The sequence below is a fragment of the Sarcophilus harrisii genome, chromosome 1 (assembly GCF_902635505.1).
Source record: "Sarcophilus harrisii chromosome 1, mSarHar1.11, whole genome shotgun sequence".
Taxonomy (NCBI): Eukaryota; Metazoa; Chordata; class Mammalia; order Dasyuromorphia; family Dasyuridae; genus Sarcophilus; species Sarcophilus harrisii.
Genome location: NC_045426.1, coordinates 648,586,659 through 648,854,614, shown reverse-complemented (window position 1 = coordinate 648,854,614; position 267,956 = coordinate 648,586,659). Strand labels below are relative to the sequence as shown.

The 267,956-nt window shown below is 46.3% G+C and overlaps 19 protein-coding genes, 2 non-coding genes and 1 pseudogene across 49 annotated transcripts; 13 read left to right on the top strand and 9 right to left on the bottom strand.

The window, feature by feature from the left end:
• Window positions 1–13,402: 13,402 nt before the first annotated feature.
• KLF1 (Kruppel like factor 1) lies at window positions 13,403–16,817 on the top strand. Its single transcript, XM_003760671.4, has 3 exons — window positions 13,403–14,206; window positions 14,837–15,650; window positions 16,121–16,817. The coding sequence occupies exons 1-3, from the start codon at window positions 14,111–14,113 to the stop codon at window positions 16,294–16,296; spliced, it is 1,086 nt and encodes a 361-aa protein (XP_003760719.2). The 5' UTR covers window positions 13,403–14,110; the 3' UTR covers window positions 16,297–16,817.
• Window positions 16,818–19,554: 2,737 nt separating this feature from the next.
• On the top strand, window positions 19,555–22,752 carry DNASE2 (deoxyribonuclease 2, lysosomal). Of its 4 annotated transcripts, none has more exons than XM_023496759.2 (7): window positions 19,555–19,736; window positions 19,975–20,070; window positions 20,879–21,003; window positions 21,104–21,182; window positions 21,481–21,642; window positions 21,768–21,965; window positions 22,108–22,752. In XM_023496759.2, exons 2-7 carry the CDS (start codon window positions 20,043–20,045, stop codon window positions 22,470–22,472), a joined length of 957 nt encoding a protein of 318 aa, XP_023352527.1. In that variant the 5' UTR covers window positions 19,555–19,736; window positions 19,975–20,042; the 3' UTR covers window positions 22,473–22,752. The 4 variants fall into 4 exon arrangements, with proteins under 4 accessions (XP_023352527.1, XP_023352524.1, XP_023352526.1 ...); XM_023496756.2 differs by having other exon boundaries at window positions 20,835–21,003; XM_023496758.2 differs by having other exon boundaries at window positions 19,555–20,070.
• Window positions 22,753–33,160: 10,408 nt separating this feature from the next.
• MAST1 (microtubule associated serine/threonine kinase 1) lies at window positions 33,161–67,595 on the bottom strand. 11 transcript variants are annotated; one of them, XM_031947630.1, is made up of 28 exons: window positions 67,514–67,595; window positions 62,256–62,287; window positions 61,528–61,551; window positions 59,806–59,894; window positions 59,185–59,260; window positions 47,473–47,551; window positions 46,952–47,112; window positions 46,730–46,805; window positions 45,962–46,171; window positions 45,621–45,722; window positions 45,187–45,319; window positions 44,892–44,959; window positions 44,699–44,784; window positions 44,364–44,572; window positions 40,696–40,834; window positions 40,043–40,175; window positions 39,772–39,937; window positions 39,266–39,367; window positions 39,051–39,173; window positions 38,789–38,898; window positions 38,480–38,646; window positions 38,009–38,256; window positions 37,241–37,477; window positions 36,870–37,096; window positions 35,941–36,063; window positions 35,537–35,673; window positions 35,112–35,299; window positions 33,161–35,011 (listed from the first exon to the last, which is right to left on the bottom strand). In XM_031947630.1, the coding sequence occupies exons 1-28, from the start codon at window positions 67,550–67,552 to the stop codon at window positions 33,690–33,692; spliced, it is 4,806 nt and encodes a 1,601-aa protein (XP_031803490.1). In that variant the 5' UTR covers window positions 67,553–67,595; the 3' UTR covers window positions 33,161–33,689. The 11 variants fall into 11 exon arrangements, with proteins under 11 accessions (XP_031803490.1, XP_031803488.1, XP_031803489.1 ...); XM_031947628.1 differs by having other exon boundaries at window positions 36,870–37,099; window positions 67,514–67,594; XM_031947629.1 differs by having other exon boundaries at window positions 35,112–35,296; window positions 36,870–37,099; window positions 67,514–67,594.
• Window positions 67,596–68,293: 698 nt separating this feature from the next.
• On the top strand, window positions 68,294–73,637 carry RTBDN (retbindin). Its single transcript, XM_031947755.1, is given in 6 exon segments — window positions 68,294–68,685; window positions 70,632–70,911; window positions 71,291–71,351; window positions 71,799–71,927; window positions 72,681–72,810; window positions 73,143–73,637. Coding segments are annotated over 6 exon segments (1,242 nt in total). The 5' UTR covers window positions 68,294–68,538.
• A 12,274-nt stretch (window positions 73,638–85,911) lies between these two features.
• LOC100919127 lies at window positions 85,912–87,897 on the bottom strand (annotated as a pseudogene). The gene has a single exon (XR_004231175.1). The product of XR_004231175.1 is annotated as a V-type proton ATPase subunit d 1 pseudogene (transcript).
• Window positions 87,898–109,439: 21,542 nt separating this feature from the next.
• Window positions 109,440–119,314, bottom strand: RNASEH2A (ribonuclease H2 subunit A). Of its 5 annotated transcripts, none has more exons than XM_031947626.1 (10): window positions 119,111–119,314; window positions 118,280–118,685; window positions 117,637–117,917; window positions 115,359–115,430; window positions 115,120–115,246; window positions 113,682–113,769; window positions 113,462–113,599; window positions 113,244–113,331; window positions 109,954–110,077; window positions 109,440–109,719 (listed from the first exon to the last, which is right to left on the bottom strand). In XM_031947626.1, exons 4-10 carry the CDS (start codon window positions 115,423–115,425, stop codon window positions 109,560–109,562), a joined length of 792 nt encoding a protein of 263 aa, XP_031803486.1. In that variant the 5' UTR covers window positions 115,426–115,430; window positions 117,637–117,917; window positions 118,280–118,685; window positions 119,111–119,314; the 3' UTR covers window positions 109,440–109,559. The 5 variants fall into 5 exon arrangements, with proteins under 5 accessions (XP_031803486.1, XP_031803487.1, XP_031803485.1 ...); XM_031947627.1 differs by having other exon boundaries at window positions 118,603–118,685; XM_031947625.1 differs by lacking the exon at window positions 117,637–117,917.
• A 187-nt stretch (window positions 119,315–119,501) lies between these two features.
• PRDX2 (peroxiredoxin 2) lies at window positions 119,502–122,615 on the top strand. Its single transcript, XM_003760673.3, has 6 exons — window positions 119,502–119,658; window positions 120,390–120,494; window positions 120,651–120,804; window positions 121,469–121,591; window positions 122,032–122,162; window positions 122,337–122,615. The coding sequence occupies exons 2-6, from the start codon at window positions 120,392–120,394 to the stop codon at window positions 122,420–122,422; spliced, it is 597 nt and encodes a 198-aa protein (XP_003760721.1). The 5' UTR covers window positions 119,502–119,658; window positions 120,390–120,391; the 3' UTR covers window positions 122,423–122,615.
• Window positions 122,616–124,885: 2,270 nt separating this feature from the next.
• Window positions 124,886–127,035, bottom strand: JUNB (JunB proto-oncogene, AP-1 transcription factor subunit). Its single transcript, XM_031947622.1, has one exon. It carries the CDS (start codon window positions 126,605–126,607, stop codon window positions 125,525–125,527), a length of 1,083 nt encoding a protein of 360 aa, XP_031803482.1. The 5' UTR covers window positions 126,608–127,035; the 3' UTR covers window positions 124,886–125,524.
• Window positions 127,036–138,960: 11,925 nt separating this feature from the next.
• Window positions 138,961–147,037, top strand: HOOK2 (hook microtubule tethering protein 2). Of its 4 annotated transcripts, none has more exons than XM_031947618.1 (23): window positions 138,961–139,110; window positions 140,390–140,475; window positions 140,677–140,749; window positions 141,642–141,692; window positions 141,811–141,943; window positions 142,125–142,192; window positions 142,346–142,408; window positions 142,485–142,565; window positions 142,714–142,874; window positions 143,263–143,403; window positions 143,530–143,731; window positions 143,858–143,968; window positions 144,249–144,336; window positions 144,405–144,474; window positions 144,748–144,885; window positions 144,971–145,058; window positions 145,194–145,199; window positions 145,296–145,330; window positions 145,565–145,647; window positions 145,723–145,826; window positions 146,063–146,173; window positions 146,306–146,377; window positions 146,491–147,037. In XM_031947618.1, exons 1-23 carry the CDS (start codon window positions 139,066–139,068, stop codon window positions 146,647–146,649), a joined length of 2,169 nt encoding a protein of 722 aa, XP_031803478.1. In that variant the 5' UTR covers window positions 138,961–139,065; the 3' UTR covers window positions 146,650–147,037. The 4 variants fall into 4 exon arrangements, with proteins under 4 accessions (XP_031803478.1, XP_031803480.1, XP_031803479.1 ...); XM_031947619.1 differs by having other exon boundaries at window positions 138,963–139,110; window positions 145,726–145,826; XM_031947620.1 differs by lacking the exon at window positions 145,194–145,199 and having other exon boundaries at window positions 138,962–139,110.
• Window positions 147,038–147,131: 94 nt separating this feature from the next.
• On the bottom strand, window positions 147,132–155,032 carry BEST2 (bestrophin 2). The gene is made up of 9 exons (XM_003760705.2): window positions 154,727–155,032; window positions 154,442–154,536; window positions 149,981–150,214; window positions 149,670–149,824; window positions 149,170–149,247; window positions 148,834–148,986; window positions 148,575–148,655; window positions 148,285–148,439; window positions 147,132–147,964 (listed from the first exon to the last, which is right to left on the bottom strand). Exons 1-9 carry the CDS (start codon window positions 154,876–154,878, stop codon window positions 147,529–147,531), a joined length of 1,539 nt encoding a protein of 512 aa, XP_003760753.1. The 5' UTR covers window positions 154,879–155,032; the 3' UTR covers window positions 147,132–147,528.
• A 4,610-nt stretch (window positions 155,033–159,642) lies between these two features.
• Window positions 159,643–168,128, bottom strand: GET3 (guided entry of tail-anchored proteins factor 3, ATPase). Of its 3 annotated transcripts, none has more exons than XM_031947616.1 (7): window positions 167,836–168,128; window positions 165,310–165,457; window positions 162,140–162,288; window positions 161,909–162,059; window positions 161,645–161,752; window positions 160,329–160,526; window positions 159,643–160,182 (listed from the first exon to the last, which is right to left on the bottom strand). In XM_031947616.1, the coding sequence occupies exons 1-7, from the start codon at window positions 168,111–168,113 to the stop codon at window positions 160,051–160,053; spliced, it is 1,164 nt and encodes a 387-aa protein (XP_031803476.1). In that variant the 5' UTR covers window positions 168,114–168,128; the 3' UTR covers window positions 159,643–160,050. The 3 variants fall into 3 exon arrangements, with proteins under 3 accessions (XP_031803476.1, XP_003760723.1, XP_031803477.1); XM_003760675.4 differs by lacking the exon at window positions 167,836–168,128 and adding an exon at window positions 167,278–167,738; XM_031947617.1 differs by having other exon boundaries at window positions 160,128–160,217.
• Window positions 168,129–188,290: 20,162 nt separating this feature from the next.
• On the top strand, window positions 188,291–192,030 carry TRIR (telomerase RNA component interacting RNase). 2 transcript variants are annotated; one of them, XM_031947612.1, is made up of 3 exons: window positions 188,314–189,056; window positions 189,921–189,998; window positions 190,255–192,030. In XM_031947612.1, the coding sequence occupies exons 1-3, from the start codon at window positions 188,658–188,660 to the stop codon at window positions 190,360–190,362; spliced, it is 585 nt and encodes a 194-aa protein (XP_031803472.1). In that variant the 5' UTR covers window positions 188,314–188,657; the 3' UTR covers window positions 190,363–192,030. The 2 variants fall into 2 exon arrangements, with proteins under 2 accessions (XP_031803473.1, XP_031803472.1); XM_031947613.1 differs by lacking the exon at window positions 190,255–192,030 and having other exon boundaries at window positions 188,291–189,036; window positions 189,921–189,997.
• Window positions 192,031–192,276: 246 nt separating this feature from the next.
• Window positions 192,277–196,775, bottom strand: LOC100928869 (RING finger protein 11). 2 transcript variants are annotated; one of them, XM_012542102.3, is made up of 4 exons: window positions 196,180–196,775; window positions 194,786–194,955; window positions 193,991–194,204; window positions 192,277–193,130 (listed from the first exon to the last, which is right to left on the bottom strand). In XM_012542102.3, exons 1-3 carry the CDS (start codon window positions 196,228–196,230, stop codon window positions 194,033–194,035), a joined length of 393 nt encoding a protein of 130 aa, XP_012397556.1. In that variant the 5' UTR covers window positions 196,231–196,775; the 3' UTR covers window positions 192,277–193,130; window positions 193,991–194,032. The 2 variants fall into 2 exon arrangements, with proteins under 2 accessions (XP_012397556.1, XP_012397555.1); XM_012542101.3 differs by having other exon boundaries at window positions 192,280–193,153; window positions 196,180–196,774.
• Window positions 196,776–198,334: 1,559 nt separating this feature from the next.
• Window positions 198,335–210,091, top strand: TNPO2 (transportin 2). 2 transcript variants are annotated; one of them, XM_031947608.1, is made up of 25 exons: window positions 198,335–198,483; window positions 199,017–199,128; window positions 199,855–199,930; window positions 200,566–200,715; window positions 200,859–200,965; window positions 201,182–201,315; window positions 201,556–201,637; window positions 201,808–201,930; window positions 202,023–202,141; window positions 202,830–202,890; window positions 203,083–203,254; window positions 203,438–203,590; window positions 203,693–203,918; window positions 204,172–204,343; window positions 204,428–204,514; window positions 204,720–204,827; window positions 204,911–205,069; window positions 205,548–205,635; window positions 205,904–206,002; window positions 206,106–206,201; window positions 206,623–206,728; window positions 206,897–206,996; window positions 207,096–207,170; window positions 207,252–207,384; window positions 207,476–210,091. In XM_031947608.1, exons 2-24 carry the CDS (start codon window positions 199,030–199,032, stop codon window positions 207,357–207,359), a joined length of 2,700 nt encoding a protein of 899 aa, XP_031803468.1. In that variant the 5' UTR covers window positions 198,335–198,483; window positions 199,017–199,029; the 3' UTR covers window positions 207,360–207,384; window positions 207,476–210,091. The 2 variants fall into 2 exon arrangements, with proteins under 2 accessions (XP_031803468.1, XP_031803469.1); XM_031947609.1 differs by having other exon boundaries at window positions 198,336–198,483; window positions 206,653–206,728.
• LOC111719183 lies at window positions 202,929–202,999 on the top strand. The gene has a single exon (XR_002769435.1). It is a non-coding gene; the product is annotated as a small nucleolar RNA SNORD41 (small nucleolar RNA).
• Window positions 204,025–204,094, top strand: LOC111719182. Its single transcript, XR_002769434.1, has one exon. It is a non-coding gene; the product is annotated as a small nucleolar RNA SNORD41 (small nucleolar RNA).
• A 189-nt stretch (window positions 210,092–210,280) lies between the features above and the next one.
• Window positions 210,281–216,995, top strand: FBXW9 (F-box and WD repeat domain containing 9). Of its 3 annotated transcripts, XR_004231173.1 has the most exons (11): window positions 210,281–211,102; window positions 211,305–211,444; window positions 212,723–212,851; window positions 212,951–213,063; window positions 213,176–213,267; window positions 213,531–213,679; window positions 213,871–213,984; window positions 214,343–214,432; window positions 214,514–214,579; window positions 214,666–215,438; window positions 215,665–216,995. XR_004231173.1 is itself a non-coding variant. In XM_031947610.1 (10 exons), the coding sequence occupies exons 1-10, from the start codon at window positions 210,694–210,696 to the stop codon at window positions 214,738–214,740; spliced, it is 1,377 nt and encodes a 458-aa protein (XP_031803470.1). In that variant the 5' UTR covers window positions 210,281–210,693; the 3' UTR covers window positions 214,741–216,995. The 3 variants fall into 3 exon arrangements, 2 of the variants coding, with proteins under 2 accessions (XP_031803470.1, XP_031803471.1); XM_031947610.1 differs by having other exon boundaries at window positions 214,666–216,995; XM_031947611.1 differs by lacking the exon at window positions 214,343–214,432 and having other exon boundaries at window positions 214,487–214,579; window positions 214,666–216,995.
• On the bottom strand, window positions 215,631–216,508 carry GNG14 (G protein subunit gamma 14). The gene is made up of 3 exons (XM_031947615.1): window positions 216,457–216,508; window positions 215,795–215,935; window positions 215,631–215,756 (listed from the first exon to the last, which is right to left on the bottom strand). Exons 2-3 carry the CDS (start codon window positions 215,933–215,935, stop codon window positions 215,631–215,633), a joined length of 267 nt encoding a protein of 88 aa, XP_031803475.1. The 5' UTR covers window positions 216,457–216,508.
• Window positions 216,996–221,180: 4,185 nt separating the features above from the next.
• Window positions 221,181–224,560, top strand: DHPS (deoxyhypusine synthase). Its single transcript, XM_003760678.4, has 9 exons — window positions 221,181–221,560; window positions 222,306–222,470; window positions 222,628–222,749; window positions 222,833–222,929; window positions 223,090–223,176; window positions 223,353–223,458; window positions 223,546–223,649; window positions 224,060–224,185; window positions 224,269–224,560. Exons 1-9 carry the CDS (start codon window positions 221,339–221,341, stop codon window positions 224,362–224,364), a joined length of 1,125 nt encoding a protein of 374 aa, XP_003760726.2. The 5' UTR covers window positions 221,181–221,338; the 3' UTR covers window positions 224,365–224,560.
• WDR83 (WD repeat domain 83) lies at window positions 224,407–227,732 on the bottom strand. Its single transcript, XM_031947606.1, has 10 exons — window positions 227,590–227,732; window positions 226,965–227,081; window positions 226,719–226,839; window positions 226,190–226,295; window positions 225,918–225,966; window positions 225,699–225,825; window positions 225,540–225,607; window positions 225,359–225,467; window positions 224,823–224,937; window positions 224,407–224,731 (listed from the first exon to the last, which is right to left on the bottom strand). The coding sequence occupies exons 2-10, from the start codon at window positions 227,065–227,067 to the stop codon at window positions 224,579–224,581; spliced, it is 951 nt and encodes a 316-aa protein (XP_031803466.1). The 5' UTR covers window positions 227,068–227,081; window positions 227,590–227,732; the 3' UTR covers window positions 224,407–224,578.
• WDR83OS (WD repeat domain 83 opposite strand) lies at window positions 227,156–228,669 on the top strand. The gene is made up of 4 exons (XM_031947607.1): window positions 227,156–227,305; window positions 227,731–227,836; window positions 227,949–228,046; window positions 228,170–228,669. The coding sequence occupies exons 1-4, from the start codon at window positions 227,256–227,258 to the stop codon at window positions 228,234–228,236; spliced, it is 321 nt and encodes a 106-aa protein (XP_031803467.1). The 5' UTR covers window positions 227,156–227,255; the 3' UTR covers window positions 228,237–228,669.
• Window positions 228,670–228,756: 87 nt separating this feature from the next.
• MAN2B1 (mannosidase alpha class 2B member 1) lies at window positions 228,757–245,042 on the top strand. The gene is made up of 24 exons (XM_031947605.1): window positions 228,757–229,018; window positions 229,281–229,383; window positions 230,867–231,040; window positions 231,222–231,415; window positions 231,517–231,649; window positions 231,822–231,967; window positions 232,293–232,409; window positions 232,519–232,601; window positions 232,688–232,808; window positions 233,069–233,147; window positions 233,293–233,402; window positions 233,497–233,604; window positions 233,751–233,867; window positions 234,188–234,373; window positions 235,819–235,916; window positions 236,055–236,172; window positions 242,268–242,386; window positions 242,469–242,570; window positions 243,370–243,457; window positions 243,790–243,870; window positions 243,974–244,216; window positions 244,302–244,457; window positions 244,546–244,654; window positions 244,773–245,042. Exons 1-24 carry the CDS (start codon window positions 228,911–228,913, stop codon window positions 244,886–244,888), a joined length of 3,009 nt encoding a protein of 1,002 aa, XP_031803465.1. The 5' UTR covers window positions 228,757–228,910; the 3' UTR covers window positions 244,889–245,042.
• Window positions 245,043–267,956: the final 22,914 nt, after the last annotated feature.

The window sequence follows — 267,956 nt, the reverse complement described above, 5'->3', positions numbered from 1 at the left end:
TGCTTCCCGAGGGTGGGGGAGGGCCACCAAAGATAAAAGAGTTCCATTAAAGAACAACTTTGCTTCGAGGTTTAGCCAGAGACGGGGGTTGAGGCGGAAATAAGCTGCCCTGCCCCCAGTCAGTAACCGTGAATTAGAATAGAGGAAAAGGAGGAGGGGGGGGAGAGAAAGGGGGAGGAGAAAAAGAAGCGGGAGGAGAAGGAGGAGGAGGAAAAGGAGGAGGAGGAGGAGAGAGAGAAAGGGGAGGAGGAGGGGAGGAGAAAAAGAAGCGGGAGGAGGAGGAGGAGGAGAGAAAAGGGGGAGGAGGAGGGGGAGGAGAAAAAGAAGCGGGAGGAGGAAAAGGAGGAGGAGGAGGGGGAGGAGAAAAGAAGCGGGAGGAGAAGGAGGAGGGGGAGGAGAAAAGAAGCGGGAGGAGGAAAAGGAGGAGGAGGAGGGGGAGGAGAAAAAGAAGCGGGAGGAGAAGGAGGAGGAGGAAAAGGAGGAGAGAGAGAAAGGGGGAGAGGAGGAGGGGGAGGAGAAAAAGAAGCGGGAGGAGGAAAAGGAGGAGGAGGAGGAGAGAGAGAAAGGGGGAGGAGGAGGGGGAGGAGAAAAAGAAGCGGGAGGAAAAGGAGGAGGAGGAGAGAAAGGGGAGAGGAGGAGGGGGAGGGAGAAAGAAGGGAGGAGAAGGAGGAGGAGGAAAAGGAGGAGAGAGAGAAAGGGGGAGAGGAGGAGGGGGAGGAGAAAAAGAAGCGGGAGGAGGAAAAGGAGGAGGAGGAGGAGAGAGAGAAAGGGGGAGAGGAGGAGGGGGAGGAGAAAAGGGGAGGAGGAGGGAGGAAAAGAAAGGGGAGGGAGGGGGGAGGAGAAAAAGAAGCGGGAGGAGGAAAAGGAGGAGGAGGAGGGGGAGGAGAAAAAGAAGCGGGAGGAAAAGGAGGAGGAGGAGAAGGAAAAGGAGGAGGAAGGGAGAGAAAGGGGGAAGAGGAGGAGGAAGGAAGAGGAGGAGGGGGAGGAGAAAAGAAGCGGGAGGAAAAGGAAAAAAAAAGGAAAGAGGAGGGGGAAAAGGAGAAAGGAGGAGAAATTACAAAGATTACAATTAAGGTTTGCAAAGGCTTTGTGGTGTTTCCTTTGATCCATAGTCTTGGGATACTTTATTTTATAGGAGAGGAAATAGACCAAACAAGGTCAAGTGACTTGGGGGGAAAGGGGCCCAGGGGCAAGGGTTCAGGAAGGGCCAGGGACCCTGGTGGAGGGGCTGCTTAGTCGGGGGTCCACCACCTTTGGTGACCACCTGCCATCCAGCTCTAACCAGCTACCGTATCTAGTCTCAGCAGATGGGCGAAACTTGGCTAGTGAGTCAGTCACCCCAAGCGTGTGAAAACTTCCCCCACTGGAATGGGCAGATAATTTTTTCCTACGGCCATAAAGGTGGCTGGAGCAGGTGTTGAGCTTAGAGCTCAGTCAGACATCAGAGATGACAAAGTCATTCTCCACTGGGACCCAGAGCATTGCTGGTCCTCCTTTGTATGACTGGGAAGGAGGCTGACGTAAGGCTGACAACTACCCAATTCTGTCTCACTTAAATCCAATTCACTGCAGAGTGACTTGGCCCTCTTAGAAAACAAAAGTTCAACAAGAAGCTTCTGAGACAAGATTGGAACTCAGGCTTTTCTTATTTCAACGCCAAGAAATCCGTGGTGCAAATCTACTAGCTGGTGTGATAGAGGAGCCTCCTGCCAGTGGCTGCTGGAGGTCTAACTCAGACTATAGAATGGATCTCTTCATGCCGGAGGATGATGATGATACAAGGAGACCAAGAGGCAGTTGCATTCTCTGATCTCTCTCCTTTTCCCTCTGCTTCCAATTTATTTCATTCCCAGTCCACAAGGAACATCTGTGAAGGCAGCTTTGCAACTCCTTCGAGTGTTACTTTCACTGTTGTGGAGGCTCCCGGAGAATTGTCCTGCCCCTTCACTTAGGCATGGTCCTTAACACTGACTTAGTAGGAAGAAAGCAGGGGAAGAACTCCTCTCAGGAAAGTGCTCATTTCTCACTTGGCTGCACTGCTTTGCACTCACTCCCTATGACTTTTCTACTAGCTCCTCCTTCCCCTTGGAAAAATCCCTTTCTCTTTCAAGATTTCATCAGCCTCTGGCCCTCTGATTGGTGGGTGGAGCCATGAACTCCAAAACCTTCATTAGACATCTTATTTCTCATGTGGTTACACTCTTTAGGGACTTGTCTAATTTTTCCCTCTCCTCCCTTCCTTCCATACTTCCCTTCCTTCCATACTTCCTTCTTTACTTTCCTTTGTGTTTTGTCTTTTCCCACTAGATTATAAACTCTTTGAGGTCATGGACTTTCTTTCACAGTACCTGGCACAGAATAGATAGTTTAATAAATGTTTATTGACTGACTGAGGGGTGGTGGACTCTAGGTGCAGGAAGAATGTGTTGTCAGATGTAGTCAATGAAAGCCTGGCCCTAGTTTGCTTAATTGTAATTCTTTGTTTAGGTGCTAGGTGGCACAGTGCACTAAGCATTGAGTTCAAACTTACCCTTAGACCTGACCAACTGGTTGGGTCACTTAACCCTATTTGTCTCAGTTTCTGTATTTGTAAAATGAACTGGAGAAGAAAATGGCAACTACCCCAGTATCTTTGTCAAAAACAAAACAAAACAAAACAAAACAACCAACAACAATAACAACCAAATGGGCAGCCAGGTGGTCAGTGGATAGAGCAACAGCCCTGAAGTCAGAAGGACCTGAGTTCAAATGTGACTTCAGACACTTAAGACTTCCTAGCTGCATAACCCTGGGCGAGTCACTTAACCCCAACTGCCTCAGAAGGAAGGAAGGAAGGAAAGAAGGAAGGAAGGAAGGAAAGAAGGAAGGAAGGAAGGAAGGAAGGAAAGAAAGGCAGCTAGCTCAGAAGGAAGAGAGAAAAAGAAAAAAGGAAAGAAAGAAAAAAAGAGAAAACCCCAAACGAATCATGAAGAATTGAACACGATTAGCCAACAAAGTAGGCATGGTATTGAGTATTGATAGCTATATTTGTTGAGTAACAAGAAGCCTTTAAAAAGAACAATAACCAACCAGGAAATTGAATAAGTTTCCTCATCTATAAAATGAGCTGGAGAAGAAAATGGCAAACCACTCTAGTATCTTTGTCAAGAAAACTCCAAATGGAATCACAAAGAATCAGACATAACTGAAAAATGACTGAACAATAAAAGGCCAGAAATGTGTGGGTACTGTTTGGCACTGTTTTAACCCTATTATTAAATCAGTACATTTCCTTCCTAAATTATATATGCTATATTCATAGTGGGCCTCTGCAGAGAGCTCCGAACGTTGACCTGCAATACAATCTTGGGGAATAAGGTAGGAACAATGGATATAGGGGGAACTCAACCTATGATTTCACTGTTGCAAGGAACTGCCAGGGAGGAATGTGGCTCTATAATTTCATTCACATGAGCATTCTATCCATTAGTACAGAAGGAATTACCTCAAAAAAAAATGTCCATTGTCTTTAAGCTGAAACGAAACTCTGCAAGCTAGCACTGGCAGCCAGGCTGTCCTCTGTCTCTCCAACTTTATTTCATGATCTACTCCTTCACACACTCTTGGTTCTGGCAAAACTGGACAATTAGTCATTCCTCCCACTGCACATTCCATCTCCTACCAACCTACATTTGCACAGGCAGTTTATGGGCTTTGTGCCTGAAAAGTCCTTCCTCCTTTCAGAACTCTTGCTTTTCTTCAGGGCTCAAGTGAGATGCCACCTCCTTCATGAAGTCTTCCCTGATCTCTCTGGTTGTTATTTTCTTCAGTTTCCTTGTTGGCTATGTTTGTTTGTTTGTTTTTTGGGGGGCATTTGTTTCTTTTGATATTGATACCTTTTTTATAGCTTTTAATTTACAAAACATATGCATGGGTAATTTTTCAACATTGACCCTTTCGAAACCTTCTGTTCCAACTTTTCCCTCCTTCCCTCCACCGCCTCCCTAGATGGCAGACAAGTCCAATGCATGTTAAATATGTTAAAGTATATGTTAAATACGATATGTGTATAGAGATTTGTACAAATATCTTGCTGCACAAGAAAAATCGGACTTAGAAAAAATGTAAAAATAACCTGAGAAGGAAAATTAAAATGCAAGCAAGCAATAACAGATAGAGTGGAAATGCTATGTTGTGGTCCACACTCATTTCCCATAATTCTTTCACTGGGTGTAGCTGGTTCATTACTTAACAATTGGAACTGGTTTGGATCCTCTCATTGTTGAAGAGAGTAAAGGCATATTGATATTTATAAAACAAACAGACATAACTGTCCCTCTTCAATACCACCCCCCATACTGCTTTGTAATAAAGAATTATAATTAAGCAAAACAGGGCAGTACAGTTGGCCACCTGCTCTGCAACTTGTAGAGTAACCTGGGGCACTGAGAAATTAAATGCCCCACCCAGGGTTACTCACACAGCTAGTATGTGTCAAAAGAAAGATGACATAAAATGCTCCCTACCATGGACAAAAGCTCTTCTTCCCCTCTGCTTTCCTTCTTGGGCTGGAGTCCCATGGAAGGAACAAGATTGTTTCCTCCCTCCCCACTCCTATCCCTGCCTTAAGCAGGACTAGAGCTTCAGAATAGAAGAAAAACCAAGGCATGCTCCCCTTCAACTGGGGTAGGAGCTAAGATAATAAGGGACAATTCTTCCCGAGAAGATCCCCAAGAGAACAACTGGCTAACCTTGGCAAGGGCATATTCCTTGCAAGTCCCCATCTAGTCTTGTTTTCCTTCAAGTCTCCAAAGAGGGTCTGCTCTGAAAATGATCTGATTTAACCCAATGGTTTCCACATTCCTATAAACTTTATTAATAATGACTTGATGAGTTCTCGAATTCAGCACCATTCTTGTGTGATTGTTTCTCAATAAGCATGTTTGGAGGAGCACTTTCATTAAGGCACACTTTCTTTTCTATTTTTTTATTGGTTAATTTGATTTTTTATGTAAATATTTTATTTTTTCCAATTGCATGTAGTTTTCAACATTCATTTTCTTTAAAAAAAGTTTTTCAGCTGTATTTTAGCTTCCAAATACATGTAAAGCTAGCTTTCAATACCTGTTCCTGTAAGACTTTGGGTTTCAAATTTTTCTCCCCCTTCTCCCTACTCCAAGACAGCAAACAATCCGATAGATGTTAAACATGTGCAGTTCCTTCAAATATACCTCCATAATTTTCATTTTGTTTAAGAAAAATCAGACCAAAAGGAGAAAAAAACATAAAGAAAAAATCAAAGTGAAAATACTGGGCTTTGATTCACACTTTGTCTCCACAGTTCTGTCCCTGGACTCGGACTGCATCCTCCATCCAGTTGGATCAGGAAGTGCTCTGAATCATTGCATTTCAACATTCATTTTAAAAAAGATTTTGAGTTCCAAATTTTTCTTCCTCTCTTCCTCCTGTCCCCACTCCCCTCCTCCCCTAGATGGCAAGCAATCTGATATAGGTTATACATATGCAATCATGTTAAACATATTTCCACATTAGTCATGTTGTGAAAGAGGAAACAGAACAGAAGGGAAAAAACCACAAACAAAAAACAGAAAGAAAGTGAAAATAGTTTCAATCTGCATTCAGAGTCCATGAATTCTTTCTCTGGTCACTGATAACATTTTCCATCATGAGTGTTTTAGAAATTGTCTTGGATTACTGTATTGCTGAGAAGAGCGAAGTCTATCATAATTGATTACTATACAATGTTTCTATTATTTTATACAATTTTCTGCTGGTTTTGCTCAGTTCACTCAGTATCAGTTCATGTAAGTCTTTCCAGGTTTTTCTGAAAGCATCATTCATATACTACAACGTGTTCAGCTATTCATCAATTGATGGCTATTCTTTCAATTTTTAATTCTTTGCCACAAAAAGAGCAGATATAAATATTTTTGTGCATGCAGGTCCTTCTTTTTAAAAAAGATCTCTTTGGGATACATACCAAAAAGTGGTATTGTTGGATCAAAGGAAATATTTATGATTTGATTGCCCGTTGAGCATAGTTCCAAATTCCTTTCCAGAATGGTTGGACCAATTCACAACTCCACCAACAATACATTGATGGCCCAATTCCTCCCCAACTTCTCCAACATATATCATTTTTCCTTTTCTGTCATAGCAGCCAATCTAAATGGCATGAGGTGGTACCTCAGAGTTGTTTTAATTTACATTTCTCTAATTAATAGTGACTTAGAGCATTTTTTCATGACTAAAGATAGCTTTAATTTGTTCAACTGAAAATGCCTATTTATATCCTTTGATCATTTATCAATTGAGGAATGACTTGTATTCTTCCCCCAATAGTATTTTATTTTTCAAATACACATATAGTTTCCAACATTTATTTTTGTAAGATTTTGTGTTCCAAATTTTCTTTCCTTCCCTTATATGCCACCCCCCTCCCCAAGACAGCAAGCAATCTGATACAGGTTAAACATGTACAATCTTTTTAAACATATTTCCTTATTTGGAATGACTTATATTCTTATAGATTTGGCTCAGTTCTCTATATATTTGACAAATGAGGCCTTTATCAGAAATGCTAATTGTAAAAATTGTTTCCCAGATTTCTAAGGCATACTGTCAGCAAAATGGAAGCTCCTTGAAGGCAAGTATTGTTTCATTTTTGACTTTGACCTGGCAAAGTGACTGGTCCTTAATGTCTTTTGAATTAAACTAAATTTTCTGCCCCACTCGAATTAGAGTTCCCTCCCTCTTCAGACTGTTTCCTATTGCTTTCTGGGTGCACATTCTCTTTCCGTAGATTGTAAAGTCTTTGACTATAAACTCATTTTTGTCTTTTTTATCTCCATTGCCTGGCACACAGGAGATAGTTAATAAATACTTTTTGATTGGTTGGTTGATGTAGTGGGTATTCTTGTAGTGGAAGCTCTTGGAGGGTAGGTTTCCTTTTGCATTTCCAGGAGCCACCAAAGTGTCTCACACAGCGTATACATTTAATAGATGTCTGCTGAATTAACTGAGAAGGATAGTGTCAGATCTAAAAAAATCTCAACCAAAAGAAAGATTATTTTGGTAGCAATAGAGGATGGGTATATTGAAGAAAGAAGAGGCTGGAAATGGGGAGACCAATAAACAGAGTCATAACCAGGAACTCTTTTTTTCCTATTTAATTGTTTGGGTTTTTTTTTCTAATTACATATAAAACAATTTTTAGTATTCTTTTTTTAGCTCTGGTCCTAACCCTAACTTTTTTTTTTTATAGCTCTGGTCTTTTTTAGCTTTTTTTTTTTTTTTTTTTTTTTTTTTTTTTTTTTTTTTTTTTTTTTTTTTTTTTTTTTTTTTTTTAGCTCTGGTCTTTTCATCATAAATAAATGAAATTCACCTATATGCCCATCTTCTTCCCTTCCAATTTAGTTCTTGGCTGAAATCCAAGTTCCTTTGCCTTTCGGAATATCAGATTCCAGGCCCTTTCATCCTTTAAGGTGGAAGTTGCTAGGTCCTGGGTAATGCTGATGGTGGCTCCTCGATATTTAAATTGTTTCTTTCTGGCTGCTTGCAATATTTTTTTTCTTTGATCTGATAATTCTGAAATTTAACTACTATATTCCTTGAAGTATTCTTTTTTTTAATTTTGAGTTTCAAATTCTCTCTTTCCTTCCCTTCCCTACCTCCTTGAGAAGGTATGCAATTTGATATAGTTTATACATGTGCAGTCATGCAAAATATATTCCCATATTAGTCATGTTGTGAAAGAAAACCCAAACCAAACCCAACAAAAATAAAGGAAAAAGGTATGCTTCAATCTGCATTCCAACTCCAATAATTCTTTCTCTAGAAATAGATATCATTTTTCATCACAAGTCCTTCAAAATCATCTCGGATCATTACATCGCTTAGAATACTTAAGTCATTCACCATTGATCATTGTACAGTATTGCTGCACAGCCAGGAATGCTTGCACCTGGAGTGAATTCCTTTGTGGGAAGAAGGTGATGGCACAGAGGAGAGCATATCATGTGATATGATTGTTTTGGGAGAAAGGATAGATTTATCTCTCAGAGAAACCATCTTATATTTCAAAGCCTGAATCCTCAACCCTAGAAGAAAACACAGAGAAGGCAGCTTGAAACAGGAATGACACATTTATGGTGTTTGTAGATGGTGCATTGGGTTGGCAGACTGGAGTGCAAGCAAAGAAGGCTGGAGGAATAATTCTCCTTATAAGTGCCTTAGGGAAAAGACTCTGTTGCTCTGCCTTAGTTGTACATTCTCCCAAGTAGGGAAATATTGAAAAGTCTAAGCAAAAAATGATAAGGGTCTGAATTAAAGTGGGAGTGGTGTGAGTGGAGGGAAAAAGATAGATGTGAGAGCTGTCATGGAGAGAGAAATGTCAAGACTTAGCCATCAATCAAATATGGGAATGATAAGGGAGAATAATAAGTCCAGGAGGACTTTAAGATTATGAACATGAGTAGTTTGGAGAGTAGTAGTGTCCTAAGCAGAAAAAGGGAAGTTTAGAAGAAGGCCAAGTTTAGAGAGGAAGGTTAATAGGTTTTGTTTTAAATTTGTTGAGTTTAGGGAACCTAGGAAACATTGAAGAGGAAGTTAATGCTTAGCTGGCATTCAGGAGAATTCCTGGCAATAGAGAGAGATTAGGTCTATATATCAGAATTTGGGAATCATAGGATTGTCTCTGTCCTGCCCTCTTAGACTTTGAGATTCACGAGGGAAAACACCATATTTTTGCCTTCCTTTATATCCTTAGCACTTAGCAGAGTGCCTAGCACATAATAGGAGCTTAATAAATGCTTGTAAAATGGCTAATATAGAAATATATTTTGTGTGACTCCCTATATTGTTATCAATTTGCTTGCTTTCTCTTTTTTTTTTATTTTTTTTTTATTTAATAGCCTTTTATTTACAGGATATATACATGGGTAACTTTACAGCATTAACAATTGCCAAACCTCTTGTTCCAATTTTTCACCTCTTACCCCCCCACCCCCTCCCCTAGATTGCAGGATGACCAGTAGATGTTAAATATATTAAAATATAAATTAGATACACAATAAGTATACATGACCAAAACGTTATTTTGCTGTACAAAAAGAATCAGACTCTGAAATATTGTACAATTAGCTTGTGAAGGAAATCAAAAATGCAGGTGTGCATAAATATAGGGATTGGGAATTCAATGTAATGGTTTTTAGTCATCTCCCAGAGTTCTTTTTCTGGGTATAGCTAGTTCAGTTCATTACTGCTCCATTAGAAATGATTTGGTTGATCTCGTTGCTGAGGATGGCCTGATCCATCAGAACTGGTCATCATATAGTATTGTTGTTGAAGTATATAATGATCTCCTGGTCCTGCTCATTTCACTCAGCATCAGTTCGTGTAAGTCTCTCCAGGCCTTTCTGAAATCATCCTGTTGGTCATTTCTTACATAACAATATTCCATAATTTTCATATACCACAATTTATTCAGCCATTCTCCGACTGATGGACATCCATTCAGTTTCCAGTTTCTAGCCACTACAAAAAGGGCTGCCACAAACATTCGTGCACATACAGGTCCCTTTCCCTTCTTTATAATCTCTTTGGGATATAATCCCAGTAATTTGCTTGCTTTCTCAAAAGAGAATTTGTGATTCAAAATTTTTAAATTGTTAAAAAAATTTTTTACATGGAATTAAGAAACATTTGGATAAATAAACAAAAAAGAAAATGCAAAAAGTAAGAATGCTTGTGATTGTTTGATAGAAAGAAGCAGTTAAAATGCCCAAAGGGCTATAAAACTCTGCATATCCTTTAATCCAGCAGGCATTCTACTGAGTCTGTATCCCAAAGAAATCATAAAAGAAGAGAAAAAAACCCCACCTGTGCAAAAATGTTTGTAGCAGCCCTTTTTTGTGGTAGCAAAGAATTGGAAAATGAATAGATGCTCATACATTATGGTATATAAAAGTAATGGAATATTATTGTTCTATTAAAAACAATGAACAGGCTGATTTTAGAGGGGCCTGAAAAGATTTACATGAACTGATGCTGAGCTAAATAAGTAGAACCAGGAAAACATTGTACACAACAACAGCAAGATTGTGCAATGATCAGCTATGACAGATTTATTTCTTCTTGGTGGTTAGGTGACAAGGCAATCCCAATAAAGTTTGGATGGAAAATGCCATCTGCATCCAAAGAGAGAACGATGGAGGCTGAATGTACATCAACACATGTCATGTTCACTTTGTTTTTCCTTCTGTTTTTTCCTCTCATGGTTTTTCCCTTTTGTACTGATTTTTCTCTCCTAACATGATTCATAAGGAAATAGATTTTTTTTAAACGAATGTACATGTATAGCCAAAAAGAAAAATGTTGTTTTTATATGTAACTGGGGAAAATAAGAATAAAAAAAGAAAGAAAGAAGCAGTTAAGTGACACAGTTGGGTCTTACTCTGAATGCAGCACTTTTTCCCTGAACCCCATTGACTTTTTAAAATCATGTGCACAGAATTGATATTTGAAGGCATGAGAGGTGATGCAATGTCCAGAATAATGTGTATAGAGAGTCCACAGCAAGGGGATGAGGGAGGCATAGATAATTGACAATCCAGCAAAGGGAACTGAGTTAGACAAGTGGGAAAAGAAAAACTTCCAGTGGAGAAAAAGGGAGATTACCCATATCCCAGGCTGCAGTGAAGGCAGGAAGGATAAAGATTGAGACCTTAAAGGGAATGGTTTCAGATGAATGGTGAGGTCAGTAACCAACTGCAAGAGGTTGAGAAATACTTAAGTGATGAGGAATAGAATGAAGAGAGGAGAGAGGAGAGATTCAGTTCCAAGTTGTTTGGCAATAAAGAGAGGTGAGATGTAAGGAATACATGTGGAAAAGATGGGGGAGGTGTGCCTTGGACATAATAGGTATGCTTACTAAATGTTTGTCAGGTTTATTATTATTGGCTATGAGACTGTGCATCTGTAATTGTATGTGATGAGTGTGGGATTCTATGTATCTTTGTTTATGGGTGTGACTGGGCTTGGGTATATGAAGTTGTATATCTGAGTACAATTGGCCTAGTATGTGATTAATATGAATATTTTCTGGTTCTGTATGACTGGATATGACTGCATGTAACTAGGTATTTGAACCATGATGAGCCCCTGTAAGCTCCCTAAAGGGAGCGCTGAGTGCCTTCTGCTCTGTGTCTCCAGCACATGGTCTATGGAGGCAAAACTGTGACCTCACTGGTCTGCAATTCCAGAGACATCAAACCCCCCAGCTTGATCTGTACTCCGACTTAAAATGTAATTAAAGAATATTTAACAAAATAAATAAAAATACAATGAAATAGAGATAACATTTTAGTTTATTTTTTATTAAAGCTTTTTATTTCCAAAACATATGCATGGATAATTTTTCTACATTGATCCTTGCAATACCTTGTGTTCTAATTTTCTCCACCCTTCCCCAATTCTCTCCCCAGATGGCAAATAATCCAATTTTTTAAAAAAAAAATTTATTTTTTAATAGCCTTTTATTTACAGGTTATATGTATGGGTAGCTTTACAGCATTGACAATTGCCAAACCTCTTGTTCCAATTTTTCACCTCTTACCCCCCCACCCCCTCCCCTAGATGGCAGGATGACCAGTAGATGTTAAATATATTAAAATATAAATTAGATACACAATAAATAAACATGACCAAACCATTATTTTGCTGTACAAAAAGAATCGGACTCTGAAATATTGTACAATTAGCCTGTGAAGGAAATCATAAATACAGGTGGACAAAAATATAGGGATTGGGAATTCAATATAATGGTTTTTGGTCATCTCCCAGAGTTCCTTTTTCTGGGCATAGCTGGTTCAGTTCATTACTGCTCCATTGGAACTGATTGGTTCATCTCATTGCTGAGGATGGCCAGATCCATCAGAATTGGTCATCATATAGTATTGTTATTGAAGTATATGATGATCTCCTGGCCCTGCTGGTTTCACTCAGCATCAGTTCGTGTAAGTCTCTCCAGGCCTTTCTGAAATCATCTTGTTCGTCATTTCTTACAGAACAATAATATTCCATAATATTTATATACCACAATTTATTCAGCCATTTTCCAACTGATGGACATCCACTCAGTTTCCAGTTTCTAGCCACCACAAAGAGGGCTGCCACAAACATTCGTACACATACAGGTCCCTTTCCCTTCTTTATGATCTCTTTGGGGTATAAGCCCAGTAGTAACACTGCTGGATCAAAGAATCCAATATATGTTAAAAATGGTAGAAATGTATAACATTGTATTTTAAAATTAAGTTAATATGCTGCTCTTACAGAGTAGTAGTGCCTGTTTCTACTTGAATTGGACACCACTGTTCTAATCCAATCCCTTCATTTTTTTGTTTGTTTGTTTTGGGTTTTTTTTTTTTTTTGGCTGAGGCAATTGGGGTTAAGTGACTTGCCCAGGGTCACACAGCAATCCCTTCATTTTTAACTGGGGAAACTGAGACCCTGAGATATGCAGGGTTTTACAGGGAGAGAAAGGTCTTTGACTCAGGGTTCCATTTCCTAGAGCAGGCTTTTGGTCATTGGGTTCGTGCCCACTGTCTGTGTCGGACATGCCTTTGCAGAGAGAAGCTGGGATCAGGGCTGCCATGATTGGGGTGAGGGGGTCAGTGGGGTCATTATAGGGACAGGACTAGGGTTGGGACTTTTGGGGACAAACCCCACCCCCAGGACAGGAAGGGTGGAAGGGCAGAGAATGAAGGGTCAACTTCCCCTTCTCCCTGGGCTCCCTCCCACCCCAGCCTGGCCACACCTGCTGATCCCTCTGTGTGGCCTCTCAATGTAATCAGAATTACCCGGCCTGACTCTAGACTGATAGCAGGGCATCCAGACTCAACCGTCCAGCTCTTCAGGCCCAGCTGAGAGACCAGATAAAGAGGCAAGGGTTAGGAGTGGGTAGGTGTTGCCCCACCCCCCTCGCTCACTAGGGAAACAGAGGAGACCGTACCTGCTTCCAACCCCTGAGGGGTCCCTCCCTCTCCCCCAACATTCATGAGCACACAGTTCACAGTTGGAGTGGGAGCCCTGAATCACCCCCTGGGGCTCTGTAATCTGGGTAGGCTTCCTGGAGGAGTGAGCTTTCATTGAAAACTTTTCAGTGCATATGCAAATTTCATATAGAAATAGGGAACCAGAGCAGAGGAGGCCCTGTCCTGTCCTGTGGGAACCCCCAACCCAAGAAGTTGAAGGGGAAGACCTACAGTCCTATAACACAATCATCCCGGAGGGTCCAGCAAGCCCAAGCCCGGCCCCTCCCCCAGATCTGATAAGGTGCAGGGCTTGGAAGGAAAGACCTAACTTTGATCTCTCCCGGCTTCCACTTCCCTTTTCTGACCCATTCACTCCTGGGGTGCACATAGAGGCTAGAAGCAGAATGGGGCAAGACTTTTGTTTTCTATCTTGGGGCCTTCCTCCGCCTCCCTCCCCAAGCCTCGTCCTTCCCCCCTTGTGGTTCTAGCCTCTGGTCCTGGAAGGGTCCATCCTAGGAGACCCTGGAGCTAAGGAATCTTGGGCATGGGAGATGAAGGATCCAGGATTCTCCCTCTATGGGAGTTCTCTGTCTTGGTCTAACGTGTGTATTTGGCACAGCTGGGCATTTGGGGTCCTGGATCTGGAGATCTGGGGGTTCTAGGGTATGGTTCTAGATTCTTGATCTGGGGGTGGGGTCCTAGGTCTTAGATACCGGGTGTTGGATCTGAGGTGGGGCCATGGCTGGAGGAGGCAGGAATCTGGAGTGGGTTTAGAGCTTACAGTTGTATGTGTTTGGGGGTGGGGGGGTTCTTGGTCCTGAACAGTGGGCAGAGTAGAGAGTGCAAGGGGAGGAGCTGAAAGTCATGAGCACCAGGAACAGATATGTTTGTCTCCAGAAATAGTGACCCTGGGGCTGCCCCCCCCCCCACCTTATCAGTCTCTGCCCTCAGCCAATCAGTTGCAGGCAAAGGGGTTAGCTATAGGGATCCCAAAGCCCTCAGAGCCACATCCAGATGGAGCTAGATGAGAGGACACAAGGCAGGCTGAACTTGGGGGGACAAATTGGGCTGCTGAGATGGCCTCTCTGACAGAGCTTTCCTTACCATCGGTCAGCAACCTGGCCAGCCTGGGGCTGGGACCCCTGCAGGACACACAGACCAGGAGCCACAAGGTGAGAAGGGGGGTAAGAGTAGGGGATGGGGATGTAGGGGGGCAAGTGGGGTCTGGGGGCTTGTGATCTGGGACTGGATTTGGTTTGGTCTGGGAGCCCGGGAGGGAAGCATGGGATTATGAGAAAACTGAGGCTCTAAAGTGGGGTGTGGTACATGAAGTGGGAGGGACATCCCCCTTTGCCTTGGAGGGGTTTTTAATGACCTCTAGGGGCAGTATGTATGGGCAGATATTTTATACCTGGATCTACGTCTCCTTGCACCTGCTTCTAGGAGAAGGGAGCAGGAAGTGGGAAAAGGGCCCTAAGGTGCCGAGTGGGAACCCGAGAAACAGTATGGGACTTCCCGCCTGTTTGAGCTCCATGTGTCCTCGGCTCCCCCATCCCCCTTACCATACCATCTCAACATGTGGGTCAAGATAACAGTCTTATCTATTCCCTCCAGTCTCTGGGCCCAGGAATGCTCTCGTCCACAGGTTGTGGTTGGGGTGCGAAGGCGGACGGGCAATGGAGAGACCAAACAAAACCTCTCTCAGGACCCCCAGCCCTGACCCCTTTTCTGGACTGGAGGGCAGAGTGACCAGGGCCCTGGTCGCAGTTCTGACAATGTCTCCTTTCCTCTCTCCCTGCCAGTGGTGGCAGATAGATGAGGCTCCGGAGGTGGAGCTCCCAGGGGCCGGTCACTGGCCCTACCAGGTGAAACAGGAATACCGGGACACAGGACCCTGGCCTGAGCAAGTGGAGGGGGATAGAGGGGCGGAGGCGAATGACCCCTGCTGGGACCTGGATTTCTTCCTCACCAACTTCCCTGGGCCAGGGCCTGGACCAGGACCAGGACCAGGGCCAGGACCAGGACCAGGGCCAGGGCCAGGAACTGAGCTCTGCCTAGCTTATCCCTGTAGCCTGTTCCCCGAGGGCCCTGGATTTGCTGCCGAGCTCCAGGATCCTAAAGAGCAGCCCAGCTGGGGCTGCTCAGCACCTCGTCCCCTGGCCACTGAGGCAGTGCCCTTTGGAACAAACCCCCTACCTCCAGGCCCCAGCCCTGGTCTCAAAGGCCAGGCAGGGCTGCCCCCATTCTCCGCTGCCTGCCTTAGGGAAGGAGAGGGCAGCTTCCCTCAGCCTGGGGCTGGCTACCAGGGGCCTCCAGTGATGACCCCCTATGGTTTGTTGGGGACATACTCAGCTTTCTACCCAGCCCCTCACTACCAAGCCCGGTTCCAGCTGTATCAGAGAGAGCCTGGGCCAAGCTCCAGCCCCGGGCCTGGGCCCTTGGCCTTCCTGGGTCCCCCAGCGCCCCCTGAGCCTGGGGATGAGGCCTCTAGGCCCAAGCGGAGTCGCCGCCCTTGGGCCAAGAAACGCCAGGCCGCCCACACCTGTGGACATCCAGGCTGTGGAAAGACTTACACCAAGAGTTCCCACCTCAAGGCCCATCTCAGAACCCACACAGGTAAGAGAGCCTGGGACTGAGGGAGGGGCCCCCGCAGCAAGCGGAGTTCTTGGGGAAGCTCTGAGAAGGGAAGGAGGATCAGGATTATTCTCTAGAAGTCCCCCTCCTTCAGACACTACTGAAGGGCCTTGGTTCCCCTGAGATGGGTGGATAATCCTTGGGACTTTGGGGTTACTTATCCCCTTGGGCTCATTGGGCACATGGAGTCACTGGCTCTCCCTAAGAGTTTCTTGACCTGGGGAGTCACTGATACACTGGGGGGGGGGGAGGGAGCAATGTCTCCAAGTCCATGTCCAGCAAGTCACTAGCAGAGCACCGAGAGGAGGCCTGGGGTGATCTGAGACTGGAGGGAGACCAGATCTGTAGGTGGATTGACAAGGCCCCCCAGACCTCGATTAGAGATGGGGTTTCTCTCTCCTTGGTGATGCATAAGCGGATGGGAGTGTTAAGGGGGCTCCTCCTCCCTGCAGGGGAGAAGCCTTATGCCTGCTCCTGGGAGGACTGTGGCTGGAAGTTTGCCCGCTCCGATGAGCTGACCCGGCACTACCGGAAGCACACCGGACAGCGCCCTTTCCAATGCCAGCTCTGTTCACGTGCCTTCTCCCGCTCGGACCACCTCGCCTTGCACATGAAGCGCCACCTGTGAGACCTGAGCCCGGCCTCCAAGGAGGGGACAGAGCCCCGGGCAGAGCCAGGAACAAGCCATGGGGGTGGAGGGCCACACGCAGAGGCTTTGGGCAGAGCCTGCCGCCAGTCGTGGAAGGAGGCAGAGACACGGAGGGGCCGCAGACAGGAGGATGCTCTCCCTGGCCCCCAGGAATCACCGCCATATCCTGCCAGGGGCCACGAGCTCCAGCCGGCAGACCCGTGGGGAGCGGTTTGTCCCTGGGACTTCTGCCCTCCCCCTGCCCTTTAGACCCCGTTGTGACTCAGCATGAGGAACCCCTATGTTCGCAGGCTTCCCACCAGCCGTCCTGCTGCTCTCCTCATGATCACCGGGCCGTGTCTGTGAATGGTTAATGCTCCCGGCCGATCCTCCCCTGGCCCAGTCCGCTCCTTCTCCCCAACCCAGACCCATGGGATGGACAGTCGTGGGGGGGGCCCCCAGCCTGCTTTGTAAAGCTGCCTCTTCTCCCTGTTGCTCTTGGATAAAGTTTGTGATTCTGACTGGCTTGACTTTGTTGCGGACAGGGGACCAAAGAGTAGGGAAACAGAACTGGGAACAAGGAGGTCCTGACCCTGACCCCGCAGTCTGAGGACTTGATGCAGGTACGGCTTTGGTATCTGCCTCAGTGTCCCATGGAGGACCGTTCAGTCCCTGGGCTGAGATGAACCAGCCTCACTTTGTTCCTGACTCATTCATCCATTCACATTTGATCACTGAACAGACATTTATTAATCACCTTCTGTTTGCAAAGAGCAGTATACTAGGATAGTTACAAAGCCTAAGAAAGGAACAGCACCTGCCTCTGCCTCTGCTGAAAGACAAAGTCAAAAAACAGATCATATACTGATATCATACAGTAGGTAGATCCCAGGATCCTGGTTTAGTCAATAAGCATTTAAGTGCCTATTGTGTGGCAGGCTCTGCCCTTAAGAAGCTCAGATTCAAATGGAGAAGACCACATGCAAAAACAAAAACAAAAACCCTCCAACTAGTGCTTACATGGGATAGTGTAAATTGAAGGTGGTGGTGGGAAAGTGTGTATGTGTGTGTGTGTGTGTGGGGGGGGAACCAAGGAAGATCTCTTGCAGTTAAGAGGGATTTGAGCTGGGTCTTGAAGTTAGGAAAGCTGGGAGCCAAAAGTGATAAGGGAGAATATTTCAGGCCTGGGGGACAGCCAAGAAGGCAGAATGTCCTGTAAGAAAAACAGCAAAGAGTCCAGTATGGCTGGGTTATGGCATATACCAAGGGGAGTAATACAAGCCTGGAAAGGAAGGAAGGGGTCAGATTTTGAAGGGCTTTACAATCCAACACAGGGTTTTATAGCTGATCCAAGAGGCAACAGGGAGACATTTATTGAGTTGGGAGTGGCAATATGGTCAGAGTTTAGGGTTTAGGACAAAGTATTTTAGTAGGTGAACAGGAGATAGATGGGGACGGGGTGGGGAGAGATGAGGCAGGGATATCTAGTCCAACTTAAAAGAGATCCAGAGAAGGTAAGTTATTTGCCTCAAATCATGCAGAATAAATAGCATAGTAAGAGAAAAGTGCTGTCTGAAGTCTCAAAAGAGAGCCATTAATAGAATTCAACAGTCTGTCCAAAGCTTGTTTGTACACAGCTGTTTACATGTTTTCTCCCCCACTAGAATGAATTTCTTGAAAGCAGGAACTCTCTTTTCCCTTTTTTTGTAAGAAAGCACAGTACCTGACACATAAAAAGTGCTTCCTGTTTATTGAGTGACAAAGGGGATTAGGGAAGGTCCTCACTTCCAATGTCCTTACTCACTTATCCTTAGACTGATGTGGGCTATCCTGGAAATAAAGGTCAGGCTCCAAGGATGAATGGATAGGGACTGGAAGGCCTTTGCTTATTCCAAGTTCATTAGTAGGAAAGGCTACCAATAACAGATGGGAAGGTGAGAGCCTAGATGAATGTTAATGGGATAGGATCTACTTGCCTTTTCATTTTATTTATCCATGACATTATCCAAGCATAAATTACAGTGCAAACTTCAGACTTTATACTTAGTAATGGTTTTGTATGTTTAGCAGTTTGGCTATTTCCCTAAAAATGTCTTCAATTAAGAAGTGCGATATATTTAAGAGACAGCACTGTAGTTGATATAGACCAAAGACTTGGATTCAAATACCAGCTCCAAAACCTGTGTAATCTTGAGCAAATCATGTTTAGTCATTTATAAAATGAGATAAAATGACCTCTAAAGATCCCTTCTAGGGGCAGCTAGTTGGTGAAGTGGATAGAGCATCTGTTCTGAATTCAGGAGAACCTGAATGCAAATTTGACCTCAGACTTAACACTAATAGCTGTGTGACCCCAGGCGAGTCAGGTAACCCTAACTGCCTCACCCCCCCCAAAAATTCCTTCTGACCCTATGAGGTTGTCACTTGTCCCAAATCACATGGTTAGTAAGTAGCAAAGAAACAACTTAAGTCCGAAGACTTATTTCAAATGCAAGGGATCTATTTTCTTACATTGGGGAACAATTTGAGAAAAAGCCTGAAAGTTTGTTGAAAGGACCGTATCTGGAGTTTTAATTTTACTAGGTGGCGCTGGACTTGGAATCAGGAAGACTCATCTTCGGGCTCCCGCCACAAATACCTCCTAGTTTCTAGTTGTGTGTGGGCAAGGCACTTAACCCTGTGTGCCTCAGTTTCCTCATCTGTAAAATGAGCTGGAGTATGCAATGGCAAACCATTCCATTGTCTTTGCCAAGAAAATCCCAAATGGGGTCACAAAGAGTGGACAGACAATAGGAAACCATTGCAGAGCAGAATTATCCTTCCTCACCACTCTCCCCTGAGAAGAATACTTAATAATTCAACTAAGGTCCCAGTGATCTATTCTTGCCGGTTAAGAAAGGATGCACAAAGGGTGTCCATATTTTCCTGACCGTCGTGATGGCCGGAGGGACATAACTGCCAAGCCTCCGCGCCTTAGCCTGTCTGGCCAAAGACTAACTTTCCTACGGAATCCCAGGAGGTTTCGGGAGTCGATCCCAGATCCCAGACTCTCAACCCGGGAATTGCTTTCTCTTCTAGCTGGATCCTTGCAGCAGGCCTGCAGGTGGGCCAGCGGAGAAGGGTAGGCAATCTTATTTTGCAGACTGAAAAATAGAAGTGCGGGGAGAGGAGGAGGAGGAGGAGGGTGATTGTCTGACAGCGGTCCCCGGAGTTGGGGGCGGAGTCTGGCTGGGCATTCAGTGGGCGGACCAGTAGATGGGGGCGGGAATTGGGGGTTGGGTGCTGTCCCCGGAAAGATGAAACTTCGCGCCTTGCTGACTCAACCGGTTTAAGGCCCCTGGGTCGGGAGAACTGGGGTCCCGGGGCCTGCCGTAGAACTGGGGACTTTCTCTTCCCCCTCTGGGGCGGAGACTTTCAACTCCAGTGACTGCGAGCAACCGGTGTGATTTAGGGAAGTGAGAGTTGGTGGGGAAAAAATCTCAGGGGCCAAGTCTTATGATCAGCGGGAGTCCGCTGGTTCTCGGTCCCAGGGGCCTCCCCCGCTTCCAGCGGGGACACTGCTGAGCCTCTCGGGACTGGCTCATAGACTTCCCTCCGCCCAAGCGCTCGAATCTGCCAGAATCGGCACACCGTGGGGACCCCACCTCCAGCACTCATACCCGTGTCCTCTGGTTACAGGCCTCACCTCATGACGACCCTCCTGCTCCTGGCAGGGCTCCTTCCGGCCGCCGCTGCCATCTCCTGCTATGGAGACGCCGGACAGCCTGTGGACTGGTGAGTGAGAGGGTCTCCCCTACCTCCCCCCACCCCTAGGCTTTATCTAGAGAGAACAGCCAGCTGAGCTGGAGTCAAGAGAACGGGAGCTTAAAAATATTTAAGTAATAACTTTTGTGATGTTGGGCAAGACCCTTTTGAGCTATGGGCCTCAGTTTCGCCATTTATTAAATGAGGGGATTAAATAAATGACCACAGAAGTCCTTTTCAATTTGAAATCTGTGATCTTGCAAAATAGCTCTGCTTCCCCACAATTCCAGTTTCTCTCTCTCTCTCTCTCTCTCTCTCTCTCTCACACACACACACACACACACACACACACACACACACTCCTCAATTTAACTCTGACCACAGTCACTATCTTTCTGTCTTTTCTGTTTCTGTCTCTTTATCTGTCTTCTGGGATGAGTTCTAGATTTGAACCTGAGTTTGAATCTTGCTTCTATCACTCAGAACAAGTTTCTTCCCTTCAAATTTCCTTAGATGTAGAATAAGATATTTAGATTAGAAGATGATCTCTAAAGTCCCTTTTAAATTACCCAGTACTTTACCATCTTGAATACAGAGCCCATTTCTTTGTGGGCTCCCTTCCTTTTTTTCCTTTTTGAGGCAGTTGGGATTAACTGATTTGCCTAGATTCACACAGCTGTTTGAGGCCATATTCAAAGTCAGAACTTCCTAACGTCTGGATCAGCACTTTATCTACTGCAACCCCCTAGCTGCCCCCTGCTCCCTTCCCTCCTCCCACCCTCTCTCCTCCCCAGGTTCGTGGCCTACAAGCTACCTGCTGTGCACAATTTTTCTAAAGGACTCAACTACATGTACCTAGACGGGAACGAGGGGAGCTGGCAAGAGGGTTCCACAGCCATTGACAGCCCCCAGGGAGCTGTGGGGCGGACCATGAATCAGCTATACCAAGGCAACTTGAGTGAGGTGAGGTCTCCCCTAAAGTTGCTAGTTGAGCAAGCACTTGAGGGAGAACGTAAAACTAGCCCAGTTTTCTGCTCACGGTTTACCCAAAACTTCCTTTTAGCTGGCTTACCTACTGTACAATGATCAGCCACCCTTAAGTTATGGAGTCCCTGGCACCACCCAGAGAGGACACACCAAGGGTGAGATTCAGTCTTTTGTGTCTACCTTTGTCTCTATTTTCAGTCCTTAAATGACCTATTCTTTCCCCTGTGATCTTGGGTCTAGACTGACCTTCTCACTGTCATTGTGATCTGGGTGACCCTTACCTCTCCTTGGCTGTGTCCCAGCTGGGCTCACCTGTCCTTCCTGTCAGACTCAGGGCTGGGCTTATGACTCCCCCTCACACAGTTTTCCTTATATCTCCCATCAGCTTCTGGGACCTCAGGAACTCCGGCCTCTCCCTCCCTCCTTGTCTGAGCATTCCCCTCTCTGTTTTAGGCGTGCTTCTTCTGAACAGGGACGGTGGCATCTGGCTGATTCACAGTGTCCCTCACTTCCCACCACATGCTAACTCCTCCTATAGCTGGCCCCAAAATGCTTGGGCCCATGGACAGACACTTCTCTGTGTCACCTTCTCTTATAACCAGTTCCGAGAGATTGGTGAGTGCTGGGAGCACCCCTGGGGAGGACGTGCCTGTGGACTTGAAAGAGACTGATCTATGGGAGGAGGGGGGGCAGCCGGCCCAGTTTTTTTCCTTTTCTACTCTCTGGGTGTCCTCCTTCAGGCAAACAGCTGACCTACACCTATCCCCAGGTGTATGACTACAGGCTGGAAGGAACCTTTGCCCAAGACCTGCCAGAGCTAAAACTTGTTGCCCAAGGCCATCATGTGGACCAGGGCCCCTGGAATCGAAGTGTGACCCTCACCTCAAGAGCTGGGGCTGCCTTCCGGAGCTTTGCCAAGTTTAATGACTTCCAAGACGGTGAGACCCAAATGGGGCAGAGAAGGCATCCCCACCCCCACCCCCTGGGCCATGAGATCTTCAGTGTTTGGGCCAGCTTGGGATAGGGCTGACACTAGGATCTCAAGTCTCTCAGTCCTTAACTGGGTGCTGTCTCCCACAGACCTGTACTCAGGCTGGCTGACCTCGGCTCTGCGCAGTGACCTGTTTGTCCAGTTCTGGCACAAAACAACTGACGTGCTCCCTTCCAGCTGTTCAGACCCCTTCCACGTGCTAAATGTGCTGGAGCTGGCCTTCCCCAACTCCGCCGTACCGCCCTTCAATGCCACCCACGACCATGCCAAGTGGTGTGTGGCACTCAACAGCACCTGGACCTGCATAGGGGACCTCAACCGCAACCATGCAGAGGAGTATCGTGGTGGGGGAACCCTCTGCTCCCAGATGCCCACCCTGTGGAAAGCCTTCTGGCCCCTGGTGAGGAAATTTGGACCTTGCCCACCACCGAGGCCCAAGGTCAGGGCACATTGAGGGGAGGGTGGGGAGAATCTGGCCCAACTCCTCAGAGGGTAGTCTACCCACCCCTGCTCCTAAGGGAGAATAGAATAACTGGGAGTCTCCCTGATATATGTGTTCTGTTCTCCTTCCCCTAAAAGCACTTCTTGTGCTCTTCAGTCTCTGTCATGTTTTTTTGTGCCCAAATTGCTCTCCTTGTCCACCTCTTCCCTTAGGGAATTCCCAACTTTTCTTCTTTCTTTCTTTTTCTTTCTTTCTTTCTTTCTTTCTTTCTTTCTTTCTTTCTTTCTTTCTTTCTTTCTTTCTTTCTCTCTCTCTTTTTCTTTTTCTCTTTCTCCTCTTCCTTTCTTTCTCTCTCTCTTTTTCTTTTTCTCTTTCTTTCTTTCTTTCTTTCTTTCTTTCTTTCTTTTCCTTCCTTCCTTCCTTTCTTTCTCTCTCTCTCTCTCTCTTTCTTTCTTTGATGTGATCATGATTATACTTACAAATAGTGTCTGAGGCTGGATTTAAACTCAAGTTCTCCTGACTCCAGGACCAGTGTCCTATCTGCTAAGGCACTAACCACCACCACCACCTCTTTATCTTGGTGGGTAAACTCCCAAATATTGTATATTATCCTCAGTTATTTTGAGTGAAATTTCTCTTTGTATCTCTTGCTGCTGGACTTTGTTGGTAACATATAGAAATGTTAATGATTTATGTGGGTTTATTTTGTATCCTGCAACTTTGCTAAAGTTATTTTGAGTTTTTTAGTTGATTCCCTAGGCTTCTCTAAGTGTACCATCATATCATCTGCAAAGAGTGATCATTTGGTTTTCTCAATACCTACTCTAATTACTTTAGTTTCTTTTTCTTCTCTTGTTGCTAAAGCTAGCATTTCAAATACAATATTGAAGAGTAATGGTGATAGTGGGCAACCTTGTTTCATCCCTGATCCTATTGCACCCCCTTTTTAAAAAATCCCACTCAAATATTGCTTCCTTTAGGTCATCTTTTTAGATTGCCTCCTCCTCTATCATATGTAGCTGTTGGTCCTCTACCTGCCTTGACATAGCATGGAGCTGATCTTGGATTTTTTTCCCCTGAGGCAATTGGGGTTAAGTGACTTGCCCAGGGTCACACAGCTAGGAAGTGTTAAGTGTCTGAGGTCATATTTGAATTCAGGTCCTCCTGACTTCCATACTGGTACTCTATCCACTGCCACACTTAGCTGCCCTTGAATTCTTAAAAGGTACAACAAGCTCAAGCTTGAGTGAGTTCTGCTGAATTGGAAAGACCACTCTCCCCGCCAAAAAAACAAAACAAAACAAAACAAAAAACCTCCAGCAGCAAATACAAAGCCTCTTTTGAACCCTTGATAATCTGACTCTCCCACCCTTTCCAGTTTTCTTACCCTTTACTCCCTTCTGTGTACCTGGATAATTTAATGATTCTGGCCTTCTTACCATTCCTCCATCAAGACGCCTCATCTCTTGACTCCAAGTGTTTTCACTGGCTGTCACACAAGCCTGGAATTCTCTGCTTCCTCATCTCTGCCCCTCTACCTCCCCACCCACTTTCCTGGCAACTATAAAGTTCCAGTTCAAATTCTGCCTTCCACGGGTTCCCCCTAAATCTAGCATCTTTCCTCTGTTGATTGATCTTAACTTATCCTGCATATGGTTTATCTGAACAGCTTGTATTCCCTGTTAGACTGCAGGCCCCTTGAGAGCAGACACTAGGGTTACTGAGGTTTTTTGGGGTTTTTTTTTTTTGACGTTTTTCTTTTCTAAATCCCCAGTATTTAGCACAGCTCCTGGGTCATAACAGGTGCTTAATAAATGTTTATTGACTTACTGAGGAGGGGTCTAATGATAGACTACTCTTTGTTTTCCAAGGACCAGTTTCAGGGTAGTCTGGTAGCAGTTCAAGCTTGGGGTTGGAACAAAGTGATATATTTAAATAGGGACAAAAAATAAAATGAGACATGTAAACAAAACATTTTACAAAAGATGTTTTGTGAACATATTTAACAAAAGGAATTTACTCGACAAGATGTGTAATTGGGGAGTACTGGCCAAACAGTACTCTAACAATTTCTTGTTGACTTTATTGAGTAGTGATGGAAAACCTTTTTAAACTGGCTGCTAAAGCCAGAATTGAGCATACATGCAAAAGACTCAAAGGACCAAAAAGATCTTTCCTTTACCTGATAAGTTTTCTAATGAGAAGAAAAAATGCTTTAAGCTGGATAGGGAGAGATGTAATAGCAGTAACTTCAGCAGCCTATCTTGTTATTTCCATGTAGCAACCATGTGGCCATGAACACATGGTACTGCTTCTATTCCGTGTTTCCTATTTCTTGGTCTTAGCTGAATAACTGTAAACATAATAGACCAGGCTCTTGTGAATTTTTAAAGGTTGAGAGAGCATTCGGAAGTCCAGCAGCTAGAGTCCATAACAGAATCTTTTAGTAGCCACAGTAGCCAACTCTGGTGAGAATCCTAAAGAACAATGTGCTTGACCCAGGCCATGAATTAATTGACCGGGACATCAGTCCTGCAGCAATGGAGAAATTTAGCCATTGGTTATGTCATAGCCAGAAGTGAACTTGACATGGTGAAAATTTGAAACCATCACCTCAATTCTGAATCTAATTTCCTCAAAGAACATTTTGTTGGGAAATTTTGTTCAGTTCTTACATTATCTCCAGTTTTCTCATCTCTAAAATGGGGATTATAGCAGCATTTGCTTTCCAGATTTTATGTGAGATTTAAATAAGATAACTTGTGAAGTGCTTAGCACACTGCCTAGCATATGGCAGGGACTGTATAAATGTTATTACTGTTATAGTTGTATTATATCTTCTTAGTAAATATCTCTTGGTGATATGTTCAGCTGATATTGGAAGAGATATTAATGGATAACTAATACTGGATGAGACATACTGGATGGGACCTAGTATTAGGACCTGCTTCTTCCCTTCTCCCTTTCCAAGCTCTCTGACTTACTCCAGAAGCCTAAGGGGAGATGTAGCAGAGATCTGACCCAATAGTCCTTGTGGGGGATAGGACATTGAACCTAAATTTGGTCATGTCTCGCCCCAGCTCAAGAAGTTCTTGTGCTCATTACTCTATGGTCTCTGCTCGGCATTCTAATTCCTTTAGAATCTGGCTCAAATAGACCTTTTTAGACAGACTTCACATTTTTCTTTGTCACACTACATGCCAACCAAAGCAGTCTTCCTGCTATCCCCATGCACACCATCCCATTCTCCAATCTCCCACTTGTAAGCCTTTGAACAAGCTCTCCCTCTTCTCCACCTAACTTTCTGCAAGTCTCCCCTTCAGTGATACCTCCTGTACTAGATTCTATGCTTCTCCCCCAAATTGCTTTGTATGTATCATGAATGCATTTGTTCAGTCATTTCAGCCATACCCAACTCTTTGTGACCCCAATAGGGTTTTTTGGGGCAAAAATACACAAGTGGTTTGCTGTGTCCTTCGCTAGATCATTTTACAGATGAGGAAACTGAGGCAAATGGGGCAAAGTGACCTTTCAGGGGTCATACAGCTAGTTAAGTATCTGTAGCCAGACTTGAATTTAGGAAGATGAATTCCTCCAAGTCCTGGCACTCTATCCACTGCATCACCTACCTGATCCAAATATGTTGTTTTCCCCCGGTAGAAAATAAAATTGTTTCATTTTTGTCTTTGCATTCCAAGCACCAAGCAAGTTGCCTGAGTCACAGTAGATACTTGATGCTTTTTGAATTGAAGCCATCAAAAAATTAAAAATTGACAATTGAATCATTATCCATACCCAATAGACCTCTACCATTTCTTGCAGAAATTCAACCTGTACAGCTTACTTACCACAACAAAGAGATCCAAAGAGCCTAGGAAATGCCTCGATTCGCAAACCCAGAGAATAACTCAGATCTAGAGCACAAATTCATTTATAAAACATGGATGAGGATATGGAAAATTCTTAGTAGTATTGAATTATAAAGTAGTGAATTGCAGAGGAGAAATAAATGAAAACATGGGCTTTTTCCAGATTCAGGTAGCTACAAAGATATGGGGTGGGGAGAAAGGATAGAGAAACCATCGACGGGATTTTTTTTCTTAAAATGGTGATTGGGAGGAATGCCAGCAATGACTGACCCATATATCTCTCATCACTATAAAATCTTCATGAGAATAACCTGAATGCAATAGGATGCTGAAGATAATGCTCCATTCCCTAAAGAACCCCTCCTCAGTTTCCTAGGAATTTGCTCTAACCAAAAAACTGGCAGAAGGGGATTGAGTTGATTAATAGACTTGCTGTTCCAGACAGTGAGAAGAATTGTTATAAAGGAAGATCCATAAAAAGGGTCACTCTTCAATACCAGATACCAATCCCCAGTTTCCTCTTCCTGGGCAGCATCTTCCATTTCAGTCCAGTTCAGACAATGGCTCTGCCCTGGAAGGTCTCTGCACATTATCATGGCAATGCAGAAAGTGGTTCTGGAATGCCTGCAAAATTCTGTCTTTACCAACATTTCCCTAGGCTGTGAAACATAGGAAATGGACATTTGGAGTGATAATCTCAATCTATAAATGAGAAAGGACCTCAAAGAGTATGAAGTATAATCCCAACTAGGAAAGTTCCCCTACAACTAACTGCGGTATTAAACAGAAAAGGTACAGTTATTCTTTCCACATTGCAACTTTGCCCATCATAATTTAGATTTATCACAGGTTGGCATAAGAAATTAAATGATAATTTTGGAGTTTTGCAGAATCCAAAAATGACACATAAGGCCAGTAGATGACACAGAATCTATGCAAAAACTTAACCAAAATTTTACAAGGTACCATAAACACTTTTGGGAGGCCAAAAATTTTTATGCAGATTTTCTAGATCTTGAAGTGCTGTACACTTAACCCCTGAGATGTAAAAGGAACTATAGTAGGTAACCACGATTCATTTTCACCTTGGAGGATCTCCAGTGGAATGCCCCAAGGATCAGTGTTTGGACTTCAACTATAAAACATTTTTCCTCAGTGATTTAGATGAAATCAAAAATAAAATGGCATACATATCAAAGTGGTGCATGGCATAAAGCCTAGTGGAATAACTAACACACAAGAGGCTAGATTAAGGATTGAAAAAAATGACAGATTAACATGGGTCTAAATTTAATAAGGATATTAATTTTGATAGAGATGTAGAGTTTGATATATGGGTTTAAAATGAATCAATTTTGTAAGTGTAAGAACTAAGAGGAATGCCTAGAGAATAATTTATCAGTTCAATAACATTTCTTCAGTGTCTGCTATGTCCCAGGCTAAAAACTGAAGATATAAAGACTAAATCCAGTCTCTATTCACAACAAACTCACAAGGGAATAAAAATGATAAACAACGATGAAGTAAACTGAGTGGAGGGTAAATTGGAGGTAATCTCAAAAGAAAGGCACTGAGACTGGGGAGAGAGGGAAAAGTCCTTGCAGAAGGTAGGATTTTTGCTGAAACTTGGAGCCAGGGCAGCCAAGATGAGGAAAGAAGAGTTCCTGGTCTGAGGACTAACCAGTGAAAACCTTCAGGTCCTTCAGTGTCCTGTATGAGAATCAAAATAAAGCGGCTAATATCACTGCATCAGGAGGGAGGGTGATACGGTCAGACTGGCATTCTGCATTTGACAGATGAATGGGGGATGGAGTGGAGTGGAGAAAGGTTTGAGGCAGACAACCTTCAGTCATCCAGGCATTTTGGGATAAGGGCTTGCATCAAAATGGTGGCTGTGTCAGAAGAGAGAAGAGAGAACTTAATGTTAGGAAGATAAAGACTGATTGGATGAGAGAGAGTGAGGAGTCAAGGAGGAGGTGAAGATGGTCAGGTGGTACTCCCAACAGCAATGGGAATTTTGTTCAGTTGTTCTTCAGCTTTGTCCAACACTCCATGATCCCATTTAGGGTTTTCTTGGCAGAGACTCTGAAATGTTTTTATCATTTCCTTCTCCAGCTCATTTTGCAAATGAGGAAATTAGAATTAAGTGATTTGCCCAGGGTCACGCAACTAACAAGTGTCTGAGGCCAGAAGATGAGTTTTCCTTACTCCGGGTCTTTGATATTCTATCTGCTGCGCCACCTAGCTGCCCAATAGGGAATATATAATACAACTAATTGGCAAAAATCAGAAATAGAAATCTGGGAAGGCCTCATGAAATGAATGGGGGAAAAAGGAGAAACAAAAAGATCAAGTGTATACTATTAATATTTGAGAAAATGCAAATGGCTATGGACAAAGAATTTTGATGGGAATGTGGAATGAAAAAGTATCACATATTGAAATTTAAATTGTTTCCAGGAAAGTTTAGTTGGTTATATTGCCATTTAATACTTGTTTTCAAGGAAGCATTTTTTTAAGTGAAAAAAGCCATTTAGACCTGGAAGAAAATTGAGCCCCATTCCCTTCATTTTTTATGAGGAAACAGGTCTAAATGACTTCTCTAAAAAAAGTCATACAAGTAGCCAGAGGAATAGTGTCCAGGACTAGGAAGGGGACAGCTCTGCTGTACTTTGCGCTGAACAGACCGGGAAGTAACAATGTTTCCTACCTGAAACATTGTTTCCCATTCTGAACGTTACATTTTGATTTAGGGGGCTGATCAGAGCCATGGAGTATGTCAAGGACAATGATGAGAATATCTAGAAAAGGGTTCTTGTTCTTTGTTTTCAAAAAGGACCATGACATCAGGGAGGTGATGTCACAACATTCAAGTGAATTGCATTGAAGTGAGGGAGGATAGTGTGCAGTCATCAGTTTCACTCTCTCCTCCAGAGGCATCCGGGTCCAGTGGCTAGAGTAGATCGGGTTAACTGGAAACCGAGCTGGATGCAGTGGGAGACTTTTGGCTCTTAAAAGCCAATTTGGTCTCAATTTAACCAAGGCAATGCCCAACCAATGATGAAAGCTAGGTAAGAAATGAGGCAGAGAATGGCCAATTTTAGGGGAAGACTCTCAAGATTTCTGGCCAAAACATAACCAATTGATATTTACACTCTCACTAAGCCAATCAGGGCCCAAACAATGACCAAGTGGGACTTGTTCTGAGCCTATTGTTGGCCAGTCAGTGAGAGCTAGAGTGATTAGGGTCTAAGGCATGATCCTTATTAAAAATTTAGCCCACAAACCCCAAGCCAAATTGTGAAGTTTCAGGATCAAAATTTACATTCCTTTGGGTAGAGCATCCACAGGTTAAGGACATCAGCTAGAAAAGATTAGCCAGATGGTAAAACCATTTGTGGGTGAATTGAATGAACTGGAGATACTTAGTCCAGAAAGGACATGGACAGGGAACATGATATATTCAAAATAATGGTATAGAAAGCTGCTTGGAGGATGCTTGAGACACAAGATAACTTCATTATAAGAGGGATAAAACAAGATGGTGGAGGACTAGAGACCATGCCATGCTAGGACCAGATGAAGAAACCGGGGATGTTTCATTCCATTTAATTCAATAAACATTTATTAAGCATTTATGTGTAGAGCACTGTGGTAGATGTCAAGGATACAAACACAAAAAACCATCAATCCCTGCCCTCAAGGAGCTTCCATCCTGGGGGGGAGGTAGTTTACAGGTGACTAATACATATACAGAAAAGTAAATATATGTAAATTTGTGATGCATACATATATATATTTATATAGTATGTATGAAGTAAATACAAAGGAGAGGTAGGGCAAAGCACTAACCATTGGAGGTAGTGGTGTGGTGGAATCGGGTATCAGGAAAGTACTAGTTACTACCTGAGTTGAGAATTGGAGAGCCAGAATTTCCAAGAGGCAGAGGTGAGTTAGGAGAGCATTCTAGATATGGTGGTTAGGTTTTGAGGAAAAGTTAGTGGGTTTCTTTCTGTTCATATGGATGGGATATTCAAGAGGAAATTCCAGCAATGTAAAGTGGGACTGGAGCTAAGAGCTGAAGTTGTCGAAATAAGGATGATCATTGAATCCATGGAAGCTGATTAGGCCACCAAAAGAGCATAGAGAGAGGAGGGCACAGACATAGTCTTGTGGTACACCTACATTTTGGAGGCAGTACGTGTTTGTTGATCCAACAAAGGAAACTGAGGAGCAGTCAGACAGGAGGAGACCCAGGAGAGAGTACTGTCACCCAAACATAGGTGGTCAATAATGTTGAGGAGGATGAGGATTAAGAAAAGGCTATTAGATTTGGCAATTAGGAGATCATTACTAACCTCGGAGCAAGCAAGTTCAATTAAAATGGTGAGGTCAATACTTAAGATTACAAGATTATGAAATGTAAAGAGTAAAGGGAGAGAAGAGAAGTAAAGCCAAGGAAATGATATATACAATGACAACAATGTAAATGGAACTATTTAAAAAAAAAAGGTTGCGAAACTCCTAAGCATGGCTCCAACGAATAGAACACTTCCCTACCACAAACCTTTACAGATGTAGGTCTATGAGGGTGGCACATTGCACATATTTTTCGGACTTTTGGCATGTATTGATTAATTTTGCTTTTTCCTCCCTTTTTTGTCTTTAAAAAATACTTGTTTTATAACATGACTCGATGAGAGAAGGGAGATACTTGAAATTATGCCATTAAAAAAACTTGTCATTTTTTTTTTTTATTTAGGAGGGGAGATCAATAAATGATCAAATAAGACCAAACAGTTCTCAAAAAAGAAATGCAAACGTATCAAAATAGGAAACATAACTGCACCTACCTACCAGCATTGTTAGGATCAAATGATATATCTGTAAAGTGCTTAGCGCAGTGCCTGCCACCTAGTAAGCTCTATATAAATGTTAGCTATTAGTAAATATATGAAAATTATTCTAAATCACCGATACAAAACACAAGTCAAAACAACTTGGGCTTAACCTCAAGAAACTGGGAATGAAATTTTAGTCAGAGGAGTTGCAAAAAGATAGGCACACAATTGGTGGAGCTGTTAATCACTTTGGAATTATGGGGCAGTGGGGTGTGCCACCATATTCTTTTGCTAGAGATCCTATTTTATTAGATACCTACCTTCGAGTAAGTGGAAAAAACAAAGCTCCAGCAAAAAATAAAATATACCTAATAGCACTTTTGTGCTAGCAAAGAACTGGAGACAAAAATAAGACACCCATTAATTCAAGAATGATAAAAAAAAGTGATGGAATATTATTGCTCTCTAAGAAATGACAAATATAAATGCAGATAAGCATGGTAAGATTTAGGTGGACTAATCAAGATTGAAGCAAGAAGTGCCAGAGACAAAGCATGCAGAATGATTACAGCAACGTAAGTGGTTAAGGACAAAACACTTCATGATGATGATTATGCTCAGCCTCTGAGATGTGACAAAGTGTGCTTCCCTCTTCTTTGAAGAGATGGGGAACCCTGGGTATGAAATGCTACCTTGACTTTCAGATGCAGTGTTTCCTTTGGTTTTGCTGAACTGCTTTTTCTCCCTTGTTAGTAAGAAAAAAATATTTTCAGACATAAAGGTGATCATTAAAATTCAGCTAAGTTTTTAAAGGGTGGATAAAAAGCAGAAATACATGACCACCATGAAGTGTTTGATGGGCTATCATGAGGAAAGGAATTACATGAATTCTGCTTGACCCCAGATGGCAAAACTAGTCAAAATGGATAATGCCAAAAAAACAAATTTAGATTTTAACAGTCTCCTAACAGTATTAGTCCAAAAGTGGAATAGCTGCCTGGGAATACGGTGATTATGTAGTAGAGGTTATCTTGTTCAGGTATGAGTTGGGCCAGATCTCCAAGGCCCCTTCCAACTCTGGGATTCATATTTCCCAGCTCAGCTTAAAGAGAGGTTTTTGTAGTTCTGAGCCTTTAGCCCCAGCCTTGGCCCATTCTGAGCTTCAATGCTCCTCTTTTAACTAGCCCGGGCCCCACAGTTTTGCATTTCTCTGTAGTTACCCGAGCATGCTTCAGTCTCTCAGTTTTAAAAAAACAACCACATTTTCCTCCTCAGCAGGTCATCCTCCTCTTCCTCATATGCATGGTATCAGAACTTCCCAGTCCTTGTGGGACAACTCTCCCTGTACAATCTCAGGGCACAAGCCTATCCCTGCAACTCTCTGTCCACTATCCGTGGCCCCCTCAGTGGAGGAGACCCCTCTCCCAGAGCCGCTGTTCTGTGCTGCTTCAGTCCAGAGTAGGAGCTCCCCTTTCCTCAGCCTCTCTGTGGGGGCGAGTGCTGGCTTCCTCTGCCTTGGGCAGATCGCTCCCCAGCAGATGCCGTCGGCCACCTCTTCCATCACTCCCGTAGCATGCTTACTTGCCACGTCTCCTCTCCGGTCCCCACACTTCCATCTTCTGGCCGGGAGATCTGGAGTGTGCAGCCGTGACAAATACCATTTGTTTCTCTTTCCATTGAGTCGGCTTGATGGCCCAGTGGATAGAACTCGAGTCTGCAGTTAGGAAGTCCTGAGTTCAAATTGGGCCTAAGACCCTGGTATAGACTCCCTATGTGAGCCTGGGCAGCTCCCCTCAACCCTGCCTGTCTCCGTCTCATTGTAATAGCACCTCCCTCCCAGAGTTGTGATGGGTGTGTCTATACATGTATAAAGTGTGTCCACACACACACACACACACACACACACACACGTGACATCTGTGAAGCACCTGCACACAGTAAGTGCTCAATGCCCTCCCCCCCCACCCCGGGTGCCCAGTCCTCCCCTTCCCCCCACTGCAGAGTCCCTCACTGAGGATGGCTTAGCAATGCTCTCCTCAGTCGTGTTATCTGAGGTATTAAGGTCTCTAATCTGCCGCCCTGGGGCCCCCCACCCTTCTGAAGCTTTTCCTATATATAGCTCCACGTTACAGCAGAACTCTGAGATACCTCTCTCTGCGGGGCAGCTTTCCTCGCTGACTCAGGGTCTCGGGCTGACCGTGAGTGTTACCGTTCTGACTGAATTTTGTCTCCCGTGAATGAAGGGTCTCGCCCGGGTGCCCTCTGAGGGCACCAGCTGTGTGGGTATCTGGCTGGGTTGCTATGTGAGCACTCGCTTCCCTCGCCACCTTCCAGTAAAACCCAACAGCTCAGATATCACCACTGCCGCCTGTGGCAGGTCCAGAGAGCCTGGAGCCCAGGATGCGTAACACGCACTTTATTTATATGTGTACATATGTATACAACCCACTGTACAGTCTGGTGCTGCCCTCCAGTCCTATTTCACAGGCCCAGAGGTGGGGCAGTGTCTGGGCCCACCCTCAGTTCGCTGACCCCTTCTTGGCCAGGCCTGGGCCGGGCACAGGCAGCCCCGACTCGCTCTTGGGGCCTGGGAGAGCTGGGATGGGGAGGGCGGTGGGGACCTGTGGATGACCTGGCTCAGGGCCAGACCCATTCCGAGCAGAAGGTGGGGGCGCTACCGGGGCAGAGCTCGTGGGCTCTGGAGAGAGTTTGGGAGATGTGGATTTAGTTCGGGGCAAGCTCAGTGTGGTTCTTTCTTCCACCACCTCCAGGACCCAGCGCTCCTTAGTCACCCTCCCCCCGGGGGCCTCAGGGGGAGGCCTACTGACCTCAGACTTGGGCTCCACAACAATGGGCACGGGGAGCAGGTCATTGCCTGGGCCTCCCCGGGGGGACGTGGCCGCCTCACTGGCACTGCTGCGTCTGCCCACCTCATACTCCTGCACGGGGCTCAGGGCTGCCTTGGCCAAGGCCCGGGCCGCCCCGCCTGCATCCTCTGTCTGCACCCCCTGGTGCCTCGTGCCTGCCCCTTCTCGGTCCAGAGTCCGGCCTGGGGGTGGTGCCCGGGGTGGACAGCCAGAAGGGACGCAGCCCCCTGACCATGGGGGCTCCCCCCGACTGCCGCCCACTTCCCTTTCTTTGCGGGAGGACCCTTCGGCTTCTGGGACTTTGCCTGGACCGGGAGGTCCTGGACCAGCAGCCGACTTTTCTTCCTTGGGGCCGTCACCCCCCCGTGGCCCGGCTAGAAGAGGGTCTCCCCCACCCAGACTCAGGGGTGACTCTTGGCGGCCCAGTCGCCTCATAGGTGGGGGGCGCTGGGCCCCAGGCCCGTCAGCAGCAGCGGAGGTGGGACCTGTCTCGCCCTCAGCCTCAGCAAGGCTGTGCAGTGCCAGCTCTCCATGGAAGTCCTTGCGGAAGTCAGGGTGCCCCACCTCCAGACTGTGCTTACGCAGGGCCCCCTTCTTGTCAGTACCCAGCGGGCAGCCGAGCTTCTCAGCAGATTGTACCCTCTTCAGAAGCGGGGACCGGGGGGGCTCAGCGCTCTTGGGGCGCGGGCGCACCACAGGTGGGGACGAGTGTAACTTGGCAGGGAAGCTCTGGGTGGTGTGGGAGCTGCCCACCGTGTGGCCTGGCAGTGGGGGCGGAGAAGACTGTGTGGGGGAGGGCGTGTGTGCCAGTGGGGAAAGGGGGATGTTGCCAGCAGACTTGCAGCGGGCCGAGCGGTACTGCCGGTGCAGCTTGGGGGACAGGCCGTGAAGGGTGCTGGGCCGGATGTGGTGAGAGGAAGAGGCTGGGGAGTTGGGGGTGCTGGACGCTGGGGAGCTGCTCTGAGAAGAGGCACCTGTAGGAGGAGGAAGAAATTGTGGAGAGGAGGCTGATGAGTGCAGAGCCCAGGATCCTCGAGCCCCCGTTGCCGCCCGCCCTGGCCACCGGAAGCATACCGAGGTAAGCCGAGTCCGGCGTGGAGCGGTAACTGTGTGTGGGGGAGCGGGCGGGCAGGCCGTGGGTCGGGGACCCAGGAAGGCTGTCGCTGGAGGAGAGGGATCGATTAAGAGATGAGAGGGAGCGGCTCGTGTGGAGGAGGTTGGACTGCTTGGTGATCTTGCGGAACAGAGAGCTGCGCTTCCTGCTGAGAGTCGGAAAGAAGGGTGGTGAAAGGCCTGGCCTGGTGTGTGGCCCGTAGTCCCACCCCCCACCCCCCCACCCCCACAGCAAGAAGGTCCAAGCATCTGTGCTCATCTTATGGCAAGGGAAGCTGAGACTTCTGCAGGGTCTCACCGAGGAGACAAGTCAGAGCAGTGTCTGTCCCGGGCTCTTCCCCACAACTGAGCTGCTCTGACTCCTGGGAGGTCTGGGGGGCCCCTACCTCTCTTGGCCCTCCTTCGCAGCTGGCCTCTTGTTCCTCCTGGCCATCTTGGCCTTGTAGCTGCTGCGCCGGGCAGGCCCGATGCGGATGGACGTGTTCTCAAATGGGGTGGTTGTCACGGCCACTTTGTTCCCACTCTACAGTAATGTCAGGGCAGAAAGGCCACAGCTGGAGGTCCTCTGGACCCTGTTCTGCTCCCAGGATCTTCCTTCTGGAGCCTCCTCCCCTACTCAGCACTCTCCTCCTCCTCTAGGCGCCTGTCCTTGGGACCTCACCAGCTCACCCCCCCCCCCCCCCCCCCCCCCCCCCCCCCCCCCCCCCCCCCCCCCCCACCCCCGTCTCCTCATCTACATGGAGCTGCCCCGCCCCTCAGCACCCTTCCTCCCTCCTTCCCAGTTCCTGACCTTGAGGATCAGCTCCACCACCTCTGGGTGCACCATCCCATGTACAGGCTCCCCATTGACATGGGTGATGAGGTCTCCTGCACAAAGTCCAGCCTCCTGGGCAGGTCCTCCCTCTTCCACATGCTGTCAGGGCCAGGGGACAACAAACGGTTACAGGAACCTCCTCCCTTCTCCCTCAGTGGGGCAGGGGACCTACTGGCTGTCCCTGCTGAGAGGCAGCCAAAAACTGAGGCAATTGGGGTTAAGTGACTTGCCCGGGGTCACACAGCCAGGAAGTGTTAAGTGTCTGAGACCAGATTAGAACTCGGGTCCTCCTGACTTCAGGGCTGGGGTTGTGTCCACTGAGCCATCTAGCTGCCCCCAAATCTGCAATTCTTTTACGTCGCCATAGCCCGAGTCCCACAGCGGCAGACACAACAACTTTTATTTCTAGAGCCCTCTGAGACGCACTGAGCATTTTCCTGGTATAGTAGAATGAACACTGTCTTTATAATCGGAGCCCCAGGTCAGTCCTAGCTAGCCATGCATCTATTTGCCATATAGGTGACCCTAAGCAAGCCATTTTTCTGCTTTTAGGCAGTTTCCTTATTTGCCAAATGAGGGGATTGGACCCACAATTCCTAAAGTCCTTCCTAGCTCAGCTGCCTATGACCTTATGATAAAAGTCATAAAAAGCCTGGGACACAGGAAGTATGAATTTCATTGAGGAAACTTAGAATTCAGGCAACAGTGACTGGCCCAAGTAGGTGGGACAGCCTAGTCCTAATCCTCCTTTCTCCCACATTCTGCCCTTTCCCCTTAAGACCAAATTAGCAGTAGCTTCAGGGTGGCGGGATGAGCTGCAAGGAAAGGGGCATTCTGGGAACTATCATCTCCTCCCCGAGGGACCACTGCCTCTTGCTCCCTGCCCTAGGAGAGCGGACACTCACCCACACGATGTGGTGGACGCTATAAACGTCTGAGTCACCCATGTAGACACGGATAGCCCTGAGGGTGAAGCCGTACTTCTTGCCCGAGCGCTGGATGGTGATGGGGGAGCGGAGAGCGCTCACCGCAGGGGAGTAGTCACGGCTAGGAGACGAGTCCCTCGAGGATGGGTTGGAAGAGAGTGACCGAGGGGACATAGGACTGGCCAGGGGAGAGCTGCCATGCTGATCTACTGCGGACATGGGGATTGTGGAAGGTCAGCCCATGGTCACATCGTGAGGGCAGTTGTCCTGCCATGCTAGGGGATTCTTTTCTGTCCTTGCGTCCCCAAGGCCAGGACCCCCCCACCCCAGCATCCAGCCCCCACACTTACCAGTGGGAATCATGACCGACAGAGCAGTGGCTGAGGCTGACTTGATGACCTTGCCGCCAGGGCGTGAGGGCCGCTTCTCTGAGGGCTCCCCAGAGATCTGCTGTTGATGCCTTGCTCGTCGAAGGACCAGGTCATTTGTGGCTTTGGGGGCTGATGGGTCTCCTTCTTTGGGGGGCGGGACCAATTCACCTGGTTGGAAATAATGGCTACAGTGCCTCAAGGCTTCCAAGTACACTTCTGACAACCAGGGATAGGATGGAGAGGGGAGAATGGGGAGAAAGGGGAAGAAAAACACTCTAGAACCCAACTGGCATTATCTTTAGAAAAAACCCAACCCCCTGCACCCTCTCAAGGATTTGGCAATAATGTGATGAACCCAATCCAGAGGCAAAAGGAGAGATTGTCTCCAGGACCCTTGGGATCACAGCATTTAGATCCAAAAGGATCCTCAAGAATCATGTGAGCAAAAGAGGGAACAGAGTCAGAATGAAGGATTTGTTCAAGGTCATCAAGCTAGGAAAGAGCAGAGCCCTTCTGTATGGGGATGGAACGTTCTTGAAGCCCCTCCTGGGGTGTCAGGTCCTGTGCAAAGCACTTTATAAGGATGATCTCATTTGATCCTCACAGGTCTCCTGGCAGAGACATGCTCTTATACCCATTTTATAGCCAAGGAAACTGAGTCGACAGATTGAATGATTATTCAGGATCCCTTTACCGGTCCCTGCCTGGGCTGTGGGGAAGCAGGAAAGAGATGAGGGGCAGACTCACCAGTCTCCGAGTCTCCAGTGCTTGGGGTGCTGTCCCCAGCTGTGCCTTCCTTGGGAGCTCTGCTGTCTAGACTACCGGGGGGGTCAGAGCTGGGCCGGGGAGGCCTCCGTACCCTCCCTTCATCCTCATCCTCCTGGGGAGCGCTAAAGCGGCTGGGCTCCAGGAGGGCCGAGAAGCGGCGGCGAGCACCCAGTGGGGGGCTGGCCTCCCCCTCCAGGAAGGAGGACTCAGAGGCCGACAGACGTTTGCTAGAGCAGGAAGGGCCAGGGGAGTCAGAAGCAACATTTGTCCTCCGTCAGAGACCTCCCAGTTTCAAGCGGCCCCAACGCGGAGAGCAGCTGGAGGACTCCCCTGCCAGCCATCCCTGACCCGCACCTCCAGCTCTCCTCTGGCTCTGGATCCCACCCCCACCTTGTAGACCGCGGTCCAGCCCCCTCCCCAGCCCCAGCCCAAGCTCGTGCCCCAGCTCACATCTCGGGGGACCCCCCCCTCCAACTCTTGTCACGCAGAGTGAGGCCGCCCAGCCCCTCCCGCTTGCTGGCTGCCTTCTCCTCTTGGCTCTTGCTGCTGGCTTCCCTCTTGCCACTCGTGGGAGGCTTGGGCTCGTGTTGGGACAGCTGTTCCATGCTGCTGTATACCTGGGGGGTGAGCTGAACCTCAGGAGGGAATCCTGGCCTCCTGCCCCTGCAGTCCCTGATGCAACCCTCCAGGAGCTCCCCCCACCCCAGGCACCGTGGAAGTCCCTTCCCAGCCTTCTGCCTCAGGGGCAGGGGAGCTTACTTTGCTGAATCGGGGAGAACAGGAAGAGAACTGGCGGATTTCCACGGGCTCATCCTCTGTGGTGTCATCTTCATCGTAGGAGTTGACATGGTGGTACCTGTCGGAGCGGGCTGGGGGCCACCACAAGCATTGGGAGGCGTGTTGGGAGGCAGAGCGGCTGCCCCTCACCCCATACCCCTGGGGCCTCTGCCAACCCCTCCTCTGCCCCTCCCCCAGGCCCCAGAAGGACCCCTCAGGAGAGTGGCTTGGGCTGGGAACTCACTGTCAAAGTAGCTGGTGTCATCCTCGGACTCCAGGTTGGGGATGAACTCAGCTTTCTGCCGCAAAAGGCCTGTCCAGTCCAGTTCCCGGAAGAAGCTGTGCTCCTTCACCTCAAAGGCACCACCTGGGGTGGGGGGGACAATTGGCCCTAGGCAGGGGGCCTAAGGGCCGTCCAGGCCTTGAGGGGGACACCCGACGCCAGGCAGCCCTCCTTACCTGCACCCAGGCGCACCAAAGGGTTGGTCTGCAAGAGGGAGGATATGAGGAGCTGGGCATCGGCAGGCAAGGCCTCCTCCCCCTCAGGCCACAGAATGTCATCTGCAAGAAAAAGGAGGGGGGGATGAAGCAGGCAAGCAAAGAGAGCCGGGAGAAGGGGGCCCACGGGCATCGGCCTTGGCCAGGAAACTCTCACATCCCACCATGTCACAACGGGGCGAGCTTGGGTCCAGTCCGGGAGCCCCTCGGGCCTGGCTCCCCATTGCCCCCTCTCACCCTCCAGACATGACCGGGGCTACGCTAATCTGTGCACACATTGCGGCCCCCACTGCCCGCACCATCTCCCTCATCAAAGCAGGGCCCCCCTGTGTCCTCTGCGCCCTGCCTAGCACCGTGTCTGGCCTGCGAGGCACCGGGTTTGTTAGATGAATGTGAGCATGAGTGATGGCCTGTTAGACCGAGGAAGGGTGGCCGGTGGCCAGTGGTAGGACGACAGGCACACGCACCACTGATGACCTGCCCAAACAACTCTTCGGGGGTGTCTCCAAAGAAGGGCACACAGCCCACCAGGAACTCATAGAGGATGATGCCCATGGCCCACCAGTCCACAGGTTTCCCGTAGCCCTGGCGCAGGATCACCTCAGGTGCGATATACTCAGGTGTCCCACATACCTGTGTAAAGACCATCAGCCCCCTAGCTCTGTGGCTTCTGGGCCCCAGCCACGACCCCCAAGTCGGACCCCCTTCATGCAAAGCCCTGATGCCACCTCCTCCCACCTGCTTATCCAGGAACTCTCGGGCATCCTTCTCGATGTGACCCTCATACAGGTTGGTGGTGAGGCTCATCAGGCCCATCTTGGAGAGGCCGAAGTCCGTCAGCTTGATGTGGCCCATGGAGGTGATGAGGAGGCTAGGGGCATGGGGGCACCTCAGAGATACCCAGTCCCATCCCACCCAGCCTGAATAGCTTCAGAAGTCCCTCGGGAGAGGCATTGTAAGGAGACAAACGCCTCCCACAGGCCCTCTCAGTGCCCGCCCCCTGCCCAAGCCTGTGGGCACACACCCCTTCCCACCACAGACCTTGACACACTAATGAGGCTTAGGGGCTGGCAGGGCTGAGGAGCTGGGGATGGTCCATGATTGGAGCTGGGCAGCAGTGAGCAGGATATGAATAAGGGAGGATAAGGTGACAGGCAAAAAGGGAAGAAGGATATTTGGGAACTTGGAGTAGAAAATAATCGGGCAGGGAGATAAGAGGTGGAAAGAGAGGGGAACCAGTGCTAGGGGATGGCAAAAAAGTTGAGGGGTGGGTGAAATCTAGGGGTGTGAGGGACTTATAGAGAGAGCAGCCCCAGGAAGTCTGTGGAGGTGGGGCCTGGGACAGTGGGGAGAACAGAGGGAGTTGTGGGGGACAGGAGGGGGTTCCCTACTTGTCAGGCTTGAGGTCTCGGTGCACGATGCCATAGTTGTGCAAGTACTCCAGTGCCAGCACCGTCTCTGCAAAGTACATCCTCGCCATCTCCACAGGCAAGGCCCCGATGTTCTTGAGCAGTGTGGCACAATCACCTCCTGTAAGGGGGTCCCCATTTGTCCAGGGCAGGGAGGGCAGCGCCAGACCCCTTCCTCACCATCCCCACAGCTTGCTCAATAGCTGCCTCCCCCCTTGTTCTGAATCCCAGCCTTCTGAGAATCTGTGCCTCTCACCTCCATCTTATCTCATTCCCGCACATGGCACTGGCCTGTGAGCCTGAGATGACCAGGGCCATGTCTGACATGGGTGGCTCCTTCAGCCTATAAGACAGGACTCCCAACTTCTCCCTCCTCTCTCTTTCCTCAGCAGATCTCCCATCTAGACCCCTTTATCCTCATCTTCCCTCTTTTGCTCTATTCTTACAGGTGAGGTAGCCCTCCTTTCCAAGGTGACTCCTTACACTTGTGCTTTCACATCCCTCAGGAGTATGCTCTCATCCAAATTCCATTTCTCTCTCCCTGTATGTTAGCTTCATTTCCACTACCTGCTACATGCCCATATTCTTCTATTCTTAAAACCAAACCAAAAAAAAAAAAAAAAAATCAAAACCCTTCCTGTGTGACACTGTCACTTGTGCTAATTAGCATCTTCTGTCCTTATCCTCATCATTGACAAACTCCTAGAAAGAATACTTTACAATTCCTATTTCTCCTCCACTTAATTTCTGTGCAGACCCCTGCAATTTGATTTCTGACTCTACTACTCAATTGATCAGTAGTCAACATCTGTCTGTCTCTCCTTCCCTCCTCCTCTCTCTCCCTCCCTCCCTCCCTCCCCTCTTTCTTTTTCTCTCTCTCTGCTTCCCTCCCTCCATCCTTTCTTCCTCTTCTACTTTCTCTCTTTTCTCTCTCCACCTTCCTTCCTCCATCTCTCCCCCTTCCTCTTTTTCTTTTTTCCTTCTCTCTCCCTCCCTGTCTGTCTCTCTGCCTCTCCCTGTGTCTCACTGTCTCCTCTGAATCTCTTTAGCCAATGACCTCTTAACAACTAAACCTGCTGGTGTTTTCTCAGTCACAGAAGGATAATCTCAAGAGTGCTAAGGGCACTTGGCAGCTATTTAGTTCAATCTGGGCCTGAATCAAAACACCTCCTACAATATGCTCAAAAAAAGTGGTCACCCAGTCTTTGCTTACAAAGCTATAAAGTGAAATGTCTTATTCCACCAGCAGCTCATCCTACTGCTGGACAGCTCCAAGTAAGCTTTCCCTGACATTCAGTGCAAATTGGTTCCTTTGCTGCTCCTGTCCTCTGGGGCCAAAAGGAATACAAATCTTTCTTTCCCAAGGATCTTTCAAATACTGGAAGACAACTACCAAGTACAAACAAACACACACACACACACACACACACACACACACCATCTCTTCTCCAGGATAAAAATTCTCAGTTGCTTCAACTAATCCTCAAATATCAGGAATTTCAGGGTCATCTTCATTCTGAGTGCTCTCTTCTGGATAATGCCCAGTTTTTCCATCCCAATATGTCACAGATCTAAATACAATGCTCTGGGTGTAGTATGATCAGGACCAAACACTAGCAACAGCTACAAACCATCATTGCTCTTTCCCTGAACACCAGCTCTCTCTTAAGGCAGCCTGAGATTGCCTTAACTTTCTTGGCTATCAGATCACCTTGTTGACTCATATTCAACTTATAAACCACTAAAATCTCCAGTTTTCCCCCCCATGAGCTACTATCTCACCCTCTCTGCCCATAAAAATTTTTTTTGAAAAAAAAATTTCTTGAACCCAACTACCAGATTTGCTATTTATCTCAATTAAATTTCACCTCTTACATATGGCCCCAAGTTCAAGCCTGGCAAGCTCCTTTTGTCTCCTTTTATCCACTGTATCACACGTCTCTCCACATCATGTCATCTATACATTTCATAGATTCATATAATGCTATAAGTTAGTGCTGCCTGATCTGTTTTCTAAGTCCACAATACAATTATTCAATAGATAGAATAGAATGTAAGCTCTATCAGGACAAGAAACATTTCGTTTTTGTCTTGATATTTTTAGATCCTAGCACAGAACCTGGCACAGAGCTCTAAGATACTCTTCTGGAGACCTCCTTCCAAGCTGACATAAAAACAATAATGACACTTTTTGACTGTGGCCATTTAACCACATCCAAATTTACCTAATTATTCACTGTCTACTCCAAAACTGCCCATCTTTTCCATGAGAATATCATGAAAGACTTTATCAAATGCTTAATGTTAAAATTTAGATAACTTATCCAAAAAGGAAACAATGTTAATAGTTTGACATGGTAACTTTTTATTGAAGTGATGCTGCCCACTGTGATTACTACTGGCTTTTCTGGATTTTGTTAACCAAGCCTTCAATGATACTTTCTAGAAATTTGCCTGAAATTGAAGGAAAGCTCACTGACCTAGAGTTTGTAGACTTCAGTGTTGTTGTTGTTTTAATTGGGCTATTTGCCCTTCTCCAATTCCGTGGTGCCTTTCTTTTCTCCATCATCTTTCTCCATCTTCCTCCATCTTTTCTCCATTTTTCTCCATCCTGCTCCATCTCCACAATCACTGACAGTAGCCCGGCAAGAACATCTGCCAGTTCTTTCAGTTTCCCAGAAGGTGGTTTGTCTGGACCAGCTAAAGAGACCTCATCATCATCTCTCTTACTATTTCTGCCCTTATCTTGCTTTTCTCTCAGCTTCTCATGATCTTTAATCACCCCTTGCCTGGACTATTAAGGGCAGCTAAGTGGTGCAGTAATAGAGTGAGTGCTGGACCTGGAATCAGGAAGACCTGAGTTCAAAGCCTGTTGCTTACTAGCTGTGTGACCCTGGACAAGGCATTCACCCTGTTTGCCTCAGTTTCCTTATCTGTAAAATGAGCTGCAGAAGGACATAGCAAACCATTCCAGCACCTCTGCCAAGAAAACCCCAAATGGGGTCACAAAAGTCAAGACACAAATAACAACCAAACAACAACCTGGACTGTTGTAATAACCTTTGTCTAAGGCTCTTCCAGCTCTACTCCATCCTTCACAAAGCTGATGTTTTCTGCTCAAAAAATGGGCTCCCTACATCCTAGAAGATAAAATACATACTTCTTAGCCTGACATCTAAGCCCTTCTTCTGCTTGACTTTATCTTTTTTATGATTACTTCCTGCTAGGCAAACCCGATTGCTAGCTGTTCTCTAAATGTCATCACTAGCCCTTGGGTGTTCTTGCAGGGTAATTCTCCAAGCCTGGGATGATATCCCTCCCTCTTTTTATCTTGACCATGTCATTCTTCAAATTCCAGCTCAGGGTCCACCTCTTCTAGGAAGCCTTCCTTCCCTGATACTTTGAATGACAATGAACTCTCCTCAAATTTTCCTTGAGCCTTTTCTGCAGATTTCTATCACTTCTAAAGTCAGTCTAGCTTATCTCCCTTGTGCCCTGGACTAGCTCCTGAGCTCCTTAGTTTAATGTCAATGCAATTTCTCATCTTTATACCCCCAGCACTAGGCACAGATCCTTGCACGCAGGAAGTATTAATACTGGAAATAACTGGTCTTTCCTGCGCTGGTGGCCAGTGATCACCCATCACCTACCTTCTACATATTCCATGACCATGCAAAGGTGGCGTTTGGTCTCAAAGGAGCAGAACATGCTGACGACAAAGGGGTTCTCGGCAAAGGTGAGGATGTCACGCTCCACAAATGCCTGCTGGATCTGGTTGCGAAGGATCAGGTTCTGCTTGTTGATCTTTTTCATGGCAAAGCGCTGGCGTGTCTCTCGGTGCCTCACCAAGTACACAGCCCTGAAAGGGACAGACAACTAGCATCCCTTCTATCCTCCTCTCCTTTGGTCTCACCTTTTCCTCTTCTCCCCTCTGGACTCTTCCTCTCTTCCCACCACCTGTGTGGCCCCAGCCCCTGGTTCTTACCCATAAGCACCATTGCTGATGAGTTTGATGGTCTCAAAGTCATTCTCACCAGGGGGTTTCTTGGCCTTGGGGGTGGCACCACGCCCCTGGAAAGAAGGAAAGGATCAGAGAGAAAATGGTGTCACAGAAAAGAGAACAGTTTTAGACTTCCCCCAGGCCCCCCGCTCCATCCAAGGATGTCATCCCTGCTCACCTCTGCAAAGTCATCCTGCTCAGGGGTGTTGGAGCCTCCACTGTCTTGGTCCTCAAGGTGAACTACATCTGGGGAAGGACCAAGTATTGGGGAGGGGGTCTGGGCTCCTGGATCACTCTCCCTAAAACCTGCTCTTTGCATATGCTGGGGTGGACTGGGGTGGAGAAGAGTCTGACCTCCCTGAGGAACCCATTTGAGGCCCTGGGATGTCCCAACCCCATGTTTCTGACCCCCACTCTAAGAGAGTAGATAAGGTGGGCTCCTAGAGCCAGCACACCCTGACTGGACCTAACACCTGGAAAGGGGTCTCGGGTGAGACCAAGCTGGCTGATGATGTAGCGAGGAATGTCTGTCTTCACCAGGTGCCCTTCTTTGGCGTGGTCTTCAGCTGCCTCCAGTAAGTGGTAAAACTCCTCTGGGTTAAATTCCTGAGAGCAAAAGCAAAGCTGGGCACTAAGAGAGGCGGGCACTGTGCTGGGTCCTTCACTTCTCAAGAGACTAATCAAGAGCCAGGCCACAGGGGTGATCCCATACAGAAGCCTCCGGTTTTGGGCTCCTGACCCAAAGGCCAGCTCCAGATTTGTCATTTCATCAGAATGAAGAGGCCCCTTCCCCTCTGAGCAGCTCCACCACCTCCTTCACTGGACACACCCCATTCATTAGGATCTCTCCCCAGGCCTTTGTCCATAAATCCTCCAAGGTCCCACCCCTTGAAGACCCCTCTCTCACCAGACACTCCAACAGCCGAGCTGGGCGAGAGATGATAATAAGCAGTTTCTTCACTAGCTGAGTGACAAAGGCAACTTCCAGGCTTTCAGAGCGTTCATAAGCCTGAGACAAGAGGGAGAAAGAGGGCTGAAAAATTTAGACAGAAAGACCTAGTAGGAGAGGATGGGAGTCGGCACAGGAGACCCTCACGAGGGACACAAGGACATAAGAATAGCTACAGCTGGCCTAATGGAGGGGGGGGAGGTGTCAATGAAAGTAGGAGACCTAGAGAAGTCGGGGGATGGGCTTGGGCCCCAGATTTGGGGTGGTCTGCTTTCCCCCAACCTCACGCCTGCTCTTACATCCTGTAGCAGCTTTTCCAAGTTCTCCTGCAGCTCATAGAAGTAGACAGTGGTGATAAGGCCATCGTGGGACTTGGCCAGGCAGTCTCGAGCAAGCTCTATGATCTGGTGATGGATGAAGCTGAGGACGCCATCGGCCAGCGGTAGCACGCTCTCAGGCTCAAACGATCGGGTAAAGTCCCGTAGCTTCTCTTCCATCTGTGCCGTAGCCTGCAGGGCAAGAGACTGCTATGAGCGCTGGCGCTTGGGATCCAGGGGGGGCTCCTGCAGGCTTGGATCTTCTGCCAGGAAGTGTCAGGGCTGGGCCTGAAAGGGCTGAGCTGAGGCGCGGGGAAGGGATGCTCAAGGATTGGGGAACAAAGGGGCGCAGACCCCCTCCTGCTTCTCAGGGGAGGATGCTGGAGGGCGCTGCCCACGGTCACACAGCAAGTGGCTGAGCCACAATTAAGACTTCTGTGGAGGCCTCTCGGTCAGTTGTCTCCCCACCACACCATGTTCCCATGACAAATGAAGGCTGGAGACTCATGGATGGGAGTCCGGAGGAAGGGCCGGACAAGGAAATTGGGGCCCCTGTCAGGGGTGAGGATGGGGGGGGGGGCTCTTCCTGGGATCTGGGGCCATTCTGATGACAAGCCCTGCAGTGGCAGAAAATGACCACAAGGGGGTGCTTGAAGCTAACAGGCAAGATCAAGTTCATTGGTAAGGTGACTGTGGAGCAAGGCTCCTGGTCCAGCTCTGGGGCGGTCAGCGCTGGGGGCCTGGTCTCACCTTGGGAAATCTCTCCTTGTACACATGGTTCATCATCACGATCTCATTGTCATAAGAGGAAGGGGAGCGCCCAGGGCTGCCGGAAAAGGTCGTGTTATTCAGCCTTCCTCTCAATAGGACCATCCGTCTCCTCCCTCAGTGTCCCCTTCTGGGGCCCCGTGGGCTTCCTTGTCACAGAGTCCCGACCCTGCCCAGGAGAGGGTCCCGGGGAACCGGCCTGACCTGAGGCTTCGGGAGCGGGGCCGAGCAGCGGGTGAGCGACGGCCCCCATCCTCATCCGGGATGCTCTCCGTGCTGCCAAAGTGCTTGGACAGGAAGTGCAGCTCATCCACCGTTGGCTGGTAAGGGAGCTGGTGAAGCCGCTCTTGAGAGGAGCAGGACGACTGGGCGGCCGAGGGAAAAACAAAGTAGAGAGAGGGGCAGTAGTCAGAGTCATGAGTTCCCTGCCCCACCCTCTGGACACCCAGTGCTACAGGCCAAAACCAGGGATTTCCAAGGACACACAGAGAGAGGCTGGAGACTTAGAAACAGACCCTGAGGGAAGCGCTAGAGCTAATTTTTTAAAAGCAGAAATGCTTAAAACCTGAGAGGATGGTTATATGGTGGACTCTGTTGAGACAGATCCACAGTGAGACTGGGGAAGGGGCAGAGAACATGGGGGAAAGAAGGAGAAGCAACTTAAGAAAGCTGGTGGGGATCGATGATGGAGTATCCTGCCTCCAGCCTTTACTTTCCTCACTTACAGAGACTGTGGAACTGGGCGTATTGGTGCCATAGCCAGAGGAGGGAAGGGAGGCCAGAGACCAGCGGCGTCCATCGGCCCTGGAAAGCAACCCATATAAACTTCAGAAGCAGCTGGGAGAGACCTGCTCCCTTCATATACACATACACAAGCCCGCAAGCGCGTGCGCACACACACACACACACACACACACACACACACACACACACCCTCCCTAGCACTTTTCCCAGAGGTCTCCATGTCTCTCTCCAGGAAGCAGACCTTCACCCTTCAGGAGACAAGACTGTCTCAGCGTCCCTGACCCAAACCCTGAGATTGAAATAGGACATGGTGGGGAGAGGATGTGAGGAAAGGCAAGGAAAAGTGACAGAGAGAAAGAAGCAGCCCAGGGAGATGATGATGAAGAATGGAGGAGATAATTGAAGGGAAGAAAAATGGATGGGAGTCTAGGGAAAGGGAAAAGACTTGGGAGAAGAAGATTGGGGAAGGGTGGATGAGACAAAATGAGAAAGGAAGAAGAGCAAGGAAATGAAAGAGGCTAGTGGGAAAAAATAAGAGACTAGAAGAAGAGTATATTAGGGAAAGTAAAAAGGAAAGGAGAGAAGGATTAAGAACAAATGGGAGGGGGGAAATCCAAGAGAAAGCAAATTAAAATGAAAGGGGGAGCTTAAACAAGGGAGGAAATGAAGGGATGAGAATGGTGATGAGAAGAGAAGACTGAGGGCAGAGAGAAGAAAAGAAAAAGACAAGGGAAAATTAAAGCAGTGAGGAGGGATAAAGAGTAGAAGGAAAAACAAGAAGGAAAGACAAGGGAAAGGGGGAAAGGAGAAGAAAGTAGAGGGTAGTGAATAAATGGTTGGGGAGAGTCAAAGAATGGGAGAAAGAAAATAACAGGTCAAAGGATATGAACAATTTTCAGATGATGAAATTAAAGTCATCTACAGTCATATGAAAAAATGCTCTAAATCCCTGTTAATCAGAGAAATGCAAATTTTAAAAACCCCATAGTACATTTCACACATATCATATTGGCTAAGATGACAGGAAAAGATAATGATAAATGTTGGAGGGAATTGGGAAAACTGGGACCCTAATCTATTGCTTGTGGAGTTGTGAAATGATCCAACCATTCAGGAGAGCAATATGGAACTATGTCCAAAGGGCTATAAAACTACATACCCTTTGACTCTGCAGTGCCATTATTGGATCTGTATTCTAAGGAAATCATAAAGGAGAGAAAAGGACTCACATGTGAAAAAATGTTTGTAGCAGTTCTTTTTGTGGTAGCAAAGAATTGGAAAAGGAGTGGATGCCCTTCAATTAGGGAATGGCTGAACAAGTTGTGCTACTTGAAGATAATGGAACATAACTGTTCAATTAAAAATGATGAACAAGTTGATTATATAGAAAAGCCTGGAAAGATTTACATGAACTGATGCTGAGCAAAACAAGCAGAACAAGGAACACATTGTACACAATAACTGCAAGCATGTGTGATGATCAATTGTGAAAGGCTTAGTGGTTCTCAGTGGTTTGGGGATCCAAAGCAATCCCAATAGACTTTAGACAGAAAATGCCATCTGCATCCAGGAAAAGAACTAAGGAGACTGAATATAAATCAGCACATGAGATGTTCGTTTTTTCCTCTGTTTTTATCTCTCCGTGGGTTTTCCCTTTTACTCTGATTTTTCTCTCCCAATATGATCCATAAAGCAATGTGTATTAAAAAATAAACTTACAATAGACTTTTTTTAAAAAAAATGAGAGACCTGAAAGGAGAAAAGGTAAGACTAAGAGAAAGAGGAGGAGAGAGGGAGCAAGAAAGAACAAAACTTGGGAAAAGAAGACTACTAGGGAAGGAGGTTGTCAAGACCGAAGACCAGGACAGGAAGAGTGACAAGCAGAGGGAGACAAAAGCAAATTCTCCTTTTCTCCCCACTCTGACTCTTGTCTGCTTCTGTGTTTTTTTTTTTTTTTCATCTTTTATTCTGTCTTCATCTCTCTGCCTCTGTTTCTGTCTTTTTTCCTTTGTGCCTCTTTCTCTGCTTTTGTCTCTATCTTTTCTGCCTCTGTCTTTTCTTTGTCTCTCCACCTCTATCTCTCTTGTATATCTGTCTTGTCTTTGTCTGTCTGTCTCTTTGACTGTCTCTCCTCTCCACAGAGCAAGTGACTGCATTCCCCATACACAAAACATTTCATCCCCATCTCTTCCTCACCCAGTTTTCCCCACTTACTTTATACACAAGATATATTCTAACCCTCAACATGCTTAGAACCCCCATTCTGACACATCTTTCTCCCTATGCCCTCTCACATACATTCTTACACACTTTCAACACATTCACTTAAAAGTGTCCCCATTTCACTTCTCAACCATTTCCTCATACATGACCTTGTCCCCTCTCACATCCTCTCACTCATCTCTTATCGCTAATGCTCTCACACAGGTCCCTATTCCTTCTTCAGCATTCACTCATACATCTCACCATCCCCCTCACACATCTATCCATCCATTGACATTCACTCTCATACCCGCTCACACAGATTCCCATAAGCCCTCAAAGATACATATCACCAGCTCCCTTCACCCACTCACTCCACTCACTCACAGGCCCATTCCTAATCCTTTACTCTCTCATACAGGCATCAACTTAGCCCCCCAGGTTCGAAACCTTAGTCAACCTCAGTCAACCTCAATTCTTCACTCTTCATCCCTATGTTTGGTCAAATCTAGAATGTCTTAAATGGGATCCTTCTCTCCAATCACAGCGCTCTCTCTCTAGCTCAGGCCCTCTGTACTTCTTGTCCAGATGTTAGAATAGTCTTCTGAGTAGTCTCTCTGCCTCCCATCTCTTCCTTCTCCAATCCATCATTTACACAGATGCCAAACTTATTCCTACAGTGACTGGGTTATTCCTTGGCTGAAGAAAACTCAGTGATACCCTGCCTCTTTGACTAGATATTTTGTCTAGCACTTACAGCCTTTTACAATCTATTTTTCCAGACCATTTACCTCATACACCTTCCATTCCAGCCATATTGTCACATGCTATTTTTTAAATCTGATGCTCCATCTCCCATCTCCATGCACTGGCCCAGGCTTTCCCCTGTACAATCTCCTGAGTCCTTCCCTGTTTCCTAGAGATGCTAATTAATGCTTCCCCCTAAATTACAAGTTCTTTGATATTTACGTATATAGACATATTTGTATTTACTTATCTGTGTACATGTTGTTTCCCCCCAGTAGAATGTAAACTCCTCAAAGGCAGGGGCTTTTCAGGTTTGTCTTTGTATCCCCAGCACCTAGCATAGTGCCTGGCACACAGTAGGCACTTAATAAATGCTTGCTGATTTGATTTGAATGATAGATCCTATCTCCCCCATACACACACACACACACACACACACACACACACACATACACACACACAAAACCTCATCTCCTGACCCCCTAACTCATAGACACAGTTTTATTTTCCCTTTCTCAAAGGACTTACACATTCATACTTCAAGCCTCCCTACATACATTCATTCACACACTGCCCCTTATACCTCTTCTCCAGAATGGGTCTGGGATACATTCACATAGAGCCCTGCATTTCTCACACAGCCCCATCTTCCTTTCAATCACAAATAGCCCCTTGTCCCTTATAGCATTCACACAACACATATACTCACATGCACACATAAGACACAATTAGGCCTTTCCCAACACACTCACTCCATCTTCCTCACCTATTCCCCGAGTCTGTTACTTATATACCCATCTTCATTCTGTCTCTCATATACACAAAACCCTTATCTTTCCCTCTCTCATAAACCCCCTTCTTTCACACTCATCTCTCCTCCCCTACCTGTAACTGCTCATACATTCTCATATGTACCATCCCTCCATACCTTCATTCTCCATTCCATTCCCTTTTACACTTACATTCATAAATATCACCATTTCCCTCTCATATACAAATTCACCTGCATCCTCACCACTCATCATACTCACATCTGCAACCCTTCTTAAAGACATTCACACAGACTAAGACATGTTCACATTCCCCAATAATGATATAGTCACACATATTCAAAGCCTCTTCTCACACTCACTTGTCCCAGCCTCACACATTTACATGAATATATTCTCACACTCCTTATAGGAACATTCCTTCCTACACCTTTTACACACACAGACCCTGCCCTTCCCTGCTCATATAGAGGTTCCTCCCCTTTTACACACACAGACCCCTTATCTTCCCTTCACCTCTGGGGATTGTCTAACCTGAAACAGTAGAACCTAGTGTTCCTCCTTCCCCATACCAAAGTTCCTCTTATCCAGTCTTCTTCCTTGCCTCCCTCCTTTTACCTTTTTTTTTTCTCATGGTATTCATATCCCCATATCTATACCCCCCTTCACACCTTCAATATTCCTACCTCTGTCATCCTCCTCCTAATACCCACCCTCTTTCTTGCCCCTTCACACAATACACATTCTCCTCTTCTTCAGACCTCCCCCTCTCCCTCTTTCTTCACCACCCACCCATATCCTCTTGCCCCACACACCTATTTCCCTTTCTTTCTTACAGAGATCTGTATCTCCCATACTCCCGCCTTCTACAAAGATCCACAATCCCATGGCCCTCTACCTCTACAACTATATCCTCTCTCCCTCCCCTAATACCCACTCTCCCTCATACACAACACAGCTGCCTTCTTTCTTGATTTCACACAATACCCATTCTCCTTCTCTCTCCTCACACACAAATCCCACATCTCCCCCGATACTACCCATATTTCTCCCACCCCTTTCTCTCTCACATACACACACAAACACAACTCATATCCCCTTCTTCCTATCCATAACAATCTTGATCTTCCACCTTCTTACTTATAGCACCTCCTTGGTTCATACACATCCATCTCACTTCTCTCCTTTACATATACACATCCAGCTTTTCTCTCACTTTTTATAGCCATTCTATCTTCACTGCACTCCCTGCCTTGCCACGCTTTGACATTCACATACAAAATACCCATCTCTATTCTCTCTCACACACAAGATGCCTCTCTCTTACATATAACCATAACCCTATACCACCATTCATCCTTCTCCTCCACAATATCTATGCCCTTTTTTCCCTACACAAAGCATTGATACTCCTCTCCTCTCTAGGAGAATGTATCCGTTCTCTTACATATCACACAAATATACCTGCATCTCCCATTCATCACCTATCTCTCTTCCCTACACCTATCCCCCCATAAACATCTCCTCTCATAAACTGCTTTCCTCTCACACACATGTATCCTATCTTATATATTAATGTCTGCTTATCATAGCCTCATTTTAGCTCTATCCAATCCCTTCCCCCTCACACCTATATCCTTTCCCTTCCTTTCAACAACTATCCCTACAAATATCCCTTCCTCCCTCTCCCTCTTTTCCCTCCTTTCCTCCCTACCACATACACACTTTCATTTTTCTTATGCATTCCCTTAAGCTTACCTCTTCCTCACTCTCCACAGAACACCATACTCCCCACAACTCCCCAGTCCCCCTCCTCACACATTATCCTTTTCATACACATATAGACTTCCTTAACTTTCCCTCATGTTAACAGTGATCTGTATCTTCTAAAATAGTTCTACCCCTCCTATGCTCCTTCTTATATAAGACTCCCATTCTCTTTTCCCAACACAGACCCCACCCATCCCACCTTTTATCACATGAAGACCTGCCATCTTTCTCATACATATATATTCAAGCTCCTGTTCCTTTTTCACATGCTTTTATCTTTCCTTGTTCAGAGAACATACCCATATGTAAACCATCCTTCTCCTTCACATACATACCCACTATTCTATCACACACACACACAAAACTTGATAAATTCATCCATCTTCCATATACTCATGCCTTTCTCTCTCTCTCTCTCTCTCTCTCTCTCTCTCTCTCTCTCTCACACACACACACACACACACACACAAACACATACACACCCCCATACCCCATCTCACAAACAGCCCAACTCTACCCTCACAATTAATTTCTCACACAAACCCCATAATCCTCTCATCTACACCTCCATTTCTCCTCTTACACATACATATACCCATTCCTTTTTTCATACTGCCCAGTTCCCATCTCATAAAACCTACAGTCTCATCTCTATGAATGTACACATTCCCATCCCTCTCCTCAATCACACCCTCCATGTCTTCATTCATCCTCTTCCCCTATCTCTATCTACACATTCATCTAAGTTCCCCTCTCTTACCCCCAATCCAAACATAAATGTCCCCATTCACCTTTCTCCCTTTACCCCTTACATGTATCCCCACCCATTACTAAGTCTCATACACATACTCACCACCCAAACACATTCATATATCTCCCATCTTAAATACATCCTCTCACACATGTCCCCATCCTACCCTACTCATACATGCCTGCATGTCTCACAACACTCATACACATTCCCATTCCTATCTCATCCCTATTCCCTGCCTCTCCTTGTACACATGCACACCTATCCCCTCCTCTTCCCCTATAATGTATATAAACATTTCCCTTTCACAAAATACCTATTCTGCCTCATACAATCACCCTCATGTAATCATACTAGCTCATACCTGGCTTTCCTTCTCATATATACACACCATTTTCTCCCTTCTTATAACCCACACTCGTTTCTCTTATACTCTCTAACAATTCATTCTCTTCTCTTTTTCTGCATCTTATATCCTTCCCTTTCTCTCTCTCTCTCACACCCCATCTCTTTCCTTTACACACAAATACACACACATATATATATATATATATCTACTGCCCCACCTCCTCGTGTGTGTGTGTGTGTGTGTGTGTGTGCACATGCAATGTTTATTCTTCCCATATATCCAGGCCCCCATTCATCCTCTCATATCCATATGCCACCATATATACTTTCATACATATATATTCCCAAAATGCATTATCTACACACACATACATACACACATCTTCATTCTAGCTCTATCCAATCTCACAAAGACCCTTATATCCTCTTATTACATACACTTCTTTCTCTAAAAACAAACTATCCCCAATCTTATATAATATGGACCCAGCCTTCCCTAGTCTCTTAATTTATAGACTTATATCCCCCACTACAGATACTGATCTCTCCCCACAATCACCCAAACATACATACAGATCTCCCTTTTTGCCTCTCTTGCACACCTTGTCATATGCAAGCCCATTTCCAGTTTCCCTCATACACACATGTATTACACAGCCACCCCTCTCATTCTCACAACCTTCCACATAGACCCCTATTCTCCTTACAGAGATCCCCAACCCCATCTCTTACACACAGGCCACACCACCTGATCACCACCTATATACATATTCAACACTCTCTCTCACACTCAACAACCAATCTATCCCCTACCCACTGCCACACACCCCCATCCCCTCCTCCTTCATATACATTCATCTCCCTATCATTTACACATCCATCTCCATTCTGTCAGACACACATCTTACCCTCTTGACATATAAACCTATACCTCTCCTTTCTCACCCCAAATCCCCCTCTCTTACATCCACCCACACATTTCCCCTTACTTTCACCCACACCCATCCCTTCATTCCCTCACACACAACTTATCCTCTCTCCCTCCTTTCCTCCTCCTATTTCTGCCTCTGTCTGACACATACACACACACACTTTCATCCATATACATTCACCTTTTTCTCATAATGCACCCCCTCTCATGCCCAAACTCATCACATAACAATCTCTCATAACTTACACACTCACACAATTGATCCCCCTCTCATACTTATCTTCCATCTTCTTTACACATTTACCATTCTCACATACACCCATTTCCCCTCTTTTACACAATCCCATTCTTAAATTCTCCCATTTCCCTTTCATTCACATCCATTCCCGCCTTTATACAGACACACACAACTCCATTCCCTTCCTCTTACATACTTCCATCCCATCTCTCTCACATTCACACATAAAGCCATCACTTCAAAACCTTGTCTTTCAGAGTTCAATAACTTCCTCTTCTCTCACACTCAGGTCCCTCATCCATTTTCTCTAACACATATTCCACTGCTTCAGCCCTTTACTCACATACCTCCATTCCCCAATTCCTTTTTCTCATACCCAGATCTCTTGCTCACACACACACTCTTGCCCCTATACCCCATCCCTTAACACAATTCTACTTCCTCCCTTAAAATATGTTCATCTCCCTCTCATGCCCCATCTCTCACTTCCTTTATCCTTCATGAACAAATCATCCTTCCCTGACACCGATAGGCATACTACCTATAATCTGTCTTACCCTATCGACTCTTTATATTCTTTTTGGCACACAAAAATACTCATTTTCCCCTTAGGTCAAAAAATCACTTGGTTCCTTCTCCACAAAGATCTTCCCTTCACCTTTTCATTCACATAAAGATCTCTCTCATCTTCTCTCTCATATATATCTTCCATTTCCACTCTTATACAATATGGACCCACCCATTCTTAAGTTTAGACATAGACCTACCTTCTCTCTCTCCTACAGTCATCTATCCTCCTCTCATACACCAATACCCCATCTCCCTATCTGTCCCTCACTTTCATGTACACAATTATCCTCACACATATAGATCTCCTTAACTCACATTAATGCCCCCATCTGTCTTCCTCTCATTTACCCATCCATCCATCTGCCCTCACACACAGAGACCTTTCCATCCCCGCCCCCTCATGCACAGATGTGCCCCATCTTTATTCTTTCATATTCACACAGGACTTTTTTCTACTCTTTCTCATACACAAAGACTTGCATTCCCCTTTTCTCTCACGTATACATTCTCATCTCTCTTTTAAAAAGACAATCCCATTTGCCCCCTTCATGTACACTCAGACACCAGTCCTCCCTCATAACACCCACATCTCATTTCATTCTCATACACAGGGATCCCATCCTTGTCTCTCGTGCACAAAACCCTCACCTCCACTATGCCCTTTCTCTTTCACACATGCAATCAACGCCCACAACACACTGAGACACACTCACACACATTCTCTCTCATACACTGTCTCACTCACACATACTCATCCTTTTATACACAGAACCTTTCTACACACAAAATCCATTCTGATCTCTCATGCACACACCGGCCTCCCTATCCCCACTCTGATACTCAGATTCACTCATACTTTCTCTCTTTTTGACCTTTTCTTACAGCCATAGAGCCGTTACCCCTCTCACAAACAAGACCGCCCTTCTATGTGATCCAACATTTATAACACATTTTAAGGTTTGCAAAGCACTTTACCTATATTAGTTCATTCAGTACCAACAATTCTAAAAATCAGGTGCTATTATTTACATCAACATTTTATGGATGAGGAGACTGAAGCTGAAAAAACTTAAGTGATATGTCAAGAATCACAGAGAGGTAAATTCTGAATTTTGGTCTTCCTGACTCAAGTGTGAGATCCTTCCACTGTGCAAATCTAATTAAAAGTCATCTCTACTGCCATCCCCCTGCCTGCCTATACACATAGAACTCCCGCCTCCCTTGCTCATATACATTCTTCTTGTGCCCATTCTCCCCTACACAGACCCCTGTATTCTCCTTTGCTAATGTAAATCTCTAACACCCATAAACAGATCATGTCCCAACCCCTTTTCATAAATACAGACCCCCATCTCATATCTCACACATAAAGACCCATCTTTACTTTCCAATAACATACTTCTATCCTTCCACTTTCTCACATGTATCCTTCCCTCATACATAAACCTCTTAGTGGAATGGATACAATATTGAACCTCTAGTCAGAAAAACCCAGAGTTCAAATATGAATTCAGTCACTTACTTTACTAGTTCTATGTCCCTAGACTGATGTTTGACTTAGTTTCCTTAACTGTAACATGAGGGATAATAGCAGCACCTACCTCCCAGAATTATGTTAAATACTGTATGTACAAAGTGTTTAGCAGAGTACCTGGCACACAGTAGGTACTTAATGCTTATTCCTTCCTTCCTTCCTTCCTTTCTGCCTTCCTTCCTCTCCCTCTCCATGTTTTTTCTCAATACATCTCTCATGCACACACAAAGGATACATATCTATCCTTTGCTTCTCTTTAATCATCACATCTTCTCTCCTCCCCTTGCACACATTCATCCTCTTCACATATAAGTTTAAATATGTCCCCATCCTTCTCTTACACAGTCACTTATCTTCCCTCTTTCTCGCACACAATATTCATCCATGTCCCCCTTCTCCCTTACATAGGCACATATATCTCTAATTCTGCTCTTGTATACCACACAATTCCATGCATTCCATGCATGTTCCCACTTTCCCACAATACACTCATTCACGTACCAATCTTCCGTCTCACATGCATGACATATAGCCATTCTTCCTTCACGCATATACATGCCCCATTCTTTCTACCATACACATCCTCATCCTCGTCTTGGAAGATATCTACATTCATGCATACCTGTCTCTTATCACTCTACACAGGTTCAGAATCATGGGCCTCATTCATGTATACTCCCAACCTTTACATGCATGCAGAGGCCCTGGTCCCTCAACATACATTCATTCATTCACAAAGCTTCTGCCTGCCCCTCCCACACAAGTCACACATAGCCCTCAACCTCACTCTTTCTCACAAACATATGCTTCCCTTTCACACATACTCATACACACAGTCTTAGCATATCCCCCACCACTACCACCATTAATGGGCCTTCTTCCTCATTTCAAAGAATGACATGATCCCAACTCTCCTCACACCCTCGTCTCCTCTTACACTCACTCTCACGCACAAACCCCATTTCTTTTCTCTCATTTAGCTCCCCCCATGTCTCCTTTATACATCTCATCCTTTTTCACATATTTCCATTCTCTCTCTCTCTCTCTCTCTCTCTCTCTCTCTCTCTCTCTCTATATATATATATATATGTCAATCTTCCTCTCACCCCACTTTGCTTTCTCGTATACACCATGACCCCACCCTCACACATCCCCATCTCCCCTCTATATGCCCCCTCCCTCTACAGGATACCCCCCACATCTCTTCTCCCAAACCCTCACCTTTCCTCTCTCATACTATAACCTCATGCTTCCCCTCAAGACACAATCCTATCCATCCCACTCTCTCACACACACAAGTCCCCATCCCCCCTCATACACTCTCACTCGTACACACACACAGCCCCAGCCCCTCCTCCCCTCAGCCTCACCCCGGGCTAACGGCCGCCCCTCCCCCAAAGTCTCCTGAACCTTCTTTCTCGCGCGATGGGGGCGGGGAAGCGGGGGCGCGCGCGGGGGCGGGGGTTGAGGGGGTCGACGGCAGCTTGCCAGTTGGACAAAGCTAGCGCACCCAGTATCACCACCCGGGGTTGTCATAGCAACGCTGTAAGTGCCTTTCGGGAGCGCGCGCCGAACTAGAAACAGCTCTGCCCCGCCCCCAAACCAACAACTCGCAGTCTTTGCGGGCCCGGTCTCCGGGAATTGGGCGCGTGGCCGGTCCAGCTAGGTTCTAGTAACTTATTCCCAGAGCTCTTCTCCCTTTCTGTCCCATCCTACCACAGTCATGGGCACGGGGGCAACTAGTTGGGCAGCATATAGCGGGATCCATTCTCCCAAGAGCTGAGAAATGGGAAGTGGGGATGCGCAGCGCGGGAAGAGGGGAGGACACTCACCTTCGGGAGGAGGCGAACGAGAAATGGGCAGGAGTATTGGGTGAGAAGTTGCGGGGGCTGTCCAAGGGGCTGCTGCCTGAAGCGGGGGGAGTGGCGGCTTTAGGCCAGAGCTGCCGTGTCCTCCAGAGTACCCTTCCCTTTTAGTCCCCTCAGCCATCAAACCCTTTCTACGATTTTCCCTCGACTTTAGCCAATGTGTCCCCACCTGGATCCAGCACCCTCCATTTTGGCCCCGCCTCCATTTAGCCCTCATTCTACCCTCGATTCTCTTTGGTCTGTTCAGCCCCATCTGGTTCAGTCCCTAAGCACCCTGAAGGCTTTGTTCCGATCTGGAGCAGCAATTCTGATGGCCTCTGAAACCAGATCTAGATTCAAAATTCTAATCGAGGATGTCCTCAACTTGGCCCAACCCAGCTCAAACCGAACCTCACCTTTCCAATCTCCAACCTGACCCCACCTCTCCTAATTAGCCCAGCCTCTGCTCTATCTGGCCCCACCTCCTTTCATATATGGCCCCGCCTCTAGCCGGGACAACCTAAGTCTCCTCCTAAGAGTCCCCGACACCCTCTCACCCTCCTCCAGCCTGGCTTAGCTTTCCACCATCACCACCTTAAAACTCACCTATGTGTCCAGGAAGTGGAGAGTGGGGCCTCGGTAGAGTAGGTGACGTGCTGGTCAAGATGAGGCTTTTCCTATTACTGGTACGACAGCTGCAGGGAGGGGAAGAAAAGGGAGGGGAGGCGGGCAGTGCCGAGCAGAGTCGAACAGAGCCGGCCCTCAACTCTTCGGTCTTCCATGCCTACCCCCTCGGGAGGAGGGGGGCAAAGCCAGATGAGTTTGGGGGCCTGTAATTCTCTGGGCTCTACTCTGGGGACTGGGGACCAGGTGCTAGGAGCACCCTGAAGCTTGTCAAGGATCCATATCTCCATCCCACCTTAAGCAAGGGCCCCCTAGGGCACTGTGGAGTCAAATGTTTGAGTGAATGTGTGTGAGAGAGAGACAGAGAGATAAAGAGTGAGACAGAGAAACAGACACAGAGAGAAGAGAGGGAAAGGGAGAAATAGATCGTTGGTGGCTATACATCTGCCACAGTGACTTTCTGTTATTCTATGATTTCGTGACACTATATTACCGAAAATGTATCTATCTCTGCTTCTGTATCTCCTTGTGTTTTTCATTGGTGTCTCTGTCTCTGTCAAGTCTCTGTTATCTCACTTTGTCTCTGTTGCAGCAAGATTCTGTTTCATTGTATTTCATTGAATGTGTGTGTGTGTATGACTGTACTGCTGCATGTGTGTGGGGTCTCTGTAGTACTGTGCTACTCTCTGTATGGCTCTATGTGTGAATTTCTGCCTAAGTGACTGCTCTTTGATCCCCTTTATCTGCCTGTGTGTCTGGATAACTATACAATGTATTTGTGTATGGAGGGGTAGGGAGCCCAGTTCTCTCTGACCCCCAGTAGAAGGGAGGATGGATTAGACTGGGGATCAGAGGAGGGCAATGTCTTTAGCTCTGTTTTCCTCTCCACCCCCACAACCTGAGTGCCGAGTGTTGTCACTGCAGCCGTTGCAGTGAAGCATCTCATTAGATCATGCAATTGGGAATGGGGGGGGGGGAGGGAGTTAGGCCTGGTGGCCTTAGCTATTGTTCACATGGAGTGGCGCCCCCACATCCCGTCTCCACTTCTCCGCTCCCCACTCCATCCCCGCTCAAATTCCCCAAACCCCAGTGGCAGAGGCAGAACCCGGCTGTGCCCACAGACAAAGACGCTGTGCCCGCCCCAAGCTCAGCTTTTCCCCCACCACGACAATATCCCTCCAAAAATGTACCAGCACTAGCGGCCTCTCCTCTTACCCCGACCCCCTCCCCTCCAACTCCCAGGGCCACTGAGAGAGCAGACCTGCTGCTCTACACACACACACACACACACACACACACATCTGGCGCAGCTGGGCTGCCTCTGCAGCAGCAGCATCCCTGGCCTGGACCCCGCCCTTGCAGCAGCACTATAGAGGCGCCTCAGAGCAGGGCCAGGCCAACTCCCTCACCACCTCCCTCCCCCCACTTTTAGGCAAGGGCAGGGGGCTGGGTCCAGAGCCTCAGTCTAGGACTGGGAAGTGGAAGGGTCTCAAGTTGGAAAAAGTCTCACGGGTTGGGGAGGATCTCAGAATCTGGGGGAGATTCCATAGACAGAGAAAAATGGGGGGAGGATGGGCAATAAGGGGTCCTGGGGTTTGGGGGGATCACATAGGGCCTGAATTCTGGGGGCTACTGATGACAGTCCAGTGGGAGTGAGGGAAGTGTTGGAGGTGGGTTGAGTGGTCAGGGCCGCGGGGCTATTACCTCTTGGTGCGGCGGAACATGCTGCTGTCAAGGAAATAGGGCATGGAGAAATTGGAGAGCACGGTCCAGAGCGAGTCAGACATGGTCCAGGGGCGGCGGCGGCGGCGGCGGCGGCGGTGGAGACATGGCGGCGGCAGGTGCGCGGGGCCGGGGCCAGGGCAGGGACGGGGAGCTCAGCGCCGCAGCCGCAGCCGCATCCAGCCCAGCCCAGCCCGGGGAGAGCCGAGAGCGGCGAGCAAAAGAGCCAGCGAGGGGCAGAGGAAGGGAGGGAGCACCGGGGAGGCGGGGGCCAGAGTGAGCGGAGGGAGGGAGGGAGGAAAGGAGGGGGAGGGGGAGGGGGAGGCCCCGCCTGAACAGGCGGCACGTGGCCCCGAGTGTCTGTGTCTGTCTGTGTACACGCCTCCAGCCTTTCCCATGAGGGAGGACCCCCAGGAAGCATAGATTAGGCCTCCACCCGCAGGACACACAGGCCTAGGTCCCAAAGTTCCAAAGAGACCCCTTCCAGGTCAGAGGCCTGGGTCCTTCCTGGCATTCCCAAGTCCCATGGCTTCCAGGCGTTAAACCCTCAGAAAGCATCTCTGGCTTCAGGGAGCTCCCAAGCCCCAGATCCTGGAACCCCACAGATTAAAGTGCCTCCAGACCCCAGTACCCCCAGGCTGGCTCCCTCAGGCTCTAGTTTCATCTCCTCCCAGCCCCACCCTGACCCCTGGGAACCTCCAGTCACTCACCTGCTACTCTTTCTGGGCAGAGGCAGATCCTTCTGAAAGGCAAACATGGTGGAAGTGAGGGAAATGAGTCTGAAAGATCAGCTGGGACACTTGTATACTCACCCCCATTATTCTCTCCCTCTCCCAGGTTCCTCTACTTGCTTTGATCCTGAGGGTATCAGGGACACTGACTAATCCACATGCTGCCTTGTCAGGACCCACTGTCTCCACCAAATGGCCCTCAAATATTTCCTCTTTTATTATCCCCCACAGACTAGAACCAATCTTTTCCCTTTGTCATTTGGGAAGCCAGGAAATGTAAATATGGTTCAGTTGGGCTAGGGCCCAAGTAAAAGTAGAGATAGACCCAGAGGGTGGCTTGGGGTGAATCAGGCCAAGGACCAGGAGGAAATTCATCATTCCACATCCTATGGTGGAGGTCCCTAATGCTTTCCAAATTCAAAGTGACCTTACCCTACATTAAGACCAATGAGTCATTAAACAAGTCCACGAGAAACTATAGACTGGTATCTAATAAGACAAAACAAAAACTGGCCAATTACAGGATAAGAGAAAAGTAACTGAATAGGTTCAGTAAAGGTGAAAGTTCCTGGGTCTCTCTTTTTTTGAACTGGAATTTTTAACTCACGTTTTTAATGATGAATAATTTAAAGTGCAGAGAGAGCTAATGTGACTTACAGCAAAGTCACAAATCTGGAAAATGTCAATCAGAGCTTGAAACCAAGTCCCCTGAGGCCAAATACAGCACTCTTTCCCCTAAGCCATGTTTGCCATCTGCTCCAGCTTAACATTTACAAAATACTTTTCCTCACTTCAACCCGGGGAGGTAAGGGAGACAAAGATGAGTTTCCTATTTTACATATAAGGAAACTGAGTCACAGAAGGGAAGTGACTTGCCCACAATCACACAACCAGGAAGCATCAAAACTAAGACTTGAATTCAGATCACTTGATTCCTGGTCCTTTTCACATTACACCATCCCTGTAACCTCTATCAAGGCAGTCCAATAATGCTGGTCCAAATTGGCTGGGGTCTTGGAAATTCTGAAAAAATGGAGGTGGGGAAAACTAAAGCAAGATAGAAGTAATCGAGGCACTTCTATGTAATATCATATTTAATAGTTCGAAAGGAAAACGTTGCTAGCTTTGAAATTTTCTTTGGACAAACATGCCCTAAAGTCCTTGCTTATAGGCTAGAACTGAAACTAGCATTTTTTAAGGTGATTTGACTACAGAAGAAAAGGTATTCCATCTTTGGCCTCTGTCAGGGTCAGCCCTAAGGCCAGCTAGACTCCCCTGGGTGACAGGGGTGACTAAGGGAAACTATTCTCAGGTTGGGGGAGGGTTTTGAACATGAAGAGAAGGCTAAAGGTCAGTTTAATAAATCCTGGGTTAGGGAAGTCTCAACCTTCCATAGTTTTTCTGGGCCAGGCCAAGGCCAAAAGGAAAAGGTTTATATATGGAGGACTTCTTGAGGTGTATAAGGAAGAGTTTCTAGAAAATAGGTGTCAGTGTGGAAAGGGAATTTGAATTAATACAATTACACCCTAATTTTACCCAAGAGCAAATTGAAGCTTAAAGAGAAGGAATGGCTTTCCCAAGATCATAGTTAGCTGAAGACCTAGAAATACGGGACTCCAAATTCTGCTCTCACTAGGCTGCTTTAAGGCCCCAATCATCTCTAATCTGACCCCTAGAACCCAAAGAGCTACCAAGGAGTGTCTCAGACTCTACTCTTTGCCACTAGCTAGGAAAGCAAAGTCCTGCTTTGGAGGAAAATGAGGAAGAGGAGGAAAAATTTAGGGGGCCAAAGGGCAGGTCAGAGAAGTAGGATTTGTTCATTAAGAACACATCAGTCTATCTCCTCCCTCTTGCTGTCACTGAGCCCTCTTCTGCCTGGGAGGCCCCTAAATCCAGGCCAGGTTTTCATGGTGCCTTTATCAGCCTTGAGTGAATGAGCCGTGGCCAGGTTAATCTGGACCCGCCGGGCGTCCGCAATGGCCTAAGCAAAATTATGGCCCGGAACAGAGTCCCTGGGACTGTTGCGTCTGGGATGGTGAGGGCAGGGCTAGTGGAGTTAAGTCTAGGGGTTCTTTTTGGAACCCCGGGACCTTTGGCTTCGGGGTATTACTGATATTACTTCTAACGCCACGAATATCTTCAAACTACGGGGATCAATGATCGAATCCAAGGGGTCTGGTTGTCAGCACCACCCTCAAAGAGTCAGGATGCTGACTGATAACCCCACATGATGATCGAAGACCGGGTTTCCCTTTTGTTAAGGACCAGAGAAGTACTCCAGATTCTCAGCATCCAATTAACGCTACCTCATGGCCGGTACCATCACCCTTCGGAAGCAGGGTTCCACCTTTTGACCACGGTATGTACAGCTCAGCTGCTGACCGGGTAAGGGGGATGGAGGGAGGAGGAGGGGACGGAAAGAATCACACTATCAGAATTGCTGAGGATGGAGAGAACTCAAGTGGGCGTGCGGATGAAAGCTCTTCCGAAAGCTGAGACGTCTAGACTCTTCCGTGTGAAAATATACTGCTTGGGGCAACTATAGGGGCTCAGATTGAGGCGAGCCTGGTTTCTCCACCCCCTCAACTTTCCACTGTTTCTAGTTCCCGACACCCTCAGGCTCCTTTTGACTTCAGTCCCCAATAAAACGATTCCTGCGAACGATATTCAGTCCCCTATAATTCCCCCCTTCTCCCCTCACACACACATCCTCAGCCTCAAGTCGAAGTCCAGTCCCTGCCCCACTAGGGCTTCAAGCGTCCAATTCATTCCACGCCCAAGTCTTCAGCCTCTGGCTCCGCCTATTTCTGCCGGCTCCCTCCCTCCCCCGCCCATCTCAGACTCGGGGCGGGACCAGAAAAGAGGAAGCCCTCGTGGCATTGAGCCAATGGGAGAGGGTCATGGGACCACACCCCTCCAGGCCCCACCCCTTCTCCATCTGACCTCAACCTGGACATAGCAGAACTGAGTCTCGAACTTCCATCTAACCTGGTTGGGGGAGTGCGTGTCAGTCCATACCAAACCTAGGCATCTCTCCAGGACGACTGTGTCTGCCGCAGCCACCTCCCCTTCCAGGAACCAGAGGCATTTTTCCTTCTCTTCCTCGCCCTTTCCCTCAATCTCGACTAACTTTAATATGTACCCTGCCTTTCCCCAGTGGCTGACCCTCCAGCTCTTCAGAGGTGGTACTACTTTCTCTGCTTGCAGAGAGAGGGTCCCCTACCCGCATCCCACTATAACCTCTAATGTCTTCCTTCTTACCTTTAAGCTGCCTCCTTCGACATCCTATGTTCTTATTGCTGTCTGACCGAACTCTCTTCTGTTACACTACTTGCTCTGTTCATCCTAGATCTAATCCGTCCACACTCCCCACACCTTGGCACTCCCTAACCTATTCCCGGGTCTTTCCTTTATAGTATCTCTTCTTTCTGCTAGAAAGTGACTGGGTGAAGAAATGGTGAAAGGAGAGAGAAAAGAGGATAGGGGGATTATGCTGCAGAAGCCTGTCCTGCTCCTCAAACTTAAATGTCTTTCGAATGGTGAACCCAAATATCCTTTCCAAAGCTAGAGAGGGATGATAGTGTAGAGGGGACAAGGGGTGCACGCGGTTTGTCTCCCTTACCGGATTTGTGAGAATCAATGCCAAAAGAAGCATACAAAAGCATTATTTAGCCTTAATTCTTAAAAAGTCCGGCGACCCTCATTCTTCTGTAGGGAAAACTGAGTCAGTAAGGAAGGATCTTCCAGTTCATGTTTGCCCACCCACTCCAACTACTGAATCACGAAGCCAGGGGTCAAAGACACCTGATATCACCCTGGCTCCAGCCTATTCCATTTCTTCTTTCTGGGCCTCAGTTTCCCTGTTCTTAATGGGCAGTTACCCCCTCCCCTCCCCGCGCGCGTGCGCAGCTCGACCTCGAGACTCGCTACTGTGAGGAGCTAAAATTCGCTGCCGCCCACCGACCAGCTGGCCTGGCCAGGGGGGTAGGGGAGAAGGAGTGGGGATGAATGTTGCGCGGGGTCTCCTGTCCCCTCCTGGTGTGGGGAGTAGGAGGGGGAGTTAATGGTTAGTTATGGCTCCCCAGACCTGAATGTTGAATGGGTCGATGATCCTTCAGCTTAGCCAGAGCCAAAGCACAAACATGTTTACGGCCGTAGAGACAGAGGCGCGGCTAGGGTGGCCCCGGGGGCCTCAGGGAAGAAAGGGGGAGGGGTTCCCTAGGGCCATAACTTTCCATTCTCCTTCCATTTAACACAGTGGAATCAGACAGCTAGCTCGGTACCCCCAGGAAATATCCTGGACCCCTCCCTTCAAGAAGACCCCGAATCTGTCCAGTTACCTTCGGGATTCAGGGAGCCTCTATCCTTGCCCCAGTGCCTCTGCAGGATCTAGTAACCCAGCGTGTGACCAATCCAGGCCCTGGTCCACCTTCTGTTCCACCTTTATCTGGGCCCTCAGTTTCCCGGACTGATAGCGGGGCAGAGCCCTGTCCAGAGAGGCGGAGGCGGCTCCGCGGACCTCCCCGCGGCTCCTAGCGCGAGGACGCAGGGCAGTGTTTTGGGCGGGTCTTGCCCTAATAACTGGCGGTAGCCCCAGCCCCAGATGTGTACCTCGAGTCCCAGCCCCTGTGCCGAAGCCTTGATGGACCCAAGCTTGGGAGGGGCTCGAGCTAAAGCTGAAGCAGGGAAACAGGGAGCCAGAGATGTGGAGAATGTGAGTCTATAGCTGTGGCCAAGCTATTTGCCGGGGTCGCACGGGGCTGCGCTATGGCTTGGCCATTAGCTTAATTACTAGAAGACTGCCCTAACTCCAGATTCTGTTCTGTATTCCTGACCCGACCATTTTCCCAAGGAATCGAGAAGCATCTTGGTCCCCAACCACAGCCCCTCACTTCCCCCTTACCCCAAACCGAGCCGAATCCCACATTCTCTGTTCTAGTGCCCCTGTTCCAATAGTGTCGACCCCAGTCCCATTCTCAGCTCTTCATTCTTGGTTCCCCTCCCACCCATAGCTTGCTCCGCACTCTCAGACCTGCAGCCCCAGCGGACCTAGCTAGCCCTGGCAGGGGCCCGGATCGGGGCTGGGAAACGAATAGCCTAGACTGGATCTCTGGGAATGCGGGGCCAGGATATAGGAGAAATGAAGAGGACTACGAGGCTGGAGATCAGGGAATGAAGGATCGGATCGGGACCGGGGAATGCAGAGCCAGTGCTGTGGTGATGCTGGGCCAGTGTACCTGAAGCCTCCGGCGCCGGATGATGCCGGAATCGTCCATGGCGGCGGCGGCAGCAGTAGCAGCGGCAGCGGCGGCGGCGGGAGAGGGAGCGGCTGCTCTCCGGCCCCCTGTGAGGGAGGGAGGGGGGGAGGGAGGAGCCGCGGCGGCGGGAGAAGGTGGGGGGGCGGGGGCGGAGCCTTGAGGGGAGGCCTGAACAGTCACTGCGTCTGGGAGCTCTAGCCGCAGCCACGGCCACCACAAGAGAGACACCTCAACCTAGACAGAAACGGTCCCCTCACAAAAGACATGATCCCCTAGCCACAGAAAAGGGAAGCCCTCTGACAAAGGTCTAAAGACGTCTTCAGACACCTCTCCAATGGAGAAACCCTCTCTCTCCCCATACAATGCCATCACATCCCCCCCTCCAAAGAAAGGCATACCCTCTTTCAAAAACAGACTCCCTTACAGGGACACCCACCGCCACTCCACTCCCAAGGGATTAGTGTGAGTTGGGCGTAGTCCGGGCCAGGACCAGCAGGATTTGTAGGTCATATTAGGCTCCATCTGGGGGAAATGGAGAGAGTAAACATCCTGGGAAATACAGAGAAAAGGGCCCCATCCCAGGAGTCAACCCAGCTATCTCCTTGCCCGTGTTACTCCTGTTGTTTCTCCCGGTGCTTATCAGAGGCTTTTTTTCCCTGTAATCTTTCCCCACATACTAAGGAAGTCCTTTCCACAATCCAGCCACCTTTGAGCAGTCCTTAGTTCCAAAATGTAGGCAGGCAAAAGCCCGAGTGCTCCTTCCCTGGGATGAACGGGACCGCCTTCCCTCCTCCTCCCTCTCCCTTCCCCAATGGATTTCCCTTCCATTTAAGGACCCCAGCTTTTTGTTCTCAGCTAATGGAATTTCAGGACCAGAGCCAACACAAGATGAATTAGTATGAAGACTGTATTCTCTGAGCCGCTGCAGAATGAACCGAGGAAGGAGCTGATATGGTCTCAGGAATTGCCTAATCCATCCAACACAAGGACAGGTCCCCAGGGGAATGGCACCCCTGACCCCAGAAGCTGAAACTGTCAGAGATTGGGGTCACCTTGTGCAGGACCGCCACCTGCTGGCCAATACGGAAGCTACCGTGGGGGTCTGGGAAGGATTGAGGGGGAGGGGAAGTGCCTCTATCTCTGTCGCTTCCGTCCTTCTGTCCCAATTCCTTTGAATCTTTTAGTACCAACAAGTAGGTGCCTCCTTATCTCTCTTCATGTCTCCCTCTGCATCTTTCCCTCTGTTTGACTCTTCTACTGTATCTATGTCTGCGTCTTTGACTTACCCTTCTTTCGGTATTTTTCAAGGTATTTATCTCTCTTGCCCTGTATCTTTGTTTCTGTCTGCCCTCTCCTAGGTCTCCTTGTCGCTCTCCGCGGTGCTGATCTCATCCACTTCCCTTTTCCTCAGACCTAAGAAATAAGATTTCCCACTCTATGGCTGTGTGTGGAGCTATGGGAAGCAGGACTTTCTTCAGTCAGAACCAGAGGCAATCTAAGCACTTGGGGGGGGTGGGAGAAGGGGGTCCTCCTAGTTTAATGAAGGGAGGAAGAAGGTATCTCTTGAACACCCTATTAAATCAGGTTGTTGTTGTTGTTGTTGTTGTTTTTTAAACTACCTCATCCCTCACTCACCTCAATTGTTCTCTGCTCTGGCCTTCAGCCAGAATAGTCAGACAGGAGATGTATGGGGCTGAAAGGCAGAAGCTCAGACCCCTAGCCCTGTGATGATGCTTGTAGCCCCAGAACAGAGAACACACAAGAAACAGTCACAAATATCTATTACACAAAGATACACATACAGTTACACTCGCTACACAATACACTACAGTAAACTCTTACACTGACATCCACATACAGTGATGTAGGAGATGCCTTTTCCATTTTCCTCCCCCGTCTTTAATGATGACAAAGACTCAGGTCCGAGAGAGAGAATGAGAATCAGGCTCACACAGAGACACATTTTGAAATCCAGTCACTGTTCACTTTGTTCACTTTTTCAGACCACTATTAACGGTCCCTGTAAACCTTCAATATAGAGCTGTGGAGGAGGTCCTAGTCAACTCCTGCCCCGCCCTAACCTCTTCATCTCCCTGCCCTACCCACCCCCATCCCACCTGGTCCCTCCTTCTCTCCAATCAGCTCCTCCCTCCCTTCCCGGATTCTGTAGCCTTCACTAGGTTGACTGTAGGAGAAGCAGGGAGCAGCGAATCTTGGACAGTGCTACCTGGAAAAGTTGGAGCCAGGTAAAATCCCACCAGTTAGGGACTTGAGGGTTGAAGGAAGCAGAAACCATGTCCTCACCCTCCCTTCATTCCCTCTTTGAGATCGAACTTTTCAGGAGTCCTAGGATTCCTTTAGAGAAACAAATAGATTCTGTGGAGTGGGGTTTCTCTGGAGTTCGCTAACCCACACTCTGCAACCTGAACCCTAACTGAGTTAGGCAACTAGTTATACACAGAGATGGGACTCTCTGTGACCACACGTGGACTAGACAGGGTGAAAGGCTGAGGGTGAGCAGCCACTGCTAAGCCGATTTGGTCAGCAGAATGAAGGCGGGATGGGGGGGGGAGGGGGAGAGGGTTGTGGCAACCATGGCCGTGGCTCTTGTCAAGGTCACCAGTGCTTAGTTCAGAGGAGACACCTAGATGAAAGTGCAGAGCTGAGGTATCTGGAAGTCAGAAAACTGGAGTCTATTGGTAGGATGAGATTGGGAGGCATTAGTCTCTGGTGGAAGAGATTGAAAGTTGAAAATTGAGGAAACCAAAAAATAAATAAATAAATAAATAAATAAATAAATATCCTACTGGAACAGACTTTCAGGCTGATGAAGAGCCTCGTGTATGTCAATCAGCAGGGGACAGTAATGGCTAAGTTCTCTGCCATTGTTTTAATATTAAAAGTTTGCCTACTTACCAATGGAAAAAAAAAAAAAGAAAAAAGAAAATTGAGGAAACCAGGAATGAATTGGAACTCTTGCCAGGATGAACTATGTGTCCAATGAAGACCTTATCTGGCAGGTGGGGGCCTCTCCATCTCTCTCAAGGTAGTACAGCTCGGTGGGGAAGAGTAGTAGAGAAGGGAGGGATGAAGACAGATCAGACAGGACAATGAACCTGATATCTCCAAAAGCATTATGAGAGAGGACTCCATGCAGGAATTTAGCTCAGTTTCTGATCCTCAGGTGGACATGAGAGGAAGTGTGGCTTGGGTCCTAGGCCTAGCCTGGACCATGAATCTCCTGGGAACTCAAGGGATCTCAAGGCTGACTGGAAATGATGGTGGTTTTGATAACCCCAAATGCCTAGGTTTGAAACAAGTAAATGAGGAGCTCAAATTCAATGGGGCACCAGGTTGGTGTGGACTCCATCCTACTGGTAAGTGATTTACTGCCCCTTTCCACTCATCCTAGGCCAGACAGATGATTTCCCCTCTCTCCAGAATTCCCACCTTCTTGAATTCATTTAGGACACACACACACACACACAGAGAGAGAGAGAGAGAGAGAGAGAGAGAGAGAGAGTGTGTGTGTGTGTGTGTGTGTGTGTGTGTGTGTGTGCTGGTGCCCTATAGCTAATTCAGATCACCATAATCTTGTTTCCCAGTCAGAGCAGCCCCAAGTGCTCTTGGAGCCTCTTTCATATGATCCAGAGTTGAAAAACTTCAGGGGAAAGCAGGCCCATCTGATGTCCTCCAGTCATGTTTGCCAAGCTCCTCTTCCAGGGCATCTTACCCTTTCTCTTCCTTCCACCTCAGGTTCTCCTATAATGGCAGGTATCTGCCTGATTTGGGATCGCTGTGGGGGTCTGAGCCCCAGGTAAGTTCAGTCCTTTTATTCTTTTCACTATTGGACCAAATTGGAATAGATTGGTAACTAATGCACTAGAAGCTCTGAATATTTTTCATATGTTTTAAAGATTCTTTGGGACCCAACCATAGAGACTTCTTATATAACTTTAAATATAACGTAAAAAAAATTTCAGGCCTTTGCATACTTTCTCCTCTATACATCCTACAGCTCCTGTTTCTCTAACTCAGCATGTGTCTGTGTAGTTGGTTTTCTTTTTCTTTCCTTTTTCTTTGGAGGCAATTGCATTAAGTGACTTAATGACTTAATTAAAGTTAATAAGTGTCAGAGATCAAAATTGAACTAAGGTCCCCCTAACTCCAGGGCAGGTATTCTAGCCATTGCATCACCTAGCTTCCCTCTGTGAAGTCAGTTTTCTGAGGCTACACATTTATGATCTCTCTTGGGCTTCTCCAGGTGTGAATCTTTCCTACAAAACCTCTCCAATTTCCTCCACTGCTCACCATTGGGAGCCAACTGGACCCATCTGGAGAAGCCCAGAAGTATCCAGGCCCTGCCAATCTGTGCTGCCTTCTGTGACCAATGGTAAGACAGGGATAAGGCCAGGGGCATGGATAAGGCCTTCAGAGGACTTGCCTTAATGAGGAAGTGGATCCTAATGTAGTTAGGAGCGTAGGGCAATTCTAGGGGAAGGATCTAATATGGGGAAAAGTGCAGGAATGAGTCTATACTTGAGGATTAGTGAAAAAAGATATTTTCATTAAGGTTTACTGAAGCCTGCTTTTTCAAGACCTTTCCTAGTCACTCCTGATTAGGATGGTGCTACTGGTCTAGCTTTGGAAGAGAGGGCAAAAAGACCCCCAATGAGTCATTTCAGGTAGGGCCATAGTGATTAAGTTCCAAAAGCAAGGAAATATTGGAGCACCTTTGTGGTGGGATATAGAGACTTGTCTATCAGTATGTAGCCTGGGGAGTTTGGTCTGGGGAGGCTGGGGGAAACAAAGTTAGATGAATGGAACTATAACCTAGAATTTTTGAATGCCTATTGTAGACATGGAATATTTTTGATGAAAGGATGTGGTCAGAGCCTGACTTCAGGAAGGAGGGTATAACTGCTTAGGACAGGATTCAGAAAGACAGAAAAAGTTGGATATCAGAGAGAAGTTAGCTGTTCGTAATCTGAGTGAGAAGTGGGAATAAGCATCCAGGACACTGGAGCTCCATTCCTGGCTGTTTAGTTTTGACAGCTCAGATTAAACCCTTTCTGGGCTGCAGTGTGGAGATAAAAGTTGAGTATCTAAATTCCTTCCATTTCTGAAACCATAATTCTCTACTCAGGTTTTTGGCTTGCAAAAATGACCTGACCTGTGGTCGGAATTGGCTGTCCCAACCAGGAGGGAGTTGTGAGGGTGGTTGTCTCACCTTTGATCAGGTGAGAACCTCCCCAGAAGTCCATTCTCAAGCAGTCATAGATCCTGCCAGGTCATGGCCCTCCATTACTCTCCCATAGTCTTGGTCCACACCTCACCTTCCTCCAAATATTAGCAAGGCCCTTTCTTGCTTGCTTTGGCCTGGGTTCCTTTGTAGACATTAAATCTGAACCTCACTTCCTTTCTTGCCCCCAATTCCATATCTGCCATTCACTCTATGAATGGGGACCTATCTCTTGCTGTCTTAGAAATTCAATGCCAATTCAGCCTCTCTCTTTTCCCCTTAGTCTCATCTTCCTACCCCGTTCCCCTACTAGATATGGATGTAGTGAGCCCCAGCCCTCGAATCCACTATTAATCCTATTCTAACCTGGGCTGGTCCTACAGACCTTCCTAGACGCCAGAGACCTGTGCGGTTCTGCGCTTGGAGACTACCTGGTTGCTGCGCCTGCTCCCTGTCCCTGCCTTCAGCCCTCCACCTCCGACCCGCAACCGCCTGGCCCAGAGATCCCATTCGGCATCGCCTGTCCAGCTTGGCCACAGCTCCCACCTCGAGGGCGCCGGGGCAACCGGCTCAGACGCGCGTTGCTCCTCCCGCCTGGGGGGCTCGGCAGTGGCAGCGGCAGCGGGAGTGGCAGCGGCCCCTAGAGGGTGCGCTCTGCCCGACTACCGCGAGCGGGGAGGGAAAGGAAAGGAGAGCTGTGAGCTCCGAAAGCCACTCAGTACCGCGGTGAAATCCATGAGAAGTCCTCTCCCATCAGCCCTCTGCCCTCAACTCCAGCCTCTGGCTTCCCCATGCTGCTCCCTCAGATTTTGTTCTCGGACCCCAGAGTTAACAGTTCAGGAAAATGGAATACAGCACTGACCCTTTGAATAAAATGCCCAATTACAGAGCCTAAGACTCAGTTTCTTGGGGAATGGGGGGAGAGTGGTGGTCTTTAGGAGGCGTTGTAGTTTAGGGGTCTCCACAGAGCCTGGGGAGCCATAGGCTGTGACCTGGGGGACAGTGGATGGGGCTTGGGACTTCCCACTATACTATGCCAGTTTTCAGGTACGATTTCTTAGCCCCAGCAAGTGGAAAGATTCATTCAATGAAATGTTGCAGGTATGACACATCTCCACCTCCAATTTGGGCTTTTCCCCTGCTAAGACAGTGGAAAGAACACTATTTAAATTCAAAGGACTTGGGTTAGAATCCAAATGCTGGATGTTATTATCTGTGTGTCATTGTAGAAGTTATTTAGATTCTCTGGGTCTCTTTTCTCATTTGTAAAAAGAGATTGAATTACATTCTCAGAAGCCTGACTTGTACCCTAGCTCCCTGTTTTGATTTAGGCTATTCCCCACTCCCTTCCTATCCTGCACCCTCACTTCACCCCAAAAAATTCATCAACCATATTCCAGTATCCAAAAAATTCCAGCTTTTTTTCAGATACTAATGGTTCCTAACTCTGTATTCATTCAGCATCAAGTCCTGGGGGAGTCTGGTTTTTAAAAGAGGAGTCTTTTTTTTCTTCTTTGTCTCTAGTTTATCATTATACTCCTCCCTTAGAATAGATGTGTGGGGTGTTCAGGAAGGACAAGACCTGGGGCATGAGGGCTTGCTAAGTAAGCTCTTTTCAAGGATGCACATCTACCTTTGGTATCCATCTGGCACTGAACTCTCACCTGGGGCTCCAAAAATCCCAGCAAGTACAGCAGCCACATCCCATAAAGCAAATTCTGTAAATGAGCTAAAATCAGGTGGGAGGTAACTCACAAGCCCCAAGCCTGTTAGTGAATTAGAAGGATGTCTGCTCCAAACAGACAGGTGAGAAGAGGGAACAAGAGTCCAGAGCTGGGAGTCAGAACACTGGAGCTCCATTTCTGACTAATTAGTTCTGACAGCTCAGATGAGGCCCTAGCAGAATGGGTGAATGAGAACAATGTGTTCTAATGGCCATGAAGGCAGCTGAAGCAGGAACTATGGAATGCTTAGAGCTTGGTCAGACATTGAAAACCCCAAGGACATCCATTGCATTCTGGGCCGTTGCTAGTCATCTTTTGTCTTGCCACTGAACTTTGATGACTCAAAAAGACTAACAATTCCCCCAACTCTGCCTCCAATTCATGCACAAGTCAAAGCATCAGCTTGTAACATCATTGGTCCACTTTGAAAACCAAGGATGAACAATAACAACAACCCCCAGAAAAGAACTTCAGAGAAAATCTGTTAAACAGATCTTAGGTTTCATGTCTAGGGTTTCTCCAAGAGTGACAGTATCCTATCTAGAAAGAGATTCAATACAATACAGGAAAAATTTGTCTCCACCACAAAAGAAATGATAAACACACACACACACACACATACAACTTATAATCCCATACTGATGACTATTTAAAACATGAAACAGTAACTCATAACTTCTATACTCCCTGCAGGTTGATGCTTTAAAATTATATGACTTTGTACCATTCAAACAGTACATTCAATGTCCAGACCTTTTGGTAAGTCAGGGCAGCCTTGTTTGGTTTGTCCTCCTGACCAGGTGGTCATCGGCTTCTTTGAAATTAGAAATCATTGCTTGCTGCCAGGCACCCAGACTTCAATGACTTTAGACCTCTTAAGTTCCTATATAGATTGCCAAGCTTTGAAATGTCAGTTTCAAGATCTCTGTTTCATCATTTGTGTTCAGGGAAGAAATTGTGAAGCAGAAGATGCAACTAGTGTTTTGAGAAGCAATCTCAGACTTACCTCAAAGAAGTATGTTCTCTTTTTTTGAAATTAAAGATTATAAAAGTCTAAATTTAAATATGAAAAGGTGGCTATTTTAAATATATTTTATATATTTATAATTTTATATTGTATTTAATATTTTAATAAAATATATTTTATATATCATTGAATATTTCCTAATTACGTTATTTTTCAAATTACATGTAAAAATAATTTTAAATGTTAATTTTTTTAAAAACTGAGTTTCACATTCTCTCATTCTTTCTCCTCCTTATTGAGAAGGCAAATAATTTGATATAGGTATTATACATGTGTAATGATGCAAAACATTTCCATATTAGTCATGTAGTGAAAGAAAACACAAAACAAAAACAAATTCCAAGAAAAATACAGTTTAGAAAAAAGTAGGCTTCAATGCTTCAATTTGTGTTCAGGCTCCAATCCATTTTTTTTCTCTGAAGAGGCATAGCATTTTTCATCATTAAATTGCTGAGAACAGTTAAGTCATTTACAGTTAATCATTGTATAAAATCACTGTTACTGAATATAACATTCTCCTGGTTCTGCTCACTTCACTTGGCATTAGTTCATGTAAGTCATTCCAGTTTTTTTCTGAAAGTATTCTGCTTGTTATGTACAACCATGTATCACTATTTATTTAGCCATTCCCCATTTGATGGCTATCTCCTCAATTTCCAAATCTTTGGCCTTTTTGATTTTCTTTGCTCTCTTAAGAGATACAGACCTAGTAGTTAGTGGTGGATCAAAAGATATACAGTTTTATAACCCCTTGGGCATCGTTTTCCAAATTGTTCTTGGCAGTTGAATCAGTTCACAACTCCATTTTTTTCGCATCCCCTCCAGTATTTATCATTTTCCTTTTCTGTCATGTTAGCCAATCTGATAGATGTGAGGTATTATCTCAGAATAGTTGTAATTTACATATCTCTAACCAATAGTAATTTTTTTTTTTCTTGAGGTAATTGGAGTTAAGTGACTTGCCCAGGCTTACACAGTCAGGAAGTAGTTAAGTGTCTGAGGTTAGATTTGAACTCTGGTCCTCCTGACTTCAGGGCTGGTGCTTTATTCACTATACCAATTAGTTGCCTCTCCAGTAATAATTTTGAGCATTTTTTCATGTGATTATTGATAGCTTTGATTTCTTCCTAATATTCTTTGACCATTAATCAATTGGGGAATATATGCCACATGTTATTTTTAAAGTACACAAAATCTTCAGGCTATTCTCAAACCAGTCATGATTATGTTTTCTTCTGTGTATATAAAAATATACCAACAATCTACTAACAATCCTCTTTGTCATCACTATTACTAATCCTTTCTATTCATTCAAATTAAAAAGGGCAAAGGCAGAAAAAAAAGACCTTCTGACAAATAAGCATAATTCAAAAAAATCAGTCTACTCAAGGACCATATCTAAAAATATATTTCTCTTTCTATCAGCAAATGGATAATTAGTTCCATTATAGTTCCTCAAAAGAAGAGTTTAATCATTACAATGATCAGTGTTTTTAAATATTCAAAAATTGTTTTTCTTTACAATGTTATTGCCTTTGAATAAATTTTTCTCCTGACTGGAAAAAATAATGATGATTGTTGGAGGGGATGTGGGAAAACTGGGACATTGATTCATTGTTGGTGGAGTTGTGAACGAATCCAACCATTTTGGAGAGTAGTTTGGAACTATGCTCAAAAAGTTATCAAACTGTGCATACCCTTTGATCCAGCAGTGTTACTACTGGGATTATATCCCAAAGAGATTATAAAGAAGGGAAAGGGATCTGTATGTGCACGAATGTTTGTGGCAGCCCTTTTTGTAGTGGCTAGAAACTGGAAACTGAATGGATGTCCATCAGTTGGAGAATGGCTGAATAAATTGTGGTATATGAAAATTATGGAATATTACTGTTCTGTAAGAAATGACCAACAGGATGATTTCAGAAAGGCCTGGAGAGACTTACACGAACTGATGCTGAGTGAAATGAGCAGGACCAGGAGATCATTATATACTTCAACAACAATACTATATGATGACCAGTTCTGATGGACCAGGCCATCCTCAGCAACGAGATCAACCAAATCATTTCCAATGGAGCAGTAATGAACTGAACCAGCTATACCCAGAAAAAGAACTCTGGGAGATGACTAAAAACCATTACATTGAATTCCCAATCCCTATATTTATGCACACCTGCATTTTTGATTTCCTTCACAAGCTAATTGTACAATAATTCAGAGTCTGATTCTTTTTGTACAGCAAAATAATGTTTTGGTCATGTATACTTATTATGTATCTAAGTTATATTTTAATATATTTAACATCTACTGGTCATCCTGCCATTTAGGGGAGGGGGTGGGGGGGTAAGAGGTGAAAAATTGGAACAAGAGGTTTGGCAATTGTTAATGCTGTAAAGTTACCCATGTATATATCCTGTAAATAAAAGGCTATTAAATTAAAAAAAAAAAAAATTTTTCTCCTGACTGTTCTCACTTCATGCTTCATCAATTTATTCTACTCAAGGCTCTTTAAAATCATCTCTTTCATCATTCCCAAAGGTACAATAATATTCTATTACATTCATATATTACAATTTGTGCAGCCATTCCTGGATAGCCTATGAAGCAAGCAAAGATCCACATCCCTTTAGACTCTAGTTTTTTTCTATTTTCTTTTCTTTTAATCCCCTCCCCTTAGAATCAAGAAATTTGTTTTGCTTGAAACAAATTCTCTCCCATTATACTCACTTTTTACCATGCCATATACTTCCCATCCTCACACTTATTTCCCAGTTGCATTTAATCGATTTCTGTGCTAAACGATGTATGTGTTCAACTCTCTTTTGTTCATTTCAGATAAGAGTGTGGTTCATCTGATTTCCCCCCTCCTTCAAAAGTTTTTTCTCTTTTCACATACCCTACTTTTGACAAATACCAAGTTCCACCCTGTTCTTCCTCATTTCTACAATAGTACATTACTTTTATCTTCCTTTCTTTTTCCTCTTAAAATTATAAAACTAAACCAATCTACCACCAGGACTTCTGTTTTTAATTTCCTCAATACTCTTGGATATTAAAATAGTTATTTCTTCATCTTTATTTGAATATTAAGACATGTTATCATAGAGCTTATTCTAATTGCTTTAATAAATTTACCTTTTTATGTTTCTTTTCTTATATTTCTAGGAGGTTTTTTTCCACTTGGCCAATTCTCCTTTTAAGAGCATTCTTCTTTTTCCTCATTGGCTTTTTATACTTCCTTTACCATTTGACTTAGTCAAAAAAATAAATAAATTAAAAAAAAAAAAAACATTTGACTTAGTCTAGTTTTTAAGGTGCTATTTTCTTCAGTATTTTTTGTGTCCTTTCCAGATGTTGACTTGTTTTTCATGGTTTTTTTTCCTTATATCATTCTCATTTCTTCCTTTTTTTTTTTTTTTTTTTGCTGAGGCAATTGGGCTTAAGTGACTTGCCCAAGGTCACACAGCCAAGAAGCGTTAAGTGTCTGAGGTCACATTTGAACCTAGGTCCTCCTGACTTCAGGGCTGATGCTCTACCCACTACACTGACTACCTACCCCTTCTCATTTCTTCTTAAAATTTTTTTTTAAATCTTATTTTCAAAACATATGCATAGATATTTTTCAACATTCACCTTTGCAAAACTTTGTGTTCCAAATATGTTTTCCCTCCCTTTCCCCTACCTCCTCCATTAGATGGCAAATAATCCAATATATGTTAAATATGTGCAATTTTTCTATACATACTTCTACAATTATCATGGTGGACAAGAAATATCAGATCAAAAAGGGAAAAATGAGAAAGAAAACAAAATGTGAGAAAACATTAAGAGTGAAAATACTATGTTGTGATTAACAATCGATTCCCACAGTCCTCTCTCTGGGTATAGATGGCACTCTTCATCACAAGAACATTGGAATTGGCCTGAATCAGCTCCGTGTTGAAAAGAGCCATGTACATCAGAATTGATCATCATATAATCTTGCTGTTGCTGTGTACAAAGTTCTACTCACTTTACTTAGCATCAGTTCATGTAAGTATCTACAGGCCTATCTGAAAAACATCCTGCTGATTATTTCTTATAGAACAATAATATTCCATAACATTATCACTCTCATTTCTTTTACCAATTTTTTTCTCTAGTTCTATTACTTGATTGTCAAGATCTTTTTTGAATTCTTCCATGGTCTAAGAATATTTCATATTTTTCTTAGAGGCTTTGGAGATAGGAACTTTGACTTTGTTATCTTCTCCTGAGTGTATGTTTTGATCTTCATCATCACAGTAAATTTCTTTGGTCAGAATTTTTTTCTTTTATTTGCTCAGTTTCTCAGCTTATTAACTGACTTTCAACTCTTTGTTTAAAGTAGGTCTCTGCTTGCAGAGTGAGGGTGCACCATTCCAAACTGCAGGGGTTTTATGAAGCTGTTCTCAGAGATACTTCTGGGGTCCTGGAAGTTTTCATTTTTTCCATGGGGGTAAGCTCTAAGGAGATGTTGGTTTACTATTATTGTTTACTATTCTCCTGGCCTATGCTCTGATCTGTGACCACAACCACTCTTTTCTGCCTCAGAACTCTTGAGAATATTCCTGCTCTTGTGACCTTAAGTTCTGGTGGGGTAATGCTTCTCCTCACCTTTAAACTGCCACTCAGGTCTGTGACCTAGATCTGAGAATGGGCAAAATAAGAGTCCTACCTCAGTGTTGGCAGATTCCTATAATCTACTTCTAACCAGTTGTTTGATTTCTTTACCATTTGTGGGCTGAAGCTTCAGAAGCAGCCACTGGTACTGCTGATTCAGTGGCTCCCAAGAACTGCTCCTGCTGGGACAGGAATTGTGCTGGTATGACCTGTGCTAGGCTGTGCTCCACTCTCTCACCATGGTGTAACAGACCTTTTTTGCTGTCCCTCTAAGTTGTCAGACTGGAAAATTGTTTTGCTCTTTTTGTGGATTCTGCAGCTCTAGAATTTGTTTAAAGTCATTATTTAGAGGTATTTTGGAGCGATTTGGTCAAGGGCTCAGGCAAGTCCATATCTTTACTCTGCTATCTCAGCTCCACTCTGAGAAGAAATTGGCCCTACCAGCACATTCCAGGACCCAGTAAACCAAGAACAGACCTCTAACTTGGCCACAGTGGCTTCAGTCTTCAGACTTCTTAGCTCACAGAAGCCAAGGACAATTCAGAAGAAAAGGTTTGGTTTAGTAAGATGTGAGGGGAGCCCCAGCCCAGAACTGATTCTGGTGAACCAGTGAATCAACAGAGGAGGGCAGCAGCAACAGCAATTAAGTGGCTTCTGGAGATCTCAGCACATAAGTACATGGGACCGAACAACTGGTCAGAAGGAGATTGCAGGGCCCTCTTTGCTAGCACTGAGGCAGTACTTTGTTGCTTTGACCACATTCAGATCTGAATAGGCATGCTGGTTTGCAGTACAGATACCTAGAAAGATCTCTGAAAGCAGCTACACAAAACCCCTGAAGCTTAGGACATTACATCCTCCACCCTAGAAACAGAGTCCTACTTTCACAAAGAATTAAAAGCCAAGTAATAGGCTGAGAAAATGAGCAAACAACAGAAAAAGATTCTGACCATTGAAAGCTGGTAACAAGGTGTCAATGGTGACAAGGATGATCAAAATGCAAACTCAGAAAATGTCAAAGATTCTACATTCAAAGCCTCTAAGAAAAATAAGAATTAGTCTCAGGCCATATAAGAGCTCAAAATCAAATAAGAGAAGTAGATGAAAATTTTGGAAGAGAAATGAGAATGATGCAAAAGGAAATACAAAAAGCTAATTAGGAGAAGAATGGCTTAAAAAGCAAAATTGGCCAAATGGAAAAGGAAGTACAAAAACTAAGGAAAATAATTCCTTAAAGATTAGAATTGACAAATATCTAGATTTTGTTTTTAATTTTTTTTGTGAGACAATTGGGGTTGTGACTCGCCTAGGGTCATACAGATAGTAAGTGTTAAGTTTTAAGTATCTGAGATCATATTTGAACTCGGGTCCTCCTGACTTCAAGGATGGTACCCTATCCACTGCAACATCTAGCTGCCCCTATCTAGATGTTTTAGATGTAAATAAATTACTTATGTAATGCTTGCATGCAGATTCTATGTAAAAGAATCAACAGCATATACTATTTTTTAAAAATTGAATTGAGTAAATGGAAACTAGTGACTTTATGAGATCAAGAATCAATCAAACAAAACCAAAAGAATGAAAAATTAGAAAACAATGTGAAATATCCTATTTGATCTGGAAAATAGGTCCAGGAGAGATAATTCTAAAATTATTGGTCTACCTAAAATCATGTTCAAAAAGAAAAGTGCCTGTATGGCATTATCTTTCAACAAATTCTCAAGGAAAACTGTCCTGGTATTCTAGAACCAGAGGGTAAAATGAAATTGAAAAAATTCACCAATCACTTCCTAAGAGAGATCCCAAGATGAAAACTCCAAGGAATATTGTAGCCAAATTCTGGAACTCCTAAGGCAAGAAGAAAATATTGCAACCAATCAGAAAGAAATAATTCAAGTATTCTGGGGCTACAGTCAGGATAACACTAGATTAGCATTCTACATTAAAAGATTAGAGGGCTTGGAATATGATGTTCCAGAGAGCAATGGAGCTAGAATTACAATTAAGAATCACCTATCCAGCAAAATGGAGTATAATCCTTTAGGAGAAAAGGTGAATTATTGATTGAAATAGAGGATTTTCAGCATTTGTGATGAAAAGCTCAAAGCTGAATAGAAAGTTTGATTTTCAAATACAGGACTCAGGAGAAGCATAAAGAGGTAATCAGGAAAAGGATATCAGAAGACACTTAATATTTATCTGTTTACATTCCTACATGGGAAAATTATATTTATAACTCTCAAGAATTTTTTCATTATTATGGTAGCTAGAGTGTGTATGTGTATATATATATATATAAATATATATTATACACACACATATATATGGAAGACACAAGTATGAGTTGAATATGAAAAGATAATGTCTTAAAAAATTAAATCAAATTAAGAGGTGAGAGAGGAATGTACTGGGAGAAAGGGAAAAGGAGAGGTAGAATGGTATAAATTATCTGCCATAAAAGGGAGGAAGGAGGAGAGAAACGTAGGAGTCAGTGAACCTTATGCTCATCAGAACTGACTCAGAGAAGAAATTATATACATATTCAATATGAGCATAGAAATCTATCTTACCTTGAAGGAAAGTAGGAGGGGAAGGGGATAGAGAGGGAAGAGTGATAGAACAGAGGGCATATTGGGGGAGGGATTGGCCAGAAGCAAAATACATTTAAGGAGGGACCAGATGAAAAGAAAAAGAGAATATAATAAACAAGGGGGAAACACAGTTAGCAATAACAACTGGGAAAAGAATTTTGAAGCAAGTTTCTCTGATGAAGGCCTCATTTCTTAACTGTATAGGGAACTGAATCAAATTTATTTAAAAAATATATAAAACAAGAACCATTTCCCAATAGATAAATGATAAAAATAATATGAACTATGCCTAAATGTCTATAAAATCATGCATATCTTTTGACCTAATAATACCACTACTAGGCATGAATCTCAGAAAAGATTTTTTAAAAGAGGAAAACAATACAATTATATACACATAAATAAGTATTATTGTATAAATATTGTATAAATACTTATAGCAGCTCTTTTCTCAGGGCAAACAATTGAAAATTGAAGGGATGCCCATCAAATGGGAAATGGCTGAATTAATTGCGGTATGTGAGTAATGATGGTATATTACTGCTCTATAAGAAATGATGAGCAGGAGAATGGGGGAGAATCTGGAACTCAAAATTTTAAAAAGCAAATGTAAAAATTGTTTTATATATAATTGAAGAAAACAAAATAAACATTAAAAGTCAGAATTAATCAAATGGGAAAGGAAGTACACTAGCTAAATGAAGAAAATAATTAAAAATTAGAATCAGGCAAGTGAAGCTAATGACTCTGAGACATCAAGAATCAAAGAAAATCAAAACAATATAAAAATGGAAATGTAAAATACCTCATGGGAAAAACTACTGATCTAGAAAATAGATCCAGGAAAGGCAATTTAAGAATTATTGGATTACCTAAAAACCACGATCAATCTTTTGATTCTAACATTTCTTGGTCTTTTAAAGAGTTGTTGATTTCTGTTTGGTATGCTCTATTTTTCAGAATGGACAGAATGCCAGGCCTATAGTCAGAAAGATCATCTTCCTGAGTTTCAAATCTGGCCTCAGATAGTTCCAAGCTGTCCCCATTTCTTTAGAACTTTCATTTCATTTCTTCTGTGTATTCATGGAATTATGAGAAATAATTTTTCTCCTTGAGTCTCTACTTGCAGGAATCTTTTAGGATACCTCTAGATTTATGAAAATTTTACTTTTTTTTACTGTTTTATTGTCTCTAGCTTTAGCTCTTAAATTGGGGAGATGTGCCATAACATGGCTTCCACTCTTTGTGCTTTTTTATGGGGGAGGTAATGCATGCTTGATCTCATTTTTGATCCCTTGGGTTCCTACTTTAATCTCCAACTCCTAGGTAGGTTCCTCTGGACTTTTGAAGTTTAGAGGGATGTGTCTTTAGGATCCTCTCTAGCATTTCAGGTCAGAGAATCACAGCACCTTAGAAACCCTGGCCCTGGCAGCCCTGTTTGTAGTGGCTAAAAACTGGAAAAAGAATGGATGCCCATCAATTGGAGAATGGTTGGGTAAATTGTGGTATATGAATGTTTTGGAATATTATTGTTCTGTAAGAAATGACCAGCAGGATGAATACAGAGCGGTTTGGAGAGACTTACATGAACTGATGCTAAGTGAAATGAGCAGAATATACTTCAACAATGATACTGTGTGAAGATGTATTCTGATGGAAGTGGATTTCTTCGACAGAGACCTAACTTAGTTTCAATTGATCAAGGATGGACAGAAGCAGCTACATCCAAAGAACGAACACTGGGAAATGAATGTAAACTGTTTGCATTTTTGTTTTTCTTCCAGGGTTATTTTTATCTTCTGAATTCAATTCTCCCTGTGCAACAAGAGAACTGTTTGATTCTGCACACATATATTGTATCTAGGATATACTGTGACATATTTAACATATATAGGACTGCTTGCCATCTAGGGGAGGGGGTGGAGGGAGGGAGGGGAAAAATCGGAACAGAAGTGAGTGCAAGGGATAATGTAAAAAATTACCCTGGCATGGGTTCTGTCAATAAAAAGTTATTATAATAAAAAAAGAGAGAGAGAAAAAAAAAGAAACCCTGGCCCTGGGTATGTTCCTGAACATTGTAGAATCACATTAATTGCTGTCCTTTTCCTTTTTTTTTTTAAATTTCATTTTAATAGCATACTATTTTTCTAATTATATGTAAAGATGACTTTCAACATTCATTTTTCTAAGATTTTGAGTGCCAAAATTTTTCCCCTTCCTTATTTCCCTCCTTTCCATGCCAGCAAGCAATCTTATATAGATTATATGTATACATACATTTTTATCATGTTTCCATATGGATCATATTGGTTAAGAAAAATCATTACAAAAGAGGAAAACCATAAGAAAGAAAAAAAGGGTGAAAATAGTATGATTTAAAATACATTCAGTCTCCATAGTCCTGAATGTGGATGGCATTTTCCATCCAAAGTTTATTGAATTGCCTTGGATCACTGAATTGCTGAGAAGAGCTAAGTCTATCATAGTTGATTATCAGCAGTCTTGCTGTTGTTGGGTACAATTATCATTTTCCTGGTTCTACTAGCTTCACTCATCATCAATTTATGTAATCTTTCCAGGCTTATCTAAAGTCAGTCTGTTCATTTCTTATAGAATGGTATTCTATTACATTAATATACTATAACTTATTTAGCCATTTTCCAATTTATGGGCATCCCCTCAATTTTCAATTCCTTGCCACCACAAAAAGAGCTGTTACAAACACTTTTGTACACATAGGTCCTTTTCCCTTTTTTATGATCTCTTTGGGATATAGATGCAGTAAAGTCCTATCCTGTCTCAAAGGCCTTCCAAGGTTCCTGCTTGGGGGCTTTCAGACAACCCATGAGCTTTCTTGAGGAAGCCTCTGCTTTTGCTGCCTCCAGACTCAGAACCCTAAACAGTATTTTTCCCTGGCCTGTTTCTGGTCATACTATGAAGCTACTGAGCATTTGTGCTGGTTTTACTGGTGACCCCTTCCCTTTTGCCTTCAGGCTTCTGAATGATCTCAAACAAAAATCCTACGCCATGTTCAGAAAAATATGTTTCAGTCTGCACCATTTTTCATTTCTTTATCAGAAGGTGGATAAAATGTTTCATCAAATGAGTCCTCTTGAATTATGTTTAGTTATTACATTGATCAGAATTTCTAAATCTCTTAACATTTTATTATTTCACAGAATGGGAAGCTTCATTGTTAAGAGAAACACACACACACACACACACACACACACACACACACAAATAATTTAGGATGAGTTTGAGAGAAGAGAGACACCCCATTTGATAAGAGAAAATTCTGCACAGTTCCCTGACTTTTGTACCAAAGCCTCCTGGTAAAGAATGACAGGAAGAGGAAAAACTACTTAATTTCCAGAGCCAGAGCCCTAGCTTGTGCTAATGGAAAGGTCTATATGTGTGCACCCAGGTGTATGTTAGGGAGAGAATGACTATGTGAGGTACTCCCCTGTCCCTATACATACAATGGGAATTTCCACTGAGAATTTGGCCCTGGAGTAGATAAGAGGATGGCAAGAGTTGTGATCAAGCTGGCTTTCCTGAAGAAATATCAAAATGACTCAGAATGTTTCTCAGATTCCTTTAACAATTGAAAAACATCAAGATAGGGGTACCCCTCTATTCATCTTTTTTGGGGGGCAGGTTTTTTTTTAACCACACAAGTTACAGAGACTACTTGTGAGGCTGGGAGGGTCAGCTCTGGTACCTGGCTCTTAGCTCCCAAAACTCCAGCCCTAACAGCTCCAGAGGTCTAAGTCTAGAGGACAGAGGATAGGGGGAAGGGAGAAGAAGCCTTGCTTCTTCAATATCAAGTATATATGGAAGAAGCCAAAACAGTGATCCCTACAAACCCATATATGCACAATATTGGGGAGGGGGGACAGAGGGACCACTTTCTGTCCTCAGGGGGCCTCATAGAATGTCATGGCCAAAAGGTAGGAAACAAGGGATCAGAGAGGGGTTCTAGAAGATGGGGATATAGCTGTGGATCTTGGTCCGATTGCGCTGGGAGATGCACTCGGCAATCCACACAATGTTTCGGCATTCCTGTTCTTTGAGCTTCACGAAGGCATAGAAGACGCCAAAGTGGAAGTGTTTGATAAAGGTCAGCTTATTCAATTTCACCTCATGCTCAAATAATAGGTCCTCCAAGGTTTTCTCACCAGGATGGTTGCCAGCCCCTTCAAAGAGCAGTTTATACTGCGGGTAGTAATCAGCCACAGTTTTGACCTCTTTGTAGTCCTCAGCCTGAGCTAGCAGGGTCAAACCATCAGGGTGGAGTATCCCACAATGTGGGAACAGCTTGGCCCGCTCCTCCTTGGAGAGCTCAGTGCCAAATGAGTTGATGGTGATGATGAAGGCTCTGCGGTCAGCTTCAAACTCCAGGATAGGGCACATAGTATCTGCCGTGACACCGCCTAGTGTGCTACAGAATTTATAGAAAGCCTCTAGATAGGCTTTGTATAATGTGTTTCGAATAATTTCGATGTTCATTTGTTCGAGGTCCTCCTTAGAGATGCAATCTTGGAAGAAGGAAAACAGTGGGGTATCCACTAAGATAGCGTTATATAATTCTTCTGGGGTTTGAGCAATGCTCACCGCCTCCATCTGCTCAAACCCGCCTAGAGGATGGCACTTCCGCACAAGCTCCGCAACTGAGCGATGGTGCAAGGTCCCTGTTATCAGCAAGATGACATTGTCGATCATGTAGCTGTAGGTGATGAAGTCCAGGAAGCCGGCCAATGGTTGGTAGGCCTGATTCCTCAAGTGCTGGAACTCGGCTACCATCTTCTCCTTGAGTTTGTCGTCAAGGATTGACACTGTTAGTGGGGATATCTCATTCGCTAGGAAGTTTCCATAGTCCGTGGTCTGGAGATGTAGTTTCATATCTTCAAGCGTTTCACACTGCTCCAACTGACGGTAATCTGCCATTCTGAGGAACCCGGCCTTGAAGCCCCGGACCAACGCATCCACATAGCCGTTGTCCACGTTGAAGTAGAGCTCTGGGAAAGCGAACATCGACATCGCGGCTGCAGGGCCGGCCAGCAGTAGCCTCGCGGTCTGAATCAAGACCCCACCCCCACTGATCAGGTGATGCGTTGCAAGGGGTAGAGTTCCTAAGCCTTTTTTTTTTTTTTTTTTTTTTTTTTTTTGACATAAATCGGGATTAAGTGACTTGCCCAGGGTCACGTAGCTAATACAGGTGACTCAGATCACATTTGAACTCAGGTCTTCCTGACTTTAAATTCTGTACTCTATACACTGCATCAATTAGCTGCCCACCACCACCACCACCACCCCAGTCTCTCTAAGTTATTTGCTTTATCAAAACTATTTGGTACTGGCTAAGAAATAGTGATGGATCAGTGGAATTGGTTAGGTACACAAGACATAATAAAAGACTATAATATTTACTGTTTAATAAACCAAAGACTCCAGTTTCTGGGATTAAAAACTCACTATTTCACAAAAACTGCTGGGAAAAAATGGAAAATAAAAATAGATCAACATTTTACACCCTATGCCAAGATAAGGTTGAAATGGGCACACAATTTAAAGGTAAAGGGAATACCATAAGCCAATTAGGAAAATAAGGAATAGTTTACCTGTCAGATGGACAAGGGAAGAAATCAAACCAGAGTTAGACATTATAAAATGCAAAATGGATAATTTTAGGTACATTAAATTTAAAAGGTTTTGCACAAACAAAACCAATGCAACCAAGATATAGAAGGAAAGCAGAAAACAGAGAAACAGATTTTAAAACCAGTGTTTCTGATAAAGGCCTCATTTCTCTAGAAAATGGAGAACTGAGTCAAATTTATAAGAATACAAGTCATTCTCCAAATGATAACTGCAAAAGATACAAACAGGCAATTTTTAGATGAAGAAATTAAAGCTAAATTTAGTCATTTGAAAAAAAATTCTCCACAAAATTACAAAACACTTTCCACACAAATAAAGTCAGATTTAAATAATTGTAAAAATATTAAGTGCTCTTGGATAGGCAGAGCGAATATAATAAAGATGACAATACTCCCTAAACTAGTCTGTTTATTTGGTGCTGTACCAATCAAACTCCCAAGAAACTATTTTAATGACCTAGAAAAAATAACAACAAAATTCACATGGAAGAACAAAAGATTGAGAATTTCAAGGGAATTAATGAAAAAAAAATCAAATGAAGGTGGCCTAGCTGTAACTGATCTAGAACTATATTATAAAGCAGCGGTCATCAAAAACATTTGGTACTGGCTAAGAAATAGATTAGTTGATCAGTGAAATAGGTTAGGTTCACAGGACAAAATAGTCAACAACTATAGCAATCTAGTGTTTGACAAACCCAAAGATCCCAACTTTTGGGATAAGAATTCATTATTTAACAAAAACTGCTGGGAAAACTAGAAATTAATATGGCAGAAATTAGGCATGGACCCACACTTAACACCGTACATCAAGATAAGATCAAAATGGGTCCATGATTTAGGCATAAAGAACGAGATTATAAATAAATTAGAAGAACATAGGATAGTTTACCTCTCAGACTTGTGGAGGAGGAAGGAATTTGTGACCAAAGAAGAACCAGAGATCATTATTGATCACAATATAGAAAATTTTGATTATATCAAATTAAAAAGCTTTTGTACAAACAAAACTAATTCAAACAAGATTAGAAGGGAAGCAACAAACTGGGAAAACATTTTTACAATTAAAGGTTCTGCTAAAGGCCTCATTTCCAAAATATATAGAGAATTGACTCTAATTTATAAGAAATTAAGCCATTCTCCAATTGATAAATGGTCAAAGGATATGAACAATTTTCAGATGATGAAATCGAAACTATTTCCACTCATATGAAAGAGTGTTCCAAATCACTATTGTTCAGAGAAATGCAAATTAACACAACTCTGAGATACCACTACACACCTGTCAGATTGGCTAAGATGACAGGAAAAAATAACAATGAATGTTGGAGGGGATGCGGGAAACCTGGGATACTGGTGCTTTGTTGGTGGAGTTGTGAACGAATCCAACCATTCTGGAGAGCAATCTGGAATTATGTCCAAAAAGTTATCAAACTGTGCATACCTTTGATCCAGCAGTGTTACTACTGGGTTTATATCCCAAGGAGATACTAAAGAAGGGAAAGGGACCTGTATGTGTTTGTGGCAGCCCTTTTTGTGGTAGCTAGAAACTGGAAAATGAAGGGATGCCCATTAATTGGAGAATGGTTGGGTAAATTGTGGTATATGAATGTTATGGAAAATATTATTGTTCTGTAAGAAAAGACCAGCAGGATGAATACAGAAAGGTTTGGAAAGACTTACATGAACTGATGCTGAGTGAAATGAGCAGAACCAGGAGATCATTATACACTTCAACAACAATACTGTATGAGGATGTATTCTGATGGAAATGGATATCTTCAACAGAGAGAAGATCTAATTCAGTTCCAATTGATTAATGATGGACAGATTCAGCTACAGCCAGAGAAGGAACACTGGGAAATGAGTGTGAGCAGTTTACATTTTTGTTTTTCTTTTCAGGTTATTTTTACCTTCTGAATCCAATTCAGAACTGTTCAGTTCTGCACACATATATTGCATCTAGGATATACTATAACATATTTACCATGTATAAGACCACTTGCCATCCAGGAGAGGGGATGGAGGGAGGGAAGAGAAAAGTCGGAACAGAAGTGAGTTCAAGGAATAATGTTGTAAAAAATTACCCATGCATATTGTCAATAAAAAGTTATTTTTAAAAAAAGAAAGAAAAAAGAAAAAGAAAAGAAAAAATGCTCTAAATTGTTATTGATTAGAGAAATGCAAGTTAAAACAATTCTGAAGTACCACCTCACATCTATTCAGATTGGCTAATGTGACAGAAAAGGAAAATAACAAATATTGGAGAAGATGTGAGAAAAATGGGACACCAAAAAAAAAAGAAAAGAAAAGAAAGAAAATTGGGACACTAATGCATTGTAAGTAGAATTGTGAACTTACCCAACCATTCTGGAGTGAAATTTGGACCTATGCCCAAAGGGTTATAAAACTCTGCATACCCACTGATCCAGCAATACAACTATTAGGTCTATATCCTAAAGAGATCTTTAGAAATAGGAAAAGGACCTACATGTAAAAAATATTTATAGCAGCTCTTTTTGTGGTGTCAAAGAATTGGAAGTTGTGAGGATGTTCATCAACTGGAGAAAAGCTGAACAAGTTGTACTGTATGAATATAATGGAAAACTATTGTGCAATAAGAAATAATGAGCAATAATTGGCACTGAAGAAGGACTCTGCCACTTTAGCACACTAGAATTATAGCCACAGTGGAGAAGGGACCCTTCTTATAGGTCCAGGGCAAAAAACAGTATTTGTGTTCAGATTCCTAGAAGGATCTCTGAAAACAGTTGCACAGAATTCCTGAAGCTTGGAATATTACACCCTCTACCTTGGAAACAGAGTCCTACTTTAACAAAAAGTTAAAAGCCAAATAACAGGTGGATAAATGAGCAAACAACAGAAAAAGATTCTGATCACTGAAAGCTACTATGGTGACAAGGAATATCAAAATACACACTCAGATGATCATAACAAAGTCAAAGTTCCTACATTCAAAGTCTTCAAGAAAAATAAGAATTGGTCTCAGGCCATGGAAGAGCTCAAAAGAGATTTTGAAAATCAAGTAAGAGAGATGGAGGGAAAATTAGGAAGAGAAATGAGAATTATGCAAAAGAAAATTCAAAAAGCCAATCAAGAGAAGAATTCCTTAAAAAGCAAAATTGGCCAAATCTGGTACAAAATCTCCTGAGGAAAATAATTCCTTGAAAATGAGAATTGAGCAAATGAAAGCTAATGACTTTATGAGAAATCAAGAATCACTCAAACAAACCAAAAGAATGAAAAAATTTTTAAAAAATCAAAATATCTCATTGGAAAAACAACTGACAGAAAATTAATCCAGGAGAGATGATCTTTTTTTTAATTAAAGCTTTTTATTTTCAAAATATATGCATTAATTTTTCAACATTATAATTTTTATAAGTATATAATATAATATATATTATATATAATATTATATAATAAACAATGGCAATTTTTCAACATTAACCCTTACAAAACCTTGTGTTCCAATCTCCCCCTTTTCCCACCCTTTCCCCTAGATCGTAAGTAATCCAATATCTGTTAAACATGGTAAAAATATAAGTTCAATCCAATATGTGCATCCATATTTAAATAGTTATCTTGCTGCACAAGAAAATTCAATCAAAAAGGAAAAAATGAGAAAGAAAATAAAACGCAAGCAAACAACAACAAAAAGAGTGAAAATGCTATGTTATGATCTGCACTTGGTTCCGATAGTCCTTTCTCTGGGGGTATATGGCTCTCATGATCACAAGATCTTTGGAACTGGTCTGAATCGTCTCCTTGTTGAAAAGAGCCATGTCCATTAGAATTGATCATCATATAATCTTGTTGTCATGTATAATGATCTCCTGGTTCTTCTCATTTCACTTAGCATCAGTTCATGTAAGTCTCTCCAGGCTTCTCTGAAACCACAGGAGAGAGAATCTTAAATTTATTGGTCTACCTGAAAACCACAACCAAAAAAAGAACATGTGCATCATCTTTCAACAAATTCTCAAGGAAAACTATTCTGATATTCTAGAACCAGAGGGTAAAATAAAAATTAAAAAAAAATTCACCAATCACTTCCTAAAAGAGATCCCAAGATGAAAACTTTTAAGAATATTATAGCCAAATAATAGAATTCCCAAGGCAAGAAGAAAATATTGCAAACATCTAGAAAGAAATAATTCAAGTATTCTGGAGCCACAGTCAGGATAACACAAGATTTAGCAGCTTCTACATTAAAAGATTAGAAGGCGTGGAATATGATATTCCAGAGAGCAAATGGAGCTAGGATTACAATCAAGAATCACCTCTCCAGCAAAATGGAGTACCATCCTTTAGGGGTAAAGGTGGATTATTCAATGTAATAGAGAACTTTCACGTATTTGTGATTAAAAGACTAGAGCTGAATATAAGAACTGATTTTCAAATATAGGACTCAGGAGAAGCATAAGAAGTAATCAGGAAAGGTAAATTATAAGGGTTTATCTGTTTACATTCCTACATGGGAGAATGATACTTGTAACTTATAAGAACTTTCTCATTATTATGGCAGTTAGGAATATATATATGTGATGACCGCGTTAACACCCAATCAGTAGCCTCTGGAACTCAAAGTTTTCAAAACAAATATAAAAATTATTTTACATGCAATTTGGAGAAAATAAAAATATTAAATAAAAAATTCTAAAATTCTAAAAAGAAAAAAAGAAATGATGAGTAGGATACTTTCAGACAACTTTGGAAAGATCTACAGGAACTGATACTGAGTGAAATGAGCAGAACCAGGAGAACATTGTAAACAATAACAGCAACACTGTAACCTCCCATCGAGGCTACTGATTGCCAGGGCCATATATACCAATCTTCCTGGATAGACATGGAGACAAGACTGTTGTTAAAGTGCCAAACAGCCTTTCTTTATTGGTAATCTCAGCAGGGGTTAGCAGGAAGCAAGAGCAAATGTATGTATGTCTCTGCATCTCTCTCTCTGCATCCCTGAATCTCTCTACTTCTCTCTGCATCCCTGAATCTTTCTACATCTCTACTTCTCTCTGCATCTTTTCTTGCCTATGGCAAAGCTGGCCATTTATTTACTCTCCTCTGGGATTAGCTTGTGCCTAGCCCACTCAGCATTGCATAGGTTGATCCACAGAAGGGAGACACCTGGAGTTAGTGCTGCATCCTAAGAAAAGCTCTAACACCTGTCTAAGACACAACCTCCTGCCTCAGAAGCCAAGCCCCTTTTTACTTCCTGGGTCCACCCTACCAACTGACATGGCAATCATGGCAATTTTCAGAAAGAAAGTCTCCAACACAACACTGTACAATTATCAATAAAGATAGACTTAAGTTTTTCTCAGTAATACAATGATCCAAGGCAATTCCAAAAGACTCCTGATAGAAAATGCAATCCACAAAGAAAGAACTATGGAATTAAGGTCTATGGAATTTATAATACATTGTTGGTGGAGTTGTGAACTGATCCAACTATTTTGGAGAGCAATTTGGAACTATGCCCAAAAGGCTAAAAAAAAAATTGTGCATCCTGTATTATCCAGCAGTGGAAATATTGAGTGTAATACTGAGTCTGTATCCCAAAGAGATCATAAAAAAAGAAAAATAACCTATATGCACAAAAATGTTTGTAGCAGCTCTTTTTGTGGTGACAAGTTACTGGAAACTAAGTGGATGCCCATCAGTTGGGGAATGACTGAATAACTCATGGTATATGAATATAATGGAATATTATTGTTCTGTAAGAATGATGAGCAGATTGATTTCAGAACAGCCTGGAAAGACTTATATGAACTGATTATAAGTGAAATGAATAGAACCAAGAGAACATCATAAACAGCAACAAGAAAATTGTATGGAGATCATTGGTGAAGGATTTGGCTGTTTTCAACAATGAAGTGATTCATGATAATTCCAATAAACATGTAATGGAAAGAGCCATCTACATCCAAAGAAAAGACTATGGAGAGTAAATATGAATCACAGAATAATGTTTCCATCTTTGTTGTTGTTTGCTTGAGGTTTTTTTCTTTCTCCTTTTTTCCCTCTTTTGATCTGATTTTTTTCTTGCACAGCAGCATATTTGTAGAAATATGTTTAGAAGAATTGCACATGTTTAATCTATGCTGGATTATTGCTGTGTAGGGGAGGGGAAGGAGAGGGAGGGAGAAAAATTTGTGCCATGATAATATAAGGATGAATGTTGAAACCTGTCTTTGCATGTATTTTTTTCTTTTTTGCATAATTCTAGATTTGTTCATTCCTTTTTATTAAAGCTTTTTACTTTCAAAACATATGCAGAGATGATTTTCAATATTTGCCCTTACAAAATCTCGTGTTCCAAATAGTTACCCCTACCCCCTCCCTGGACAGCAAGTGATGCAATATATGTTAAACAGTACAATTCTTCTATACATATTTCCACAAATATGCTACACAAGAAAAATCAGACTAAAAAAGAAAAAAATGAGTAAGAAAACAAAGTGCAAACAACAACAAAAAAGTGAAAATACTATGTTGTGATTCACACTCAGTCCCCACACTCTTCTCTCTGGATGTAGGTGGCTCTCTTCATTACAAGACCATTGAAACTGCCTGAATCACCTCATTGTTCAAAAGAGTCATGTCCATCAGAATTAATCATCACATAATTTTGCTTTTGCTGTGTACAATGATCTCCTGGTTCTACTCACTTCACTCAGCATCTGTTCATGCGAGTCTCCCCAGGACTTTCTGAAATCATCCTGTCAATTGTTTTTTATAGAACAATAATATTCCATAAGATTCAGATACCATAACTTACTCAGTCATTCTCCATGATGGGCATCCCTTCAGTTTCCAGTTTCTTATCACTACAAAAAGGGCTGCCACAAAGATTTTTGCACATGTGGGTCCTTTTCCCTTTTTTATGATCTCTTTGAGATACAGGGCCAGTAGAGACACTGCTAGATCTTGAAGGGTATGCAAAGTTTAATAATCCTTTCGGCATAGTTCCAAATTGCTCTCCAGAATGGTTGCATCAGTTCACAACTCCACCAACAATGTATTAGTGTCTGTTTTCCCATATCCCCTCCAATATGCATCATCTTTTCCTGTCATCTTAGCCAATCTGAGAGATGTGTAGTGGTACCTTGGAGTCATTTTAATTTGCATTTTTCTGATCAATAATTATTTAGAGCATTTTTTCATATGAGTAGAAATGGTTTTAATTTCTTCATCTGGAAATTGTCTATTCATATATTTTGATCATTTATCAATTGGGGAGTGGCTTGAATTCTTATAAATTTGAGTACATTCTTTATGTATTTTAGAAATGAGGCCTTTATCAGAACCCTTGGATGTAAAACTTTTTTCCCACTTTATTGCTTCCCTTTCAGTCTTATCTGCATTGGTTTTGTTTGTACAAAAACTTTTTAACTTAATATAATCAAAATTATTCTTTGCATGTATTTTAAAATATAAAAAGCTATCAATATAAAAAAAACTATAGAGGTTAAATGTAGATTGAAGCATACTACTTTCACTTTTTTGTTTTTTGTTATTTTTCTCATGCTTTTTCCCTTTTATTATGATTCTTCTTTCACAATATAAATAATGTGGATATATGTTTAACATGATTGTTCACGTTATATCAGATTGTTTGTTGTTTGGGAGAAGAAGGATAGAACAGGAGGGTGAAAAATTTGGAACTCAAAATTAAAAAAAAAAAGAATGTTGAAAACTATCTTTACAAGTAATTGGTTTAGGTTTCTTAAAATTTTTATTTTGGTTTGGTTTTTTGGTGAGGCAATTGGGATTAAATGACTGGCCCAGGGTCACCCAACTAGGATGGTTGTGACTTGTTCAGGGTTATATAATCTGAAGCTAGATTTGAACTTAGACCTTCCTGACTCCAGGCCCACCTAGCTGCCTTTGTTTCACAAAAAAACACATCCTTCATCATTTTTGATAGCACAATACCATTTCATCATATTTATATAGCAGCACTTTTTCAATTATTCTCTAATTGATGGGCATATCTTTGGTTTCCAAAACTTTGCCACTGCAAAAAGAACTGTTATATATATATATATATATATATATATATATATATATATATATATATATATATATATAATTTGTGTAGATTCTCAAGTTTTTTTTTTTGTTGTTGTTGTTGTTTGTTTTTGCTTAGAACTACTCCCTCCCTTACTTTTTTTTTTTATTCCTGCCTCTTCTATCTTCACTTTTCCTGCTCTTTCCTTATGGAATGAAATGCATTTCTGTATTCCACTATGTGTGCATGCACTTTCCCCTCATTTTATCAGTTCAGATCACAATGAGTTGTGTCACCCATTTCCCTATTCTTCCTTGTCTGAATAAATCTACATTTATTCTAGGTATTCACTTAAGAAAATTTCCTCCATCCTTCTTCTTCCTTCTTCCCCATACCCTGGCCTTAAACAGCAAAACTACTCTTAGTTTCTCTGTCTAATCAAACTCCTTTCTAAGACTCCTTGATAGAAACCTCAGGGAATACAAGTCTCATCTCCTCGTATTAGAGTCTAAACATTTTATCCTTATTTAGTCCCTAATAATGGTTTCTTCATGTTTCCCTTTTTAAGTTTCTCTTGAATACTGTGTTTGTACTACAACATTTCTATAGAGCTCTGGTCTTTTCATCAGGAATGCTTGAAACCCCTTATTTCATTAAAAATTCATCCTCCTCCATATGCACCAGGATTACATTGTGTGTGTGTGTGTGTTTTGATATGTTACTCTTGCTTGGAAACCCAATATCACTTACTTTTCAGAATATCCTATTCTAAGCTTCATAATGGTGGATGCCAAACCATGTGTAAGGCTGACATGGTTTCTTGATACTTGAATTCTTTCTTTTCACTTAAAATATTTTTCTTTGAGTTGGAAACTCTGAATTTTGATTATAATGTTCATGGGAGTTTCATCTTGGGGTTTCTTTTGGAAGATAACTGGTGATTTCCTTCTATTTTGCCCTCTCATTGTACAAGCTTTGGGCAGTTTTATTTTATCATTCCTTGAAATATGTCTAACCCTTTCTTTAATCATGGATTTCAGGTAGAAAATGACTCTTAGATCATTATATACTTCAACAACAATACTATACAATGATCAATTCTGATGGACGTGGCCCTCTTCAACAATGAGATGAACCAAAGCAGTTCCAATAGAGCAGTAATGAATTGAGCCAGCTACACCCAGCGAAAGAACTCTGGGAGATGATTATGAACTATTACATAGAATTCCCAATCCCTATATTTTTGTCCGCCTACATTTTTGATTTCCTTCACAGGCTAATAATACACTATTTCAAACTCCAATTCTTTTTGTACAGCAAAATAACTTTTAGGACATGTATGCTTATATTGGACTATATTTATATTTTAACATACTTAACATGCATTAGTCAACCTGCCATTGGAGGGAGGGGATGGGGGGAAAGGGGGGGAAAATTGAAACAAAAGGTTTGGCAATTGTCAATGCGGTAAAATTACCCATGCATATAACTTATAAATAAAAAGCTATTATTTATATTACTATTATTTTTTATTTTTAAATATTTTATATATTTTTATTATTATATTATTTATATTATTAAAAATTAAAAAAAAAAGAAAATGACTTAATTTAATCCTCTGATCTGTTTCCCAGGTCTTTTGCTTTTGCTGTGAGATACCTTCCCCTCCCCTCCCATCTTTATTTTGTTTTTAAATACTTTTTTCTTGTCTCATGGATTTTATTTGGCCCATTCTAATTTCCATGGAATGTGAAATTTGGGAAAGGATTTATATATCTTATACCAAGCTCTTAATTCTTTTTCCATTCTTTCCTTTATAATTGTCATTTAATTTTGGGATAATTAGCTAAGTGATGCAGTGACTAGAACATTGGCTCTGGAGTCAGGAAAACCTGACCTTAGACAAATCTAACCTTAGACACTTACTAGTTGTGTGACGATTAACAAGTCATTTAAACTCTACCTCAAATATAAAACGGGGATAATAGCACCTATTTCCTAGGGATGTTGTGAGGGTCAAATGAGATAATTGTAAAATGCTTAGCACAGTAGTTGGCACATAGTAAGCACTTTATAAATGTTGGCCATCAATATAACTTATTTTTTCCCTTTAAAGCTTTCATTTCATTTATAAAAACATTTTAATGTGGATTTTTTTTTTTTGGTTTGATCATACATATTTGCAGTGGGCTTTGTTTTTCTTGCCTTCTCAATAGGTAGGAGAGGAGGCAAAGGAAAAGGGAGAATTTGAACCTGAAAATAAAATAAAATTGACTTTTTTAAAAAGCAAAGTTAGGAGAAACATTAAAAGTAAACATAAATTAATAATACTAAAGGACTAAACAAGAATAAACTTTCAGCATTCCAACATGAGGAAATGACATCTATGGCCCTTCTAAACCCTATCATTATCAGAAGTCAAAGGAAGGGTCTAGACAAGGTCTGAGAGTAATTCTGTTATTTCTTGCGGACCCTAAGAGAAGAATGAAAAGAAAGAGGATAAGGACTACATTGGGGAGAGGGAGAGTGGGAGAAGGAGAAGAAAAAGAAAATTCAGGGAAAATTATCTTATAATCAAAGTGTGAAAGACATCTATACAAATTAGGAGGAGAGTGAGAGAAGAGGTAACATTTGAACCTCACTCTCATTTAAACTGGTTAAAGAACAGAACACACTCTGTAAGAAATGACCAGCAGGAAGATTTCAGAAAGGCCTGGAGAGACTTACAGGAACTGATGCTGAATGAAATGAGCAGGACCAGGAGATCATTATATACTTCAACAATACTATATGATGATCAATTCTGATGGACATGGCTCTCTTCAACAATGAGATGAACCAAATCAGTTCCATTTGTTCATTAATGAAGAGTACTAGCTACACCCACCAAAGAACTATGGGAAATGAGTAGCATTTCCCATCCCATTGTTTTTGTCCACCTGCATTTTTGATTTCCTTCACAGATGAAGTGTACATTATTTCAAAGTTTGATTCTTCTTGTGCAGCAAAATAACTGTATGGATATGTATACATATATTGTATTTAATATATACTTTAACATATTTAACATGTATTGTTCTGACCTGCCATCAGAGGGGAGAGGGAGGAGGGGAAAAATTCGAACAAAAGGTTTTGCAATTGTCAGTGCTGAAAAATTACCCATGCACATATCTTGTAAATAAAAAGCCATAATAATAATTTTTAAAACAACAGAACACATACACACATATACATACACACAGATTCTGGTATAGAAATGCATTTCACTCAATAGGGAAATAGGGGAATCGGCAGGAAGTGAAACTGTAGGGTTAGTCTGTAATGTTCTGGTTAGCTTTCTGGAGGTCTTGGGACCAGCCTTCCTTTCAGCAGAGTAATCACCACGAGAATAGCCAGGGATAAAGTCCAAATTCTTTATTATCTTCTTCATAATCTGTCTCCTTGCCTGGGCCTCAGATAGCTTTCTGGAGGGACTTCAGAAAGGTCTTGGTCTCAGTGGAGAAATGAAGGAGGACAAGCCAGCCACCACGAGGCTGATGAAGATGGAATGTCTCATCCAGTCCTTGTTGGCTTTTATATATTATATTATAATTCTATCATCTCAGGTGTCAATCGTGTACTAAGTACATGTAAAACTAGATAACCATTGTCTTATCAATTCCACTGAGTTAACACCTTGTTGTAGGATTAAATCAATCATACTGAGCCTTAAGTATATTTCTCCAAAGTCCCTGCCCTTTACCTTAGTCCTAATCAAAACAAATTCTAAGATATACAAAAATATTTATAACTCTGGAGATGTCGAAGAATGGGAATCTGAGGGAGCACTCATAAATTGTAGAATAGATGAATTATACTGTGTAAATGTGAAAGAATATGATTTTGTGGTATGAAATGATGAAAAGTGCAATTTCAGAGAAACCCTGGAAGACTCATATGAATGAGTTCAGAGTAAAATGAACAGAACTAGAAGAATTTATATAGTGGCAACAGTATGGTAAAAAAAAAAAAATGATTTTGAAAGAAGCAGAAATCTTATCAGTGTAATGACCAACCACAATTTCAGACTACTAATGATGATAGAGAGGTGAAGGATTCAAAGGGCAGAGTGAGACCTTTTTTTTTTTTTTTTTTTGGACAGGAGCAATGTAGAAGTTTGTTATACATATTTGTAATGGAATTTTGTTTTCCTTTTTATTCTTAATTGGGGAGGGACTATTTGGTTTGGGAGGATAAGAATTTTTGCTTTATAAATAAATTGGAAGAGCATAGGATAGTTTACCTCTCAGACCTGTGGAAGAGGAAGGAATTTATGACCAAAGAACTAGAGATCACTATTGACTACAAAATAGAAAATTTTGATTATATCAAATTGAAAAGTTTTTGTACAAACAAAACTAATGCAGGCAAGATTAGAAGGGAAACAATAAACTGGGAAAACATTTTTACAGTCAAAGGTTCTGATAAAAGACTCATTTCTAAAATATATAGAGAATTGACTCTAATTTATAAGAAATCAAGCCATTCTCCAATTGATAAATGGTCAAAGGATATGAACAGACAATTTTCAGATGATGAAATTGAAACTATTACCACTTATATAAAAGAGTGTTCCAAATCACTATTGATAAGAGAAATGCAAATTAAGACAACTCTGAGATACCACTACACACCTGTCAGATTGCCTAGGGATGACAGGGAAAGATAACGTGGAATGTTGGAGGGGATGGGAAAAAAAGGGACACTGATACATTGTTAGTGGAATTGTGAACACATCCAGCCCTTCTGGAGCAATTTGGAATTATGCTCAAAAGTTATCAAACTGTGCATACCCTTTGACCCAGCAATGTTTCTACTGGGCTTATACCCCAAAGAGAACTAAAGAAGGAAAGGGACCTGTATAAAAAAATGTTTGTGTGGTAGAAGCTGGAAAATGAATGGATGCCCATAATTGAGAATGGTTGAGTAAATTGTGGTATATGAATGTTATGGAAATTATTGTTCTGTAAGAAATGACCAGCAGGATGAATACAGAGAGGGATTGGTGAGACTTTATGAACTGGATGCTGAGTGAAATGAGCAGAACCAGGAGTCATTAATACCCAACAAAATACTGTATGAGGATGTATTCTGATGGAAGTGGATTTCTTCCCCAAAGAGAAGATCTAACTCAGTTTCAATTGATCAAGGATGGACAGAAGCAGCTACACCCAAAGAAAGAACACTGGGAAATGAATGTAAACTGCTTGCATTTTTGTTCTTCTTCCCGGGTTATTTATACCTTCTAAATCTAATTCTCCCTGAGCAACAAGAGAACTGTTCGGTTCGGGACACATACATTGTATCCAAGATCTACTGTAACCTATTTAACATGTATAGGATTGCTTGCCATCTGGGGGAGGGGGTGGAGGGAGGGAGAGGAAAAATCGGAACAGAAGTGAGTGCAAGGGATAATGTTGTAAAAAATTACCCTGGCATGGGTTCTGTCAATAAAAAGTTATTAAAAGTTCAAAAAAAAAAAAAGAATCTATATCAGAACTTAACTGATATAAATCCTCTGAATTGAAAAGGATCTCAAAGTTTACCTAGTATAATCCCTAACTGAACAGCACTTAGAGTTTTCCATGATGTAGTAATTAAGCTTTTGCCTAATGGTCACATACTGGTCTCTGGAGGAGGACCTCCAATCCTAGGAAACTCACTGCTTCCTAAGGTAGTCTATCCTAATTTTGGACACCTAACTCTTAAAAAAATCTAATTCTTCTTCTCTATGTCAAATCTTCAAGCATAAAAAGACAACTATTATGTCATCCCAAGTCTTCACTGAAGGTTAAATATTTCAGTTGTTTAAACTAAAAAAAATTTTTTTTTCTGATTAAAAAAAATAATTTTTAAGTAAGAAATTCATTCTGAATTCTGGATAAGACCATTTGGTCTTTCCTGCATTTTTTTTCCTCACCAAACTGTTTTTAGTGATTACAGATCCCTTCCAAGAGGTTCTTCAGTTTTCCAGGGCTTGATGAAATAAGTACAATGCCATCCACTAGCAGAAGGATCAGGACGACCTCCCAAATCACAGGGAACCTTTTTAATTTGGATGATGCACTATATCTCCTCCATCACAGTAGCCAATGCTTTTGTGAACATAAATACATCTCCTAACTTTATTCCTCCACTAGTTTTTGGGATCAGAAGATCATTGATCAAGGCTGTTCTCTTCTTATACCTTTCAAGGAAATTTGAATGATTTTAACAAGTAGATGAGAGATGCTTTGCTCTAAAAGGGGCTGACAAGGTTCATTTTCCTCTACCAAATAAACATTTGTTTTATAATCAGTAAACAATAAGGAAAAGCACAGGGACAACTTAGATTCTCTACCTCTAACAGATGATTGTGAAATGTTACACAGAAAGTCTGTTGTTGAGTATTGCTTGAGAAAATCTTCTTGTTTCCTACTTATATCCTCATTAAGGAGGCCTTTGATTCATATTTAGATGGTTGTTATAAAGATTTTGTTTCAATGGAAGACCAGAGACCAAGTGGATATAGTTTACTCACTTAAGTGTGTGTGTGTATGTGTGTATGAGATTTTAATTTTTTTTGATGTTTTGGATATTTTTCCCTACTTTAGATACCTTGAATATTCAACCCTCACTACTCTCATGAAGAGGACAACAAACAAAAGAAAAATGGGAAAAGTTTGCAAAAAATTATTATCCTAGGATGTTTTCTCTAGCAAGGACAGTAAAAGTAACATGCTTGGATTTTTAACACACTGTGTACAAGAAATAGAATTTTTCAAATTTTCATTCTCTAATATTCTAATGGACTTCCCTGGGATCTTACTGACACAGACATGTAATCCATGCATGCCAGTCTATCTACTGTCATTCACTTCCAATTTTCTTTTTAAGAGATATTTTATCAGTACTTGTTGAATACTGCTTTCATTTCCCAAAACCCACTCCTCAAAATGCTATCAGAATCTTTTCTTAAAATAAAGGACAGGAAAACAAACTGTCACAATTTCTGTCTGACATAAATCTCATTCTTCTCCTATAGACTCCCAAACAATCAATCAAAAAGAATTTTATAAAGTGCCTCTTCTGTGCCAAATACTGGGCTAAATCCTCTGAATTCAAAAATAAAAGCAAAGCAGTGTTTATCCTTGAAATGTTTTTAATACAGTTCTTTTGACTTTTATATCACCTAAATTTCTTCCTGTAGAAAAGGACCCACATGTGCAAAAACGTTTGTGGCAGCCCTTTTTGTAGTGGCAAAAAACTGGAAACTGGATGCCCATCAGTTGGGGAATGGCTGAATAAATTGTGGTATATGCGTGTTATGGAATATTATTGTTGTATTAGAAAGGATCAACAGGATGATTTAAGAAAGACCTGGAGGGACTTACATGAACTGATACTAGATGAAGTGAGTAGAACATGGAGAACATTAAACACAGCAACCACAAATTATGTGATGATCAATTGTGATAGACGTGGCTTTTTTCAACAATGATGATTCAATGGTCTTGTGATGGAAAGAACCATCTGTATCCAGAGAGAGGACTGTGGGGACTGAATATGGATCACAACTTAGAATTTTCACTCTTTTTGTTGTTTACTTGCATTTTGTTTCCTTTCTCATTTTTTTTTCCCTTTTGATCCAATTTGCCTTGTACAGCATGATATGGAATGTGGAAATATGAATAGAAGAATTGTACATGTTTATCATATATTAGATTACTTGCTATCTAGGGGAGGGGGTGGGGAAAAGGGAGGGAAAAAAATTGGAACACAAGTTTTGTAAGGGTGAATGCTAAAAATGATCTATGGATGTGTTTTGAAAATAAAAAGCTATAATAAAGTAAAACAAATTTCTTCCTGTATGATTTCCTCTCCTTTAAAACTACCCCTTATAACAATAAAAAAATTTTTAGAGAAAGGAGGGAAGAAGAGGAAAATAAGCAAACTGATCAAACATTGGAAAAATCTGACTATTCGATTTTCCATACTTGTGAACCCCATTCTTTCTCTGAAAAATAGGGACAGAAAAAAACCTGGAAAGACTAAAATGAACTGAAACAAAGTCAAATGAGCAGAACCAGAACACTGCACGCAGTAACAACAATATTGTACAATGAAAAACTGAATAACTTAGGTATTTTCAGCAATATAATAATCCAAGATTATTTCAGAGGACTCATGATCAAACATGCTATCCACCTCCAAAAAAAGAACTGATATTGTCTGAATACACACTGAAGCCTACTATTCTCTTTGAAGTTTTCTTGTACAAAATGTCTAATATGTAAATATTTTACATGATTGCAGAGATTGCTTACTGTCGCAAGAAAGGGCAGGGGAAAAAGAAAGGGATAGAATTTGGAACTGAAAACTTTTTAAAATGTTTAAAAAAAATGCTTAACATGTAATTATAGAAAAAAATAGTATTTTAAAAAGGAAAAAAAAAAGTATAGCGTATACACAGACATATATAACTTATGCATATTGGTTGCAGAGTCTAAAATACCTCCAAGGTTAAAATGAAAGGAGTCATGAAAATTTTAGCACAAAATAAGAAAATCAATATCTTCCTACTAAAAAAAAAAATGTAACAAGACATAAAATAGTAATGGTGAAAAGAACTCTGAAATGAAAATCTGGATTCAAATTCCTAGCCCTGCCAATGCAGCTCTGCCCCAAAATAGTTTCCTTCAATCTCCTTCTTCCACTTACTCCAGGGTCTTGTCCAGCATTGCTGTTCCTTGACTAAATTCCCCTGCCTGATCCTGTGAATCAGATTTCCAGGGCTTTCACAAAACACGTTACCACCTGCCTGGAAGCTGAAACTACAAAAAGGACTCCAAATATCCAAGTCATTCTTCAATGGTATTCTCTCCAACTACTGCTATTCTGCCTGGACTTACTTCTCACTGATTGGCTCTTTCTCCCACCTCCGATATACTTCTTATCTCAGTGATTCTGAAGCCAATGCTGATGAACAAACTCAAATCAATTTAACTCTATCATATCATCCTGAATCTTTTACTCCCTTATCCTATAGCTAGTTGTCTAATCCCAGCCCTGCATTACCCCTCCATCTGCCTCATTCAGATATTGATTTCCTCCAGAAAATCACAAAACCATGCTGATTGGTTCCCCTACAAATTTGTTATCTAATCTCAACTGGATCCTCACTACATCATGGAAATTACTTTAACCTTCACTTACAGATTCACTATCTAACTCTCTAGAATGGCTGTTGTAAAATATTTTCTCTCAAGCCACCCATAACCTTCTAACATTTCTGCTAATAACCTCAACTCATGCTTCATGGAAAAAAACTGAGGCCATTTGTCAAGTTTCCTCTTTTCTCTTTCTTGCCTCCTCGCTTTGATATCACTCAGATCTTTTCTCACTCACTCCTCCATTCCAGACTCAAATGACCAGATGGTCTTTCTCCTTGATCACATTTTTCCCAAAAAAGATTCTCCCTACCACTATAATCCCCACTCTCTCATCTTCAATATCTCCCTTTCTACTTGCTTCTTCCCTGCTCCTATCAACATGTCTCTTTCTTTCTCATCCTTAAAAAACTTTCACTTGATCCTATTCTCCCCAAAAGCTATTGTGCTCATCCAAGGGTTCTGATAAAGGCTCCATTTCTAAAATATATAGAGAATTTACTCGAATTTATAAGAATAAAAGGCATTCTCCAACTGATAAATGGTCACAGGATATGGACAATTTTCAGATTAAATTAAAACCATTTCTACTCATAAAACATTATTGATCAGAGAAATGCAAATTAAGACAACTCTGAGGTACTAATACATACCTCTTAGATTGTCTAAGATGATAGAAAAAGATAATGATGAATGTTGAAGGAGATGTGGGAAAACTGGGACACTAATACAAAGTTGGTGGAGTTGTGAACTGATCCAAACATTCTGGAGAGCAATATGGAACTAAGTCCAAAAGGCTATCAAATTGTACAAACCCTTTGATCTAGCAGTGTTTCTACTGGGTTTGTATCCCAAAGACTTCATAAAAAAGGGAAAAGGACCCACATGTGCCAAAATGTTTGTTGCAGCCTGGTTTGTAGTGGCTAGAAGCTGGAAAATGAATGGATGCCCATCAATTGGAGAAGGGTTGAATAAACTGTGGTATATGAATATCATGGAATATTATTGTTCTGTAAGAAATAACCAGCAGGATGATTTCAAAGAGGCTTGGAGAGATTTACATGGACTGATGCTGAGTAAAATGATCAGAATCAGGAAATCATTGTACATGGCAACAATAAGACTGAGCAATTCTGATGGACGTGGTTCTTCTCAACAATGAGGTGATTCAGGCCAGTTCCAATGGTCTTGTGATGGAGAGAGCCATATATACCCAGATATGCATCACAGAATAGTATTTTCACCTTTTTTTGTTGTGATTTGCTTGATTCTTTCTCATTTCTTTTTTGATCTGATTCTTCTTGAGCAGCATAATAAATGTGTAAATAGCACATGTTTAACATATATTGGATTACTTGCCATCTAAGAGGGTGGGAGGAAGGGAGGAAGAAAAACATTTGGAACACAAAGTTTTGCAAGGGTGAATGCTGAAAACTATCTATGCATATAGCTTAAAAAAAAAAAAAAAAAAGCAAAAAAGCTATTGTATCCTATCTCTTTCCATATACTTAGGTAAACTTCTTAAGAAAGTCAGCTCCATGCCATGAAATTAATACTTGCAATCCAGATTGCTGTAGTTTACACTTTTCTGTGTGTTTCAAAACAGGCATGTACCATTTGTACTGAGCATACCACAGAATGAGAATTATCCAAAGTCCATTGATTTTAATATGTGTTTTGGTTTGTAAACAAAACTATAGTAATTTCTTGCACATTTTTGGAAAATAATTGTATAAGAACTTATGTATCTGCTTCTAGATACACTGTGTAAATAAAAGTTTCATTCACAAAAAAAAAAGTCAGCTCCACTAAGAGACTCTATTTGTTTTCCTCTTTTCTATACTTTCAGCAATCTAGCTTCCAACCTTATCATTCACCTCAAATTGTCTTCTCCAGTCACCAATGATCTAGTTGTCAAATCTACTTACCTTTTCTCATTCCCTATTATTTTTGAGTTCTCTGAAAACTTTTGACATTGGTTTCTGGGACATTGGTCTCATTGATATTCTTCTTACCTGTCTGACCTTTTCCTCAGTCTCTTTTGCCTTTTCATTTATGTCACACCCACTGTGGATGTTCTTCAAGGTTTTGTCCTAGGCCCTTTTCTTTTTTCACTCTACAAACTCATCTAATGATCGCATTAGCATCCATGGGTTCCAATTCCTATCTTTATGCAGATGATTCCCATAGTTGCTTCTCAGTCTTAGTTTGTCCTGAGCTATAGTAATAAATCAACTATTTTTTGGACATACAGAATGGAAGAGGCCATAGGTATCTAAAACTTAACTGGGATATAGAACTCATTATCCATAACTCCCAATCCAATCCACTTCCCAACTTTCCTATAACCACTGAGAGTAGCACCAAACCACCTAGTTATGCTAGATCTATATAACCTAACCCGTATATAACTTTCCCCTTTCAAAACTCCACCTCTACTCCCCTTTCAAAACCAATCTATGGCAATATCTTATTCTTTTTACATTTACAACATCTTTCATACATTTCCAATTCTCTCTATTCATAAAGCTATCAACCTAATTCAGATCCTTATCACCTCTTACCTAGAGAATTATAATTACCTACTGATGGACTTCCTTACCTTTAGTCTCTCTCCACTTTGCCTAATCCATCCTCCAATCAATCAATACTTAATGAGCACCTGCTTTGCCCCAGACATTGCAGTTACAAGTTTAAATAAATAATTCTTATTCACAAGAAATTTAAATTTTAAATAGGGAAAATAAGTACAGGTATAAATATATAAAGTACAAACATAAAGTGAATAAAAAAAAATATGCAAAGTATATCATCTGCGCAAACATATTTAAAATACGTAAAGCGAATAAATATACATATGTGCAAAGTAGCTAAATACAAGATAGTTTGGAAAGATGGACACTAATAGTTGGAAAAACAAGGAAGTCTTTTTGTAGGAACTAGTGCTTGAACTATGTCCAAAGAAAGGAACTCTATGATGTGCAAGGTAGGAAATAGTGCATTCCTGGAAGAGAGCTGGGAGATGTAGAGTTATACGTAGAGAAGAGAGGTCAATTTCTCAGAATTCATTAGCTCAAGAAGATTGATGAACAGGGACTCTGAAAAGCTAAGTTGGAGCCAGGTTTATAGGGCATTTAAAGATAAAGAAGCTTTAGATTTTATCCTGGAGACAACTGGAAGCCCCTGGAATTGACTGAATTGGGGGATCAGATGGTTATAGCTACGCTTAAGAACAATTAGCTTTGTGTCAGTGTGCAGCGTGGATTAGAAAAATGAGATTCCAATTAAGAGGCTGTTGCAATAATCTAGGTGAGAGGTATTCAAGAAGTGATGGCCATCTAAGTGGTGAGATCATGGTGATTTTCCCATAGCACACATTGAATGATTCAATCAACTCCAATCTGTTTCCCTGGGATTGAATATGAAATCCTCTGTAAAGCATTGAAGGTTCTTCATAAGCTGACCCATTCCTAGCTTTCCAGGCTGCTTACATTTAAGCCTTCTTCTCCACATATTTTAGGACTTACTTGCTATTCCTTACAGGACACCTTAAGTGCACGCCTTTGCAATGCTGTCTCCCACACCTGGAATACTCAGCAAGATCCGAGTTCAACTCTAACCTCAGACCATTCATGGGGGATAGCCTGGAAGGGCGCCTAAAAAGTGGAAGCTCCATTAAGGTTTTAGAGAACTATGATTCTCAGGCTGTTAACTGGGCTTAAGTAGCCTTCCCTACCATTCATCTACCTCCTAAATCCAGACAAAGATAGAAACTTCACTTCTATTCCTGAGATTTTATTACAAATTAACATCAAGAAGAAGAAAAAGACACAAAGTAACAGTCCTTCCCATCCCTGCCAGGTGCTGCTATTTCTCTCCACCACTTTTTTCAACAATTTCTATAGATCAGCAACTGTCTCCAATCCCCTCTCGTGGAAAAACCGGTGAGATTGTCGTTCTGTGGCAGCTTGTGTACGGGCAAAGTAGGACAGAAGGGAGGGGGTGCCAGAACCTCTGCCAGCAGCTGGTGACCCTCCTGCTCCTTCCTCCGAGTCCTCCCTGCATAGGGGAAGAATGGGCCATGGTGAAGACTGATCCGCTCCCACCCTGCTCTTCTCCCCAGCCCTCCACCCCTATCTATCCAGGGTCCTGAATGGCCTCTTGCCACCTGCTCTACCTTAAAGGCCAAAACCCCAGGGCTGGGATTCTCCCCAGGAGTAGGTGAGTGTTGCCATCAACATGTTGCCAGCTGATCCCCCTGTTCCTCCCCCAAGGGGGCTCAGGGTCACCCACCAGCGCACAGGTACAGCACGTCCATCCAGGATGAGCTGAGCAGTGCTCCAGCTAAAGCGGACAAACTGGGGAAAGCCAAAGACAGGGTCCAAGCACTGGGACAGCCACTCCTTGGTCTTGGGGTCTAGGAAGAAGGAGGGTTACAAATGAAGAGTCCCTACTGGGGAGGTCAAAACCAGATGGAAACAGATCTTGGGAGCTGGAGGACTAAGACTCTGGGACTCACTGACATGCACCCCCTAAATCCCTCCCCCTGTGGTTTCACTGCTGGAAAAAAATAGGTGAGACATGAGCAGCAGGCATTCTTGGGGATACCACCAGCTTGCTATGTGACCCTGGGCGAACTCCTACCTCTCTACAAGGCTATTTCCTTACATGTAGAAGGGCCTGGTTTCTAGGATCTCTGGTAACTCTAGAATTTGGGACTCAAGAGACTGGAAAGAACAGCTTGTGATGATCAATTACCACTCCTGGAGATATTCCACCCCCTTAATTCTGCTCTTTGTGTGTTGTTCCTTTTCTATCCGATTAACCTTCAAATCTTCTTTCATCATTTAAAAACACTTGTTATGATTAAAACATACTATTTTCACCTTTTGTTGTTGTTTTTTTCTTTTCTCTTGGTTTCCCCTTTTTGTTATGATTTTTTTGTAACAACATAACTAATCAGGAAATATGCTTAACGTGATTATACCTGTATAACCTATATCAGACTGTTTGCTATCTTGAGGGAAGAGAAGAAGGGAGAAAAAAGTTGAAACTCAAATTGTATAAAAGTGAATACTGAAAACTACTTTTATAGATAACTGGAAAAAAATAAAACATTATTAAGTAAAAAATAAAAACAAAAACAAAAACACCTGCTACATGGTAGGCACAGTAAATACAGAGTGAATACAGAAAATGGACCCTGTCCTCAAGAAACTTACATCCCAACCAGGAAAATAGCACATACCTATACAGGTATATACACACAAAGGAATAATAGCTAAGATTTAAGAGTTCCCAGAGGGCTTTCCATATCATCTCTTTCGAGCCTCAACAACAACTCTATGAAGTCCATTTTACAAATGCGAAAACTGAGGCTCAAATAGGTGAATTACCAGAATTATAGTTAGTAAGCATAGAAATCAGGATTTAAATTCAGGACTTTTTTATTATAAATCCTAGGATTCTATTTGAAGTGCCATCTAGCTGTCTTTACTGGTATATCTGAGCGTTACCTACGGACCCAAGGTGATTTTCAGAAGGCAACAGCAGCTGAGAGGACACCAAGAAAGATTTTAGCTGAGCCTTGAATAAAACAAGAGGCAGGGATTCTGACATATGAAGGCTGAGGAGGAAGTACATCATAACAATAAGAGGTAGCCAGGGAAAGAGCAGAAAGGCCGAACATGGGGTGTTAGGCATAAGAAATTGTAAGGGTTAATCTGCTTGAACCAAAGTATGTACAAAGAGTAATTTGCAAAAAGAAAGCAAAGGACAGTGAGATCAGGACTGCAAAAGATTTTCAATATGGAACAGAGAATATTATAGTTGAACTGGAAGCTATAGGGAACTATGGGAGTTTAAGGTAGGGGACAGACATGGTCAGATTTGTGCTTTAAGAAAAAGTTCGTCAGCTCTGTAAAGACTGGGTTTCGGGGGTGGGAAGGGAGAATTTAGGCAGGGACATCATTGGGAAAGAAAACTGCATCTAACTATATGTAATCTAAACGAACTATAATCTTCACATGAGAGGTGATAAGGGCTTGGACTAAGGTGATTTTGGTGGGAGTGCAGACGCGAGTAGAGAAAAGAGATTCTGTGGAGGTAGAAACAAGATTTGAAAACTAAGTGAATCAGTAGGGGAGTTGAAAGTGAGCAGGCAAAGGTGATGCAAGGTTCTGTCCCTTTTCTCTCTATACTTTCTTGGGGATCTTATCAGTTCCCACGAGCTCAATTAACATTAATCATTATCATCTTTCACCTAACTCCCAAATCTCAGCCAGGAAGACTCAGGAAAGTTCAGGAAGTTCAAATCCAGCCTCAGTTACTGATTAATTATATGACTTTGGACAAAACCCCTTAACCTCTATGCTCCAGTTTCCTTATCTATAAAATGGGGATGAATATAACAACACCTATCTGCCAAGGTGGTTGTAAATTTCAAATGAGCTAATATCTGTAAAGCATTTTACAAACCTTAACACTCTCTGTTGATGTTAGCTAATCCTAATCCAGTCCTAATTCTCTCCTGTTTCACATAATTAATTGCTAGCTGGTGAATTCCACCACCACTGTCCCATCAACATCTGTCTCCCCCACCCTCCATTTCTAAAACTTTGTATTTTAAATTTCTGATCGCTAGCTCAGATTTCCAGCATCAGTCTTCCCCAGTCTTCTTCTTTCTCTCCCACCCCCCACATCTAACCATTTATACAACTGTTGACCCTGTCTCCATAACATCACCCTATACTTCTCCTCTTCTCTAGTCATGTGGCTACTACCCTCATTACTTTTCCCCTGAATTAGTACAATAGCCTCCACACTGGTCCTTTGGTTTCCAATCTCTTACCTTCTTCAATCCATAGTCCAAACAATTGCCAAAAACTGTTGGTGACTCTTAAGTGACTAGGGGAATTTACTAGGTGGAGTCCTCCACTTTTAGGCTCCCATCTATCTTCTCCAGATACTCCACAGGACTCCCCAACCTACTCCCTACAGACATACATCAGAGTGACCTATTTGTCTCTTGCCTACGTTTTGCATTACATCTTTCATCTCAATGCTTTAGTCTAGGCTGTTAAACCCTCTCTCTTCCTCCAGGGCTGGAGCCCATTCCTTCTTCACTATCACTTCTGAGAATCTCTAGCTTTCTGTAAGGCTCCTACAGGAAGCCTTCCCTGATCCCATACTGAACATTGTAAACTCGAGGGAAAGAAAAAGAAACATTTTATTTGTGTCTTTGTCTCTCCAGCACCTAGCAGGGTGCAAGGAACACAGTTTAATTGTTTAATAAATACTGGTTGAATTGAGCTGAGCAATGGTTTAAGAACCTGAGAATCTCTGAGTTCCAATATCAGCAGCCCCATGTATTTTCTAGGTGATTTGGGAGAAGCTCTTTAATTTCTGTGCTACTCTTTTCTTATCTATAAAGATATGGCATTGGAAGGACAATATGATCTCATTTATTTCCATCTTTAGAGTGTAATTCTCACACTTTGTCTTATGCCCCCTTGTGGCCATATTGCAAGATTTCACCAGAGAAGAGGCAAGGAAAAGACCACTGATTTGACTGGGACACTCACCATTGGGATAGCCAGACCCGTAATCCATTTTCAGGTCTTTAAGGTCTTCCAAAAATTTCCATCTCTTCACAGCATGGTCCCGGGCAACCTGGAAGGGGTAGGCTAGGCAAAGGTGGGTATGGAGCCAAGGGCAGATTGATACAACTTTCTTGTGGGTGTACAGCAGACACTTATCTGGGTCTGGACCGTCCAGACAACAGGGTGGGAGGAGAACTGACCTTAGCACAAATGCTGGCAGCGCTGACCACAGGGAATAAGGAGTCGGCCTTGGGTCGAACAGTCACTTCAACCTCTGGAAACCTCTCTTTAAGTTTTTGCTGGTACTTGTCAGCCGGCCCCACTGTGTCCACAAACACCTGCAGAAACCAGGGAATGAGAGTCAGAGCTGAGGAAGCTCAAATCAGCCCAACTTTCCTTCCCCCAATAGGTCCCACTGACCTGAGTGACTCTCACACCCTGATCCAGAGCCAGCTGCACCAAGGCCATAGCAGTGTCATGAGAAAGGGAGTTCAGGTTATACTTGGCTCTACGGGGAAACACATGAATGTGCTCAGATGCTACATAATCTCAGCTCTTTATTAAATGGCAACTGAGTATCCTTACTAAGGATACTTATTTTAAAGATACTTAAGGATTCCTATTGCCAAACTGAAGCCTGATGTTACTTTGCCTTTTCAAAGCTGAGTCTTAAAACTCTTTAGGATTTACACCTGGAAAAGACTTTGGACATTAGCCAAATGCCTCACTCATTTAACAGTGGGAGAAACTGAGTCAAAGAAAGGAGGAAGCAATTTGTTCAAAGTTAAACAGCTAGTTAAGTGGAGAAAGAGGGGAAGCAATGTCATGGAGTAAAGAGAATACTTGAAACAGGGAGGTCTGGATTCAAATTCTGTCTCAAATATGTACTGGCTAGATGGCCCTGAGCAATAAGTTAAGAGTTCTCTGAGTCCCACTTTACATATTTGTAAAATTAGGGGACCTCTGAGGCCTCTCTCAGTTCTAAATCTAATTAGATTTCTGGAGACCTTACTGTATTTTAAAAGCTATAAAGGAAGGACTAACCCTTTTCTGTATGGCTCCTTAGGACAAAATGAGAGAAGAGTAATCCACCTTGGAGTGGATAGTTTCTTAGAGTGGGAAGAACTCAATTCAAATTCTACCTAGAAACTTCATAGTTTATGGTTTGCATGTCTTTACATGAATAATTTATATCAAATTGCTTCCCTTCTCAAGGACTAGAAGGGGAAGAAACAAATAGAACTAAAAGAATTAAAAAGTGAATGTTAAAAAAAAAAAGTTTTACATATAATTGATGAGAAATAAAATGTAATAAAAATATAATAAGAACTCCACAGCTGTGTGAGCATGGGCATTTAGTCTCTCTGGGCCTTAATTTCTTTATCTAGGATCAGGAAGGTATTGCAGTGGATGGAGCACAGGTCCTGGAGTGGGGAGCTCCTGAGTTCAAGTCAAACCAAAGATCAGCTGGGTGATCTTGAGCAAGTCACTTAACCCCAATGCCTCCCAGCCCCCCCCACAAAAAATTCCCTCATCTGTAAAATGAAAGGACTTGATAATTTCTCTGATTCTTTCCAGCTCTGAAGCAATAAACCTTAATTGTGCAGAGGCAAGGTCACTGTCAATCTAAGGAAGTGCTTTTTAATAGAGTTACACGAAAGGGAAATGGCTTCCTCAGGCAGGAGTGAGTGAGTTTTACTCCACTTGAAGTGGACAAGCAAAGGGAAAGGCAGTGGAGGGGACTTTGCAGGATCCCTTTCCAGCTCTGGACCCTGTGCCCCTAAATCTAACGTTCTTGCCTCCACCTACACTGAGTGGCACAAGAGCCAGTTAGCTGCCCACGGCGAACAGCCCTTACCGCCTCTGCATGCTGGTGGAAATGAGGTTCGGGGACAGGATGTCCAAGGCCCAGCCCACAAAGTCCCGGGCCTGCTCTAGCTTGCCAAAAAGTCTCTCCCTCTCCGCCTCCGACAGGGTCTTTGAGTCTGGCCATGCAGAAAAGGGAAGCCGTGCAAGGGGAGGCTTAGTCACAGGGACACAACCGGGTCCCTAAAGCTCCCCCCCATTTCTAAGGGAAAGCCTCGGGGCTGAACTCACCCGCCACCTTCAGGGCCTCCAGGTCGCCCAGTCTGGACAAGGGGCAGAAGCAGATGCCGTAGACCATGGGGCCTGGCGAAAGGGGAGAGCCGGAGTCAGAGCCCCACCGCACACTCTCCAACGGGGGACAACCCACAGCAATCCTGCTGCTCTGCAACCGGAGTCCGCCCCAGTCCCGCTCCACGCTCCCGCAGCCCGTGCCCGTCCCGGACGCGACGGGTCCCCCGGCCCCGGGGCAGCAGCCCCCGACGTACCCCACCCCAGCCCCGGGGCAGCAGCCCTCGACGTACCCCCAGCCCCGGCGCAGCAGCCCCCAGCTAGGCCCCAGCCGTCCCGGAAGCGCGCGTCCCCGGCCCCGGGCAGCAGCCCCGACGTACCCCCGGCCCCGGCGCAGCAGCCCCGACGTACCCCAGCCCCGGCGCAGCAGCCCCCCCCCCCCGCACGCAGGCCCCGGCCCGGGCCCCACTCCCACCCAGAACAGGGCCGCGGCCGGCCTCATCGATGCCCAGGCAGCAGTCCTCCGCGCGGCAGACCTCCGGCACCGGCGAGCTCAAGCGGCAGCTGCCCGTGTTATCCCGCTCAAAATCGCTCAGATCCATGTTTGCAGCAAACCCAGCCGTCTCGCTTGGGAAATTCCGCAAGCGCGCGGGTCTAGGCGCGATCCCCGCCCCGGAAACTTCCAAGCCAATCCTGAACTTGCTTTTGGGCTGCGTGGCTTTCTGGGAGTTGTAGTTCCTAAGCAAGAGCGCCACCTAGCCGAGCATCCCAGGTCAATCATAGATGGGCTAAGGATCCTAAAGGCTTAAACCTATTATTTCAGGAGCTAGAAGGGAGCTCAAAAATCATCTGATCCAATCTCTCTCGAAAATTATTCACCTTATATCCACATACCCATCTACAATGCTTTTTGACTGACTACTATTTGAAGTGCTCTAATGCTTCACATACTTCAAGTATTTCATTGCTCCTATGACAAAATAACTTTTTTTGGCATTCAAAGCCCCTTACAAAAGAGAAAGGGACCCGTATGTGCCAAAATGTTTGTGGCAGCCCTGTTTGTAGTGGCCAGAAGCTGGAAACTGAGGGATGCCCATCAATTGGAGAATGGCTGAGTAAATTGTGGTATATGAATGTTATGGAATATTATTGTTCTGTAAGAAATGATCAAGAGGATGAATACAGAGAGGCCTGGAGAGACTTACATGAACTGATGCAGAGTGAAATGAGCAGAACCAAGAGATCATTATATACGTCAACAACGATACTGTATGAAAATGTAATCTGATGGAAGTGGATTTCTTTAAGAAAGAGACCTAATTCAGTTTCAGTTGATCAATGATGGACAGAAGCAGCTACACCCAAAGAAAAAACACTGGGAAATGAATGTAAACTGTTTGCATTTTTGTTTTTCTTCCCAGGTTATTTTCACCTTCTGAATCCAATTCTTCTTGTGCAACAAGAGAACTGTTTGGTTCTGCACACATATATTGTATCTAGGATACACTGTGACATACTTAACATGTATAAGACTGCCTGCCATCTAGGGGAGGGGGTGGAGGGAGGGAAGAGAAACGTCGGGACAGAAGTGAGTGCAAGGGATAATATAAAAAATTACCCATGCATAAGTATTGTAAATAAAAAGTTATAATAATAAAAAAAACCCATAAGTACAGAAAAAAAGCCCCTTACAATCTGACATTTATCTTTCCAAGCTTTTTACAAAACTGCCCTTTATGCACTCCAATCAAACTGGCTTACTATCTTTTTTTCCCTCATATATGACCTATTCTCTATCTCCTAACTTTATATAGCCCTGAAGGACTCCAGTCTTCACTTTCACTTCTTAGAATCTATAGCTTCACAATTTAACCTAAATACCATCTTCTATATGAGATCATGCCAGATCCCCCAGCTCTGCTAGTGCTTTCTATCCCCTCCAATGAATTCATCTTACATTGTTTTATATATAAACATATGTAAAACACATATGTGTATATATATATATATATGTGTGTGTGTGTGTGTGTGTGTGTGTGTGTGTGTGTGTGAATTATACACATGGTTTTCCTCCACAGTATAAGATTCTAGAGAACAGGGGTTTTCCTTTTTGTTTATATCTCCAGCTTTTGGCTTATTGATTGAATAATCATTCACTGGATTGCTCTAGTCCAGCCTTCTCATTTTATAGGTGGGGAAACTGAGAACTAAAGAGAGAGAACTGGCCCAATATCACAGAGATATAGTAATTGCAACCTGGATTCTAATCTAGTTCTTTTACCTCAGGCTGAGCAGCAGTTAGGTCCTGAAGTGGATAGAGTGCTGAGATGAGAGTGGGTACAGTCAAGAAGACTCTTCTTTGTGAATTCAAATCTGGCCTCTGGCTTCCGACATTTTCTAGTTATGTGGCCCTGGCCAAGTCATTTAACTCTGTTTGCCTCAGTTTCTTTATCTGAGGAACAACAATAGGCTAGTGTTCTTTTCATCGTACCAGACTTTTCTGTTTTAGGCTCTGGAACATTAATAAGAGTAGGGACTTCCACTTGGAGGCCTTCCTAGGAACTAAAGAAAAATGTGAGGTAGAACCACTAGGATTGAGGCCAGCTCAACCAACCCTATCTTTTCCTTTTTAGCTATCTCAACCCTAGAAACCTCTCCTAGGAGACTAGGCCCTGCCCCCTTAGAACCAGACTCTGCCTCCTTAATTCCAAACTGGGTAGCCTTTCCTCGGGCAGATTCTTCCTTAACCCAGCAGCTATGGTATGTAGTGGGTATGGCTATGGATCTTCCTGGACCTGCTGAAGTGACTTTACAGAAAGGTTTAAAATTACCTTTAATAGTAATAGTAATAATAGAGATAATCCCACACTGATCTTCAAAGCATTCTAGGTGGGATAGACCTCAGGGGAAAAATTAAAACTCACCTGCAGCAAATAAACAAGGGCAGTGTCAACCCAGAAGTTTCCTTCCCTTTAGGATGCTCCTTTCCTAACTTCAGATTTTTCTCTCTTCCTTATCCAAAACCCAAATGGGATGGCAAGGGCCTCAAGTCTCCTACAATTGTCTATCTTCCTTTCATTGTCTGTGGGTTCACTGGGGTCAGCCTTTGTATTTGGCCCCGGTCACTGTGTTTTCGGGTCCTCCAATTACACTGATGTGGTAAGCAACCAGGACATTTGTGAATGCAGGGCTGGCGCTGCACTAGGGTGTCCCTGTCCAGAAATACAGGACCTACAGATGCCCCTACCACATCCCGACTCCGCTCTCGAACTCCCCGGAGACAGTAGCAAATCCACGGGCCCCACGGACTCAATGGCAATTTTTCAGGCTCTGAGGGGAGAAAAAAAAAAAAAAAACTGGTCAGCCAGGGAGCCCAAGACTTGGCGGGGTTTCCTCCCCACCCGAAATTTCTAGCCCTGAAAGGGAATACTTCTTAATATATCAAGCGTCTTAAGGATATTTATTGATCTGGAGGAAGAATCCAGGCAGATTTCATTGTGGGAGTGGGGACAGAGAGGGGAGGGGTTGTAAATCCACGCTAAGTGACAGAAGGGCCAGTGCATTATATAAGTGAGTGCCTCCGAGCTTCTTGGGCTGTAAACCTGAGCTGCACTCTGCCGGCTTCCCCGCATCCTTCCCACCCCACCCGCATCCCCGCAAGGGAAAACTCCTGGAGTTAATTGCTCATTGATGGGTAACATCAGGAGAGGTCAAGTCTGGCGACCTTGGGGATCGAGGGAATTTCAATCCCTTACTCAATTCTCTCTCCCAAGAATCTCCCGAGCCTTGCTCTCCGAAATAGTGATAGTCCGGTCCTAGGCAGGCTGGGGGCCGGGCCAGTAGGAAGAGCAGAAGCAGCCTCAGCTGCGGTCTGGCCATCCACGGCCCCCGCCCCCTTAACCGCCCTTAGTCGCTGGTCCAAGCATTCTCCCGGCGCCCCGTTATCCCAGCGGCTTGTCAGAAGGGTCAAGCGAGGGGAGGGGACAAGGGGAGAGGAAAAGGTCTCCGGCTTGGGAGTCTTCAGCCCTCCAGCCCCCATCCCCACCCTGATACGAGGCTATCAGTGGGCCCGCCCAAGAGTGTGGCGTCCGCCCCCAGGCGCGCTCCCGTACGTCCCTCCCAGCTCCTCCTCCCCTTCTCCCCCCCCCACCCCCCCAGTCTGGCTGTAGGTGGTACAGGCCGCGGATAAAAGGAGCGGGCGGAGGCCGCGGGGATACTACTTTTGGTTTCCCCACTGCTACTGTTGCGGTCTGGGAGCACGCGCTACCTGTCTTTGTAGGCTCGGAGCCCGCCCTCCTTGCAGGTACAGTACGGGGCAGTGCGGCACGGCGCGGTAAGGTGCCACCCGAGACAGCGCAGCCGGGCCAGGCCAGATGCAGGCTGAGGGGCGCGATGGAGGCAGCCTGCGAATCCCACTTTCCAGGCAGACTGTGTTCTCGCCCGGTCTGACTCTGCCGGCGCTTCCCCCAGCAAGCAGCAAGCAACCCCGCCCCCCTCTCTGGTTCCCTGCCTTTGTTTGGGGGTAGGCGAGTGGGAACTGCTCCCAGGTGCATTTTCCTCCACCTGTCCCCCACTCAGCAGGGAGGCAGAGCTCGAGAGGAATCGAGGTACCTTTGTTCCTGCTCTAGAGGCCTAACTCAGCCTGCATCGGGACCCGGGAGGAGGTGGAAGAGCCTGCAGCCTTTGCCCGGGTGCCCAGACCTGTTTCCCGGGTGGGGTGGCGGCGCTGCGGGGGAGGCAGGAGGGCTGAATCTGAATTGCCCCTTTCCCCGCCGGCCTAGCCTAGTCTGGCCTGTGTGCGGAAGCCCTTTCCCCCCCGGCCTAGCCTAGTCTGGCCTGTGTGCCCAGGTCTCTGTATTGGGCCCATGGAGGGAGGGGTAGGGGGCTGCATGTGACCATCTTTGTCTGACCCACGTGCCCAGCCTAGCCTCGGGAAGGGTGTGGGGGAGGGGGAGTAGTGCTGAGTTGCACAGCCGGGTGAAGTGCCGATCAGGTGCCCTAATTGACCCTAAGGGGAAGTCCTTTTTTCCCCAGTCATGTCCTCTGGAAAGGCTCACATTGGAAAACCGGCCCCCGACTTCCACGCCACTGCCGTGGTCGATGGAGCGTTCAAGGAGGTGAAGCTGTCGGACTATAAAGGTGAGATAACAGTCTTAGAGGTCAGAGGTACTGGGATCTTCCCCTTTGCTGGAGGATGGAAGTCAGGGAGCCGGGAAATGATCCTATCACCTGGAGAGTGGGGGAGGGGTCCTACTTAGCACCTGTTCCTCATTCCTTTTGTTCTTATTGTTGTAGGGAAGTATCTGGTCATATTTTTCTATCCTTTGGACTTCACTTTTGTATGTCCTACTGAGATCATCGCCTTCAGTGATCGGGCCTCTGATTTCCAAAAGCTGGGCTGCGAAGTCCTTGGTGTGTCTGTGGATTCCCAGTTCACCCATCTGGCCTGGTATGGTTTTGACTAGGAGGAGGAGGATGGGGGAGGGACTATGACTTTCTGCTTCTCCCACCTGGCCTCCTTTTTTTTTTTTTTTTTTTTTTTTTTTTTTCCCCAATATCCCATGCCCCTGTAACTACTCCTGAATAAGGACTAAAGTGTTCCCAAAGTTGGGTTGCCAGGGTCTCTCTGTGGCAATTAGAACGGGAAGGGGCTTAGGAAGACATTTCACTCAGCCCCCATCATATTTAAAAGATGATAGACCTAGAGAGTTTAAGAGCAATTCAGCTGATTCATCAAGTACCAGCTGGTATTTGAACTCGGATCTTCATACTCTAGGTCTAGTTGTTGCTTTTTCTTCCATACTAGGCTATACTTTCTGTTCCATCTTCCTCAAAAATATAGAACAGCATCCTCCTCTTCCTGTCTTACCACTCCCTCCTGGGTGTGGTAGGTTTGAGCTTTGACAGCCTTGCCTACCACCCCTTTATCACCTGCTCTGGCCCCTTGAAGCTGCCCTTATCTCCTGCTCAAGCCCCTGGGGGGGGAAGGGAGGGGAGCCTTCTTAGCAAAATTGAGAGGGCTTCTTTCCTTGGAAACTGGGAGAGATGGCTCCTGATTGGGAGAAGGGGTATAAAGTAACATGGAAACTTCTTTCTCACTCTCCCTAAAAAAGGATCAACACCCCTCGAAAAGAGGGTGGCTTGGGTCCTTTGAAAATCCCCCTGCTGGCAGATGTAACCAGAAACCTAGCTCGAGACTATGGGGTACTGAAGGAGGATGAAGGCATTGCCTACAGGTATAACTGGGGGGACCCTCTATAAGTGTGTCATTTTATGTCCCTGATCTTCAATTTAGGAGTCACCTTTTTGGAATTGTCCATAGTTTTTGTAGCAAAAGACCATGTAGCAACAGCAGGGAGTTGGCAAGCTTTAGAGCTAGAAAGGACCTTGGAGATTATATTATCAAATTTCATTGTGTAAGTGTAAAAACTGAAGCTGAGAGGAATGAAAGACATGTATAAAGTCCCACAAGTGAAAAATACAGATCCAGAATTCAGACTTGGGGGTGGAGGGATTAGGGTAAAAATTATTAGGATCCTGAAACTACCCTAACAGAAAATAAACTGCAGACTTATTGATGTAGCAGAATGAGTTTGAAATAAAATTCCAGTCTTGTTTCTACTGAACAAGGCCTGGGTAGCTTCCAGGGTCTCAACTACTCTTTCTATTCATTCAGGGGCCTCTTTATCATTGATGCTAAGGGCCTTGTTCGTCAAATCACTGTCAATGACCTGCCTGTGGGTCGCTCAGTGGACGAGGCTTTGCGACTAGTGCAAGCATTCCAGTTCACAGATGAGCATGGAGAAGGTGAGCCTTGTATATTCCCCATCCCATCCCACCCTTAGGTCATGTTTTGCACTTCCTTCCCCTTTAGTTGGCTACCCTACCCCTGAGACCTGAGTTGGTCTTCCTAGGACTAAGGGCTGAGATACCGGTTTCCTGCCCCTTACCACTTCTGTTTCCTTTTTCTCCCCCTCGCAGTATGCCCAGCTGGCTGGAGGCCTGGAGGAGACACTATCAAGCCCAATGTAGAAGACAGCAAGGAATATTTCTCTAAGAACAACTAAGAAAGCTATTGCTGTTGCTTTCTTTGCTCTCCTGGCAAACCTTGATATGTTGAAGGAAGCTTCTGCCCCTCTGGGTAGTGGCCCTATCCCCAAATCCCCTCTTAGTCTCTTTTCCCCTTAGGGAGGGGGTATGTATAGAAGAGAAGAAAAAGGTCTACATCTAATAAACCTCTGGGAAAATCAAACATACCATTGAGTCTTATGGAGTTGGTCTTTGATTTCTTTGTTCCTTAGTTTAGAAGACAGTTAAATGTATAAACTGTTGCACTATTGTGGGTCTGGAATTATGCCTCGGGGCCAGAGGAAAAGGGTGTTTACAACCTCCAGGCCTTCATCTTTTTCTGTCCATCATAACCCCACGTGACTAAAGAAGGGCAAGGCTTTTAGACGCCTGATTTATGCAGCTCTCTCACTTTGCCACCAGGGGGTGGCCTTGTCTCAAGTTCCCACAGCTGAGGGAGGTCTGGGAAAACCGGCTCTCCTGGAGGAGCTTCATAGAATGGCAAAGCTTGGGGAAGGAGAGTTAAGAGATGAATATTTGTGATCTTGCCACCCTTGCTTTATAGGCTTAAAAAAAAAAAAATGCGGCGGCGGGGCAGGGGGGGAAACTGGCCAGAGCAGCATATATCTAATTGGTACCATCAGTTTGGACTTGAATGAAATTATACATTTTAGGGAATGGTTTCATCATAAGAGAAAAGGGAGAATCACCTCCACAGCCTTGTTCTCCCTGAGAAACATCCTCATATGCACCCTTCTCCTGAAGTGTGCCCTTCCTATCTCTGCTTCTGGTACGCTTGAAAGGAAAGGGGGAAATTCAAGGAAATGCTGTAGTTGGCAAGTAAATACGTGTAGAAGGCACCAGCCCAAGTCTTACAAGTTGTTCCTTCAGCTGAAGAGGTAATGGGGCCTTGGCTTAAAGCCTTCCTAAAGATCTCTGAGGCCACATTTCTAAGTGGTAGCCCTGCCCCACACACTTTACTGAGATGGAAGCAGGGGTTGCCAGGGGGGTTCTTGGAGGAAATGTAACTCCCCCCTAAATCTCTGAAATGCCAGCTATGTGTCTACCGTACCCTCCTGTGACTGGTATCCGGAAAAGAGGTTACAGGAATCAAGGGCTTGGTGGAGTGAGGACAGGGAGTAGCCTGAGCAGGCCTATAGTCCACTGGCACAGGGGGAAGAGACGGCCCCCAACCGCTTCCTGAACTGTCTCCTTCCCTCTCCAACATTAAGTGCCAGACCCTTGTCTGAGTCCCAGGGGCTGGGGGGAAGGGAGAGGGTTGGTGCGCCCCCGGGGCACAATCCTGGGGAAGATGTGTAGCCGCCTGTGTGTCTAGTCTATTGGGTTACCCTTTCCTCCTCCCCCCATCCCAGGTGCTGGGCTGCCCTGCCTGAGCCCCAGGCGGGGGGAGTGGGCGAGGCTGCAGCGGCGCCTGTCGCTGGTGGGGCAGTGAGGAGCCGACAGGGCATGACCAGACCTGGGCGCCCTGGCATGGGAAGCTGGCACCACCCACCACCTGGGACTAAGGCGGGTGTGGGAAGGAGTGCAGACTGGAGGCAATCACCACCCTTCCTGGTCAGCCGGGCACTGGAGAGCCCCGCCTCCCCTCCCCCAGTCCCAGGCTGGCTTCAGGGTCTGTCCTGGCACACGGACTAAGGCGCCAGGCTGGGGGCGGGGGAGGAGAACAGACTGGGCAGCTTGGCCCCGGAACCTAACAGGTTCTCTGGCTTTGTGGGTCCCGAGTTTGGTCCTGGGGACACCGCATGTAATACCACAGGCTCAGGCTTCCCAGCTCTGTTTCCCGCCCATTGCCACAGGGGAGGGGGGTTTCCTGGCCTGGGGTTGGACCGCCGCCCCACTTCTCGCTCTGGGAAAATCCCGGCCCCTCTTCCCGGTGCTCAGGGTCAGCCGGGCAACGTGGGAGGGGATTCCCGGAATAGGCCTGACCGCCGGCGCGTCACTGGGCAGAAACGGCCCAAATATGGGCATGGCTTCCTGTGCGTCACCGGGAAAAGCCCCCTGGCGCGAGAAACCGCGCTTGCGCAGTCGAGGCCCGCTCCAGCTCCCCCGTAGGGTCTTTTTCTCGGCAAAAGAAAGGTATGGGTCCAGCTTCAAAGCTAGAAAAAGTCCCGGCGACGTCATAGCCAGTCCCACTGGGCTAGGACGGCTCCAGGCTACAGACTGCCGGAACAGAGAAGAGCCTAAAAACAGAACAGACTGGAGAGATACACTGTAGCTACCGAGACTGAGAGAAACAGAGAGAAAAGGGAATTAGATCTAAGGGACAGGGACGGTAAAGAGCCAGAGATTCCTAGAAAAAGAGAGAGACAGGCGGAGGGATGGAGACAGCCATCATAGGAAGCTTCAGGAGGCAGTCAGTAAAAAGGCAGGTTCAAATTAGCTCTCCCTCCCCCTCGCATTCCCTCCCCCACCTTTTAATTAAGACGCCAAGAGTAATAAATAATAAACAGTCTTTTTTTTACTTAAATAAATTCAATAAAAAGTCAGAACAACAAAAACACATACACAAAAATGATAAAATAAACTTTAAAACCCAAGTGCTTCGGGAGACACAACCCGATGGGACCCTCGGGGCAGGCAGGGTGGGCAGGCACGGAGCATCCCTTCCTAGGGGCTCCCTCCAGCCCCTTCCCCGCCACCGCTGGGGCCATGTGCGGGCGGCGGGGCCAGCTCCGCCGCGGGGATAGAACTTCTTTCTTAAATACACAAATATATTATATTCAATATGAATCGTGTCTGTTTCCAGCAGAAAAAAAAAAAACAAAAAAACAAAAAAACAAAAAAACGTACAAAACAGGAAGTACAGAGGGTCGCCCCAGAGGTGTGGGGGCCCAGACCAAGGTGGGGCTTGTAAACTTCGAGATTGGAACTAGAGGGTGAGTGGGGAAGGAAGAGAGCGAGCCGACAGGCGTGCTGGGCGGGGCCCCTCAGTCTAGTCCAGTGCCCTTCAGGTGGCCCTGCCCTCCTCCCGCGTCTCAGAGTCTGCGGCCCGCCCATAGCCGGGCAGAATCACGCGCGGCGGGGGCGTGAGGGGGAGAGTCAGTCACGCAGCCGGGTCCGTGGGTGGGCCGCGCGTGGGCTCAGAAGTTCTGCATCTTGACGGCCAGCAGCAGCTGGCAGCCGCTGTTGACGTGGCTCAGCACCTTCTGCTTGAGCTGCGCCACCTGTTCCCGGAGCAGACTGGCGGTGTTCGACAGCCCAGCGTTTTCGGACTTGAGTGTCTTCACCTTGTCCTCGAGTCGCGCGATGCGCTCCAGTTTCCGTTTGCGGCACTTAGTGGCCGCCAACCGGTTCCGCAGTCGTTTCCTCTCCACCTTGATGCGCTCTTGGTCCTCCATGTTGATGGGCGACACGGGGGGAGTCCCGTCCCTGCTGCGCGCCTCGGGCACCGTCTGTGGCTCCTCCTTGAAGGCCGCCAGCGGCCCCCCGCCTCCCGCACCTCGGGCGCTCAGTCCCACGGAAGCCGGGTGGCCCCCGGCAAAGGGCGGTCCATGGGGGAGGTAGCTGATGGTGGCAGTAGGGTAGCCGCCCGCGGCTCCTGCGCCCGCGCCCCCACTACCTCCACTGGCGCTGTAACTGGTGAGGTTGGTGTAGACAGGAGGCGGTTCGGGGCCCAGGGCCGAAGGACCGTAAACGCTACTAGGGGGTGCCGGGGGGCCTGCGGTCCCGGAGCTGCCGCTGCCGCTGCTCAGGGACACGTTGGGGGGCGTCACGTGGTTCATCTTGTGCAGGTCGTCCAGCGCTTTGACGAAGCCATCAGCGAAACCCTCCTGCTCCTCCGTCACACTGCGCGAGTAGAAGTACTGGCCCGGCGGCGTGGGCGTTGTGGTGATGAGCCCGTTGCTGTTTTGCGCTATGAGGCGCTCCAGCTCCGGAGACGCGAGCTTTAACGAGCCAGCCGGCCCAGCCGGGGCCTCGTTTTGAGGGGGAGCTGGCGGTCCCGAAAAGTAGGCGCCACTCGCGTCCTCTGGCCCCGGTCCCCGACCGTGCCCTGGCGCCTTGAGGCCGCGGTAGGGGTCAGTGGCAGCGGCAAGATTGAGCGCCAAGTTCTGTTTCAGCAGCTTGTAATCGTGCAGTCCCAAAGCGCTGGCACCTCCCCGGCCATAAGCTGCCGCCGGGTACGAATCATCGTGGTAGAAAGGTTGCTCCATCTTCGTGCACATCCAGGCGCCCGCGCGCCCAGCCGGCAGCTACCGGCGCTCCCTGAGAGGGAGGAGGAGACCCCTGAGACACTCGAGCTCGGATGCCCAGGTGTCCTCGGGGCACGCTTTGGGGAGCTCGGGTCAGACCAGCCGCTACTGGCCTCCGGAACGCACCTCGATGGGTACCCTTGCTGTGTCCCACTCTCCCGGACTGTCTTCAATGACCGCCCCCAACCTTCCAAGTCCCGAGAAAACAGTGGCAAGGCTCTCGAATCGGTGAGGCAGATCTGACAGCAGGATCCCAAGTCCCGGCCTGGTTCAGCTGGTCTCCTCTGCGCCGCACCCTGTTTGCTAGCTGGCTCGGCCGATCAAGGCTCTATGGCTGCTTGTCCTACTCAAGCTCCCGCTCCGAACCCACAGCCTTCGGACTCCCCGCTTCTTTGCCGGCCTCGCTGCGTACCCCGGAGCCTTTATACGGCAGTGGCTGCGTAAGCGATCGCTGATTGGTCGTGCCGGAGAACCAGGCCCCCGCCTCCTCCCGCACCCCACTCTCTCCCTCCCCGCCCTGTAAGCCGGGGCTCGGCGTGGGGAAGGGGAGGAGGAGGCTGGCGTCACTGCCAGGAAGCGCGTGTCCTTGTAAACAGCGGCGGCGGGACAGGGCCGGGCAAGGACAGGGCTGGGCCGGCACTGTACTGGGATGGGCCAGAAAGACAGGGAAACTGGGGGCCGGAGTAAGGGGCTGGAGACCGGGCCGCTGAGAGACAAAGCATGGGAAACAGCAGGGAAGAGGAGGGCCTAGTATACCCAGGTCTGAAATATGAGATGGGGGATCCTAAGACCCACCTAGGGACTGAAGGCGATCCCTGAATCGAGAAGCTGCTGTGACAAATCCCGGAGGGAATTCACCGACCCCTCTGCTCCCGACACCTGGAGCCACCCCACTTCCTACTACACCTCCCTCCACACACACAGTGTCACCAATGAAGATCTTGCTTGACCCTAACATACAGTCCGGAACCCCCTATCTACTTGCCGTATATTAGGATACCAGAAAACCTAGAACTGGGAAGGAGGCAGATGGGAGGTTGTGAGGATGGTTATCTGTAGATCTAGACCTCCAGTGCCTCTTCATTCCTATCTCCCAACCCCAGACTTGCTTGCTCCCCTAGCAGAAGGTCTGACAGGGAAGAGCAGGATGCTTAGGTTCTTCTCCCAATCTATGAGTCTATGGGAGCACACCCACAGAGTCACAGGTTAGCAGAGCTAGAAGGTATTTTAGAAATAATCATTGAGTTAATTTCCCATATTTTACAGGAGGAGGTACCAAAGGAGGAAGGTCCAAAGGTAGTAAGAAGCTGAGACCTGTCTAGAGTCCAGGTTTCCTGACTCCAAGCCTAGGGCACTTTTTCAGCTTACTTCCTTCCCTTTGGGATCTGGTTGATATCCGGGAGACTCCCCAGGGTGGTTCCAGTCCCTGACTCTCTTCCTAGGAAACCTGCTTAAGAAAGGGCTAACAGCCGGAAATGTGGCAACGGTTCTGAAGGACTGGGACACGATAGGAGCTAGGGAGTGGGTACATGTCCTGCCTCCAGATCTGCTCTCCCAAATCAAGGGCAGGGATAGAGCTACCTTTCTTCCCCACAAGAACAGGTCCAGGCCTGTCTCTGAAAGTCAGTGAGACCTTTCTTTAAGCATCCTCAATAATCAGACTATTGAGTATTTCCAAGATATCCAAGCATCTCATGGGGCTGGAGAGATGCACAAGGTCTGGACTTGGGGGAAGAGGGGAGAGCTACATAGCACCTTAGTCTTCATCTATAGTCTCTTGCACCATTGGCTAGTTTGAGAGAGGGAGAGAAGGGCAGAATGGATTGTACAGTTTAATTCACCTGTGAGATGATCACTCCCCTCTCCCAACTCTTATCCATCTCCTAAGTCACGTATGGAAACGGTGCAGGAGATATAGAAAGACTGGCTCTAAACGGCCTCTCTAGTCATGGGATCGCTTTAAGGGGGTTTCCAATACAGCACTGATTAGGGTGATATAATACCAGAGAGAAGATGGGGGCGGGGTGGCAGAGCTCTTGTCAGCGTCTCTATAGTAACCGAAGGGGGCTTTAGCATATTGTCTGCCCCTGGCTCTCAGAAAAGAGAGGGGCTGCGAGGGGACAGCGCGACCCGAATAGATTCTCCTGACTCACCAAAAGTCTGACCTTCTTGCAGGCCATTAAACCTCGGCCCCATCAGGTGTCTTATTTTTCCTGTTTCTCTAGATCTCCTCTCTAGTCCCTGAGATCCTTTCACCGTAGAATTCTTCGGTCTCTAAATCTTTGTCCCCAAAATCCCCAGTTTCAGGAGCTTGAGCACTCACTCCCCACCCCTGCCTTGGACTCTCTGTCCCATAGTGGCCCATAGATCTTTCCTTTGAGTCGCTTCCCTCCAGCCTTCTCTGGTCCTTGCTAGATCAGATTTCATCCCCTCCCCTCCCCCCCTTCGCCCTAGTATCTTAAGTCTTAGTCCCGCCAGATTCAAACTCCAGTCCCCAGCACCAGCTTGGGCTCGCAGACTCCGGACTCTACCCCGCTGGTTCTCCCGGGTCCTGTCTCCCTCCCCCCATTCAATCTATCTGGTCCCGCCTTCCTAGTCTCTACCCTAAATCCAAATAAGGTCACAGGAAGGGGCGGGGCTCGGAGCCCGAAGCCCCGGTTCCTGCCAGGTCCTAAGGAGGGGCCAAGCCGGGCCCCTCTCTGGCTAGTTCCAACCAGCCCCGGCCACCGCCCCCGGACAGCCCCCCCCTTATCCGCCCCTGGGCCTTCAGCTTTGTCCTGCCCCACCCCGCCCTACCCAGCCAGGTCCTGTCCCCTTGCCCTGAGGCAGGATTCCGGGGAGCACAGCCAGGCTTGGGCCAGACTTCACCCCATCCTGGGGCGGAGGTTGGGGTGAGTGGGAAGGGAACAAAGCAGCTAGGAGGACAAGGTCCGGGGCGCTGGTGTAGCGGAGGAGCCTTGGGCTTTAAGTGAGGAGGGATTGAGTGACAGTTCCCATTTCTTAGGACAGCTGGAATTATTGGGTAGGACTGGGATGGTGAGGCATCGTGTCAGACTAGCGGTGGAACTTCCCAGATGCCAGGGTGTGCGTCTGGAACAAAAAGGAAGTCTCACTTCCCTTCCAGAGAGGCCCAGGGCTGCAGTCGGGGGCAAAGGCTGAGATGACTTGGAGGGAGCTGTCCAGCCCCCACTTTTACCCAGAGAGGACTTGTGCAAGGAAAGAAACCTTGTCTCAGATTCAGGTCGAGTTTTGGACCCATTTCTGCCACTTATTTGTCTAAGACTGACTCTCTCCCGTCTTAGGGTCCTGATTTCCCCATTAATAAAATACAGGACCTGAACAAGATGACATCTTTACAATACTGATACTTTAAACAGAGACAAAGACACGGCTCCTACATTGGGCAAATGACTCCTTTTGTGGGTCTTTGTTTCCTTATTTGTAAAGAGTAGAATTAGGTAATATATTTCGGATCACATACAGAAAAGTTCAGAAAGTGAGGGCAGACATAGGAAGCTAAAGAGAGACAGAGAGAAAAGAGAAAGAGAGAGGGAGAGGGAGAGGGAGAGGGAGAGGGAGAGGGAGAGGGAGAGAGAGAGAGAGAGAGAGAGAGAGAGAGAGATGCATAAAGGGACAGGGATGGAGAAAGATAGAGCTTAAGGGGCACAGAAACAAAGACAGATGGAAAGAGAAACAGTGAGAGGTGGAGATGCAGGCAAACAGAGGAACTAAAGGAAGAGGATTGCTTATGTGTGGAGTAAGAAAATGAAAGAGGGGAAAGAGAAACTGAGACTAAATGAACCAGATATATATATACAGAGTTAAAGACAGGATAAAAAAAATGAAATGAATACATATGGTGGGGGAAGGAAGCAGGAGAATATAACGAGGAAGATTAGAAAAGATGACAAAGACCCTGTCCTCAACTCTGAACTTCCAGCTTCTTTGTCTAGTTTAGGTATGTCTATTCCCAGTTACCTCTGTGTGTACTACTTTTCCCCAACCTGGACCTCAGCTCAGAACCTCACGTTTTCCCCTCCTTTGCCTCTCCTCCCCAACTCTTCCCAACTTGGTCTCTTTCTCCATTCCCTCCCTCATCCCGGTCTCTATCTTTTGGGATATATCCCAGGCTGTGCCTGGCTAGCCAGGAGGGATGGGGTGAATCTAAGGGTAGTGGGGGGGGGGAGGGAAGCTGGGCTCTGTCTGGCCGGCACTTTGCCAGTCTCCCTGTCTCCCGCCCATGCTAATGACTCCCTGACTGACACCTGGCAAGACCATTGGGCTGGGGGAGGCCAGGGCCTCTGCAGGGGCTTTCCCATGATAGAGAGAAAGGAGAGGGTGGGGGTGGAGGAAAGCAACAGAGAGGATGGGTAAAATAAGTGCTGGGGGAGGGGTACAGACAATCATTCACTGGCTAACCCAGGTCCTCTTTACAAACTATCCACCCCCTGCTCCCAGGAGTTCAACCACCACCCCCCTCCAAGCCATGGCTGGGGGTGGGCAGGGACCCAGAGGTTTTGGTGACTCAGCTCCCACATCAGGCTTTGGTCAGCTAAAGAGATAGATATCAGGTTGAAAGGATGGGAAACAGGGAAAGGACTGAAACAGACTAAGATCTAAAGACAAAAGTAGACAACAAAGATAGGAAGAAAGGTGGGAAAAGAAAAAAACAGACTCAAAGGCAGAGAAAAAGGAGAGGAGGGAGGAAAGGAGGGAAAAGAGGGGGACAAAAAATACCAAGATGGAGAATGCCTACTTCACTTCTAAGGTCCCTTACAATTAAGATTCCTGTTTTGGGGATAAAAACAGAGATAGAGGGAGTTAGTGAATAGTCATAGTAGTACAGATGCAAACAGACAGGAAAGGAACTGAGAGACACTCTGCTCTCAGAAATTCTATGCAACACCATCAAAGAAATATACAGAAACATACAGAAAAATTGGAGGGATGAAGATCCACAGATCTTTTTATGTCTAGAGATTATATTATATCTTATTATAAAGACAAGTATCAAAGATTTAAAAATATGGCAAGTAGACAAACTAATAGGTAGATCAGGGTAAAGGGAAGGGGGGGGGGAAGGATGAAATGAAATGATGGGTTGGAGTGGCTAACTAGTACTGTAGTCCATTATATTGAATAGAAATGAAACTGAGATGGGGATGGGGTATGTATATTGTAGTGGGGATGGGATAAAAGCTTATATATCGAAGATTGGAAGAATGGGAGATCATTCCTGTTTCTCTGTCCCCACCCCCACCTCCCAGTTCCTTGAGAAGGCTAGTCAGGCAGGTTCCAGGCTCAGGACAGCCTCCATGCCAGCCTCACCCTTGTGGCCTGTGTTTCTTGGGCACCACCCCGCCCCCCAGCCGCCCTGCTGGCGCCAAAGGCTCCAGCAACCAGGTAGGCGTGGACAGAAGACACCCCCTGCTTCCCCCCACCCTCCCTGTGCCTGGCACTATTAGCACTGCCCAAGCCCCAGGGAGGTGGGCACAATCTACAAGCATCTGGTTGGACTCTGACCCTCTTGGAAAGAGGAAGCCCTTGAGGCTGGGGTGACTTCCCCCCAGGACAGGATTCTTTGGGGCTTTTGGACAGCATGCCCTGCAACCTGACTTCTCCTTCTTATAAATAGCATGGTAAACCTTTCCCCCATCTTATCCTTCCAAAAATCTCTCTAATCAACAGCCAATTGTTCCCCTTAGGAAACTGAGGCCTGAAGAAGGGAAGAGTCATCGTTCCCTACCCTCCCCCCCCCCCCCCCATTCAAACAGCAAACAAAACAACTGGCGCTAGAACCCAGAGGTCAGGCTTCCTAGCTCCAGGAAGTAAGTGCTGGGGAGGGGGCAGGGCAGGAGAGGAAGTAGAGAAAGAGGAAGAGGTCAAATTCAATGGGGAGCTGGGGAGGGTTTGGCCCCTCCTTCCCTGCCTACTCTGGAAGCCCAGCAGTGGAATTAAAGTAGCTGGCTAGATTTGGAGGCAAAGGTTCTGGGTTCAAATCCTTTTCTGACATGCACTGTGTATGTGGCTATGGGCAAGCTACTGCGCCACCAAGTTCCCTCATCTGTAAATTTAGGGAGTTGAATTAGCATTTTTAGTCCTTCCAGCACTAAATCCTATGATTATAAGGACAAAGTAATTTTGGCTGAGTTCAAGGAAGAGTTGGAGAAAATTTATCTGCAGCCTAAACCCTGGCTTCTCCACCCCTCCCAGTCCTGCTCTATGGGCTCAAAAAGGGATGGAGTGGGGTGGTGCAGATTAAAAAGGAAGGAAAGATTGACAGGCAGTGTGATGTGAAAACACCCTTGGATCTTAAATTGGAAGACCTGGGTCTAAATCTTGTCTCTACGGTTACTACTCCCTGGGTGAGTTACCTTGGTCAGCCTTTCCTTTTTCTGGGCTTGTTTCCTAGGATTCAACAAAATGAAGGAGTTTAAATCGATGACTTCTAAGGTCCCCTCCAACTTTAAATCAGATTAAACCCATGAGGAAGAAAAGAGGAAGCAGTTGAGATTGAGGAAAGAATTTGAGGGAATTCATTCACCCCCAATCCCCAAGTTCCCTTAAGTAGTTAAAGTCAGCCTCTAACCAAACCTACTGTTGGTGCCTGAGGTTCAGTGCAGGAAGCAAAGCCCTGAGTCTTTACTTGGGTGGGGCAAGCCAATCTCTTACCCCATCCCCCAATTCCAGGGCTCCCAACCCTTTCTGGAAGAAGTATTGGGCCCAACCTCTTCTCTCAGACTCCTCACTATGGGAGATGTGAGGGAAGGGTCCAATGCCCCAAAGGGAAAGAGGGATGATTCCCATCAAAGCGATACTCATCCACCCCTCAGTGGAGTACAGGGATACTAAGTTCTTAAGTTGTAGTAGAGAATGTGCTAGCAAGATCTTAGATGTGAAACCCATGAAATGAGTGGAGAATGAGAGTCCTTCAGGGGAACAAGGACAGACAGGTGGTGGGGGGGGGGGGGGGCAGATGAACTGAGAAAGCTACTAACAAATTCTGTCCCATCATCACCCAAGGTCCTCACCACCCATTCCCCCTGCCAGAACAAGAGGGAGAGGAGGGAGCAGACTCAATTGATCTGAGATAGGAAACACCAGAGTTGCTGCTGGGATGGGGAGAGGGGTGCTGCAGAAGCAGGAAAGCCAGGACTGGTTTAGCGATTGTGACTAGGTTATATATTAGAGTGTGTTCTCTGGTGTATGTATTAGTTGGGGTCTGCAACCTCTGTAATCTTTCTCTGTTCTCCCTGAGTTGTATATGTGTTTAGTGGAGTTCTGTTCTCCCAAAGTTATATACCGAGTTTTGTATATCTGGCGTGTGTGTGTGTGTGTGTGTGTGTGTGTGTGTGTGTTTCTACAGCTGTGTGTCAGGTGACCCTGTTTTCACTGTCTGATGGCCCAAGCTGATGTCTCCCCGAGGGGGGGGAGTTGGGATGAGGGGAGAGCCGGGAATCTCCAGTCCACAGGATGTTCCCGAGACACTAGACCAGACTTGGGCTTCATCCTTCAGTTCCTCCTCCTTCTACCCCTCCCCCATAGCTCTGGCTGGCTGGCCTGCAAACCTCTCCACAGGGACCCAGGCATTCTGCACCCTCAGCTCCTGGGGGCGGGGCTGTGTCAGGGCTGGGGAATGAGGGTGGCAGGGAGGAGGCCCCCAACGGGCCAGACGGGTTCCTCCTCATTCCTCCCACCGCCTCTCACTTCCTGGGTGCATGGCAGGAGGTGGGGATGGGGGGGAGGGGTGTGGTGATAGGGTGTGGAGAACCGAGGCCTGAGGGCCAGACCCGGGGGCGTTAGGACTAGACCTTGTGGCCTGGGGTAAAGAGGAATGGATCTTAGGCCTTCGGAGCCCAGCCTTGATGAGACCCACCCCTCAGGACTTGGGATCTGACCTGAGAGGGGGAATGAGGGGCCTCAGGACAGGAAATGGCCAGGAGTAGGGGCAGTTTTCTCTTGGACCCTCTTAAGTGGATCTTAAGAGAGTCTCAAAACCAGACTAGTAAGGATTTAGATCCCTTGGAGGGAGCCTTTAGAACCAAATTTGGAGACTGGGAGCCATGTTTTGTATTCCTGGAGGGGGATCATGGGCCTCAAGGCTACATCTGAAGATTGGGGGTGGGTGGGAAATCAAAGGCAAGAATTTCCAACAACTATTCCTGATCTATCTAGAGTGTCTGGGTCAGACTAGAGATCCACTGGACATGGAATAGCCCCCAAACTGAGACTGGTGGCTTAAGGAGAGGGACAGAGGCACAGGAGAAGAGGCTAAGCTAGGAGTTTGATGCTTGTGTCCTCTTGGGGTCTGGGGCCTGGTCTGGGGGGAGAAAGGGGGGGGGGGAAGATGTTTTGAGTCAGAGCCTAGGTGTGGGGGGGCAGCTGATAACTTTAGCTTTGAAGTTAGGACTGGAATGAATAGAACAACAGTTGGTGTTTTTTTTTTTTTAACTGTTTCTCTACCAGCTTTCTCTGCAAAAAAAACTTCCTGTCTGATGGGGACATGACTTAACTCCTTCCCATAAGCCCATGTTCCCATAAAGTTTTTGCATACATGACTTTGGCATGTTTAACAGATGATGGATCATGCAGGCTTCAGCAGACTGGCCATACTGGGTGGCCCTTGGACCTCTGTGTTGACTCGCGGATCCAGAGACATGCATGTGGGCACAGCAAAAGCATGTTTATTTGTGCTGGTGTTGAGCCCTTGAATTGGGGCCACAGGGTGAGAGGCCAAGGCCTCCCCAGGCCTGAGTGAGTCACCCCCACACACAAACCTATATTGGCCCTTCCTAGATTCTGTGGGGTGAGGTCAAAACAGCCACCTGGGTCCCCATTTCTGGAAAGATGTGATTTAAACATCTTAGCTTCCATCAATACTCCTAGACTGGGAATCAAAAGTCCCCTCTTCTGTCTAGGCTCCAGCTGTTCCCCACGCCACGCCACCCCCACCACCTACAGGATGAAGTGGCTGAACTGGAAAGTTTCCCATTGTCCTGCACTTCGGTGTTTCAGCCCTGCTCCTGGTCTCTCCGGCCTGGGCTGTAGGAGATGTAGAGGGGACTGAGACCCTCACAGATGTTCCCCCCCCCCTTACTATCGAGAAAGTCGCGGGAAGAGATGATTCATAGGGTGGAGCCCCCCAATACACTGGGGACCCTGGGGCCTGAGTCACAGCCAGAGAGGGAAGGGCATTGAACCCTCTCACTCCAGGCGGGCCAGGAAAAGAAGGTTCTCCCCACTTACGCCCCCTGTCCAAAGCCGCACCAGCATAAGCAGCTCTGTGAGAGGGGTGTTCGGGGAAAAAAGGCCAGAAGTCGCGGTAACCATGGAGATGGGGTATCGCTGGTGGCCCGGTTGTCGAACCCGGGGAAGCCCCGGCCTGGTTTCAGCCCGGCAGGAAGGGGTTAACAGCCACCCTGCTTTCCCGGTTTCACAACAGTCGGAAAAGCCCCTCCGAGGGCCGGGGGGAGGAGAAAGGAAGGGGAGAAGGGTTGGCGGGGGCAGGTGTGGGATGGGGTTCGCGCACAGCGAGGGGACCAGGGAGGGGCAACCGCAAGCCTCGCTTTCCCAGACCTTCCTGCCCCGGCCACTCCCGCAGCGCCCCAGGGAGCGATGCACACGTTTCTCCCGACGCGCACAAGCACGGATGCGCTCGGTCCCTCCCCATCCCTATCCGCCCGATTCCCACTTCCCTAGAGAACGCATTCTTCGTCACGCACGCACGCACACAGATCCCTTCCCTACCCTCATCACGCACGCGGCCCCCTCCCGTTTCCGTCACGCAAGTCGGCCCCGCCCCTTTGCCGTCACGCAGGCAGAGCTTCCCCGTCACGCACTGAGACCCTTCCCTCCGCCGCGGCTCTCCAATATATATCCCTTCGCAGCCTTGGTCTTAGACATAAGTTCCTCTGCACCCTTCTTAAACACCCCGACCCCTGGCCGTCCACACCAAGCACACAGCACTCCTCGGGCCGTCAGCCCCACCATGGTCTTCCTTTGGCACTCGGCTCCCTCCCCCTCTCTTCGCTAGCCAAAGCTCTCTCTGGGTCAGCTTCCGCTACCCCCCCAAACGGAGACTGAAAAAGGTGGGGGGAATGGAGGCACCAGCAGGCATGAGACCCGCCCAGACCAGATACTTCTTACCCCACTCCCTTGGAGGGGGAAGAGAAGAACCCCGGGCCCCTACTGTTCCCTGGGCTCCTAGTTCCCTGACCATAATGTCCTTCGGTGCCTCGTCCCCTCTGGATTTGTTCATGATGCCACCACTGATTTCTCTAGTTTACAGACTTATAACGCTCACTTCTTACAAATCTCAGGGGAAGATAGCAGTGCGAGCATGATTGTCCCCACTCTGCCGCATCCCCTTCGAAGTCTTTGATTTAGGAAGGGCTGTAGGATTGTCCCCACTCCGCCGCCCCCATGTGATTACTGTATTTCAATGTAAGTTTTTTTGTGTCCCAGTCTTGTTTATTTTATGCATCTGGAATAGAAGGGGTTCCAACATCCAAAAGTGTTAAAGGGCTTCATGACGGAAAGGGTTGAGAACCACTAATTTAGACTCTGGAGTGTCATAGGCTCCTATCCCGCACGGGAGATCCCTTATGGGATAAGGAGCCTGGTCGCCGATGAGAGACCCCCGAAGACGAGGACCTGCAGGCGCATTTGGATTCACACAGGAGGGAAACACTCAAAGGGAGGGGGGGGGAGAAACAGGCTGGGTTTAGTCTAGCTGCAGTTACTTTGTGGTGAGGGATCACCTCCAAGTACATGGGGGAATGGGGGGTGTGAAGAGGTCACCATGCCCAGTGGTTTTCTGTATAGACGTCTGGGGTGGGCATGAGGGGGAGGGACAGTCTGGAGACTGCTGCGTGTGGAGGAGGGGAGGAGGTCTGGATCCAGCTGTGGCAGGCAGGGTTGTGGGCTGAGATTGGAAAGGGGGGGTGGGGAAGAATAGTGAGTCAAGCCGGTTTCCCAGCAGCTCCAGTTCCCTCCCTTGGCCCCTGCACTTTCCGGGAAACTCCTCAGGCCCCAGGGAGATTTAGATGGAGTTAGGCCCAGTCTTGGTTGCCCCCCCCCCCCCCCCCCCAGCCTGCATCTGGAGCCCAGGACCCTCCCTTCCCCCAAACGCGGGATCTGGGACTTTCCTTCCCATCCCCATTCCCCTCATCCCTTTCTCTAGGCCGCGAAAAGCTGGGAAACAAGCGGAGCTTTGGGTCAGTCTGCCTAGGGGCCCCCGAGGCATTATAGGCCATCACAGAGCGGTGTGAGGCTGCCGTCTGGTCTGGGCTCTGAGGTCAGCGGGGGAGAGGACCGGTGTGTTGGGATACGAAGGGACAGGAGGGAGGGAGTTTACGGACGTCTGACTCGCCATCTAGTCTCAGGGTTAAGCTTGGTCACGGGCTTTACTGGGGCTCTTTGGCCCGCCTCCGCCTCCCTTCTCCGTCTGTTCTCAGGGTCGGCGGGGGCCTCGGGGATCACGTTGCCCCGTCTCCCCGGCCCGCCCGTCGGCGACAGCGCCCCCGAGAATTCCGACAGGCAAGTCGGGCTCCCGTGGGGGATTCCTTTGGATCCCAGCCAGTCTCTCCTTCCATCCACCCACCCCCACTCCCCACCCCCTCCGCGGTGCCCGGATAGTGCCCTACACAGGAAGTGCCTCCGGCCCCAGCTCCAAATTCAGCCTAGCCCTGGGGGGGCCGAGGGGGGCGGGGCGGGAAGGAGCGTTACGGGGGGGGGGGGGGGGGGGGGGGGGGGGGGTGGTAGAAAGGCCCGTCCTAAGTGCAGTCACCGACATGTGCGCGCCCTCTTGTGGACTACTGCAGATACGCAGTCCGAGTCATAAGCGCCCTCTTGTGGGCCGCTGTAGACACGCAGACTCCGGGGTCGAAGCGCCTCCTGGGGAGCCCCAAGAGACACGCGGGACCGCTTTCAGTTGGCGGACCCCAAAGTGGCCCCGGATAGGCACTCCTCACCCCACCCCCACCGCCTTTGCGGCCTGGCGGGAAGAGTCGCCGGATAAAAGCATCCCTTTGGGCCTCCCTACACCCTCAGGACCGAGACCGTGGTTGCCGTGAGGCAGGCGAGGCTAAGATGTCCTTTCCCAGTGCATTCTTAAGGATCTTTGAGAGGCTAGAAGGGTGGGTAGCGCAGCCCAAAGCGGTTACAGTGCCCGGCTCCAAGATGGCGGAGACGGGAGGCCAGGAGGGGCGGAGCTTGGTCGGGACTCGTGCCCGAGTCCGGCGGCGGGCGGGGCATGGGGGCGGGGCCAGGCCAGGCTGGGGGGCGGGGCAGCGGCGCTCTAGGCCCGCCGGGCGGCTGCGCCTCTCGCTGGTGGCGGACCCGGCGGCCGTGGCAGCGGCGGCAACGGCGGCAGCGGCGGCCTGACCTGCTTGACCGGAGCTGGAGCCAGAGCCGGAACCGGAACCGGAACCATGAGCGTGGACAAGGCTGAGCTGTGCGGGTCCCTGCTCACCTGGGTAAGGGGCGGGGCGGTGAGGAACAGGTGTGAGACCCTCCTCCTCTTAGTTCCCCCCAACCCCCCCCCAATTCTCCGCCGCACACACTCCCCAGACCCTCCGCCCAGAGAGACCCTCCCTCATGTAATCCCCGGAACTCACCTCAAGGATTCTCCCTCACACAGCCCCCCGGGTTTTGGATCCCGTCCCGGGGCCTCCCCGGACCCTCCCCCTGCCTTTCCCCCTTCAACCTCCTTAGACCCCCCCCCTACCTTCCGGAACCTCTCACCTCTCCTCCCCCTCCCCGACCCCCTCCCCACGGCCACCTGCCCCCTAAGGAGCCCCCCTGGGCCTCCAGGAGAGCCTTAACCTTTGGCCCCTTCGGACCCTCCTCCCCTTTGGAGGGTCTTTCCCCCTCCCCGGTTTCTTGGCCCCTCCTTCCCCGGTCCTCCCTAACAGCCCCTCCATTCCCCCGGTTCCCCGAGCCCCACATCCCCCCCCAGTCCCCTTTCACCCTCCTTCCCCAAAGGTCCTCCCTCAGCCCCCCTTTCCCTCCCCAAGGCCCCAAAGCCCCTCCTCTCTTTCCCCCCTAAGCCCCTCTTGGGGGGGCCCCCCCACCCCCCAAAGGGAAAGCCCCCCTCCCAAGGCCTCCCCGAAAATTCCCTTGGAAAAGGCCTCCCCTCACCTTCTAAGGGGCCCCCCCCGGGAAAGGCCCCTGGGGGGCCCCCCCCAAAGAAAAATAAGGGCCCCCACCCAACCCGGTACAGACTCATTGAAAGAAAAGGGGAAAAAAGGGGGCCCAGGGAAAGGGGCTGTTGGGCCCCCAGGGGGGGGGGAAAGGGAAAGTCCTAAAGAGGGGGGGGGGAAAAACCCCTCCCTCCCTTCCCCTGGCCCCCTGGCTGGACTTTTCCTGGGTGGGGCCAGGCTCCACCCTACCTGAGCTTCAGGAAGAGTGGTAGCATACGGTGAAGGGTCGGGCTGGCACTGCCCTGTCACATGCTATAAGGGGTTTGGACAGGGCAAGACAGGGGGACAGCTTGATGAGAGCACGTGATGAGGGCTGTGAATCTGCTCTATCACGTGAGCAGGAGCCACCCCAGACTCCACCCTTCACGGTGAGTAGCGGAGGTGGGGTCCCACAGGTGGGAGGCTCCGCCTCTCAGTGGGAGGAGAGGAAGAGTAAACCGGCGGATTCCACACCTGGGAGTTGGGCGCTCCGGATTGGTTCCTTTCTCCGCTGCCTACAGGTTGCAGCTGAAGGGGCCGTGAAATCCTCACCCGCTTTTTCCCTTTCCCCCAGCTGCAGACTTTTGGGGTTTCCCAGCCCTGTTCTTCTCCCCAGGACCTAAGCAGTGGACTGGCAGTGGCCCATGTGCTACATCAGATGTGAGTTGAGGGGAACCTGGAAACCTCCAGCCTTCCTCAAAGAACCCAGACCATGGCCGAGCTTCCTTGGCCCCCTTCCCCAGACCCCAGGGCCACAAGACTCCCCTAGCTCTTGCAGCCTCATTAGATGGCCTGCGTAGCCTATGGCGGCACCGCCGGGATTTCCCTTAATGCAGCTTGTCACCTGCGATTTCTCCCCAGAGATCCTTCCTGGTTCAATGAGACCTGGCTCCTTCGGATCAGAGATGATACTGACCACAATTGGCGGCTGAAGGTGATTAGGGGTCAGATGGATGATGTGCAGGGGAAAGGAAGAGCAGATGAAAGCTATGGGATGCATTCCAGGAAAGATTAACTTGAGCAGTTCAAGATGGGAAGGTGGTGTTATGACTGTACAGGTGTTCCCAGGACAGATGGTGATAGCACTGGCCCGCGGAAAAATAGCTGGAAAGATAGCAGCTGGATGATAAAATTCATAGAAATTAGCTGTGGAGCGAGGAAGATTTGAATCTTGCCTCATATCTTTATTAGTTGGGTGATGTTAGGCAAGTCATTAAACTGTCAGCTCTAGTATCCTCTGTAAAAAGAGGGCTGATAAAAGTGCCTTCTCTCAGGGTGACTGTGAAAGTCAAATAAAACCACACATGTTGAGGACTTTGCTAATCTTCTTAAAGCACTATGTAAGTGGGAGTCGTTGGAATACAGAGGACATCTCACAAGGAATTAGGGAGACATGGAATAGATCCATGAAGGTCCTGGTGGGGATGGTGGCAGGTAGCTGATTGAATGAGGAAGGGAGCCAAATAGTGGTGGGATGGGCAGATGGCCATCCGGGAGGCAGGGGTGAGGAACGTATGGAATGTTGTAGTGAAATGACAAGACAAAACAGATGATCCCATGATGCAACATAGACAGATGATCAGTGTAATGTGGACAAATGAGGATTTGTGACATGTGTCTGGGGAATGAACAAATGGCCCAGGCCCACACGGATAATAAAGGAAGTCCAAAGAATGTCATGGAAGAGATGGAAATATGATGAATAAGTGGATGGTGATGTGTAGGGAAGGGCCAGAGGGGCTAGATAGATGTTAACTTGGGGAACAACTGGTCAGGGTGGGGGCCAGACAAATAGCAAGGGACTCAAGTGCCACTTTTCTCCCCAGGTCAACAACTTGAAGAAGGTGTTGCAGGGTCTTGTGGAGTATTCTCAGGATGTGAGTGACCATGAGTGGGTTGTGGAGGCATTTCTGATTGTCAGAGTTTGGGGAGGGGACTGTGGAAGTGGGTGTTTGTAGAAATCCCTAGGCTCCTGATGCACTCACCCCCTCCCAGATCCTGGGACACCAGGTATCCGACCAACACTTGCCAGATGTGAACCTGATCGGGGAATTCTCTGATCCAGCTGAGCTGGGGAAGCTGCTCCAGCTAGTGCTGAGCTGTGCTATCAGCTGTGAGAAGAAACAAGGTGTGGCCGGGACTTCGGGGAGGAAGACCTCAGGAGGGGGAGCCTGATGTATGGGACTGGAAGAGGAGCCTGGGGTTCAGAGTTTGGGGGGTAGTCCTGAAAGAGGGAAGCCTGGATCACCACTACCAGGGGCTGGTGGGATTGGAGGGGTAGTCTCAGCAGTGGAACCCCTGATCCACAGAACACATCCAGAGGATCATGACCTTGGAGGAATCTGTGCAACATGTGGTCATGACAGCTATTCAGGAGGTAAGGCTTGAGTTGGGGTAAGGAATGGGGCTTTTTGATCTTAGCTAAAGGGAGGAGGAAAGCCTCTTCCACTCCACCCCCACTTGCTGCCTGAAAGATCTTAGGGATAATTTCCTAGGCTTAACGGTTTCCTTTTGGTTCCCTCCATCCCAGCTCATGAGCAAAGATCCTGCAGATTCCATGACAGCAGAGACCTATGGGAATTTTGACAGCCAGGTATAGGATTGGGGAGGGAGACTCTGCTTTTCCTGCTTTTGGTTGTCCAGTCTGACCAAACTTGCTTTGATTATAGTCCAGGAGATACTATTTCTTGAGTGAAGAGCCAGAGGAAGCGGATCAGCTTCGGCAGCGCTGTCATGACCTGGAGCAGCAGGTGGGCACTAGGTTCTCTCAGGGCTTCTGGCCCAGATCAGCCCTCTCCTGAGGAGCCAAGTAGTGGGAGGAGGAACAAAAGGTGGACATGGACAGGCCTATGACTCCTCCAGTTCATCTCTTATCTGCTCTGTTCCCTTTGATCCCAGCTGACCCTTCTAGTGGAAGAGAAACAGAGCCTGGTGCAGGAGAATCGAGCCCTGAGGGACAGGGGGGCACAGCTGGAGGGACCAGAGGCTGCTGGACTCACCTCCAAGAGGCTTTTGCTTCTTCAGTCACAGCTAGAACAGCTACAAGAGGAAAATTTCAGGTGTGCTTGCCTGAGCACCAGGATTGAAGGGCTGGGGTATCCCCCTGGGCTCTCATAACAGGGGCCACCAGGGTCCTGATTGCCCATGACCTAAGGGACATCAGGGAAAACTTGTCTAGGTCATGAAAAGAGTCTCAGAAAGGCCCATGGCAGTAAACACGAAGTGCCTCTGACGTGCCAATTAGAGGCCTGGGGATACAAAGAAAGGCCAAAGATTGCCCCTGCTCCTGAGGAGCTCACAGTCTGATGGGGAGAGAACATGCACACAACTGTGCCAGGATAGACTAAAGACACTCAGCAGGGCAAAGGCACTGGCGTTGCCGGAAAAGAGGTTTGGAGCACCCAGTTTTGGCCCCACCCCACCATGGGCCCACCCCTGTGCCCACAGGTTGGAGAGCTTGAAGGAGGATGAGCGTCTGCGCTGTGTGGAGCTGCAGAGAGAAGTGACTGAGCTCCAACAGCGGAACCAGGCACTTACCAGCCTGGCCCAGGAGGCCCAGACCTTAAAGGATGAGATGGATGAGCTCAGGTAAGTGGTACCAACTCCCGGGACTCAATCTGATCTCTCCTGATTGGGAACCCTGCAACCAGGCCCGGTCCCTGACCCTCAAGAGCCCCTGCCCCTGGTGATCCAGGCTGAACCATGGCCCCCTAGGCAGTCATCAGAACGAGCCAGCCGGCTGGAGGCTACCCTGAGTGGGTGCCAGCGTCGCCTCGGGGAGCTGGGGGAGCTTCGGCGGCAGGTGCGACTGCTGGAGGAGCGGAACGCAGGCCACGCGGAACGGACAAGGCAGCTAGAGGATGAGCTGCGGCGGGCCGGGACCCTCAGAGCCCAGCTGGAGGGCCATCGGAGACAGGTGGAGGCTGGGCAGACTGGGCCTGAAAGTGCTTCCAGAGGAATCGGGTGATGTTTGGAGCCTTGGCCCAGCTCACTGATTTTCCCCCTCGTTCCCACTGTTCCACCCCCTGCCCGCCAACTTCAGGTGCAAGAATTACAGAGTCAGCGTCAGGAGGAGGCCCTGAAAGCTGAGAAATGGCTGTTTGAGTGCCGGACCCTGGAAGAGAAATATGAGGCTGTGGTCAAAGAGAAAGAGGTGGGTGACCTCCAGGGGCCCAGCCCATTTCCCAACCTGAGAAACAAAATTATGTAGAAAGAACCCTAGGTTTGGAATTGGGAAACCTGGTGTGGAAGGTAGGTCTGCTGCTCACAGCCTCTGTTGGCCTTGAGTGCCTTGTCCCTTTTCTGAGTCTGTTTGCTCTTCCAAAACTTTGCCTGACCTGATAGTGCTCGTCAGTATTTTCAGGAGGGAGAACCAAAGCCCAGAGCTGACCCTGCCCCTTTGTCTTTCTCCCTGCCTCTGCCCCCACTTGCAGCGGCTGATTGAGGAGCGAGACTCTCTCCGGGAGGCCCATGAGGAGCTGTGCTGTGTCCAGGTGCAGCAGCGGGGCCTCAGCCAGGCAGGTGAGTGGTGGGCCTGATGGGCCACGGGGCCCTTGGGGGACCCACCTGACTTTGTCCCTGTCCCCCAGATGTCCAGCTGCAGCAGATGTCGTCCCCCGTGGAGAATCTGGCAGCAGAGATCCTCCCAGCTGAGCTCAGGTTCCTTCCCCTCTTTCAGCCTTTGTGCTGGCTCCCCTTTGGCTTCTGGCTGGCTGGGCCCTTGCTCCTTAAGTCATTCAAGTCTTGGTCTCCTCACCTTCCCTTCTGTTTCAGTCCTCCACCTCCAGTCCTCCCCGCTCATCCAAGTCCTTCCCCGCTCTGGCTTCGGCCTTCCCTCACTGTCTCGGGCCCCAGAGATCTCTCCCTCCTTTGGTGGGAACGGGCTGAGAGACTGGAGCCCGTCTGACCATCCCCTGGGGCCCGGCCCTGCAGGGAGACGATCCTTCACCTGCAACGGGAAAACAGACGGCTGTGCCAGCAGGAGGCGGCCGACCGCAGCCGCACCGAGGAGCTCCAGGGGCAGCTGGAGGAGGCCAACCGGGCCCGGCACAGTCTGGAGACCCAGCACAGGTGGGGGCGCCGAGACTGAAGACCCAGCGAGGTGAGGCCTAGCCAGGGCTGGGACACCCTGAGTCCTGTGTCTCCTCACCCCCAGGCTGAATCAGCAACAGCTGGCAGAGCTCCGGGCACAAGTGGAAGAACTGCAGAAGGCGTTACAGGAACAGGGGGGCAAAGCGGAGGATGTGAGTGGCCCGGGCCCCGGCCGTTCCCCGGGGGAGGTGGGGAGGGTCTGCCCAACCCGGCCTGCCCTGGCCGCCATCCCCTCCTCTGCCTTCTAACCTTCCTTTCTCTCCCCCTGCTGCCTGTTGGCTCTCTAGGCTATTGTAAGTAGGGGGTGGGGGATGGAGAGGGCTGCGGGGGGACAGAGAAAACAAAACAGGGGGCCCAGCCTCACCCCTGCCCCTTGTGTCTGTCCTCAGTCCTCGCTGCTGAAGAGAAAGTTGGAGGAACACCTGTAAGTGCCAGTCTGGGGTTTGCTGGGATGGGAGAGGGAGCTGGGAGGGGGCCCGTGCATGCCGAGCCCGAGACCCGGGCCCGGGCTGCAGGCTCAGTCTGAGCCCACAGGGTAGGTCTGCCTTCCTCTCTGGGGTCGGACACTTCGAGGTGGGGTGGCTGTGGACATTTAAGTTCTATTTGCCTCAGTTTCCTCAATTGTAAAATGGAGCTCAAAATGCCTCTCTATGGCTAGGGAGAAGCTGCACGAGGCGCACTCGGAACTACAGAGAAAACGGGAGTACATTGATGAGCTGCAGCCACCAGCCGACAACAGCAGTAAGATGCCCTGGCCCGAGGTGGGGAGGAGGGGGTCGGGGAGGGACAGGCCCCTGAGCTCTTGGGTTCCTGCAGCAGCAAGGCGCATTGAGGAGCTCCAGAGGAGCCTACAGAAGAAGGACGCTGACATGCGGGCCATGGAGGAGCGCTACCGGCGGTACATGGAGAAGGCTCGCACAGTGAGCATCTCTGGCCCAATCCCATTCACAATTACTGACCCTTCACCCATCACCCCGGCTTTATAAAGAAAGAAACCAGGGCAGGGGCAGGGGTGGGAGGGATCATGAGCCCTGGCAGAGCCAAAGCCAAGCCCAAGCCTCCCATCGAACCCTGGGGGCTGCACTGCCTTACCCCCAATCCGCCTGCCTAGTCTGGGTGCCTGGGCCACAGTGCCTTTTCTCTTCCCCCTCCCAAGGTCATCCAGACACTGGAACCCAAGCAGCGGCCACCAGGGCCTCCTCCCCTGGAGATTCAAGCCCTGAGAACCCAGCTTCAGGAGAAGGACCTAAAGATCCGACACCTTGAGGTGGTTCTCTTCCTGGACTGGGCTGACATTATGCATCTCTCCTGGGGTGGAGGTGGGATGCCCCTTGACTGCTGTGCTAGAAATGGGCAGGACTCAAGGCCTTGACATTTCCCCACTAAACTTCTCCCTCAGACGGACTTTGAGAAGAGCCGGAGTCAGCGGGAGCAGGAGGAGAAGCTGATCATCAGTGCCTGGTACAACATGGTGAGTGCTGCCCACTCCAGCCACCCCCTGCTGCTTCCTCCCCTCCCCCAAAACCTCTCTCCTCAGGTGACCTCTGACTTCCTCCCTTCCTTCTGTACCCCCTTTCCTCCCAGGGGATGGCCCTGCAGCAACGGGCTGCAGGGGAGGATCGACAGCCAGGCCCGGGCTATGCCCAGTCCTTCCTAGCCCAGCAGCGCCTGGCCACCAACACACGACGGGGACCCTTGGCCCGCGCCCATGCTGGCCCTATCCGATCTGGAGACAAGCACTGACCTTCGGTCTCTCTCTTCTCTGTTCTTCTGGGCGGCACAGATGTAAACCTGTGCTGTGCCCTTCTCCATGCACACACTACAAGGGGTCACCCTTATTGCACATGCCCAACTCCAGGGCAAGGGAACTCCAGCCCTGACCTCTGACCTCAGCCCTTTTCTTTGACCCAGGTTTTGGTTTTTAAGATGTTTTCCTAAGGGTCCCTCCCCATTTTTAACCTCTGATTCTCAGGGCAGAGAGGAGTTGGGTTTCTGTGTTTCCAGTACTGCCAGGCTGGGCCCCACCTTCTCTTTTTAAAAATGTGATTTGGGAGGGGGATAAATCTTCTAAGTCTGAGATGAATAATTAAATAAAGCATTCAGTCCTAAATCTACCAGACTGGGTTCTTCATGGGTCAGTCAGTTTGCAATGAAGGGAGGCATTCCTGGGTTCAGGGACAGGGACCCTTAGATGGGAGATGAAGCTCCAGGGGTGGAGTTAAGGTATAGATAGGACTTGAAGGTGTCAAGTACTCCACAGGTAAAGAACCACTCAGACACTGAAACGTCTTGCCGTAGGTCACACAGGTATTCAGTAGCATAGCATAGCCCAGGTGCTTCCTCTGGGTCCCAAGGGGGGAGGGGAGAGAGGTTTCAGGTGTTAACCTGGGGCATGGGGTAAGAGGGGGTGCAGGGTAGCTGTTACCCATGTGGCCATGAATGACATGGTTTTTCGCAAGATATTTGCAAGATACTGTAGAAGATGCACTTCAATAATGTATGTGTTGGGGTGGGGGTGGGATGACCATAGAGAGATCTTGGTCCAACAGTCCCATCTCTCCAGTGGCCAGCTGGCCATCGAGCCAGTGTGTAGCACGCCAGTCAGTCCGTGAGCAACAAGGCTCAGGCCAAGCTCTCCTCCTCTTCTCCAATTGGACTGGGCAGCCAGGGAGGCAGTGGCGCAGGATTAGGGGTTGAGCCTCGGTTTGTGGGTACCACCACCACAGAGGGCAAGGGTTCCGCAGAGGAAGAAGCAGGAGCAGCAGGTGGGGCAGGCTCCGGCTCAGATGGCGGGTCTAGGAGGGGACCTGTGGCTGAGTCATCATGGCCACAGTCTGGGCAAGAGCAGCCGGCTATGGTTGAAGCTTCAGATACACAGCTGTTCTTCCTCCGAAGCAAGGAGAGTCGTCGACCCAAGATCGTGGAAGGGCCTGGGCCAAGGCCTGGGCCGGGGCCACCCGCAAGTAGTCGGTGCAAGAAGTCTCCTGGGACTGAGGGACCTTCCAGCTGCCCCTCCATGCCCTCCAGTCGCTGAAACTGCATGTCCTCTTTAGCCAGCCTACAGAGACCAGGGTAGGGAGTGAAAGGTGATCAATAAATCTTTGAAAATAGCTTTTATCATCTCTGCCTACTTCTCCTTCTCCAGATCTTCCACCACCCAAACCCACTGGTCTTTTCTTAAGCATAGTCCCCCACCCATTTCCCTATGAAGACTCTCAAAGATGGAAAGCACTTAGAGGTGACCTAGTCCAATGTTCTCATTTCGCACGTGGGGAATAAAAGTCCTAGAGAGGACTAGGGATAGTCCAAGGTCTCACAGGCAATAGAACTTGGATGCTCTGGATTCCTAACATCCACCTCCCCTCCCCCCTAGCTCACGTGATGTCAAAAGTGGAGCCTTGGAAGGAAGGCTGGTGCATCATGAAAGCAGTGGCTGCTGTGTAAGGGGCCCGGGCATCTGCAGCATCCCAGTACAGGTCCTTCTCTAACAGTGGCAGGTCGTCATACATCTCATCTACTGCCAGCATTGACACCTGGTGTGGGGATGATAGGATACAGCTACAGGCTCAGGGAAGGGCTCGTAAGGAGAACCCTGATGAAGAGGCTTTCAGATAGCAGGAATGGGTGACCCTTGGGGAATTAATTTTGGAGAAGGAATGGAGCCCCACCTGAAAATTCCTGTCAATCAAAAAGTTGGTCTCAAAGTCATCATCATCCTCCCCAAAGGGGTTTATGAGCTGCTCAGCCACCTATGGAGTGAAAAATGGACAATGGAAAGGAGGATTCTTCCACAGAGGGATCTATCCAACACCCTCGGATACCTGTGTTTTGTCCTGATGCCTTCCCTCTCGTCCAGCCTCCAGCCACCTTCCTGAGGTCTTGGTGCTTCCCAAACCTTTCCCCGTATTCGCTATTTTGTAGGTTTACCTTGAGCCAGCCAACATAGAAGAAGAATTGGAGCAGGGTGAAAACAGGAACACACAGGTCCATGTTATGATTCTTGTATCCTTTGGTTGGGTCCAGGAACTGGCGTCCAATAAGGCAAGCCAGGAAGAAGCTATATACTGCAATTGTTACTACCTAGAGTCAGAGTCATCACAGTCGGGCATCTCAAATTGTTGAGGGGGATGGGGGGACACATCAAGGGAACACTGCTGACCCTTGGAAGAGTTCCCATTGCCCTCATTTCTCCCCTCCAACTTTATTCTTATATTCTCAGTCCCTAAGAACCTGGTGGGAAGGGAACTGAGTCATAGTGGATACCTGAGTGTAGACGAGGGGTACGCTGATCCAGTCATAGTGAAACAGCATCCCACACTTGCCCCGGAACTCATCCAGTTTCTGTGAGAGAGGGCAATGCGGTCAGAGAGTAGCAAAGGAGCTTAAGACCCCCTCCCTCCGCTCCGAGCCTTAAGGGGCCATCTTTAGGAAAAAACTAGAGTTGGGGCAGCTAAATGGTGTATTGTAATAATGAAATAAGACAACATATGTAAAACATTTTGTAAATGTTAATTATTGTTGTTAATATCCAGTAACTAATTGTTAATAGCTAATTATTAGTGAGAATTAGGTGGCATAGTGAATAGAACACCCGGATTGGAATTAGCAAGATTCATTTTCCTGAGAAAGAAAAAAAAGAGAAAAAAGAAAGAACCTAGAGTTAATAATGGGGAGAGGGGGAAGACAGGGAGAAGGAAGAGTCTTTGTGACTGAGACAGGGTAGGGGAATGTATGGCCCAGATCTCAATCCCTGCGGTCCCTACCTCCATAAGCAACTTGAAAGTACTGCTGTCTCGGATCCGACCCTCTTTGCGGGCTTGGGCAGCAAGGTTGGCAAACCAGATACACGGTATCCAATATTTGTTGTAGGAAGAATTCAGACTCTCGTATTTTTTCCTCTCCTCACGGGTCATAAAGCCTGAAAGACCAGAAGGTCACCTCCAAGGCAAGCTGCTAGATTTCCCATACCCCTCTTCCTCTTCTGCAGAATGGAGAGAAACCCTCCCCACGCCACCCCAAGATCAAAGCTCCACCTTCTCCCAGGTCCCTGGAGTGTCCTAGAAAAAAAGCTCACCAGCTTCCACCACGTGGTCGATGGTGGGGAAGCGTTTGAAAACAGCAGTGCTGACGGAGCGAAGGATGAGCACGGCGGACAGGCCCGCATACCGCATTAGTGTACGCCGGTACAGTCGGCCCCGCTCATCCCGACCGTGCACCGAGCCCGATATCGCACACATGAGGGCATCGGGCAGGGGCATGCACAAGTATTGGTTCCACCATCGATTCACCACCAGTGTCACATAAAATCCTGTGTAGTAGGCAGGAAAAATGAAGTTAAATGTCAACTGGGTCAAGGTTGGGAGTATAACGCTATGAAATCAAAAGCTACCAGGGACAGGAGATATAAATATGAAGGGGCTGAGGGGAGAAGGTCGGGTATTTCCAAGATTCAAGGTCTGCGCTTAAACTCATCTTAAAAAATAGCAGTTTTTTGTGAGACAGTATCTTGTCCAATGTTACACCGTTAATAAGTATCGAGTCTCAGAGGATAGACCTGAACAAGGGCTACTTGCTTGCTCAACAGAGGGCTGCTGCTCTCTCAACGGGGCCACCTAGCTGTTCTTCAAGGAGTGTTCTCAAAATAAACTCCAATAATTCATACCATTCCTCCCTGCTTTTCTGGACCTTCCACTTGCTCTGGTCTCACTTAAAAATTGTCCTTTCCTCTTGTTCCTTTCCAGCTCCCCACCCAAGGTTACTCCAGGTCCGAGACTACAAGGGTATTTTGTAATCATGCTTCTCTGATACAGTCTATTCTTCCCTTACAAATCTCTCCTTAGTCACGCACTCTATCACTACTCTCCCTTTCTGCCTCTCCTTGCCTCATACTCCATGGAAAAAATCTGTGCTTATCTGACCACAACTCTACAGCTATGCTTTAAATCCCTGTATGCAGTTTACCGGTCTCCTTTGTTCCATCTCAAAGGAGGAGGTGGACCTTTTCCTTACAAAGGACAAAGCCTCTCCTTGTGTACTTAATCCTATCCACTCCCATCTATCACTGGGAGTTTGTCTCTTCAATTGGCTCCTCTCCCTAATTTTCAATCTTTATCCATTGCCTGTTCTGCTGTCTATAAACATGTCCAGCTCTGTCCTATCTTAAAAAAATAAAACGAAATCCCCAAACCTTCACTTGATCCTACCATTCTTTTAGGTTAAAGTCCAATCTCCTCCCTTTCACAATCTCCACTTTCTCTCCTCTCTCTCTATTAGTATTTTACAACCAACCTTATTGCTCTCCTCAGTCACCAAAGATCCTCTTAATTACCAAATGCAGTGACTTTTTTGCAATCCTCATTCTTCTGCAGCCTTTGACACTAATCATCATTCCTTCTTCTCTCTAGGTTTTAGGAACATTCCTTTCTCCTGACTCTCCTAACTCTCTCTCTTTCTCAGTCTCCTTTGCTGGATCCTCAGTCGGATCATGTTTTCTCACCATAAGCCTTCAATTCTGCTTGGGTCCTCTTTCTCCCTCTGTATTACACCTGGCAACCTCATCAGCTCGAATGGATTTTTCAGCTTTGTGTTCATGATTCTCAAATCTACTTTTCCCATCCCAATCTCCCTGCTGATCTTCAATCTCCCATTTCCAAAGTTCCTTCGACATTTTAAACTGGATATCCAGAAGACACTTTACGCTCAATATGTCCAAAATAGAGCTCATCATATTTTCCCCAAAGCCAACATTCTACTGCTTTCTCTATTACTGTTGAGAACAACATCCTTTCAGTTCCCAAGACTTGAAACCTAAGTATCATTCTTGATTCCTATCTCTTTTATCTCACATTCTTTCTTCTGACACTGCCATGACTGAGATGCAAGCCCTTATCCCCTCACACATAGATTATTGCAATAGGTTGCTAGTGGGCTATCAAATTGACCTTCTCAAATCACCCTTTTATTCAGTAAATTCTAGTGACTTTATAACACCTCAAATCCAATGCTTGGTTTGTCATTCAAAGCTTTTCATAAGCCAGCCTTTTCCTATCTTTTTCCTTTATTTTTTTTCTACCCAATGATACTGGCCTCCTGGTAGTTCCACAAAAAAAAAAAATCCCAGGTATTTTCTTATACTGTCCCCTCATACCTAGAATGCTCTCCCTAATCTCTTGTCTCCAGGCTTGAAGTCCCAACCAAAATTTCAACTTTTGCAGGAAGTCTTCCCTAACCTACTTGTAGAACATTCCCTATCAATTATTTATCTATCTCATATATGGCTTGTTTGTCCATTTGTATACGTACTTGTTTGCTAGTTGTCTCCCTTGTTAGATTGTGGGTTCCTTGAAGGCAAGAATTGTCCTCTGCTTCTTTTTGTATCTCTAGCTCTTAGCATAGTGCCCAGCACACTGGAAGCTCTTAATTAATGTTTCTTGACTGATAGCCAAGCTCCTAGAACAAAGGTGTCTATGCTTTGGTCTGTTCCCACTTACTTCTCAAGATTATAAACTCTTTTAATTGTCACATTGGATATCCTTTTCTCTATCCTTATCTTTCTTGAACTTTTTCCATAATTTAAAAATATTGACAACACTTTCCACACCAGGGATCTTTTTGTGTGTTATGTATCCCTTTGGCTGTTTAGTAAAACTCGTGGGTCCCTTCTCAGATAAATCTTTTGTGCTCATTGAGGAAATGCTAAATTTAAATTAGAGTTTAATGAAAATAAAAATATAAAATTTTGCCCTCATCCATGTTCATAGATCCCCTGAAATCATTCCTCAGGTTAAGAGTTTCCACTTTTAAAAAAAAAAAAAATTAAGGGACATCTAGGTGGTGTAGTGGATAGAGCACCAGTGCAAGTCACTTAATCCCAATTGCCTCAAATAAATAAAAAATTTCCACCTTGAGTTTTCATGAGACTGTTCTCTTTTGGTTCTTTTGCTATTTTTCTGACCAGTCCTGAGTCTCCTCTGCTACATAGAGATCTATGGTCTTTTAATGCCTGGGTGTACACTACCCCAGAGTTCTGTTCTGGACCCTTTGCTTTCTCTACACTGTCTTGATGAGCTCATCAACAACCATCTCTGTGCAATATCTCCTACATCTACACAAATCTAGCTGTCTCTTCATTAAATCCAGTTCCACGTGTTCCATAGATATCTAAAGTTTCATAATTCCACAAGAAAACTAATTTTCAAACTCCCAAACTCTTCCTTCTATTTCTCTTGAGGACACCATCAGCTTTCTGGGCAACCAACTTTCCAAATTTAGAGTCATCCTAGATTCCTCACTATCCCTCATTCTTTATATCCAATCAGTTGTCAAAACTTATTCTGCCTCCACAATACATTTCACATCCATCACTTTATATCACCCTTGTCATAAGTGAAAACCTCATCATCCCTTGCCTGACTACAATCATTGCCCAATTACCAATTGTGTCATACCTCCCATCCTCTCCAATCTTTCCTCTTGCCAAGTGCATATTCCTAATCCACAGATTCCCCACCAGCACCACTACACGATCTCCAGTGGTTCCCTCTTGTCTCTCAGATAAAATACAAATTTCTCTATTTGGCATGTAAAAGCCTTCCCAAGTTACTTTTTCAAGCATATTTCATCTTGTTTTCCTTCAAGCACTGTGCAGTCCAGTTAAACTGTCCTATTTGTTGTTCTTTTGGACTAGATAGTCCATTTCCATCTCAGGCATACGTTGTCTGCCTTGCCTAGAATAAATATCCTCACTTTTCACCTACAGTCCCTTAGAATCCCTAACCCTTTTCAAAGCTCTGCTTAAGTGCATTTTGGATCTCTCCAGATGCTAGTGTTCTTCCCTCTCCATTATTTTTGTCTCTATATATCTTTTTCTATTTATTTTGATATGTACATGTGTGCATCTTTCTTTCTTTCTTTCTTTCTTTCTTTCTTTCTTTCTTTCTTTCTTTCTTTCTTTCTTTCTTTCTTTCTTTTTCTTTCTTTCTCTCTTTCTTTCCTTCCTTCCTTCCTTCCTTCCTTCCTTCCTTCCTTCCTTCCTTCCTGAGGCAGTTGGGATTAAGTGACTTTCCCGGAGTCACACAGCTAGGAAGCATTTCTATTTATTTTGATGTTCACATTCCTCCCTTCCTCCAATAGCTCCTTCAAGGCAGGAGTTGTTTCATTTCGGTGTCTGTGCCTAGCACGGGGTATGCCCTGGATAAATTCTTCTTGATTGAATGAATCTTGGGTCTGAGTTCTGAAAGCGGTTAAAGGGAAGTTCCAGGTGTCCCTAGTAGCGCCTGAGGGTTGTAAAAGGTCTAGGTTAGGGAGGGGTTCAGCATAAACGAGCAGGACTAAGCGGAGAAGCTGAGGTTAAGGCTCCGGACTATAGAACTTGAAGGTTCTAGGTCTGCATGGGACAAGTTGGGGGGCGGCGGGGAGCTCTAGGGGTTGCCTGGGAATAGGAGCCCTAGGGACTGAAGGGGACTTGGGCTGAGGGGTAAGGAAAGCTGGGTTTGTCGCGCGGTTGGGGTTGAGATTAGAGGTAGCGATGTCATACCCAGCACAAAAGAGACAGGAATGAGGTTGGCGTACTGGTCGCAGTACATGACTAATTTCTCGAAGTAGGGCCTTTGGTTTTCCGTCAGGATAAAGCTGGGTGGGTGGAGCGGGGAAAGTTAGAGGCACATCTATCCCTGAGCACCCCCTTCCCTTCCCACCCTCCCCCCGTGACCGTCTCTTTGCCCTGGAGACCCTCATCTCTCGGAGACTTTCCATCCCCCTCCACTCCCCCACCCTCCAGATGCCCCGAATCCCATCCTCTTGGCCCAAGACCCGTCCTCACCGGTAGATGGCGCTCAGGGCCAGATACCCCCCGAGGAAGACCAGCACCTCTCGATAGAGTAATTTGTAAATGCTTCCCCGCCAAAGCAGCAGCAGCTTGGAGAACCCCCCGAAGCGCGCATTTGCTACGCGGGCTGTGTACGTCACTGTCATGCCGGGGGTCGGGCTGGGGCGGAGGGCCGAGCGAAGGGGCGGGTGAGAGTCACTCTGCTCAACAGGTCACCCAGGGCCCAGAACTCTTCCCCAGCGCTGCCCGCCGCAGTCGGGGTTGCCTTTCCTGATCTTTCAGCGCCCCACAGGAGTAGGTCTCCTGAATCCCACCTGAGCCAAGAAAGAGAAAGACGGTCCCAGCCGGTCCTGGCCGGGGCCGCCCCGATCCCCTGTCACTTGGGTGCACATCCCTCGGACCCTGATCTTTTCTGGCCCCGGGGCTGGTCCTCGGGGCCAGCGTCTCCGTATCTCGTCCTCCTTCCCTGTTCTCGGCTTCCAAGCCACAGTGAAACTTGTTGTGTCCCCCTGCCCCCCACTAGACATCCCACCTCTCGATTCGGGGTATTTTCTGCTGTCCCCATGCCCAGAACTCTCTCGCTCCTCATCTTCCCTGGTCTCAGCTAAAAAATCCTGCCTTCTGCAAGATGGCCTTTCTCGAGTCCGCTTCCCCCCACCTCAATCTACTGCTTTCTCTCAATCGGTGTTTCTCCAGCTTATCTTTTATATATCTTGTTTGCACATATTTGATTAATGTGGTCTCCCTCCATTTGACTGTAAGCTACTTGAGGACAGTTTTTTTGCTTTTCTTTGTATCCCAGCTCTTAGCCGGATAGCTGGCTTAGTAACAAGCGCTTGTTCACTCACTGACCAGAATTTGGACTTTCCATGTCCAGTCCCTGGTCAAAACCTTCTAGCTCCCCGGAATGTATTCTCTTCCCGCCCTCACCCCCCACCCCAGTCTTCCCGCAGTCTAGGTTTTCCTGCCTCGTCCTCGTTCTTCACTCCCAGTATCCCTCCCCCTCTTCGGTTTCCGAGTCCCATTTCTTCTTCTGGGTTCCCGTTCTCAGGTCACCTAGGTCCCCCCTTCTGTGACCCCACCTCAGCCATTCACCGATTGCCACGAGTCTCTGAAAGCCAGTGTATCCAGGAGAAAGTCCAAGTCAAGGAGAACTGAGTTACAGAACCGACCCTTCCCAAACTTGCCTAGGGAGCGAGCGCGATGCAGCGGAGAGTCCGGAATTTGGTGTCGGAGGACCTGAATTCTAATCCTGATTCTGCCACTTACTTAACCTGCGCGACATGGAAGAAGTCATTTATGCTCTCTGCGCTCAGTCTACTTCTCTTTAAAGCAAGAGGATTGGACCAGAAGGCTTCAAAAGCCTTTTCAATTCCCAATCAATGGTTCCAGGTCGCTCTGACCCCTCATTGAAGCCTGTTTCCCCGGTCTTACGGGGTAATAGAAGAGATAGCTAATGGATATCCAAGACTTCAGTCTGTAATTTACTAAAATGAATCCTATAACCTGTAAAATATCAGCCTCAGGTGAAGCCTCCCGGGATCTCCAGCTCCCAGCGTCCCCCTGCCCTCTTATTCCGAAGCCCCCGAGTCTGCACCCCAGCTCACCAGTAGTCACAAGAGCGGCAGGGAGCTGAGCTAGGAGACAGAAGAAGCTCGGGACAGGGGCTGTGCCCCAGGTTGGGGGTTGGAGAGAGTGAGGGGGGCTCCTCCCTGTACCACCAGCCCCGCCCCGCCCCGCCCCATGGTTATGGGGGAGGGGAAGCGCGCGCACACACGCACGCACACACACACACACACACACACCAATGACACTATCTAGCCTACTCCCTCTCCCCTTCCCCTGAGCCGCCGCAGTACCGGGCCTTGAACCCGCAATAACCCCTTCCGTCCGCCCCTCTGAAGTCACTGATAGTCTTTACTTTTGGAATTCTATTGGAGAAGTCTCTTGTTCCCGCGCACCCCAGTCCAGCCATGGTACCTCTTTTGCAACTAGTTCTAAAAGGTGGTGCGGAAGGTAATTTATGGGCAGCCCCCCGACTAGTGCCCCAGCTGCTGCAGGAGCCCTGGGAACTATTAGCCGCCGTCCCCCGCTCCCTCCCCTCTCCCCCCGCTCCTTTTTAGATCAGGTCATCCAAGGAAAGAAAGGGGCTGATACGGTCCTCGCAGTTACCGCTGCGTTCCAGTTCCTCCCCACATGCGGACGCAGAAAATCACAGTGCTGTAGATAACTGCGCTCGAGCGTGTACACACCGCGCTCTCTTTCTGTCCCTTACCCTTTCTCTGTGCGTTTGTCTGTCTCCCTCTCTGTGTCTCTCTCCTGTGTCTCTGTCTCTGTCTCTCCTTCCCCCTTTCCCTCTCCAGTGGTCTCTCCTCTTCCCCCTCCCTAATATAATCTTTAATCGGCTTCCCTCACGATCCCTAGGTCTTCCTTTCAGTAAACGTGGGTAACAAACAGAATTGTATCACAGTACCCTGGAGAAGAGGTGAGAGGGATCCCGGGGTAGCCTGTGCACACAGACTGGCTAGCCCGCCTCCAAGCCTTGAAGGCATAAGTTCAAATCCCGGCCCTGCCTGAGCCACAGCGGCTGCAGGACTGGACAAATCACAGCCTCACGTTTCTGGGCAAAGCTTAATTTGAGGTGGAGGGAGGTGCCGACCCACATTAGGAGCGGGACTCCTCTCCCCGGGAAGCTCTCAACAATGAAATCCCAAGTCTCTCCCGCCCTTCTCCTGTTGGTGAGGTCTCTGGGTCAGGGAGTGAGGATGGCAGCCCGCACAGCATCCCTCCCTCAGGTGAGCGGAGCCCGGACGGACGAGACGTCCTGTTCTGGAATCAGGGTGTGCTGCCCTGTCCTGGAATCACGAGGGTGTGTGAGGGGGAAGGCACCGCCCATGCCATGTGGTGGGGGGCAATCGAGAAGCCAGAATGATCCAGCTGAGGCTCCTCGTAAAGTGGCGGAGCACCCGCAGGGTGCAGGTTGGTCCATAAATGCACCTGTCTCCCACTGTCCAGCTGCTGCAGCTCTCGGGGTGGAACTCGGCTGGGTGGGGGCATGGGGCTGAGATGCTTCGCCAGCTGCACTTCGGGACATAAAGGAGGGAGGAGCCCTTTAAGAAAGGCTGTTCCTCCTTCTCCCAATCTGGGCTGACCAACGGGCCAACTATGGGTCACCCCTGCTAGCGCAGGTGTTCCAGAGAGTAGCACAGACCCCCCCCCTCCCCTCCCCCCCCCTTCTTCTCCAGCCCCGCTCCGGAGCCAGACTGCTAGATTCTGGTCTGAGGCCCATCACAAGGCTTTAACCTGTGTTCCTAAGTCAATAACCTGCTCTTGGTCTATTTCGGTTAAAAAATAAAAGGCTTGCACAAAAAGCAAGCGATCCACACAGCTTTGCGTATATTACCCTCTGGCTAGACCATCCTTTTCACCGGACATCACTTTATAGAGGTAAAGTAGGCTAAAGAAAACCACTGTGAGCTACAGTAAAAGGTGGTTCGCTTGGCATTTCTTCCCTTAGGGATTCCTAGACTCCTGGGGTCTGAGAGTCTTACCATCCCCATCCCTCCCCCCTTCCAGTTAGGAAGCAGGGGTTGAGGGCAGAGGGGCTGCTTGGGGTCCTTCTCCTATTGATTCCTCTGTCTAGACTTATTTGTGGAATTTCTAGTGTTGAGCTTCTTGGAGGCTGCTCTTGTCCTTTGAGAGGGGCTCTAAGAGAGTAAACTGGTCCCCAGCTCATGGAGAGCTCTCTCCCCCTTTCTCTGTGAGATTGGGACATCAAACCTGTCTCAGGCAGGCAATGTTCTGCCCCGAAGCAGAAGCTACTTGGCTCAGGTGTAGACAGAGCTAGGTAGGTACATCTCTAGACTTGGGTTTCAAGGCGGAGGGGGGTGAAAGGCATACCACAGCTGCTAATCCCCTGGCTGAGACCAGGGTCCAATTTCCCCTTCCAAGAAAGGTGGGGCCAGCCCTCACCTCAGGCGGTTGTTAATTCCCTAACCAAACAGCTGGCACTGCCTGGCCCCCAGCAGGGCCAGCTAATCCTGCTCCCGTGTCCTGTGGTGCTCAACTATCCCTGTACTTATGGCCTAGGGAAACGGCCACCCCATTCCCAGGCCCCTTGACCTTTCTCATGTTCAGGTTGGAAGGAGTGGGGGGGGGGAAGAGGAGGCAGGCAGGGGGCATCAAAAATAAGTTGGTTCCCAGCCAAAGATGCTGGAGGAAGGGGGAGGGTTTCCCTGTTCTGATTTTCGATTCCCAGGGACAAGGCAGGTCCTATGCCAGGGAGGGGCTGGGAACATTGTAGCCTGCCCTGCCCAGCTAAGGGGCTGAGGCCCAATTTTTCCCACTGACTGTCATCTGTCCCTTTCCATTCTCACAGCTACCACTCCTTATTTTGAACTAACAACCACCCCCTCTTCCTATCTCCATTCGGGAACCCATCTATCCTCCACAGGCCTTCTGGCATCATTGTTTTTAAGGGAGGCATCTTAGGATTCACGTCGTGCTTTCCTCACAAGAACCCTTCCAGGGTATTATCAGGAGAAGGGGCGCAGGGGGCTGACAGTGGTGATGAGAGCCAGGAGCGCCCGGGCACACACACTGCCATTCAGCCTCTCTTTGTAAAAAGGGAGTAACATCACAGGAGTGCTGGGAATCAGATGTCTGTAAAATGCCTGTTCTGTTTGCAAATGAGGAAATTGAGGCTTGAGGTGACTGCCCTCAGCACCCACAGCCAGCACTCAGATTTGGGCCTACTCTGCAGGGCTAGTATTCTGCTCTTCCAACTCTGTCACCTCCTACTCCATAGCAGACAGCCTTTGGTCAAGTGTGCCCATTTACTGGACCTCTGCTTCTATTCCCCCCCACCCCACCCCATCCCCCAGCCTCTCCAACCAAACAGCTCAGCCATGGTTATTAGAGATCATATTTATTGGGGATGGGGGAGAGAAGTTATTGGACTGGAGGGAGGGGGGCAGGGAGGAAACAAGGTTGCTCAGAGTCAGTGTCTGGGTGCCAGGCAGCAGGGTCCTCAGCGGACAGACTGCAGCCTGGAACCCCAGATACAGAGGCAGGCTAGCTGAATTTGTATTTCCCCCCCATTCCCTAATTGGCCCTACTCAGTTCAGCTCCTGCCCCCAAGAAGAAAGAAATAAATACCTTCCTTTCCCTGCCCCTATCCTCCTTTCCTCCCTCAAAACCAGCAGCTTCCCCTGTGGGACATCAGGAACGTCTGTGCAAACTGCCCTAGGGGCAGAGGAGAGTTCCAGGGAAATGCCAGGAGGAGCTGGGGTCAAGGGTGGACAAGCGGTCTTTCGGGGCTATTGAGAGCTGGGTGGTTTGTAGGGTTCCAACAGGAGGCTGGAGAAAGTGTTGACCTTGTCAGCCCCTCGAACTTCATGGGGCAGCAGCGGCAGCTTCACAATGTGGAAGTCTTCATAGAGGTCTTCCATCTGAGGGGGCCACATGGCGAGGTCAGAGCTCAACCCTGGGGAGGTCAGGGGGTCAGCCCCTGGGTAAGTGAGGGTGGTGAGGTCGGGGAGGGGTGCGGTCAGTGACTGGGAGTGAGGGCAGGGGAGAGACATTGGGGAAGACCCACCTGGTCGAGGTATTTGGACTGTATCTTGTGCCGGGCTTCGCACATCTTGCAGGGCTTCTCGGGCTCAGGGAATACCAGCTGGTTGACGATTATGTTGTGGGTGTCTATCTTGCACTTGGCCAGCTCTTGGATGAGCCTTTCAGTCTCATACAGGGACAGGAACTCAGCAATGCAGACACAAATGAAGGTTGTCTGTTCCTGTGGTGGGAGTGGGGAGGAGAAAAACAAAGGAAGTTTTGTGTCATTTCCACAATTTCCACAAAAAACCTTGTGGTTTTTTTCTCTCTTAGGATCCACATTTTACACACCCACACATTCATCCACCCACACCCATAACCAATTATATGTAAAAACAAACTTTAACAATTTTTAAAAATTCTGAGTTCCAAATTTTCCTATTCTTCTCCATTCTTCCTCCTTAGAGCCCCTGAACTTAAAAGATTTTTTAGGACTTGCTACCTATAAGGAGGTCCCTCTATCAATGCAGGTTAGCCTGTAAGTTCAGGAAATGTGGAATAATGCTCAAAGATTAATATTCTAGGCTCATGAAGAACACCTAATCAGACAATCACAGATTCAGGGACTGATATGTTGCATGTCACCTCTCGCTGCAAAAACAAGAAAGCCAGGTGGGAGCAACAAAGTGATTGGACCAAGATCACATATTGGTGGGAAGGACCAGCCTCCAAACTCATTCTCCTGGCTCTTAGGAACAGGCTGCCTCGGTGGTGGCTGGGAGGCCTCCCCCTTCATCTCAATTTTGATTCATCTTCCTTCAAGAACAACTCAGGTGCCATTTGTATCATGAGGCTCGTCCTGAGCCAACAACTTGGAAAGAATTTCTCCCTCCTCAAATTCTTCTAGAGGGCTTTGGTCCCAATGTATCTATTAAGTACCCGCCGAGTCCCTTTGATTATTAGACTGCACACAATTTGAGGGCAAGGTTGGTGTCACTGAGGACTTTTCTCTGGCACCTAATACATTGAATGTTTAATAAGTCACTTGCTGAACTGAATAGATTCCAGGCTCCTAAAGAGCTCCAGCACCGCAGAGGCCTTAGGGCTCATTTTACAAAAGAGGAAGCGGAGGCCTTGTCCCAGGGTCACCCAAATACTAAGCAGCAGAAGCAGGGCTGGAATCTGGACTCTGAGACTCCAGAACCAAGGGCCTTTCTTTTGGACCCCACTGTCTCCCTGGGGAGATCATTAGATCAAATGCCTAAAGATTGAAGCCTAAAGCACTTAATAAATAGTGCCTGGCAGGTACTGATAAAGCTGTCTCAGGGCTCTGGGGGGTAGGATTTTTGCCTTCCTCACCGGATCCTTGAACTGCTCGCTGACAGACCGGATAACAGGTAGGGTTTCTTCCAGCTTGGAGGCCAGCTGGTCAGCATTCATGTCACCCAGGCCCAGCATGTTGCACATCTAGGGAGGAAGAGAAGAGGGCACTTCCTTGCCTGCTACCCATCTCCCTCCGCTCTCTGCCCGCCCAAGGCCTGCCCAGAGCCACAACCTTCTCCAGGCTCCTCCCTCCCTTCACTCCACCCTGCCTCCACCTCCGATGATGAGCTCCCTCCCTACCTGTGAGATGAAGGGGCTGATTTGATTCTTGATCTGCATTAGGCGACCCAGGCCCCGCTCAACAATGGTTGGGAAATTGAGCAACCGAAGAGTGTGCCCAGTGGGGGCTGTGTCAAACACGACCACCGAGAAATTCATTCCTTTGACCAGCCTGTTGGAGAACAGCCCCATGAGGCAGCTAGCTGGAGCTGCCCTGGCCCCCCCGCTGGCCCTGCTGCCCAACTCACTCACCTCATGACCTCGGCATAGCTCATGGCCTCATCAATGCCGGGAAAGGCACTCATGGCCTCCTGCATCATCTTCTTGCCCATGCTCAACATATTGTCTTCCTCAAAGAACTCATCTGGAAGTTCTGCCACACCCAGGCTGGGGTCAATCTCCTGCAGAAGCCAAGGGGAATAATAAAATAACCTTTTAGTGAACATCCAAACCCCACGATCTCATCTGGCTCTTGAAGGGGCAAAAGCACCCAGCATTAAGTCTGAGGTAAAATCCTGGCCCTACCCACACTGTTGCTGTGGACAACACAGGTCACCGAGACGGAGCTGCACGTCCCTCTCTGTAAAATGAGGACAGGTGGACTGAATAACCAGCTTTAGAGCTACAATTTGCTCCAGAAGAGCCCTATAAAGGAGATGCTATATCCCCATTTTAGAGATGATGACAGTGAGACTCAAGGAGTAAGTGACTGGTCTCAGCTTCACTCAAAGCAGGGATTTCTCTGCTCCCCAAGTGAGATCTTTATCCTGCAACAAAAAACTGCCTTCTCAGCCCAAGACTGGGCCAGGAACACAGAAAAACTACTCCAAGAGAAAAGATACTATGGCTAAGGTAGGCCTTCTGAAAAAGGGAAGGGAAGGGAAGGGAAGGGAAGGGAAGGTCTAGGGCACATTCCCAACTGTGGTTCAAGTCAGGATGAAAAGTCATTTGGAAATATTTAACAAAATAAAAATACAATAAAATACAGATAATATTACATTTTAAAACTAAGTTAATATACACCCACAGGGATCCTTATGTACAGATTGGTGGCACTCTTTCCTAGTTGAATTTGACAATGGTCTTGTGATGAAGAGAGCTCTCTGCATCCAGAATTGGGATTGTGAGAGCCACATGTGGATCACAACATAGTATTTTCACTTTTTTTGTTACTGTTGTTTGCATTTTGTTTTCTTTCTCATATTTTTCTTTTTGATTTTTTTTTGGTGTGTGTGTGTGTGTGTGTGTGCAATATAATTGTGGGCATTTGTAGAAGAATTGCACGTTAAACATATATTGGATTATTTGCCGTCTAAAGGATTGGGGAGGAGAGAGGACACACAAGATTTTGCAAGAGTAAATGTTGAAAATTGTCCATGCATATGTTTTGAAAACAAAAGGCTTAAAAAAATAATAATTTGACATCACTGGTTTAGGCATGGGTCTGACTCAAAGTCCACATAGAAAAAACTGTACGACCTAAACTTGACTTTCTCAGTGGCAGAAAGGGATTGGATTAAGAAGTTGCCTCATATGGGAAAGGTCTCCTGAGATGCAGGTGAGGAAAGAAATATAATACAACAGAGAGATTCTAGGCCCCAGAGGTCAGTCCCTAGAAGAGTCAGATATCAGGTGGGCAGAGCAGATATCAGCCTAGAGAGAGGTAAGGTGGGATATCGCTAGGGGGAGAGAGGGGGGAGAGCTGGGGTTGGGTGTGGCAGAAAGAGTCTCTCTGGTCCCTTCCAACTCTAAAAGTTTAAGAATTCTGGTTTATCATTTACCATCTGTGTTACCTAAAACAAATTACTAAATGTTTCAATTTCTTCATATGAAAAATGGAGTTTAAAAGCTTAAAAAACATTTTAAAAAGAATTTGACATCACTGGTTTAGGTGTGGGACTGACTCAAAAATCCATACAGGAAAAACTTTATGACCCAAACTTGGCCTTCTCAGTGGCAGGAAAGGTTGGGTTAGAAAGTTGCCTCCTATGGGAAAGTTCTCCTGAGGTGCAGGTGAGATTAGAAATCAAAATGACAATGAGATTCTAGGCCCCAGAGGTCAGTCTGAGTAGGTCAGACTATCAGGTGGGTAGGGTAGATATCAGCCTAGGGAGAGGTAAGATGAGATATCAGGTAGGAGAGAGGAGGGGAGTTGGGGTTGGGTGTGGCAGAAATAGTCTGGGCAGCAGGATGGGGGAGATATTGGGAGCAGAAGTAGAGATATTGGGAGAAAGGAGGGGGCTGGACTAAATTATCTCTGGTCCCTTCCAACTCTGAAAGTTTAAGAATTCTGATTTATTATTTATCACCTGTGTAACCTAAAACAAATCATTAAATGTTTCACTTTCTTCATATGAAAAATCCCTGTCCTGTGTCCATCTCTGGGTAAAAATGCTGGCTGTACAGCCTGGCTTTGTTATTTGGGAATGACCTTGGTCATCATAAATCATTCTCATCTCACTTTATCGACAAAATATATTTGATTCTGAGGTCCTTTCTAGCGCAAAAACTTGAGAATCTGTCCATGGAACCCATAGTCTTTGCTACTGCCCTGCAGTCTCTTACCTCTAATATCATGAAACAACCTGGCTAGAGGGAGCCTTGAAGGTGGGGAGAGGGGGAGGGATGACCTAGGCCTCTGGCCTCTCCTCCCCAGAGCTCTGCACTGTTACAAAACTCCTTCACAGGCAGAGCATCTCATTCTGTCTTCAAATGGCTCTGAAAGAGAGGCTGGGCAGGGCACAAGACCCTCAAACTCAAGGAAGAGGATAATTGTTGGAGGCAGGGAAGCCAAGCTGGCCAGTCTCCGGATTCCCAGACCAGGGGAATCTACGTGGGGGGAGGGGAGGATGGGGGATGGAATAGACTTTTGGGCAGGGGAAAGATGTGATCAGGGCTAGTTTGGGGGAGATCCAGTATTTGTGTGGGATAGGCTAGGAGAGGAGGATGCCCGTGAGGATGCTACTGCAGTAGTGCTGGCATGGTCTGAGGTAAGGTGCTGACTTTGTAAGGAAAGGTCATTTCAGGACAAAAAATCAACAATGGAAAGTGTCAGTGGAGAATCAGAATTCAGGGAGGCTTCCAGGCTGGCAATAGGAGGCTCAATTTATTTGGGGAGCCAATGGTCAGTTTGACTTTAGAAGCCCCAAGTTCCTAACCTGTTTCTCCCTTCCCTCTTCCTGAGCCAGTATTGAGACAAGCAGCATTTTCTCACCTAAGTCACAGAATATCAGAACTAAGAAGGTTCAGAAATCATCCAGCCAAGTTCCCCTTGTACATGGGCCTGGGAGAGGAAGGGAGTCTGTGGCCCAGAGAGATCAGACACGGCTCCTGTCCCTCAGTTTTTTCTCCCTAAATCGTAACTTCGATGTCTGAGGCGGAGGAGCCCTTTCACAGCAACCCCAAGGACTCCCAGCACTCACCATGGCAAAGAGGTTGTCATAACCCTTCACTTTGGTGGGAACTTTGGAGAACTTCTGGTCAAAGGCGTCAGAGATGTTGTGGGCTGGGTCCGTGGAGATGATGAGGACGCTTTCTCTCCCCTTGGAAAGTTGTACTGCTAGGCTGCAGCTGGGCAGAGTGAGAGCCAGGGGAGCCAGCTGGAGGGGGCAGAAGGGGCAGAGCTCCACCCCCCTCTCCCAGCTCTGGTCCCAAGTAGGCTAGAAAAGAAAAGGCTCCAGAGGGAAAAGCAAAGATCTGGAGAGGGCAGAGATCCCACAGGTAACATTGGGGGGGGGGGGGGCGGGGGGGGAGATCTGGGGGCCCAGAGGAAAGGAATTCAGCTCCTACTCCAAGGTCTCCCCATCTGGGCCCAGGAGAGGGCTTGTGACTGGGAGCCAAAGAACCAGGGAATAAAGCGTGTGCAACTCGAGGAAAGGACATGTGACAGGCAGAAAACAGGAGTACAGATCCTCCCGATAGGAGAAAGCACATACATGCCCAGGTAGGATTCCAGGAAAGGAGGCTCGGCCCTGGGGAAAAAGTATGTGGGGCTGGGAGCAAAGGAGGTCTAGCAAAGGCGATGTGGACCTCAAGGGGAGAAGGTGGCTACCCAGGGGGAGAGACGTGGGCCTTAGGGCAAGTAGATACAGGGCCTGGGAAGGGGAGGGAGCACCGAATGGGGGAAGTGCACAATCCCAAGGCGGGGAAGGGCGATGCCCAGGAAAGAGTGCTCGGGAAGGCAGGGTAAGAGGCACTCATCCTGAAGGAAGGGTTCAGAATCCCAACGGGGACGGCATGCTGGGCGCCAGGGCAGGGTGTTCAGGGGGAGGGGGAGGGGTGACAGTGAACCCCAGGGCAGGGTGTTCAGGGGGAGGGGGAGGGGTGGATAGCGAAGCCCAGGGCAGGGGTGTCTCAGGGGGAGGAGGAGGGGTGAGAGCGAACCCCAGGGCAGGGTGTTCAGGGGAGGAGGAGGGGTGATAGCGAACCCCAGGGCAGGGTGTTCAGGGGAGGGGAGGGGTGACAGCGAACCCCAGGGCAGGGTGTTCAGGGGGAGGAGGAGGGGGGAGAGCGAACCCCAGGGCAGGGTGTTCAGGGGGAGGGGGGGGGTGACAGCGAACCCCAGGGCAGGGTGTTCAGGGGGAGGGGGAGGGGTGACAGCGAACCCCAGGGCAGGGTGTTCAGGGGAGGGGAGGGTGACAGCGAACCCCAGGGCAGGGTGTTCAGGGGAGGGGAGGGGTGAAGCGAACCCCAGGGCAGGGTGTTCAGGGGAGGAGGAGGGGTGAGCAGCGAACCCCAGGGCAGGTGTTCAGGGGAGGGGAGGGGTGACAGCGAACCCCAGGGCAGGGTGTTCAGGGGAGGGGAGGGTGACAGCGAACCCCAGGGCAGGGTGTTCAGGGGGAGGGGGAGGGGGTGACAGCGAAGCCCAGGGCAGGGTGTTCAGGGGGAGGGGGAGGGGGTGATAGCGAAGCCCAGGGCAGGGTGTTCGGGGAGGAGGGGAGGGAGGGGAGAGGGGTGACGGCGAACCCCAGGGCAGAATGCTCAGGACCCCAAGGCGGGGGAGCTGGTCCCCGGAAGAAGGAATGTGGCACCTGGGGAAGGAGGCCTGGAACCCAGAGAGAAACTGCACCCTGGGGCTGTTATTGGAATGGGAACTCAGGCACTCGGGGCTGCGCCGGGCCTGGGAGGGAGGCTGGCCTTGGGCCAGCAGCTGGCCGGGCGCTCTGTTCCAGCTCCCCGCCCCCTTCCCTCTTTCCCCGGGTCCAGTCCCCGCACGGCCGGAGCCCCGCCGCCGGGGGGAGGGAGTGGTACGGCCCATTCACGCGTGACTTCCCCGCCCCCCCACGGCTTGGTACGACTCTGCCCTTCGGCCCCACCGCGGTGGCACAGCCCACCGGTCTCCATCCCGCGGCCCGGCCCCCACCGCGGTGGTACTTCCCACCCGCCCCCACCTGCAAGTGGTCTTGCCCACGCCGCCCTTGCCCCCGACGAAGATCCACTTGAGGCTGCGCTGCTCGATGATGTTGCTGAGTGTGGGCTCCAGGGGCTCCACATCGGGCGCATCCTCGAACTCCTCCGACTCCAGCCCCCACCCGGCCACCCCCGCCGCCATCTTGGAACCGGCTCACGTGACCCGGCCGCCGCACAAACTCCCGGCGTCCCCTTCGGAACGGGGGGACTGCTGATGGAGCGCGGCTGTTGCCGCGCGGCCTCCCGGGAAGGGAGGACGGCGGTGCCCGAGGGACGGCGGTAACAGACTGTAAGAAACGCGAAGCCCTGCGTAAAGCTTGTGTGCGCGCCTGCCACGCGCGGGAGCGCCCGCGGGTGTGTCGTCTCTGTCCCCTGGCTTTTGCCCCCGGTGGTGCTGCCCACGCCGGCCCCCCTTTGCGGATTGGGGCCCATGGCCAGAGTCTCCCGCCTGATTGGCCGGGCCTTCCGAGCGTTCCTCCTCCAACCGCCAACAGCTTACTTTAGAAGCCCGCCTCGCCTTAGCAACCGGACAAACTCACCCCCACGCCGCGGCCCGCGGGGGCGGGCCCCGGCTTCCCCTTCGCCGCCCATAGGCTAAAGTGCGCTGTCTATCAGGAGGTGGTCTCCGAGCCCGCCTCCCGTCTCGTGGTTGGCCGCTCGCCGTTCGGACTTGTTCTGTTGGAAGGAGCGCGCTCCGGGAGCAAAGGTCATTGCCAAGTGTCGGAGCCGCTTTGTGTTTGTGGAAAGAGCTCTCTTTTTCGTGGCGCTTTTGGGGAGCGATCCCAGAGAACTTTGGGGCCCATCCCCATGTGGACATCCTGCAGAAATGCGTGCAGAGAGACTTAGTCTAAGTTCGCGGGGGTAGTAACGGAGCGTGGGACTCCATCTCCAAGCGCTGTTGTTACCTGGCAGCGCCCGCCTACTCCCCTCCCTCCCTCCTCCCCTCCCTCCTCCCTTCCCTCCTCCCATCCCTCCTCCCCATCCCTCCTCCCCTCCCCTCCCCAGAAGGCTCCCTTGGGAGAGACCCAGGGCAAATAGGCTATTCATTTCATAGATGAGGAAAGCTCACTTTCTAAAAATCACACGGCAACTAATGGTAAAACCTGGGCCTCCGGGAGACCCACCTGTCTGTAACATCCCGGCCAGCCCAAGATCTGATCAAAAATAATGACACCCACCCCCAGGCGTCCCAGGCTGTCCTCTGCTCGGATGCTAAATTCATATTCCCAAGCGCCCGTCGGGCACTCTACCCAAAATGCTTCAATAGCTCCCTATCATTCCTAGGTTAAAATAGTCGAGGAGCATTTATTTAACCCCTCCTTATATGCCAAGATCGGGCTTTGGGAATATAAAGACAAAAATGCATTTTTAAAAATCATTAGAAATTTATATTAAATAAGTGTGTGTATATATAATAATATTTTTTAACATATGCATATATATATCCCTCTACCCATATGTCTATATATATGCGGTGGATCCTCACATCCTTGTCCTCAGAATTCTTTCTCCCCAGAAGACAAAGTGTGGGAAATGATGAGTTACAGCTGATGAATGTGGAGCAATAAAAACCACATATCTAGCAAAGCGATGTGGAGCGATTAGAACCGTATTTGTTGGGGCTTATTTGTCTCCTGATCTTCCTTAGCTTTCTTTTATAATTTACAACTTTGTAGACTTGTAGCTTGCTATTTAAGCCCCAGTTTTTCAGCGTATAAAGTCCTGAACCATTTCTAATTTGTAAGAGGCTTTGGTGTAAATAAATTTTTGTGATTTTAAGAGAATCGCTTTGAATTCTTTCAAACAATGAACTATGACTCTCATACATTTCATATGTATATATGTATGTATATCTATTTTCTTCTAAAAGCTCAGGTTATGGGACACATTCCTGAGATATATATACATACATATACATAGTATATACAAGGAATAAATTGTTTATGTATAAACATATTCTTTTGTTCAGTTGTTTCAGCCTTGTCCAACTTCTTATGAAGTTTTTTTTGGCACAGATCGTGGAGTGGTTTGCTGTTTCCTGCTATTTCCTTCTCCAGTTAATTTTACAGGTTAGGAAATTGAGGGAAATGGGATTAAATAATTTGCCTAAATCACCAACTAATACTCAAATGAGATTGGATTTAAACTCAGGCCTTTGTTAACTACAGGCCTAGCACTCTATCCACCTAGCTGACCCCCAACAAACACACTGGTATATGTGTATGTAAATGTATGTATATGCATGCATGCATAATCACACCAGAGACATACACACATATCCCAGGAAGGTGTGTATATGTAATGTAGCCTATCTGTATTTGCTTGTGTAATATACTTGCACAAAGATGCATGCACTGGTATATGTATATATGCAATGTGGCCCATGACACTGAAGAAGGGACTAATTTCCAGATAGGGATAGGGAGAGAGCTAGTGCAAAGGGTCTTAGTGTCAAGGGACTAATGTTTAATGAGGTTGACCCTGGGCAAGTTACAACCCCAATTACCTCAGCAAGGGAAAAAAAAGTTTAATGAGGTTGAAAAGATAATTTGGAACCAGGTTGTAAATGGCTTTAAATTCTAAACGAAGGAGTTGGTTGATCCAACAAGTAATAGGTGACCCTTGGAGTTTTATCTACTAGGGAAAAGCATGGTCAGACCCACACTTTGAGAATGGCAGCCATGTGGAGAACAGATTGGAGGGATGAGGACAATTGAGGCACTGGGGGCTCTTACAGTCCAGGAGAAAGAGAATTAAGTTCCAAATTAGGGAGTGTGGCCAGGTGAGTAGAGAGAAAGGGATGATACCTGATACCGGCAAGAATTAGCAGCTGATTAGATATGAGAAGCTTCACATGTTATTCAGAAAATGAAGGCCATTCACTGAGAGCTTTTTTTCTCATTTCACAACCCCCTGACATCATCCCTCATTCTCTCCCCCTTTTCCCCTAGTCTGTGAGAGAGAGGAAGGCCAAGGGCATAGGTCCTTGATCCCACGGGATCCTTTCTCATCAATTCCAGTATATTGCAATCTCAATGATTCCCCTCACACGCTCATCTCCATTGCCTTTCTATTAGCTTCTCTCCTACTACCTTGAAGCCTAATTCTCTCCCAAGCCTAAAAATTCTCAAGAGACCCGACTATTCCCTGGAGATATACTATCACAAGCTGTCTACCTTCACTGCCTCTTACCATTGAGACTGACTCTAATGTCACCAGTAATCTTTTCACTGTCAGTTCTGATGGTCTTTTTTTCAATCCTTACCCTTCTCTACCTATCTCCTGCATTTGACACTCATGATCATCTTCTCCTTGATACCTTCTCATGACTTTTAGCTTTTCTGACGTTGTTCTTTCTTGGTCCTCTTACCTGACTGACCATTAATTCCTAGTTTCCTTCATTGGATCATCATTCATATCATGTCCCCTAACTATTGTGATCCCCAATGTCCTGAATCCTTTTCTCTCATTTGGTGACCTCCTCAGCTTCCACAGGTTTAGTTATCATCTCTCTGTAGATGACTTCTGGGTCTGTATACCTAGGCTTAAGGCTCAAGTCCCAAAACACTATATTATTTTAGCATCCTCCTAAGGGGTCCCTCCTTCAGTATATTCTCTCACTGCTGCTAAAATGATTTTCCTGAAGCCAGAAAACTTGATCACATAACTCCCCTTGGAGCTTACAAAGCAGATTTTTTTTTCCCCAGAGTACTTTTTTATTTGCAGAGAAGGAAGACCTATATAAAGAGTGAAATTGCAAACAGCTGAATTTGTTTCTTTCTGGATGAATGTAGATGGCAATTTTCTATCCAAAGTTTATTGGGATTACCTGAATTGCTAAGAAGTTTGTAGCAGCTCTTTTTGTGGTGGTAAGGAATTGGAAAATGAGTAGATACCCATCAATTGGGGATTGGCTAAATGAGTTATGGCATATGAAAGTAATGGAATGTTATTGTTTTATATTAAAAAAAGGAACAAGCTGATTTTAAAAAAGCCTGGAAAGATTTACACAAACTGGTGCTGAGCTAAACAAGCAGAACTAGATTTCTTAAGGACCTAGCCACTGATTTTTGTTTGGGTCCTGATTGATTCAAGTGAATGTAAATAGCAATCACTTCTGTTACCGATAGCTATGGAGGAGAAAGTGAGACAGCCCTTCCTCATTTAAATACAATTTACTTACAAGTCTTGATATCGCCTTCCTGAAGTCATGAACCTCTTCCATAATGAAAGACAAACAACAGGAATCATATATGAACTCCTTTATTTAACATTTAAAGCTCTTCCTGATCTTGTTCTAATCTACTTTCCAAAAGTATTATACGTTAATCCACTTCATGTATTCCAGTCTAGTCATACTATCCTTATTCTGTTCTTCCCAAACAAGAGTATATGTCTCCCATCCCTTCCGTTGATCGGTTTATTCTGTATTTCTGAAATGCTTTATCTTATCAACTGTGTCTTTTACAATCCCTGATTTTCTTTCATCAATCAGTAATTGTTAAGTGTCCAGGCACTATGCTAAGCTCTGCAGAAACAAATACAGAGACTCACGTATCATACATCAGGTGAACTGAAATAGGGGTAATTGGGGTGTTAGTCAAGGCAACAAGAAAAACAGATATGAGAAAAAGAGATGGGGAGATTCTTCTGAAAGCCTATGAATCTCTTCTCAGCATTCTGATATTAAATTCATAAGATAAAACACATAGAATTTAAAAAAGAAACAAATTACATTAAAATGCAGTTATCAAAGGTTTTTTTTTTTTTTTTTTTAATCATGGATTCCTAAAAACTCTTAGCTTAAATGCTTCACAGATAACAAACCAAAATCTATATGTAAAGATATATGTGTATATGCTGACTGAATGGCATAGCATTTACATACTTAAAAGTTAATCAAATTGTAAAGAGAACTAGATGGTGACAGTTTAACAATTATAATAACAGTAGCTAACATTTACAAAGTATTATAAGGTTTGCCAATTGTTTTACCTATTTTCTTGTTTAGTCCTTGCAGTAACCTGTAAGTTTGGTGTTATTGTTCCCATTTTGTAGATGCAGAAACTGAGGCAGAGTGAAATTAAATAATTTCCATTGAGTTCAAATTTGGCCTCAGACATATAACAGTTTTATGGTCCTCATCAAGTCACTTAACTGCCATATAGAAGGTACTATATAAATGTTAGCTATTACTAGTAATAAATTGAAGCCATAATTTCATAAATCCATATAAACCATTTCTATAAGTAGAATTTCCATTGTATATTAGTACAGAATGTTTAAAATATTTGGGAATCTATCCATGAAAATATAGATATATAGTAATATAACTAATACTAATAGTTTGCATTTATTTAGTGCTTCCAGATTTACAGTGTTGAGGTCCTGGGTCACTAGGTAGGGCTGGCAGAGAAAGCTTGAAGTACTGATAAGATAACTCTTGGAGGCAAGCACGGAAGGGCACCGATGGGGATCAGCTCAACCTTAAAGTCCCACCCCCTGTGAAAGTTTTAGGTAACCCCACTTTACCATATTCAATCAGGAAGCCAAGTTATGTCAAACCCCCCAAGGCTAAATTTCCTCTATAAATCTGCCCATGGCCTATACCTTCTTTGCTGAAACCCTTTTGGGTTAGCCTCCTCAGCAATCTGTCTCAGTGTCTTTCTCCTCATCCCTTTCCTCCCCCTTGCCTCCTGGTGTCTTTCTCCTTCTTACAGATAACCAGATCTTTTAGGGTGCTAAACTGGTCTGGATATAGCCTGCCAGTCAATGGCATACTCCCACATCAGAGCATATTCCCTCTCTCCTTATTACTTGGTAATTCTTCTTTTCCTTTATTGTTAAAAACCCCTTTCCTTGCTAACTGTGATGCTGTCCCAAATCTGTTTCATATTTGCCACTTTTGGTGCCTATTTTACCTTTTCATTTTGTCCATAATCTCTTCTTGTAAATAAACCTACCTTTTAGCAAAGAAGAAAGTCATTAAGAATTCTTCACATGTGAATTGCTACCCAACCCCAACAGTTGGTGTCATTAGTTGCCAATTGCTCTCCTCAGTCTCTCAACAATATGCTTGCTACCTCTGTTCTAGACATTTTGAAAAGCTGTTTAGAATGATGGCTAAAGTCCCTCAACAGCATTGCCTTTGACCCAGCGACACTTCTGTTGAGTTAACACAATCTTCATATTGAATGCAACTGGCAGGAATAAGGGCATGGGGACCAGATCATTAGAAAAAAACAACAGCTGATATGGAAAACCTGACAAAACTAAGAGAGGAGAGAAAACAGTGGTGATTTTCCTACCTTAAAGAGTTCTCACTGTCCCGTCTATAAGACTGCCATGGAAAAGACACCTTTTCTATTCTGGATGCCTCAAATCTCTTCCCTTTCTAGCCCACCCTCCTTTCAACCATAAAATGGATTTTCCTAAATCCACAGATCAGACCATGTCACTTTATTTCCCCAACTCAATAAATTTCAGTGTCTCTCAATCATCTCCAGGATCAAATAAAAAAATTCTCTGGCACTCAAAGCCTTTCATAACCATCCTACTATCTTTCCCACCTTCTCATACCTTGCACCATTCTCACCACATACTCTTTGTCCAGCAACACTGGCCTCCTGGCTGGTCCACAAACAAGATACTTGATTAGGCTTTGGACATTTTCTCTGCCTGGAATGCTCTTTAAACTCATCACTTCCTACTGGCTTCTTTTGCTTCTTTTAAGTCCCAGTTAAAATCTACCTTTTACAGGAAACCTTTCCAAAAGCTTTTTAATAATTCTAGTGCTATGTTTAACCTATACTGGATTATTTGCTGTCTAGAGGAAGGAATGGGAAGGAGGAAGAAAAATTTGGAACACAAGGTTTTGCAAGGGTGAATGCTAAAAACTATCATGTGTTTTGAAAATAAAAGACTATTATTTAAATTAATTCTAGTGCTTTCCCTCTTAATTATTTCCAATTTATCATGTATTTATCCTGTTTGTACATACTTATTTGCTTGTCATCTCTCCCATTATATTTTAAGCCCCCTGAGGGCAGAGACTGACTTTTGCCTTTCTTTGTACCCTCAGCTCTAAGCATAATGCCTGACACATAATAAGAATTTAATAAATTATTTTTGATTATTGACTAGGCTTATTCCCCAAAAAGTTCAGAGAAAGAGGAAAAGGAGTTACATGTATAACAGTAATAACAACACTTTTAGCTAAGTGGTTACCTGTCATTTGGGGGATAGCTGAACAAATTATGGCATGTAAATATAACAGAACATTATTGCACCATAAGAAATAATGACAGGGAGATTCTAAGAGAACTTGTGTGAACTGATACGTAGTGAAATGAGCAGAATTAGGACAAGTTATAAAAAATAATGCTATAAAACAATTTTAAATTAAGAACTCTGATCACTACAGTCACCAACCACAATTCCAGAGGGCCAATAATGAAGAATGCTACCTATATCCTGAAGAAGAGGTGACCAAGATTTAAGTTTCAATAGGAATTATACATTTCCAGATACTGAATGTGGGAATTTGTTTTTCTTGACTACATATATTTCTTACAAAAGTCCCATTTTTCTTCTTTTTCACTTAAGGAAAATTATTTTGGCAGCAATGGAGAATGAAATGAAGATACTTGAGGAAATGAAACTAAATAGGAGACCATTGAAATAAATTGAGAGGGGATGAGGGCTCAGAGTAAAATGGTAGCTGTGTGTGAGCAGGGAGAAGGGGACAGGTACAAGAATTGTTGTGGAAATAGAAATGGTAAAATTTAACAATTAATTGAGCATGTGGGGTGAGGGAAAGAGAAGTGGAGGTTGTCCAGTTTAGGTCTTGTGGAGGTTGATGGTGTCTTACAAATGGAGAAATTCAGAAGGGGGTGAGAATAGAGATGGGGAGAGCAACTAGAGATAGTGTTGCTAAAAAGAAAAGGAAATTTAACTATAGAAAAGGAAAGAAGGAATTACAGAAAGGCAAGACAGCTTTGAAAGACACCTGGTAAATTTACTTTAGACTTTTTAAAAAGAAGCAAGCTATATATAATAGAGATGGACAAGTTCCTGGACAAACCTGAGTATATAGAAGCGCTCATGTAGTTGATTTTGATTAAGTTTATATGTAATCTCTGAAGATCCTTACCCCAGCTCCTATTCCTACTGATGAGTCAGGTCCCCAGACTTCAGGTCCCTCAAGTTTCTAGGATAATTTATTGGTTTGCTTCCTCAACCCTTCAAACCCCCTTCTAAAGAGTATCAATTAGGAATTAATTTAGTTAGCTCTCTTTAAGCAGCTTTGTAGAAAGAGGTATTTACTAAAGTTTTAAAGCTAGTATTTACATAGTTTTTGTTTTCAAAGTACTTTATAAGTTGTCTCTGTTGATTACCATAACAGCAGATGCTATAATTATCTGTTTTACTGAATCTGATAAAGGTAAGTTAATTGTCCAGAGTCTCACACCTAGGAATTACTGGAGGCAAGATATGAATCTAGGTTTTCCTGACTCCAGGCCAATCCCACATGTCGACTAGCTGCCTAGGAGAATATAGGGAAAGTGAGTTCCAGCTTAGAGGGAAGTAACTCATATCTTCAAGTTCCTTTATTTCCTTCAAAGCCCTTTATTTCCATCTGTGTCTGGCCTACACAAGAAGATGCCCTGAAGTACACTGGATGAATCTATGTCCAGTTTGTCCTTGACTCTCCCTGCATCAAAACACATCAGTGATCTGGGGACACCATTCAAGATGCTTATAGAAAGATCAAAACAGCCACATCCTCTGGACCCATCAGAACCAGATCATTCTCTGGTCTGAGCCAGAAGGGAGGGGAACTACTCAGTAGTTGAAACGACGAACTTTTCCTTTCCTTGAGAGGCAGTTCTTTCTCAAAGATTTGCTAGAAAGGGACATGCCCCACTTTCTGGCGAATTCTCCCAGATGCTAGCCAGCTAGTGTGATGTTTTTATGCAGAACGCAGAGAACTCAATGAAATACCATGGCCAATTGAACAGATTTCATCCAATGGCATTCAAAGATACCTTGTCTAAAGTGTCTTGATGAACTAAGACATGTTCTTAGTTAAGTATTGTTCTTTATCAAGCTAAAATGAGATAAAGTAGTTTTGACACTATCCTCACAACAGAATTTTTTAAATGGAAAAAACACAATAAATAAAACACTTAATTGACAAGAATGAAAATATCTACCAATAATGCAATTACATTGTAAAAAGGGAGACAAGTACACATGTAAGGATAAAATAAATATTAACATAATAAATACAAAGCAAATACAGTGTAACTTGAAATGGAAGATCCTAGAAGTTATACCAATTAGCAAAGGCTTCCCATAGGAGATGATGGATGCTTGAGCTGCCTTTTGAGGAAATGAGGGATTCTGTAAAGTAGAGGTGAGGAGAAAAAGCACACCAACAAACAGAGGGTCTGCAAGGGTAAAGAGATGGATGATAGAGTTAGGTAGGACACAAGTAGATGCAGGAGGAGAGCAATGTAAAAAGAACAAGACTGGAAAAATAGGCTGGAACTAGATTTGAAGGGCTTTAAAAGCCAACTGGAATTTGTATATGATTCTAAAGGTAATAGCAGCCTTAAGGTTTATTGAGTAGGGGAGTGATGTTGTGACTAAGCACTTAAGGAAAATCACTTTGGCAGCAATGGAGAATGAAGTAAAGATACTTGAGGAAAAGAGACTAAATAGGAGACCACTGAAATAAATTGAGAGGGGATGAGGGCTCAAAGTAAAATGGTAGCTGTGTGTGAGCAGGGAGAAGGGGACAGGTGCAAGAACTGCTGTGGAAATAGAAATGGTAAAATTTAACAACTAATTGAGCATGTGGGGTGAGGGAAAGAAAAGTGGAGGATGACTCCACAGTTGTCCAGTTTAGGTCTTGGGGAGGTTGATGATGTCTTACAAAGGGAGAGATTCAGAAGGGTAGATTTGGGGAGAAAGAATAAGTTCTCTTTTGGATATGTTCAGTTTGAGATGCCTTGAGGACGTTCAGTTTGAAATATCCATGAGGGAACTGGGGAGATGCTACCTGGGTTTATAGATCTAGAAGTCATCTGCATAAAGATGCTAACTCCATGGAAGCTGATGATGTCACCAATAAAAGAGTGTAAAGAGAGAAGATTAAGGACAGCACTTTGGGGAACACGATGTGAAAAATGATCCAGTAAATGAGTCCAAGAACCAGTGATCAGTTAGATAAGGAGACCCAAGAGAGAACAAAATGTTGAAAGATGAGTGAGTATCAAGGAGGAGAACACGGTCAACAGTGTGGAAAGCAGCCAATAGATAGAAAGGGCAACGAAAAAAGACCATCGGATCTGGCAATTTTAAAGATCACTGGTAACCCTTAAGAGAGCAGTTTCATTCAAGTGGTGGGGTTGGAAGCCAGATTACAAAGGACTGAGGAGAGAGTGAAGTAAGAATCAATGACAGTGAATGTAGACACTTTTCCCCCTAGGAGTCTGTTTGAGAAAGGAAGGAGGGAGGTCATTTGACAATATTAGGAAATAGTAGGGTCTATTGAGAGTTTTTAAACAAAGGAAGGAGAGAATTGGGATTGTTTGAAGAAAGTAGGAGAGGAGCTAGCAGGATAAGAGTTTGAAGATTAAAAAAAAAAAAAGGTGATCGAGGTTTCAGTTTTCTGGAACATATAGGACGACATCAAGAGCACATGAAAAGGACTTTGTCTTGGCAAGAAGAGGGCCACTTCACTGTCACAGGCTGGGAAAAGGAGAAGAGAATGAGGGATGATGTCAGGGAATTGTGAAATAAGACAGGGAGAAAAAAGAGCTCTCAAGAAATGTCCTTCATTTTCTGAGTGAAGTATGAAGTTTCTCATCTCTAATCAGTTGCTAAATCTTGTTGACTTTACCGAGGTTATCGCCTTCTTTTGACTCATAGGGTTACCCCCCAATTTGGACCCAAATACCCTTTCTCCTGGGCTATTGTAGCAGCCTCCCAAAAGCTATGTTATAGATCTCCAGGTTTCAAATCACTCATAACTTCAATCCATGGCTGTCATTTCTAAAGAGTGAATCTGACCATGCCATTCCCTCTTCAACAAACTCCAGGAGTTCCCTATTACTTGTTGGATCAAATATAAAATCCCTTGTTTGGAATTAAAAGCCCTTTACAATCTGATTCCAGGTAATCTTTGCAGCCTTATTAATCATTAATCCCTTCACATTTAGACTCTTTGCAGCATCTCTCTCCCTATCTAGAATGGGTTTGGTTTTGCAAAGAAAAGGGCGAGCTTATTGTAAAAAAAAAAAAAAAAAAAAAAAAAAAAAAAGGAAATGGAAAAAAAAAAACTGATAATGATGACAAGAGATTGTGAGATGAGGAGAATATATAAGAGGGAGCTTATTATTAATAGCTTAACTTTTCTCAGCAAGAGGCAAAATCCTTTCCCCTGGGGAAAAGTATAGGAAGCTTAATGAGAAAAGATTCAAAAAAGCTTTGACAGGGAGTAAGTTTGGAATGTCACTCTCTGCATGAAGAAGCTTTTTGCTTCTGCCATAGATGCTGTCTCCCCTACCTTCCCCCCCTCAAAAAAAAATTCTGTATGCCTTAATATGAACATATTTTGATCACTTACTGAATACAGACTGCTTTGGGGCAAGGACCCTTTTGTCTTTGAATCTCCATTGTCTAGCTTGAACCATTAAATTCTGGTTCACTTATTTATTGAGGGTGAATGAAGAATGTTAAATGACTCAGATTTTGAACCTGAGTGATTGTTGGAATTCCTGTGCCTCAATAGAAATAGGATGACTTAGAAGAGTACTTTGGAGGAGAAATAGAGGTTTTGTAGTTGTCATGTTTGAAATATGCTAAGTTTGAATCTATGATAGAACCAGTTTGGAATAGTTTATAGAAGAAATCCAAAAATTGAAAATGGGGCTTCCCAGTCCATCCATGAGGAGGAACCACCTGGGAAGGAAAGAAATATTTTGGCTAGGCTTTTGACAGGATTCTTCACACATAATCTCCTCTGACTGGAGGAAGACTGTCTAGCTTGAAAAGGGTCTACAGGATATTAGACTTGCCATCAGTGGCCTAAATGGCATTCCCAGATCAGCTGATGGCAATACCTGCATTATCAGGATCTAAGGATTTCTTGAACTCCCCAGGAAGAAGAGGAAAAAAAATTAGCCACCTGGAGCTCCACCAGAAACCAGGAAGAACAGTGAAACCCTAGCATTAGACCTGGAGAGATCCCAGAAGCAGCATAATGAAGAGCCCCCAGGAAAGCTTGAGCCTCCAGGAGGAAAAGTTAGGAATCTACCTTCTGGCTGGACAGAACCTCCCCTATGTCCCTACCAGCATTCAAAAGAACATACTCTATGGGGCCAGTAGCTGCCATTCTGGACCTTCATATTTTCTGAATATTTCACATTCACTTCTATCCCTTCAAATTTCCCGGTGCTCTCAATCCCATTATCTTCTTTTCCTGGAAGGTTTGTTTTCTGCATGCTGAATAAGGACAGGCTTGGGAAGCTAATAAAATGTATGTTTTTTTTTAAAAAAACCAATTAATGGCTTCAGTAAAGTTGCAGCCTATGAAATTAGCTTACAAAAATCAATAGCATTTCTATATAAGAAGAATAAAATTCAGGAGAAAATAATAGAAAAGGAAACTTATCCAAATAAGCACAAACTGAAGAAAATATCGGGTCATACTCAATACCCATAGAGATACAATTACAAATGCTCTTTAAAGAAATAAAAAACAATTTAAATAACTGAAGGGAAATTCAGGTGGATTTCAGATGGACTGTGCAAATATATAAAAAGTGACAATACTACTGAAATGGAGGTACATATTTATTGCTATGCTAATCAAATTATCAAAGGTTCATTTTAAAGAACAACACAAAATAAACGAAATTCATCTGGAGCCACAAAAGGTCTAAAAAATTGAAGGAAATAATGACAATAAAGATAGGAATAAAGGAGAGATCTCAAATTATGTTATATAAATCAATAATCATCAAATTATTTAAAGTCTCCATAAAAGTGTGATTCCATTGCCTCAATATGGCATGGAAATGACCCCAGGTTCTAAAATGTATAGCAGAGGAACTTGAGCTCTGGCAGAGAATTCTCTTTTTTGGACATCAGCTTAGCTAACTGAGGAGAGGCACATCATCAGTAGGCTAAGCTCGTGGTCATGAAACCTTTTTGACCATGGCAACTCATATAACTGGAGAAAATAAACAATAGACCTCAGTGCTGTGAGGTCCCCTTTCTGCTTCTACATCAACAGTGGCAAAGTGGTAGGACTGGAAGAAATGGGGCTAAAAATTACAATTTTTAGATCAGCAGTAAACTTTAATTAGATTGTTAATCTCAGATACTCTGAGATCCTAATTCAATGACCATTAAGTAGACATATTGCTAGAGGATCTTAATTTTCCTGCTATAAATGAAAACCTAAGAAAGTTGCAGGTAGATGGAAGATGACATATAGATATTCCTTGAATAAGGGAAGGCAAAGAAAGAATTTGGTAGAGTAGTTGCTGAGGACTAAGTAGATAAGAAATTCTATGAAAAACTTCATTAAGACTCTCCAAATCAAACCAATATAAGCTCTGATACTTGGTGCCTTTAATGGAAAGTTGGGGAGAAATATATTGAAAGGATGGTTAAGTTAAAAAAGAGACAGAGAGAGAGAGGTCAATGACATGAATTGTAAATTATACAGAACCCCCATACATCTATATATGTTGAACATTTCAAAAATACAATTGGTCAGACCTCTGAAGGAGAGAGCTATCTGCATCCAGAGAGAGGACTATGGGGACCAAATGTGGATCACAACATAGTATTTTTACTTTTGTTACTTGCTTGCTTATTTTTTTCTTTCCCATTTTTTTCCTTTTTGATCTGGTTTTTCTTGTGCAGCATGATAAATATGGAAATAAACTTAGAAAAATTGTACATTTTTAAGCTAATTTGGATTACTTGCTCTATAGGGGAGGGAGCAGGAGGGAGGAAGGGAGAAAAATTCGAAACACAAGGTTTTGCGGTGAATGTTGAAAACTATCTTTGTATGTATTTTGAAAACTAAAAAGTTTTTATAAAAATAGACTTGGTAAGTACTGGATATAGTGAGCACTAAATAACATCACATAGAATGAAAATTGATTACATTTTAACACAAAAGAAAAAGAGTTGTGCACATGTGAGTTAGCTCTCAATTAGTTTTCTATCACTTAGAGTCAGACCCTCGATCAGAATTTGTAATAATTTTTAAAAAGAATAATAATGAGGAAATGTATAGTATATGGTTTAAAAGTTTTTAACTCTGATTTATTTAAATAAGCTGCCAGGACTAGAAAATGGGAAGTGGACAACAGAAATGGCATTTATACCAACTATAATTTCATTAAATCAATATAAATTAATTGCTATAAGAAGGCAATGAAAATTGTCCAGAAAATGCCTTTCTCAGCAAACATTTGAATTACTGGCCAAATACAGAAAAAAGGCTCCAAAGGCAACATCAATTTAGAACATAGGAAAGTAGGTGATGTTGTGGATGGTGAGGCAGATTTGGAATCAAGAAGACCTGACTTCAACTCCTGCCTAAGGTAATTAGTAGCTATGGGACTCTAGGCTAGTTATTTAAACTCTGAGTTTACTCTTCTATCAAATCTGAAAAATAATACTTCATCGGGTTGTTGTCATCAAATAAGATGATCTCTTTTTTCTATAAAATTTTACAAATTTTATAGAAGGATGATGGACAATTAGGAACTACATTATCTGATATTGGAAGGCAAAACTCTGTCAAGAAAATTTGGCAAAATAAGCATAGTTACTATTGAAGCACTCAAAGAAAGAAAGAACTACAAACAATAAAAATGGAAGAGATTAGCACAAATTGTAATAAACTTCTCCATCAAGATTATTGGAACCAATATACTCAGACCCTATTATCAATCCCTGAGATATTTTCAGATGAAGTAGAAATGGCATTAAAGAGAAAAAAAATAGGAAAACCAGCCAGATTGGGTTAAGTATACACATAGGAGATCCATTTTTGGATACAATGCAATTTCTTTTTTTTTTTTAATAAAGCTTTTTATTTTCAAAACATATGGATGGATAATTTTTCAACATTGACCCTTACAAAACCCTCTCTTCCAAATTTTCCCCTCCTTTCCCCCAACCCTCCCCTAGATGGCAAGGAATCCAATATGTTATACATGTTAAAATACATGTTAAATCCAACATATGTAAATATATTTACACAATTATCTTGCTGCATAAGAAAAATTGGATCAAAAAGGTGAAAAAATGAATAAGAAAAGAAAATGCAAGGAAACAACAAAAAGAGTGAAAAGAATATGTTGTGATCCACACTCAATTCCCACAGTTCTCTCTCACTGAACAAGTGGAACTGGTTTGAATCATCTGTTGACTGTCCATCAGAATTGATCATTGTATAATCTTGTTATTGCTGTGTACAATGATCTCCTGGTTCTGCTCATTTCACTTAGCATCAGTTCATGTAAGTCTCTCCAGGCCTTTCTGAAATCACCCTGTTGGTCATTTCTTACAGAACAATAATATTCCATAATATTCATATACCACAACTTATTCAGCCATTCCCCAACTGATGGGCATCTACTCAGTTTCCAGTTTCTGGCCACTATAAAGAGGGCTGCCACAAACATTTTGATGCAATGCAACTTTGAGGACATTGAGTGGACAACTTACAAAATATCTAAAAGAAGTAAGGAAGAAAACATGGATTTATTAAGTACTTACTCCATCCCCGGCACTAAGCTAAGCACTTTAAAAATATCTCATTTGATCCTCACAACTGCTCTATAACTTGGGTGCTATTAGATTTGAATTCAGATCTTTCTGAATTTCTCTATCCAATGTGTGCTTGCTACCTAGATGCTTCCTACCGGAGGAGGAAGATATCAAAGTTGGGGGGGGAACCCCAAAACTTCAGAATTAACTGATGCCCAAAAGGGTTGAATAAGAAAGCATACACAATGATTAAGCTATATGTCTACTTTCTCATCTATACAGAATCTCTGTGGGGGAGGGAAGTGGTTGGTAAGTCTGGGTACTCCACACAAATTGAGGACTTCTTCAATGAAAGTATTAATGCAAAATGGTCAGGCTTCAAAAAATGATATCCAACAATGGACCACATCTTTGCCATCTTACCATTGACTAAATGATATAAAAATATAAAGTTGTATTGTGTTTACTATTAATTATGAAAAATCATTTCACTATAGAACAAAATGTCATTTTATAGGCTCTTTTTAAAAGCTGTATCCCATCCATGTATCAAAATCACTTAAAATTCTGTCAGATTTAACAACAGAAATAACCCTGTTCAATGCTCCTCTGATTGGAAAAAAAAAATTAGGTAAGACATAAATAAGGAGAGGTATACTCACAAAAAATATACTCACCACAGTGATAGGGGTAGATCCAATGCAGTGTCCAGGTCAGGAAGAGGATTACCTATGAATTAAGAGGTCATTCAGATGTTTCTGCTTATAGGTGAGATATTGGTTGCCTCAATCCCCGAGCCATTGTAAGTTATATGGAAGAGATCTATAATCACTTCCAGTAGTTTGGATCTGTTCATCCATACAAGAAAGAGCAATTATTGTCTAGATTTCAACATGTACCTGAAGGGACATTCTACAGAACTTGGCTAACAGTATGTTAATCAGGGACATACAATATACTTGAGCTTAGAATTAAAAAGGAGGACAGCAAACTAGACTGCTTTCAAGAAATTATAGATGTCAAAGCTTCCTATAACAACAAATGCCAATATTTAAATAGAAATGTGGATGTCTATGTCAAATTTTTGAGGGCACATGAACAAATATCACATGGTTTGGGAAAACATGGAAGAGTTTCAGTCTTTTATTCATGTTCCAAGTCAATGAGATCACAAATTCATTTGAGTAATCATCAAATTCGCTTGGAACAGGACAAGGGAGAATCAGAAATAATTGAATTCAATAACCTAGTTCAATAAACTAACAAACATAAATTACCTAGGGAAAAATTGCTTATTTGGGAAAACTTAGATCAGTCTGATACAATTAGTCTTATACAAACATCGTAAGTCATATACAAATATAAATTTCAAATGTATAAAAAACTGTATTAGAATAGATTAGAAAGAAGCAGATTATATATAGCTCATATCTATGGTAGGAAGTGAATTCTCAACCAAAGGATGAAACAATCACAAAAGAAAAAATAAATAATATAAGTCTAGGAGGCTATATATACAGTGGCCCCTAAGGGCCACTGGCTTCTCTCTCTTTCACTTTTAAGGTGTTTATTTTAGATGAAAAGTTCTGAATTTAGTTCAAATCACTCTGAACTCCCAGTTAGGAAAATTCTTAACACCTCAGTGGAGGTTGGGCTCTCTAACTTTACATTTATATCCATCTCTAATTAACCTCTGATTTCTTATTGACTGAGGCAAAATTCAATTTAGTGGAAATATTTAGATAACAGAACAACAGATTATATTATATTATCTGTGGCCAAATGGGCATCATCAGGAGAAAATGGGGGAAAAAGCTGACCTGGGTTCTTTTTCTCAGGGATGCCTAGAAAGCCAATAACATTTCTGTATATTTCTTCTCTGGTCAGTTCTTACTACATTCCAACTCTGCCCCAGTAGCCTTCTCAGGCAGGAGGTAGCTTTATCCCCAGGGGCTTCCTGGCTCTCTGATAGGTGAGATATTCCTCAGAACCTCCATTTGAGAAAATACCCATGCTAATCATGCTCATTTTTAGTTCCCAGTTCTCTAGACTACTTTTCTACCTGGCACTTAGCAGCCTCTCGCTTTTCAATTCTCTTTTATGTGTTATGTCCATTAAAATATAAGCTCTTTGTGCCAAGGAGCCATCTTTCTCTTTGCTTGCATTTGTATTCCTAGTATTTATCTGGGTGCCTGGCATTAGTAAGTGCTTATTAAATATTTTGTCTAATCTAATCTTAAGGTCCCTTTGTTCCTCTTAGGTGTGCTTGAAAATGCCGAGCTTGTACTCTCTCAAATCCAGACCTTCACAATTTCTCTCCAATTTTGAAATGGTATTTTCCATTTATTTCCTTTTATTTCTATTCCTATTATTTCTGGTTGACTTTGTCCTTGACATAATGGCTTTGGCTGGTTGCAGAAGGTATACAGGCATTGTTCACAGCTCAGTTCTGATCCTTTGATTCCATCAGAAAGTGTTCTTACCTAGTTAAAGTATCAGAGCTAAAATGGGGTGATTCCAATCCCATCACATAAGGATGTAAAAGAGTTGGGTCTGTTCCAAGGCAGCAGGAAACTTGAGTTTGACATTTAAAGTCCTTTACAAAAACTTCTGGTCACTCTACAGATTTCTTTCCCTTTACTCTTCAACATACATTCTAAGGTTCAGTCAAATGACCTACTGGTTTTTACCCCCACAACTGTTCCTGTCTTTGTTCCTTAGCATAGACTATATCTATTTCTGGAATATTGTCTTCTCTCTCCTTAGTCAGCCTCTTAGAATCCTGAGATTCCTACAAGCCCAGTTCTAGAGCCATTCTCCTTTTCGTTTTACTCACAAGCACTAATTTCAGCAGTGATCATCTCTAGCTTTTTTATTGTTCTCTGTATATGTGGTATCTTTCTCTGTAAAGTGTCAGCTCCATATGGTCAGAAACATTTGCATTTGAATCCCTATATTTTATTATATTATATTATATATTATAATATTATATATTATATTATAATTATAATATTATATATTATATATTATATATTATATATTATATTATAATTATAATATTATATATTATATTATATTATATATTATATTTATTATATTTTATTATATTTGCATTTGAATCTAGTATAGTCTGCACATAGAAAAAAAATGTGATTATTGCTTACTGGTCTTCTTGCTTCCAGTCTTTCAACTGTCTTCAAAACAGCAATTAAATTAAAAATAATTTAAATTTAAATAATTTTAAATTTAAATTATTAAATTTAAATAAATTTAAATTTAAATAATTAATAATTTAAAGGAACATATCTGTCCATAGCAAGCCCCTAATCAAAAATTTTCAATGGTTTTTGATTGTATTTAGTATAAAAGACAACATTCTCAGTGGATATTCATTCTACAATCTAGACAATCTAGACAATACTTGGATGGTTATTGTCTTTGACTGGAGTGAATTAACTCCTCATCTCTGCCTCTCAATACTTATCTTCCTTCAAGCCAATTTGTCCAGAAAGCTTCTTAGACCCTTTTACTTATTAGTACTTTGTCCTTCCTTACATTATCTCGTTATCTATTATCTATCTATCCTAACATAGATAAGTATGTACTCGTCCCTATTTTCTCCTCCCACCCAGTAAAATGTAAGCTTTGTGGACAGAACAGATCATGTTTTTGCTTTTTTATCCTTGACAGCTAGCATTGTACCTTCCACAGTGTAGGCTTAATAAATGTGGGATTTTTGTTGTTGAAAACTGCCTCTTTGCAAGTTTCATTCACTATTCATTATATTTCTTAAAGTCAGGACTTCTGACTTATGAGTCCTGTCACCTTTCCATTGTCCTTCAGATTACTTGGGCAGAAGCCAAAGGGATTGCTGAGAAAAGGACCCAGGAGCCATTGACTCCCAGCTCCCACCCTCATGCTTTGGGATGTCATGTCACACGCTTGCTGCTCAAGCATTGTAGCTTCTGCACGCATCCAGGACTTGAGATCATGCAGTGGTCCCCCTACTTTTCCAGGCTTGTCTCATCTTAATATTCCTTTTCACTTATGCTACCAGCAAAACTGGATTGTTTGCTGACCCTTATATAAACAATTAACATGTGCTTGCAACTTTGGTCATTGTATGCTCTATCTCAGCTGTCCCTCCCCATCCCCATTTTCAGTTTCAGAGATCTAGCCATCTCCCAAATCCAAGTTCAGGTGCCATCTCCATGAACCCTTCCAGATTTCTTCTGAATAACGATCCCTTCTTTGCCCTCATTACTGTTAAACTGAAAAACTTAATGCAAACCTTAAAGCACCGCATGTCGACATCATGACTTGCCTAATGCTCTGAAATTCTGTGCTTTGGCCCTGTAATTCTACATTCGCTGTGTGTTTAGGCTTCTAGTCCTAAGTCTTCTTCACCCATCATCCCTCTGACTGGCCCTCCCCCATTTAAACATCCCTCCTTAGCAAACACATTCCTCAATACGCGTTGTCTTTCCCAGTTACAAGACCCTTGAGGGCAGAGACTGTGGCTTTTTTTCACACTTAGCGCAGTAGTTGAATCACTACGGTGCGCGGAGGAGAAAAGGGGGCGCATCTGACCCATGTTAGAAAGGGAGAAGAGAAGGAGTTTGGCACCGATTGTATGCGGGAGCTGAGGATGACACCTAGGGTGTGAGTCCGGATGATTGGGAAGATGCTAGCTGGGACCGTAACAGCAAAGCGGGAAGAAGGAAGGGAGAGAGGAAGACACATCGAGTTCGGTTTGAACCCTGGTGAGTTAAAAAGGGAGCTTGGGACCCGAGAATCATCAGCGCCGAGAAGTTGATCCATGAAAGCTGATGGTACAGCAAAGTACCTGCTAAGTACCTAATACTTGATTTCCATTCATTTATATGTCCTCTCTGCTAGAAGAGATGGAACCTTACTGAGGTCAGGATCTCTTTTTCTTTCCCTTACGGGGGTCGGTTTGGTGGGCTGTAGGTAGGCATTTAACGAAGGGTTATTGAGCGGATCCGCGAGCGGGGGCCTTGTCGCCCTGGACCAGCCAGGACCTTGAAGAAATGGGTCTCTCTCGGGGAAGCGCCGTGTCCCATGATGATTCCCTCTAAGTTTCGCACAGCCACCCCAGGAGTTGCAAGTTTCATTCTCTTCCGTTCCGCGTGCCTCGCGTCGCTGTCAGGCTCAGTGCCCGAAGGAGGCGCTCGTCCTGTATCACGAACTCTGGGGGCCGCCGCAGGCCGTACCAGTACTTCAGGATGGGTTGGCGCAGATTTGGACGGAACCTCGAAAGACCGATTGCGTAAAAGCTCAGGCTACGTTATTACCGATGGGGAGACTGAAGCTCAGACAGGCTCAAGGCAGAGGGACGGTCCGAGACAGAGGGAAGAATCCCAGAGGTCTCCACCCCTCTAAGGGAAGGCGCTGAGGTGGGAGGAGCAGCGGAGTTCACCGAGAGAAAGGGTGTTGCTTCCCAGAATCCTTTGCCCGGAAGCCTCCGGGAGGCAGGGCTTTGCGCGGGGTCCGAAGCCTTCCCAGCCTCCTTTGCGCGGCACCTGGTCACAAAATGGCGGCCCGAGGGAGACGGGCGGAGCCTGCGGGCCGGGAGCCGTCGGGCCCCGCGGGCGGCGGCGCTGGCGGAGGCGGCGGGAGCCGGTGGCCCGGGCCGGGGGGCGCCGGGGCCGAGTCCGGAGCGGGTTCGGGAGCCGGGGAGGAGGAGGAGGACGCGGCGGCGGCGTCGGGCCCGGCCTCGGGGGGCGTGAACCTGTTCGCCAACGACGGCAGCTTCCTGGAGCTGTTCAAGCGGAAGATGGAGGAGGAGGAGGAGCGGCGGCGGCAGCGGCAGCAGCAGCAGAGTCCGGATGAGCCGCCCGCGCCCCCAGGGGCCGCCGCCCCTGCCGCCGCCCCTGCCGGCGGCGGCGAGCCGAAGAAGAGGAGCGGGCCCGGCCCGGCGGCGCTCAGCTTCGTAAGGAGCCGCCGCCCGCGGGAGGGCGGGACGGGCCGCGCCGCGCCGCCGGGACAGACAGACAGACAGACAGACCGAGAGACAGACAGAGGGAGGGCCCATCCCGGGAGCGGGGGAGGGCAGATCGGGCGCCGCCGCCGCCGAGGGCCCCGTAGCACGGGCCTCCCCTCGGGCGGGGCCACGGTGCGGCTCGGGCCAGGGTGGGATGGGGCCGTCGCTCGCAGCGCTTCCCCTCCCGCCTTTTAAATCCGGCAGCGGCCCGACCCGGCCCCGCTTGCGTCGTCATCCTCGGCCCCCGAAATTTGACCTTTGCTACCAGGCCTGCTCTGGATGGAAGGGGGCGGGACGGGCGGGTGCGCGCTGCGGCTGGCGAGGCCGTGGAAGGGACTCGGGCCGGGAAGGAAGGGAGCCGTCCTCTGAAAGATGGGCGCGAACCCGGCAGACTGATGCCGAGACCTCAGACGCTGGAGCTGCGGCCTCCACGGCTCTCCGAGGCTGGCCATTGAGACGACCAAGTGGTGGCGGCCTCGGTGGCTAGCCGTAGGGCTCTTTTGGGGATCGGGGGATGCGGCTGGGGTCCGCGGGCGGTTTCAGTGGGAGCCAGGCTTATCATCCGGCTCGCCGCCCTGCCGGGGCTGACTGAGCAGGTTCGGGCTGCATCGTCCTGAGAAGTCCCTTGTGCTCCTCTCTGATTGCTGCGTAGGTTGGCCAGGCTGGGCACTGCTTGGTACTACACGACAGGCATGAGGAGCTAAGATGATCTAAGGCCAGGACTCCCTGTCCCGTTGTGTAGTGGGCTACATGGCCGCCAGGGCAGCCCCCAGGGCTCCTATAATGGTTGCAGTCTTCTATCCCTTCACCCAGGTGGGCAAGCGGAGAGGCGGGAACAAGCTAGCCCTCAAGACAGGAATAGTAGCCAAGAAGCAGAAGACGGAGGATGAGGTGAGCGTCTGCTGCCTGTGCAGTCTGGGGGGAACGGGAGGGGGGCTTTTCCTTCCGGGAGAATGGGACTGGTTGGCTGGAGTCGCCACAAAGTGCGGACTTCAGGGCTAGAAACACTGGGCTGCTGTGAACCTGGCTGCTGATCTAGTGGCCCAGGGTCTAAGGCCTAGGAGGAGAGCTGGGCTTTGGGCATCCTGAAGCTCCTTGCTTCTAGACCTCATGGCCTGTATGCCTGTCTTCCCCGTTTTGTCCCCAGGTTATGACAAGTAAAGGAGACGCTTGGGCCAAGTACATGGCGGAAGTGAAAAAATACAAGGCACATCAGTGCAGTGATGATGACAAAACCCGGCCCCTGGTGAAATAACTCTTTCCGCCAAGGACTTTCTGCATTGTACATACTTATTTAACGCAGCAAAAGAACAATAGCATTTTCACCAAGGACTCAAAACACAGAAGACAAACTTGTAGCTTTCTGGCGCCAGCGGATGATTCTTCAAGACTTTTTATACCTTGAGCACTTGACTTCTGAGACTTATTAGTATGTGGTTTACTGTTTCTCTCGATCTTTTTCCTCCCTACCACCCTCCTTTCCAATCCTTCATCCACCCTTCCCTTTCTTCCTCATCACTTCTGGGAAGTAAAAGAACTCAACTAAATAGTTGGAGGATTTTTGTTTCTTCTTCTTCTTCTTCTTCTTTTTTTTTTTTTTTAATTAAAAAGACAGGTTAGGAAATTGAGAAATGACTTCTCCCTGAGTTGTACCCAAGTCTGGTGTTGGTGCTGCCATCTTTTCTAGGAGTCTCTCTGGTTTGATGTGCTAATGGTATCTTCTGGGGAAATCTTTGTCCTCTGGGTATGGGAAGGGCTTGTCAGAAACATCTTCCCTTCTGGAGATGGGGCCTAGTAGGTTTTGTTGGAGTTCTTAGTGGCTCCCCTTTTATTTCATCCTGTAATATATTGGGCTCTGGTAGTCTGGGTGGTAGTGGCAGGTGGCAATGGACTTTGGAGCTCAAAGGAGTTTTGACATGTTCCTCACTTTTTCTTTAGACTTCTCTCCTCTGCCCAGGGTCCCCCTGTGACATTTGTCTGCCCTAGTCTTTTATTTCTTCCTCCCCCCAGATGTCCTTATCCCCTTCTCTGGGACTCCTTTGAATTCTTATGACCTTCAAAGGGAGTTCCAACATCAGAGACTTCTGTTGTAACTGGTTGGCCTGCTGTGAAGGCCAGTATCTGTGCCAACCCCCTCACCTTCAGGGCAAGCAAGACTCTTCTAAAACTTTATTTTTTAAAAAATAACTTGGTGTCCACATGCCCTAAATCCAAGTGTCCATGTTCCCCTTTACCCCCAGCCCACACCACACTTAAACCTCTGGCTTGTCCCATTGCATCCCCTTCACCAGTGTGATGCTTTTGAGTATGTATTTTCCTCTGAAGGTTCTTGTCTAAGGCCATGCTTCAGGGATACCTCAAATTTAATTTTCTGATTTTTGCCTTTATTGGAACTATCCCCTTCAGCCTGTGTTTAGGTGCCTGGGGAAGTGTGGTGGGGCAAGTATTTTCTGTGTGTTCTGTTGGGAAAATGTTGAAGGGACAGTTCCTTTGATCCAGGGTGTCTCTTGCCCTTTGGCTAGGGAAAGTGAACCTGACTGGGAAGCGAAGACTGCCCTTTGCCTCTGAATGATGTTTCTCTAATCCCAGTTTGATGCCCTAGGTAGCTTTGGGGAGCAAGTTTTACCCCCAAAGGCTGGTTGGGGCTTTTGCTCCTTGTGCTTTTCCTTTTTCTTTCCTCAAAGGTCCTTTCTTCTCCCTCCCTCCTCCCATAGCATGGATGGTGCTTGTCCCTGGACAGTGAGGTAATGCTTCGGGATGCAAGGGGTGGTAAGAGGTGTAGTAGGGTTGTAGTTCCTACTCTCCTGTGGTGCTGCTCTGCTTGTCTGAATTTGGAGTAGCCACTGGTTACTTTTCCTTCTTCTGGCTCCCTTTCTCTACCCCCACACATGTCCCTTTGTGTGGCTCCTTTTCCTTTCCCCAAGGAATTAATGTTTAAAAGTGCTGACTTTAAATGAAAATAAAAAAGTGATCTAAGAGCTGCCTGTATGTGTTCCTTCTGGAGGCAGCTTCTGACCCCTGCTTGGAGTCTCAGGCTTGAGATCACAGGCTCATAAATGTTGAGCTTGGAAGGGAGGTCCCTTCTAGCGCCCATCTAGTCCAATCTTTTCATTTTATAAATTAGGAAACTGTCTCTTTAAAAGATTAAGTGACTTGCTTAAGATCACACTTTTACAAGAGGCAAAAAGTCTGGATTTGAATCCAGAAAACACATTGATTAGCTGTTCTTCCTGCTTTCATTTCTTAACTGCCAGGCCCCAGGGAGAATGAAGTCTACTGATAACCTGGTGCCCTGGAAGCTGCTTTCTGGGAATGCCCTAGGCCCTATAGGAATCCGCATCCTAAATAGCCTTCACCAGCTGTGGATATGAGGCATTAGTTTTCTGGAGCTCTGCCCCAGGTTCATCAGGAAAATAATGGGATAAGAAGATAGGATCTGAGCTCAGTACAACATCCTGCAAGTTCCTAGTCTTTACAGAAGTGAAGAGCAACTCTATCCACTGTTTGGGGTGAGCCAAATTGTAGTCTTCCAAGATATCCCTATACAAGTATCATGCTTAGAATGGGCTGTGACCATCCCTTCTTGGGAAACCATTAGGATTTGGGTTCTCATTCATTTTGGACTTAATTTTGTTCCTTTGGATCTGACACAACAGTAGGGACTGAATGCCCCTGAAGGTTTTCTCCAGTCCTGATTCCCATTGCAAACAGCACAGAGGGTCCCATTTTATTTGCAACACATTTTATTGCTTATCTTTTACATGATCAGGGGCCCAGTTCATCTCTTCTACTGGAAATAGCCCAGAGATAATTATTTATGAAGCTCCTCTCTAGTCACCCTTCCCCTACGTTGGGGGTAGCCTGGGACTACCCAAAGTGACTAGACAAGAGCCCCTGCCAACAGAAAGGAGGGCTATACCCTGGGATTGGGGAGAGGGTCTCGTCTATGTTGAAGGCAGTAGTTCCTCCTCTGGTGAGCCATTATGTGTGAAATCATGTCATGCAGCTTCCCTTTCTGCATCCCTGCTCCACAGGATTAAGTTTAGCTTAAAAAATAAACCCCAAATCTAAGGATCCCTGTTCCCCAAAGTAGGTCATACATGACCCCACTGTCCTCAGTGCTAAACCAGGGGCTTTAAGGCAAGCAAGATTCAACTTGTTCAGGGAGTAAGGGAAGGACAGATGAATATCCCAATCCTATCTGCCCAGTTTTCAGAATTATGAAAACAGAGTAGATATTTTGACTGACCAAAGTTGACCCAATTTGGGAGGGACCAGGATTCTGACCCCAAAAGGTATGTTGGTCGAAGTGAGGTAGAATAAGAGAGACTAAAGGTTCCTTCTCACATCACCAGGTGTTATGGGGACAGGTTACAAGATCCAAAATATCAAGCTTATTAGTAAAAGTTTTCTGATTATCATTGTCTCACCAGCAAAAGCCCAAGCAGAGAGGGGACCAAGGTAATCTGTTCCTCCCACACCCTTACCACCCCACTCCTACTAGTCTTTAGCCACAATGGACATAACTCCTGGAATCAAGATTTTAAAAGATTTTTTTTTTCCATCACCTTTTAGGAGCAGCTCAGGTAAGGACTCAATGTTATTGGGGTGAGAAAGATTAGGTTTCAGGATCATCTTTAAAAACTCAGCAGTAAAAAAAGTCCATGATGTGATGGGGGAGGAAACTAGTTACTTAATCCCCAAAAAGTCAAACTGAGCTAGGGAGGACTTAAGTGTGCACTTGGCCTGTCTCAGGCCAGGACACCCCTGGAGCCACCACCTCTTGAGTGGGCGCCAAGTCTGGCTTCGGCACTCTTTGGTATGTTCCCCAAATGTGAAAGATGTCCAGCTGCAGTGGCTGCTGCTTTCCCCCTGGGGCTCACCTGAGTAGGCCTGGGGGACATGTTGGCTGCCAGGCTCCATATTCATCTTGTCTCATAGGAGGAAAGCAGGGCTGTGTCCACTGGCTCCATGCAAGAGGGACATGTGAGGGAGCGCATGAGCCAGTCATCAATGCAGTGGACGTGGTAGGTGTGCAGGCATGGCAAGAAGCGTATGGCATCCCCATACACAAAGTCCAACATGCAGATCACACACCTGCAGGGACCAGGGATGGATGAATGTAGCACCAGTTCTCACCCTCTTCACCCACCCCCTCCACACCCAGCATCTCGGCTGTAATTGTCACAGAAGCCTCCCCCTGTGTATCCAGACTTGAACTATACTGTTGACTGAAGAGTAGACTAGGGCCTGCCTTCAAGGATCTCGGCCTGGGGGAGTCAAGGAATGGCAGACCTTGGCCTTGCTCTTGGGAATCTGGAGGAAACAGAAAAGTAGAAGATCCTGGCCCTGCCTTTTAGTTCACAGTTTGGGACAGACCCCAAACCTTGAAGCTGTCAAACTTGAGGGGTGGGGTGGGGCTGGAGTGAATTTAGATGATGAGCTCCAAAGAGAACCCAATTGGGATTGAGCTCAAGGATTCAGTCAAGAACAACATGGGTATGTCTCAGGGCCTGGGTGTTTCCCTAGACTTCCCTCCTAAAAAGAAAAAAAAAAGATTGAGAGCCTCATCTACTGAGGAACTTCAGATTGCAGCTCCCAGGAGGACTAGGCTGCCAGCTAACAGCAACGTTCCCTTCAGGAGCCTGGGGTATCCTCATCCTGTTCCCCACCCTTACTCTTTCATTTTCTTTTCTGACCCCTCAGAGCCAGGGTCGAAGATGCCCTTGGGCAGGTGCTGGATGAAGCCAATTCTCTGGGCGATGAGGATCTGCTCCTCCTCTGTGAGCTGTGCGGCCAGTCGGCTCTGGCTTGGAGATGGATGGTACACTGGGATTGGTTCCCGTCCCTGGGGGATGGGGACAGGATATACATGGCAACTTGTCTCTGGGACTTCTCTTTCAACCTGCCTGTGTCTAGTTCCCTGTGAGGCTTCAAGTGGTCTAGCTTGAGGTCTGCTTTAAAGGATCTATGAGCCTTGTACCCTCTGCACTTCTTCTACTGTTCCCTAGGGATTCTAATATTCACAAACTCGAGTGCTCAATTCAGAATGGGACCAAGACCTCATTCCTCTATGTCCGCTACTGTCCTGCTGACTGCAATAAACTCCCCCATCTCTGGGTCTGACTATAGGATCTAGAGCTGGAGAGGCCTGAGAGATCATTGAAACCAACACTTTCATTTTCTATAGAGGAAAACGGGGAAACAGACTTAGCCAAGTTCACAGGGCTGGTAACTGGCTGAGAGAATTTAAACAGGTCTTTCTGAATCCTTACTCCTCCTGCCTAATGATCTTATTCAATTGGAGGGCTTCTGTGTTTCTCTTGTTTTGGGATTTCTAGAGTCAATCCCCCTAACCCCAGTCCCGACCTTGTCTGGTTTGGTAAATTCCAAGGCCCCTCCCCTTTCCCAACCCAGTTCTCTTCCTTTTCCCTTCTGTTCTATCAACTCCTTCACTCTGTAGGGTGAAAAGAGTAAGGCTTCCTCTGACTACACTACAGCCTGATCCTCAGGCTGCTGAAGTGGACAGCTGAGGTTCTGTCCCCAGTTCCGCCTGCCCCTCGGGGGCGGGGTGCTGGAGGTCCAAAGTTGCCCCGTCCCAGCCCAATCCTACATCTCTGGGGGGGGTGGGTGAGATGCCTGAGCTTCCCTGTGCTTGGCCCTGCCTTGTTTTCCTGGGGAACTGGGGGGTTGGTCTCTGTTGCCAGTCCTGCTCTGCTTCTCTGGGGCAGGGGATGGGCAATAGCAGCTGCCCGAGTTCTTTAGATCAGAGCTCTGCCCGGCCTCTCGGGGGTGATGGCGGACACCAGGGATCCCCTGACTCAGTCCTGTCCTGCCTCTCCGGGGCCCGGGGGGTGATGGCAGAGGACCGGGTTCTTCTGGGCTCAGCCCTTCCCTGCCTCTCCGGGCCGCAGCGGGTGGCAGATGCCCCGGTTCCTCGATTCCTAGCCTGGCCTGTCCAGCGCGGTGCCCACCCTCTGGGAGGGTGGGGGCGGCGGCGGGTCCCCGGGGAGCCGCTTCCCTCCCCAGAGTCGTTGAGCAACGACAGACTGTCTGTCGTTCCGGTCCCCACCTCGGTCCCGGCCCTGATGCCGGACCGCTGAGAAGACAGGCAGTTCCCCATGCCTGGCCCGGCCCACTCAGCGGCGGCCGAGGCCCCTCCTTCTAGGCTCCCAGGCCCCGGCGTCCGTTTCAGCTCCAGAGACCCCGGACGGCCCGAGCCCCGCCATCGTCCCGCCGCCGCCGCGGGGGCTCCGGGCCCAACCTGGACTCACCGCTGTTTACAATCCCAGACGGAAGTGCTGCCGCTCGAGGCGCAGAGGATCGCGGGGGATGTAGTTACCGGCGCTCTCGGGGAAGGGGCGTGAAACAGCGATGCACTGAGGGCGTCATGCGCATGTGCACGCGCAGGTGAGGCACCTCCGCTAGCTTCCGTGCGGGCGGAGGTAGAGGGGCGGGAACCACGTGTTCTTGCTTCTGCCCTGTGCCGAGTCCCCAAGGTTCTGTAAGCCCTGGACACCTAAGGGGACTGCAGAGGTGACCTGGGGGGAGGGACGGTAACCCGCTTGGACAACACCCTGCCTTATATTGTAACTGTTTTTGAATCTTTCTTAACTCCCTTGGGTGACAGGGAACTCCCAGCCTGGGACTGAGCGCAATTCTTTCTTCCTGGTCCGTTCCTCCCTCCCCCCAGGCTGCGAGTAGGGCGTCCTAGTTTTGAGAAATATTTGTGGAAAGAATGAAGGCAAAGGCCTTGAGCCCTGGGAAGGATAGAAAAATGTCTTTTCCCTGCCCTCCCTCATTCTTATCATAACAGTCCTTTCATTGGAGCAAGGAGGGGCCTTGATCCCTTGTCCCACCCTAGGCGATGCCCTTCAGGATCCTTCTTGTAAACCCAGCAGTCCCGGGGAAGCGAAGGGCTTTCCTGGGACCTGGGCTGCAAAGCCTGGGCATCCAGGGGGGTTCATAGGATCGCGACTTAGAACCTCTTTTATTTGGAGAGACGCCTCCCTGAGGCAAGGGAGACCTTTACCTAAGGTTACACAGCCAAGCAAGGACTCCGTTTCAGCATCTTTGACTTCATATTGCTCGTTGCTCTGTACCCCCTCCAACTTTAGGGAAGAGGGCCGTATTCCTTATTCATAAAGTTCCTAGTTCCTTCTTGTGGCCCAAATTCCAGCAAGACCTGTTCTCCTTTTAATTCATCTCTCCAAGCACAGCCACTTCCCGCTTGCCCAGGAGCCTAAATCCAAGATCCTCATATCCAGAGGTGCCCCAAGGAGTCCCAGGCAGCCGAATGACTCCCCCATTCTGGCTGTCCTCACTAGGGTGAGCAACAACGGCCAGTTCCTTCTCCCTCGCGTCTTTGGGTTTACTGTCCCCATCCTCCCCCGTTTCCTAAGCTCTGCGATGTTTGAGCTACTTGACGGACGGCAGCGATTGGGGGAAGAGGGGACCCAATGCATCAGGGCTCTTTGGATCTGTCTCCCAGGGTGAGGGCACGGCGCAGAGAATAAACAAACCGCCAGCGGGCTTCTGCACCTGCCTGTCGGGGAGGGGGGCTCTAGAAGGCTGGGAAAGACGGAGGCAGGGCGGGAGAGGCGCCTGGGGAAGGCCAGGCCGTGAGTGTGTGCCGAGCAACCTCCGCCCCCTCCTGCCCGTTATCTGGAAGAACGCAAGGCACGCCAGGGAACCTGCAAGGCCAGTCTGGGAGAGGCGGTACCCAGAGCGCCCCCGCATCTGCAGGTAACAGCCAGAGGAAGGGAGCCTTAGCGAGTCCTCCTCGGCACGTGAATTGCTCTGTCCCAAGTCACAGAGCAAGAGGGACGGGACACGGGGGCTGGAGCAGGAAACGAGCCAGGTGCTTTCGCCGGAGAATTCCCGCACTCAACACAGGACCCGGGGATCGTGCCCGGGACCAGGCACCAAGGCAGAGGCCGGCGGGGGGAAGGAGACGAGCCGCGAGGACCCCAAAGCCAGAGGGACTCGGGACCTAGCGGGCTCCCTAGTCACGTGACGAGAACTCCTGGCTCCGCGATGGCGGCCGCCGACCACGTGACGCCCTCGAGGACGTGCTCCGCCCTTCCTTCTTTTCCCACCACCGCTCGCCGTCCTTAGGCTCCCTCCCTCCTCTCGAGTCACAGGGCCCGCCCAGCGTCTTGATTGGCTGGGGGGAGACAGTTTGAACGGCGGACGGAAGCCGCTGCGGCTCAGGCCAAGTCGCGTTCCTTTTTTTTTTTTTTTTTTTATTCGCTTCCTCGCTCCTCCCCGTGTGTGTCTCGGGAGAAGTCGCAGAGCGAGGAGTCGCCGCCGCCGCCGCCGCCGTCCCCGCGTCTGCCGCCGCCGTCTCCGCCGCCCCGGTCACCGTCGGGTCCCGGTGAGTGGCTCGGCCCGAGCCTCGGTCGGAGCTCTCGGCCGCGGCCTGTGGAGGAGGAGCAGGCGCGCCGGGCCGGGGCTGGGCCTCGGGGAGCGGCCAGGCCTGTTCGAGGGCCCGGGGCCGGAGAAAGCTGGGCAGGCGGCGAGGGGGTGGCTGGGCGCGGCGGCGGCGGCGGCTCGTCCCGATGGGGGCGAGGAGGGCCCAGGCCGCAGGCCGGCGTGCACCCACATCCCGGCACCTCCCCTCCCCCCCACCCCCTCCGCTCCTGCCCGGGAAGGGCCCCGGCCTTCCCCCTCCCCGGAGCCGGGGCTTCGGGTCCCTCCGCCGGAAAGGGCGTGCGGGGGGGGGGGGGCACCCCCTCAGGCTCTGGGCCTGCCGCCGCCCCCCCTCCCCACGTGGCCGCAGGGGCTTTTCTGCCTCCTCATCCCCCTCCCCCGCGGGGGGGGGGGGTAGCCCCGATGTCCGGGTGTGGGAGCAGGCCTTGCCCGGCAGCCTCTAACCCGCCTTCTTTTCCCCTTCCTGCCGCATTTCAGACCAACCCCCAGCATGGACTGGCAGCCGGATGAGCAGGGCCTGCAGCAGGTCCTCCAGCTCCTCAAGGATTCCCAGTCCCCCAACACGGCCACTCAGCGTGTGGTCCAGGACGTATCCTTTGGCTCCCTGACCTCCTCCTGGCCCTCAGGGAAGGAGAGAGACAGAGGCCTGGGGCCTGTTTGTTCTGTGGCCCGCCAGGCCTGGGGGACCCAACTTGGAATGGAAAAACTGCTACAACTCCAGGTAGAGGCCTCCCTGCTCTGGGCTTCTGACTGTAAAATCAAGGTGCTGTCCAAGGATCCTTCCCTTCCCAGCTTCTGCAGGCAGTGAGAAGGAGAGACGGATTCCTGCCTTGGTCACCAACTCCAGGTCCCCTTCGACATATGGGGAAGCTGAGGCCCCGGACAGGGCCATGTGGATTTTGGCCTGAGGTGTGATTTGAACCCAGATCTTTGAGACTGTTCTCTGGGCCACACTGCCTCTAAGAGAGGGGATGCCAGGGATTCAACATGTGCTCCACCAGGAGCCAAACCCTCGCCAGACATGTGGATGAGCATTTTATCGACACCGGTGAAGGGTAAAAGTAGAATCTAAGCCACTTAGGAAATACTCCATCTCCCCATTGGTCGGGGGCTGATGAAGCTCTTCTGGGGCTTGTGTAGACAATAGAGGGACAATCCCTAAGGATGGGTGAGGTTTGTAAAACTGAGAAGATGCTAGAAATGGTGAGTGCCCCAGGGTCTGATGTCCTCTTTTCCCTTTCACATCTAACTCCTCACCTGTGTTTTCTAAAAGGGTCAGTACTGAATTGGCTTAGTCCTTAATATTGCCCCACAGAAACTAAAGCAACTGAATCAATTTCCTGATTTTAACAATTACCTGATCTTTGTCCTGACACGATTGAAGTCAGAAGGTAAGTGTTTGGGGCTCTGGCCTCCCTCCCTTGCCCCTTCTGTTCTCCTGTCTCTGGTCTAAAGATTAAGGGGTCTCACATCTTGAGTTCAGCAAGGCCAAATCAGCAGATATTTATCAGTTGGTTATTTCTGGGATACGTTGATGAAAAAAATGGAATACTCCATGTACTTGAGGAATATCAGTGTAACAGAAATCATAGATGAACAAATAGGATGTAAAATGGAATATAATCTACAGGCAGTGGAATCAGTGGAGTTGGGGAAGGTCCAGAGGAAATAGCAATCGAGGCTTCATCGAGAGATGGAGATGAGCAAGCAGTGCCTTTGAGCTCCAGGGGGACAATCTGTATGAATGTGAAGTTGCAGGGAATCGGGAGAGCACTGTTCTGCTTCTAGTACAGTTTGCCCGCCGTGTAGTGTTTGGGTGTGTGAGGGCCAGTGATAGGGAATTATCTGGAAAGGTACATGAGAGTCATTTCTCCCTTCCCTCTGTGGCTGACAGTAGGGTGGGCCAGCTTGAGCTCCGTGGTTCTTCAGTGTAGCCCTGGATCCTACCTTTTCCCAGGACTTGGGTAAAGGAAGGTGAGCCCCTTATAATTTCTGCTCCAGTGTTTTCCTCAATCCCTTTCCCCAGATGAACCGACACGCTCCCTCAGTGGCCTGATTCTGAAGAACAATGTGAAGGCGCACTACCAGAGCTTCCCCCCCCCAGTGGCCGACTTTATCAAGCAAGAGTGTCTCAACAACATTGGTGACGCTTCCTCACTCATCCGAGCCACTATTGGTAAGGTGGAGTGGGGGTGGGGGGCTGCCTCAGGAAGGCATTACTTCCCTTGGTCGCTGTCCCTGCGTGTCCTTCCTCGAGGTGAGCGCCAGGAAGCCAGTGCTTCACTTCATGGATTTCTGGTCTTTCTTTCTTCTCACTAGGCATTCTCATTACCACCATTGCCTCCAAGGGAGAGCTCCAGATGTGGCCAGAACTGCTGCCCCAGCTGTGTAACCTGCTCAATTCTGAGGACTACAACACATGTGAGGTAGGAGGCATTGCATTCACTGTAGAAGTAAAATTGGGATGTGCATTTGTCCTAGCTCCTCGGGAAGGAGAGATACAGGAAACGTCAGACCCATTTAGGCTGGGTCAGAAGTAGACACTTTTTCAGCTTGCTGTCCCTTCTTTTCTTTGTGTGGAGAGGATTATACGTTCTTATGTCCCACTGATATTTCACAGTGTCTTCTCATATACCCCATAGGGAGCCTTTGGAGCATTACAGAAGATCTGTGAAGATTCATCAGAGCTCTTGGACAGTGATGCCCTCAATCGGCCCTTGAACATTATGATTCCTAAGTTCTTGCAGTTTTTCAAGCACTGTAGCCCCAAGATCCGGTATGTGGGGCTGTTCTTGAGACTGACTGCTGGAGTCCTGGAAACCCAGGGCTGGGGAACAGGAGGGTATGAAAGAATTGTAGGCATATCCTTCCTGCTTTGGGATTGTCAGGGTTGGCAGAGATCACTTGCTGGAGCAAGGGCTATTAATTAGCATGAAGGGACTGGATCAGTAGTCCTTTTTGCACAGTACCATTACTTAAACTACTCTGGGCCTCCTTTCTTGTTTTGTTTCTCCAGGTCCCATGCCATTGCTTGTGTAAATCAGTTCATTATGGACCGGGCCCAGGCACTGATGGACAACATTGACACCTTCATTGAGGTAGGCATTTTGTAATTAGTGCCAGACAGGTTTATGGTTGGATGGGGAAGGGGTGGGGAAAGAGTTAGGTGGAAGGAGGAACACGGACCCCATGGGGGACCTGGCCCTTTTTGCCCCCTTTGGGTTCAAACTATTGATTTTATGGGCTGGGGTGTGGTGGGGATGTCTAGCACCTGTTTGCCCTGGCGGTGGATGAAGACCCAGAGGTTCGGAAGAACGTGTGCCGGGCCCTGGTGATGCTGCTAGAAGTACGGATTGATCGGCTCATCCCCCACATGCATAGCATCATTCAGGTGCGCAGGGTGTGGGGGTGGGGGTGACCTTCCTGGGACAGCAACGTTCGTAGAATGCTCATCCTCTTTCTTTTTCTCCTCCTTTTCTGTAGTATATGCTGCAAAGGACTCAGGACCACGATGAAAACGTGGCCTTGGAGGCCTGTGAGTTCTGGCTGACGCTAGCTGAACAACCCATTTGCAAGGAAGTCTTGTCTTCCCACCTGGTGCAGTGAGTCCTGATTGTCTGTCCAGGCCCTTTCCTTCCTCGCCCTGCCCCTCACCCAAGGGGATCTTGCTGTCCTGGCCTTTATTGTTGCCACTTCTCTAGGATCAGATAGGATAACTTGCCTGTGGTCATCTAACTAACTACTTAGTGACAGAACTAAAACCAGAATTAGAATCTGTCCCCTAGCTCCTAATCCACTTTTCTTGCCATTGAAATCTTTGCAAGCAAGTGATTTGAAAGAGGAGCCTCTGGGAACCACAGTGGATTATATTCCATATATCACCCCTAATGCAGGCTAAATTGGTTTTTAAAATTTTAAATCTTACTCTAATACACATGTAAGTAGTTTGTAGGATTAATCCTTGCTTTGCTTTGAGTTTACACTTAAAATATAAGATTGTGTTTTAGGGAAGGAACAAAACAACTTTAAGAGATCTTAAAACAAGAGTTGACTTTGATGGAAATCTTGGGAAAGGATTGCTGCGGTTATTTATCCTGTGGTTATTTCTAAGGTGGCAGAGCTGAGAAGGCTCCCTTAGGTTGACATCCAAGCCTGGGGAGCTGCTGCTTGAATTCTTTCCAGTATTTTTCTCCCTTCCCTCCTCCCCTTCTCCCCTAGGGATAAAATGGATGGACCTATAGGGAGATGAGCCCCAAGCTTTCTAATTTCACTTACTCTTGCCTTCCCTAGGCTGATTCCAATTTTGGTGAATGGGATGAAGTACTCTGAGATCGACATCATCCTGCTCAAGGTAAGGGTCGAAGAGGTGGGCTGAGGTGCCCTTGCTCTTGGGAAATGATGCATACTTCTTAGCCTGAAAGTTTCATGAAGGTTTCTTGTATTCATACTGTCTGATCCCAGGAGACCTTGCTCTGGTAGGGGAGGGGGGGCAGGAGGTATGGGTCTACCCAGCAGCATCAGCCCTTCCGGGCCTTCCCTGCAGGGTGACGTGGAGGAGGACGAGGCTGTTCCAGACAGTGAGCAGGACATCAAGCCTCGCTTCCACAAATCTCGGACGGTGACCCTTCCTCATGAGGAGGAGCGACCTGAGGACCCTGAGGATCCTGAGGAAGATGATGACGACGATGATGACACCTTGTCTGACTGGAACTTGAGTGTGTTGGGGCTGGTGTTAGTGGCGGGGAAGGGGAGGGACCGATGCCCCGGGACTCTTTCCCGGTACAATGGTCATCACTCTTCTTTGGTGACGACTGTTACATTCATCCTGTCTGGTCCCATGGGACCCAAAGGGGAAGGTGCCTGTGGCAGGGGGTGACCGCCGTCTTCCCCTGTTACAGGGAAGTGCTCAGCAGCAGCGCTGGACGTCTTGGCCAACGTGTTCCGGGAGGAGCTGCTTCCTCACCTACTGCCTCTGCTCAAGGGGCTGCTTTTTCACCCTGAGTGGGTCATCAAGGAGTCTGGGATCCTGGTCCTAGGAGCCATTGCTGAGGGTGAGGGCCGAAGTGGGTCAGAGACTGCACAAAGTAGGAAGCTCCTGGCTTAGATGGGCCCATTACTGGTGCTTGCTGAGCGTGTACCCTGCCTTCTTCCAGGCTGTATGCAGGGTATGGTTCCATACCTGCCCGAGCTCATCCCCCACCTGATCCAGTGCTTGTCGGACAAGAAGGCTTTGGTACGCTCTATTGCCTGCTGGACACTGAGCCGCTATGCCCACTGGGTGGTTAGTCAGCCGCCGGACATGCACTTGAAGCCCTTGATGACTGAACTGCTTAAGCGAATCCTGGATGGCAACAAGCGTGTGCAGGAGGCTGCCTGCAGGTGAGGCCACCATGAGTCTTCCCAGCCTGTGCTACCCATCTGGGTCCCCAGACCTTGCGCACCTGGCAAGGGTGGTCTTAGGGGCTTCCTTGGGTTACTCTCTGCCCTGGATATGATGAGCAAGTTCCTGTTTGATGTCACACTGATCTCTGTTGTATTCATACTGTCTGATCCTGGGCATGCCGGCCTGTTCCCTTGGGCATCCTGGCTGGTCGGGCTGGCCCTCACTTGGGTGCCCAATCTCTGTCCACAGTGCCTTTGCTACCCTGGAGGAGGAGGCCTGCACAGAATTGGTCCCTTACCTGAGCTTCATCCTGGACACTCTTGTGTTCGCCTTCGGCAAGTACCAACACAAGAACCTCTTGATCCTCTATGATGCTATTGGGACGCTCGCCGACTCTGTGGGCCACCACCTCAACCAGCCAGTGAGTGCCGAGGGTCTGGGGCTCTCTAGACTTCTCTCTTCTCTTCTTCCCTTCACTACTTCTTTGCTTTTCTGTTCTCATTAGGAATACATCCAAAAGCTGATGCCCCCACTGATTCAGAAGTGGAATGAACTGAAAGATGAAGACAAAGATCTCTTCCCGTTATTGGAAGTGAGTAGGGAGTTGTGCGTGCGGTTGATCCGTTGCCCTGATTCCTCTCTTCTCAGAGGAAGGATGGTTTGGGTTTATTTCACCCAGTCCTCATCCCCAAAGCCAGACCTTTGTTTCCAGAGGGACCACGTTCTCGAGGCCTCTGGAACGGGATGGTGGCCAGCATTTGGTAGCTGTCCCCAATCGCTTCTTTTCCTACCCACAGTGCTTGTCGTCCGTGGCCACAGCCCTCCAGAGCGGGTTCCTGCCCTACTGTGAGCCCGTGTATCAGCGCTGTGTCACCCTCGTCCAGAAGACGCTGGCCCAGGCTATGGTAGGTCTCAGGCTCCTGGGTATCCTCTTGACCATTCCTGCTCTCCCCAGGGCTCTCTTTTACTTCTTCTCCCCACTCTCCAGATGTACAACCAACATCCGGACCAGTACGAGGCTCCCGACAAGGACTTCATGATTGTGGCCCTGGACCTCCTCAGTGGGCTGGCTGAGGGCCTGGGGGGCCAAGTAGAACAGCTGGTTGCCCGAAGCAACATTATGACACTGCTTTTCCAGTGTATGCAGGTGAGTTGTTCCCTCTCCCCTTTGGTTGTTCATGTAGCCAACATTTGGGAATGTGTTAAGAGTCTGATGTCTTCAGCCAGACACCGAGGAGGGAGGAACAGGAATAAGATGAAGCCCCTGCCCCTGAGTTCAGTGTCTTCTCGAGGAGCTAAGGGAGATAAGTCAGAGACAGAGCCAGGTCCAAGGCTGCAGGCCTGGCTATTTGAGGGGTATGAGCAGCAGGTTTGGCAGATGGTGAGGGGAAGGAGAGGTGCTTCCGACAGGATGATGAGGGGTGCCTTGTGGCTGACGTGATTGGGTGCTGAGGTTGGACAGGATTTCTATAAGGAAACAATGGGGAAGTGGAATGGAGGAGGAAAAGGCAGGAGTAAAATCACGCCTCATATTCAGGGCTCAACGAAGATAGCCATTTGGCAGGAGAGGCGATTGTGTCCACCTCCCTGGACACTGACCTTCAGCTGTTTCCCCCTTTTCCCAGGACACCATGCCGGAAGTTCGTCAGAGCTCCTTTGCTCTCCTGGGAGACCTTACCAAAGCTTGCTTCATGCATGTCAAGCCCTGCATCGGTATTTGCTAAGGATCTGCTGCCCCTCACCTTGTAGTCCATACTCCCAGCTCTGCCATTTTCCTGGAAGATGCTGGAGAAAATCCACTGGGGGGTGGACCAGAGACCTTCTTTGTAGATGAACTCTCTGGTCTGAAGAGTGTCTGGGGCAGGGAGAACTTCAGGTGTCCGTCCTCAGAGTCGCGGGGCCAGAAACTCTTGCCACCTTCTCCCCTTCCCTAGACTTCCTCTTCCACAGCCGTGTCTCATCCCTAACCCTCTCCCCTCAGCTGAATTCATGCCAATCTTGGGTACTAACCTGAATCCTGAGTTCATCTCCGTCTGCAACAATGCTACCTGGGCCATTGGGGAGATCTGCATGCAGATGGGTGAGTGCCTGAGCTCCCACAGAATGGTGGCGAGTGAAGATTGAAGTGGGAAATCATTGACTTGATGTGGCCCTAATCTTCCATTCCCCTCCATTCTCCTTAGGAGCCGAGATGCAACCCTATGTGCAGATGGTCCTCAACAATCTGGTGGAGATCATCAACCGCCCCAATACCCCCAAGACCCTGTTGGAGAACACAGGTGGGAGCCCAGGCCCAACCTGGGCAGTCTCTGCACCTGCCACCAATCTGGGGAGCCAGTTTCCCCCCAGCGGGGGTCCCCCTTTCCCCTTAGCTTTGGGGCTCCATCTGCCCCAACGTTCAACCAGCTGGGGCCAGGTCCCCAGTCCTCTTCTCCCCACAGTTTGGGGAAGAGAGAAATCCGTAGGAAATAGCCCAAGTATCTGGGCCACTGGCCCAGTCCAGCCTCCTTCCCCAAGTAGGGGTCAAGGGACTGAGCCCCCATTGGGGCCTGAAGCCCGGCATTTGTTGGAAGCGGGCATTTCTTTGCTCCCTGCTGGCTCCTCCAGAGAGAGTCTGTGGGGGTTGGGGCCAGGGCGGGGGTCGGTACCCCCACCCAGAGGCCCCGCCACGTACAGTCCCGGGGCCACTCGGGGTTTCAGGTCGCCTGACGAGTCCCTCTGCCATTCCAGCCATCACCATCGGCCGCCTGGGCTACGTGTGCCCACAGGAGGTGGCGCCCATGCTCCAGCAATTCATCAGGCCCTGGTGGGTGTGTGTGCTGCCCGTGGCCCTGCTCCCCCGGCCCCCTCCCCCCAGTCCTGTCCCAAACTGCATGTCGGCCTGCCCTTGCCCTGCCCCTCCCTCCTACTGTCTGTCCTCTCTCTGGGGCCGCCGCTCACTTGCCCAGCCTCCTCTCCCGCTGCCCTACTGCAGGTGCACATCGCTCAGGAACATCCGCGACAACGAGGAGAAGGATTCTGCCTTCCGGGGCATCTGTATGATGATCGGGGTGAACCCAGGAGGGGTTGTTCAGGTAGAGGGGCTGGGGAAGGGAGGGGACCGGGGTCCCGGCAGCTGGGGGTGGGTGCCGGCAGCCCCTCACAGCCGTGGTGGGCGGCGGCTTCGTTTTCAGGATTTTATTTTCTTCTGTGACGCTGTGGCCTCCTGGGTGAGCCCAAAGGATGACCTGAGGGACATGTTTTATAAGGTGAGTTCTGGGGCTCTCTCTCCCCTCTTCCCTCTCCCAAGGACTTGTCACTCTCCTACACCCGTCCTTTCCCTTCCTTAGATACTCCATGGCTTCAAAGACCAGGTGGGGGAAGAGAACTGGCAGCAGTTTTCAGAGCAGTTCCCACCCCTGCTCAAGGAGAGATTAGCTGCCTTCTACGGCGTCTAGGTGAAGCAGAGAGACCACGCACTAGGTAAGTACTGGGCCTCTGGGAGCTGGGGGCCGAGACAGGAGCCAAGAGACCTGGGTGCTGACGCTTCCTCCCTCTACCTCCTTGTCCCCAGGTTCCTGACGGCGTTGGGAGGGGTTGCTGGGAGCTCATCAGCATCCAGGTGTTGCAGTGCCCTGTCAGTGGGGGGTTAGGGAGGAGTACGTGGGACACAAAACTAAACGACTTCCCGTCTTCCTGCCATTGCGGGGGTGGGGGGTGGGGGGGCCTCCACGCTCATTCTACAAACCAGGGGCTTTCATCTCTGGCAGAAGCCTGAGCAGTGCCAGCCACACGGGGGGCGGTGGGTGGGGGGAGGACTCGCTGCAACAGGATCTTGTTTTGGAGGAGGAAGAGGAGGAGGAGGAAGGGGAAACAAACGGGGAAAGGGAATTGTTCTCGTGATCCGAGAGACGCTGATAGATGGTCTCTCGAGTGTGCACAGAGTAGGGTTAAAAAATGTTTAAAAACGAAAGGACAAATAGAACAAGCAGCCACTATTCTGGTACTGCCCATCAGTCTGGCGGGGTGGGGGGTGTCGCTGTGGGGATTATGGTGCATCCAGATTGGTGGGAGGGGGCTTTGCCTGTTTCTCCCACCTTTTTCCCTGACTGCATGGTGACATTTAGAGTAGCGAATCCTGTGAGTTAGGCCATAATGACTTAATGTAACCTTCATCTAGAGTTTAAGATGCTTCTGTAATAGGTGCTGTGCAATGGTCCGAAGAAGGCCGTGACAGAGGGTCCCAGCTGGCGAGAGTCCAGGGCCTTGGGGCCAGGGGTGGGGAGGGAGGAGAAGAAGAAGGTACAGAGCCTCCTCTGGGCTGCCTAGCCCAGCAATTCATCCAGGAGGAGAGCCATTTCCTGGGCCCTGGGCCCTGCTCTGCTGGTCAGCACTGTAGAGACGCATGCTTCTAAAGCCACTGCTCAGCCAATTCTCCTCTCACTGGTTGTGCACCGTATCCGTGCTGCTGCTGCTGCTGCGTTTACTTCACCTTTCCCTTTCAAACCCATTGGGGGGTGGGGAGGTAGCAGCTGGGAGATGGGGGGGGTTGGAGCATATGGTGAGCCCCTCAGCCTGGGTCCGCTGTCTCCTAGCCTCAGTCATGAGGCTGCCTAGCAATCTTCCCACTGGGAGGAGGACTGTGCTTCTCTACCACTGTTGGTTCCCTATGTGTGGATGAGCCCTAAGATATCTGAGTGTAACTGAATACAACTTTAGTATCTCTTCTCTCTTCTAGAAATGTTGATAGGACAGTCTTAGGGCTTCATTCCTGTTTCCTTTTCTGTCCTGTTATGGCCTCAAGGCTATCCTTTTCTTGTCTCATTTTATTTAACATTTTTGGTCCTGGGATAGTGGCTGGAACCAGCTTTGGCAGTAGCCAAGAAAGGCTTTCTTTTGGGTGCTTTATTTGTGGGGAAATTAAGTCAGCCAAGTGGCAGCAGGAATCTCATTCAGAGCCTAGTGAATCAGTGAGGGGAAAGTGAAATGGATGGATGGATGGATGGACCTATGACTCCTGGTATTTCCACTTATTCATTCCCTCAAGTCCTCAAGAGCATAGAAGGGAAAAGTGGTTAGTCGAAGTAGATTGCTTGCTTGCTCTCCAGAAACTAGGACAGGGACCTTCATAAACGCTGCCCAGCCTGGAAGGAAGGAAGGAATCCGAGTCTGGTGATTTTCCTGGGCCTGAGGACTGTCAGGGTCCTGGAAGACTCCAGCTTGGTGTGGGTGAAGGGGCTGGGGGGACTACAGTGAGGAGGGATCAACCCCCTGGGGAGATTTTACTCATGGGCTTTGAGGGAAACATTCCCCCTCCAGCGGCTTTGTGCCGGCTCACGTCTCCTCTGTAATTGGGTTTCGGTGTCTTGTCAGCCCTTCCCAAGGGGCTAAGATCTCCCTTTCTTGGTTGATGCCCTACGCTTTCTGCCTGCCTTCCACCTTAGGATGGGGAACCCTGTATCTGAATCAGGGCCTATCTGCCCCTTCCATTTCTTCCATCCTTCACTCACCATTTCAAGCGTCTTGTCACGCACATTCCTCAGCTCAGCTTTTTAATTTAATTTTTTAAAATCGCGTAAAAACTCGAGCAGGTCTCTGGGAGCCGTTTACAAATGTTTTTTTTTTTCTTTTCTTTTCTTTTCTTTGGTTTTGTTTTGTTTTTATTTTTTGTTAATTTTATTTTTAAAATTCTGGTTATTTTGGAGAAGCTTTTTCCCCTGGGTTGCTGGAGACATAGCCTGGTATTAATCTAGCCTATGCCTTTGCTCAACTCGGGGTGAGAGATCCGGGTTTAGCCTCCGCGGGGCCCAGAGAAAGGGACGGGGGAGCAAGTTTTTTTTTTTTTTTTTTTTTTCCAGATTATTTAATTTTTTAGTTTGTTTTATTTAAAATTTTCGGTTTTTTGCACAATGAAGTTAAAGCTCCATGATCCAACTGCCTCTGCCTCTGTTTGAGTTAGTTTCTGATTTCGGGAGTTTGCTTGGCCTGGGTGACGGTGCTGACTCTAGTTTTTAGCCTCCTGTCTGTTGAATCCTCGATTTGTACATTTGTAAATGTGCTGTAATGTTTCCTATGGTAAAACTGCTGTGGATTAGTGTTGAAGCAACTGCTTGCACCTTTGCTCCAATGAGATTTTTCTCATTTTATGTATAATTTTTTGTTGACTAAAAACCAGTTTCTTGTGACTCAAGTTTTTTGGTCTCCACCTTTGTGTCTGTCTCTCTGGGGTGGGGGCCCTTTCCCGGGATAAGGAACGGGCGGCAGGCTGGTGGGAAGTGGGCTAGGGATTATCCGAGAGGGGAGGGGCAATTTCGAGGCTCCACCCAGAAGCATCGGAATCGAGGTGCCCTGCTTCCGGCTCGTGGGCTGTCCTACGTCATCAGTCGGTGCCGGAAGTAACGTCCCGGTGCCTTGGAGACGAAATGCAGCTGGGGCGGCGGCGCCCGAGCGGGTGACAGGTGGGAGGTGGGGTGGCTCAGCGGGGAGGTCCCTCAGTCCGTGCTCGGTTTTCCCGTACCACGGGCCCCTGCCCCCTTGGCCCAAGCCCCCGCATAGCGCCGTGCGGTGCGGTGGCAAGAGCCCTGGATTGGATCGAGAAGCCCCGGATTCGAGTGTTGCCTCTGCCATTTACTGATCGCGTGTTCCCGGGAGAGTCGCTTCCCTCGTCAAAGCCGTAACGCGAGGGGGGTGGGTTGGGGGCCCACGAGGGCCCTTTCAGCCCTCACCCTGTGATCGTATGCTCTCAGGGCGCTCCCCCGCCCATCCGCGACCCCACAGGGTCTCCCCCCCGGCATGGAGCCGCCCCCAGACGACAACCAGGACTGGGATGAGGACTCGGACCCTGAGGCAGACCCGGACGTCCAAGCCCAGGAGTACATCGACCGAGTTCTGGGCTCGCCCAGCCCGGCCCCGGCCCGCACGGTCCTGGCGCCCCCGCCCGCGGTCAGCCCCCGCCCCCCCCCGGCGGAGCTGTGGCGGGAATCCCTGCGGTCCCCCGGCGGGGAGCCCGGCCCAGACGCGTCCGGCCTGCTGGGTCTGCCGCTGGAGCTCATCCTGGAGATCTGCTCCTACCTGGAGGCGAGGCTGGTGCTGGGGGTCCTGCCCCGGGTGTGCCGGTCCCTCCGGGACATCGTCCAGGACCAGGTTATGTGGAAGATCCGCGTGCAGAAGCTCCTGGGGGGGGCCTACCCCGTGGTGGAAGGTGCGGGGGCCGGGGGGAGGGGCCCGACCCTGCGCTGGCGCCGGGATTGCACGGGGCGGGGGGAGGGGGGACGGGAACCTTTGGGGGCGTCGAGCTTGGCTGAATTAGGGAGTGAGACTGGCGGGAAGCGGGGGTGGGGGTGGGGCGGCGGCGGCCCGGACGGGCAGGGCTGAGACCTCGCTATTCCCCCCGGCCCCCCCAGAGGAGAATTTTGACTGGCCCGCTGCCTGCATTGAATTAGAGGAGCACTTGGCCCGCTGGGCAGATGACGGGCGAAGGGCCGAATACTTCTGCTTGTCGGACGGCCACTTTGCCTCCATCGACTCGGTGCTCCTGCTGCAGGTGAGGGCGAGGCCAGCCTCCTCGGGCAGGGGAGGTGGTCAGCAGCCTGGGCCTTAGCGGCGGGGCGCGTCCGCGCTCCAGAACTGGCTCTGCGAAGCGAGTGAGAGATGAGAAGGCTTTGTGCTTTGTAGGTGGGAAAGCTAACTCGGGAGTTTGATCATTACTTTGGAGGCAGCTGGAGTTCACGACTTGGCTAGGGCCGCAGAGCTGGCATTCAATTGCTTTTTGTGCTCTATTCCCACGCCACCTGTCGGACTTCTCCGCCCGGATGTCCCTTAGGCGTGTGGAAGGCTACTTGTCCAAGCCGGACTCATCGGAGCTTTTGTCCAGCCCGCCCTGCTTCCTGGCTTCCTATTTCTGCCAAGGGCACCACCCCCAACTCTCCTGTCGTCACCCTGCCCTCATACCCAGTTAGCAGTCAAGTCTGGTTGCTTCTGCTTGGGCAACGTCCCTCAGGGCCAAGTAGGCGCCTCTCACTGCCTATTGTTACATCCCCTCGTCCCCCCCATCTACTGCGCACACGGGCTAGGCTGCTCTCCTGGGTGAGAAACTGCGATGAGAGAGATGAGCATAGAGCGCTTCCCACAACCTGATGGTCTCCTAGCCTGTCTAGGGATATTACTGAGTCTCGCTGCTTCTCCTGTATTCCTCCCAACTAGCCTACTTGCTGTCCCTCCAACTCGGAATTGCACCTTTATCCTCCTGTGCCTTTGCCCACATCTTGCTGATGCTTAGAAATGCACTCCTTCCTTATCCTAGCTCCATTCACAGCACTGTTCAAATGCTGTTTCCCTTGAGACAGAGAGCGAAGGAGACAGACAGAGACAGAGAGAGAGAGAGAGATACAGACAGAGAGACAGAGACAGAGAGAGACAGAGACACACACACACACACAGAGACAGAGACAGAGAGAGGGAGAAAGAGAGACACACACACACAGAGACAGAGACAGAGAGAGAGAGAGTCTTTAGTTTATTTTAATGCTCTAGAATGAATGTCACTGATTATGCCTGGGGAGTTGGTTATTATGGATTACCAGAGCCAGGATTTGAACTCTGATCCTAAGCATAGTGGCAAGAATTCTGGATTTGGAGTTAAAGGATTTACATTTGAATCCCAGCTTTGTGACTTTGACTTAATAGCTGAAATTTCCTCATCTTCATTATGATAGGGTTAGATCAGAAAATCTCAGAGGTCACATCTAGCTCATAAATCCTGTCTTGGGACTATCTTCTAGACACTATATGGTCCTCACACCCCACCTGTGTCCTCCTCCAGGGTGGGGCACTCTGTGTCTCTGGCTCCCGAGACCGCAATGTCAACTTATGGGACTTAAGACAGCTTGGAGTAGAGCCAGGCAAAGTTCTGGTCAAGGCGCTGGGTACCCAGCGCAGTGGGACCCACAAGGTGAGGATTGGGAGCCAGGCTTTGGGGTGGTTCTTTTGCTGGACTCATGTTGGTGGCTCCCAAATGAGGCTCCAGGCCCTGATTGCCCCGATTCTCCAGGGCTGGGTCTGGTCCCTGGCTTCCCAGGATAACCGCGTCTGCTCGGGCTCCTGGGATAGCACTGTGAAGCTCTGGGACATGGAAGCTGACGGGCAGCAGTTTGGGGAGATCAGGTAAGTGGTGGTTGGGGGGGAGAGTGCACCAAGGTTTGGAAGCCTGGTGGGGATGGAGAAGGATGAGGCCCAGATGGCCCAACTTCCCCCAGCCCCATTCCTATCTCCCTAGGGGCAAGGCTGCAGTTCTCTGTCTCTCCTACCGTCCTGACATCCTGGTCACTGGCACCTATGATAAGAAAGTGACTGTTTACGACCCCCGAGGTGGGCCCCCAGAATCCTGGGCAGAGATAGGGAAAGCAGGGTGCCCCGGGGAGTGTAGGAGAGGGCTTTGTCTGGATGGATTTCAGGGTGGTGGAGAGCCAACAAGAGCTCCATGTGCTAGCTGGGGGGTTGACAGTATTGTCACAGTCTGAGATCAGGTCTCAGAAGGCGGCCTTTCCGAGCACCTCTCTGGTCTGGACCGGAAGCCTTTGGCAGGGGAGGAAGTGATCGGCTGTTCTAATGCTTGACCCACTTGGGCACAGCGGGCCAGGCCCTGGTGAAGAGCCGAAGGCTGCATTCCAGTGCCGTGCTGGCCTTGTTGGCTGATGACCAGTACATTATCTCGGGAAGTGAGGATCGGACCTTGGTGGTGTTTGAGCGGCGGACCAACAGTGTCTTACAGCGGCTGCAGGTGCTGGGGCCCAGCAGGGCTGGGGGTGGGGGGGAGCAGCTGCGGGTCTGGTGCTGCCCTCGCCCCTGCCCCGGGCCCTGGCTCCATCCTTGGTGGTGGGGAGGAGGTGGGGCTCAGCTTCCCAGGATCCCACAGTGTGGAGGGCAGGACCAGTTCATTCTTCCACTGAGCCTTCTTCTTCTTTCCACCAGCTGGAGTCATATCTATTGTGCATGTCCTATCGAGGGCCCCAGCTCTGGGCTGGGGACAACCAGGGTCTGCTCTATGTGTTTGAGAACCACGGAGGCCAATTCAAGCATGTCAGGGTGTGGTATTTCTCAGTTCTTCTCACCTTGGCTTGACTTTCTCCCTTGCCCATTTCTCGTCTGGCCTTGGGGATAGGAGGGGAAACCATAGCAAAAAATCTCCCAAGACTTCACTATCTTGTTCTGTTAGGTGAAAGGTTTGGGCTGCGTGATCCCTAAGCCCGCTTTTAATTTTTGATTTTGTTTTTCATTCTAAGAGTTGGAGAAGGGGGTGGGCGGAAGGACCCTGGATCAGCAGCTACCCTGCAAATATGATCCAAGTTGGGAACTGGATTTGGAGGGGTATGGGGAGAGCAGGGCCCTGGTTTTAGGGGATAGAAACCCTGCATGTCCCATCCCTCACGTCTCTTCCTTGCAGTCCTTTGATGTGGGGCATAGGTCACAAATCACTGGCATTGAACATTCCTTGGGGTCACTTTATACCACGTCTACGGACAAGACCATTCGGGTAAGCACCAGCGGACTGGGGTCCCCAAATTGAAGCACAGATCCTCACTTCCAGACCCTGAGCCCAGTCCCTCCTCTCCAGGTACATGTGCCTACTGACCCACCAAGGACCATCTGCACCCGAAGCCACCACAATGTTCTTAATGGGGTAAGGACCCCCCCAAGCTTTGCCTTGCTGCACCCTCTGCCCACTGCCCTCCAGTAAGGCCTCTGTTCCTGATTCCCTTCTGCCAGGTCTGTGCTGATGGCAACATGGTGGTAGCTGCATCTGGGGGCCTGTCCTTGGAGGTGTGGCGATTGAAGCCCTGAAGAAGGCAGGGCCCAGAGGACTGAGTCTGGCTGAGGCATCCTGGGATACTTCCCCCATCACGGCCCCAATCCCAAGGTTGGGGACCAATCCCAACTGTCCAGGTCTCAGACCTGGTTCGGTGGTGCTACCAGAGTCCCTGGCCCTTTTCTGTAGTGGCCAGGGATAATATTGCTCCCACTGTGCAAGCTCATATTTCCTGAGGGGCGGATGCGTGGTGAGGTCTGTCCCGTGAGGGCTTGGCTGGTCCCCTCCCCTCCCTGTTATTTATTATTGGAATATCCTTTTTTTCCTGCTGTTGAGGCCAAAGCTCAGGAATAAACCTGTTGGATGATTCCCCCTGCTGTGTACTTTGGGGCCTGTCTGTGAGGTCACTGGTGCCTTCCTGTGGACGGAGATGGGACACCCATTTGTGACGCTGCTTATGGTGTGTCCCTTCTGCCCTGTGCTTACTGAATGACAGCAGTAGGCCCGGGATGTGAGAAGGTGCTTTATTAGAGGCTGAGGGAGAGACCGGGCAAAGGGTGAGTGTGAAATGCCTCTATGGGACACCCAGATCCTTCCGAGGTCAGAGAGATTCTTGGTTCTCCTTCCCAGACAAACTTAGACTCGCACGGAACTGAGGACTTCAATAAGGCCTGACCTGCATTTTCCTGTGCCTCAGACTCTAGGACTGAAGGGACAGGAGAGGAGATCAAAGGTTCTTTTTTTGGAGGGGAGGGGTCACAGGATGGAAATATCTCAGGGGAGTGAGGGAACAGTGGGGTGGGGTCTGTCTCAGGCCATAGGAGCCTTAGGACAGGAAGGTGAGGAGTACTGAATCGGAAATTCGAAAGGAAGGCTCTCATCACAACAGAGGCGTCTAAAGATACAAGGGTTCCTTGAGAGGGGATCACAGGATGGTACATGGCTTCTTCTCCTTGAAGGGATTGACAGCAGCTGGGATGCCCATGAGGAATGGGTCACTCTTGGCGTGTTCCACACAGTACTGCAAGAGCTCCCCTGCTGCCTTGGATACCTAAGACCAGACCAGGGGCCTAGCTAGTCACCAAGGACCAGACCCATCCCTCCCCAGCCCATCCTCTCCCAGTCTGGAGCCCTCACCTGGACACGGTCAATGCCAGCCTCCATCCGTAGCTGCTCCACTGCCCGGCGTGCTTGACCTATGTCACTGCCGCTTGTCATCTTGCTGGACATCTGCCATATGAGGGAGAGGGACTTGGAGCTGTCGGAATGGGATCAAGCTCCCCTATCCCATTGCAGCAAGAAAGGCTAGCTGCTAGCCCCCACACCCAATCCCTCCTCAATTCGCTCCTGGACCCCTCAGGCTCAGACTTGTCCTGCCACTTAACTGTGACTGTGACTTTGGACCCCCACTTCAGCTCTTTCTCGTCTGAGAAATGAGAAATGAAACCTTTCCTAGCTTTAAGTACTGTGGTTTCCAAGTTTGCTTCCTTCATCTTCTCTCCTCCTCCTCCTGAGTCCCCCAGGCTCACTCCAGGCCCAAGACTGAGGGGGGATGGATCATTACCGGGAAGCCCAGAAAGGCTGGGTGAGCATTGGATGTGGAGTCAGGCTTCAGATTCAAGGTTCAGCTCTTAAGTCTAATTCCTTCTCTGGGCCTGTTTCTTTTTTTTTCTTTTTTTTTTTTTTTGTAAAATAAAGATATTGGACTAAGTACATTTTAACCTTTCTACGCTAAATCCTATGATCCTTACCTCTCCAAGGAGAGATTCTCTCTGTCAGGGTCTGGTTCTGCTTAGTGCCCAGGGAGGAATGCCGCCTCTCCCATCCACTAATAGCCCAGCCCCCTGGACTCCCAGGGTCTGGGCTGTCCCTTTCTTCCCTCCCACCAGTTCCTTTGAAGCCAGGACACCTGGGGAGTGAATGTCACTGCCAGGAAACAGCAGCAGCTGCAGTGGCTGTGGGGTGGGTGGTGAGCCCTCTGAGGGGGGCAAGGGTATGAATACAATAACCCATCTGTTAGGCAGGAACCCAGAAGAAACCAAGTGGTGGGGGTCCAACCACATAGCTTGATGTCTTGGGGTCCTGCCTGATTGATGGATCATAGGATATCAAAGCCAGAAGGAAGAGAGATCATCTACACCAGTGGTCTCCAAAGTAAGAGTCCATGAACTCTCCAAGGGGTTGTGGCAAGACCCCAAGTCCAGAGGGACTGGTCATAATCATGGGCTGATTTCCAACACTTCCATGCCAAAAGAAAAATAATCTGAATGTAATAAAGGATCCTTTTCCTCTACTATGTCTATGGAAATGCTTTAATTGGTGTTTACAATAAACGCCCATCTGCCATCTTCCCCACTGTATCCCATCATTGACCTCTTGTAGCTTTACCAAGTACCTGTTCCTCGAACTGAGTGAAACTGTGACAGTTGAGAGAGGGAGCCTCCAAGATTTTCTTGGATCCTATTTCCCATCTCTTCCCTCCCTACTTTATTGTTCCCAAGTCACTGAGGATAGATTATGGTCCTTTCAACCCTACTAAGCTTTCCTATTCCAGCACCCAAGTTGATATTTGTTGTGTTCTTCTTCTTTAAAATATAAATGGTTCTCTCTGGGAGCAGGTTTCTTGGGGAGGTTTTCTGGAGGCAGCCTTAGTTTCAGTTAAAAGTAATAATCACCCAAATGCAGTCAGGTGCTAAAAGTTCAGATCTTTTATTGTGTCCTTCAATATAGCCTGGTTAGCTCAGAGGCCTATCTTTCTGCTTGGTTCTAGGAGCTCTTGCAGTTTTGCCCTTTGCTTCTGCCTCTGCTTTTGTTAGCCTCCAGCCAGCATAAAGATGGAAGATGGAATGGATCTCTTGTCTCCTTCACTTGGGGCTCGGCTAGCTTTCTGGAGAGCCTTTCAGACCAACTTGGTCTCAGTGGGGGAAGTACACATCACAGTGGTGTGAGATGAAGTGAATCTGGTTGCACCTCTGAGAGAGGGCTTCTCCTCAACTGACTTGACGCTGCCCTCTCAATCTTTCCAGCTGAACTCTCCATTGAGCCACTGTCCCCTTCTTATATATGATCTCCCAAAGACTGACTCCTCCTCTCCGAGGGAGGGATTAAGGGAGGTGTGAATTCAAAAAGTTACAAAGTTAACTTTGAATCTCCCACACTTGTGAACTCCAGTGAGTAAAGGTGGGAACACAAGCATTGTTTTTCAGTTCCACTTAGTACCTTGTTTCTTCTGGCCCATAACATCTTGTAGGATCAGATCAATCATACTGAACCATGCTAAATTAGATAATTATTGTCTCTATCAACTCTAATGACTTAACAATTTGTAAAGATTGCAACAGATATTCATACTCAAAGCCACCTTGTAGTCCTTAATTATTTTTATTTTTTAAATTTCTTTTTTTATTTTTTATTTTTTTAATTAAAGCTTTTTATTTTCAAAACATGGACAGATAATTTTTTAACAATGACCCTTGCATAGCCTTGTGTTCCCAATTTTCCCTTCCCCCCACCCCTCTTCTAGATGGCAAGCAATCCAATATGTGTTTTTTTTTTCACATGTCTTTATTTTTTAAAAAATATTATATAGTACTTTAAAGTATGTATAGTTCTCTCAATATGTTCTCATTTTGGTTTCACAATGCCCCTTTGACGGAGATGCTTCAGATGTTAATTATCTCTTATAGATAAGAAAACTCTTAAGGTACAAAATAGTTAAAGATTCCAAATGGTACATTATTTAGCATGCTTTTACTTTTTACTTTTTTCTCCATCAATGTATTTTCTTTTTGACAAGGCAGTTTGGGGTTAAGTGGCTTGCCAGGGTCACACAGCTAGTAAGTATTAAGTGTCTGAGATCTCATTTGAACTCAGGTTCTCCTGATTCCAGGGCTGGTGCTCTATCCACTGCACCAACTAATTGCGCTATCAGTTCATTATTATTTTTTTTTTAAATTAAAGCTTTTTATTTACATATGCATGGGTAATTTTTCCAACACTAACCCTTGGAAAAATCTTTTGTTCTAAATTTTCCCCTTCTTCCTCTCACCCCCTCCCTAGCTGGCAGTTGTCCAATACATGTTAAATACGTTGAAATACATGTTAAATCCAATATATGTGTTCATGTTTATACAGTTATCTTGCTGCACAAGAAAAATCAGATCAAGAAGGAAGAAAAAAAAAACTGAGAAAACATAATGCAAGCAAATAGCAGAGAGTGAGAATGCTATGTTGTGTTGCACACTCTGTTCCCATGGTTATCTCTCTGGGTGTAGGTGACTCTTCACTGAACAAGTGGAACTGGTTTGAATCCTCTCATTGTTGAAGAGAGTCACATCCATCAGAACTGATAGTCATATAATAATGTTGCCATGTACAATGATCTCTTGGTTCTGATCGTTTCTTACAGAATAATAATATTCCATAACATTCACATACCATAACTTGTTCAGTCATTCTCCAACTGATGGGCATCCATTCCATTTCCAATTCCTTGCCACTACAAAAAGGGCTGCCACAAGTAGTGCTTAATTCTTGCCTTACTCCTCATGGCCAATCAATAGTTCTCTTCTTTCTACTTCTCACAAAGATCCCTTTGTTTCCATTCACCCTTAATTGGGCTTCTCACTGACTTTTACCAATAGCTTTTAACTGACCTCTGACTTGAAACTTCTACCTAGGGGCCAAAGTGATTTTCTCATAGCCCAGGTCAGACCATGCCATTCCTTTTTCAGTAAACTCCAATAGCCCCCTCTTGGACTGTATGATCAAAATTTTTAACTTATATTTAACTTAAAATTATATTTTTTCTTGGAAAGAATTACATGAATTGATGCTGAATGAAACATTGTACTCTGATAGTAACACTGTGCTGTACTCATCTCTGATGGACTTTAACTTTTCCCAGCAATACAATGATACAAGACAATTCCAAAAGACTCATGATGGAAAATGGAATCCACAGCCAGAGAAAGAACTGTGGAGTCTATATGTAGATTAAAGCATACTATTTTCACTGTTTGTTTTTTGTTATTGTTGTGGCAGTGGTTTTCCCCTTTGGTTCTGATTCTTCTTTCACAACGTGATTAGTGTGGAAATAAGTTTAATGTAATTGTACACATATATCATATTGCTTGCTTTATGGAAGAGAAAGGGAAAGGGGGCGGGAGAAATGGAAATCAAAATCTTATAGATGTTAAAAACTATCTTTACACATAATTGGAAAACAAAATACTACTAAGTGGGAAAGAAGAAAAAATGAATGTATACTTTTATATGTTTGATTAAGCATATATTATCACAGTGATAGAATGTTAGGGACTGTGATTTTCATTCTTACAGGGAACTTTTAGGTAAGGAAATTTTGTCTTCCAAAGAAGGTTGACATCTTGGAAGTTTGCTGCCTTTGAATTTCCTAAACCAGAGCAACTGGATATTAAGCGACCTGCCCATCATCACACAGTTGCCATGTGTCAAAACTTGAATCCGGCTCTCTATCCATTTATACCATTTTTTGTTGTTGTTTCAGTTGTGGTCAGTGTGTGTCCCTATTTGGGTTTTCTTGGCAAAGATACTGGATTAATTTGCCATTTCCTTCTCCAGTTTATTTACAGATGAGAAAACTGAGGCAAAGTTCAATTAGCGTTTGAGGCTAGATCTGAATTCAAGTCCAGGCCTGGAATCCACTCTCCATTGTGCCACCTGGCCGCCTTTATACATCATACATCTCTCTATAGGTAAATTTAGAGAACATATAAGTAAATATATATATATATATATAATTTTTTTGATGCTCTGCCGTCCTCCTATAAGGAGTATTACTTCATCCCTTGGCATGGCTGGCTTCTGGTGGTCAGGTAGGGCAGTGGATAGAGCTGGAATCGGGAAGATTTCAAATTCAGTCTCAGACGCTAGCTGTGTGACCTTGGGCAAGTCACTTAAGCCTGTCGGCCTCAGTTTCCTCACCTGCAAAACGAGTTGGAGAAGGAAAGGGCACGCCCACTCCAGTATTAATGCCCAGAAACCCTAAAGAGGGTAGCAAGGAGCAGTTATAATGCCCTGTGTAAACTTTGCTCTTTCCTAGCTCAGTACGCTGCCCACAGCCGCCCACTTGGCTGGCTGATCTGTGAGACGGGCAGAGAGAGCTGGAAGATGGATCGCCACCGGAACCTCCACTTCCCAGTCCGTGATTTTACAGAGAGGGTAACAAGTGACCCAGGGAGGGCCCGAGTAGATGCTGCTCCAGAATGATGAGGAGGCCTCGGCCCCGCCCGAGCCGTGAGACTGCACACCCTGGGCATCTCCTGGACGCCGAGCAAAGGCAAAGACCGGGTATGGAAACCGGGAGCCTGAAGGCTCTCCCGGGGCGCCCGACAGAGGGCGGGCAAACGCTCGCGTAGCTCCAGAGCCTCAGCGGCATCCGTAGAAGAAATGAGACTCAGGGAAAAAGAGCCCTGGGCCTCCGTCGCCACGTGACCTGCACCATTTCCGGTCCTTCACGATCTCTGCTCCCCGGCTTCATTTCCTCTGCTAAGTGGGGAAGGGGTGCGGGTGCCGGTATCGCGCTTAGCTCCCGGTGAGCCAAGGGCGGGCCGGGAGCCCTCCCCCTGACCTCCGACCTCTCTCGTAGAGCGCATGGAGGGTTCCCCAGAGGAAGAGGGGCCCGGGCCGCGACCGCCCCCGGGAGCTCTGGATGCGGTCCTTAGGCACAGTTCGGCGCTGCCCGCGGGCGCCGTCCAAGTCCGGGGCTACGACTTCAGTCGCGGCCTGGACTATGGCGCCCTCCTGCGCGCCTTCACCACCACTGGCTTTCAGGCCACCAGCTTCGGTCGAGCCGTGCAGCAGGTCAACGCCATGGTTAGAGGGCGGGGCTGGGGAGGAGGTGGTCAGGATCTTGGCGAGGGTGGGGCCTGGGGGGGGCGGTCACGATTGTGCTGAGAGGGGCGGGACTAGGGAGACTGGTCAAATCTACGCTATGGCGAGGGGGCGGGGCTTGGGGTAGGTGGGACCAAGGCCAGGGGCGGGGCTTGGGGGTAAGTGGGACCAAGGCGAGGGGGCGGGGCTGGGAAGTCAATCCTGGCGACTGTGGCGATCCTAGGAGGAAAGAGGGATTAGATGGGGGGGGGTCAATACCCACAATATGGGAGAGGAGTGGGTGAGGGAAGAATCGCTAATCCACTGCATAGAAAGCTTCCTGAGGCCCAGTACAGGGAGAGCCATCACAATTTGATGACTGGGTCTAAGGTGAGGACCCAGCCGTGGGATAAAGGGGCACTTCAGACTAGGTGGGTGAAGCATAAAGTGGGACACCGAGAGGACAGTGAAAGTATGAGAGAGGCCTGGGTCAGCACCATGTGCAGGGCAAAGAGGTATCAAGGTACCGAAGACAGGACCGTGTCACCTTCCACACTACCCGGTTCAGAGTTTAAGCATCCAAGTCAGGAAACAAGTTTAAGTTTTCTTTTATAATCTTGAGCTGGTTTTTTATCTTCTACAGGTATCTTGCCAAAGATATTGAGAATGTTATCTTTAAGTGGGTCCTAATTCCTAGACCTGAGCTTTTGGTTTGCAGAGATATCAGTCACTCCACCTTCTCTCCCAGATTGAGAAGAAGCTGGAGCCTCTTGGGGAGGAGGAGGAGAACCACTCAGACCTGAACCCAAGCCGTCGGCCATTGAGCGGCTGTACCATCTTCCTGGGGTACACTTCGAATCTCATCAGCTCTGGTGTTCGAGAGACCATTCGATACCTGGTGCAGCACAATATGGTATGGGAGAGTGGCTTGGATCTTCAAGACCTGGAAACCCACAGGAGCCTAGTAAAATGGCTTCTTTGGCTGGGGGAGGAGTGGGTTTGGAACTGGCACAGAGGGAGATGGGTCAGGGTGCTACCCAGGCCAGGGATGATTTCTCCTGTGCCTACAGGTGGATGTTCTGGTGACAACTGCAGGTGGTATAGAGGAAGATCTGATCAAATGCCTGGCACCCACATATCTGGGTGAATTTAGCCTGAAGGGGAAGGACTTGAGACAAAATGGCATCAATAGGTATGGATGAGAGAGGAGGAGGTAGCCACTGTGGAGGCTTCTCTGCTTCAGATCCCTGAAGTAACTGACCCCTAACTCTCCAGGATTGGAAACCTGCTTGTCCCCAATGACAATTACTGCAAGTTTGAGACCTGGTTGATGCCAATTTTGGACCAGATGGTTCTGGAGCAAGATACAGAGGTAACTACAGTTGAGGAGGTGGGATGGGGTAAAACAGCAGGCCTGATTCTGGGGTGATTGGGGAGGGCATTCAATAAGGGACTAAAGGGGATAAGGACTCCAGGGATTGGGAGAGAAAGTGTTCCTTGAGGTCAACAGTTCCAAGAGACTTTTTTTCTAGGGGGTGAAATGGACACCATCGAAGATGATTGCACGGTTGGGCAAAGAAATCAACAATCCTGAATCTGTATATTACTGGGCACAGAAGGTATGACTTATTAGTGAAAAGGGTATGGAGAATTAAGATTTCTGTCCAAATATCCTGAGGCCCTGTGCCCATGATCTTTAAACCCAGTGCTATTTCTCTTTTGGCTCAGTGATTGGGGAGGGAGTCTTTGGGTCTTTACATTGTTGGGACTTTTGGTTCCTAATCTTACTCTCTAGAACAACATCCCAGTGCTAAGTCCGGCTTTGACAGATGGGTCTCTTGGGGATATGATCTTCTTCCATTCATATAAGAAACCAGGGCTTGTGCTGGACATTGTGGAAGGTGAGTTATCCCACACCCTAGGGAGTAGGGTAGTGTGGCGGCCTGGGAGGCCAGGAGCCCACAGTAACACCTGTTCCCTTTGCCCAGATTTACAGCTCATCAACACTCAGGCCCTTTTTGCCAAGCGCACAGGCATGATCATTCTCGGGGGAGGCCTGGTGAAGCACCACATTGCCAATGCCAACCTCATGGTAAGGCTCTTCTGTGGAAGTGCTGGGTGTCTTTCTGCATGTCAGGGACTTGGTGACTTGTTGGACAGTGCTGCTGTCTTCCCTTCCTACCTCCCTGGAGTATTTTCCGACCTCAGCATTGACTGTGAAAGACCTAAGAGTGCTGTATGGTGACAGAAATGTGGAGTTTGCAGATAGGAGAGACCTAGGTTCAAATTCAGCTCCTGACACTTGTCCTATGACTCCTATGGACAAATGGCTTAATCCCTGAACCCATTCTCGTCTGTACAACAGGGCTAATCCCCAGGGTCCCCATTTTGCCCTCTGCTGGGAGGTTTAGGGGAGATAACATATCTGAAGCACACTGTGAGTAGTCAGCCTCAGCCAAGCCAGCCTCCCTCACCTGCCTTCATTCCAACCTATCTCAACAGAGGAATGGGGCTGATTATGCTGTCTACATTAATACGGCCCAGGAATTTGATGGCTCAGACTCTGGTGCAAGACCAGACGAGGCTGTGTCCTGGGGCAAGATCCGAATGGATGCCAAGCCAGTTAAGGTACAACTGACCTCAGGTGGGTGGGGGGATAACCTTGGGCCTCTAGCTACTGAGTGCTGTCTTTCTTCTACTTTGTCCTCCAGGTCTATGCTGATGCCTCTCTTGTCTTCCCTCTGCTTGTGGCAGAGACTTTTGCCCAGAAAATCAGCGCCTTCACTCCAGAGAAGAGTGATGATTGAGCAGCTGGTTCCAACAAGGAATCTGGAGGTTCTGGATTCTGACCCCTCCTATTTATTGTTTCACAGTTATTCCCCAGACATTCCCAGTTTTTATGGTGTCCTGGCCAAGGCCAGCAAATACCTAGGGATAAATAAAGGTCTCTTTAGGTGGCAGATGGTACAGATCCCTAAGGCCAATAAACTCCATGTATTTCCATCCAAGCATGTTCTGCCCTCAAGCCGGCAACTCATCCTCTGCTACAAATGACTCTTCTCGCCAACACTGTACGTTTCCTTCTGACGCTGTCAGCAGGCAGGGCTCCGTGGGGTGGAAGGCCAGGGATTGCACTACACCATGACTCACAGGCAGGGTCAAAGCCAGAGTACCCTAAGATAAAACAGGAAGGTTATAGTGAGGAGGAGGAAGAGAGAGAAAAGGCATGGTGTTAGTTGCTGGGCAGTCCTGGCATGGGACTCACCTCCACCAGGTCCCAGAAGTAGACATGCCCGTCCTCTGAGGCACTGACCACGTGGGTATCTCGCTCACTCAGGCAGCAGTCCAGCTTGTATTCTCGATTTTTGTGCCCTGTGTACCTGAGGTGGGAAGAAGTCAGGCTGGTTCCTGAGAGCTTAAGGTTCCCCACTCCTTCCTGCAAGAAACAGGCCCTTGAGCCCACCTCCCCCCCCAAGTAGTGTTCTGCCTTATCTAATGCTTTTTCTAGGTCTGGAATATAGTCATTTCTGTTTGATTTTGTGCAAACCTTCTTCATTCCTTCGAAGGCTAACCCTGTCATGACCCCCCCCACCATGAAGCTTTCCCACTCTCCTAGGAAAACCATCTTTGGTGCCTCTTTCGCCATCTCGTGTTTTACAATTCTACCTATTACCCCTTAGGCATAGCTTTCTTTGGATGTTTTCTGTGCCTGAAGAGGTTTATATATAATATAGGAGCTTTGTTATCATTGAACAAATGGATGAATTGATGAGAGGCCCCAAGCTTTGTTGGCTCACTCACTCTCCAAGCAGCTCCCCTGTATCTTTGTCCAGGAGTCGAAGGGAAGAGTCCAGGCTGGAGATGAGTGTGCACTGGCCATCTTTGCTAAAGCACACACATGTGATGGGACCTGTAAAAGGGGCAGGGTGAGGAACAGTGCTCCCAGCCCTATCTTCTCAAGCTCCCTGTACCCCATACTCACTTCCCACATAGTCTGCATACAGCTCTCCCATCCGAAGGTCATAGCGCCGTGAGCGTCCGTCCACAGAACTGGGGAGAGAGCGGGGAGAGGGCTTGAAGCACCAAGCTTTGTTCGGTCTCTGCCAGACCGGTCTTCCCCTGCTTTCTCTGGGGCACTCACCCTGCTAGGATCTCATGGTCCGAGAGCTTGACACTGGAGACACCATCTTTGGCTTCATCTAGGATCTGGACCGGGTCAGGGCGGCGTGAGCGGCAGTCCCAGCACCGGACACTTGAATCAATGGAGCCTGTAGCCAGAACCCAGCTCCCAGTGAAGTGGAGCCTTGGCGGGACTGAGGCTCTTGGAACTCCCCCTTCCCCCCCAGAACTCTGCACTTACCCGACACAATCACTGTGGCTTCTTCATTGAACTGTACACAGTTCACCTTCTGTAAAGCCAGCGTGGGATGGGGGTAGAGAACAATTGGTCAAAATGGGCTTTCTGAGGAGACCCCAAGACCCAGCCAGAACCAAGCCAGTGGAGTTGTGGGAAGGAGCAAAAGAGGCACAGCGTGTATGGGAGGAGACATTCTCTGGGGCCCCGGCTAGGGGGGGCAGGGGATGGGGGGGGGCCTTGGATGTTCCTTCGGCCATTGCGGCCCCAGTCCTTACCCCTGCGTGGCCCCGGAATTTTCGGAGAATCTGGCCTGATGCCACGTCCCAAAACAGAACGGCTCGGTCACTTCCCCCAGAGCACAGGCGGCTGTTGTCAAATGAGCTAGAGTAGGGTGGGAGAATGCACACGTCATGGTACAGGAGGAAGCTCCAGGGGGCAGGGCGCCGGGGGGGGGGGGGGGGGGGGGGGTACAGTCTAGGGGACAGAACTCCTATATTATATATATTATATATAAACCTCTAAAGGCACAGAAAACATCCAAAGAAAGCTATGCCTAAGGGGTAATAGGTAGAATTGTAAAACACGAGATGGCGAAAGAGGCACCAAAGATGGTTTTCCTAGGAGAGTGGGAAAGCTTCATGGTGGGGGGGTCATGACAGGGTTAGCCTATGAAGGAATGAAGAAGGTTTGCACAAAATTCCGGTGGAAGAACATTGGGGACATCTGGAGAAGGGAAGACTGACCAGTCAGGGAGGGCCTCCCCGAGGAAAGAGGCACGTTCTGGGGGAGGGAGGGGCGGCTCACCCGGCGGCATCCAGCACCTCGGCCCCATGGCCACTGTAGGTCCGAAGCAACGTCCCCCGCAGCGGGCTCCACAGGCACAGCGACTTGTCACTGCCGCAGGTCAGGCAGTAGCGACCATCGACTGTGGGGAAGGGCAGAGTCCGAGCCGCTGCTGCTGCTGCTCCTTCCCCTCCTCTCTCCCTTCTCCCCCCCCTCCCCTCCCCCTCCCCTCCTCCCCCCCCCCTTCCCGAGCAGGCGGGCACGGACCATTGAAGCGCACCGCCCGCACGGCTCCCTGGCGGCACGGCAGGCTGCGCACTGACTTCCGAGGCAGCTCCGGCTTCGTGGGCCGCGGCTCCGGGAACGCCATGCTCCGGGTGGCACCTGGAACGAAAGCGCCCAAGTCTGTGGCGCTACACAATAGAAGCTCCCCTAGGCCCCAGAAGCTGTGCAGCACCGGAAGTGCCGGCGGAGGGAGAGGAAGGGGCGGGGTCAGGGCCGGTGGTTCCCGTGCTCCTCCATCCTCCGCCGCACACCCCGCCCCTTCCCGGCCCGGCAATGTCCGCCAACAATATGTCGGACCCCCGGAGGCCCAACAAGGTGCTCAGGTGAGGATCCAGCCCCGCAAGCGCCCCCCAAACTCAGAACCCGAAGTCCATTCCATGGCTGCGGCCTGCGCTTGGGGATGCTTACCCGGGGAATCTGGCTCCTCGACCCCCCCACCCCCTTGGAGCTTTGCCTGGAGAAGCGGGCTCCTTCATCCCCCGGCCGGCGTTTGGACGTCCTTAGCGGGGGGAGCCGCTCCTGGACAACTGCCGGGCTGCGACCCTAACCCGGGGAAGCCGGCTCCTTAACCCCCTCCCCCCCAGCCCGAGGAAGCGCGCTCCTTGACCTTCCCAGCCTGCGCTTAGAGATCGTGCTTTCCCATCCTGAGCTCAGAGAGCTTGGGAAACGAAGGCCCGTTCGCCGAATTTTCTCGCTGCGTTTCTAGATGCGAACGCTAACCCTTCTCCGTGTTCCCCTCGCGTTCCAGGTACAAGCCCCCTGCCACGGAGAACAACCCCGCGCTGGAGGATCCCACTCCGGACTACATGAACCTGCTGGGAATGATCTTCAGCATGTGCGGCCTCATGCTCAAGGTGCGGCCCAGGGACGGGGAGAGTCTCGGAGGAGGCGCCGGGGGGGGGGGACACGCTTTGAAGGGACCCTAAGGTGCTCGGTCAAAGACTCCTCTGCCTTTCCTCTCCCCAGCTGAAGTGGTGTGCTTGGATTGCGGTCTACTGTTCCTTCATTAGCTTCGCCAACTCTCGGAGCTCTGAAGATACCAAGCAGATGATGAGCAGCTTCATGTGAGTCCTTGGGCGAAGGCCTGCCTGCGGGGGCTCTCCCACTGTCCTTGGGCCCCCTTCCCTATCAGAGACCCCCGTTCTTCCCGGGCCCTTTACAGCCCCCGCTTCTTTCCTGCCAACCAGGCTCTCCATTTCTGCGGTGGTGATGTCCTACCTCCAGAACCCCCAGCCTATGACACCCCCGTGGTAGACACGTGGATCTCCGGACCTCAGGCTTTTACTTTGGTCCCTGGGCCAAAAAAAGAAAAAAAAAGAGAATGCCAGAAACTGGTTCTTTCGTCACTTCCGTGTTCACCTCCCAGCCTCTGCTCCAAGTCTAGAGCTTCGGACCGTGAGCCCACGTCGGAGGTTCCCACCCTGCCGCTGAAGGATCGCCCCCTCTTGGGCTCTGGCCTGTCAGCGTCCCCGGCTCCGATTTCCTCTCCAGCCGCCGCCGCAGGCACCTCGGGAGAAAGAGGACTCTGCGCCTGCCTGGCCCCGAGCTCGGGGGTCTGCGCTCCCTCTTGGGCCCGGGCTCTTTCCCGGAGGCGGAGGCGGAGGCTGGGCGGGGGCGGAGGCTGTTTGCGTCCCTCCAGCACTTGTAACTACTTGTAGCAATCAATACATTTGGATGTGTAAAAGTTTCTCCCGGTTCTGTTCGTTCTCCGCCTCTTCCTTCGGGCCCCGCCTCTGGCGTCCCCTGATTGGCTGGCCGGTGACGGGCCCGCCCCCCGCGGGCCAGTGGCCGGATCTCGGTTCCGGGCTCCGGGTTCCCCTCGGAGGAAGGGGTTAAAGGGCCGGGCGGCGCTGCCACCGGGCGGTAGAGGGGCGCCGGGGGTTGGAGCCGGGCCGCCGAGGCGGGGTCTGCCCTCGGCGAGGCGAGCGATGGCCGGGGGTGGCTGGGCCCGGGCTCCGGGGTGCCCGCTGCGAATGCTGCTCCTGGCGGCGGCGCTGGGCGCGGGGGCCGGGCACGGCCGCTGCGGCTACTACGAGGTGAGAGGCCGGGCGGCGTGCAGCGGGCTGAGGCCCGGCCCGGGCGGGAGAGAAGGGGAAGTGCCCCGGGGCGGGGGAGGAGGGCGCGGCGCGGGGCGGCCTGAGGCAGGGCCCTGTGAGGGGGAAGCTCGCCCAGCGCCCCCTCCCTCCCCGCCAAGGTTTCCCGCTTCCCGTGGCTCGGGACCCTCCTCAGAGAGCTGGGGCGGGCCGGGCTGCGTGCGGGCTTTCTGGTGGCTAACAGTCCCTGGGGGTCTCTGCCCAGCTGTGCCCGGCTACCCAGCCCTCTATGCTCAATGTGCACCTCCTGCCCCATACCCACGATGACGTCGGCTGGCTCAAGACTGTGGATCAGTATTACTACGGAGGTAAGGGGAAGGGCATCCCGGGAATGGGCGCTGTGACCCAGGGCGATTCCGCCCCAGGCTCACTCAGCTGATCCGGAGTCTTCTCTCTACCCAGTTCCTGGGGAAGCTCTGTCCTCTGCCTCCTCTCTCCCCGTGCTGCCCTATCTTGCCTTGCACTCTTATCTATTCCCATAGCTTCAGCTATCATCTCTGAGCAAATCTGAGAATCAAATAATCTGAATCAGAAAAGATCTCAGAAGCCAACTGGTCCCACCCATACCTAAGGTAGAATCCCTTTTCCAGCAATTTGGAGAAGCTGCCCCGGAACTGCTGTTTGAAAAGGACCAAAGAGGGAGGGCTTCCCTCTTCTCAGCTTTCCCAGGCGCCTTTTATGACACCAGTCCCAAATTTGCAGCTTCCACCCACTGTTTCTATAGTTTAACAAAATAAAAGCAGCATTGATAATGTAGTCATAGGTGTGCAAAAGTTTCATATTTGTGGAATTACCCATGGCCGTGGCTAGATGGGATTCAGTACACAATCTTTATTTCCAATCCCAGCCAGTCTCCTGAGAGCCAGTTACCTGATAAACTTGGGGAATATCCTGCCAGCCCCTAAAATGGAACATACAATAAACTCTTCATTTCCTGCCCTTTGCTGCTTTTGCAGATGTCATCACTATAATCATAACGCAAATTTGCATAGCATTTTAAGCTTCACAAATCTCTCAGATCTCCACTCTGCGTTAGCCAGGGAATTCCTAAGGTGACTTGACACCAAATCCAGCGTTCTCCCAATTGAGGCCATACATCACTTTACAAGTCACCAAACTTCAGTTACCTCTGGCATCCTGCCCCCTCCCAACTGTGCTTTGAAGGCTTCTGCCTTCATCTTATCTCTTTCATCTGTCCCCTTTCCGTGCACAAGGCCACCACCCTAGGTCAAATTCTCATTCCCTCCTCACTTAGACCATTGTGTAATCTAATTAGTCTCCCTGGTATTCATTGTGTTCCTTCTCTATTCTGGTCAAAGTCATCCCTAATACATTGCTCCATCTGTCATTCTGGACTGATGGAAAATCTTCAGCAGCTCTTTATTGTTTAACAAAACAAAGTGTAAATTCCTGACCCTGGCAATCAAAGCTCACTGTAGACTGATTCAAGCTACCTCCTTGTACCTGCTACCTCATATTGTTCTACTTCATATACACTATTTTAGCTAAAGGGAACTATTTTAAAATTCCCTTTTTTAAAAATCCTATTTTCTTTCATTCTTTTGAGTTTTTACTCATTCCATTTTCACTTCCCAGAAAGGACCATTCTTCCCTGTCCACATTGTCTTTTCATTATGTCTACCCTGTCACTCCAACTAGAAATATTCTTTCCTTAAAATTCTCTGATGATCAGATTTCATTTCTATAGCCATAGCACCAAATGCAGGCCCTCGCACACAGTAGGTGTTTATTGAATAATTGGGTAAACTGAATCACATGAAATCCCCACAGTCCGAGATGGCATTCAGCATGCTGGGGTGCAGTACATCTTGGACTCGGTGGTATCAGCTCTGCTGGCCAACGAGTCTCGTCGCTTCATCTACGTTGAGATCGCTTTCTTCTCCTACTGGTGGAAGCAGCAGACAGCCCAGAGGCAGCAGGAAGTGCGACAGCTAGTCTGCCAGGGTGAGCAGTGACCCTAGGGGAGGGACTGCAGTCTTCAGGGGGACCCGCTGTGGCCCAGAGCAGCGTGGCAGCCTGGTGCCCACTCTGTGCCACTTGCAGATAGGCTTCTGGAGGGTAGGAGGTGGAACCTTAGGCCTTCTTCTTTGGGGTAACTCCCCCAATCCCATTCTCCACCTCATAGGGAGGCTGCAGTTTGCCAACGGAGGCTGGGTCATGAATGATGAGGCTACCACATACTACGCAGCCAGCATTGACCAGATGACTTTGGGGCTGAACTTCCTGAAAGACACCTTTGGGGACTGTGGCCGCCCTCGAGTAGCCTGGCACATTGATCCCTTCGGCCACTCGAGGGAGCAGGCTTCCCTCTTTGCCCAGGTCTATGCCTCATCTTGCCATCTTTTCCTGCCCCCTTCCCCACAGACATTGTTAGAGGGAACCCTTCAAGCCCTGACCTCTCTCTGATTCCCTTCCTGCAGATGGGCTTTGATGGCTATTTCTTTGGCCGTCTGGATTATCAGGATAAGAAGAGGAGGAAGATTCAGAAAGAGATGGAGCAGGTCTGGAGAGCAAGTGCCAGCTTACAGCCTCCTCAAGCCGACCTCTTTACTGGTGAGGGTCTCCCCTCCTGCCCCATATTTGTCCCTGAAACTTGTTAGGCACTCACAGGGTCTGGGCACAACTGGCAGTCGAAGAAGGAAGGACTGGGAATAGGGGCTACGGCCAGGGGAGCTCCTGAGAGCCGTGTGGGAGCCCTTGACCTGACCCCCTCGTCCCCTCGCAGGCGTCCTACCCAATGGCTACAACCCACCCCCGGATCTCTGCTGGGATACACTTTGCTTTGACTTCCCGCTGGTGGATGATCCTGAGAGCCCAGAATACAATGCCAAAGCACTGGTCAACTACTTCCTGAACATCTCTGTCCTCCAGGTCATATATCAGAATCCCTATATGTCAGCAACCTCAGACAGCCAGGGACTAGTCCACATGGCTTCTCTCTTTTAGGCAAGAGCGCCAAGATTTCTTCATCTTCAGGGTTCCCTCCTTAGGCCTTTGGAATTGGACCATTGTCTTCTGCTGGTCCAGGAAAAGCTGACTTGGGATGTTTCATCCTAGACAGCAGTTTCAGCTGGAGCCTTGGGGTGGAGGCTGGGGGGGGGGGGGGGGGGGGGGGGGGGGGAAGATTGTGTCTTGGCCCCTCTCCCTGGCAGCCGGTACAGGAGCTGAGGATGCTGACCTGTCCCCCATTATACAGGCGCAAAATTACCGCACTAACCACATCGTGATGACCATGGGGAGTGATTTCCATTATGAAAATGCCAATATATGGTTCAAGAACATGGATAAGCTGATTCAGATGGTCAATGCTCAGGTACATACATGTATCTGGTGAGAAAAGGAATGTCTTCAGGGGGTGAGGGGAGCAGCCAGGTGCAATGGGAGGCCCAGTTGGACAGCCTTCTGTCCCTCTTGCCTTACAGCAAAGCAAAGGGAGCCAGATCAACGTCCTCTATTCCACCCCTGCCTGTTACCTCTGGGAGCTGAACAAGGCCAACCTCACCTGGTACTGGAGGGGGCAATGGGGGAAAGGCAGGGAGCCCCGGTGGTCCTGGGGCAGACAGTGACTCGTGTCCTACCTCCATGTCCCAGGTCAGTGAAGCAGGATGACTTCTTCCCATATGCAGATGGCCCCCACCAGTTCTGGACTGGCTACTTTACCAGCCGCCCTGCCCTCAAGCGTTATGAGCGCCTGAGTCATAAATTTCTACAGGTGGGACCCTCACACGGGAGGGTCTTGTGGGGAGAGGAGCATGAGGGCCTTCTGGGGAGGGAAGAATCTTTGGGAAGGGGATGAAGATTCCTGGAAGGAAGATGGCATGGGTCATATTGGGAGTAGGTGATGGGTTCATTGAGGATGGGATGAAAGGAATAGGAAAAATGGGGAGAGAGTAGACAAAAGGAAGGGGGAAAGGTTTTTTCTGTTTTTCCCCAGATCCTTAAACTCTTTCATTCATATCCTCTTCCCTTTAGGTTTGTAATCAGCTAGAAGTACTGGCTGGGCCTGCAGCCTTAGCAGGACCCTATGGACAAGGTGGCAGTGCTCGCCTCAGTAGGTGACTGGGTTCCTGGGGTAGGGGTTGGGGAATGAGCTTTTCCCTAGGACTTATGGGAAGAGAATTTTCTTCCTTCCCAATTCCCAGCCTTTTAGTCCCTCCCAACCCCATGTGAACCTTACATGCCTTATGGATTCCCAGGACAAGCCATGGCTGTGGCCCAGCACCACGATGCTGTCACTGGCACATCCAAGCAGCACGTAGCCAATGACTATGCCCGGCAACTGGCTGCAGGCTGGGAGAGATGTCAGGTATGGGGCAGTTCCAAGATTGGACCAGGCGGGACACCTGGGAGGCTGGAAAGGGGGCCCAGGTTCCTGTGGTGGACACTCGTACTTCCCCCAGGTGCTGGTGAGCAACGCTTTGGCAAGCCTTGGGGGCTCCAAGGAGGATTTTGTGTTCTGTAACCTGCTGAATATCAGTGTATGCCCACTGACCCAGACAGCCAGCCAAGTAAGTGGGGCTGGGCTGGGCCCAGGAGGAGAGGGAAGAGAGTGGATGAACTTTCTGGGAGTGAGCCAGTAAGCCTGGGGTTGACTCTGGGAGCAAGGACAGAGTTGGGGGATACAGCCTTGAATGTCTTGTTCTGGGATGATCAGTTCCAGGCTGTTCTGTATAATCCCTTGGCATGGAGCATCACCTGGACTGTGCGACTGCCTGTCAGTGATTGGGCCTACCACGTGAGAAGTCCCAGTGGGCAGACAGTGCCCAGCGAGGTATTCCTTTATACTTTGCTTGACCTTTTCCCAACCACCTCCCTTCCCCTTCATACAAACTCTCTACACCCATCCTTATTGCCCTTTCAACTTTCCCTCTTGTGCCTCTAAGAATTTCTTCTTCTAATCTTAGAGTCACTGACATTTCCACATTCTCTGTCCTTTGAGCTTGGATATATCATTTTCCCTTAAAATGCAAAGGATCAGGATGTTAAGAGTATAAGTATTGTCCCTTTTAGGGACAACTTCCTCAACAAGCTTGTGGATTAGGGAGATAAGTTTGTCCCTTCCCTAAACGGTGTCCCTATTTCTCACCCCAGGTTATTGATGTGTCTGCTGAAAGATCAAAGAATTTCCATCCTGAGTTGATTTTTCCAGCTTCAGCTCCTCCCTTGGGCTTCAGCATCTATTCAGTGACTCGTCTGCCTAGTAAAACACCCAGATTCAGGGATTGTTGCGCTGTCCCTGTGGCCCAGAGTTCTCACACCCTGGTCATCCAGAATGAGGTGAGCTGCTGAGAGCAAGAGGTAAGAGTGGGAAATGCCTCATAAGGCCAGGAGCAAGGAAGGCGACTTTGGTTCTCAGGAGATGGACCCTCCTATCAGAATCACAGAATCAGAGTGTTGAAAGGAACCTCAGTTGGAGTGCCTGATCCAACTCAGGCTCTGAAAGAATCACCATGAGAACATAGCCAACAAATGATCATCTGGTCTCTGCTTGAAGGAGACAAAAAACTCCTTCCTGAGGGAAGACGGTTCCATTTGGCAACACTTTTCCTGACATTGAGCCTCAGTTGGTCTCTTTGTGATTTCAGCCATCATTCTTGATTCTGACCTTTGGGGCTGAGCAGAAAGAACCTAATCCTTTTTCCATGGATGTCCATTAGATAACTTAAAGCAGTCATTATGTTCCCCTTTGAGTGTTTTTTCCCAGGGTAAGGGTGTCCAATTCCCTCCAGTTTCTCATATGATACGGACTTGAGGCCTTTTACTGTCCTGATTGGCCCTTCTCCAGAGGCCCTTTCAGCTTGTCATTGTCCATCTTAACTTGTGGTGCTCAGAGCTGAGCTCAGCCCTCCAAAGAGATCTGTCCAGGATAGCAGACCCTCCTTTCCCTATTCCTGGAAACTTCACCCCCCTTAATGCAACCCAACATCCCATATGGCTTCCATATCACACTACTGACTTATGGAGATTAGCAGTCCAGTACAACCCTTGGATCTTTTTCAGATCCACTGCCTAACCCTACTCCCTGACTTTGATACTAGTGAAGTTGATTCTTTTGTACCCTAGTCTAAGACATATCATTGATCTCTATTGAATTTCTTCTTATTCAATTCAGCCCAAAGCTCTGAGAACATGTCAAGATCCCTTTGGGTACTATAGGTCAACCTCCCTCCAGCCCCCTATACTGTGCTTGGGCTGTGGAGTAAGCCCGGGCTCCCTCTGCACTGTCCCCTATCTCCCAATTTGGATTATGATGTTCTGTTCTGAGTGCCGCAACTTCAGACCACTGGTGGGCTGGAGGATGGTCAGAGGAAGACTACAAGGAGGCCTTGAGCCTAAGCCATGGAGGAGGAGCAGCTCTATGGACTAACTAAACTTGTTTATCTGGGAGAAGAAAAGACTCAAGTCTTTAAGAAGTATTTTTGTGGTGGAGGGATTAGGTGGTGTTGGTTCCAGAAGGCAGAATGAGAAAGCATGGATAGAATAACAGAGAAGCAGGTTTAGGCTTGATGCTGAGATAAAACTCCTCCCAATGCTTAGAGTAGACTAGATAGACTGCCTTCTCCTCTTCTTCCTCCTCTGAGGTCTGCAGGCAGAGTCTGGACAACCACTTGTTGGGGAGGTGGGTTGGGCCAGAGGATGGCTGGGGTCCTTCTCTGTGATTAGGTGACCCCATTTCCATCCCACCCTCCTGAGCTTTCCCAATTGTCTTTCTATCTGTTCAGCATCTCCGGGTTACATTTAATCCAAACACTGGGTTGCTGCAGGAGATTGAAAACCTCGACCAGGGCTTGCGGTTGCCAGTCAGTCAGACCTTCTACTGGTAAGTGGAAAACAGAGAAACCTATAAAGTCACCAGGGGCTTTTGATGAGGAATCTTTGGGTACAAGTTGATGAGTTGGGTACAAGTACAGAGATGATAGTCTGACCTATTGCTTTCCTGTGTGTCTTTCCACACCAGGTATAATGCCAGCACTGGGGACTTCACACACCCACAGGCCTCTGGGGCTTACATCTTCAGACCAGATAAAACAAAACCATTTCTTCTGAGTCACTGGGTCAAAACCCGTCTAGTGAAGGTATTTAGGGGAGATGTGACTGTCCAGATTTGGCAAAATTCTGAGGTGGAGGGTGTGGAGGGATGGGAAGGGTCACTTGTAAACTGTGAGCCTCTTGAGAACTAGGAAGAAGTCATATTCTTACAAGTGCAAGAATGCTTGGGATTTAAAATGGGAATGAAATAAGAATGTGTAGCTGGAACTCCCCCAAGCCACCAGAGATTAGGAGAATTTCTGGTTGGCCAAAAGTAAAGTAAACTTTCAGAGTTGGAAGGGGCTTTGCATTTCATTTAGTACAACACATACCAGGACCAGAATCCCTTCAATATTTCTGAATATTAAGTGTTAACAGTTCCTTTTTTTTTTTTTTTTTTAACATTTAAAACATATGGTGTTTGTTCTTTTTAGCATTCTTCTTTTTTAAATTTTGAGTTCCAAACTTTTTCTCATCTTCTCCCCCATTCACTGAGAAGGCAAACAGTATAATATCGATTATACATGTGAAGTCATGTAAAACATTTCTCTGTTATCCATATTTTTTAAGCCAAAAAAAAAAAAGTGAGAAAACTCTGATTTGTATTCAGAGTTCATCAATTCTTTCTCTGAAGGTGAATAGCATTTTTTCATTGAATCCTTTGGAATTGTCTTAGATTATTTATTGTGTTGATTAGAGTAGCTGAATCTTTATAGCCTTACTTATGCTGTGTACAATGATCTTCCCATTCTCACTTCACTTTGCATCAATTCATGACATGTTTTTTCCTGAAACCACTCCCTTTGTCATTTTCAATAGTACAATAGTACTCTATCACAATCATATGCCACAACTAGTTTAACCATTCTGAAGAACAATCTAGAACTATATCCAGTGAGGGCTGCCTCACTTAAATTCAGTAAAATCGTGCATACCCTTTGATTCATCACTATCACAGCTAGAATGAATGAAACAAAAGGGAAAACAACATATATGTACGAAAATATTTATTGCACCTCTTTTTGTAATGGCAAAGAATTGGAAATTGAAGGGATACCCATTAATTGGGGAATGACTGAATAAATTGTGGCCTATGATTGTGAAAGAATACTATTATCATTAATGTACCTATTTCTTCCTTGTCTCCTCCAGCATTTGTCATTTCTGATAGGTGTATGGTGGTACCTCAGAAGTGTTTTAATTTGCCTTCTTCTAATCAATAATAATATAGAGTATTTTTTCATATGACTATGGATAGCTTTGATTTCTTCTTCTGAAAATTGCCTGTTTATATCCTTTGACCATTTATTAATTGGGAAATGGCTATTATTTTTATTAATTTGAATCAGTTCTGAGGAGTTACATGTCTTTCCATAGAGGAATGTAAACAGTTTAACTTTATTGAAACCATTTTCAATACTTGTTCATGTTTTTTTTTTATGTTTCTCTTGAGTCTTTGATCTGAAAGATTTTCTATTCCACTCTCATCTTTTGATCAGGAATGCTTAAAAGTCCTCTATTTCCTTGTGTATTTTTTTCCTCCTGAAGGACTTCATATTTAGTTTTGCTGGGTTGGTTATTCTTGTGTAATTCTTGTTTCTTTGTCTTGTAGAAGATCATATTCTAAGAAGACTTTAATGTAGGAGCAATTAAATCTTATCCTATTCAGAACTGTGATTCCACCATATTTGAATTGTTTCTTTCTACCTCCTTGAAGTATTTTCTCATTGACCTGGGAGCTCTGGAATTTGGCTATAATATTCCTAAGAGTTTTCATTTTGGAATCTCTTTCAGGAGATGATTGTTGGATTGTCTTCATTTCTATTTTACTCTTTGGATTAAGATAACAGGACTGTTTTCACTGATAATTTCTTGAAATATGATGTCTTGGCTATTTCTTTAATCATAGCTTTCAGATAATCCAATAATTCTCAAATGATCTCTCTTTGATCTATTTTCTAGGACATTTGTGACTCCAGTTTCACATTTTCTTCAATTTTTTTCATTCTTTTTACTTTGTTTTAGTGTTGAGAATTATTTTCTTCAGTGAGATTTTTATGCTTTTTTTTTTCTCCATTTGGCCAATTCATTTTTTAAGGAATTCTTTTTTAATACCTCTTTTACCATTAAGCCAAATTTGTTGTTAAGTGTTATTTTCTTTAGTCTTTTTTGTGCCCCTTTTACCAAGCCTTTAATTCTCTTTTCATAATTTTCTTATATCATCCTTGTTTCTTTTCCCATTTTTTCCTTTTTATTTCTAACTCTTCTAGGAGTTATTGTTGAATTGGGTCCAAGCATTTTTATTTGAGGCTTTGTTCATATTTGTTTTAAATATCATTGTCTTTTTCTGAGTTTCTGTCTTAGTCTGATCTATATCTAGCCACTGGATCCAGATAGCTCCAGAGAGAGTGAGGCTGGTGAGGGCTGCCTTACTTAAATCCAATTCACTTGTAAGTCATCTCATCACCTTCCTGATGTCATTGGTCTTCTTTGAGAACGAAGGATAAACAGTAGGTAGTTTTCCCTATCACTGTAGTGGCTTTTTATGGTCTAATTCTTTTTTGTTCATTTTCCTAGTCTGTTTTTTAATGTTGAACTTTGTTAAAGTTGGATTCTGCTCACTCACTCGGCACTGTCCCAATCTCCAAGCTTTTTTGTGTTGCTATTTTCAGAGGTAGTTCTGGAAGTCTGTAAACTCTCAGTGCTTCCAAGGGGGTATGATCCTGGGAAAGGTGTGGTCACTGCTCTTCTGGTCTGTGTTTGGGTCTTTACCCAGGAAGGGCTCCTGGTCCCCCGGGGCCACAAATTCTAGCCTTTTTCTCTGCTTTGATATTGTGGCCAGCGCCCCTAGCATTCTCTGTTCTTGAACTGCCACCTGAACGATATTTGGGCAGTAGAATTGACAGCCAGTGCCAGCAAAGGGTCTCTCTGATCTTTCTGTCAGTTGTCTGACCTCGTCCTGCCTCTGGGCTGAGGGCTTCTGAAGCTGTTGCTGCTGCCACGTATGGACTCTGAGCAGACCACCCTATGTCAGAACCTCCTGCCAACCTCCCAAGCTTTCTCAGACAGGAGGAATGGCTCACCCTGACCTTCTGTCGGCCCTGCCGCTCCTTTAATTTTTGGTCTTATTTAAAAGTAGTTTGGAGGAGAATGTTGAGAAAGCTCATCTGCCATCGTGGCTCCAGTGTTAGAGTTCTTAAAGACCTGGTGAGGGCAGTCCCGCCCCATTCCACTTTTAGGTGACAGATACTGATTGTTAGGAGGGATTTTTGTTGTTGTTTTTCCCTGATTTGGGCTTAGAGTGGCAACTCCTTGCTCCTCGTTTTGTCCTTGGGGCCAAGCAAGAGAAATCAGGTCTCCGAGCCCCATAATCCCCACCTGTCTCTAGTCTGCTCTGATGCAGAGTAACCGTGCCCACCCTGGGGGGGGGGGGGGGCAGACCTCATGGGGTGCTGCCCCCTTCCCTGGATGCCCTTCTGTTTATCAGCCTTCTCCCTGCAGTATATTGTTCAGAACCTGAGCAGTCAGCAGGCTTCCTGAAAGGATAGTGCTAAGTGCTGGGAAGTAATGAGAGAATCCCTGCCCTTAGAGTAAATAAATCCAGGGCAGGTACAAAGCAAGCCATAGTCTGACACACTGAGAACTGGCCTGGATGCAAGCCCAGCCTCAGTGTCCCTTTGTGACCCTGGGCAAGCCACTTAACCCTCCCACAACGCTAAGACTGAGAAATGGACCATCTGTGAGATGGAATTGATGAAATGGGATTTGCCAGTGAAGGCAGAGGTCTGGGGAAACCCTGTGTATTGTGGGGATGGGAAAGATGGCATGGTGAGGCCTTAGCAACCGGAGAAATCAAGACAGGCTTCCTGAAGGGGATGGCATCCAAGCTGGGCCTGGAGAGGAAATGGAGCATCTGAGCGTTAGAGGCCATGGCCACCAGCCTTGTAGGACCCTGGAGGTGGGAGGGAATTGGGAATGTGCAGTTCATCAAGTGGGCCAGTTGGGTCGTAGCATTGAGTCTGTGAGGGGAAGTGATGTGGAAGTAGCTGCTGATTACCTCATAGCCACGGGTCTGAGCAGGACCCACCACAGCCAAGATGTTGCCTCTAGATTCTCGGAAGTGATAGCCAGCACCGTGGCCCAAGATTACACCTGCTCCTTTGACTGCTGTAGCACTTCCCTCCATGTGATCCACTGAAGCCCCCAGAATATTTTCAGATGGACTACTGATTCATAGTGCCTTCTTCCTTTACTTGGGGAGCTAATTTTTGAACCAAATATAAACTTTATATTCCTTCTTAGTCAATTTAATTTTTATTAGATTTGTTCAAAGAGGTTTGGTTGGGTTTTTTTGTTTGTTTTTGTTTTTTAAGATCCTGAATTTATCCTTTCATCAATTTTACTTACTCTGTTACTCCAAATTTGTGACTTCTATAAATTTGTAAGCATATCACTTATATCTTTAAGTCATTGCTAAATATCTTAAATAGCAAAGGGCCCATCTCAGATCCCTGGGGCATTCCCCTAGAGCCCTCTGCTCATCTTAACATTGGACCCTTACTAAACGATGCTTTAGAACTGGCCACGTCAGTTATAATGCCTGGTTCTCATTTCTCTAACTCACAATTTCTGTGAGTCTAGTGACTTAATTCATTATGGTTTAGGGAGGGCCTAGCATTATCTACCTCATTTTTAGGTTTTACTACCCCCTGTTTTGTTTGGTCCTTTCCAATCTAAAGATGATTCTTTTTGGCAGAACATAGTGAGATAAGAGTTTGGTAGTAATTTAGTTGATGAGTTAACTCCCTGTTTATTGGTTATCTTCCCTGTTCCATGAAAACCTTTCTCTTGGACCTTGAGGATTCCATTCTTCAGAGCTGCCCATCATGGCATGGGATGGATGCCTTTAGAGAATCTTAGTTCACTTGTGTCTACATGTGAATGGATATTTGAAGCCAGAGAGCTTAGTTTAGGGTTTGTTTGGGATTTTTTTTTTTTTTTTTTTTTGAGTTGGAATCTCTAGTGAATTTCTGGACATCTCTACTATTATTCCTGTGTTGTAATTCTTTGTGGCATTTAGTTTGGGGAAATATATAGAAGCAGTTTTCTTCTTTGCCCTTTGTTTTCAGTCTAAAGTCCCCCCTTTTCTTTTCAATGTCAATCCTTGTTAGAAATACTCTATCTCTAACCAAGAGCCTGAAATTTTTGTGTTTTAATTTGTTTTAGTAATCTATTCTCAGACATTATCTTCTTAACTAGCTTTTTATTGCACTACCAAAAAAATAGGTTCTTTATAGAACATCCAGTTAAACCAATCCCATTATATCTGGATATATTTTTAGAGGGAAAAAGTATCATTTTCCTTTTGAATCAAGCCTAGAGTGGGTCACCTGAGATACAGAAAATCACAGGGATCATATTATACCAGCAATCTGAGCCTTGCAAGGGAGATTGGTAATATGAGTACATGCTAGGGCAAAGGAGTCAGATTTGTAGCCTGCCTTAGGGCCTGATAAACAAGATTAAAATGCAATTAGGAAATGTTTAACAAAGTAAAAGCAACATATATAATGTTAATTTGTGGGTTTCTGATGCAACATATGTCGCATGTTTTGAGAACTTTATTTCATGAGACATCCCTGATACCTTCCCCCGGTCAGCTTTCTCAGTTACCATCCTTTCCCCCTTGGGAAAAGCCTAACTGTGAGGATACCCTGAAGCTGTACTTTGGTCCCTCTCTCTCTGTCTCTCTCTGCTGTTTCTCCTTCATCTTTCTGTGTATCTCTGCAGAGCTATACATCCAGCCTCAGTTTCTTTCTAGAATTCCAGTTCTACTTCGTCACCTAACTGCTTGTTAGATGTCTCAAACAGGACATCCCAGAGACGCCTCAAACTCAACACATCCAGAGCCACACTCACTCAGAAGTGCAGTGGGCGCTTCATCAAGGCTCCCTGGTTGACTGACTTGATCAGGAAAGAGCGGTCTCCAGTGGAGCAGGGAAGCCTTGGTCAGAGGAGCCCCAGGAAGGGCAGTGCTGAGGGCTGTCCTTGGGAAGGATGTCCCGCAGGTGGCCAGAGGGGCTTAGGCCAGGCTGGAGTGAGCTTTTCTCCCCTGAAAGTGCCCTCTTCTTCGCCCCCTCAGAAAGCCCTGGTGCAGGAGGTCCATCAGAATTTCTCTGCCTGGTGCTCCCAGGTTGTGCGGCTGTACCCTGGGCAGCGGCACGTGGAGCTGGAGTGGACTGTCGGGCCGGTGCCTGTGGGGTAAGTGGCGAGGCAGAGCGAGGCTGAGAGCGAGGAAGGAAGCCGGGGGCTGATCTGCCTCTGACTCTGGTCTCTCCTCCAGGGATGGCTGGGGGAAGGAAATTATCAGTCGCTTTGACTCCCAACTGAAGACCAATGGGCGCTTCTACACTGACAGCAACGGGCGGGAGATCCTGGAGAGGAGGTAGGACAGCTGCCCCCTCCCACCCTGCTCCAGGCTAAGGACCGGAGGGGGCTTGGTACCTGGGCAGAGAGTTTGGGGCTCAGTGTTGGAAGAGCCGGATTCAGGTCCCAGCCCTGGCACGCTGTGATGCTGAATAAGTCTTGTAGACTGCCAGGGACCCACAGTGACCACATGTACAGCCGGGCTCTGCCAGCGCGCTGTTGGGGTCCTGCCAGCCTGGTTTCTCCTCCCTACTCCTGTGTGCTGGCTGAGCTGAGGCAAGACGCAGCTTCCACTGCACTCTAGATCCCGGGAGCTGGTGCGGCTCTTAGTGAAACGCTTGGCATGGGAAGCCCGTCGGGTTGTGGCTCCGGCCGGCTCTTCTGGCCTTCCTCGGCAGCCCTGCTCTCATCCAGACGGGCTTGCTCTGCCCCTCCGGCACGGCACTGTCCTGGAATGCCCTTCTGTCCCCCCATGGTCGGGCAGAATCCCCTGCTTCCTTTCAAGTCTTAACTCAAATACATTTCTTAAATGCAGCCTTTCCTAAACACACATACAGACACAGACACACACGGACATAGACACACACAGACCCTCACCCTCACACACATCCCTTGACCCCTCTCCACACTGTCTCCTCCAATAGACTGTGATCTCCTCCACATGAGGAGCAGTGGCCCAGTCCGTGGCCTGAGCCCCCTCCCCAGCAGGGCCTCCCATGGAGCGATGGCTCCCAGCTTTGCTCCTGTTCTGCCTGATGGCGGGGCAGTGCAGCCTGGAGTGGTCCATCGATGACCTCAGCCTGTCTCCACCTCCGCAGGCGGGATTATCGGCCCACGTGGGACTTAAACCAGACCGAGCCTGTGGCTGGCAACTACTACCCTGTCAGCAGCCGCCTCTACATCACGGTAATGCTCCCGGCGTGTTCCTCCCCATCGAGGCTAAGGCCCTGGGCACGTCAGGCCCCCCCACTTGGGCAGATTTGTGCTGAGGTCAGAAGGTAGAGTGGGCCTCTGCGCCCTTCATGTCACAGTCCTCCCTGAGGACTCTTTCTGCCTTTTTGATCTTGGGTGCTTAGCCTGGTACCAGCAGACACATAGTAGGCACCTTGGAAGTGCTCTTTAACTGGCCAGTCACTGGGCTGAGTGACCCAAGTCTCTGGGGCCCTGGAAGCAGGCTGCAGGGAGCTTGGAGCCCCTACTCTCCCAGAAAGTCATCCTGACTCCCTCTTTCCCCCCAGGATGGGCAGGTCCAGCTGACGGTGCTGACAGACCGGTCCCAGGGGGGCAGCAGCCTGAGTGATGGTTCCCTGGAGCTGATGGTGAGTGAAGTGAAGAAGTCTGGGGAGATGGGGAGGGAAAGCGCCATGGGGGCGGGCCTTGGCACCCCTCTGTGCCCCCCAGTGATGCCCTGTGCTCCTGTAGGTTCACCGGCGCCTGCTCTTGGATGATAACCGAGGGGTGGGGGAGGCCCTGCTGGAGCCCGGGGATGAGCCTGGCGTAGGACTGGTGGTGCGGGGCAGGCACCTGGTGCTCCTGGACACAGTTGAGGCGGCAGCTGCTAGACACCGGCTCCAGGCCCAGAGGGAAGCTCTGGCCCCCCAGCTGGTGCTGGCCCCTGCAGGGAAGGGCACCCCCTACAGCCCGGGCAGTCCTGCACTCACACAGGTGAGAGTGTGTCCAAGATTGGGGGCGGGGAGGGGAGATAGTATAGGAAGAGACTGCTTCACAGACCTGTCCTTCTCTCTGGCAGTTTTCTGGGCTCCGGAGAGAGCTCCCCCCTGCTGTGCACCTGCTGACCCTGGCCCGCTGGGGCCCCAGCACTGTCCTGCTGCGCCTGGAGCATATTTTCGAGCGTGGGGAGGACAGGATGTTCAACCTGTCTCAGCCAGTGACTCTGGACCTACAGGTGAGTGGAGGGGAGGACCAAGAGAAGGCCAGAGGGAAATGGGAGGGGCCAGGGCCCCACTGAGCCCCATCATCTTGTGGTCTCTCAGGATCTCTTCTCAGCCTTCACCATCAGCCACCTGGAGGAGACCACTCTGTCAGCTGACCAGCCACTCTCCAAGGCCACCCGGCTCCAGTGGAGGACCAGCCCAGGAGGAGGTAGAGGCTGGGGCGAAGGGCAGGGAAACTGCTTTGAGTCCCTCTCCCTGGGGAGCTCCAGAGGCCTCCTGGGGCTGGGATACCCTCTCACCTTCCTGTTCTGGTCTCCCTCTGACAGGCCCTGCTCCTCCACAGCCAGCCCCCGCCTTGGACCCCTCGGCTATCACTCTGCAGCCCATGGAAATCCGCACCTTCCTGGCCTCTGTCACCTGGAGCAAGGAGAGGGAGAGATGAGGATGTGAGCCGAGCCGGCCCGCTCCGAGCAGGCCCTTCCTCCCCAGGCTGGATAGAAGGAGCCTCCCTGCTGGGCTCTCATGCTTCCCAAAAGGGCTTTCCTGGCTGCTCCTGCTGCCACCCCAGTGAAGGCATTAAAGTGTCAGTGACTGTGGCTGTCGTCATTGTACCGTGTGGGGCTGCAAGGGAGGGTGGGTGTGCCGGGAGGTCCTTCTGCCTGACCAGGGATGATGGGGGGGAGGGGAGGAGCAGGGCCTAACTCCATAGGAAGGGGCCCCACCATTACACCCCTCAGCTGAGGCTGGGGGGCGGAGACCTCACTAGCGCCATCAGTGCCCATCTTCCCTCTCAGACCAGGCCCTTTTCCCTGGTGGCCACGGGCAAGGTCACAGCCCCAGGAGAAGAGGGGACAGAATTCTGGAATGCGTCTTCCTTGTCTATCCTCGCTCTTTCACTTTGTCTTCAGGATTTAGCCTTCTACCTCCTTCTCCCTTTAACTCCCTCCTTCCCAAAACACACACACACCCCTTCCCCCAACCCTGTGATGGACTCCCCAGCCCAACCTCAGCCCTAGGCCCTAGAGCAGTTTAGTTTTGTCTTAGCGAGCAAGGAAAGCTGAGGCTAATTTAGGGCCCAGGGTAGCCATGGTGACCACAGCTTCCTTAAAAGGGACCAAGAGACCAAGGACAGAAGCCTGTCTCCTGGCTGTTTCCTTCAAAAGCACAGTAAAAACATGAAAAGATAGTGTCTGCCAGAAATATTCAGAAGAAGATTTAATCACACCAGCAGGAATGAATCAGCAGGCCAACCAACTCTTAGCCCCACACCAACCCAGAGACACAAAACCCCTGGTGACATCAACTCTTGGTACCAAAGAACTGAAACAAATTGGATTCCTCGTCACCTGAGGAACGGTGAAACAAAAGGGGAGCATTAATGGAACGGAATATTAATTTGCTGTAATAAATGACAACTAGGAATTCAGACAGACTTAACTGCAGACTGAAGTCATCAGAGCCAGAAGCCAGCTGGCACAGTGCCTACAATAGTGTAAACAGAGCAAGAAAAGGCATTCTGGGATTCTAATGCCGAGCCTGGCCTCCGAGCAGACATAGAGATGGAACTCTTCCTCTTATTGGGCCGGGAGACCACAGACGGGGTTCATGGCTGTGCTGCCCACTGCAGTAGATGCCTTGGATTTTTCTGAACTTAAAAATTTCTCTGATGCACTCCAGCTTTGCTTTCATTCGCCCAAGTTCTCCTTCACCATCCCTCATGAAAAAGAATAAAAAGACATTTAAAATTTCCCTCCCCCCTTTTAAAATGTCTTTGGTCCAAGGAAAGACTCCTTGGCTCTGGAGGGGAAAAGGTTCTATGTGGAAATGAATATGACAGAAAGACAAAAAGCAGAGATAAAACTTTAAAAAGCAATCAAGGAAGTTCCCTGACATGGGTCCGGGAAGAAGGGAGGGAAGGTTAGAGAATAAATCTTAAGGAATACACCTGAAAACGACCATAAGAAACCACATAAGAAATTCTTCAGTACTCAATAAAACAAGTAATAGATGTCAGAAGGATTCCAGGAAGAAAGAATTATCAAAAGAGTAATAAGAGATAAAGATGGGAATTCAAGCTGACAAAGAAGCTTGGGATGAGATGGTGATGAAACACAACAATGATGATAAGATAACATGATGCACCCTACAGATCTAGAAAGGCTAACTTTAGTCATTTTAGTCACGTGCAATTCAACCCCATTTGAGGTTTTCTTGAGAAACATGGAGTGGTTTGCCATTTCCTTCTCTGCCCATTTACTGAAGAGGAAACACTCATGGGGTTGAGTGTCTGAGGCCAAATTTGAACTCGGGAAGATAAGCTCCTGACTCCAGATCTATCCCCTGGGACACCTAGCCTTAATTATTACTATACAAACCCATCAATAGAAACAAAATGAGGGCAGGGAAGGACAGAATGCTGAGAAGGCAGAGCTAAACCGGAAAATAAAAGCCTGGAAAATAACCCAGTCTGTTTTCTGAGCTCATGAACCCACCTGCGTATCCTGTCCCATTTCCTAAATGCTCTTCCTAACTCCCTCAATTCATTTTCTATACCAAAGCTTTTAAAAATAATTTAAATAGCTTTTTATTTTTCCAAATACATGCAAAGATAGTTTTCAATATTTATCTTTGAAAAATCAGGTGTTCCAAATTTTCTTTTTTCCTTCCCCAACCCCTTCCCATAGATAGCAAACAATCCAATATAGATTAAGCATGTGCAGCTCTAAACATATTTCCATATCTGTGTAAGAAAAATCAGATCAGAAGGTTAAAGAAAAAATAAAAGAAGCAAGCAAGCAAACAAACAAACAACAACAAAAAAAAAAGGTGAAAAAACGATGTTTTGATTCACATTCAGTCTCCATAGTCCTGTCCCTGGATCTGAATGGGATTTTTCATCATGAGTCCACTGGAATTTCCTTGAATGACCTCATTCTTGAAAAGAGCCAAGTCCATCACAGTTGATCATCATATAATCTTGTTGTGTATAATGTTCTCTTGTAAACCAAAGCTTCTTAAACTGTGGCTTGTGAAATTATGATTTATTATCAGTAAATGATTTGCATACCTATTTCATATATCTATAAACCCAGGGTTGTATAAAAATTTCTTGGCTAAAAAGAGGTCACTAGTAGAAAAAATTTAAGAAATCCTGCTTTACACATAAGTATCTGAAAAATACTATTTCACTCAGAAACCTGTACTTCCCATTGCCTGGAAAGTCAAGCCTCTGCTCCCCAGTCCTGTCCTTCCCCCTCTCTATTCCTACCCTCATCCCTGTGATCCGGCTTAAAATTCCAGCTACCCAGTGTTAACTTTACCATCTTGACTCTTCAGGTGGTGATACAGGAGAAACAATGCTGTATCTGGAGTCAGAACCCGCTTCCACATTCTAGCCCCGATACTTACAGTACAACCTTAAGTCACAAGTCACTTAACCCCTCTGGACCTGCTTTGTAAGATAAAGGACAGTGGCTAGAGGACCTCTTAAGGCTGCTTTTTGCTCCAAACCTTTGGTCCTGTCACAGGAACATGTGGAAGGACACTTCAAACCGCTGCCCAATTTAAAAGGAAAACAAACTAGTAGAAAAGTGGAGGGAGAAGATGTGGACAGAGTGGGGAAAGAAAGCTATTGAATATCTCTGAAATTTCTCTGAAAATGTAACAGAATCGCATGTTCGATGTAAGGTCTTGGATCTGTCTTTGGGTCCTTGGGATTGTTACTGAGTGATATCTGTGTCCTTATCTGGGGTTTTCTCGGCAGAGATGCTGGAGTGGTTTGCCATTTCCTTCTCCAGTTCATTTTATAGATGAAGAAACTGAAGCAAATTGGGTTAAATGACTTGCCCAGAAGTCACACAAGTTGGTAAGTGTCTGAGACTAGATTTGAACTCACAAAAATAAGTTTTCCGAACTTCAGACTCAGTACTCTATCCTATACCACTCCACTGTCTACTATAATTCTTGGGATTATATGCCATATAATGATTTATTATTATTGTAGGTGATTTTGAGTTTGCTTCTATACCATTTTATGCTTAGATGCCAATTTGAATACAACCTAGAATATTAATCCTGAAAGTGTATATGATACTTTATCATGTCTCCTACTTAGACTTCATGGGTCTGTAATGGCCTGAGAAACTCTCCTTGCTACTTCTAAGTCAGTCAATAGGGAGCATTTCTTGAGCCCTTCATTTGTACTAGGTTCAATTATAAGTAGTGGGGGATATAGAAAGGCAAAAATAGCCCCCACCCTTTTTTTTGCTTCTTTTTCCCCTAATTTTTTTTTTATGAGCAAAAATCCATTTTACCTCCCAATGAATTGGAGGGAGGAAACAATTAAATTGTTATAATAAATATGTCCAGTTGAACAAAGTAAATTCCTCTGTATTAGCTATAAAAATTTTTACAGTCTGGTAGGAAAGAGACAATATCAACTAATCAATAAACACTAAGCATCTACTGTATCAAACACTGTTAAGTGCATCATGTAAATAAAACGGTACATTAGAGATATATAGAAGGAGAAAGAAAGGGAACAAGCATTTATTAAGCATCGACTGGGTACTGGGTACTATGCTAAGCATTTTACAAATATCTGTTGATCCTCAAAACAATACTGCATGGTATTACTTTTGGAGAAATGAGATTAAGTAGCTTGTTCAAGGTCACATAGCTAGTAAAATCTGAGTCTGTATTTGAATTGGTCTATCACTTTGTCACCTAGTTGCCTAAGAGGGGAAAACTATCTTCAAGGGAAAGGCATTAGCATTTTTTAAAAATTAAAGCTTTTTATTTACGAAGCATATGCATGGGTAATTTTTCAACACTGACCCTTGCAAAACCTTTGGTTCCAAATTTATCCCTTCTTCTCCCCACCTAGATGGCAGGTAGTTAAATACATGTTAAATATGTTAAAATATATGTTAAATCCAATCTATGTATACATATTTATACAGTTATCTTGCTGCACAAGAAAAATTGAATCTAGAAAAAAAAAAGAAGGAAAACAAAATGCAAGCAAATATCAACAGAAAGAGTGAAAATGCTATGTTGTGTTCCATACTCTGTTCCCACGGTTCTCTCTCTGGGATTTACATGGCTGTCTTCATTACTGAACAATTGGAATTGACCTGAATCATCTCATTGCTGAAGATGGCCACGTCCATCAGAATTGATTATCATACAGTATTGTTGTTGCTGTGTATAATGATCTCCTGGTCCTGTTCATTTCACTCAGCATCATCAAGTCTCTCCAGGCCTCTCTGAAATCACCCTGCTAGTCATTTCTTATAGAACAATAATATTCCATACTAATGAATCAATATCTTAAAGCAATAAAGGACACTATCTTAAGTGGTCCTAAGCAGCCAATCATTATGCACTGTGATGCTCTTCACTGGGCATGTGGGATTTTCACTCTTAATTTGCATCAATAAGAAGTTTCTGTCTTTGCCTTCTATATACTTCTTCTCCCTTACCCACCACTCCCACCACTCCCAGGGCACTGGGGATTGATTGACTTGCCCAGGGTCACACAAGTAGTACATGTTATGTTTCTGAGGTTGGATTTGAACTCAGGTCCTCCTGACTTCAAAGCCAGTGTTCTATCCAATGCACCATCTAGCTCTATATATTTTTAAAATGGGAAGTCTGGAAAATATTTTTAGGCTAGAGAAAATATTATTTTTAAAATATTTTACTAAGAAGGAGTAGGAAGATTATGAAAAATTTTAACTTACAGAATTTATATTTGATCTTAGAGGTAATAGGGAGCCACTGGAAACCATCTTTCTTTCTTTTTTTTTTTTTTAATTTTTTTTTTTTATTTAATAGCCTTATATTTACAGGATATATACATAGGTAACTTTACAGCATTAACAATTGCCAAACCTCTTGTTCCAATTTTTCACCTCTTACCCCCCCACCCCCTCCCCTAAATGTCAGGATGACCAGTAGATGTTAAAATATATTAAAATATAACTTAGATACACAATAAGTATACATGACCAAAACATTATTTTGCTGTACAAAAAGAATCAGACTCTGAATTATTGTACAATTAGCTTGTGAAGGAAATCAAAAATGCAGGTGTGCATAACTATAGGGATTGGGAATTCAATGTAATGGTTTTTAGTCATCTCCCAGAGTTCTTTTTCTGGGTATAGCTAGTTCAGTTCATTACTGCTCCATTAGAAATGATTTGGTTGATCTCGTTGCTGAGGATGGCCTGATCCATCAGAACTGGTCATCATATAGTATTGTTGTTGAAGTATATAATGATCTCCTGGTCCTGCTCATTTCACTCAGCATCAGTTCGTGTAAGTCTCTCCAGGCCTTTCTGAAATCATCCTGTTGGTTCATTTCTTACAGAACAGTAATATTCCATAATTTTCATATACCACAATTTATTCAGCCATTCTCCAACTGATGGACATCCATTCAGTTTCCAGTTTCTAGCCACTACAAAAAGGGGAAACCATCTTTCCAGCTGAGTGGAAGATAAATCCAACTGGAGCAAAGCTAGTTAAAAAGCTATGCAATGGTCTTTTTAAAAACTAAGTTTTTATTAATGTCTTTTGTTTGTTTGTTTTAATGGGTGGCTAGGTGGTACATCTTTGTGAATTCAAATCTGGCTTCGGGACATTCACTAACTTCTGTAACCCTGGGCAAAGTCACTTCACCCTGCTTGCTTCAGTTTCTTCATCTGTAAGATGATCTGGAAAAGGAAATGGCAAACCATTCCATTTTGTCACGAAAACCCCAAATGGGGTCACGAAGAATCAGACATAACTGAAAAAAAATAACTAAACAATAACAAATTTTGTATTTTACATCACCGTATTTTTCCCTGGGATAACTTTGCCTTCAAGAAAATCATCTCATATAACTGTGAAGGCAAACATTAAACCACAAACATTTCACAACACATTACTGGAAATTGCAAATGCAAATGCAAAAAAAAAACCATTGCAAATGTTTTCAGACGTTTTCAATATATTGATTAGTTGTGCTAATTATTTTTCCTGTCTTAAAAAAATACTACTTATTATATGAGATGGTTCTTTGGGAGGAGAAAGAGGAAGGATATATGTGTTTTGGTGATGTAAGAAAGAAAGCGTCAATAGAAATTTATTTTGAGAATTTTATCTGTATAGAATCTTTTCAGTTTCATGCAAAGTTATTTTATCTTTGGCAATTATCTCTTTATCTTGTTGGTCAAGAATATATCTGTTCCTACTTGTGAAAGATCTATATTCTGCTTCCCTTTTTTTGTAGTATAATATTAAATATTAAACATTAAGGTCACATCTATTCAGAATGTTTTGTTTATGTGGTATAGTTGCTAGTCTAAATCTAATTTCTTCCAGACTGCTTTTCAGTTTTCCCCAGCCGTTTTTTTTGCTTTTAAAATCAAGGAGTTTTTTCCTAAATAATTTATGTTTTGTACTTTATTGAACACTGAGTTACTAAGTTCCGCTGTCTTTGATTCTTCCTTTTCTAGTTTGTTTAATTGATCTACCTCTCTATTTTTTAACCCAAACCAAATGTTGCTGATGATTGCAACTTTACAACATGGTTTGAGGTCTATAAATGCTATTTCTCTTCATCCCTAAGTACTAATTTATGGGTAAAAAACCAAGCATTTTAGTAAAATAAAAAAAGATGATTATACATGAAACTGCAAATCTGCTATGTACAACTTGCTATTTCTTTCAAATATACAACTAAATTATCATATATATTTCTTTTTTTTCTTCCCTTCCTCCAACTCCTCTACCCTAGAGATGGTGACCGTTAAAATGTGTGTGTGTGTGTGTGTGTGTGTGTGTACACACATACATATTTTTCCTAGAATGTATAGAATAATTTTACATATGTGTATATATATAATTATTCTTACACATCTATTTATTAGCTCTTTCTCTGAATGCAGGTAGTGTCTTTCTTCCTATATTCTTTATAGTTAATTTGGATATTTAGAACAGTCAAAATAACTTATTTGCTCAAAGTTCTTAAAACAATATTGCTATTATGGTAATCATTGTTCTCTTGGTTCTGCTTATTTTGTTTTTCATATTTCATGCAAGTCTTTCCATATTTTTCTAAAATCATTGAGTTCATCATTTTTCAGGACAGTAATATTCCATCACCATCATATGCCACAACGTATTCAATAATTCCTCAATGGATGAGCATCCCTGCAATTTTCAGGTCTTTGAAACCACAAAGAGAGCTGCTAGAAATATTTTAGAACATACAAATTCATTTCCTTTCCCCTTAATTATTTTTGGGAATAGACTAAGTAATGGTATTGCTGGGTCAAAGGTACTAGCTATATACTACCCATAGGTACTTTAATAACTCTTTGGGGATAATTCCAGATTGCTCTCCAAAATGATTGGACCAGTTCACAATTCCACCAACAGCTGAAGTTTCAGATGTCATTAGGACACTTTTGTGTGGCAAAGCACCTGGTGATGATTTCATTCCAGATGAGATTTACAAGGTGGGGAGGGAGGGTCTATTGCTCAACCAAAAGTTGATTAAAATTTTCTAGAAAATATAGCAAGAGGAGATTTTGCCCTAAGAGTACAAGGGTGCCTCCATTATCCATCTTTATAAAGATAAAGGGAATGGATTGTCTTGTGACAATCACAGTGGGGGATGGATCTTTAGTTATTACTAGAAAGATTATTTCCAGTCCTCCTCAAAAGGCTTTAGAAGGGGCCAAGGATCAGGTGATATGGTGTTTTCTACCTGACAATAACAGCTCCAGGAGCTGTTATTTCTAGCTAGTTGTTGTTTTTTTTTTTTTTTTTTTTCTGGCTAGCTTTTTGCTAGAAGCAGAACAGAAATTTATATACATTTGTGGATCTGACCAAGGCTTTTGATACTGTCAGCTGTGAGGGCTTAAGGAAAATTGTGTCAAAATTTGGTTGGCCACAACAAGATTGTATGATGATCAATTCTGATCAATTGATTGTTTTCAACAATGAGATGATTCAGACCAGTTCCAATGATCTCTCTTCAATAATGAGATGATTCAAACCAGTTCCACTTGTTCAGTGACAAAGAGAGCCAACTACACCCAGGGAGAACACTGTGGGAACTGAGGGTGGATCACAACATAGCATTCTCACTCTTTTTGTTGTTGTTTCCTTGCATTTTTTTTCATTTTTTCCTGTTTGATTTGATTTTTCTTGTACAGCAAGATAATTATATAATATGTATGCATATGTTGGATTTAACATATATTTCTACTATGTTTAATATATATTGGATTACTTGCCATCTGGGGGAGAGGGTGGATGGGAGAAGGGAAAAAATTGGAACACAAAGTTTTGCAAGGGTTAATGTTGAAAAGTTATCCATGCATATGTTTTGAAAATAAAAAGCATTAATTAATTTTTAAAACTTAAAAAAAAATTGTTGCCCAGAGCAGTCTCATCAGCATAGCACATCAATTTCACGAATGCTCTTGAGCTTTTCCAATCATCAATGGAGTGAAACAAGACTGTGTTGCTTCCATGCTTTTTAGCATGATGCTTTCAATCATATTGTCAAGTGCCTTTAATAAGGACAAACATGACATCAAAGTCAGCTACCACACTGATGCTAAATTCTCCTATTCTATGTCCAAAATTCCTTATTTTAGCCTCTCCTCCAAAAATCCTCCCTTATTTATTCACCCACTCTCCTAATCTTAATTTGTATACCCTTCTAAAAGTCCCTCCCCTATCCTGTTCTCTAGTTTTCTCACCTCTCTAGAAGTAAAGTAGATTTTTAAACTTCTTGTATGTGTATGTTATTTCTTCTTCAATCTAGGGGAGAATAAAGTTCCAACATTACCACTACCACCTCCTTCTGTTTCCTCTGTATTAGTTCTTTCTTCCGCTCTTGTTTTCATGAGATAATTTCTCCTTTTAATCTTTTCCTACCCAATTTTGTTTTTTTACAAAAGGCAACTGAGGCTGACAAGATCACATGGTTAGTATGTGAATGAGTCAAAGTTTGAACTCAGATTCTCCTAACTTTAAATTCAGCTTTCATATCACCTATGCCACTTGGAATACAACACGAATACCCAAAGTTAGATATGAGATCATTTGAAGAGGAAAAGAACTTTGAAAACTTGAGATCAAGAAAAGCTTCCTAAGAAGGTAACATCTGTAATAGCCAAGTGGCCCAGTGGACAAAGCAGGAGTCCAAGAATCAAGAGAATATGAGTTTAAATTCCACCTCAGACACTTACTAGCAGGGTGACCCTGGGCAAATCACTTAACCTTGATAGCCTAAAAAAACCAAACCAAACCAAACCAAACGAAAACAAATGAATGCTGTGTTGAGAGTCTAGGTTCATGGTCAATTTGGAAGAATTCAAAGAGATACTTTATGAGTCACAGAGACTTTGTTAATCCAAAAGTAAATGGACTAGCCTCTAAGAGAGTCTAGCAGAGAATAGAAGATTTGAAGAATTTATATACTGAAATTTGTGGTTTCAATCAGCCCTTGCTACTTGATGTTCCATATGAAAAATAAGGGCCTGCATGTGGGAGCAAGTTTGTAAAGTGCAGTCAACAGATAAGGCTTTTAGCAAAGTACTGTCTCTGGTAAGGAGCCACAAAGGCTCTGTTAACAGATAAGGAACCATGTTTGAGGTTCCTTAGCTACAGAATAAGTTTATAAAAGTAGCTAAAAAGGTCACCCTGGATCCTGGGCTCTAACCCCTTAAGAACATCTGATTTTGCCTTGAAAAAGCCATGGTATCAAAAAGATAGCTAAGAGGAATGAGTGCATTCAAGACCATAGGGCCAGAAGTACCCTTGTAAAATTTTAACAACCAGCTCTCCAGAAAAAAAAAAAAGTTTTCAAAACTTTTATATTTAATCTGAATTATTACTATTTTGATAACTATGTGAGAATGGATTGTAAACATGGGGAAGGTAGTGACCAGAAGCAGAAAAACCAATTAGAAGTCTGTTGCAGTAGTAGTCCAGGCCAGAAGTGGCAAAGGATGAGAACGGCACAGGACTGAGAGTTAGGGGACTCCCTTACTACGAAGACTGAAGCTAGCTGGTGACCTAGGGAAAGACATGGAGAAGGAATAATCTGAATAATCTGTCAACTAGGGGGAAAATCAGATAGAGAGGGATTCTAGAAGATTATCATAGTGAGCAATGTCAAAAAAACTGCAGAGGGGTCACAGAGGATAAATAATGAGAAAATGCCATTGGGTTTTGCAGCTAGGAGACCTTAAGAGAGAGCCTTTTCAGTTGAGTGTGGGGCAAAAAGCCAGATTGTTAGAGACTCAATACCAACTCAGCATCCTGTTTGTGGACAAAAAGGACACTGAGAAACCAAAGTGACTGAGTAATTCGTGGTAGAAATGTCCAGCTTCAAGGCAGCATTTGGCTCCCCCAAAAAATAGCAGGAGAAAAGATCTTTGGATGACCCTCTAGCTTGAGGGTAAAAAGCAAAGAATTTTAAAAATTGAACTTTGACCCCTTAAGCCTGTTGTTACATGCTTGGAATCGTAAATACTTTGTGATTGTGATAAGTAGTTATGATTTCAATGTACTCACCAGGAAATTGGGTTAAAAAATCTTTAGTGTTATTTTAATCATTAAATGATTATTATTAATAATAATTGCTAGCATTTATATAGTACTTACTGTATTCCAAGGCACTATGTTAAAAGCTGTACAAATTTTTTTTATTTGATCCTCACAATAACACTGAGAGCAGAGCATTCTGTTTGTGAACAAACATGCTATTATTTCCCCTGCTTTACAGTTGAGGAAACTGAGGCTAAGAATGGTTAAGTAACTTTCCTAAGCTAGTGTCTGAGTCTGAATTTGAGCTCAGATCTTTCCAACTCCAACACTCTTTCCCCAAAGTCAAACCTTGGACCAGGTTTCCTTGCACTTTTCCCCTCCCCCTTCAAGAATTATGGACCAGGATCAGTTTTTCTCTTTGGCTTATTGTTCCTATCCAAGAGTAAAACTGAGAGGAAATATGTATAAAGCAGATGTTTCACCTTTTCTGTGTCCAGGCCCTTTGGTGGTCTGGGGAAGCTTATAGACCCCTTCTCAGAATTAGGGTTTTCTTTTGGAGGCAATAGGGTTTAAGTGACTGGTCCAGAGTCAGAAAGCTAGTAAGTGTTTGAGGTTGAATTTGAATTACAATTATAAGCAAATTAGAAAAACATAGGATAGTTTACCTCTCAGATCTATGGAAAAGGAAGGAATTTGTGTACAAAGAAGAACTGGAACTCATAACTGAAACCCAGATAGATAATTTTGTTTATATTAAGTTAAAAGGTTTTTGTACAAACAAAATTAATGCAGACAAGGGAAGCAATACATTGGGAAATCATTTTTACATTTAAGGGTCTGATAAAGGCCTCATTTCTAAAATATATAGAGAACTGACTCAAATTTATAAAAATTCAAGCCATTCTCCAATTGTTAAGTGGTCAAAAGATATGAACAATTTTCAGATGAAGAAATTAAAACCATTTCTAATCATATGAAAGAGTATTCTAAATCACTATTGATCAGAGAAATGCAAATTAAGACAACTCTGAGATACCAATACACACTTCTCAGATTGGCTAAGATGACAGGAAAAGACAACGGCAAATATTGGAGGGAATGTGGGAAAACTGGGATACTGATACATTGTTGGTGGAATTGTGAATGATCCAACCATTCTGGAGAGCAGTTTGGAACCGTGTTCAAAAAATTATCAAACTGTGCATACCCTTTGATACAGCAGTGTCTCTATTGGTCTAATATCCCAAAGAAATCTTAAAGGAGGGAAAGTATGTGCAAGAATGTTTGTGGCAGCCCTCTTTGCAGTGGCCAGAAACTGGAAACTGAGTGGATGCCCATCAATTGGAGAATGGCTGAATAAATTGTGGCATATGAATGTTATGGAATATTATTGTTCTGTAAGAAATGACCAACAGGATGAATACAGAGGGGCCTGGAGAGACTTACATGAACTGATGCTGACTGAAATGAGCAGAACCAGGAGATCATTATATGTGACAACATCAATATTATACAATGATCAATTCTGATAGACATGGCTCTTTCCAACAATGAGATGATTCAGGCCAGTTCCAATAATCTTGTGATCTAGATCCAGAGAGAGGACTATGGGCACTGAGTGGAGATTACTACATAGCATTTTCACTCTTTTTGTTGTTGTTCGCTTGCATTTCATTTTTCTTACTTATTTACTTTCTCCTTTTGATCTGATTTCTCTTGTACAGCAAGAGAATTGTATAAATATGTTTACACATATTGGATTTAACATGTATTTTAACATGTATGACATTGGATTACTTGCCATCTAGGGGAAGGGGTGGGGGGAAGAAGGGGAAAATCTGAAACAAGGCTATGCAAGGGTCAATGTTGAAAAATTATCCATGCGAATTTTTTGAAAATAAAAAGCTTTAAAAATTAAAAAGAAAAAGAATTTGAACTACAGGTCCTCCTGACTCCAGATTCTCTATCCACTTCACCACCTAGTAGCCCCTGTTTTTTAAATGCAGAAAATAAAAGATATAGGATTACATAGGAAACCCCGTTAAATTGAAATGTGATCTATCCATTTATCTATCTATAGTTCATGGACTCTGCTCCCAGTGGATGAAAAGTCCTCACTCCCACAGACATTCATAATGTTGGGAACTGGGTATGGGGCAAATGGCTTCCTCCATCACCTAACATGTGTCCACTAGGTGTCACTCTTTCATTCTAAAAAGTCCAGGTTGGGAAGTCACCAAAAACACAAAACACAGACAGATGCACAGATACACACAAATACACCCGGACACACAGACACATACACACAGAGAGACACACAGACACACCCAGACACCCAGACATACACATATCCATGAGAAAAATGTTCCCTTTTTCTTCCCAACTAGTATATGGAAGAAATTACATTTTAAACTCTGGTCTTACTGCTTTTCTTAGCCCACTTCTACTGCTTGTGATATAGACACCTAGGTCACAATCTGAGCAAGGATTATCCCTAAACCTAATTTAGCTCCCTGTTTTAGGGAGATGACCATGAGCAAAAAACACTTGGATAAATAACTCGTAATATAAGTCCTCTGTTAAAGAAAGATTGTCTCTTTAGAGGTACCCAGGATAAACTCTGCAGAGTGCAAAATACTTTTAAAAAAAAACTTTAAAAAAATGGATGTGTGTTTGTGTGTGTGTGTGTGTGTGTGTGTGTGTGTGTATGAGTGTGTGTTTTCTTTTTCAATATGGCTAATATGGAAATTTGTTTTGTATGACTTTGATGTATTATTGATATCCTATTGCTTGCTTTCTCAAGGGGTATAGGGAAAAGAAGGGGGAAGGAGGGAGAGAACTGGAAATCCAAAAATTTTTTTAAAAGAATGTTAAAATTGTTTTTACATTTAATTGGGAAATATTTAGTTATTTATTTTTTCCATAGAGATTTTTTATTAAAGCTTTTTATTTACAAAACATATGCATGGATAATTTTTCAACATTAACCCTTGCAAACCTTCCATTCCAAATTTTCCCTTCCTCTCCCCACCCCTCCCTTATATGGCAGGTAGTCCAATACATGTTAAATATTTTAAAATATATGTTAAATTTAATATATGTATACATAGTTATACAGTTATCTTGCTGCATAAGAAAAATCGGATCAAGAAGGGGAAAAAAAACTGAGGAAAGAAAACAAAATGCAAGCAAACAATAACAGAAAGATTGAGAATGCTATGTTGTGGTCCACACTTTGTTTCCCTAGTCCTCTTTTTGGGTATAGATGGCTCTCTTCATCACTGAACAAATGGCACTGGTTTAAATCATCCCAATGTTGAAGAGAGCCATGTCCATCAGAATTAATCATTGTATAATCTTGTTATTGCCGTGTATAATGATCTCCTGGTTCTGCTCATTTCACTCAGCATCAGTTCATGTAGGTCTCTCCAGGCCTCTCTTGAGATCATCCTGTTGGTCATTTCTTACCGAACAATAATATTCCATAACATTCATATAACATAACTTATTCATCCATTCTCCAATTGATGGGCATCCACTCAGTTTCCAGTTTCTTGCCACTACACAAAGGACTGCCACAAACATTTTGGCACATGTGGGTTCCTTTCCCTTCTTTAAGATCTCTTTGGGATATAAGCCCAGTAATAACACTGCTGGGTGAAAGGGTATGCACAGTTTGATAACTTTTTGAGCATAGTTCCAAACTGCTCTCCAGAATGGTTGTATCCGTTCACAGTGCCAATTTGGGAAATATTTAATGAAATAAATAAAAATACATTTTTTTTTTTTTTGTTGTCGTCATTGTTGTCCTTCAGCTATAGGGCAGAACTCTGGAGGACCTCTTCTTGGAGGACCAGAGAGACTGACTTTCCTTTTTCAGAAGCAAGTAAATTAAGTAAATGTTTTTTCTTTCTTTTGGAGGTTGATGCTTGACTTTTTTTTTAAATTCTCTATCTTTTTTAAAAAAATAACAATAGCTTTTTATTTTTTCCAAATACATGCAAAATAGTTTTCTTAATTTAATTTAATTTTTATTTATTTTTAACATACATTGCTTTATGAATCATGGTGGGAGAGAAAAATCAGAGCAAAATGGGAAAACCGTGGTAGAGATTAAAAAAAAAAAAAGAACTAAACATAACATGTGTTGGTTTACATACAATCTCCTTAGCCTTTTTCTGGATGTAGATGGTATTTTCTGTCCCAAATTATTGGGATTGCTTTATATCACTGAACCATTGAGAAGAACCAAACTCATCACACATTCTTGCTGTTATTTTGTACAATGTATTCGGTCTGCTCGTTTTGCTTAGCTTCATTTCATGTAAATCTTTCCAAGTCTTTCTAAAATCATCTTGTTCAGTATTTTTTATAGAACAATAATATTTCATTATCTTCATATATCACAACTGGTTCAACCATTCCCCAGTTGATGGACATGGACTCATTTACCACTTCTTTGCTACTCCCAAAAGAGCTGCTATAAACATTTATGCAAATTAGTTTTCAACATTCACCCTTGCAAAACCTTGTGTTCCAAATTCTTCTCCCTCCCTCCCCACCTTCCCTAGACAGCAAGTAATCCAATACAGGTTAAACATGTGCAATTTTTCCTAGCTCTATAAAATAATTTCTTGGCAATTTGATTGATATGGCACTAAAAATAGATTAATTTAGGTAAAATTGTCATTTTTATATATTAGCTTGACCCCAATTGAGTACTTGATATTATTCTACTTGTTTACATCTAACTTTGTGTGAAAATGTTTTGTAATTGTGCTCATATAGTTCCTGGCTTTGTCTTGGCAGATAAATTCCCAAATATTTTATATTATCATCTACAGTTATTTTAAATGGAATTTCTTTTTCTTTCTCTTGCTCCTGGACTTTGTTGGTATCATATAGAAATGCTGATGATTTGTGTGGGTTTATTTTATATCCTGTAATTTTGCTAAAGTTGTTAAATGTTTCTAGTACTTTTTTAGTTGATTCTCTAAGTATACCATCATGTCATCTGCAAAGAGTTCTAGCTTTGTTCCTTCATTATCTACTCAAATTCCTTCATTTTCTTTTCTAATTGCTAAAACTAACAATTCTAGTACAATATGGAATAGTAGTAGTGATAATGGGTAACCTTACATCTTACTGGAAGGCTTCAGGTTCTCCCTATTACATATAATACTAATGGAAATACTTTGTGATAAAAATTATTTACAATGTCAATTTTTATTAGAGAAACTTTTACATAGTAACTACAATTCTCAGAAGTCCTCCAAGTGCCCTACCATGACTCTTGCTATTATTATGTCTAAAGAAGAGAAATCTCAAGAAAAGAAAATTGAAAAACAGGGTGAGCCATATCATAATTCACTCTTAGAGATGACAAGGAAAAATGCAATTCCTGTGCCAAGAATCCACCCCCCCCCTCTTGACTCAATCACCAATCATCTCTGAGGCAAATCTAGTCACTGAGTTCTCTATGCTTTCAGAAAAGGACTAGAACTCCAAGTATTAGCTTTAAAAGGACAAGGATTCCCACTGCATCCAGGGACATTTCCAGTCATCCATGTCTGGCCATTGGACCCAGATGGCTCTGGAGGAGAAAGTGAGGCTGATAACTTTGCACAGCCCTTCCCTCAAAACCAAATCATTTGCATGTCATAGCATCACCTCCTTGATGTCATTGTTCCATTTTGAGAAAAAAAAAGGATAAATAACAACAGAGGCCATGTACTTCCATGAAAGGGATCATACTTGTAACCTCATCAATTTGATTAGAGGATTTAGGAAACTGAGCTTCTCTTAACCACTTCTTCCCGATTTGGAAGACTGTTGTATTCAGTAGGTCAGGAGAGAGGGGATGAGGTCCCAAAATAGGGTGGTGGCTATCTCAGTGGAGAGGAGAGACTGGATGTGAGAGATGAAGTAGAATTGACAAGCCTTGTCCATGAAAGAGAGAGGGAAGAAACTGGAATGATCTTGAGGTTGTGAACTTAGTTGCTCTCAACATAAACAGGGAAATTTGGAAAAGGAAAAAGAGGAGGGACAATTTTTTTTTCGAGGGGAGAAAGATAATGGGTTCTGTTCTGAACAAGTTGAGTTTGAGATGCTTATGGGAACATTCAGGCAGAGATGTTCAGTATGCAGTTTATGTGGGACCAGAGCTCAGGAGAAAATGAGGATTGGAGACATAAATCTGGAAACCATCTATATTTAGATGATATTAAGACCCATGGGAGGTGAGAGCACCTTGACAGTGGATATAGGAAGAGAAATGGACCCAGGAAAGGGACTTGGAGGTTCATCTATAGAATAATGTTTATTTAACCTAACAAAGTATGCAAATGACTCATTGCCCTCCACTATTACAGGACTCTTGAGAATGGGAGCCACATTCTCATCCTGTAACTAGTCAATTCTTCCTTCCTCTCTTAATTCATGATTCAGGATCACTGGCTGCCTAGGAGAAAACCCACTTCCCCTATGACTCCTCTCTGCTCTCTCTCTTTCCCCCATCTACTCCAGCCCTTCCTTTCCTGAGCCTCAGTCTGGCCCTCCCCTTCCCTTCCACTATATCCTCAGAAGTCCTCACTCTATTGCAGACAAACTTCCCTTCTTAAATCTCTTCCTCTTATACTCCTTCCTTCTTCTTGCAGGGTGACAACCTGACTTCCCCAAAACACTCTACAAGGAATAAATTTAATCCTTGATCAGTGACACTTTCAAAATCTCTTGTTTTGACATCGATCAACAATTTCTTTTTACAGAATCAGAATTTAAGAGTTAGATGGGACTTTCATATAATCCAATTGCTGTTCAGTCATTTCAGTCATGTCCAACTCTACATGATCTTATTGAAGTTTTCTTGGCAAAGAGATTAGTTTGCCATTTTCTTCTGCATCCCAATTAATAAATGAGGAAACTGAGGCAGTGTCAAATGACTTGCCCAGAGTCACATAGAAGGTAATTGTATGAAGCTTTATTCAAACTAAGATTTTCCTGACTCCAGGCCCCATGTTTGATCCCGTGTACCACTTAAATGTCCTCAATTATATTTTAGGACATTTCTAGTTGTCAGGGAGTTTCTCCTGACATTGAAATTTAATTTTCTCTCACCATTTGTTCCTGATTCTCTCTTCTAGGACCAGACACAATGAGGGAAATCCTTCTTCCTTTCAATCCTTGAATACCACTCTCCCAGTCTTTTCCAGACTAGATATCTGGTTTCTCTAACTAATCCTCATATGGCTTATTTTTTTCCATCTCTGCAGTATGTGGTTCAGATCCACCAGCTTCCTGTTAGAGATATTTTCAACTCCAGATTTTTATGACATATTCGAATCCTTGTTTTTGGTTCTCCTCCTATGTGCTGACTTCCAAATATAGGTATATCCCTGAGCTCAGTCCTGATCCTTTTTCTCATCTCTTTTTATACTTGATGATCTCATCAGGTCTCAAAAGGTTATTTATTATCTGTGTAGATAAATTTGTATATCCAGACTTAACATTCCTTCTGAACTTTCACATTTCTATCAAGATTATTGCCAAACTTCCAGGCACCCAGGTTCAAAATCTTTGGCCACTCACTCTTACTTATCTCACACAATCACTTGTCAAATCCTGTCATTTTAACCTTTCAACATTTTTTTCAGGTTTTCTTAAAATGGAATTAATTTACCTGTTTTGGATTTTAAAAAATAATAATAGCTTTTTATTTTTCAAAATACATGGAAAGATAGTTTTCAGCATTCACCTTTGCAAAACCTTATGTTCCAAATTTTTCTTCCTCCTTTCAACATTTCTTACATTTGTCTCCCTGTGTCGACTCACATAGCCACCACCCTAGTTCAGGCCATCATCAATCCTAGTCTCTTGTACTAAGGTGATAATCTCCTAAATGGTCTCCCTTCTATCTTCAACTAGTGCACTGCAGTGGCTAAAGCACTAGGCCTAAATTCATGAAGGCCTACGTTCATATCTGGCTTCAGGCCCTTACTAGTTGTGTAACACTAGGTAAGTCAATTAACCTCCGCCGGTTTCAGTTTCCTCACCTGTAAAACAGGGATAATAGCACCTACATCCCAGAAGTGCTTAAAAGAGAGCCTAGCACATAAGGTGCTTGATAAATGTTCATTCTTTTTCCTTCTCACTTACCCCCCAGTCAAAATGTTTTTCTTAAAGAACATATCTTATCGTGTCACTCTTCTAATCAGGAAAATTCCAGCAGCTCCTAATTATTATCTCTTTACAAACAATGATGGGTAAGTCACTGAACCTCTCTGCCTGCCTCAATTTCTTCCACTATAAAATGGGAATAATAACAGCACACATCCCAGGATTGTTATGAGAATCAAATGAGATAATAGATATAAACAATGAAGTCCAGCATTGAAAGCTCTTCGCAATCTGACTCCAACCTACCTTTCCATTCTTAGTATATATTCCTTCCCTTCATGAACTTTATGCCCCAACCAAATAGGTATTCTTGCTGTTCTTCAACATTCTATCTCTGATCTTTGTCCAGATTGTCTCCCTATGCCCACAATACATTAACTCTTCCCCTTCAAAATCCCTAGTTATCTTCAAAGTTTAGCTGAAATATCATTTTTTACAGAAACTCTTTTCTAATCCCTTCCAGTTGCTTGTATCTTTCCCACTAAAATTACCTTGTGTACTTTAGTTGTTTCAGTTGTATGTAACTTTTTGTTGTTGTTGCAAAGCTAGTTTTCATACTTTACCCTTGCAAAATCCTGTGTTCCAAATGTCTCTCCCTCCTTTCCCCCACCCTCTCCCCCATACAGCAAGTAATCCAATATAAGTTAAAAGTGTAATTCTTCTATACATATTTCCACAATTATCTTGCTGCACAAGAAAAATCAGATCAAAAAAGAAAAAAATGATAAAAAAGCAAGCAATCATTTCCCTTATTTTAGCATTACCTTTAAATGTAAAGAGCATATAAACTAGGCCTTTATCTAAATCACTGACAAAAATATTTTAAAAACATTTATTGATTTTTTTGATGTGTTTATACTATTTTCATTCCCAAATCAATCCTTCCTCTTTTCCCCTACAATGAAGCCATCCCTTGTAATAGAGAATTTTTTCTTTTAATTATAACTTTTTATTGACAGAGCCCATGCCTGGGTAATTATCCCTTGCACTCACTTCTGTTCTGACTTTTCCCCTCCCTCCCTCCACCTCCTCCCCCAAATGGCAAGCAGTCCTATACATGTTAAATATGTCATAGTATATCCTAGATATGTCTGCAGAACCTAACAGTTCTTAATAGAGAATTCTTAAAAAGGGTAGGAAAAAAAAACATTCTAGCAAAACAACTCCCCCAAATCCAACTCTGATATATCTATTAGACTCTAAGCTATTTGAGAACAGGGAGTGCCTTCTTTTCTATTTGTATATCTAGAACTGAGCAGGTAGGTGGTGGAATGACATCTTCCTGAGTTCAAATCTGACCTCAGACACTTATTCGATGTGTGACCCTGAGCAAGTCTCTTAGTCCTGTTTTTCTCAATTTCCTTATCTGTAAAATGATCTAGAGAAGGAAATGGCAAACTGCTCCTGTATCTCTGTTGAGAAAACCCCCAAATAAGATCATAAAGAGTCAGACGTGACCAACAAACAACTTAAAACAACTAATTAATGGACATCTCCTTTGTTTCCAGTTCTTTGCTGTTACAAAATAGTAAGCACTACTATGACAAAAATGTTAATTATTGCAAGACCCAGCACGGGTCCTTAGGCTTCACTGCTGGAGGCCTCCTGCCAAACTGGTATTCAACCACTAACTTTTAATCCAGTTATTCAGTTGGCTTCAAGTGCATCTAATTTAAATATCACATAGTCCACATCTCTCCATCTTTTCTATCAGAAGCGCATGAGATCCTCTACTAAATGCTTTGCTAAAAATTTAGGTAAACCATATCATTGACTTCATGGACCAGTTTAATAGCCCTTTCAAAAAAGGTATGCATGACCTGTTCTGAGTGAGACCATGCTGGCCCTTTGGAATAATTGTTTGCTTTTCTACTTGTTCACTAATCATCTCTTTAATGACCCAGAAGTGGAAACCAAGCTTAGGAATCTGTTCTTTTTTTTGTCAAGCTGGTCATTTGCCCTCCTCCCCTTCTTCAGTCCTGAGACCCTGCCGCCATTTTCTATCACTTTTCAAGTATTACCCACAAAGACTCCACTATCTTTCAGAAAGTGCTAGGTGTACTTTACTAAACACAGGATAAAGAAGATCTCATTTCAATAATGAGGGATGTTGTTCTGGCCAGATAATCTGAATTCATTAGAGGCAACAGGGCTCTCTTTCCTTTCCTCACCTAGACTGACTTGCATTTTCCTGTTCTAGCATATCTGATACAAAGATCATTCCCTTTGGCAGAGAAAGTAGAAGGAAAAGTAAGTGGGCAGGGAAGTGGCACACTAGGTATTCTCCATCTTTTTTTTTTCCAGTTCACCTGTTTTATCTTCATTCTGTCCCTCCCTAAACCCATTTTTATCTCAATTGATCTTTTATTTAATCTAATCTAATTTCTCCCTTTATATGTGTGTGTGTGTGTATTTTTGTGTATATGTATGTGTGTGTATGTCTGCATATACATACCTATATACATGTACACATATATAAATTGGTGTGTGTGTGTGAGGCAATTGGAATTAAATGACTTGCCTACGGTCAGCTAAAAAGTGTTGAGTGTCTGAGTCAGATCCCAGGGTGGTGCTCTATCCACCATTAGCTTCCCCCCCCCCCCCCCCATTCAATATATTTTCAAATTAATTATTAAAAATATTTTCTCCCTTAGCTTGACTAGTTCACTTCTCAAGCATTCAGAGATTCGGTATTCTTGATGCTATTTTGAGGCACCTCAATGCATCCTGTTACCTGATGCTTGCTTCCTGTGTAGATCTTTCTAAAAATCTAATCTGGTTAATGAGCTCTCTTTGCTTCCACTTCAGTTTCTTCAGACAATGCTGCTTTTTTTTTTCTGCCTTACTGATTTGTTTCCCTTTGTGTCTTCAGAATGTCAGTTTGTGAGATCTTTCCCATTTCTCTCAGGTTCACTTCTCTTAAAAGAGTTTGGATTCTCATGATCCTTCCTATTCTTCTGAACCTTGCAACTTTCTTCCTCCAAAACCAGAGTACATGTCAGATTATGTTTAGATTTCCTCTCTCTATCACAATCTCTCCGAGGCAGTAATCACTTTCCCTGTCCCTTCCTTCCCTCCAACCACAGAATTCCCATTCATCATTTCCACTTCAGTGATCAGTTCCTTTCTGTTAATGAGGATTAGGCCTAATCAAGAATTTCCCCTTATTAACTTCTCTACTTTTTTTTTCCCTTTAAAAAATACCCATCAGAAATTTATTATGCATAAAGTTGAGGCAGGAAGGATTATTATCTGAAATCAGGAAGATCTGACTTCAACTCCAATCTCAGACACTAGCTGTATGACCCTGGACAAGTCACTTCACCCTGTTTGTCTCAGTTTCCTCACTTATAAAATGAGCTAGAAATGGAAATGGCCAACCACTCCAGTGTCTTTACCAAGAAAACCCCAAATGGGGTCACAGAGAGTCAGATACAACTGAACAACAACAAAAACTAGGACAGTGTGCCTGGCAGGTAGTAGGTATTCTATAAATGCTTTTTACAAATATTATGTCATTTTTGTTAATTCAAAACAACCATGAGGGGGAAGGATTATTCTTATCCCCATTTTATACATGGAGAACTTGAGACAGGCAGAAGTTAAATGACTTGACTAGGGTCACACAGCTAGTGTCAAGAGTTTGGATTTAGATGTAGGTCCTCATGACTCCTGGTTCAGCGTAGTATGAGCTGAGTGCCACCTAGTGGTCCCAGAACCTAATAAATTCAACATCTAAATTCTCCAGACCTTTCTGGTCTTCCTTTTGGTTTT

What these genes read in the sequence shown, in the direction of transcription:
- KLF1 (XM_003760671.4), top strand. Translation starts at nt 14,111, where the DNA reads ATGGCCTCTCTGACAGAGCTTTCCTTACCATCGGTCAGCAACCTGGCC. An exon ending in CACAGACCAGGAGCCACAAG is followed by an intron (nt 14,207 to 14,836) that starts GTGAGAAGGGGG and finishes TCTCCCTGCCAG; the next exon opens with TGGTGGCAGATAGATGAGGC. An exon ending in CCATCTCAGAACCCACACAG is followed by an intron (nt 15,651 to 16,120) that starts GTAAGAGAGCCT and finishes TCCTCCCTGCAG; the next exon opens with GGGAGAAGCCTTATGCCTGC.
- DNASE2 (XM_023496756.2), top strand. Translation starts at nt 19,985, where the DNA reads ATGACGACCCTCCTGCTCCTGGCAGGGCTCCTTCCGGCCGCCGCTGCC. An exon ending in GCCGGACAGCCTGTGGACTG is followed by an intron (nt 20,071 to 20,834) that starts GTGAGTGAGAGG and finishes TCTCCTCCCCAG; the next exon opens with GTTCGTGGCCTACAAGCTAC. An exon ending in TAACCAGTTCCGAGAGATTG is followed by an intron (nt 21,643 to 21,767) that starts GTGAGTGCTGGG and finishes GTCCTCCTTCAG; the next exon opens with GCAAACAGCTGACCTACACC.
- MAST1 (XM_031947628.1), bottom strand. Translation starts at nt 67,552, where the DNA reads ATGGACGATTCCGGCATCATCCGGCGCCGGAGGCTTCAG. An exon ending in TGGAAAAGCTGCTACAGGAT is followed by an intron (nt 45,723 to 45,961) that starts GTAAGAGCAGGC and finishes CTCTTGTCTCAG; the next exon opens with GCTTATGAACGCTCTGAAAG. An exon ending in GCGTCCACCACATCGTGTGG is followed by an intron (nt 36,064 to 36,869) that starts GTGAGTGTCCGC and finishes TGGCCCTGACAG; the next exon opens with CATGTGGAAGAGGGAGGACC.
- RNASEH2A (XM_031947623.1), bottom strand. Translation starts at nt 115,957, where the DNA reads ATGGATCTGAGCGATTTTGAGCGGGATAACACGGGCAGCTGCCGCTTG. An exon ending in AGGGTGTGAGAGTCACTCAG is followed by an intron (nt 113,600 to 113,681) that starts GTCAGTGGGACC and finishes TGGTTTCTGCAG; the next exon opens with GTGTTTGTGGACACAGTGGG. An exon ending in CTGCCAGCATTTGTGCTAAG is followed by an intron (nt 113,332 to 113,461) that starts GTCAGTTCTCCT and finishes TACCCCTTCCAG; the next exon opens with GTTGCCCGGGACCATGCTGT.
- PRDX2 (XM_003760673.3), top strand. Translation starts at nt 120,392, where the DNA reads ATGTCCTCTGGAAAGGCTCACATTGGAAAACCGGCCCCCGACTTCCAC. An exon ending in GAAGCTGTCGGACTATAAAG is followed by an intron (nt 120,495 to 120,650) that starts GTGAGATAACAG and finishes TTATTGTTGTAG; the next exon opens with GGAAGTATCTGGTCATATTT. An exon ending in GATGAAGGCATTGCCTACAG is followed by an intron (nt 121,592 to 122,031) that starts GTATAACTGGGG and finishes CTATTCATTCAG; the next exon opens with GGGCCTCTTTATCATTGATG.
- JUNB (XM_031947622.1), bottom strand. Translation starts at nt 126,607, where the DNA reads ATGTGCACGAAGATGGAGCAACCTTTCTACCACGATGATTCGTACCCG.
- HOOK2 (XM_031947618.1), top strand. Translation starts at nt 139,066, where the DNA reads ATGAGCGTGGACAAGGCTGAGCTGTGCGGGTCCCTGCTCACCTGG. An exon ending in GTCATGACCTGGAGCAGCAG is followed by an intron (nt 142,566 to 142,713) that starts GTGGGCACTAGG and finishes CTTTGATCCCAG; the next exon opens with CTGACCCTTCTAGTGGAAGA. An exon ending in TCAGTGCCTGGTACAACATG is followed by an intron (nt 146,378 to 146,490) that starts GTGAGTGCTGCC and finishes CTTTCCTCCCAG; the next exon opens with GGGATGGCCCTGCAGCAACG.
- BEST2 (XM_003760705.2), bottom strand. Translation starts at nt 154,878, where the DNA reads ATGACAGTGACGTACACAGCCCGCGTAGCAAATGCGCGCTTCGGGGGG. An exon ending in TCTATGTTGGCTGGCTCAAG is followed by an intron (nt 148,656 to 148,833) that starts GTAAACCTACAA and finishes TTCACTCCATAG; the next exon opens with GTGGCTGAGCAGCTCATAAA. An exon ending in GGCTCCACTTTTGACATCAC is followed by an intron (nt 147,965 to 148,284) that starts GTGAGCTAGGGG and finishes TGGTCTCTGTAG; the next exon opens with GCTGGCTAAAGAGGACATGC.
- GET3 (XM_031947616.1), bottom strand. Translation starts at nt 168,113, where the DNA reads ATGTCCACATGGGGATGGGCCCCAAAGTTCTCTGGGATCGCTCCCCAA. An exon ending in CCGCGGGCCGCGGCGTGGGG is followed by an intron (nt 165,458 to 167,835) that starts GTGAGTTTGTCC and finishes CACTCTGCCCAG; the next exon opens with CTGCAGCCTAGCAGTACAAC. An exon ending in AGTCCAAATACCTCGACCAG is followed by an intron (nt 160,183 to 160,328) that starts GTGGGTCTTCCC and finishes TGGCCCCCTCAG; the next exon opens with ATGGAAGACCTCTATGAAGA.
- TRIR (XM_031947612.1), top strand. Translation starts at nt 188,658, where the DNA reads ATGGCGGCCCGAGGGAGACGGGCGGAGCCTGCGGGCCGGGAGCCGTCG. An exon ending in GCCCGGCGGCGCTCAGCTTC is followed by an intron (nt 189,057 to 189,920) that starts GTAAGGAGCCGC and finishes CCCTTCACCCAG; the next exon opens with GTGGGCAAGCGGAGAGGCGG. An exon ending in AGCAGAAGACGGAGGATGAG is followed by an intron (nt 189,999 to 190,254) that starts GTGAGCGTCTGC and finishes TTTTGTCCCCAG; the next exon opens with GTTATGACAAGTAAAGGAGA.
- LOC100928869 (XM_012542102.3), bottom strand. Translation starts at nt 196,230, where the DNA reads ATGGGGAACTGCCTGTCTTCTCAGCGGTCCGGCATCAGGGCCGGGACC. An exon ending in GCATCAGGGCCGGGACCGAG is followed by an intron (nt 194,956 to 196,179) that starts GTGGGGACCGGA and finishes CCCATCCCCCAG; the next exon opens with GGACGGGAACCAATCCCAGT. An exon ending in TCAGAAAAGAAAATGAAAGA is followed by an intron (nt 194,205 to 194,785) that starts GTAAGGGTGGGG and finishes TGGTCCCTGCAG; the next exon opens with GTGTGTGATCTGCATGTTGG.
- TNPO2 (XM_031947608.1), top strand. Translation starts at nt 199,030, where the DNA reads ATGGACTGGCAGCCGGATGAGCAGGGCCTGCAGCAGGTCCTCCAGCTC. An exon ending in AGGACTACAACACATGTGAG is followed by an intron (nt 200,966 to 201,181) that starts GTAGGAGGCATT and finishes TATACCCCATAG; the next exon opens with GGAGCCTTTGGAGCATTACA. An exon ending in CCTAGGAGCCATTGCTGAGG is followed by an intron (nt 203,591 to 203,692) that starts GTGAGGGCCGAA and finishes GCCTTCTTCCAG; the next exon opens with GCTGTATGCAGGGTATGGTT.
- FBXW9 (XM_031947610.1), top strand. Translation starts at nt 210,694, where the DNA reads ATGGAGCCGCCCCCAGACGACAACCAGGACTGGGATGAGGACTCGGAC. An exon ending in ACTCGGTGCTCCTGCTGCAG is followed by an intron (nt 211,445 to 212,722) that starts GTGAGGGCGAGG and finishes GTCCTCCTCCAG; the next exon opens with GGTGGGGCACTCTGTGTCTC. An exon ending in GACTGTTTACGACCCCCGAG is followed by an intron (nt 213,268 to 213,530) that starts GTGGGCCCCCAG and finishes ACTTGGGCACAG; the next exon opens with CGGGCCAGGCCCTGGTGAAG.
- GNG14 (XM_031947615.1), bottom strand. Translation starts at nt 215,935, where the DNA reads ATGTCCAGCAAGATGACAAGCGGCAGTGACATAGGTCAAGCACGCCGG. An exon ending in GCTGGGGAGGGATGGGTCTG is followed by an intron (nt 215,757 to 215,794) that starts GTCCTTGGTGAC and finishes GTCTGGTCTTAG; the next exon opens with GTATCCAAGGCAGCAGGGGA.
- DHPS (XM_003760678.4), top strand. Translation starts at nt 221,339, where the DNA reads ATGGAGGGTTCCCCAGAGGAAGAGGGGCCCGGGCCGCGACCGCCCCCG. An exon ending in TTCTGGAGCAAGATACAGAG is followed by an intron (nt 222,930 to 223,089) that starts GTAACTACAGTT and finishes CTTTTTTTCTAG; the next exon opens with GGGGTGAAATGGACACCATC. An exon ending in TGTGCTGGACATTGTGGAAG is followed by an intron (nt 223,459 to 223,545) that starts GTGAGTTATCCC and finishes CCCTTTGCCCAG; the next exon opens with ATTTACAGCTCATCAACACT.
- WDR83 (XM_031947606.1), bottom strand. Translation starts at nt 227,067, where the DNA reads ATGGCGTTCCCGGAGCCGCGGCCCACGAAGCCGGAGCTGCCTCGGAAG. An exon ending in GTATGCAGACTATGTGGGAA is followed by an intron (nt 225,468 to 225,539) that starts GTGAGTATGGGG and finishes CCCCTTTTACAG; the next exon opens with GTCCCATCACATGTGTGTGC. An exon ending in ACTTCTGGGACCTGGTGGAG is followed by an intron (nt 224,732 to 224,822) that starts GTGAGTCCCATG and finishes GTTTTATCTTAG; the next exon opens with GGTACTCTGGCTTTGACCCT.
- WDR83OS (XM_031947607.1), top strand. Translation starts at nt 227,256, where the DNA reads ATGTCCGCCAACAATATGTCGGACCCCCGGAGGCCCAACAAGGTGCTC. An exon ending in TGTGCGGCCTCATGCTCAAG is followed by an intron (nt 227,837 to 227,948) that starts GTGCGGCCCAGG and finishes TCCTCTCCCCAG; the next exon opens with CTGAAGTGGTGTGCTTGGAT. An exon ending in CAGATGATGAGCAGCTTCAT is followed by an intron (nt 228,047 to 228,169) that starts GTGAGTCCTTGG and finishes CCTGCCAACCAG; the next exon opens with GCTCTCCATTTCTGCGGTGG.
- MAN2B1 (XM_031947605.1), top strand. Translation starts at nt 228,911, where the DNA reads ATGGCCGGGGGTGGCTGGGCCCGGGCTCCGGGGTGCCCGCTGCGAATG. An exon ending in GGATCAGTATTACTACGGAG is followed by an intron (nt 229,384 to 230,866) that starts GTAAGGGGAAGG and finishes AAATCCCCACAG; the next exon opens with TCCGAGATGGCATTCAGCAT. An exon ending in GAGGACCAGCCCAGGAGGAG is followed by an intron (nt 244,655 to 244,772) that starts GTAGAGGCTGGG and finishes TCCCTCTGACAG; the next exon opens with GCCCTGCTCCTCCACAGCCA.